Source organism: Gorilla gorilla, chromosome 1, assembly GCF_029281585.2.
Source record: "Gorilla gorilla gorilla isolate KB3781 chromosome 1, NHGRI_mGorGor1-v2.1_pri, whole genome shotgun sequence".
In the NCBI taxonomy this organism is placed as follows: domain Eukaryota; kingdom Metazoa; phylum Chordata; class Mammalia; order Primates; family Hominidae; genus Gorilla; species Gorilla gorilla.
In genome coordinates, this window is record NC_073224.2 from 21,121,205 (window position 1) to 21,409,562 (window position 288,358).

At 41.3% G+C, this 288,358-nt stretch overlaps 1 protein-coding gene and 1 long non-coding RNA gene across 13 annotated transcripts; one reads left to right on the forward strand and one right to left on the reverse strand.

Annotated features, from left to right (window-relative positions):
• Positions 1 to 6,277: 6,277 nt before the first annotated feature.
• Positions 6,278 to 239,685, reverse strand: SIPA1L2 (signal induced proliferation associated 1 like 2). 12 transcript variants are annotated; one of them, XM_055372952.2, is made up of 24 exons: positions 238,840 to 238,902; positions 184,185 to 184,247; positions 182,805 to 182,853; positions 122,805 to 124,556; positions 102,445 to 102,578; positions 99,797 to 99,985; positions 92,755 to 92,929; positions 88,588 to 88,691; positions 80,332 to 80,489; positions 73,773 to 74,349; positions 69,819 to 70,093; positions 54,545 to 54,802; positions 52,609 to 52,692; positions 50,771 to 50,871; positions 50,294 to 50,397; positions 48,112 to 48,500; positions 41,252 to 41,476; positions 37,418 to 37,571; positions 34,285 to 34,504; positions 23,719 to 23,850; positions 12,413 to 12,466; positions 11,736 to 11,859; positions 10,709 to 10,790; positions 6,278 to 7,583 (listed from the first exon to the last, which is right to left on the reverse strand). In XM_055372952.2, the coding sequence occupies exons 4-24, from the start codon at positions 124,285 to 124,287 to the stop codon at positions 7,437 to 7,439; spliced, it is 5,169 nt and encodes a 1,722-aa protein (XP_055228927.2). In that variant the 5' UTR covers positions 124,288 to 124,556; positions 182,805 to 182,853; positions 184,185 to 184,247; positions 238,840 to 238,902; the 3' UTR covers positions 6,278 to 7,436. The 12 variants fall into 12 exon arrangements, with proteins under 12 accessions (XP_055228927.2, XP_055228923.2, XP_004028651.4 ...); XM_055372948.2 differs by lacking the exons at positions 184,185 to 184,247; positions 238,840 to 238,902 and adding an exon at positions 239,401 to 239,619; XM_004028602.5 differs by lacking the exon at positions 184,185 to 184,247 and having other exon boundaries at positions 238,840 to 238,947.
• Positions 239,686 to 239,774: 89 nt separating this feature from the next.
• LOC134758773 (uncharacterized) lies at positions 239,775 to 241,891 on the forward strand. The gene is made up of 2 exons (XR_010134366.1): positions 239,775 to 240,202; positions 241,721 to 241,891. It is a non-coding gene; the product is annotated as an uncharacterized lncRNA (long non-coding RNA).
• Positions 241,892 to 288,358: the final 46,467 nt, after the last annotated feature.

The window sequence follows — 288,358 nt, forward strand, 5'->3', positions numbered from 1 at the left end:
CACATCCCTATCCTTTTCATTTAAAATACAATTCATCACAAGCCATAATTCAGGAGGGAACAAGGCCATGCAAGATGAAGTCTCAGGGAAGAATAAAGGCAACAGGTTTCTATACGAACCAACAGTTAGGCCGGGTGTGGTGGCTCACCCCTGTAATCCCAGCACTTTGGAAAGCTGAAGCAGGCAGATCACCTGAGGTCAGGAGTTTGAGACCAGCCTGGCCAACATGGTGAAACCCCGTCTCTACCAAAAATACAAAAGAAAATTTAGCTGGGCGTAGTGGCAGGCACCTGTATTCCCAGCTACTTGGGAGGCTGAGGCAGAAGAATTGCTTGATCCTGGGAGATGGAGGTTGCAGTAAGCTGAGATTGTGCCACTGAACTCCAGCCTGGCCAACAGAGCGAGGCTCTGTCTCGAAAAATAAATAAATACATAAAATAAAGAACGAAGAGTTATTTTGGCAGGGCAGGGCAAGTCAAATTTTCCAACAGAAATATTAAAGATATTCTGTTGGAATATTCTGTATGTATTGGCAGCTACTTTTATAAATAAAATGTGTGTCTACAAATACACAAGTTTGATGTTCACATCCGTTAATGTAATGCATTTTTATGGCAGAACCACTTCACACATCTAAGCACAATTCACAACTGCAAAAATATTATGGAACCAACCTAAATGTCCATCGGCCAACGAGTGGATAAAGAAAATGTGTTATATATACACCATGGACTACTACTCAGCCATGAAATGAAACAAAATGGCCTTTACAGTGACTTGGATGAAGTTGGAGGTCATTATTCTAAGTGAAGTAACTTAGGAATGGAAAACCAAATATCATATGTTCTCATTTATAAGTGGGAGCTAAGCTGTGAGGAGGCAAAAGCGTAAGAATAATCTAACAGACTCTGGGGACTCAGGGGGAAGGGTGGAGGATAAAAGACTACACATTCATGCAGTGTACACTGCTCGGGTGATGGATGCACCAAACTCTCAGAAATCACCACTAAAGAACTTATCCATGTATCCAAAAACCACCTGTTCACTAAAACCTATTGAAATTAAAATTAAAAAAATAAATTGTTTATTTGGACAAGTGAAGGTGGGATTCCTTCAGAACCTTTCCTTATACAGCTACATTTTTGGATCTTAATACAATTTTTCTTTTGGAAATCAGTGTCAGTGACAAGAATAATCCCTACCCAATGGGACAGTAAACAATGACAGTAGCCAAGACTCCCAGAAAATCTCAATGTTACGTTTCAGGACAAATCACTTAGGTGGCTCTTGCTTTGAAAGAACAGAACAAGAACCTGTTAAATTAGGGAGAAAAACTTGGTTTCGAAGCTCCCATCTACCTTGGAATGCACATAAACAGTGTAGTCTACAGATGGCAGTGTCATTAACTGGGTCACTACCAGGGCTCTCTCTACTCCCTCCCCTCCTCCTCCTTCACGATCATCTGAAGTCAGATAGTTTTAAGATGATGCTGGCAGAGCAACAGCCTCATAGTTCAAGAGTAACAGTGAAAAATGATCAAGTAGGAGCTGAGGGGTTAAACCCACTGACTTCTGTGCACTTCCTCTCCTGAGTAGTGCTATTTGCGTTCTTAAGTATTTAATTTAAAATGATACAGAATGCCCATTTTGGGAATTTTATATTCATGGAAGTGGGGACTGTGGGCTGTAGCCTGCTGTTTGGCAAGCCCTCAGCCCAGATGGGGTTCTACAAGGTGTTTAATCAGATCCTAGAGCAGCACACGACTGCCATGTTTAATTACTCTAATTTAATGGAGCATTCAGCAAGATCCACTTGGTTTGGCATCAATGATTATGGTCGTGGGGAAGAGGGGCAAGGGCCCAGACGCCCAGTCCCAGCTTGTTTCATACACAGCGATGGAGGAGACTCTGCCAGGGCCTGAAGTCTCCATCTGCAGATGTGTATTTACAGCCAGCACTGACTTAGTTGAGGCAATTTACTGAAATGCTACCACTCTGAAGCCCTCTCCTGCACACAGCCTTCCTCATGGCTTTCACTGGGTCACAGTAAGGCTGGGAGAGCAGCTCTTTATTACAAGTCTTCCAACACCACTGCCTAATAGCCTGATTGATGGGTACTGATGGCCAGGACACTGGAAGTCTTACCCTTCATTTTGTTTTTTCACTAACTCAGCTCCAGCTTTGCAGCCAAAGGGTATTTTTGCATGTCAAGGGGGCTCATTATTTTTCATTTGTTCTACTTAAAAAACAGGCTGCTCTGCAAATTTTAGGCAGATCCCTGATATTAAGAGATGAAAAACAGAGATAAATGTTTTTAGAGTCTGCAGATGCTAAAATTTAATCAAAACATTGTAAGGATTTAAGAGGGCAGTACACTTTTTGGTATTAACATGAACTAGAGAGGCCTTGCAGGATTTATGTTTTTGTGTTTTTTAAAAGCAACTTAAAGGTCCCCAAATCTTGTGTGTCAAAATGCAAGAATGTGACATTTGGGGGTGATGCCCATTTAAACCTTTTATAAAATACACGAGGAGATACTTCCTTTGTACTTGTTTCTGCCTAATTCCTATTACTGAAAGTCAGGAAACTTGCTCTTTGGTTTCATTTGGTTTAATTTATAGGTCAGAAATCAAATGCATTCCTTGGGTCTTGGCAGGTCTCTTACCATTTTCTCTCCTGTTGGTCATAAATAAATACAGTTTCCTCCTACCTGCCCCTAACTGGTGTTAAATAGAACCCATTTAGTTCTATTTTCTTTTTTGGGAGTGAGTAGTATGCCTGACTTGCTTACACTAGAGCTAGGGAAGTGGTTTTAAGTGTGTTAAGCACAAAATCCACAGACACTCAAATGAACTGAAATTGTTTCTTACTAACCAGTAATTCAAAGGAGAAAAGTGTGTGCAAAAATCTTTATTACTTCTTCCCAGCCCCATACTCAACTTGGAAATTCTAAAGAATAAACACTGGTGTGATTTCAGGGGATCTGAGGCTATTTAATGATCCCCAGAGTTTGACCTGAAAGTAGTGGGCCTTTGCCTCTTAGAAAGGTTCACACAAATGTATTTCTTGGTGGGGCAGTGATTGTCATGGTCAAGAGGGTGGCTCTGCCTCAGATGGCGGCTTGTTTCTTGTGACACAAACGTTCCATCCGGTAGAAAACAGTATAGTTAACTCTTAAAGAGGTTATGTTCACAGCTTCTCCACAACTAGAGAATTCATTTGTTGATCAGTCTAAATTGTGTGCCAATTCTCTCTCTAAACCACAGATCTAGGTTTCTCAGGCCAATTATTTTATACAAGGAGCAGGTGATTTTCCTATTCAAGCACTCGTCTATTATCATCATTACAGGTCTTTATTATTAATGTTTTTATAGTTATCTTTTTTATTTTTGGATGTGCCAATAAGAAGCTATGTTTTATGGCTTCATGACTTTGAAGGCTAAAAATAATAGGTGATCAAATTCTGCAGTTTAGTGGACTCCCAGAACAGACTCAAAAGATAACTGTCAGCAGCAAAGGCAAAACTGTACTATCAGTCCCCTCAACTGTAACTTAGGTTTCTAATCATAAGCCTTCTCCTAGCTATAGAGAATAGCAGGATAAAAGCCTAAATAACTTTGTCACATACTAAAATGGCCTTAATACATAATATAGTTCACTCCATATGGTTAGAAAAACCTGCTTATTCTAAAATAATTTTTTTAGCAGATATATATTCCACAAAATATTTGGTTTGTATCCAGTAAGTCATTAGAGCAAGTCAATATGTTTAGTTGTTAAGGGGTACATTTTGTAACAGTGTTCACCAGGACACCAAGTTGTTCAAAACTACATGTACTATGGGAGCACGTAGTTGGTTGGTTGTTGACTGGAAACATGTTTGAAAGAGCTTAACAGACCCAAATCATTTTGGCCCTGTTTTTTGGCATGGCCCTTTGGAGACGGACTTGAGAGAGACTATTCATTCCTTTGCTAGTATAGACTGAGAACTGTGTTTTCAAGAAATGTCTTCTGGTTTTGTCATCATGCCTTCGGAAGATGGAATGGCTTTCCATTCAGCTAGGTTTTGGTCAGATTCCTTTATTTTCTCTAAATGATGTCCACCTTTCCATCTGTATTAGTTGCTCTAAAGCAAATGCATCCACCCTTGATCAAAGACGCAGGAGAGCTGTATTCCAGGCCCTTGCCAGGAGCATAACTGTTTGTTGCTAAGCCTTTACTAAAGGCATCTGGAAAACCATCTGATGAACATGCAGTTCATCGATTCCTTTCAAGTCTAGGGCGTATCCCTGGATCCAACCCTTCCAACTCGTCTCCAACCCAGTTCTGTGGGCTCTGCCTCCAAATACATTCTCACATGTAGCCTACCTACTTCTCTCCACTTTCACTGCCTTACCACAGGCCATGCCAACACCATCTCTTACCTAGACTGGTCTTCCTCGTGTACTTTGCCTTATGCCTGGCATTGGTAAATTATACTCGTGAGTGGCCTGTTTTTGTGTGGTCTTGCAAGCTAAGAATGACTCTTACCATCTTTAAAGGGTATTAAATAGAAATTTGAAAATATGCAACAGAGGCAGTCTGTGACTCCCAAGGCCTCAAATCGTTCGTTTGCAGAAAAAGCCCCATACCGAAAGTTTGAAGACCTGCATGGTCCATTCTGCTTTAGAAGTCAGAATAATCCATTTAAAATAGAGCTCACATCAGGCATCTTTCCTGCTTCAATGGCTTCTTTTTGACTTGGAACAAAATCCAAAGTCTAGCATGGCCTCCAGTTCCTTCATGGTGTGGCTTCTGCTGATCTCTTCAGGCACATCTCCCTCCACTCTACCCTCCCTGTTACGTCCTGGCTTCTGCTAGACTTCTTGAATACACTAACCTTAGGGACTTTGAACCCCATGTGCCCTTGTCTACCCATGGACCACCCTATCTAGGTCCCGATTCCTCATCTTTAAAAAGGGGAGTGATGATGGCACCTACCTCACATGGCTGCTAGGTAGGTAACACAAAGCTCAACAGGACCTGGCACCCAGGAGCTATTCAAACAGTGTCAGTGTTTATAATAATTACTTAAGGTAGCCTGTTGCAGGTACTTTTATTTCTGTCTTTCATGTTTTGAAGTGATCTTATGTCTGTCTCCCCATATTAGATTGTATGCCTGTGCACACAGGGGCCCTGACCGGTTGATCACTGTTGGATTTTCAGCTCCTAGCATGCTGCCTGGTTCACACTGATGGGAAAGAAAAAAAACGGAAGGAGGGAGGAAGGACAGTATCTATGTGGCCCATAAAGTCCTTATTCCCTGAAAATCTCCAGTCCCTGGCTGCAAATTTTGGATGTGCACCTGTGCATTTCATAGAGGGCAGCTGCATGAAACAGCCTTAGGAAGCCTACTGCTACATCCACTGTGAGAATGTTAATTGTTCAATATGCCTCTCATGTGAAGCCCATATGGAAAATTCCTTTTGGGGCCAATTCTAAGAGTCAGTTTGCTTCCTCTGAATTCTTGATATGCTTTCTGTTCTTCAAAGGTTGAGAGGAATGGACCTTACAGTGTTTCCCTTCACACCTGGATCCATGTTTTGTGTCTTCTGTCTTACATTGGATTCAAATTTACAGTTTACCTCTTCCTGATAATTTTTCAAACTCTTACTGTTTTTGTTTGTTTTTTGAGATGGAGTTTCGCTCTTGCTGCCCACGCTGGAGTGCAATGGCGCTATCTTGGCTCATCGCAACCTCTGCTTCTCGGGTTCAAGGGATTCTCCTGCCTCAGCCTCCCGAGTAGCTGGGATTACAGGCATGTGCCACCATGCCCGGCTAATTTTGTACTTTTAGTAGAGACAGGGTTTCTCCATGTTGGTCAGGCTGGTCTTGAACTCCCAACCTCAGGTGATCCACCCGCCTTGGCCTCTCCAAGTGCTGGCAACACCAAAGTGTTATTTTATTTTATTTTTTTAAAGGCAATCTTGCGTAAATTACTTCACTTGACCCACAGTTCATGTGGTTGTAAATGGGAACCCCACCTCCTACCTATGAAGGATAGATACCATTGGGGTTAAATGAGATGGATGAAAAGTTCAGAGAATAGTGTCCGCCACACAGCAGCTATTAAAAACTGCTAGGTACTCCTTCCTGAAATCGATCTGGGATTCTATGAGAAGGCAGCTGAACAGTATTGAATACAAATCAAGGTTCTAAATGACCTGAAATAAATTCACATACAGTCAGACTGTTGACATGTTAGATCACAAAAAATCTACAGTCACCTGACAACACCATTTCTTATGTGGACTTCTTTTAAACATTTATTAAAAAAGCAAAATGTATGTTCATCTCAAATCTAACAGTTAAAAATGGTAAAGCAATACAAACAATGTGTTACTAGCAGCATCCAGTCGTTAGAATCTCTCACCCTGCTTCTCGGTCTGATCTGTGCAAGCTCAGTCTCTTCTGAGCCTGCAGCTACCTCCATCCCTCATCGTAGTGCAGGCCAAACCAAATTTTATAAAATTAACAATTTAAGGTTAAATAAGCTTAAATAAGGGTGTTAAATACAAGACACTTCATCAAAGCTTCTGTACAAAGATAAACAAATCTGGCATTGTACAAGTGGTTCCGCTGGCTCACAGCACACAGGGAAGTTCTAGTGAGTAAGCAGATTCACTCTCATTTCTTTCCAGCAGAGCAACTATACAAAAGTGAACTAGAGTTGAAGTGACTACTGACCACTCGGTGAGCCATTTACAAGGCATGTGTATCTTTTTTTTGTTTTTAATCAGAACACTGTTAATATTCAGGCACCATTTGTTCCTGCAAATAAATAAGTCTCTAAGGTAACTGCATGTGAACTAGTGTTAGACACAACAGTGCTTTTTTTTTTTTTAATTCCCCCACAAAGCTTTTCCAACTATGTACTATGCCTCCTTTCTTATTGCTATGGTAATGTGGCTGTGGAAATAAAACTACTGTACATCCAAAAAAATAGAGCACCTTTACATTAAAGTATACGTCTGATTATTTGTTCTCATGTTTATTTTACAATACTAAAGCCCAAACTATGGTCAATTGCTTTACATCTCTACCAGGTCACCTGATATACAGGAAATAAAACTCAACTATCTTCCCTCTTGAGGTAAGCCCAAGCCACAGCCTTGTTTTAGCAGAGTCTAAAAGAAAAAGGTTTCAACTGTCGCCAGGGTTTACCTTCATCTTCGCACCAGGAGTTACATGCATTCATCTTCACGTCGGCGCTGCTCTCTGCCGTGGTTACCGAGAAAGAGTCGAGGCTCCCTATCCTGCTGTGGTGAATGGTGCTACACAGAATGGAACAGCAAAAACATCTACGACTGGTTGAAAGCACACAGAAAAACCACATGTTTGTGACTTCAAAGGGACAAGGGGCATTTCCCAGTGGTCCCTTGATGAGGTGCGGATTGGCTAAGATTTTTTGTCGATGGTGGTGAAAAACCATTCTGTGAATTTCCGCAGCTGAGCTGTCGCGGTCTGGGACTCCTCCTGCAGCCTCATGTTGTCCTGTCTCAGGTGCTGCACTTCTGCTTGGAGAACGGCCTTGTCTTGTTTTTCCTGGTCAGAGTAGAAATAAACTGAGTCATGCAGACTGATCGATACATTCATTCCTCCTAAGCTGGGCTACGAGAATCTCTGATTCTTATTTTTACTTATGTACTTTTTGAGGGGAGAAGGGGTGCCTTTCTTTAGTGAGGGGACTTTTCTGATCCTGATTCCTGCTGATGACAAAGGGATGGGAATGAACACTCCACACACCCTGTTCTTTCATCCCACTCTGCTCCCATGGGGTGCTAAGATAGCCTTTATATAGGAAGGGTGTTCATCATAGTTTATATTACCCTCTATCCAAAAAAGGGAGACTACAGGGAGGTTAAAGGTAATACCCTTTTGACAAATGCACAAAACTTTCTAAGTAGAAAATTGGAATTAGCAGAGCTGTTACATACATACGTTTATAATAAAATATGTACTTAGGTCTTTCATTCCATCAAGCTTTCCTGCTATACTATATTTCCATAATGACCCTTAAAGTCTGCCATTAAAAACTGTGTAAAAATAATCAAGACTTTCAGAAGAATCACACCTGGAGTTTCCAACATGTAGCAATAAAAAAATGTATAGCACCAGTTTCAGTTCCCCCCCTGCTGAAAGGGATGCCTTGCCCTAAATGAACAGAGAGGTCACTGTCAGATTGTAACAATCGGTATTTCTGTAATGGGATCTAGCTCAACCACTACAGCCACCACATGCCACCCCCAGCACTGTGCAGGAGCACTGAGTGAGGTGAGTGGACGCCCCCACCCTTGGCATGTCTGCTCCTGCCCTCAAGGCTTCCTCGTTTCCTGAGCCCTTCCGAGGCCCTCCCCAATACCACCTGCCTGGTCACTGGCCCAAAAGACACTGGTCCTCAGAGGAGGCCTGAATCAGAGCTGACCACTCACTTTGCTGTAAGGAGCAACTGCAGCCCACCCTGGATAGACTCACTTCACTCAAGAAGCAACTGCAGCCCACCCTGGATACTGACTCTCCCCGGACATTCCTCACCACAACTCTCAGTCCCAAGACAGTCTGAGTCCCACAGCTCAGCACATCTCTGCTGCGACTCGGCTGCCCACCTCTCCACATCCCTGCAAACCTTTTATTGTGATCCATGGAACTTGGATTCTGCCATGAAGACCTTGTGCACGCTCAGTCTCTCCTGAAATTCCTTTCGTCTTCGTGCTCTAAGTGAATCCTGGCTCCCTCCTGAGGACACCGTCCCCAGCAGCTCACTATGGGGGTCGGGCAGGCAGACAGTGCATCCTCTATTGTTCAGGCCAGATCTCCACTCCTTCCTACAATTCCAGCTCCTCTAAAAAACGTGCTATTAGGTCATGAGACCTGCTACTCCTCCTGGCTGCAATTATCTACTGTATCCCCAGTCCCAACCATCATTACGGGAAGATTCTAGAACCTGGTTTGCTCTTTTCTCCCCATCCCACTCCTGTCATCTGTGTTGATGATTTCGAATCCACTGAGATATTCCATCTGACACTCTGGCCGTTCAGCCTCTCTATCGCTTTCTCTCAGTGATCTTCAAACCCCGCCCTCCTCAACCCCCACTCCCATGACCACATCCTATACCATGCTATTGTCAACGACTGCACCTCTTCCTAAAAGTTTCAAGTTCCTACTTCTTGAGCACCACCTCCCGTCTTTTAAAAATAATTTCTCCAGTATCCACTTCTCCAGTAATGATAGACTCCATCAGTCTTATCAATCTTACTCTTATTTTCACTGTCCATCAACACCTCCAACCCAGCCATTCCCCAGCAGTGACATTATTTCTCTTCAACCAGCCTGGACTCCAGGTTCTTTGGTTTATTCATGCCCTGTACACGCCCCAGGGTCCTTGTCTCTCTCTCTCTCTCGTCTTGATTTCCTGTCTAAACTTTAATATTGGCTAAATTCAACTCTCCAACGATTCTACACTTGCAGCTGGAGATAAGGTGACCAGCCATCCCAGCCTGCATGGAACTTTGCCGGTTCTAATATGGAAACTTCCACATCCTAGAAAACTTCTCCATCCCGGGCAAACTGGGACAGCTGGTCACCCAAGCTGGGGGAAAAAACACACAACCAGGAAAACAGGTATTGCTTTAATTTATGCTCCAAATTCAAACGTGCTTTAGCTTTTTTTTGGCAAGTCTCCCAAATATACCCGGTTGGTTTACACGCTGTGGTACACCCATATCCTCTATCCACAAAGCTCTTATACTCCTTCCCACCACTCTTAGCTCATGACTAGAAAAAAAGAGAAACAATCAGAGAAATTTGCCAACATCTCTGTCTGGACCCTGTGTATGTGAATGAAAGTGTGCATATATGAACACACGCATGTGCACACATACTCTGCTCCACTCTGGTAACTATGTATGAGCTGTCCCTACTCCTCTCCAAGGCCAGCTCCCTCCTTGTGACTAGATCAGAACTCCACCCACTTGCTCTTCACCCTCATCATAATTTCCCTCCCAACTGAATCCTTTCCTCAGCATTCTCACCAGCTACAATTTCTCCCTTCTTCATAAGCCAAACCAAACCATCACAACAAAAACCTTCCTGTGATGCCCTCCTGCTTGCTACCGCACCCCATTCCATTTCCCTGGACAGCCAACTGGCTTTCCAGCACAGGGCTGATGGAACAGAGCTCAGCCAAGTATTTGTGGGATACAGGATTTAATTTCTTTTGAGGACAGACCATGTGCAGGTTGATGGGTACAGCAGAAGTTCTAAGGGCTGTGAAGCTGATTCAAGACAGAGGACAGGACTCATGGAGACCAGGCTTTCTGGCAGCAATGGACTCCTCTGAGGTCAGCTCATACAGAGTTGGCGCAGCTGATAACTCACTGAACTAAAAAATGCTGGCCCACCATGCTTCTACTACACACTGAAGATTAGGCACACCAAGGGCTCATCCTCATTTACTCATATCCATTGAGATCCCTGCATCCCACAAAATGAAATACATCAGCTGCAGGTCAGCAGATGGAGTGAGACCTCAGGAGCATCTGTTTGTATTTATCACTGGTTTTTGTGTAAGGCAGTTTTCTTTCCTGAGTCTCTTCAATTTATCTGTAGTAGTTATAAGGGGCTGATTTTATAAGAGAAACAGTTCTGATTATGCTCTTCCAATTGATTACCTTCCGAAGGTCGGTCTGGAGTTGTCGAAGAATTAATTCCAGCTGATTGACTTTCCCGGTCAGTGGTGATGGAGAACGCTCCCTAGCAAATAAGGATAGAATTAGAAAGATTCAAGAGAGTCAATCGAGCATTTTTGTTGGTCAAGTTTTCACTCGAAAAAATTATTTCATGTGCTTAGAGCCCAGCAAGCAGATACGTTATATTATGTCAGAATGGGAAAGTGTCCATATTGCTGATCTGGTGGAAAGCCCATTCTGGGACTTTACTGATTTAAAAAGAGATGCAGAAACTCTATAGACATACGAGTTGGTAGGAAAACAAAAGATATATTATTTAAGTTGGTTTAACCAATGGAGACAAGGAAGACCCAAATGAAGTCCCGGGAACCAGTCAATTTCCCCAATTTGCCTTTCCCTATGATAACAATATTATGAAGCTCGTTACCAATGTGAACATGCAAGTTAATGAAGTTAATTCCAAGTTCTATATTCAGCTCACATAGAAGTTGGAATTAAGAATGGATGACACAGGTAAAGAATACACATTTCACGGGGAATGAACATGTCATGAATATAGTGGAAAGAGTGGGGTGTTCCCAACATATTTCAATGGAGGGCATGAGGCCGGATCAAGGACCAGGTTCTGGGAGGGGCCATGCCCTGGGCTGGTGAGCATGTGCAGCCTGGCAGGTGGAAGGCCAATCGGCGAGTTATCCCTGCATGGTGCTGTTGCAGTAATTCGGCAGCAGACGCTGACCTTGAGGCCTCTTCTTGCCCTCTCTGAGAGTGAGGCTCGTCACCGTGGGCACAGCGTCACAAGTCTTGGCAGGCAGGGTGTGCCCATGGAGCAGAGGGGTCATGCAGCCAAGAGCGGTCCCACTCAGTCCCTTCTCTGGATTCTTCAGGACTTTGGAAAGGGCACGGGGCAATATGGTCGCCCGCCTGGCTCAGGGTTAGTCGGTTAGCCGAATCTTGGCTAATCATGCCTGGAACAGCAGGAGGGAGGGGTCCACAGGGGCTCACATACCCAGTTGTGTCCATGAACTCTTTGCCACTGCCTGGATCTACACATAAGGGCAGCTCTTGGGCCCCTTCCAGGTCCTGCCCATGCTGCATATCTGTCAGGGTGCAGAAGGATGCCACCCTCTGGTCTGGGGAGGGGAGAAACACACACAGAAAGAAGGGTTAGTAATCAATGCAAGGCAATGTTTCTTTGTGGAAATGCAATAGCTAAATAAAATCTTTTCCCCCCTTCAAACCAGTTACTGCCTTGTTTTGGAGCAAAACAAAGAAAAACAAATTCAGGCAAGCTTCTGAGAAGAAGAAAGCATGGAGATTGGCTGTCCTCCTACTGGGCTGTATGGCCTATGCACATCACAGCCATGGGGACAATTAGCAGACACTGGATTTGCTACAGCCAATTTGCTTTCTTCTTTCCACATCCCAAGAAATGCCAAAGCTGCTGGCTATGCATGAAATAATAGTTGGATAATGACTGGACTGACAGAACCAAGGAGAGGGACCTCTCTCTCAAGTTCTCCCCAAACCCGGAGAAGGTTCTGGAGACAGAACAGCCAGGACACATGTCCCGCTGTGCACCCCCAACCCTCAGGGCGTGAATAACCATGCAGACGTGCAGACACATGAAATATACAGAAAAGGTTACAGGATATCAGGAGCCAACGAGCAGCCCCAGACAATCACCTAGATAGGACGTGTGGTGACAGAGCAGCCCCAGTTCTTCATCTGAGTCAAGACCTGAAATAAGATTTAGAATTTTCCTATGAACAGGAGTATCTCTCTATACTTGAGAATCTTGGGGGCCCATAAAATGCGGTTGTGTGAAGTACAGTGTATGCGTGTGATGGACCAGGGGAAACCCTTGAGAGCCAGTATCATGTAACTCCAATGCAATGAGATGACACATTTCATGTTTTCACTGTTGGTTGGAAGCGGGGCTGTAGGGTACAACAAAGACATGTGGTATGCCATACACACATGGATCCAACCATGAGCATACACAACTGTGGGCTTACTTAAATGACTCACTCCACAAATCCAAAGAGAGTGGTGGTAAGAGAGATTAGCTAAGTAATCTCACTAGAAACCCTTAAAGGAAGATCTGAGGGGCTCAGTATGTATAGCAGTAGCACCAATGATCAGTATGACTACAATGCCTTATCTTAGCACAAGGACATTTTTATTCTTGGCACTAGGAACTTAACATTCAATGTTTTAAGAGGTCAGAAGGAAAGGGAATAGAATAGTCTTAAGAATGGGCGCCAGACTGGCCCGGCTCCGGGGGCTGAGCACTGACAAAGAACAGCAATCCAGAAATGCTGAATGGCATGCAGGAAAATATTCTGTTTTTGAACCACGTGGAAGTGAGAACCTCGCAATCTATTCCATGATCACTTCACCCTCATTCCCTGGAGTCTCTCTGCTTGGTTTCTGAGCACACGTATGTATCTACAGTAGGAATCTGAGGTATACAGCAGGCGTGTTAGTGCTGTGGCAGTCCTTTTCCTATGAATTGGTTAATGCTGGAGAGACTGCACTTGGATCCGTGTCAGGGGTGCTCCGCTCTTAATTTACCCCACTCTGCCTCCCTCTGGCTGCTGGACAAGCCTCCTAATGAGGCTACCTGCTTGTTTGCTTTATGGCAGGTCATACACTTCCAGTTAATTAAAAAGGATGGTCACATTGAAGCTGCCAGGAACATATGAAGGAAAGCCAAGGCTGTAGGCTGTGGCCATGGTGCTGAAAGCACCGTCAGTGCCCTGACAGAGGCCTGGGCCCTCCTGAGTGCACCCAGCTACTGATTGCATTAAGAGTTCTCCATCCATGTGGCTCCATTTGCTAACACACCTGCCCTAGGCAGGCAGATGTCTTTCAACTAATTCTGTAAAGCTCCACACATCGAATCTTCCATAAGATGATAAAAATTCTATAACTATACATTCCTGAGCATCATGTTACCAATTTGGTACGGCATAGTAGGCTTTTTGCATAAAGTAATTTGCTATTTTATTAAGATCAACAACATAATTGGGGCCCTGCCAACTTCTACATATGATGTGATGTGCACAGCAGAGCTGGGGGCAGAATCCTGGCTGGGCTTGAGCTGCTCTAGGGGCTGGGTGGGGAGGTCTGGGCTGCAGTGGTGTCCAACATAACCCTCTGTTCTGTAAAGAGCCCAGAATATGGGAACACATCACATTTTAAAAAATCTTTAGGAGATATATTTTTATTCCATAGTGACTTTATTGACCAGAAAAGGAATGGAAAAGAAAATGGATAAAAATTTGTCTAACTCTTTAGGAGTTTCATTGACTCATCCTCGTTTTATGCAAGCCAGTGATAATTCAGTTATGTTTCTTTCTCAATGTATTTGGGTCTGGTGGTCAAGTCTAAATACATGGATGAACATGCCTTAGCTTCCTTCATCTGTTTTTACCTTAATTGATAAAATACCCACATATTTAACAGAAACAGAATTTCCTACAGGCAGTCATTCAGACATCCCCTAGGGAGAAACAGGGTCCTACTGGTCAGGAGGCAAGAAGCCAAAACTAGAGTTTTGCCAGCAATGTAATTTCACAAACAGGATTTCACTTTGGAATTGAAAAGCTTGGGAGGCTGAAATGCAAAGAGGATGCTACTTGACTAAGTACAGACACCAAACTACTTTATAAAATAGCTAATCTTAGAGACAGTTTCCAGTGGAAGCTTCATGCCCCTTCAGCTTATTTCTGATGATAAATATTCAATAATCAAGCAATTACTGAGATACAATCAAATGGCACCAACAAAACCATCAGAAAAGACAGGCGCAAGAATAAGAGCTTCATGTACGTGGTCACGGTTGGTACAGATCCAATCACCCACACTCCACACGTGGAGCCTCTTCGGTTTTCTTTCCCGTGCGAGCAGATCTGGCTAAGGTGGGAACGCTGGGCATGGCTGACACACAAAACAATCCATCCTTTAAAATAATCTTTTAAAAAACCTTATTTCAATGTCAGTTTCTTATTTTTAGTGCATTTAGCACTAAACAAGAAGATGAATAGTCAACAGGCTATTCCATATCCTAGAGCCAAGATGGCAAAACAGATGACTGCAAGTCACTCCCATGACCCCGTCTAGGATGCCTGCAGCACCAGGAACATAAGGCCAAGGCTGGATTGGCGGGGGTGAATGGTCTGATCAACATGTCATGTCTGTTGAACATAAGGCCAAGGCTGGACTGGTGGGGGTGAATGGTCTGATCAACGCGTCATGTCTGTTGAGGGTGAGGAATAGGACGATAGTGCCTGCCCCAGATACATGCCAAATGGGACATCCAAGTACGAGGCTAGTTGAAATTAAACCTATTTCCACAAATAAAGCTGTTCTAATATGTCTTTGTTAGAACCGCAAACTAAAGACAAAGTAGGGTTTTGTAGCTACATGTAGAAAATTAAAAGTTTTGATTCTGACATCTGTGCTTATTGCATTGCAGAAAACTGACTTAACTGGCCACTAGGAAAGGAAAAAAGGCTGCACTGTACTGTTTTCCACCTAAAATTCTCTGGTTTAGACTTTTGGAAGCCCATCCATGCATGTAGAAAGATAATGGTCTAGTATCTGCCTATGAGTGATTAACAAGAAAAAGTCCTGAAATTATTCTTTATTTAAGAAACAACTATTGCATTGGCCTGGAACCATTTCAATTTACTTTTGAGATAATTTAAATGGATTTACTATTCCAAATTTGACTTTGCATTTTTCATCCATGTGGTAGTCATTTTTCTTTCCATTTTTTTTTTCACTAATTATGTTACCACTAGGAGTTACTCAGTAAGTCACATTTTGTTTATACTTGTATACACACACTCTCTCTCTCATACACACAGTGGTCAAATATCAATAACTGTAACAACTTTATCAACTTTAAGCTGAAGCTTCATAACAGAAAAAGTTCTCATCATAAAAAGGGATGTTTATTATGCTCTGTTTAAGAAACCAAGGGCCTAAAGAACACAACAAATTAAAGATACAGACTTTGAATTTTTGGAAAATACGGTTATGTGGAGCATTTCATTGCCACAGTGGTGCCTGGAATGTGAATTGTTAACTCTGCATGTGTCTTTCACATTGATATTTGCACAGGAGCACACACACGTCCATGCTCCCAAACAGCTATGGGAAGATGGCGATCTCCACCACCAACTGGGGAAGTCTGGAAACCTAGGAGGACAGGCCTTCGTGGGGCAGCAACATGGAATCCAGAGTCTAAGATCACTAGTTGGTGATTTTACCTTTGAAGCCTATGTTCACTGAAAACAACATTATCCATTCAACAAATGCTAAAAACACACCAACTGCCTCTTTCTGATATTCTGATGAATGAGAGCTACTCAAAATCCTAGAGCTTTTGAAGAGACTCCACTTCCCTTCCCCAGCTTCACTGTTTGACCCATAGCCAGGTTTCCTGGTGGGGTTTGTTCCCATTACCACGTTTAACAGGGGATGAAAGCCATTATATACATTATCAGGTACCCCCAAACTTGACATGATTCTACGTAACAAAGGGTATGATAAGCACTGCAGGGTGGCAAAACTATGATCTTATTGAACTAGACAGACCACCAATTTCACTTAGGAATTCTGACATGTAAGAAGGACATGTCTTGCCCTCCAACAAACAAAATAACTGCATACATTAAAACAAAGTCTAAAATGTGACTCCGACAGCTTTTCAAACTTGACCTTACAGCATGGGGGAGGCACAGGGCATCCAACTTACTTTTGCCTTCTTAGACCTATGAAGGACTGTTTTTTTTTTTTTTTAAACTGTTTGGGTAGAGATATGTTATTTGATCACTTATTAATTTTTTTAAATGCACAATATTTTTCTATTGGAAGCTTTTTAATAACTTTCTGTCAGCAAATTCTCAGGAATTAGATTTCTGGTTAAAAGGTGGGTACAGTTTTCTGGCACTAGTAACATCATATTGCTGAACAAAAAGATGGATCACTTTATAATCTTTATAATGATACCAGCTGTGAGTATTCTTCATAGCTTCCTAGAGTTATTGTATCATTTTTCATATTCAAAAAGTGTGAGCTGGTAACTCATTATTCTTTAAATTTACATGTGTGGTTGAACATTTTTTACCTTCTTATTTATTGTGCATTTGTCTTTTGTGAAATTTATATTCACATTCCTTGACCATTTGTTTACTGTGGGTTTGGTGTTTTTTTGCTGGGTAAGTTCCTTTACGTACTTTAGGTATCCTGGTTTTACCTATCACATTCTTTAGAAATCTTTTCCTAAAGTCCAATATTTCCTCTTTTATTTTAACATTCTCTTTCAGGCTCCCATAATTGTAAATATTTAAATACCTTTATCTGACCATATTACATTCTGTATGTTCTCTCACTACTCCATAATTAAAGCATAATCTTGCTTCCAAAACCACAATCTTACTTTTACTTTTTCTAAAATTGACTTTTTAAATACCTAATCCAAATGGAATACATAAATTCCTTACCCATGGAACTCTTATATTCAGATTTCTGTCTGAGCTCTTAATTTGTCTTCAAAAATTCTTATCCCTATTTTTGAATTATGCTGTTTTAATTATTATTAAGTTATAATAGATCTTTTGGTTGAATATCATTTACCTATTTTCCAAATGGAGGCAAATTTAGTTTTTCAACTATTTTTCTTGAAATTGCATTAACTCTACAAGTTAATTCAGGAAGCACCGTCATCTTTACTACGAAGCTTTCTATCCATTTCTAGTCTTACATATTAAGACTTTTCAGATATTAAAGCGTTCCTTGGAATTCTCTCATATTTCCGATGGTTTACTTCTCAAAGAACATGTTAATTCAATCTTACTGATATATCTAAGGTGTCTTGTGACTATTACAGTGGAAAGCTGTCTCCAAAGACAGCTGCCAACAACTCCTCCCTCCCTGTGTGCATCTGCCATCAAGAGGTAGAGGTAGAGTCTATGTCGCACCCCTGGAATACCGGCCTTGTGAACTACTTTGGCCTAAATAGAATGTGGTGAATATAATGTTCTGGGACATTCAAAACAGGCCTTAAGACATCACAGAGCTTCTGCTTTTGCTCTTCTAATTCCTTAAGCCCCCATGTGAATAAATACAACTACTCTGCTGAAGGCAGGGGTCCCACTAGGCCTCAGCCATTCCAGACACAGACAGGTGAGTGAAATCTCCTTAATGCTCCAGATCCAGCTGAGCTGCAGCTGCATGCAGCTGCCTGAGTGACCCCAGCTAAGATCACATGGAGCAGAAGAACCACCCAGCTGAGGCTAGTCAACCCAGAGAATCATAAGAAATAATAAGCTATTGTTGTTTTTAGCCATAAATGTTGGGGGTGGTTTGTTACACAGCAATAGGTAACTGAAAAAATTAATAACTTTGAAATTATACTTATAAAAATATATTTCAAAATATCTAATTACTTTACCTATTTTATAATCTCTAATTAAACTTCATTTTGATCTTTTGTATTTTCTATGTATAAAACCCTATCTAAATTTTTTTATCTCCAACATTTATCCCTTTTTTTCTTTGCATTCCTTGTTTAAATGTCAAAGATTCCAGTATAAAAATTAAAGGGCACGGTCTCAAAGAGTACACTTGCTTAGCTTCTGGACATAAGCAATCTGCTTATAAACATTTTCTATTAAGTACTATGTAACCATTTGAAATAAAGTAGATATTAGTCTTTGGGGGTATCTCTCAAATCTTAATTTTTGAAGAAATAGGTTCTAATTCTATTAGATATACTTTTTTGGGACAAATTGATATAGCTTTTAATTACTTCACCTACTGTAACTTTTTAATTAAAGTTTTTCTTTTATTAAACTAAACTCTTGCCAGTAACAATGAATAATCTTTTCAATTTACTACTGAATTTCACCTAAGCTTTCTCATACTAATATTAAAGACTGAGATTGTCTTATAATTATCTTTCCTGTGTGTACGTGTTTATCAGGAAAGAATCCTATCATGCAAGAAGGCTGCTTCTGAATTTCTATATATATATATATATATACATACGCAAGGGCATCATTACTCTTCGAAACTCTGAAAACAATTAACTGTAAACTTATTATTTTCAGGTAATATATTTGGTATTTGGGGATATTCCTGGGTGACTTTTTCAATGCCTTCCACACCTGGGCCTTTGACCATTTCTTATGCTCCCTGCAACGTTTTCTTGCAAGAAATAATCTAAGTACCTTATCCACCAAATGTATTCCTATATACCTGCTTGATGTTCCTTAATAATTAAAAAAATCTCTATGTCTCTTTTTTAAAATGTCACCCAGAGAACATATTAATTAGAAAATATAGAGGACTGAGATCCACTTGGGGCCAGAAGCTGGGGGTTAGGGTGGTATACCAGTATTTTGTGCAGAAGGAACCAGCCAAGTAGCCTGCCAAGGTTTGCAGAAAATTAAGTGATCAGGTGCATCATCTTATACCATTAAAGACAGAAAAGAAATTTTCTGGGTAAATAAAGAGCCCCACAACTGGGATCAGCCAAGGTGGGCAGGTTGTGTGTATGTGCTACAGTGAATTAAGGAGGGTGTTCTGAGCTTGCATCTCTAGATTGTCCTTTGACAGGTTTCCTTCTGCCTCTACAGCTAATACTGTACATTTACATATTTAGATTTACAGGAAACCAAGTTCTTTAGTAAGGACAGGGTCTCGTCTTGACCAGATTTTATGGTTCAGGCTGGCCTGGTTTGCATTATGGTGGGGAGCGCAAGACCCCAAAAGATCACGAGGTCTCCATAATCCAAGCCAGGGAGAGGTAATAACATTCCTATCCTAGAGGTATCTGGGGTTTGAGGGGTAAGGCAGAACCCACTGTCCTCTGCAGGGAGATGGCACAGTTCTGCACAGGTCATTTTGGTCCCACTGTCTTCTCATGTTAACTTAACCTCCTTTCTAACATGGTTCATTTGTACTTTTTTATATTTTGGATCAAATTTGCTATTGGTTTATCAATATTCAAAGAAAAACTGAGGTTGTTAGTTTTATTTATAAATTGCAGTGTAATTTCAATTGCCAGTTGTTTTTTTTTTTTTTACAACTTACTTCATTCCTTTTCTTTGTGTGTTTTTCTTTCACAGTTTTTGTGGAATCTTTTTGAAGTACAGTTAAGTTAGTTAATTTTCCCTTTTTTTCCATTGAAATAAATGCTTCTGAAACATATTTTTCTTTAAAAGCTACCCTCTCTCTGGGTGTAGTCCAGATTTAGAAAGCATCTTTTTCATGATCCTAAAAAAATTGCTCTTGTCATATTCATTAATTCTTCCCAGCATAATTATTATTACAGTAACATTTAAAACTTTCTAAATGGTCAGATTTTTGTGTTTTGCTTCTCTTTTTCTTATTTAATTCTATTATCACTGCCTTATGGTCAGCAATGTGGTCTGGAAACACGCCTCCTTTTTGGAGGGAGCTTACTGAGTCCTTGTGCACAGACTACCTGACTCTCACCCACAACTATACCATTTATTATGGTCCTTGCACTAATAGAGTTTAAACATTTAAGTAGTCATGATTTGACAGCTTAATTTGGTGCCTCTGCTCTAAATTGGTATAGTATAGTGGTATAGTAAAATCTAAATTCTTAAACTCTTGTTCAATGTCAACTTTAGCCCTTAAATGAAGGTGAACATATCATATGCCAAAATGTGTAGCATAAACGAGGTAGACCAATGGGGGAGAGGCAAGTCTGCCAGGGATCAATTACACTATTGGATTTTATAGGGATCATGGGATCTCAATCCAATGGGCAGGTAAATTCCATTTTCCAAGCCTATTTTCAGATATACTAACTGAAATAGGGGCACAGGATTATTCCAGGGAAGTCTGAGGCAATAAACCTTTTGAACTGCCTTTGTTAGTTTGCAGCAATAACATAAACAAGTACACGGACATGTTTTGGGTTATCTTTTCTTTATAATGTTTACTCTAGCTCAGAAATGGCCTTGAGAACTGGTACAAAAAGATAAAGTTATGAGCAGGGCAACTGGGTTATCTACCTGAAGACATTTCTCTTTAAAGTGCTAAGGAGATTGATCACACTCATCACCACCATACAACTCACGAGACAGGGGAGCAGGTCACTGGGATACAACCTGAGGCAACACTGATACAAGGGAACCTGATTAGCCAAAGGAGGTACACATACTCAACCGAATTTTCATAAGCTGGCTACTATCTCACCATGACATGCCACCCTATGGAGTAGCATCAAAAATTAAATACAGCATTAACTCCTTCCACATTATTTTATCTATCAATGTTAGAGGTCAATGCAAACTCCTCCCACATTATTTTATCTATCAATGTTAGGGGCCAGTGGTAACTCCTTCCATATTATTTTATCAATGTTAAAGCTCAGATAACCAAAGTCTTCTCCTTTGGCAAATAGAATATTACATTATTTTCTGTTTAATTTAGGCATTCATGTACCTGAGGGCACTGGCTAGGGAGAATTTCCATGTCATACTTTTTCCCTTCTGTGCCAACTACCACCCATACTCTTACTTCAGCTTAGAAATACTTGTTGATAATGAAACCACAGAACTAGAGGTTTAGGACTAGATGAAGCTTTCCTTACAGGTTCTTTGGTTCTTCATTTTACAGATGAGAAGACTGAAGCCCAAATTAATTCAGCACATGTCCAAAAGGATTACTATTTAACATTCACCAAGTTCATATTTGTAAAAGACCTAGAAGAGTATTGGGACAAAGTGTGGATGTCATAGTAGCTAAGTGACTTGTCCAAAGGCCTATGGCCCAGAAATGGCTGAAGTTATGACCGAAATCCCTAAATTGATCATTCAGTCCATGCACCATTTTGCCTTCTCTAATCCCCTGGAAAAAAAATGCATTTTCTAGCAGTCATTCTATTCTGAAGGAACATTTGAAAGGGGTGGAAGGGAACCAAGTAAAGACATAAACAAGGGTAGATACAGAGATAAGGTGATAAATATTGTTCGAAATCTGAAAGGTGATCACAAAATGCAAAAGGATATAAGAGGTTGAGAGCTGTGCTATGAGCTGGGATAGTTCTGGGCTGCGTAAAACTGTGTGTATTGAATACCTACTTACTCCTTGTTACTAGCCTTCTCCTTTGGTTATCTTGATATGTATTTTTGATAAATATAGATAAAATAATAAAAGAGGCAGACTTCTCTTAAGAAACTCACCTCTTAAGAGAAAGGCATGAGAATGAAGTAGAATTCAGTGCGTTAAGTACTCTGCAGATAGTTACACAGTGAGGCCACACAGAGATCTTATCTCTGGTCTTATCTCTCCTGGGGCAGAAAGATCTGGTCAGAGTGAGAGACTGTAGTGTGTAAAGAACACCACAGGGAAAGAGAAAATGGTGTTACCTCCCCTCTGGGTTGCTCTGGACAGAGGTAAAGACAGCGTCCCTGTGCTCTGGTGCTGGGTCATGCCCAAGAAAGTGCTAGAAGCATGGGGAGCCCAGGAAACAACTAGACCACCAGCCTGGGGCTTCTAAAATATGCAACTAACTTCTGGTAGCATCAGAGAATGAGGGTCTCCCCACAAGGCAGACAGGTAGACAGGGCTCTTCTGAAATTTCTACAAGGACTGAGTGGTTTGTAAAGAAAGCAGTCTCGTTCCTTCCATTTAGGGAGCAGTGAGCGCATATTCATGTTGCAGAAGCTTCCTCCTAGCAAGCTGCCTTTTACCTACTTCCCTTGTGTCCACTTGAGAGTGGATTCCAACTCCTGTTCCCAGAGGCTCAGGACCAGAGGCACTGATACCAACCGGGTAGAACAAAGCCACCATCGGGCCTCCCTAACGTACTACGCTAGTCACAGATGAGGGGCAGTGAACCCTCAACCTTCTGCATTTTGACTTCAAATGCACCTCCCCTCCTGGGAAAAGAATTTGATTTTGTTTCCTGAGGCCTGGTGTCACAGGTGATAGGGCTGTGCTAGCAGAGACTGAGAAGGGAAAAGAAATGGGGAGTGAGAAAGAGAAGGAAGGGCCCTCAGGCCTGAGAAGGCAGCAGTGGACTCGGGCGCCTCCAGGATGCTGTGACTCAGTTACATCATGAGAGTCTCACAGAGCGCAGGGCATTAAACAGCCCCTACTAAAATGATCCTGCCTCCTTTGTCAGTCCTAGCTGCCAGGTTCCCCAGTGCCAGAGCCTGTCATCGTAAAAACTCACTGAAAAATGCAGCGGCAAAGGGCAAAAAGTCATAAGTCACGATCCCGAGGGCCCCAGGTTTACACAGTATCACCGTGAGGTCCTGAGGCTGCACGTGAAGCAAGCATCTTCCTTGTTTTGTCTACCTTTATCTGCGAGCTGGACAAAGGTGTTCCTGAAGGGGTAGCCTCAACCAAAAATGACAGAAGACAGTGTGGCAGCTGGATGGCTCTTAGAGATTGGCTAGCCCACCTACCCTCACTGACCCACATTTTAAGAGGAGGAAGCCGAGGCCTCGACAGGCAGAGACACTTGCATGGGTCAAGCCAATCACGCTGGAGTCTGTGTTACGCCAGGTGAACGGACTCCTCGGCCTGTGCTCGTCCGGCAAAGCCCAGCAGCTCCCGCCTCCTAAATGTGTCCCCCACATCATACCTCAGTACGCTACGAAGAAAGATGCAAGGTGCTCTCCATACAATCACCTCTACTTTTCAGATACGAAACAGAGGTCCCACCCAGGTCACAAATGGTGCCAGAGCTAGAATTCAGGTTTTCAGATTTCTTGCCTAGTGCTCCTTTTACTAAATGACATGATCTCCCTCAGGAAATGTCCTCACAGCCCAAGCCAGCCCCTGCTTGTTTTCATCATCCAACAAGGCAAAACATTCAAAACTTTGACCAGACGATGGGAGACAGATGGGCTCCCCTAAGATGCCGCACAGGCCCTGCAGGAAAGCACTCCCAGGGTAAGGGGTGAGGCCAGAGGCTGATGAGTCTTTACCTTCAAATGCCCGTGCAGCGTCCACGAGGTGGGTCCAATCTAACCCTGTGGCTGTGTCCGGGAGGGGCATCAGGCCAGGATCTGCGCACTTGGACTTATCTGATAAGGACCCATCGGAGAACCAGAACTCATCTGAACAGAAACAAAACCAGAGAGTCAGTCAGTCAGTCACAGCACAGGCACCATCCCAGAGTGAGTCAGAACACGGGCACCACTGTCCCTCCCAGAGTCAGTCAGAACACGGGTACCACTGTCCCTCCCAGAGTCAGTCAGTCAGAACACGGGTACCACTGTCCCTCCCAGAGTCAGTCAGTCAGAACACGGGCACCACTGCCCCTCCCAGAGTCAGTCAGAACACAGACACCACTGTCCCTCGCAGAGTCAGTCAGAACACGGGCACCACTGTCCCTCCCAGAGTCAGTCAGTCAGTCAGAACACAGGCACCACTGTCCCTTGCAGAGTCAGTCAGAACACGGGTACCACTGTCCCTCCCAGAGTCAGTCAGTCAGAACACGGGCACCACTGCCCCTCCCAGAGTCAGTCAGAACACAGGCACCACTGCCCCCTCCCAGAGTCAGTCAGAACACAGGCACCACTGCCCCCTCCCAGAGTCAGTCAGTCAGTCAGTCACAACGCGGGCACCAATGTCCCTCCCAGAGTCAGTCAGAACACAGGCACCACTGCCCCCTCCCAGAGTCAGTCAGTCAGTCAGTCACAACGCGGGCACCAATGTCCCTCCCAGAGTCAGTCAGTCAGAACACAGACACCACTGTCCCTCTCAGAGTCAGTCAGAACACGGGCACCACTGTCCCTCCCAGAGTCAGTCAGAACACAGGCACCACTGCCCCCTCCCAGAGTCAGTCAGAACACAGGCACCACTGTCCCTCCCAGAGTCAGTCAGAACACGGGCACCACTGCCCCTCCCAGAGTCAGAACACGGGCACCACTGTCCCTCCCAGAGTCAGTCAGAACACGGGCACCACTGTCCCTCCCAGAGTCAGTCAGAACGTGGGCACCACTGCCCCTCCCAGAGTCAGTCAGAACACGGGCACCACTGTCCCTCCCAGAGTCAGTCGGTCAGAACATAGGCACCACTGTCCCTCCCAGAGTCAGTCAGTCAGAACACGGGCACCACTGTCCCTCTCAGAGTCAGTCAGGAGTCAGTCGGAGCACAGCACAGGCAATGCTATCCCCTCCCAGTGAGTCAGTCAGCACAGGAACCACCATCCCCTCCTAAAGTGGCCAAGATAATTTTTCCTGCTCATAATGGAAAAAGAAAACATGAGGCTGCAGTTGCCCAAAGGGATCTAGCTGGAAAAATGGAGGTTTGTAAAAAGCAGCCGAGTCTGCACTAGTGAGGTTGGCCAGCATGTAAGGGCAGGGATGGCAGGAAGATTAGAATCAAGCCTCTGTACACTATTGTAATTTCGTGGTTTTCTTCCAGGGGGCTTCTTTTGAGTACATCCAGGTCTGACTATTGCAAGATAAATCCTCATTTTCTTCAGGGGAGACTTTCCTCTTTTTAAAAGTGTTGCAGGGTTTACGTTGCTGTAAGAAGTATTGGAGCAATCTCCATCCTGATTCATAAAGCTTACTGAGGAGCACTTCTAAGCTGAGCACCACAAATTGAGATGCCTCAAATACCAATTGATTATAAAAATGTAGTAAGACCAACTTTGCTTTTATCAATACATGAGATTGAGGATGCTATTTTATATACAAAGCACACACATAGTGGTTGGATTACCTTTCTGACTTAGTAAGGTAGTTTTATCAATGGCTAAAGCAGAAACCACTCACCCATCCTGTATTCAATGCTGGGTGGTTTTCCTTTGGCTATGGATGGACCTTTTCCATTTCTTTTTCCCCTTAAACTCTCATGAAGGTACTTAAGTGTTTATGTCATTAATAATACTCGTTGTTAAGAACTTATTACGCATCTGAGGACAAGTTCTAAAAAGGCTTCAACTGGACTTTCTTTAATGTGCCTTTTCTGAACCTGCCCAGAACACTGCATGCAGCTGCTTGTGAACACATCTGACTAATTAGACCAATCAAAATAATGACCACCTGGCTGTCTGAGCCTGCAATTATGTTAAGTAAGGGGGCATAATTAACTAAATGCACCTGTAATTTTTATTCCCACATCCTTTTGGGTAGCTGTGAAATGCTGGCATCTGGACTAAGACAGCTAGTAAATTTGGCCTTGAAGGAGACTGACAGACTTTTGAGACTCTGGACAAATGCAGCTCTTACCAGATCTCTAACAGTTACAGCTATGCCAATTTTCCATGCTACCTACCACCTTTAGAAGTTGGGGTAATATTCCACCTAATTATTCCCTGCCTCTATTTTGAAGGGAACCCAGTAATGGATATATTGTCCACATTGTTTCCACCCTCCCTTCTCCACATGCTCTTCTTTGAAACAACACTGGTTCTTCCTTGTTCTACTTGTTCTGTGTGTGATGTGCTTGTCCTTGCCAAGAGGTTAACCAGCAGAGGAGGGAAGCAGCAACACAGGAGTGGGAGGTGGGAAGGAGGGCACCCAGCACTCACTGTTTCCCAGGAGCATCCTTGCTCCCTACTGGGCAAAGACTGGGCTGAACTGGCTGTCAGGTCCTGTCTCAGTTGCTTAGGAAGAAAGGGTTCCAGAAAGGTAAAGAAAGACCCTCAAGCAGAAAGGTAAAGAAGCCCAGGAATCTTTCTTCACTTAAAAAACACTTCCTTCTCTCTCTGCAACTCATATGCTGCTTTGCTCAAGGCAAGTTTTCTGCACCGAGTGTAAAGAAATTAAATATGGAGGCAGCAACTACTTTTGTCACTGATTTCCACATGGCTGGGCTCTTCGGGAAATGGTGCAAGAGCGGCCTAGCTCTGTGAGGGCCGCGGAGGTCAGGCAGGCTGGAATCTGGGCCCACCGCAGCACTGTCCTCCCTCCTTCCCTCACTGGAGGGGAAGCATCAGGGAGCGGAATGGAATTCTATTCAGATATACGGCCATTTCTACAGAAAGTACATTCTGTTCATCATGTTTTACTAAGAAATGCCAACTCGTGAATTTTCCTTGTGTTTATAAAGAAACAATCCTTCATTCCAGCTTCTGGCATTCTTGAAGGCTAAAATCAAGCCTAACACACATTCTATGTGCTACTTTTTCCCCTAAGACCACTATACAACAAGATCCTTACTTGGCAATGACAGGAGACAGGAAAAGAGAAAAACAACACAGTAGACAAGAGGGGTAAAGTGCAATGAGAACAGAGGGGATGGCGGCCAGTGCCCTGATTCACAAGCTGGGATGTGAGATTAATGTCCCTTGCTTCCCCTTCCCCTGGTCCCTCCTGCAGCTGTGTGCATCTTTCCCCAGTACTCAATAGAGTGGTTTCCTGACAGTCTTGAGTGAAATAAGCTCTGACAATTCCTAAGCACCTCTAAAGTTCCTGATACGTGGCCATTCATAATTTTGCCAAGGCACAAACATGAATCTTTGTGGCCCACAGTGCGTGAGTGGGCCCGGCTGCCCACGGAACAGGCCAGCCAACCAGCTCTGAAGGTCTCTGCCTGCTACCCCCTACGCAATGCATGCAGAGACCCCACACAATGTGGCACTAATGGCTCATGGATCTGAGATGGTTTCGGGGTGTATATTTCACAACCAAAGGCAAGCCCAGACAACTCCTCACCACTTTTAATTTGTATGGCTGGCCAAGCAGCGAGCAGAAGCAAAGGACATTTGTTGGTGACATTTTTTCTTTATTACAAAATATTGTCCCCCCTCCTCCAGTGGTGAATGGGACTTCTATTTGATACTGCAGAACTGGCAAAGAAGGTTAGCACAGATGAGATGTCTCCTTTTCTCATGAGTTTACCTGACTCACTGTTCACTCAGCAGTCTATCCACAATGTATTTGATAAGTGACTACTGCCTGCCATGTGATGGGGACACAACAGTGGGTAAGGCAGACAAGGCCCTGCTCTCATGAAGCTTTACATCAAAGAAAAGACAATAAATGAATAAACAAGAAAATACAAGGAGTGATTAAGTCTTCTGCAGAAAGCAAAACAGGGTGATGTGACTGTGAAGCTTGGTGGCACATTTGGGGGAGGCCTGTCCAAGGAGGGGACACTTGGCTGAGACACAAATGATGAGAAGCTTCTTAATGAAGAGCACAGTTTAGGAATAAAACCTATGAAAATATGGGGATTTAAATCTAAAATCCATCATTTTTCCATGAGCAGGAAGACTTCCAATGGCAGTCTTGTTAGACAAAGAGCCACCTATAGATCTCCATGAATAATCAACATGAAAAACACATACATTTTCTTTTCCATTGATTAGAACATCATGTAACTGGGAAAATCACTATTCTGTTTTTGTTTTTGTTTTTTTGAGTCTCTGACACGGTCCGGATGTTGTCCCCTCTAAATCTCATGTTGAAATGTAATTCCCAGTGTTGAAGGCAGGGCCTCGTGGAAGGTGTTTGAGTCATGGGTGGATCCCTCATGGCTTGATGCTGTTCTCATGATAATGAGTGAGTTCTCATAATAGTGAGTTCTTGTGAGATCTGGTTGAGTGTGGCATCTCGCCATCGACTCTGTCTTGCTCCCTCTCTTGCTATGTGACACTCCTGCTCCCCGCTCTACCTTCCACCATGACTGTAAGCTTCCTGAGGCCCTCACCAGAAGCTGATGCCAGCACTATGCTTCCTGAACAGCCTGAAGAACCAAAAGCCAATTAAATCTCTTTTCTTATAAATTACCCAGCCCCAGATATTTCTTTATAGCAATGCAAGAACAGCCTAACACAGATTCTAAACTAGCCAAAATTATATGCAATACTTTTATCACTACCCCCATCACCCAGATGATGTTTACTGAGCATCTACTATATTCCAGGAACTACTGGGTACTACATCAGAACCTAGGGAGAGAATAACTAGTAAGACACAAGTTCTATCCTTCAAAGAGCCCTGTCAACAAACAGATGAATACTGTTGGTGTTGGTCTGAGAGGGGTTTGGAGTAGGATATACACAGTGCTGGCTGAGCGCGGTGGCTCACACCTGTAATCCCGGCACTTTGGAGGCCAAGGCAGGCAGATCACCTGAGGTCAGGAGTTCGAGACCAACCTGGCTAACATGGTGAAACCTCATTTCTACTAAAAATACAAAAAATTAGCTGGGTGTGATGGTACATTCCTGTAATCCCAGTTACTCGGGAGGCTGAGGCAGGAGAATTGCTTGAACCCGGGAGGTGGCGGCTGCAGTGAGCCAAGATCACGCCACTGCACTCCAGCTTGAGCAACAAGAGCGAAACTCCGTCTCCAAGTAACAACAACAAAAAAAGATACGCATAGTGCAGACCTGAAGGGGCAAGAGCAATTGATCACCTGTGCTTTGTGATGCCACAGTGGCTGGAACTGTCTTGTCTCCTCAGTTGTACGGTTTTATATGAAAGGCACCATTTGCCTCAGGTATCAAAGCCTGTTATTTTAAATCCAGCTCTCCCAAGCCTCAGGAGCCCGTACAACTCTTCTGGCCAATTAAGACAAGACTGTGGCTGGGCGTGGTGGCTCACGCCTGTAATCCCAGCACTTTGGGAAGCCGAGGCGGGCGGATCACGAGATCAGGAGATGGAGACCATCCTGGCTAACACGGTGAAACCCCGTCTCTACTAAAAATACAAAAACTTAGCCAGGTGCGGTGGTGGATGCCTGTAGTCTCAGCTACTCGGGAGGCTGAGGCAGGAGAATGGCATGAACCTAGGAGGCGGAGCTTGCAGTGAGCCGAGATTGTGCCACTGCACTCCGGCCTGAGCGAAAGAGTGAGACTCCGTCTCAAAAAAAAAGAAAGTGCCAGCCTAGGCAAGTGGGTGGCACAAGTGTGGGGCACATTTGCAGGCTCCCCACATGAAGCACGGTGACCTCCTGGCATTAACAAGTTTCTCACAGAGTTTTTCCAAATGGAAACCCAAACCAATTTTGCATATGGTATCACATACTAATGTCAAATAAGATGAGACATTTAGTGAGTAGAAAACAATAGTAACTGAATTTACTTCATACCCATAATACTTCTTGGAAGTTCTCAGGATGAGTTAAAAAACAGGAGAGAGGGGAGGACACTGTCTGAAAGCATTTTTTGGGCACAGTTGGGTAGATGCCATCCTACCTCACTTCTGGAGAAGACGCTTCTCCGTGCTCACAATTCTTACTGCCCATGTTGCATACGGACCTAAGTCAGCCTTTCAAGAGACTCATGAATTCTGAAAGGGGGGTAGTATCAGGGAACCACTGCCTGCGCACCTGCTCTGGCTTGCGACATTGATCTTGTGGCTTCCCATCTGTTTACCCAAAACCTGAAATCACAGTAACCATCTTTACTGAGTCTGAGTTTATTGCTATTATTATAAATGCCAAGGAGCCTCTCAACAGCATTTCCTGGCGGTCAGATATCTGAGGTTTCACAATTACACTTTTCAGAAACCAATGGTTATTACAGGGAAGACTGAGGACATTTGAAAAAAGAGAAAGAAGTATTACACTGAATAACACTGCCTAGTCAAATACTGAATAGTCAAAACCCTGTTTGCAGGTGGATGGATACCTTGCCATGTCACCCTTGGCAAGGATTCTTCCTCTGGTGGTTGGTAGTCCTTATCATCTACAACACAAAACCACCGAGGCTACACATGTGGTCTGAAGCAACACGTGCAAGCATTACATTATAACTAAAATACCAGTTTATTTTATTTATTCTAAACTCTCCCACTCTCCCACTTTTTAACTTCAAGGGGCATTCTTTGTGATGTGCATAGGTCAGAACTATAGGATTTGAAACCACACATAATATTCTCTATTTTCATTTTTGAAATCTAAGAATTCTCATCAGTCCATTCTCATAGGAAGATTTCAGAGTTTTGATCTCCGTTCCATAAAAAACCAAAAAATTATCTTTAAGCCTGTGAGCCTGCCAATGCTTGGGATTGTGCTGAATGAACCCAGGTGTCTACCTGCCAAGGAATAAAAGGAAAATATGACTGCTTTTCAGTGTCACTGGTTATCTGGCCTGTGAACTGTGTGTTCAAAAGCCCACTCTCATTTTTTTTCTCATCGGGGCCCTTAAATAAATTTTCTTCTGCAATCTACCAATGACAAAAACAAAGGTCCTAAAGGCAAGGCAGAAATGTTTCAGAAATATTCTCAACTGCTGGATCAGGTGATATTTGCATACCTCCAAGTTGAAGACATAAAGATACAGCACATTGCAGTGACTTCACAGGAAATATAGATGAATCATGACATGAATTACATCCAAAATGAGCTTGTTAAGCATGAAGATTAAGATCTTAGTCTCAAGAGAAGAAAGATTGAGACAGATTCAAATCTGTAACTTTTAAAAGCTAAAAATACCCGAAAGAGAAGCCTGTGACTATGATAATTACATGTAGAAAAGGTGCAGAGATTAGGTCTTCCAATATTCACTGGGAAGAGATGGGCAGTTACTGGTGCTTTGCCCTGCTACCCTCCCTCCAAATTATAAACAAAATCTGATTGAGTCTCTCCTGGTGAAAGATTCTCTTTTCCCTAGGAATGCTCTATGTTTTAAAGTTTAAAAGAAGAGTATCTGTGCTTTCTGAGTTTTCTGCCCAACTCTATCTACACAGCAATTCAAAACCATCTGGAACCAACCTCTGCTCCAAGTTTTAAAGTGAAGCTATGTCTCTCTGAGAAACTAAGAGAAACTACTGGGCAACTTCAAATATTCCTCATTTCTCGCTGAAAGACATCTTCTGGGCATTAACATTCACATTTCAGCTTTTTGGGCTGCTCTAGTTTTTGACTGTCAAACTATTCTTAAAGAGTGGTATCTTCTTAGAGAGGGCCTACAGAATGGCCAGAAACCATAGAAAGAAGAGGATTATTAAAACCTGTCTTCAGTAGATCTTAATGGTGCAAAAGTGATACATACTCGGTAGAAATCATAATTCAAATTTTGAATTTTGAATTTTTCCCTGGCTAGTGATATGTGGTATGACACTCTGTCGCAATGCCGAACTGGCAGTGAGCCACAGCTCCCAGTCAGCCACGCACGAGATTCCATGGGTAAATAACTGACATTGTATAGCGTATTGTGTTGCAAGATGATTTTGCCCAATTAGAGGCTAATGCAAGTGTGCTGAGTATGTTTAAGGTAGGCTAGGAAATGCTATGATGTTCAGTAGGTTAGGTTACCATATACGTGGTCAACTTACAATATTTTCAACTTATGGTGGGTTTATCTGGACATGGCCCCATCGTAAGTCAAGGAGCATCTATAATCACATAGGCGACTGTGGTAGTCAGAAGGCCAGGGAACTAGAGGCCTCCAAACAACTAGATTCTGGAAGCTTAAACTTTCCATGGACAGGAGGTTGGAAATCAGAAGTTTTTAGGGGAATACACTTCAATACAAATTACCTCCAGTTTTCTGATTTACATTTTGTTAGTTCATCCATCAAGCCTAGAGAACTTTTTCCGAGTAGTTTCTTAAGTGTAGCTATTGGAGGAGATGTATCACCAAATAAGAAGGTTTCTTTAAAGATAGCAAATGGCAAGGAAAACTCTTAGTGCTTTTTCTAGAGAAGTAAAAATGAAGACAAGTGAGGCAGTTTTCAACTAGGACAGTGAATGAACAGTATAACTTGACTGTTTCCTAATTGTGCCTTTGAACACATTAAAAAAGGATACAGTTCTCCAGTACATGACTGAACAAACTACGGTACATCTAGATGACGCAATATTATTCAGCTGTAAAAAGAAATGAGCTATCAAACCATGAAAAGACATGGAGGAAGTTGAATGCTTATTACTAAGTAGAAGAGGCCAGTCTGAAAAGGCTGCATACTGTATGATTCCAACTATACGACATTCTAGAAAAGGCAAAACAATGGAAATAGTAAAAAGATTAGTGGTTGCCAGGAGCTAGAGGGGAGGGAGGGATGAACACGCAGAGCACAGAGGATTTTTAGGGCAGTGTAACTACTCTGAATGATACTGTAATGGCGGATACATGTCATCTTACACATTTTAGAAACACACAGAATGTACAACACCAAGAACGAACCCTAATGTAAACCAGGGCCTTTGGGTGATAAGGATCTGTCCACATAGGTTCATCGATTATAACACATGTACCACTGCCACTCTTTGAGGGCAGGGGTTTGTTGACAGTGGGGAAAATGTGTTGAGGAGGTATATGGAAAACCCCTGTACTTTTTGGTGTGAACCTAAAACTGCTCTAAGAAGTCTATTTTTTTTTTAAGTGAGGCTAACAAAAAAAAAAAAAAAAAAGGACATACATCTTTCACCTGGAAACAAAATGAAGGGTAGAATGTAAGACCAACATAACACACGTACCACAGAGAGTTCACAAGCACACTTCAAACACTGTAAATGAAATAACACTTGCAGGAAAATAGAGTTTTATTGGTTTTACAAAAGCTTTTAAGAGGACATTGAAGTTACCTTTTACAAAAAAGAGAAAACAGCTGGAGAAATATTAGGAAAGTGGCCTAGGTCTAGCTGACCTTTCACATGGTTGTCAAGAAGGCGTTTAAAGGTTTCTTCAATTTAGGTAAATGGACTCTTTATAACAGGCAGGTTATTATGTTACTTAAAGAAGTAGATTAAGAATTTTATGAGAGAAGGTTCATTTCCAATTATGTTAAACATTGGAAACATTATTAGAACTTTGATTTCATTTAGCTTGGGACTTCTAAGTGTATTATGAAGTTCGAATTGGTTCTAAAGATATTTTCTGTGATGAAATGAAAAAAAACTTGGCAATGAATAGATTTCTGATTAAATTCCCATTTTTTCTGTACAAAAATAACTATGTATAAAGGAAATAAGGCTAACATAAAAAAAAGTGCCCTTAAAAACTGACATTAATGAAGACTTGACACTACATAAAAATCAAAGATTTTTAGGATTTGAAGGAAAATCATCTAGAAATCGTCAGGTTGACCTGTGACTAGTAAGTTGAAATAAGCGGGGACACAAGAGAACACACGTCATCTGCACAGGAACACAAAGCCGCCTACGGGTAAAGCCCAGTCTACAAGCCAGGTCTCCCGAGGCACATGTGCCACCTCCCCATCTCCAGGTACTGAACTGCACGAAGAAACTGAAGGCTAGAAAACCAGATGTCCCTCCTTGCTGTCACCCACTGGAAAACCCACTCCTTACATCAGTCTTTTCTTTTGTTTTTAAATCAGGCTAAAGACATTTTTCCTTTATAGATATGATAGCTGAGATATGATGCAGAAGTCACTATTGGACTCGACAGAAATATCTAACATGAGTTTCTCAATTGCTTTCAAAATAGGTAGTGTTACCTAACTTTTTCAAAATGTCCACTCTGGGGCTTCTATATTTGAAAATTATTTAAAACACCAAATAATACATATTTAATAAAAACAAAAACAAACTCCTAAATCACGCCACTCTCAGAGCCCAATGAGGCACGAGTTGTGCGATCAGCCCACCCTCAGCGCTGGCCAGGGAGCAGCCAGCCCCTCACTTACTTCTCAGGCTCCCCATGCTGGGTGCGGGGTGGGTCCGCGGAGGCAGCGTGCTGTGGTAGGGTGGGGTGGTGCTGAACAGAATGTCGTTGGGCAGGGCTTGGTCAAGCATGGAACTCCGGGAACTGCCAAAGGAGGACCCCCTCCTGTTGCTGCAGATGCTCTCGTCAGACAGCGTGCGGTAAAGCGACCTCCTTGGAGACAGGTTCCCATAGAACGAAAACTAGGGTTTAAACAAGGTGCGAAGAGGGAACAGACATTAAAAAAACGAATGCATGGGGCTTGCTGGACTAAGTCCAGTGGTTTCACACACTATTGTGATAGCTTCTTTGAGTTTTCTCTGTTAGCTCAAGAATGCCAAACGCAGCATGCAGGTGATCAAGACAAATACACCAGGGCTTGGGTGTAGTTATTAGATTTTATGTTTTCCTCCTTTGACATTCTATGAAATATCATCATGAATTAGACATGCACAGCTTTATTAACTCTGAAATGTTAAATACAACCTCCATAACCTTATAGCAGTGATAGTTCCTGGAATTATATAAGGTTGCCATTTCAGGCAATAGTTATTCAAAGCTACACATAATACTGGTTTGATTTTAATTTGAAATGACTACATTGTAATATTAGGCAATTTCTCTACCAATCAACTAGATGTGACGTTCAATCTAATCTAAATAATAATAAGACTAATTGTGAACATTGAAGCTTTGCCGGCCACATAAACACATTTCCAAAAAACAGTAGCAGTCCAATAAAGTCTTACTGTCCACTTAAAAGTGTCACTTGTGGCCGGGCACAGTGGCTCACGCCTGGAATCCCAGCACTTTGGGAGGCGGAGGCTAGTGGATCATGAGGTCAGGAGATCAAGACCATTCTGGCTAACATGGTAAAACCCTGTCTCCACTAAAAATACAAAAAATTCGCTGGGCGTGGTGGTGGGCGCCTGTAGTCTCAGCCACTAGGGAGGCTGAGGCAGGAGAATGGCATGAACCTGGGAGGCGGAGCTTGCAGTGAGCCGAGATCGTGCCACTGTACTCCAGCCCGAGCAACAGAGCGAGACTCCGTCTCGGAAAAAAAAAAAAAGTATCACCTGCCAAAGTCTGTATAATTGTTGAAAATTGAGTTACAATAATGGATCATAACCAGACTTAAATGAACCATTAAAATTATTGTTGTGTTTAATTACAGATAGGGTAAGGACAATTCTTACTAAAGAAATGAGTGGTCAAATACTCAAAAAAAATTAAATCAAATCTGAATTTTCAACTACTTCCTTTGCATACTGAACCACATTCCTTTTAGGTAAACAATAGTAAAAGCCAGAATGTTCACATCATCAAACAAAGAAACGGCTATTTACATTTATGAATGTAGCAGTAAGTCTAAAAATATTCCTATTGTATGTGTTCCTTCCATTCTGTCAAGTCTTTCCAACTGATGAATGGTAACTGGAATGTGTGTGAGCTACAAAGTTAAATTTACATCATGAAAAGAAGGTGATTTGTCTTAGAAGAAAAAACACATGTCAAGAAGTTCAACCCTCCAAAAGAAAAGCTATTTACACTCTTTGTACAACAGTCTGCCTTTGCACCCAAGCTTATACAGTATCATGTACATGACTTGATATAAGTTTTTTAAAAAAGACTCATTATGATGGAGTTCTTATGGGATTCTCTCCTCACACACCACCAGCAGGTTCTTCAGAACTTGATTACAGGCATATCAGATTAAAGCAGCTTTGCAGTAGTGTCTAATTAGAGTGTTGTTCTAAAAACACAATTAGGTTAATTGCAGAATTGTTTTACTATAGGGAAGACAGAAGCACAAAGACCTGCAGTTTACCCTGATCATGGTCAGTATGGCAATACCTGATTTCCTTTTTCCTTTTCATATGAACAAGAGGGAGTGCTGGATTAGAAGTGAGAGACAAGGACTCAGTTGCTGACTCTGGCACCAAATATTTATGAAGAGCTCACATTTTACCATCTGGGGCCTCAGTTACTTGCTAAAAGGGATGATTGGGCTAAACCGCCTTTAAGTCCTTTTCAGTACTTTAAATTGTTTAGCAAAGTGGCTTAAGAGATTGCAATAATAGGCCGGGCGCGGTGGCTCACGCCTGTAATCCCAGCACTTTGGGAGGCCGAGACGGGTGGATCACGAGGTCAGGAGATCGAGACCATCCTGGCTAACATGGTGAAACCCCGTCTCTACTAAAAATACAAAAAAATTAGCCGAGCATGGTGGCGCGCGCCTGTAGTCCCAGCTATGCGGGAGGCTGAGGCAGGAGAATGGCGTGAACCCGGGAGGCAGAGCTTGCAGTGAGTCGAGATCGCACCACTGCACTCCAGCCTGGGCGACAGAGCGAAACTCCGTCTCAAAAAAAAAAAAAAAAAAGAGATTGCAATAATAATGAAACTGAAGCCAATAAGCAAGCTAACATTATCGAGTACTACATTGTGAATGACAAAGGTATGCCATTGAACTTGGGGTTGGTTTATGAGATTTAAGCATGGCCTTCCCTATGATCTCTGCATATCTCTAAATGGCAGTGTGCAAGTTCCAACCCTGTTTAAAATGCCCAGTAGTGTGCTGTCTAACTCCAGTCCAGTTCTGGAACAGGATTACATTTAAGGAGAGACAGCTTGGAGCAGAGGCTAGAGCTCTGGAACAAAAGTCAGGTGGTGTGAATTTTAACAGCTACTGTTCACGATCACTAGTTATGTCCAGGAGCTGTGCTAGGCTCTTCAGACATTACTTCTTATCTTCACTGTAACTTCACAATTCAATTATTATGATCTCCTTTTTTCAGATGAGAGCACTGAGGTCAAGAGGCCAAGTCACTTGCATAAAGTCATGCAGCTACCCATTGCTGGAGCCAGGATTTGAGGCTAGGCCAGCCGGACTTTTAGCTCTATCTGAGGTTTTAAAAACAGCCTTCTTAACCTCTCCCAGGCTCCCTTTACATACTGATACAATCAAAATTGGCAACGGTCAACTATGTGCAGTGAGTGGTTGGTAGGGTCATGAGAGATGAAGCATGTGGGAGTACTCTGGAAACCCTTGAGTTTCTTTAGACTTTTTTTTTTTTTTTAGTGTTTCTGGTAACTCCAAAGCTCCCTAAGTCACTAACCTTTCTTCGCCCCTCCTCCACTAAGGGGCTGTCAGGAAGCATCAATTTCAGAAAATCTTCTTTAGACAGAACATGTTGAGTCTCTGCAACAGCATCTCCCACCACTGTCTGATGCTGAGTTGCTGTGGACATGACATCCATCTCACTATACATCCTGTTGAAAACAATCAGAATGGAAATTAAGCCTATTTGTAAAGTGCCTGTAGTGGTAAGAATTAAAACCTAGTAAGCAGTTTCAACAGCCACAAATGCATACAAACACTTCTTAGGTCTTAAGTCAGTTCACTTTTGCTGCGTTTGCTCCAAATTCCCATGCCATTTCACATTTGTGAAATGAGCTCAACTACAAAGTTAGATGTCTGAATAATTCAGACACAAATCAGATCCCCAAAGCCCAGGATGAAAAAAATACATAGCCAACTTTTAAAATACGGCTGTGTTTTTCCCTTTCCTAATCTGTGTCAGAAAACACAGTTTCAATAATTCATCAGAGATGATCATATGTCTTTCGAAGCAACCCTTGTGTGCTCTCGCGGCTGGACAACTAGAGCCCCGATGGCACCCAGGCAACAGAGAGGAAGCCACCCGAGGGAGCCCGGGGTTTACGAGTCATCAATTCACACGTGTGCTAAGCATGTTTTATTATCAGCAATTTCACAAAGCTGTTTGGATAAAGCAGCCGTCTCCCTTAATTATCAGTATATAAAAATGTATTGACAGACAACAAAAGAGTGTCAAGCTGAATTATTGTTTTTAGCTCCTTTACAGGAACAAAACTGGGGAGTCATTCTAAAAAGGTTTACTCTGAAAATACAATCTGAGCAACCAAATATTCCTGAAGACACAGTAAACAGCGGCTGTACTGTCAGTGGAGGCAAACAGTCTTTGCCACACAACCTGAAACATAACACTCTAGGAATTCACAGCCCACAGCAACGAGCTGGAGAATGTCCTGAATGTTATTGCTGTGTGTCTCTGAGATGACTCTTGATTTCAAAAGCTAGGCTATCTTATAACTGTATGACAGCTCACTGGGAAATTGCTAGAATAAGAAACATACACAAACATGCTCAAAATTAAGAAGGATTTCTCTAAAATCCTCTATGGCTTTATTCCTGAGGTAGGACAGGTTTCCCTGTACCTCTCAGTTCTTGAAGCACAAGCTACAGTTACAACATGAACAAATAGTGGCTGTAAAAAAAAAAAAAAAAAGAAGCATTTCATAACTTTTAAAACATTACTGAAGATTTAGTTGGTTTGTGGGATGGCATGACATAAAAATGGGAGCTACAAGAAGAAACCAAGACGCTGGAGGGCTTTTGCACAAAAGCCACATAAGGAAAACAAAACAATATAGTTTTTACGAAGACTGCATCCAAGAAGCGCCCAACATTTGATCCTGAGGTGAGTTAGGTGGTGCTCAAGAGCTCCAGGCCGTATGTGTTTTGGGAAAGATGAGGGGAAAAATCCCAGGTCCTACCAATAACTGCATGGATAAAAATATTACATCCATAATTACAATTACAATGTGCTGTTCTAGTTTCTATATGTGTTTATAGAATATGTGTTAAAATATGTGTTTATAAAAAACACTAGCTTTCTCCGCTAAACTAGTAATTTAAAGAAATTATCCAATGACATGTCATAAATACGCTCTGAGGATTTACTCTGTGCCTGCCACCGTGAGTAGTGAAGTAAGCAGGACAGGGGGCTTGCACAGGACCTCCAGTCCGGGGGTGTGTGCATGTGGTATGTATGTGGTACATGTTCTGCGGGCTGAGATGACCAATCAAGTGCGAAGACACTGTAGGAAGTACTGAGCTAGCGGGTGCAGAGAACAATCCCCTTTGGGAGGATGCTGGCCAGGCTCAGAAACTCACAAAGGGCATTTAGGCAGAGGGAACAGCATGAATGGGTGCACAGAAGCCTGAGACAGAACTGCTCATTCGCTGATATTATTTAAAAATGTAAGATGATATTATTAACAAAATTAACAGTAGGGCTTCCACAATATGATTTTGAGAAATAACTGGTCTATGTGAAACTTCTGGAGAGCACAACTGATTTCTTCTTCAGTGCACAATGAGACACTAAAAATATGATGTACTTGGCTGACTGTTTTCTAAGCATATCTTTCAGCGATCCGGTAAAACACTGTTTTAAAAACTTCAAATCTAGTTAGTGCAGTCCTGTATGACTGCCTTGCCTTAGAAACACTCTGTGTTGCTGGGCAGAGCCTGGGGCACCTGCTCCGTCTGCTAGGATGAGCCAACACACTGACCAGGAGCCCTGGTCTCGAATCCCAGCACCGGCCTCTTGCGATAACCAGTTTGAGCTCAAATCCTCCCCATAAAATGCAACTTAGGACAGAAGAACTTCTACAGCCTCTCCCCTCCCAGGTATACCCAAGAGCATGTGTGGGGACTGCCATTTGCCCTTCCATACCACAGGGGTCCCCAGGTGGGGAGCTCCAGCGGAGTCACAATCTCAGTCTCCTCTAGTGTGCACACAACCTGTGACTCAAGAGACGCAAACCCCTTTCTCAACCTCATTCTGGACACTGCCTCGCTCTCGCTGAGCATTAGTGCCATCAAACCAGTGCGTGGAAATGCATAAACCCTGGGCTTTTGCATGAAAACTGTCCGAATGGGCTCCTTTCACACTTCCCTGATTTTCCAAAAGAGTCCTTCGCCTAAACATAGTACTACGGCGACATATAAAATGCTTCTAAAAATATTTCACAGAACTTAAAAAAGGCTTGGAATGAATTCCCGTGAAGCACTCAGAAGACTCTTATTAGACGGAAATACCAATGTATCATTCTACCATTTTCATTTATAATAAAAAGGGCTAGTTATCACTATGAAATTCCTTCCTAAATAAGCCATTTGCAATGACTGACATGATTTTTTTAACAAAAGATTCCATGTTCAATTTAAGCACTAAAAGAATTTTTAATTTAGAAGGCAATATCATATGAGCTGTATTTAAGACACAGGATCATTTTTTTTTAAGAGAAAAAAGTGATACTAGTTCACTGGCAAAGTGTAAAATCTGGACGCTCTCTCTGAAGAGCCATCCCAGCGTGGGTGCATGCCACGCTCAGCACCACACGCCTGATGACGCTATCGCAGGCAGGTACAGCAGAGCACACAGACCTGATCATTTAGCACGAGTATTCTGTTAAGCTTCTTTACAAAATAAGCAAATAGTTCCTTAGCCCCAGCCAGCCTTGCTCTGCATTCTTGAAATGCAATTTATTTACCTGTCTCTTCACAGAGGCATCAGCATAGTTCTCACAAGTGTTGTAAGATGGGTTATCAGTATTTTTAAATCTTTTTCTTTTTCAAACAGATACAAAGCATCCTTTCCTACGTGCCCACCATGCCCCCCTCAACCTCAAACCTAACAACTAAAAGGAAAATTGGAAGTCATGCTAAAATTAAGAAAAATACTTTTTGTTTTAGGATGTCACTTACACGGCAACTTTAAGGAACACACAGGACTCTGTGGGAATTTGAACTGCCTTTGACCTTGTGTATTTATAGAGACTCTATACTCACACCATCAGTAGCATGTTACCATGACTTTTCTATTGCAGGCAGATTTGAATATAAAAGCAAAGAACACAGATTTCTTTTCCTTTTTTTATGTAAAAATCAAGAGAAGAATTTTATAGGGAAATATAAACATCAACATTTAAAGAGTTTAAGAAAGATGTTTTTAGATTATTCTTTTTTAGAAAATACATTTCCTTTGGGAGGAAAATACATTTGCTTAGTCAATCCCTACAGTGAAAAATGCTGACCAGAGAAGAACAGCCAAGCACCTTACCCGGGACATTCAGTCACTTCAGGCTCCTCGGGCGGTGGGCTGCCCTCCGATTTCTTCCAGCCGATGACATATTTGTTCACTGCCCCTTGTCTGTGGTAGGGCTTGGACATGGACCCGGGAACCTGTTGTGCGCTGCTGTGAGACACGATGTAGACTTTGGATGAATCCAGAGACCCACTATTTTTTGAACAGTGAGCTGAAGGGCTTCCTGAATGGTGAGAACCACTGAGGAGAAAAACAGACAAAAGCTGCAATACAATCTGATTTCAGCAGTGCTGGCACACGGCCAAATCCAGAGCCACAAGGCTTTACTCAAGTCTTTCTCCGAGAGCAAAATCGGGCCCAGTGAGGCAGATGGAGCCTTCTTTCTACCATGGAGCTTGCTAGGAAGCCTCATTTTACGTAGGCTAAGGTTATTCATGTGCAAGTTGTATGCCTGTGGCAGGAAGGATGTTAAAAACATGGCCGGGGAAATCTGATAGAAAAATGGGCAACATTCCTAAACTGATTCTTCAAAAGAGAACAAACTCAAATGGTGAATATGTTTGTCGGAGAAGGTGCTCAAACTCAGTTGTCTCCAGGGAAATGCCAATGCAAACCACAATGGAATAGCATTACATACTCACCAGACAGGCAAAAATGGGAATGCCTGACAATACCCAGTGACCCAGTGTTAGTAAGAACTTGGGCAATAGGTACCTTCCTATTGCTGGTGGGAGTAAAAAGTGCATGAAACAGTTTGAGCATTACCTATGAAGGTGTGTGCACCTGCAGAGCTTACGATACAGCAATCCCACTCCAAGGGCGCACACACACAGCAAACCCCTGCTGCACGTGCAACTGTCAACATGGAACAATGTTGATTAGAAGCACTGATTTTAAGAACTCCCCAATGGCAGCAACCCAAATCATCAATAGTAGAAGGATATTCGATTAATAACTATGAATGAATACACGGAATACTCTACGAATGAATGGACTGAGGCTACAGACGACTTGGGCGATCTCATGAACAATGTAGAGAAGAAGCAAGTCACAAAGAATACAATGATCATGAGCCAGTTGCTTAATAAAGTTCATAAACAGGTAAAAGTAAACAACATGTCATTCAGGAAAATGTAAAGAAAATGAGGGGATGATTATCACAAAAGCCAGGTTAGTGGCTACCTCAAGGGAGAAGAGAAGGGGTTGTAATTGGGTAGGATGCAGAGAGCTTCCAGACACAGCAATGTTCTAGTCCTTAACCTGGTGGTAGTTACAGGGGTGTTTGCTGCATTATCATATGATACAACAGCAACAATACTGAAACAGACAGAGGCCCTAAAAACAATAAAAATTTTCAAGGTTAGTAATTAAGCTAAGGCCAGAAGGACTACCCACCCCCGGCTGACTGAGAAATTAAGTGGACAGTTAACCACCACCAGAAATATCTTCTTCTTAAATCAGAAAGATCAACAATATGTTTTATGAAAAACAAATAAAAGTTACTTTATAAATATGAAAAATTTTAAGAGTTTAAATTATAGGTCTAATCTCAGCGTTCAGAAAGGCAGGTGGGCTTCACTTTCAGCAAACTTGACACGTGAGTGCAATGCGAGGATTCCAGGTCTCAACATCAGCTCTGTCCCTTACCACTGCCAGACCCTGGGCAAGTTTCTTAACCTCAGTTTTCTCATCTGTAAATTGAGGATAATAACAGTATCTACCTCCGAAGGTTTCTCTGAAGATAATCTGAGTTAATATTAGTGAAGCACTTAGAACAGTGAGTAGCATAGGGTAAGCATTATATAAATGTAGTTACAGAAAGTGACCCAGCAAAGGATTATTCACGAGTAGGAGTCCTTTCTATTGAAAGAGTTTAACACAGGGTTCCCGCGGTAGCAAGCTCCTCCAGTATGCTGTAAATGTAATCTTATTCTGAAACCCCAGGTGAGCACAGACCTTTTCTGATACATGTATAAAGCAAGTATCATAAAAGACGAATAAAGTATAAAAATAAGAGTGATATTAAAATGAACTTTTTGTAGAGGTTCAAGAGGAAATAAAGAAACAAAATAAACGGACCCATTTTCAGGGTCTCTGCGTTTTGGAAAACACTGCAGTATTAAGTAAAATTAACCAACAAACAAACAAAGCTCCTCATCTACTCCTATGAAGAAACTTAGTTGCTGGTGGCTGGTCTGGTGCCCTTGAGTATGACTGATGGCTCCCTCTCTCTGGGTGCTAACTGTGGGTCTCGGGAAGACGCTGCACTGCCTCTACAATGACATCCACACACATGGAACACCAGGTCGGGAGAACAGTAAAGCAACATGACCAAGGTGACCTGAGGAGTAAGGCAAGCAATCAACAGGCATGAAGAATAGGAGCTAATGGACTCTTCCCATTCACTGGGGTGCACGCCAGTTAGGGAGCCCTAACATGAAAACCGTGTGTCTAGACAACGAGCTCTGACGCCCTGTATGTTATTTTCCCAAGTGTATTTTGAAAAATTTCAGAGCTACAGAAAAGGGAAAGGATAGTAGCATAAACATCCACATACCCTTTTTCAAGATCCACTAATTCCTCTCTGAACCATCTGAGAATTAGCTGCAAGTGTAAAGACATCATACTCCTATATTTCAGCATTTATTTCCCAAGAATAAGGACATCCCCCCAGTAGTTAACCAAGTGATGATCATGTACAGGACATCAGGCATTAATGCAATACTGTTATCTAACGGACAGTCCACGTGCCAGTTTCCCCATTGTCCCAATAAGGCTTATGGCCTTAGTTTCCCCATCAAGAACCTGATGAAGGACTGTTCACTGCCTTCCACTACCCGTGTGTCTCATGTATTTTAAAGCCTTGGATGATCCCCGAGATGTTTCGTTGTTAAAGGCTGGGGCACTCAAAGTCATGGTCTAGTTAATACGCTGCATGTGTGTAGGTTACTCATCTTTCCCCCTTAAAATGACCAAAGTGTATAGTTTTGAAAATGTATAGGTAATGATAGCGTGATCACAAACTCTATGTATTTTTCCATTTGTTTTATAACATTTTCTAAAAATTAGATTTCATTAAAAATGTCTTTTATCCCAACTGTAAGATGTTTTAAAGTTAACTTGAAGAATAAATGTACAGAATCCATTTGATGAGCAATGTGGCATAATTCCTTGTTTAGTAGCAGTCGTATCATTACAGAAGTGTTCTCTGATGCTGATAACATTCTAGAATGTTGTCCACAAACTTTTCATGAATTCTTTCCTTCTGGACTAATGCTCTTCTTTCAGAGTTATACTGCTGACGTCCAGTCATTTGTACCAGGAGAAAGGTATGGTGGCATGAATAATGATAAACAGCCCAACATCGTGTGTGCCATTTACAGGAGAATCCAGAACATGGGGTTTGTTTTTGCAGTTGATTTATTTCATTTTGCAAAGCCTTAGTTAGGCTAGCATAAATACTGCTTGGTATTCTGAGCTCCTATCTAAATGCCCTGCCCTCGAAGAAAGAATAAAAATGTGTTTGCTAAATTAAAAGAACTGGACACCAGGAGAAAGCAGGCTAGATATATGCTTGTTCTGCTTAATAGATGATTCCTGTTCCCCTACCCTCTTCCTCACAAGAGTGTAACTTGTCTTAAAGAGTTAAGTCCTCCCTTTGCCTCCTTAGTACAATCTTGGAATCGTGCCATATACACAATTCTGTACTTATTTAACTCCCGGGTGGCTGCCAAGGAATGTGCGTGTGTGTGCTTGGGGCTGGAGGAGGCTGCTATGGTGTCGGTGGTGAAAACCCAGAGTTAAAGAATTAAGAGTACACCATATACTGATTGGGGCTCCTGACACTGTGAACTGGGAATGGTGGATCCCACATTCCTCCTGCTTCCCTAAGTTACCCAGGCACTGGTTTATTAACTCCATCAATAAGCATTTATCAAGCGCTTTTCCTAGTTCCTTTCTTTATTCAAAAAATATTCAGATGCCTGCCATGTGCACAGAAGCGTACTAAGTGTTGTGGATACAAGCGAACAAGATAGGCCATGACCCTATCAGCTCAAAACACGAATGCTCCAGTGAGGGGAAGGTGGCGATAAGTGGCCTTCTTGTGGGAAGGAATATGCAGTAAACATAAACAATTTTATTTAGGGGTGGGTGCTATGAAGAAAATAACACACGGGTCAGGGGCACGGAGCACTTGGAGGCAGAAGTGTGGGTTTAGGCAGGATGGTCACCCATGTCAGTTCCTGAAAGTTTATTCTGCTCTTCTGTTACCTGGGCTACTCCCAGTCACAACCCAAGCCCTCCAGCAGTAGGCCTCGGCTTGAGGGGACTGCAAGGCTGCCTGAACTGGGACAGGAGAGGAAAGTAGGGGGGGCTAAGGGAGCTTTCCTCATGGCCACCCATGCCCCAGCTGGGGTTGGCATTTCAGAGTTTGCAGAATCTTTGTGTGGCTTGATAGGTTGGTCCCTCGTCCTCTAATGAGTCACCTGCCTTTCACTCAACACACAGAAAACAAGGCAAATGCTGTAAATCCCATCCCTCCTCCTCGCCTCCTGTGCAGCTCAGGGGGCACGCAAGAGGAAGTGTTAAAAAGATTTCATTCAATGTCTGAATTCCATGCTGAGCAAAAGCCTAGGATGCAAGTTGAAATGTGGCTTCAAAAGCCACCATCAACGAGGAATTACAAGAAAAGGGCAGTCAAGTGGTAAAAGATTCCACTCACTCAACATCTATCACTTATACAACAGCTGGGCCACATCCAATTTAGAGTGGCAGAAGAAAGTAAAATCAATCAGAAATCCAATCTAGCACTGTCATATACTTTCTAATAGTCTAGCCCATTAAATTTGCCAATGGTTAAGGTAGTCATGAAAATCCATTTCAAATACTGGTAAAAAGCCCTACCAAATATCAATAAATGAATGTACTCTGAAGGCAGTCTCCACAGAAATTTACTTAATAATAATAATACAAAACTCTATTTGTGATGCCAATGACATCTGTCCAAAAAGGTGTCATGAAATCAGCTCTTTTACAAATCATCTAAACTTTGAACTAGATGTTAGCAGGTTGTGCAATCCCGAGATGGTCTCCACAGTATGACCACTATTCCTGAAATTAAGCCAGGAATAATTCAGATAACCAAATTCACTGATAATCCTTAATTATTATATTAGTTATTAGTACTAAACCTATTTTAAGTCAAATTATTAAATAGAACTGGTAAAAAAGTAGTAGGAATGTCTATTTTGAAAATAATCTTCATATCCTAAGCTCCCTCTGCATGGTGGACACGCATGATTTCTACTCTCTGGCATCCACTCCCCCTTCTCCAGGTCAAATAATGTCCTGCTTCTCTTCTGCGGCAGTGGCTGTATTTGCCATTCCTCGGCTGCACGGCTTGGTGAGAGGGACTGACCCCCAGCCCAGGCTGAGGGCCCCGACTGCCGTAGACGATGCTACCCCCTAACCACATGATTAGAGCTAGGAACATGTGAGGAGATACGGGGGTGGTGTGGGGGCAGGGGTTGGCTTTGGAGAGGGCAGAAACCTGTTTCTTCTGCAGAAACTAGAAAAAACCACTTTCTACCTGGGGACAGACGAGCGTGACTGTGGGAGGTCTGCAGGTGGCACAGCTGTTTTCAGCCAAGAGAAGAATGCTGAGATTTTGAGAAATGGTCATGTGGAGTGGGAAGATGGAGGCAACCTGGTCCTGGGCAGTATCATTTTGAGATGCTGGGTCAAGCAGAACCTTGAAAGTGCTAGACTTGTTGTTTACATAAGCCCCAATACGACCCTGGTGGCATGAACCAATCAGCATGGAGTTTCTTTAACTTGTAATGTAAAGGTCCCTGAATGACACTCAGTATCCCCTGGCAGTGGTGGGGTGAGGGAGGACTTTGAAGGGGAGCCTAAGGAACATAAAAAGCCTTTCACCGTGACTGCTACAGGTCTGCCTTGAGCACCATCATTTGGAGAAATGCTCCCTCATAGCACTAGGTAGCTGCAAGAAATATTCCCATTCTTAGTTCATCTGACTCTGCCCTCCAGCATTGTGGGCAGGAGTCAGAGAGCAACTTGGAGATGAATCAGGGAAGGCCTTGGAAACAAGCAGAAAAACGACAGTGATAGTTGCTATAAATAGTTAAATTCTGTCCACAGCCAAACTGAATAAATGCATTTCTTTGTCCTTTGCCTAGTCTTTGAAAGTGAAGGCAGAAATCGCAAATTAGGTATTTTAAAACCACTGCAGAGAAGTACGTCAAACAGGAGTTTAAAACCACTCATAAGGAGATATTAAACATCTACACTTAGAGTACTTAGAATACAGTTCCTTTACACTTAGCTAGTCTTTACTGAATGAACCCCAGCTGCAGAGCTGAACACACTTTCATTGTTATACACATGATCTCAGGCCTCCCCTGCTGTCAGGGCCGTAGGAACAGGGAGGAAGTGTGTGCATGCCCTCACGGCAGGGAGCTACATGTGCTCCACGCACATGCTGCCTTCATGGCTTCCTACTACTATGGTCTGAAGATTAGTGAGTGCCACCTCTTCTCCAAAACATGTAGGGACAACAGGTTGAATTAGGAGAGAGACATAAGTGGCCTGACTAGAGCGATTAAGATCTCTATTGACTTTTCACTCAAACTTAATAGGAAAGAAAAAACACCAACAAGGGACTTGTTAACATGCAAGCTTTGACATTTTCATATTGTAGAAACAAGCCCTTCCTCTGATGTCAGACAGCTAGGAAAAATTACACCAACCTACCTGATGCCCCTACTGCTTACAGTTCAGGCTTCTGCCCTATCCCAGCAGGCAGGGCCCAGGTGGCACCAGCAGGTACTACTCTGCAGTGCTGTGGGGCTTACCTGGAATGAGAGGATATCTCACTGAGATCGCCCATGCTGCCTTCCGCAGCACTGCCGGCGGAGATGGCGGACGCGTAGCCATGCACAGAATATAACTTGGCTGGCTCGTCGTCAGGCCCAGAGACGTCGGCAGCATCAGCCCACTGCTCAGCCCGGCTGTGGATCAGGGACCTGCTGCCTGCCAGGTGCACAGGGCCGAGGATGGTGGCAGGCATGCACGGGGCCGTGTCGATGCCACTGTCGGTGGAGGCCCCTTTGATGTAGGTCAGCCCCAGTAATTCGGGGTCCATCAGGTCGCCAGACCCAAAGTGCTTGTCGTCACTGTTGCTGGAGGTGTTGCTGGACAGCGTGTTGCTACTGGAGTGACTGGAGCAACTTTTATCCCCAATCTTGAGAAGAAAGAGGAACAGAGAGTTTTCAAGTGAATCTTGAACTCAGGTGCTTCTCACCCTGACTCAGGGAGCTACAAGCCATGGGATCGCACTCAAGCCCTTTCTACTCACTCTTCAATGTGGGTAATGACAGGATTTCCTTTTTCAAAAACAACCTGGTTTTGTGCAGAAGTCTCTAATTCATACTTCTTCCCATAATTTATCTAAGTTAAATGGGTATCTTTAAGTCTTTAATTATTTGTGCATTAAGCACAAAACTATGGCCACAGTGTCACTAGCAAAGAAAATAATAAACAAAGGTGATATAATCTGGGAAGGAACATGGGAAATTAATATAAGGAAGAGAAGGGCCACTTATTAAGAAAATGCTTCATGACAAATTATAGTGCCAGCCTTGAGTTTAGGGCAGAAGACTCAGGTTCCAGTCACAAAGGTAGGACTTTCTGGTTAATCACTTAACCCTCTCTGTGCTTGTAATACCGAGCTTACATGATTCCTGTGTGAAGCAAATGAGATAATATATGCAGAAGCACTTGGCTGCTGCAAAGTACACGGTAAACACGAAGTATCTCTCTGAGACAGCCCCAGTCAAATTGTGTCCCAAGCCTTTAAGAAATGGGAGTCTATTGAGAGTAAATAGGTCTGAAAAAGAGTCAATGCTTTTGGTTGGGGTGGGGAGTCTCTGGAAGACAAAAAGCAAATAGAATAGAAGAAATGTCCCTGTCTCTACAATGTACTCATACAGACACGGCCTATCTTCACAGTCTGGGAAAAGCAACAAGATCTGAAGCATCAGCAAAGGGCTTTGGAATCATAAGAATGAGCCAGGCCCCAGTAGATTTTAAAGTGGTTTGGCCTTATCTTTTTTTATTCCAGCCTATCAGATCCTTAAGCAAATCACCTTGACCTTTTCATCATACACTGATATTCTCAAAACTACGCCCACACCATGTATCCCTTTGCTGAAACCAATAGCAGAACATTGTAAAGGTGGATCTAAATAGATACGGTGAGGCTGACTCAAGACAAGGTCGCGGTCACAGCTGAGGGAAGAAAGTCACATGTGTTTGCTAAGGGACAACTGCAAAGCTGGCTGGTGACACATTAAGAAAGAAGAAAGACATAACTTAATTCAGGACCTTATAAATTATCTTCACCTGAACATTTTCAAAAATAAGCCACTTTAAAATCTTGGCTTTATTTGTAATAACCAACAATTCCTGTTTCTGCATTTCAATGGAAGTTTTGTTTCACTGGCCTACAGTCTCCCTCGAGGCTCACCTCCCAGGGTTTCTTCAAGGGGTAAACATGGCAACACATGCAAAGGACTGAGAACTACCACGTGGGCGCTGCTCTACCCTGACATGTGTAATGGGCAGCTGCGGCCATGATGATTAAATCATCTATGACTGTACAGTAAATGGCTACCTATGGGCAAAGTTCCTCTGACCACACATACCGATTAGCGGTTTCTGCTTCTGTTTTGTGCCACTAAATGGATAAGTGGTTAACAGATTACAAATGGGAACACGATTTAGTAACTACTGCACTGGATACTGAGGATCAAAAGGCTGAGGATATAATTTTGGCTTTGCCACTAATTTGCTGTGCAACCTTTCTTTGAGGTCCTTTATAAATCAGGAAGATAGTTTCCTTTTTTAACCTCACCTCTAAGAGCCCTGTGAGGTAATGTGCTCTTGAGCATCCCCAGGAATCAGGCTGTACCACTGTGTGCTGAGACAGATCAGTCCTGGCTAGGCCAGTGAAGGGCTTATGAACAAAGGACTTACGTGAGAAAGCTTATTGGGGGAATCTTTGCAACTTCCATCTTTCTGCAGAGCTCTTTCTTTATAGGAACCCAGGACTTTGGAAGGTGGGCCATGCCATTTGGTTTCTGTCACATAAAAAGAGAGGAGTTGAATTTCCAATTTCCAGTATTACCAAAAGAGTAAAGAAAACCAGGAGTCAGACAAGTGGTTTGGTAAACATGAACAGGCTTGTGGTTCTAGGACTTTCTGGTCTTACCAATGGATATGCCACAAAAGTATACAGAACCACCACCATAAAGTGTTCACTTTCTGCAGGTGCCACAACCACAACCAACCATGACCACACCCCCTCCTGCATTTGGAGACCCAGCTGATCACCTCAACTTGGCGCACATAGGTTGAATGAGTGAATGAATAAAATGAAGTGATGGGAGAGGAGGGGGCAGGGAGGGGGAAAGGGGGAGCAAGGGAGGTCAATTTCCAGGAGTTCCTTATTACCCGGGTGCCTGCTTGCTTCCATGGTGTCTTCCCTCTCCCTGGCTCCGTCACATTCCAAAGGGCCTGAGCCCTGGTGTTCGAGCAGTAGAGGGGACTGGCACCTGAAAAGAACACAGAGCTGAGCCTGTCCTTTCTCAACCGTGCCACCTGCCAGCATGCACACGGGAGTGCTGGCTTCCAAGTAGGCTATGTGAGGGAAAGCCCTATCCAGGAGCTGGTTTTCTGGCAAATGAAAATGGAAATTGTCAGCTCAGCCCCGCCAGAGAAGCTAAAAGCATCTGAAACTGTGGGATCTGGTTTAACCAGAGGGTCAGAAAAAGCAGCCAGATGATAGCCATTTACAGATAAAGAAGGGCTGCTGACACCAGGAGGTTGAAGGACTGTCCAGGATCAGACAATGTACCTGCAAGCTAAGGAGGAGGTCGCATTTTTACGTTACGCTTAGAATACATGGCACTGACATATCTTTATATTAAATTTTTCTTAAGAAAAAAAAAAAAAGGGCCGGGCACGGTGGCTCCTGCCTGTAATCCCAGCACTTCGGGAGGCCAAGGAGAGCAGATCACTAGGTCAGGAGTTGGAGACCAGCCTGGCCAACATGGTGAAACCTCGTCTCTACTAAAAATACAAAAATTAGCCAGGCGTGGTGGCGAGCGCCTGTAATCCCAGCTACCCAGGAGGCTGAGGCAGGAGAACTGCTTGAACCCGGGAGGCAGAGGTTGCAGTGAGCCAAGATCATGCCATTGCACTCCAGCCTGGGCGACAGACTGAGACTCCATCTCAAAAGAAAAAAAAACAAAAAAAAAAAAAGGAAAAAAAAGATTAACTCTAGACTACATCCAAGTAGACTGTGTTTTATGAAAACCCCAAATATGAAAGAAATAAGTAGAAGAAAACTTATTGACATTACAAAGTGATCCTTATTTACAGAATTCTGGTTGAAGACCTTGGTTTACAGAAAAAGCCAGAAAAGGTTTTACTGTTTATACAAAAAAGAAAACCAAAAAAGCCAACATCAAAAAATCCTCTCTTCTCTTAAAATGCAATGTAATTTAGAAAGTTGCTTGACATACAATTTTTAAGAACTCTATCATCTAAGGGAAGGAAAACATATAACTCAGACTACATATGGAGAGAAATTTCCCAGTGCACTTGCGGGAGCAGTGATATAAGCTGCTCCTCAGAGTGGAGTCCTCCTTCCCGCTGACCGGCCATTCTCTCCTCTCAATCAGTGTGACCAGCTCCTAACTCCAACCCAAAGCAGCACCAAGTCACAGTGGCCCCGGCAGACCACTCCTCAGGAGCGCACCCTGGCGCCATGCTCCCTCTTCTCTTCCCAGAGGTGGTGGGATTGGTCAACTCAGTGTCTTTGTTCACAGAAGTCCTCAGGCTCTGCCTGAGCTGCTGGCTCCTGTGGACTGCGTGGATACTACAAAGGGCAGCTCTCAGCTAGGTGTGCTGGGGCAACCTCCCAGTGCTTCTCAGACAGGAAGCAAAAAAGCCAAACGCTAAACCCACTTCTCTGATTTTGAGCGGCGTTTCCTCATCAGCAATTTAAGTCAGGAGGCAACTAAGCCCTCACATCCTTAATTTTCATGTTCTGAAAACCTTTCCTCATCAAAAAGGAAAAAACAGGCTGAGAACATAGACAAGTGAGCACTACCTATATAGAAATAATGAGCTTTCCAACCTGGACAAGTCACTTGTTAAAAGCATGTCTGGCATTATTATACTCCCCACATGGCCCCGGGTACAGAAGGCACACAGTAAATGCTTTTGAATGAGTCACAGAAAACAGGTTCCTCCCAGTGGATAACTAAGATAAAAATGAACGGTACCCGTCGTAGCCCACTTGTGGTCTCCAGGGTCCGCTCCCGCCGGGTCCAGGATCGCTGGAGGATGACTGGTTGCTGGGTGAGCTTCTGAAATGTTGAGTAGAGTCATTAACAGGGCACTGAACTATCTGCCAAGCCCCTTGACCTGGCCTGTTTTGTTTCACAAATAAATATACTTTGAGAATGACAAAGAAAAGGAAGAAAAACATATTGCCATGTGAAACAGAATAAATCATGGAAAAATAAACAAAGAATCGGTGATGCCCGGGGATATCAGTGGTTTATGATTGGCAATTTGTCCTAGGAAAGAGGTATGACAGGACAAGCCTTCACTGTCTAAAGATTTAAAGCACAGATAACGATTCCCTCCCAGAGAAATACAGAAGAACAGCAATACAATTTCAGAGAATACAGAATTATGAAAACATTACTAATTCTTATTATGTGAAATTTAAAACAAGTCACGTTTTAGTTCTATACTTAAAACTTATGCAAAAAGAAAAACCTAAATTTGGCAAAACCATTTATTTTCACACATCTCTTGAATGTAATCCTATTTATCTTTTTTTCAGACATGCAAAAATGAAAAATACTCATGAAAACTCACTTGATGAAGATGTGCTTGCCAAGTTTCCCTTTTGCTACTAGAATACTTCTTGTTTTCTCCTATAATTTACTTAAATTAGAATTACTTAATTTTACTTTAAGTAAATTTTAATTTAATACAATTTACTTAAATTATGATGATTTAAATTTACTTAAATAAGGGAGGTTCTGCAGACCCCCTTCCTTCTACATGTTGTCCCTTTTACCAGTGCTATCTATGTACATTTCTTTGAATATGGGAAAGTTATAAACTTAGCCGACTTTTGAGTTAGGAGATCCAGAGCCAAGATGATTGAATGTTAAATTAACACCTCTCCTGCATTCACTCTGGAAAGAATAAAAATTGGAGAAGGGAGAGGATGACCACAGGTTTTTCAATTAATTCTGGTTAATATTTATATAAGCTTATCAATTAATTCTGGTTAATATTTATATAAGCTGACTAAGCGCCAGGCCCAGTTCCAAGCATTTTACATACATTGACCCACTCAGTCCTCAAAATTTCCTGATGTGGTTTGTCAGATGAAGAAACTGGAGGTTCAGAGAGGATGAGTACCAGGCCCATGGTTACAGTACATCAAGTAAGTTAAGAGCTGTGATTCCAGCCTGGCTCCCAGTCCGTGGTCTATCAGACCAGAGCCTGACAAGTCATAATTGAGAAAACTCATGGCATTACCGTGCCTACATGTTACATAAAAGTTAGAATAAAAGGAGTACGAATCAACAACAATAAGAAATTTATTATTTTGTTTTGTTAAAATGATCTATGCAAATTAGGCCTCTGAAAACCCTCACCAGCTTCCAATGGTACTGGATTTAAGTTTTAAACAAGTGTATGCATTCTTCTTTGAAAAAATAGTTTTAAACTCAACTCACTTTGCTTAACAGGAGAAAAGCAAAGAGGAAGTCTTAATGAGCTTGGAACCTCTTAAAGTATTACTCACATTATGATGATATTTAAGCACTGATTGTTCAGTTTTATTTATGCTCAAACCTGTTCACACTTTTCTAGAGGCTCCAGCAGAATAGTTTCTGGGGTGCCTTTCCCATCTTGGGGAAGAGAGCCAGTGGACATGGAGGAAGGATACTGGATGAAGAGGAAAAGCTGTGACCCTGGTGGGCAGAACCTGCATTTTACCAGCACCATCTTGGGGCCAGGAGAGTGCCCGACCCCAGGCACCACTGTGTCTGGGGCCTGCCCTGCTACCCTGCTTGCCAACTTGTTGTGAACAAGCTAACTCAGAAGTGATTAAGCAAAACCCTCCCTACAATGTCAAGTTATCACCCCAGTGATTTACAAGGGCCGCCCTTGAGGAAACGGAACCAGCATTACCTCGTGCCATCGGGCAGCTTCCGGTCGAAGGAGGTGCTTCGAGGAATGGCGGCCTGGGCCTGCTGGAGCAGCTGTTGGCACGGCAGCCGGTCGGGCGTGCCGGGGATGGGGGAAGCTCTAGAGAGGGGCTGCAGGGCAGGAGTGGGCACCCGGTGCCACGTGGTGTTCCTCCTGAAGGGGGTTTTATACTCGCAGGGGGTGCCCTCGCTGTCGAGTTTATATTCCACCATAGGGATCCGGCAGAGCTCTGAACACCCTCTGTTGGGCCAAGAAGAAATGGTGAGAAGGGAAGCTCTCAGCTGAGCTGTCAGCATGGCTTACTCACAGCTGGGCCCATCAACACACATCACATGGTGTGTGCCTCTCCCAGCTCCAAGTCAATGATGCAGAGCGATCCACCCTTAGGAGCATCTCACCTATAATAAAACCACATTCCCACACTATTCAATTCCTCTTCTGCCAGCAATGACTGCGTCTAGAAATGAGAAAGGTGGTCTGTGGCTTTTTTCCTGGCTGCCGTGTAGCCACATACATCATCTATGCTGGTACCTGCTAATACAGCCGTATGGTTACTAAAATGTTCCAACTACCAGTGCGTAAGAAGCAGCTGTCCCAAGACCCCCAATACACAGCTAAAAAAAATTAACACCTGGCACAGCAGAGGCCTCCAGGACTTGTAGGTTAAATATTTTAAATATATTTCCGGAGATACCAAGTACTATCTCCGGTAATTAGAAATCTAAAGTCCAGAGACATTAAACACCTTGTTCACAGTTACTCAGCAGGACCAAGACTGGGCCTCTGGTCCTCACATCCACTCCCAGGGATCGTAGAAATAAGACCCTCTAAGCAAATGTTCGTCATTTTTAGGGATGATGGAAATGTCCATTATCTTGTTTGTGGTGACTATTTCACACATGGGCCAAAACTCATCAAAATGTATGCTCTGTATACATGCAGTTCATTATGCATCAACTACACCTCAATAAACTTGTAGAAAAAATCATACTAAATAGAAAGAGAAAAGCTTCCTTTTGTCTGATACTTTATTCTTCAAGAAAGTCTTTGGTTAAATGCAGCATAACCAGTCTTAGCGACCAAAAGAACTAGGCCATGTCTGTGTTCAACATATGGGAGTTGGTGGATTCTAAGGTTTCTCTATCTTTCTCTGTCTGTAGTTCCTCCTTATTACAAACTTTGTATGAGATTTATCTTCCTGAAAACTTCAATGTCTCCTTAATGCCTTTCAGGCACACCATGTGCCTAGCACTGGCTTGCCCCCAGTCCCTCCATAGTCACAATGCCCACAGAGGAGACGCCAGAGGTGGCTCACAGAGCCACCCAGAGTCCTCTGAGCACCTGAAATGGACTTGTGTTTGGAGGAACACAGTGATTTCATTTTCATTAATTTGACTTTAAAAACTGATACTCTGATTCATTTTTTAAGTGTTTAGAATAACTTGGGTATGTGAATCTATGTTTTCAACTTTACATTTTACGAAATATAAACAGCAAGTACTCAGGATAAAATTTAGCATCTGATTTGAGATATGCTGTCAGTGTGAAATGTACTCCAAATTTCAAAGACATAATACAAAAAATAATGTGAACTATCTCATTAATAATCATTTAACATTTTTTAGATGTTGAGATGATAGTATTTTGGAGACATAAGGTTAAAATATATTACTAAAAATAATTTCACCTGTTTCTTTTTACTTCTTTTAATATGGCTACTGGAAAATCCAGATAAAATCTTTCTATTGGACAGCCCCCTGTAGAGGAACCTGGCCTGCCACAGCTCTCTGCACGTTGTCTATCTACCCCCAGCTGGCTGATCTGCTCCAGCCCCGCCTCCTGGCAATCGTATCTCCCAGTCTGACCCACATCTCAACTTAAATCTTGCCTTCTCCATAAGATTTGCTGACTGTGCTGCACAGTGCAAAGGATGGCAAGCCATGGTACAATTTAAAAAAGGTGTGTGCTCTGCACAGATGCCCCGACAGATACAGGCCCCTGCGCAGAGAATGGCTGAACTTCAGTGGTCCCTCACCACTGCAGGAAGGCACCTTTCTGACACAAGCCATGCAAGTGCATGCAATAGCCCCATTCCTGGCTATGGGGGCCTTGTCTATTTACAACCAGGATGGATCAGTATGATCCAATATTCATGGTTTTGGTTCTGGCTAGTTGATGGATATTGCTGTTAGGCATTTGATATATAAATTCTGTCTTTCCAGCTAATTAGCAAACTTCTAGGACAGAACTGATTGAACCTTTAACTAATATGCATATGTGGAATCAAGAGCATTGAACATGGATGACAAATAAGCTTTAATAGATTAAAAATACTTCATTTATATAAGCTGAACAGATATTTTAAACTATAGTTATATTAATATAATCAGGAATCAGAGTTACAAATCACTTTTTTATTGAGTCTGAGAGAAGTGAAAAGCATAATTAGTAAAAGCTGTCACAATTCAGGGAAAACCTGAGTGTCCATCATGTGAAAGTCAGGTGTGGCTTTTAGTTACCATAGTTGCTCTCTTAAACTGGCATCACAGCTCCCTAAAAGGTCACAGGCTAGACAGCTTTCCCATGTGCTCAAGTGATTAGTCAGGTACTTAAGACTCTTTAGCCTAAAATATATGATTTAAGTCAGCTATGCCTAAGGTTCCCACCAATTGCACAGTGCAAGGCGTACTCTTAACTTGACCAAAGCCAGCCTGCGAAGCTAATTGGTGCAGTTCGGCAAGGACACGGGAAGACTAGATAAGTCTCAACTTTAGAATTCAATTTACCATGTTGGCAAAGCAGTCAGCATCCCAAGCCAGTGCCTCTCCCTAGACATTCCAGAGTCAACATAAAACAACAACAACAACACTTCCTAATATTTGCCCTTTGAGAAATCTATTAGAACAAGGGATCACTCTGTTAAAAAGCAGAACTCCACTGTCAGCATGGTAGAGTAAAAGTTTCAGCCTTTTCAGAAAATCATCACAACAGAACAAGGAGAACAAGAAACAGAAACAACCTCAACTGCCAACTGAATTTGGAGATCCCTAAAACTCTAATACACAGTATGTAAGTTGGAGGTGAATGGAAGAAAGGTTATGGCTTAGCAGAGCAGAGGAAGGTGTGCTGAGGGAAAAATCAGTAGGAAGACCACTGTCTTTGCAGAATGCCAAAATGGTGCAGGGACAGTAAGCACCAAGCACTGCAAAAGGCCAAGTGACAAGGGAGATTTAGGCATAAAAGTTACTTAGAAAGGAGGAACAGGAGTTCGGCCCTGGGCCCTGAGGTCCACACAGCGCCTGGCCTAGTCAGGCAGTAACCTATCCCCTACCACTGCGGGACAACAGCAGTGGTTTTTAGAGAACAGAAAAGATGCAGAGTCAAGGGCGTGAGGTGCAGAGGAGAACAGGGATGAAAATGACAAGCCTAAGGCAGAGATGAGACCCAGGGTCACTTCTCCTTCCTCTAAACTTGGCCTCAGAATGCTCACCACCCCACAGAGATCAAAGAAGATGGTTCTCTAGAGAAAAGACAAGCAGATGTAAACCATCCAATCACTCTGCAGTGAAGCTCATGGAACAACTAGATCGCTGAAGAAGAGGCGGAACTTATGAGAGTTAAAATTAAACATTAAAAAATCCAGTAAGACAGTTGGAAGGTAAACTGAGAAATTCTCTCAAACAGTTATGAGAGATAAAAACTTAAGAAAACTGGCCGGGCGCGGTGGCTCACACCTGTAATCCCAACACTTTGGGAGGCCGAGGTGGGCGGATCACGAGGTCAGGAGATCGAGACCATCCTGGCTAACACGGTGAAACCTTGTCTCTACTAAAAATACAAAAAATTGGCCGGGCACGGTGGTGGGCGTCTGTGGTCCCAGCTACTCGGGAGGCTGAGGCAGGAGAATGGCGTGAACCCAAGAGGCGGAGCTTGCAGTGAGCCGAGATAGTGCCACTGCAGTCCGGCCTGGGCAAAAGAGCGAGACTCTGTCTCAAAAAAAAAAAAAAAAAAAAAAATTAAGGAAACTGAAGTTCAATCTAAAAAGTCCGGCAACTACCAGACAGAGCTATCACAAAAGAGAAGACAGAAAAAAAAGGGGGAGAAAATTATTAAGAAATAGTATATGAACATTTCTAGAACTAAAAGATATGTAAAACTGGATTAAAAGGTCCAGAGAGTACCGAGCCCAATGAATAAAAAATGGTCCATATGAAAACACATCATTGAGGAATTCAGACTCCTGGGTTAAGGAAGTAAGCCTATGGTTCTGGGGACGGGGTGGGTGGGAGCCTAAGTGTCCAAGGACCTGGGCGTGGAATAGTTCCATTCTTCTCAACAACAATACTAGAAGGTACAAAATATAACAAAGGAAATCCTTGTAAAATTCTGGGTGAAAGTGATTTCTAACTTGTCAAATCCATAGTACTTGGAGCTTGGGACAGAGAAAGAGAAAAAAATAAAAAACAACATCCTAACTTTTGGCTTGGGAAACCAAATTGATGGTAGCGTTAATAGAGAAGAGTAGACTGAATACACCCTCCTAAAGAAATCTTAACACCTGCTTATAGAACATGAGGTAGTGATTTCTCTGTGCATCAGTAAAGGTTAGTTCTTATCCTTTATTTTAACTCTGTTTCCCTTCCTGAAAGTAAAATTCACCTCTCTTATTTAGTTTAAGTTACTCTGGATTTACTGAGTTTAACAGTTACATTATTGGTCAAACTGAGTAAATGCAAATTACATTGGGTTGCATCATTTTCTTATAAAATGCCAAGGCTCTATAAGTTTTGTTCATGGATTTATATTGCTTCCAAGTGTTTTCTGTTTATTAAGATACCACATCCCTAGGGCTACTGATTCATCCCCATAGCCAAAGACCTAATCAGAAATCAAAGGTCAGATATGACAGTAGATAATAAAACATCAAGAAAACCTACTTTTGTCTTCCACTCAAATCGATGCTCTAAGCGTCACTGGATGTTCAGGTGAACACCAGGCTTTGGTGTCTCACAGGTTCCAGCTGCCTGAGTAGTGCACATCAGGAACTGTAACTGACTACCATTGAAGTTACAGATCCTGGAGTTATATGTTGAATGAAAGGAACGTGAACCTTGAATCTTGTGAACCCAAAGGCATCTTTGCATTTCCAGTGCTTGTTTGGCCTTCGAGTTTGTTTGGTATGGTTTTTAAGAGGAAAAAAGAAAGAGAAGACAGATGGCTGAGTAGTGTGGCCTACTTAATTCATGCCCATAGACTGTAGTCTTTATAAGACACTGTAATTTAGTTTGAGGCTTGGAAAGAAACATGTAATATAAATGCATAATCATGACTCATATTTTGAGAGAATGCTGGCAAAAATCTGTGCAATCCATTAAGTTGAAGAGAGAATCTGGGTGGAATTATTTTATCTCCAACCTTGTGCAGAAAGTCATATAGGAAAGGTCTTTTAAAATACTAAGAACTGGCATTCTTTTGCCCTAATAAAAATTAGCTATTCTCAAAAGAATAGTTTTATTTTAAAATCAAACTAATTTTGTTATTATGTGACACTTTTACAGCAACTACTCTCGTGAACTAGATTTTGCTTTGTTTTCTTCTATGACTAAGGTGCCAAATTAGTACTACTGATATATGCGATCATCAAACCTAGTCAAACTCAGTTCCGTTCCATATATATATGAGAAATTCCTTAAAGGATGCATACAGAAAATTCAACCAATGTTTAGGGAAATGGGAAAAGGCATAAAAGAAGAATGACAAATGAGCCTGGAGAAGTCCTCATGCTGCAGTGCCCATCAGAAATGGATCTGCGTCCCCCTTGGCACGCATCCTCTCTCCCACTTGGGGGGTTTTAGCACAGGACACCAGGCAAGACACCCCAGCTCATCTGGAGCGTCAAACTTGGGGCTGCTGTGGATGGCGCACATGGCAAATATCTCGATGAATTAAATAAAGGCTAACTGAAACCCAAACAGACCAAATGCCCAAAAACCTAGCACAAAAAGACATTTCTAAAAAAACAAGCTGCTCAACCCGTGTGTAACTGCAACATTTTTAAAGAAAAGACTTTTGCTTTCCTGCTACAGTAGAAAAATTCAGACCTCATTGATACACATACTTGGCTTCCTCTCGATACACCAAATCAAGTCAATGGATGGAAACTGCATTTCTAGCTTCTGGCACATTCTTTACAGTTTGCTTGCCAACAGGAGATACTAAAAAACCTCAAGATAAGGCTGTGGGATCACTTTTATGTAGGCATATTGATTTCCTCTTTGCTCCATAACAAATGTACACATCATCAACTTATGCTCCTAATTACCATGCTACATAGGGATCAATACAAAGTCAGCTCCAGGTTAAAAATAAGTGCAATTTTTCACATTTCTTGTCTAGCCAATAACTTTTCTGAGTCTATTCTCTCTTCTCTCCCAAAAACATACACTGGAAGGCAAAACATTCTGTAGACCAAGAAGGTCATTGAAAATGTGTTAGTTAAAAATGTGGCATTATCAAACTGTAAGAATAACAAGTAATTCCATTAGACGGCATCCTCAGAGGATCTTTTATTTTACTGCTGTATTCTAAAAACAGTACTACTTGTCCTTTTGCACTCACCATCGTGGACTTCCTGGGATGGCTTAATCCTGTAAAAGGGACACTCATTAACTTATTCATATTCATACTCATGGGCTTTCTCCCCTGCTTCCTGATGCCTAAAGCTAAGTTTCCTACCAGAAGACTTCTTGGTTACAGCTGCCACCACTTCCTGGCTTCCTGAACATGATCAGCAAAGAGGGGGTGTCCAATCTTGCTCACAGTTAACAGACACCACGGTCACTGCCAAGTACTGTAGTGTATGCACCCCACAACTTCAGAGGCACCCAGGAAGGCCCCCAAGATGGCATCCACCCACCCAGGCCCATTCCTTTCCAACAACACCTTGAGTTTCTCTGAAGAACCTTCCATTTACCATCAATAATTTGGACACTGGAAGGTGGAATCCCTGCTGGCCAGGCTATGGACTTGGTTCTAAATCATGTCTTCAAACTCTGCAGGCTGACCATCAAGACCATCACTGTTTGAGTCTAGTCAAGCCATATGGTTTTTTCCATTTGTTCCCAACAGGAACACTAGACACCAAACTATCTCCATTAAAGAGAGAGTTTGGGCTCTAGGCTCAAAACCCAGACATGACTATGTGTAGCTTAGAAATGTGACAGTCTCTTAGACCCTCCTCTTGAAAACAGAATAGTAACAGCAGAGGGTGCATCAAGATTAAGTTACATAAAATATGTAAACTTCCTCAAGTGACAGCTTCAAAAGAAAGAAGTTCATTACAAACAGACATTATTACTTCTGTTTCCACAAAAAGGGGGAAACCAACATTAAACTGTAAAAGGCACATAAAATTTTATGAAAGTTCTAGATAACAGATATTTATAGAGTTCTGGAATTTTAAAGTTTAACTTTCAAATTGAAAAAATCTTTAAAGCTGTAAAATTCCCTTCATCTACATTCATCTGTAGAACAATATATCATTATCCCATTATTTTATTCTTTTCATCTTACATAAAAGTAGGACGCATGACTTTGTATTACGCTACTATGAAACTAAGAAAGGGGAAGAGTCCTAAGGGAATGATGAGTAGCAAAACAAAACCAAAAAACCTAGAGAACCGAGAAGGTTCAAAGGGAAGAACATATATTCTTATCAAAAAAAGAGAGGGCAGTTGACCAGTTAGTTGGACCAGGTACCACAGACTGTGCAGCCACAGCTTCATCTAATCCCATGACTGGAACTTGCATTTACTGGACTCTGAAATTCCCTTTTGGTTTTACTTTACTTGGCTGCATCACAGAGAACCTTTAAGTGAACCCAATAATCTAAGGAAAAGCCTTACAAAGTACTGCAATGCTATTCTTTAATTCCAATCCACCACCTTAGCGTGTGTAGCACTTTATAGTGCTCCACATACATCATTTGACTTTCACAAAAATTTGTGAGGTACAAAGAAAATCTCCATTTTTTCAGAAGAAGGGCCAGAGAGGTTGGAAAGATGATACAGCTAATCAGAGATAGGGTTCACAATGGAACTCAGGTTCTCTGACTCAAAGTTCAGGGCTCTTCCTAAAACACATGGCTTTTTTTTTTTTTTTTTTTGAAAACCATCCAAGAACAGTTACTGCAGCCTACACTATGTCATATTTTTCAGTAGGTGCTAAAAGAATCTTTGGAAACAAAAGCTGATCCTCTAAAACAAATTAAATGTTTTTTTAATATTATGCATTTTGTAAAAGAATCATTTTATAGCCCTAGGGATTAAAGTAATCACTGATATTTTAATCATTTTAATGTCTGTTATGCTAATAGCCTGCTAATAGCTAAAATACTCCAAATTATCCAACAAGGTGACAGGGGTAATTGATGCTCATTTGCTTGAATCACAAACTCTTTCTGGTACATAAAAAAATCAAAGGCTTCCAACAGGGAGATAACCACATAGTATAACTTACTGTAAAGGTTAGGGCAGTGGCATACATGAAATAGGCACTAAATGAAAAGTAACTTGCTTTTCAACAAATTCCTTAATTTACAGATAGAAACAGAGATACCCAGAATAGGTAGAAAAAAAGACATCTGAACCATAATCACACTTGACCAAGCCCTCTTATAAAGGTCAGCAATTGAAAAGGTATCGTATGAAATAGGAAGTGAGGCTATCTGGCACTTACTAATTCATCAGCCTCCTTCCATCCTTTTCCTCCCTTACTAGAAGCAGACACAGGGGCAGATGGTATCTTTGTATCCCCAGTACCTGGCAGAGCACTGGACAGAAGCTCAGCACGTTCTTGTCAAAATCAACTGCTTTGTTTCTTAGAAAGCTTGAGAGCAGGAGTAACACTGCACTGTTATACTTCAAAATTATACAGAGAAGATTCTCAGTAGCTAGCTAGCTATCTGATGCCTGATTTTTGATGAATGTATTTCTACGGGGGGAGAATATCCAATGGCTGTCCACTATGGTAGCCACGGTGTAACCTGTCAAGCATGAGATGGTTACTAGTCTAACACAATGCTCATGCTTTACCGCCATCCTCTGCATTCCTCTTATTGTGATGGTAATATCCCAACATTCAAAATGAAAAAACACGTGGGCACTGAAGTGTAGATTATTACTTGGAAAGGGTGACAGCATTTTCTACACTACCCTGAGACATTTATTATTAAGTAGTAAGTTGTTGCTATAGTTTGAGAAAAACCACTTTTAAATAGCCAAAATATGAATAAGTACTACTGCATTTTAGAAAGCCAGAAAGACTAAAAGGAGTCCTTGAAAGTCAGATGACATCTGTCCTATCCGTTTTAACAGCCCCAGTGCTCAGCACAGTTCCTGGCACAAGCTAGTTAACAGTGAGTGGCTGAATGAATGAACGAATGAGTGAATGCAAGGCAATCTACCTTAAATTCTATAATCCTATGTTCTTACTTTAGGGAGTGAGAGAACAATCTGAATGTTATATTGGAGGAACTGGCCAAAGGACTCAGAATAGTGATCGTACTTTAGGTTACCTTTGTTCTGTATTGTTTTCACATTTCACATCAAAATTCAATACTGGAGCGTCCATAAGACAATACTAGACATAACTAATTTTTATTATCCATACAAATAAGTTGGAACTCGAATATAAAAAGCTCACTTGAGACACACGCACGCATATGTTCACTGCAGCACTATAACAACAAGAACGTGGAATCAACCTAGATGTTCAACAGTGGTCTGGATAAAGAAAATGTGGTTGGCCAGGCGCAGTGGCTCATGCCTGTAATCCCAGCACTTTGGGAGGCTGAGGTGGGCGGATCACAAGGTCAGGAGATTGAGACCATCCTGGCTAACACAGTGAAACCCCGTCTCTACTAAAAATACAAAACATTAGCCGGGCGTGGTGGCGGGTGCCTGTAGGCCCAGCTACTCGGAAGGCTGAGGCAGGAGAATGGCATGAATCCGTGAGGTGGAGCTTGCAGCGAGCCGGAGCTTGCAGTGAGCCAAGATTGCGCCACTGCACTCCAGCCTGGGCAACAGAGCGAGACTCTGTCTCAAAAAAAAAAAAAAAAGAGAAAATTCCATATACACCATGGAATACTATACAGCCATAAAAAAGAATGAAACCATGTCTTTTGCAGCAACACAGGTGGAGCTGGAGGCCATTATCCTAAGCAAATTAACACGGGAACAGAAAACCAAATGCTGTCATGTTCTTGCTTACAAGCGGGAGCTAAACATTGAGTACATATGGACACGAAGAAAGGAACAATAGACACCAGGGCTTATTGAGGGTGAAGGGTGACAGAAGGGTGAGGATGGAAAAACTGCCTGCTGGGTAGTACGCAGATTGCCTGGGTGACAAAATTATCTGTACACCAAACCCCCACGACACGTAATTTACCCACGTAACACACCTGCACATGTACCCCTTGAACCTAAAAGCTGGGAAGAAAAAAAAAGTCTGCTTTGTAATGAATAATAAATGGGATAAAGCATGGAAAAAAATTTTAAAAAAAGAAAGCTCACTTGAGTCCAGATTTCAGCCCACCATTTATTTTATATATGTATGTGTGTTGATACACATCTAAAAAAAAAAACTGTTAAACTGACAAAATTGAGTTTTCCTTCTATTTCCATATTCTCCTCTCCGCATACTTCAGGGAGTTGAATGATCAGGCAACAGACAGCAAAACAGGAGATGAGAACATAAAGTTTTAATTTTTATAGAATGATGAGAGAATAATAATTTAGACTCATGATAACTTGAGAAAATTTCCACTGTTTTGCATTATATAGAAAAATGCCTTGGATAGTATGTCAACAAAGTATGAAAAAATCACAAAAAAACAGATGCACTGCAGCAAGGAATTTCATTTCCATTTTTATTGGACATATTTACTAAATTCACTCACATTATATAACAACTCATGCATAATTCTGATGAGTTGTTACTTCCTTTATATCCGCCTTTTAGGTTGCTATGCTTTCCTTCAAATGACACTGACAGAATGTCAGTCACCTTTGAAGGCCAGAGGCCAGGGCCATACCGGTGGCTGTAAATTATCCCTTGCAAAAACAAGACAGATCTTAATTAAGCATTTCTGGCCCCAGCAACTCTTCATCTTTGCCACAGAGACTGTCTGCTTGAGAAACACCCTGGTTTTCCCCTTTCAACCCTCATTTCCATTTGAAGAGTATTCCCAAACTCCTTCTTGCCACTCATTCCCAATGTATATGAATTCACTCCAGGATCCAATCCCAGCACGAGATCAGTTAATAAGTGTCCCTCAAGGGGGATTCTCCCTGCTCAGTGTTCCCTGCAACTCCACAAGGAAAACTAAAAATGGCTCTGACTTCCCTTCACGCTGAGGGACAAGCTAGACTGTCACCTCCCTTAGGCTGGCAAATGGGACTTCAAAACACAGGTGGCTTTGGATTCAACATATTAATAAATACTTTTCCTACTAAAGACTGCATTTATTCCAGCAGCTTCTGAGTCAAAACCAAACACCTTTTGACCTGAGGACAAGAAAAACTGTCTATTAAATGACAGGCCGCTCATGCTGCCCACAGGAGGAGCTGGGCTCCCATGTCAAATGATTTTCTCAGTGATATCCTGGTAGGAAAAAACGGGAGTTGATAAATGGCAAAAATGAACTGAAGCATTTTTCACAACATTTATGAGACTAAAATATCTCATAATCCCTTAATTTGGCCATTTTTGTAGTCTTCATAGTGTTTATGTTAAAAACTACTGTAAAAATGTATATGTATATATACACACATACACACAGAAACACACACATGCATATACATGTCCATTTAAATAATATTTCTCCTCCCTCACAAGCACTAAGAGTCAATCTGAGAAAGTTGGAGGCCATTTTCCATGCTGCAAGTCAAATGTATAGCTTTAGCTTGAGGCACATCCTGGTATGTGTTGTTATATGGTTAACAGTACTAAAGGATGTTTGATTTAAAGGGTTTGTATTTTAAATTTTAAAAGGAGTGAAGTGCTACCCATTTCCCCTTAGCCCCTCCTCTACAGTTTCTTAACAAATCTAATAATGCAGAAGGCTAAACATGCTGAGCGCGAGGGTGAAACTGAAAATGACATTTCATACTTACACTTGCGGTCTAAAGCAAAGGGCTGGTATTGCAAGGGTGGTATCTGGTTATGAGAGGTTGTCTCACAACACCAAATACTTTTATCAGGGCACCCAGACAGTTGCAGGCAGAAAACAAATCAAAACTAACAAAAATGTGGATTTAAAAATTTACAAATTCAGATTCCTAGAAAATTGGAAAACTGAATTGAAAGAGTTTTAAATGATACAGGCTAGGCTTAAAGCCTTCATGACCTGCAGAAATGTGGGTGATGGGTGTGCCAATTTTGGAACGTTGCTACTAGGCAAATAGCTAATTCTAATCCTTCTGGCTAAGGTTAAAAGACAGTTATTACAGATTAATCGGGAAAAAAAACCCTGTATGTTTAGGGAATGACATTAATGAGACTCCTAGGAGGCAAGGGCAAAATCTTTAAATAAATATCTTGCCTAGTTCCATTAAGAGAATTTGCATTTAAAACAAAGAATTAATTATGTGTAGACCAAGGCAGATAACTGATTCCTTAGAGGAAAAACATGTCCTTGAATAAAAAGATAACAGCTGCTGGAACTTTTAAATTGTAGTTTTTGTTTGTTTTAGCTGAAAACCAATTCAATATTTCGTAGAAAATTCTATCCTCCTAAATTATATTTCTAAATACCAAATATCATGACAACTTTACCATTTTTATTAAACAGATCTCTTGAAAGCTTTAAAAATTTCTTACTAACAGTAGACCAAAACTAAAAATAGGCAAGAAATGTTATTTTTTAACCCAAAGGAAGCGCAAGGTAACATTTTTGTCCAATTCTATAGTAATCGGCTGCTAGGACAGATAAAAGACTTGATACAAAGGCAGATAAAAGACTGATTCTTATCTTAATAATTAAAAACCTGTATTTCTACTAAGGAAGACAGAAATCTTACTGTATGAAAAAATTTCTAACAAATGCTGGAAAATTTACTATTAAAGAATTTTACATATACAGTACTTTAGCTTTTAAGGCCTAAAGGATTTGCCTTTTGTTATTTCCAAGACTCATTTTTAATAAATTAATTTTTTATTTTCTTTGGACTCACAGCAGTACATGTGATTCATGGGACTCTGGAAAAGCAGATAGATTCAACCAGGCAGAATCAGGTAAGGCAATAAGAAACATCTTAACACAGGACTGATACTCTACAGAGAAAACTTAGTTTCTTAAATCCTTATTTTATAAACACACTGGGCAAATACAGGAAACAAGGCCACAGAAAGTGAGGCTGGAGGCAAATGGTAAGATAACTAAGAGAGAAAGATTTTTGCAAGATTTTGCACATTAACCATAGAGGAAGACAGTGTAAGTGGCTTTTTTTCCTAAAAGGAGATCATGGTTTAGCTGATCTATCCAATATGGCAGCCACTAGCAACACATGGCCAATTAAATATAAATTAATTAAAAGGAAAAATTCGTTTCCCAAGTTGCACTACAGTTCATGTACGTAATAGCCACATGTGGTTTGTGGCTACTGCTCTGAACGGTACAGACACAGATCACTGTAGAAAGTGCTAATGGAGAGTGCTGGCTTAAAGGATGAAGAAATGAAACAGAGAAAGGAGAGAGTATGACCTAGGTTAGTAAGTCCAGAAAGTAGACCCAACAATCCTACTATCTTTGGATAATCAGAATTTATTTTTTCATATGAAAGAAATTAAAATGAACATGCTAAAGTTTTATTATTATTATTTGAGATGCAGTCTCACTCTGCCACCCATGTTGGCGTACAGAGGCACGATCTCAGCTCAGTGCAGCCTCGACCTCCCAGGCTCAAGGGATCCTCCTACCTTCCCCTTCTGAGTAGCTGGGACTATAGGTGCACACTACTGCACCTGGCTAATTTTTGTATGTTTTGAAGAGATGGGGTTTTGCCATGTTGTCCAGGCTGGTCTCAAACTCCTGGGCTCAAGCGATCTGCCCACCTCGACCTCCCAAAGTGCTGGGATTAGAGGTGTGAGCCATAGCGCCCAGCCTAAAGTTTTATTTTTTTAAATTAAATGTGTGGGGTAATTACGCTAGAAGGTTCTAAGTGCTTTACATACATTACTTTATTTCATCTTCATTGAAATCATAGGAGGTAGGCAATATAATAATCCCATCTTACAGAGAGTAAGTGAGACTTAGAGAGAGTGTGTGAGTCTCTCTAAGACACTGTGTGCCCCAGGCCACACAGCAAATTCCTGGATTCCAAGCATACTTTGTCTCTCAAAAGCCAGAGCTCTTAAGGCTGACTGTAGGAACTCCATTTGGGAATGAAGATAGAGGGAAGGTGCTCTAGATACTACCACCAGTCATGCATTAACACAAGTAGTGGGCCACAGCCTCAATAAATGGCTCCTTCTTAATTAGCATTCTTTCTCCTTTTGGCCTAATATTTTATGTTGGGCATGATTATTTTCTATTAGTAATGTAACAGCATTGCTTTCTAACCCCGTTCTTATCCCAGCCCTCCACATATCCGCCTCTGAACCTTCCAAGTCTAGCCGTTCCTTTTCATCTATTTCTCCTGACAGTTTATGATAACGCCCTGAACCAGTTCAACATCTCTCAAGCTTCAATTGAGAATGGAGTATTTACCACAGAGAGTACCTGTGCAGTTCCAACATTCTTTCATACCTACAACTATTGGTCTGTTAAATATTTTTTAAATAATCAATGGCTTCATGTTATGGGAAGAAATTCTAACTGAATAGTTAAGTATTTAATGTGCTCAAGGCTGAGCTGTGATGCAGAATTATTTCCTCTTAGATATAAGAGGTCCAGGGCAACCAGGCAGGTGCTCTTCCCCTTAGTTCAGAATAGCTCAGCTTTAATGCAGTCAATGTTCCATTAAAATGCTTAGCAAATTATTTTTTTATCATCTATTACATATTTTAAAGCTCCTTTTCAATTCCTCGAATAAGTGACATCCCAACAACATTGTACAAATGAGTGACATCCCAAAACACTGTACAAAGACACACTTGACTGCATTTTCTGAGGACCTTGCAGGAGCACTGAGGACAGCCACCTGCTACAGAGGCAAAGGAGGAGTGAGCATTACTTGGGCCTCCCACGCCTTACCTTCGGGGCGAGCCGTCATCATGGGGCTGGATGATGACCACCTTCACAGTCACAGAAGTGCGGAGCAGGTCGATCATCTGCTCGTGGGTCAGAGTGGCCACGGCTACTTTGCAGATCTCCACAAGGCGGCTCCCTTGGCGAAGGCCAGCCTTCCAGGCAAAGCCAAAAGGTTCCACGTCTGCGACAATTCCTTCAAAATTCACATGGAAGCCAAGCTGGCCCAGCCCGTTCCTCCTCAGGGTCATTTCCACAGTCTCGCAGCCTCTCGTCACTATCTAAGGGGGAAGGAGACTGTTAGAGATGCCCTTCCTGCCCAAGCTGCCATGGGGCTCTGCCAAAGGTGCACGTATGGGCCTCCATGCCAGCCCTCTCCCTTGGGCCCTCGCAGCCCAGCCTGTCTCTCTCTGCCTTTTCCTCAAACTGTCCAAGTGACAAGACAAGGACACATTTAAGTTCAGAGCTGATCACAATTAACATTTGCATCAAGTGCAAAGAAAATAACAGAAGCAAAGCAATGGTTTCATTCTTCATTCTAAGTCATATCTGTTCTCGATACAGGTGTCCTGCTTTCTTAGATGTCACTGACCCAGAGCTTGAGAGCTTCAGATGGGCTCAGATAATTCCCGTTTTTCCTTTATTAGGTAAATTGACTTGACTTTTAAGCATATAAATCCCATCGTTCTAGATGGATTTTTGCAATGGAAAACCTGTAAAGACTTTGTGGACCACTATGAGTTTCAACCAGCAAGCACTAAAAACCATGAGACAATTTATTCATCCCAAGCAAAGAAAAACACCCCAAAGCACTTGAAAGCTAACGCTTAAGAGCCCACTCTGAGGTTCAGGAAGGGCAGTGGCAGAAAGTCAGAGCTTTAGGAAAACTCTAAATGTTCTCTACGCACCAGCCCTGGGGACATACTGTGGAGTGTTCTGTCCCCTAGGGTCCTCCTCTTGAGGACAGACAACTGCCTATGCTTGCCTGAGTGGTGAGGACCATTCAGATCCATGGTGGGGGCAGGCCAGCCAGACTCCTTGGCCATCTGTTCACAAGGCAAGTGTGTAGGATGGTGCTCTGGCAGGCAGCAGACAGACCCTCTGTGCTTATGGGCTGCCTCTCCACCACTAGGCCTGTCTCCTGGGGGCTGAGGGCAGCCCCAAGCAATGAAAGCCTCAGTGTATGTACCTTACTCAAGAGTGAGAGAGAGTCAACAGCAGTTCCACAAAAAGGAACATGAAAGAAGAATGGTGGATTGCATCCCACTTGGTACATTAAAGCACCACTAATGCAGCCCTCAAAAGCACTCACTGAGCATAGTTTACATCCAATGAAAGAAAAACATGGGCTCATTAAGTATCATCCGATGACTATGACCTCACCTATCTGTGGGAATTTCAAGTTGGGAGGTATCATACTCCTATCCCCAAAAGCCCAGAGGCAATGTATGAAGTTTCAGTTTAATGAACGCTCCATTTCTATGAAACATGCTCTGACTACATAGATACCTATTTAATAAGACCTATGACAGTAAGTGCAGCTGTGGGACTGGGGCTGGTTCATGTATCACCACTGTGTCTGATGTTTCCATGGTTACCACAAGTGCACCCAATGCCAATCAGCTTTTCCCAGACAGGCATGACAGTTCACGACTCAGCAAAATGCGGAAAGGGGACTGCTGGTTTTAGTTAGTGATGACGTTTTAGAATATTGACGTTTCTAAAGTCATGAACTGAAGTAACTAAAACTTGAAGAAGTAGTTCTGTAATACGCACAACACAAATAAATTTTGGTCACTTCTTTTTCAACTTTGTTCTAAGCAATCCTATCAAAAGACGACACATAACATGTACCCAGCCTTCTTTCAAATATCAATGCGATTATCAGGTGAAGTTTATCATCCATGTATCAGGCTGAAGAGTTATTGGCTGAGCCTTTCCAGAGTCCTCCAGCTCTGGCTCTTCTGCTCATTTCCTCCAATCACCTGCCACCTCCCCTACTTTGTCTTTTTGCTATTTCTTTATCCCCTCTGTTTATTGCTTCCTAACATCCCCAAAGTCTGAAGTAAGGTGTTCTCCATGTATTTGGACTTCTTCCACGGACCCAATTATCACACGAAAATTGTAGTCTCCAAGCCAGGACTGGCTATGTAATTTGTGGGGCCCCATGAAAAATCAAAATGCGAGGCTCCTTATGAAAAAATTAGTAAGAATTTCAAGATGGCAATGGCAGAGCATTCAACCAAGCACGAACTTTTCTGAGAGCGGGTCCCTGTGCAACTGCATGGGTTGCACATCCGTGAAGTGAGCCCTGCCTGGCCCTCTAGGAACAAACTCTCATTCTGCTCCTGTACTGTTACCTGCAAGACAGACCCCTTTAGTTCCACTTTCCACCACCTGAGAATGGATACTGAGTTAACCATCTGCCAAACGGGCAGGCATTCCCGACATCTCCACTAAGACTGCATTCTTCTCTTTCTTCCCATTTCTGTTACTACCACTCTGTATCAACCCTTATGATCTAATCCCTTCAACAGTCTTTGGTCTGGCTTGTTTCCAACAGCTCATGTTGCAAGTCATCCTAGACACAGAATATAATTCCTAAAATATATTTGTAATATTGTGCATCTTGGTCACACTGACAATACACTTTTCTAGGAAAATAGGATGGAGTCCATCGAATAGCAAATGTATAAAAGCCCATGTGTAAATATCCAGGGAAAGTACATTTTTGTGGTTGGTGAAGTGGTATTTGTGTTGTATTTTCAGAAGCACAGATTATAATGATTTGGTGGATATGCTAAAAAGAAGTATTTGCAATTAGCAAAAGCAGAATGCATCCAGAGACTCACCAGTATAATTCAAGTCAATTCTCTAGGTATATAAACTAATCATTTACTTAATCACCCCAAACTCTTATCTAGGCTTGCTCAAGTATACCTGATAATACTGTTGAACACACTGAGGCCCTTTACTGTAAATAGAGTCCGCAAATAATGAAATTACTTTTCCAAGGCTAGCAGACACTGCCCTGATTTCACCTTCTCTTATACATGGTCTCTAATTACAAAAGGGAGGAAATATTTTTGGTGGGAGGAAAGGGGGCAAGAAATGGATATAATTTCTCCTTTTTTCATGATCCATAGTGAACTAAACCTTTCTAATTAAAAAAAAAAATTACATCCCTCTTGGGGGAAGATTTACACACAAGAAATTCTATTGTCAAAGCATGTTTTTTTCTTATATTATCAAAAATAAAAACTAGAAGTAGTTTGATTTATTCTTACTACTTTATTTTATATGCTCAAACTAAAATCTGATTCTTACTTTGTTAAAATTGGGAGCAGAAATATGACTGCTGACCACCATGGATAAAATATAAGGGTTTTGCACTAAAAATCACATACATGAAAATCTTTCTTAAGTCTAACTTTTCAAAAGCCTTTCTAAATTAATGCGTAATTCTGAAAAACTCCCTTAAGAAACTGTGGCTCTAACATTAATAATATATTTAATCTGGCACATTAAACAAAAATACCTGCTGTATAAACATGCAGGGGTGAAACTGCAGATAGGACTCGTCATTCATACAGTCAACAGCAATCCTGTTGTTAATTACCCACTGGGAAGGTATGTTATGTCAGCCTCCATAAACAGACATTCTACCCAGACACTTCTGTTTTTCCTTCAAATGCTACTAAAATACATCTCAATGTTCTCTTTTGCAGGTTGGCTTAACTTTTATTTTCCAATTGATTTATGATGGTTGCTTCTCCACCATTCATGTATTCAACAACTCCCCAAAACGACCCAGCATTTAAAATTAAGCTCTGTATCTATAAGAAATAGTAATGCATTCCCTAATTGATATAATCATGGTAGCAGTTCCCCAGTGAAAGTTATTTTGAATCTGGAATTGAAAACATAAGGATGGCGGGAAAATAGAAAACATGTACTTACTACTAATCGCTGAACAATTTCCCTGATGTCTTCAGCACAGTTGTCTACCGAGGACAGGAGGACACATTCTCCTCTTTCGTAAAACACTTTGATACTCACTAATCCAGATGTCCACCCAATAACATCCCTGCAGGAACAGTTGAATACAACATTCTTGGAATCCTTTTCAATCAACATGATGAACTCATTGGAAATCCCGAGAAGACATTCGATGTCAGCAGACTGGCCGAAGTCCCGAGCTATCACATGCCACATGACGGCTCCAGTGCTAAACAAGTGGGCGTCCTTCCTTGGCTTTACCTTCTCCTTTTTCTTTGCACCCAGCGTAATGAAGCTGAACTTCACAGAGGTATCCACGGTGGCGGTTGTGACAAAGTTCTCCGCCAGATCTTTCAAGTACTCTTGCCTCGTTCGAGTGGCCATTGCTCGAAACTTTTCTGATTTATGGGCTGCATTTTCTGCATTGATTACTTTGGCTAAAAGGAAGTCCCGGAACACGGCTGACTTTGGAAAAGTTACACCCTTGGGAATCGGTGGGCCAAATGGTGGCACATCTTTTGATCTGGAAACTCCAACACTGAGGAAGTAAAAACAGAAACAAAATGAGATGAGCTATGATACCATAATATGTATCTTTCCGAATTTGACATATATATATATATATATATATATATATACACACACACACACACATATACATACACACACACACACACATACACACACACACACACTTTCAACTTAACTGGTTTATTCTGCAGGTTCTTGTTCTCCTAATTTCTGGATACCCAGGGTTTGTTGTTATTGTTGTTTAAGCAAAATGTTTTAAACTTAGTAGACAGGAGGTGTAATGGGCTGAATTATGTCCCTCTCAAAATCCACATGTTGACAAGATAACCCATAGTTCCTGGGAATGTGACGCAATCTGGAGAAAGGACCCTTAAGGAGGTGGCTGAGTTAAGTGAAACCATTCGGGTGGGCCCTAATCCAACTGACTGGTGTCCTTATAAGAGGAGAAAATTTGGGCTTACAAAGAGACACCAGGGATGTATGCACACAGAAAGAAGACCATGTGAAGACACAAGGATAAGACGGCCATCCATAAGCCAAGGGGAGAGGTCTCAGGAGAAACCAACCCTTGCTGACACCTTGATCTTAGACTTCCAGCCTCTAGAACTCTGAGAAAATAAAAGTCTGCTGTTTAAGCCACCTAGCCTGTGGCATTAGTACGGCAGTGCTACCAAACTAATACAGGGGGTAACACACATCCACAGCATGTGGAATAAGCAGGTTGGCACTCTATAACTCTGTGGGGCTGGTTATCACTGGGAAAAACAGTAACACTTATGACCAAAGTGGGTTTAGCCCAAGTTAGCTGCATGGGATTCAGTGACATGGGACAGAGTGATCATACTTACAAGAGCCAAAAGTTTTAAGTGTCACTTTTTTAAAGGAAATGCTCACTTTACTTGATCACATTTTGAAAATCTAAATGAAGGTTTTATGGGAGCAAAGTTTTAAGGGATCTCAGGGACTGAAGAGATCAAATGCATAGTGTTAATAATGAGCATTGTAATCTATTAAAACCAGTAACGCTCCCCTACATCAGAGAGTTGCTTTAGTTATCTCATATCCTTTTCCGCATAAGATAAATTATACAGCGGACTAATGAATTAACAAAGGAAGGATTGGCCGGGTGCGGTGGCTCACGCCTGTAATCCCAGCACTTTGGGAGGTCGAGGCGGGTGGATCATGAGGTCAGGAGATTGAGACCATCCTGGCTAACACGGTGAAACGCTGTCTCTATTAAAAAATACAAAAAAATTAGCCGGGCGTAGTGGCAGGCGCCTGTAGTCCCAGTTACTCAGGAGGCTGAGGCAGGAGAATGGCGTGAACCTCGGAGGCGGAGCTTGCAGTGAGCCGAGATCTTACCACTGCACTCCAGCCTGGGTGACAAAGCAAGACTCTGTCTCAAAAAAACAAAAACAAAAACAAAAACAAAAACAAAAAAACAAAGGAGAGATTAAGAAGAGTAAGGGAATGAATGGATCCTGTATCACTGGCAGCATTGAGAGCACCCCAATTACTGAGTAGCTACCACAGACCAAGAATGTGTATGAATCCCACATCTGCCCAGGCTGATGTTGGAGTAAAGAAAGGAAGCAATCTTTGTTTTGTTTTCATCATTGTGGAAAATTCTAAAAAAGGTAAATTAAGGAATAAAAACATTCCATCCAAATTTGTTCTGTCAGATGCAAACTCCTCTTCTGAAATGTGGTTGGTTAGACGTTAGAAAAATCGCAGGCTAACTTGTGCTTTAATCTGCAACCTCTTCAGCAGAGTTAATCACCTGTAGCGGCAAGACAGACAGGTGGCTAGATGGGTCCTTCACTGATATGAAAGGGAAGGAATGACTGCTTTGCTTTGGGACAGATACACCGAACTCATCAATAGCACCTAGTGGTGCTTTATGGTAGTATATATACTGTACCAGAGGGTATGTGTGTGTGGGAACTTGACTCACGGGCTTAAATGAAGGAAAGGTCCTTAGAAACATCACAGAGGTTGACGCTGCCAGGGATCTACATCAGGTGTGGCCCATTTTCCCCTCACCACCATCCTCAGGATGGCCATTCTAGACTGGGAATTAATTTGTCCCCCACAATCCCCCATGTTAACTCTGGGAGAGTGGTCTTAAAGCTACCTGTTTGGACTTGTGATTAGTCTAACCACATCCTGTGGCTTCTCTTCTCTACACTGTCAATGAGCTCAAAGGGTCTCTCTGTGCACTGCAACCTGCCCTGCAAATATTGGGTACGATAAACCAATGTATCACCGCTCCTAAATTTGGTTCTCTCTTTCAACAATGATTACAGATTTCTAGCAGTATTTTACCCATGGAATGCTGAGGCGGCCAAATGTCATCTGGCACTCCAGTGCATTACTTCTTTGCATTAACTCTGTAGATCTCATGCTACCCTCTGAGTGCAGCTTGCATGCACTTAAGCTACAATGTCAGGGGAAATTTCTTGTTATCTAAATATGCTCCACTGTGGTGTCACATAGTAAATAAGAGAGACATGGTGACTCCATTATATATTAGAGAAATTCTTTGTGTATCCAATTATAGACCCTAATATCTAATTCCAGATTCTCTGTACAATGTATGCCATATTCTTGTTCAATAAACTGTATTCTTGCACATCTCAAAGTTGTGCAAGAAAACCAGCAGAATGTAAGCATGGCTATTCCATGATTGTTATGATATTCTGGGTATGGGAATCAATTAGAGACCCTTGGTTACAAAAGCTCGTAGGATCCTTAACATTTCAAGTAGAGTCGAGTTCAGAAGAAATATTCTTTTGCCAGATTCAGATAATTCCCACTGTGTGGAAACGAGAACTTACATCAGAGCTCCTTATTTCACCCAAATAACTCGATAGCATTTATTAATGATTTAGGGGCCTTAGATATTTAAGGCCCCTCCAGCAAAAGCAAACAGAAAGATAAGCATTCCTTAATATGCACATGAAAGGGTTTTAACAAGGCCTGCTGGCCAAAGGACAATAAAGAAAGGTGTGAGGAGCAAACTGGAGTCAGGTAACTCCCGGAGTCAGGGAATCCAGCTCTACCACCTCCTGAGTGACTGAGCTAACTACATTAATCCTTCAGTGCCTCCCTGCCCTCATCTGTAAAATGGATGGTAAAATAGTATCATACCCAAAAGCCCATTGTAAGGATGATAGAAAATAATGCATGTAAAGCTTTTATTACCCAAATTGTTGCTGTTACTGTCACTATTACTATCACAGTTGTTGTGTTAATAAATGATTTAGCCCTGTCACCTAATTTTTGTCAGAAGATGTTACATATTAGATTTTCTAAAAAATGGCAGTCATCATTTTCTATAGGTATCTCTCCACTTTTAATTCACTCTTAGCTACCAAGCCTTTTCTCATTCCGTTACTGAGCATTTTGCAAAGAGTTTATCTTGGAAAGTACATAAAAACATAAATCCCTGACAGCTTAACATTAGCTACAAATTAAAGAGTCTTTTATAAAGAAATAGGCAATTTGTTATGTCTGCTTTTTAAATATTTTCAGGCTGAAAGTGAGATGTTTCGTGGGGCTCTGGGGGTGTTGCCTCATTTCTCCTAGTTCCCGTGGACCCAGCATAACTGCTCGAGCATTCTGCTGCGCTCATGGGGGAGGCCTGACTCCCTCTGTAGGGTGGGAGTGTGGTCTTCTGCTCAGGCAGGTTCACCTGACAGGCTGCACGATTTTCATTAGAGAAGGTGATCTCAACCGCACAGCCCCTTCTGACAGCTGTAAGGCCTATGAATTGGCACTGGTACCATGGGTCGGCATCAGCGAGAATACGCTGCCACTCAACACCCGAAAAAAGCTCAGGAGAAAAGCAGCTTTCACGGGAGCTTGCCACTCTGGATTAGGACATAGCAAAATTTAAGAAAACTGTAGAGCTGGACTATACCACTTCCTTGGAAATTATTTTAATAGATTTATTTCTCCATTGGAATATTTAGAGGAGTATCACATGAAACAGACCAATAAGGTGTTTTTAGAAAATGTGGGCATGCCAACCTTATTTCATGAGATAGAGTAAGGACAGCTTCATAAAATGTTATGGAATTCATGTGACTACAGGATTACTCAAGATTATTATTGATTCTTCAAGAAATACTAGTGATGTTTTTAAGCAAGATCAACGAAGCTGATGAGGCACTTCCAAAAATGTTAGGCACTTGAACTGATGTTACATTTGAATCTCATTAGTAAAGGTTAATTTAGTAATAACAATGTGGTTTCTTAAAAACCAATGACTCCATCTCTGAATGATTGGCATATGGTATCTTTATCACAGAAAAAATAAGGCAATGTACTTTGTTATATGTAAGAGATCTCTGTGGTGTTTTCAAAAACATTAATTAAATACATTCAAAACATTTAATTAGATTCAAAAACATTTATTTCTTTTAGGTTTTCTGGTTTTAATTAAACAACTCAGTTTTTTAATTAAACAGAGTTGTTTAATTAAAACCAGAAAACCTAAAAGAAATAAATTGAACAGGTATTGCCTATCTTTACAATTTTCTGTGCTAATGAAATACCTCATGATATAAGCAAAAAGATAGCAAGTAATTTAAAATACTCCATTTGATCTAAAAATAGCCACCCATAAAATAACACCAAATACAATACAATAAAGCCTTATACTTCAGTTTTCCCAATCCAATTAGGAAGGTTCATTTTATTCTTCAGAATTACCATTCGCTGGATGAGCTCCCAGGAAAAAAAGGCCAACTCACCAGGTTTGTACCAATATTATCTATTTTAAGCCTATCATTTGTATAGAGTAGATACTATATTCTTTCAAATATCACTTTTAAAAAGTAGTTCTGAGCATTTAGGCCAGTGGTCTTAAACCCAGATGTGCGTAAGAATGACTATGGAGGCAAGTATAGAGATGACAGGTGTACTGCATTAGAACACAGCACAGTAGAGCCATAGACTAGGGCTATGTTTAATAAGGCGACTGGGAAGTAAAATTCAGGGTAAGAACTGATGGTTTTCAGACTTTGTTCTAAGATGGCTTGGGCATCTGTAGGGTGGGATGTAAAATGGCAACTTCTCAAATACAGACTAATTTCTCTTGTGCCTTTAGGAAGCAAGCTCTGTAGTCTTCACTTTCTTACAAGGAATAGTCGTGTCTCTGAACTAGGCCCAGTGGGCAGCTGAATTGGCAACTACTGTTTTAAGATGATAAATGAAAATAATCTTGGATGAATGTCAGGAACTCCAATAGGTGTTTTACATAATTTAAGCTATTTATTCATCATAACAACATACTGAAGTAGGTACTATCATTACCATTATCTTCAATTTTAAGATGAGGAATCAAATGTTAAGAAAAATAAAGTAAGCCACACAAAGCCCTATGATAAGTGGTAAAGTTGGTTTCAAACTCTGGTCAAAGACCCATTGTTTTACCAATACCCCACATGATATGATCATTTGGCTACAGTTATTCCCTAAGATTTCCTAAGACAGAGTCTGAGAGTAGTGGTTAAGTATAAAAGCAGGCCTTGTCAGAGCCAGTCTTGGGATTCCAAGGCACGCATGTGGCCTTTTGAAGTCATCCAACAAGTGTTAACTCCTTGTTTCAGCAGCCCTGCAAAGATCCAAGATCTTTGATGAAAAGAAATGTTTTACTGCCACAATACTTACTTCTCCTAGATAAGCACTTAACCAGCCACTTCATCCAACTCAGAGGAGGATACCAATTAAGCTATTGATTCTGGCTCAAGTTTTTAGGAGAAAAACAGAGGAAATGTGTAATCCACCATTTGAAAGTGCTAGGCATTTCACTTTTTCAAGGGGATAAAATGCGAAGAAGGCAATTATTTCTTACAGAAAGTGTCTGAGTAATTAGAAAATCACAAAGTTGGAAATAATAATTGGCAAACAAAGACATTTTTGGGAAAAGACGCCCTGTTGAAATAAACCTGGGAGAATGATAGATCAGGGATGACTGACTCACCTATAACACACATTTTCGGTACATGGATTATGCACTTTGACTATGACAAAGACATGCTGAAAGTGAGACCGGATGCTTTTTGGAGTAAAAGGAAGTGCCCCAGGCTCCTGGAAGACGATGGTGACGATGTCATTTCCTATGTGCCTTTTCCTCAGTAGCTGTGGTCAAGAAAGTGAAGAGTTACAAATAAGTTTTTCTTTAAAACAAAATATATATATAATTCACTCATCTTTCAATTTGAAGGAGTGATTTTTAAAAAGCACAGTCATTCTTTGGAAGTCAGTGCTCCTAAATTTGGCATAGAAAAAGCAAAATGGGCTTCATCCAAAAGACCCGTGGAAAGGAAAGCCTAAATATTTAAGTTTATCTCTTTTATTTTAAAATTCAATTTGTACTCTCTCTCCTTTTGGTCTTTATCCAGTTCCTCTTTTTAAACCCCTAAAATAATAGCATGTTAGAGCTCACAACGCTTTGAGAAATGTTGTAATTTAAGCTCTAGAAGACAAAGTCCAAGAGAGGGTACAGGTTTGCTGAGAAGTCCTACACTATCACACCGGCGGGCTTCAGCTTGTATCCTGTGCTCCCACAGTAAAGTAACGTGCATTTCTGCAACAAAAATACAGAACACTGTCATTCTGGTGAGCAATAATACAAACCAATTAACTGAACCCTGGCCGTTTAAAATGCAATTCAGAAACACAGAATTCAACTGGATTAATAACCAGAAGCCCAATCATTCGTAATTTTATAAATCACAAATCTGGCAGGAGGAATGACACTCAGAGCAGTAACACTTGACCAACGCCTTTACTTTTGATGTTCCTTCTGCCAAGAATGCCCCCTCCCTCCAGGTTTCTCCCAGACAATGCAGTTGTCTCTGTAGATCCCACCTCATCTGAAAGAAACTTCCTATTTCCCGGGCCTATTTCTATTACACTGGTTGTTGTACTGTCTCCTAATGGTTGGTTTACTTCTTCTGCATCAGGTCATAACCTTCATGAGGGCACAGAAGTGTCATACTGACTTTCAGTTTCCTAGTTTCTAACGGTGTGCCAGGCAAAGGAGGTACCCAATACACATTTGTTTAACAAATAAATAATCCAAATATACACTTACTGACACATCACATTATGCATTAAAATTGTGACCACTTCTTTCCTATGAACACATGCCAATAAATCCACATAAAGGCACTCGGTAAGCTTATGCAAGTGAAGGCATAGATTTGTGCTCTCAAAAGTTTGTGATCTTCAGTTTTAATACATACAACAATCCTTACACAACTTGGTGATGTCATTGCTGGAATGTGACAATCTCAGATAGTAAATCTCTTTTTACTAGCAATATGAAAGACCACAACCTTACCCTTAAATTTATTTGGCACCTACAGCGCATATTCCAAGTAAAGACCACTAAGTTCAACTTTTAAAGCCTTTTAAACTCAGATACAAAAAGGATTTCATTGTCAGGTCCCTGACTTGTGATTTAGCATGATAAAAGGCCTGGAAAAGTCGGAATGAAATGTTCATTCTTTCAGAGTTTTCTACAGGCCAGTTAAACTGCTGATTCATATGCTGAGAAATTCCTACTTAAATCCCCATGGTCAAAGTTATAAACACACAAAAATCATCTTACTGTATGAGTGAACTCTGGAAACATACATTAGTACATCATAATACAGACCCAATGAGCCACCTCATTTAAATATGTAGTTTTTAAAAAGTTTGCTAGATATTTAAAATGTGCCATTTCAAATGCATGTAAATAATCAGTGAAAACTATCTTTGGCAAGGACATTCTTTACTCTTTTCTCCAAAAATTGAAATACATGATTCATAGGCATTGTAATGAGACAAGGAAAAATCAGGAATAATTTTTAAAAATATGCCCATCATTGTGTTCAATGTATCTGTAGACTACAAAACACAGCAGTTCATACTTTACTTTATTCAGTGCCCTTGAAACACAGGAATTCTCAGACTGTCAAAAGATGGAGCTCACTTTGGCCAAGGCCAGGCAGTGAGTTCAGCGCCTCCTACTTCCTGAGTGATTGCCGGTGTGGCTTCATGTTGGCCAGCCCTCTCAATTAAACACAGGGTGCAGGGAGGGCCTTGTTAGTCAGTGCTTCATGGCCGTTGAGACTGCAACAGCAAATTGCACAGTTATTCCTATCCAATTTCTTTTCCTCCTGAAGGAACATGTTGGGTCTGATTCTATACCTCACCACAGGACTATTTAAAGCACAAGTTAAAGCATAAGTTAAAGTCTGGTTACCTTGACAACATGCCAAACCACTGTTGTCCCTTTCTAGACACATTCTTTTGCTTTGTAAAATGGGCCAAAAAATGTTTTCAAAAGTCTAGTTAATTTAACCATGGCCACAAAATGCACTTTGTAGAAAAAAATAAACGATTGGAGGCGGGAACAAGAAGATTCATTAGGAAGGGTAAAATCTAAAGCTCTTTGAAGGAGAATATAACAAGAAAAATGAACACTATCCATTAATAGGATGCTTGAATTTGCTTCAGAGACTAAAGAAAATATCTGGAAAATTAACAGAAATATTATTCATTTTTCTGTTTTAGGACTTTGTCAAACATGAAATAAGTAATTTCCTGAACTTCTTAAAGGCAAATGCTTTCTTTAGTATTTAGTTTATGCTTTTCTCTAACTGGTCAATGAAATTCTATACAATCAGAGTCTGTAAATGGGGAAAAAGGATGGCAAACCACAAACGAACGCAGGCTGGCAAACCTGACGGTACTATTTGTTTGAGGGAATTGTAGGAATGACATCCTCTGGGGCGAACTTCTTTCTAGGTATGTAAAGCTAATGACAATTTTCAGTGATGTCAAGAGAACCAACTTATTAGTATCTTCAACTGCAACAGTGAGTTAATAAATATTGTATTAGATAGATTTACATAGTCATTTCTACTAAATTTCTAACACTCGATTCCAGCTGTGAAACAGGAGTAAGCTCTTCTTACGACAAGGAAAGAGAAAATGTGAGTCTTCACCCAATTCCATGGCAAAAGCATATAGATGCTACAGAAATACCATATATGGCCGTAGGTTTAGCCTCAGTTCCTTAAACAAACCGGGATCTCACAAGACCAGTTTTAACTTAGTGCAAAAATACAGTAAGATAGAAGGAGTACGTTCTAATTATTCGACAGTACAGTAGGGAAACTGTCATTAGCAGCAATTTATTGTGTATTTCAAAACAGCTGCAAAAAATTTGAAATGTTCTCAACACAAAGATAAGTGTTTGTGGTGACAGATATGCCAATTACCCTGATGTGATCAATACACATTGTATGCAGGTATCAAAATACAGCGTGTAACCCCAAAATATGTACAACTATTATATATCAGTAAAAAAAAATTTTAATGAGAGGAAAAAACTCAAAAAGCAAACTGAGAAGAAAAAAACCAGGAAGTGAAAATAAGTATCAGACAGCACACTTGGGTGAAAAATGAAAGCTGAATTAGATAGTATCTGCTAGCCTCTATGTATATGGGTTCATTTGTTAAATTATTATTTTAAACCCAGTAAGACAGAAACAAACTGTTTTGCACCCAATGCTGGGGGAAAGCAGGCTGTACAACATGAAAGAGAACAGCCGGGATATGATTCAGAAGCTCATAAGAGTCAGAGAAGAGGAAGGTCATCTGCAGGTCTCCAGAGAAGGTCTTTAGAAAGAAGCAAATCCATATTCTCTAAACACACACAAGCTCTCAGTCCTGGTCCTTGAGTTTGAATCTAAATCCTGTTACTAAAAAGGGGGCTGACAAAGACTCCTCTGACATGACTGATCCCTTCCTACCTCTCTGACCTCATCACCTGCTCCTTACCATCTAGACAGCGTCTTGTCCCTCCTACAGAACAACTGGTTCCCACCCAAGGAACTTTGCAGTTCATAATCTCTTGCCTGGAAAGCTCCTCCCCTTCACCCAGAGGGTTGGCTTTTCCTCTTTTAGGGAGATGGCCCTAATTTTGCACTTATACATACACATGCATGTACATAAACACACACATCCCCTCATATAAACTATACTCAAGAGTTTGCACCAGTAGTTAGAATTATGCCTTGATTTTTAAGAGGCGTATAGAGTTTCCTACGGAAAAAGTTAATGTAGAAAAGCATTCTAAATAATAACTAAGGAAGGGCAACATATACACCTTACCACAGAAATACAAAAGAAAGAAAAGTCTCGCCCACCTCCTGCAAAAAGTGAATGTTAGTGAACTGCTCTTATTTCTGATGGGCAAGAACAGGATATTACATTTAATTAATGTTTGAAGGATTTGTCACTGATTTATCATTTCATATAATTATGATATTTGCCAATAACAAGAGCAAATGTACAAACGAATTAAGAAATGTTGAACACTTTGCAAAGGAAGAAACAAAATAATCTAAGAATACAGATCTTTAATGACTTCATAACAAAGTAAAGATAACAGGATTATGAAGATATAAATATCTCTTTCTTCTTTCTGTCACTAGGCAATACCAACCCTCACTCTAAGTAACAATCTTTGTGATATAGTATAAGTATATGCTCCTACTTAGGGTCTGGGAATAAAGCTACTCATGGAAAGCTAAGTAAGCATTTTATCCTTCCAAAACATTCTATAGTATTATATATAGGTGAACCCAAGTATAGGCAGGACCCAAGGGCTCATCACACTTAGTGAGGTAGGTTGTTCCAGTATTTACATGAGTCCTTAGCAACACCAACTAGGGACTTAAGGAAGTACACAAACTCTTTAAGGCAGGAGCTTACAATCAGTCTACCCACTATGGAGAAAAGGGCTCCAGGCTTAGCCCAAATATAACATCATTACCTCTTTGGTGTCAAGCCCATTACTAGAGTAAGACCAGTATCCTTTAATTAGCATCTCAGAAACCTAGGGGCTTGGTCTTACTCATTAGATACCTCCACGAGGCGTCAGGTACCCCTTCCCAACACAGCAGCTAAAATGTTACGCATACATCAAAAAAGAAATAGGTTACTGTGTGCCAGGCACTGAGGCACCTCTACTTTATATGCCTACTTTGAAGAAAGAATTTCGTTGCCAAAGTGAAGTTTAAAGCTAATTTGTGAAGCTCTTCCCACTGATGACATCCCAGGATGGCTTAACCATGACTTGTCTCCAGGGCAAGCAGAAGGAAAGCACACAGGGGAAGACAGCCCTGGGAAAAGTGGATGGACTGTCAGACAGATGCAGAGAGACTTGCAGGACTTAACTTTTGAAGAGAGAAAATAACTCCAAGAGCAGGGTTTCTTATCATTCTTTTGGTCTGGTGAGTTTTTCTACGCAAGAGTCAGAGACCATTCCAAAGATTAAAGCTCTTTTGCAACTGTGGTAAACTCTCTGAAGACTTTTAATACATCTTGGAATCGGCATCCAGCTTGATTTATTACAAGAAGGAACACAAGAAATTAGATCTGATGTGGACGAGTCTGGACCAGTTAAATGGTCACCAACTGTAGTGTAAGAAGCCAAGGTTACAGGCACAATTCATGTAGGGGCCAGTTAACTTTGCTAAGTCCTGTGGCTTCAAATTGCACTCATGAACCCAGCTGGTCATTTCAGACATTTCTGCCTTTGGTATTAACATAATTTGTGGGCATGGATGGCGAGGGTAAGAGAAATGGAGTCAATACAACTCATTAACAAATTTGGAAAACACATGTCCCCACATTGCAAGTGGCATTATTTATCCACAAACAGAACATTCTGATGACAACCTGTGATTGCAAAATATTTTATTAAATGTCAAAAAATAATTTTCTGAAATAATTGATAAATTTAGTCTCACTTTCTTAACCATTCAGAGTCTTAGTTTTTCATAATAGATCTTTAGGACTGGAGACAGGAAAATAAAATGCAAATTAGGTCATCCAAAATATGACTGGCTCTATATCTAATGAATTATAAAATAGTAACAACTAAAACTTAGTTCCATGCCTGGAACTATCTTAAGTGCTTTACATGCATTAATTTGCCTAATTCTCTATCTCCTAAGAAAGGTTCACTGATTCATTCATTATTCATTCAACAAATGTTTGTTGACTTCTTACCATGTTCTGGATACTGTTCTGGGCACACAGGGACACTTCAGGAAACAAAACAGATACAAATCCCAGCTTTCTCGAGTTTGGAATGTATAGCCTCAACTTACAGGGACTTTTCTTTTACTTTCCAGTTGGGGAAGTTTAACACACACACATCCTCCTCTATCCCCCAGTTGCATCTACATTTTCACTGCTTTGCTGTCCTGATTTTTGCGCATACAATTTTTTCAAGGCTAGTTTCAGTGAAATGAAGTCAGGTACACAAAACTCGAATGCTTACAGATTTTGATTACGCTTCAATGAAAGGGGGTGGGAAAGCCAGTTTTGAGTTGTGGTAAAAGCAAAGACTTCAAATCTCTGGAGGTTGCCACATGTGAAATGCCAGGGCCAATTCAGCCTGAAGTCCAATGACTCAAGTAATTAGGGAACTGGAAAGGCTTTGTGGTTTGAATACTCGACGACGGGGGTCAAAAGTCACTGGCTCTATTTCTGCTAACGTACTGACAGATTTTCTTGGCTTGAGTAACCCCTATCAGTTTTCTGAGCAACAACTCCCACAGAGTTTAATTACTGAATGATTCACAAGTATTTGCTGGACAACTGTCCTGGTCTAAATTAAGCCTCTTAAGGTCCAGTGAATCTGCTCGGCATTATTGCAAATAAATTTTTGAGAGGTAAAATCCCTTAGGTTAAAATATACACAAATACATACATGTGATCTAGTGATTTTAAGTCTATGCTTAAAAATACACAGATGTGTAATACAGAGATAGATTTTTTGAAGGTGGTAGGAAGAACTATGATTATTAGAAAACACCAGAAAATTCAGAAAGGACAAGGGATTGAGATAAGTATGAGATGGAAAATGGCAAGAAAATCCAGCTAGCAATTACCATGAGAAGAGACTGGGGGTCAGAGGCCTGCTTTCTCATCCTAGCTGGAGGATCTGAGGCTAAGGGGCTTCTTCCAACTAGTGATGGGAGAAGGGGAGGTAGTTGGCTGGTTTCCTCTTTGGGAAAAAATGCAGAATTAGACTAAATTTATATACTTTTATGAGTGTTTTTTAAAAAGGAAAAATTCTCTGTGACAATTAAATTTCACTCATTTGACAAATACCTATTGAGCAATTCCTATGTAGTCCTTGGTGCTTTAATATATTTAGAGCAAAGGAGTATCAGTTAAGTGACATTCAGAGAACTGTCTCCTAAATGTGAAAACAAACTTTAACTCTGGATTTAACCTAAATACAATCAAATCCCTAAAATTAAATTATGTCAATGAATCAGTTATAAGATCCTAGTAATTCACAAACCTTTCTGTAAACAAATGTTCAGAAACTCAAGCAGTCAATATTCTTCAAAAAATCTTCAGCTTAACATGGGCAGAGCCCAGAAGATTCTAAACAAGATGTGAAATGGAGCCTTAGCTATCCCATAGATCCTCTATCCCAAACGTAGGTCCTTTCCTATCTCAAGTGATCCTCCAAGTCTTCTCAAGCGCTCACAGTAGACAAAGCATTTCAACTATTTCTAGTGTAAGATAAAAATGGCCATAATTTCTAGTAATCTTTGCAAAAAAAACTTGCTTGACTCAAAGTTATACCAAAAAGTAAATTATTTTACAACGATTTATGCATCATTCAAGTTTTCAAAGGTTCTTAATTCTTACTGAGTGGCTGTAGTCAAAGCATGATGCACTCTGACTTTTTTCTCTTTAAAAAGGTCAAGAAATTTTGGCCAGTAAATCCATTTAAAACAACAAAAATGAAATGGAGAGGAACAGCTGAAAATAGCACCAGTAACAACTGCAAACAGTATTCTCTATAAATAAGCTATTTACCCACACACAAAAACCGAAGTCGGGTCAACACGGTTTGGCCTTTTCGTAATTAACATAGTTGAGACAAGTTTCTCTTAAGAAAAGATTTTGCTTAGCAAGCAATAGATCTGAGTGCAGAAGAGTTTCTAAGTTTCATACGAAAAAAGTGCAACAATACGCCCTTTAAAGCCCAAATACTTCCAAATGATCGAAGAGTCAAAGATGATTAATGCTATTCAAGAAAAACCCTCACTGATTCTTTGCAAGTTCTACATGCATCAACATCATCAGTGGGCCCACCTCAGATTTCATACTCAGCGTAAAAAGCTCCAGGCTGGGGAGGACATACCTGTTGTCTGTTGTTGGGCATGTAGGGAAGCAGGGTTGACACGTGGAACATGAGTTCGTAGTCTTTGTATGTGGTATAGAGAGAGTGCGTGCCCGTGGAATCAGCTGAAAACAAAGATGAATTACAGAAGCAAGGTAAGCCGCTACAAAATTAGTGCTTCAATATTTAAAAGGTTATTGTTGCAAAAACAAAAAACAAAAAACACCAAGCTCTACCCAACCAGTATCTGGACGCTGCCCATCCAGCTTTCATCAAGCACTGTTTCTACCACTCCCGCTCCAGGACTGTGGACTGAGAGGCTCCTTTCCTTCCCCACCACTTTCTACTGCACCTTTAGTTTCCCTGCTTTTCTTCTCTGTTCTTGCCCTCACAGTGTGGATTTAGGTGATCCACTGAAAGCGAAGTGCTTTTGCCACCAAGTGCACAGGTGAGCAGTGGAGAAGAGAAGCTGGTCCAGGTCTGGGTGCAGTTATCTGAAGGGCGTGACAAACTGGCAGATGGCCTGGCCGCATCTGTGTGTGTGTGTGCGTGTGTGTGTCTGTGTGTGTGTGTGTGTGTGTTCACAGTTAATTCTTAGTTATTCTTGGCACTTGATCTTCCAGAACCCAGAAAAATGAAATAAGATTGATTGAATATGGAAATGAGAACAAAAAATGTTATTTTGAATATGTCTTTCCCTGAATGTAATTAATTTTTTTCTTTCAACAGGAAGTACAGTGATACATCACATGAATGAAGAATATGGAGAATGAATGTGATCACTTACAGTATATTATCCAGTGACATATATGTTAAAAAACTATGACATTTGAACCCCTATTAATCATAAAACTATTCATCTTTTGAAAAGGAGAATGATTCTTTGTAAATTCAAACTCCATCTGTATTATCAATAAGAGTATCTCAGATTGAGTTTCACACATTGAAACTAACCTGCTGACTATAAAATACTTAAGTAATTTTGGAGTAAAGTTCTGAATGACTTTTTGCACATGGATAATGAACACAAAAAGATATACAAAAAGGAAAATGTAAATGGAATTCAATTTCTTTGTCAATTCTTGATCTATACAGTCTTATTTCTCTACTTTTTAAGCAACAAGAAACAGTGTTGTTAACATCATTTATTCCATTGTGTTTGTTGGGGAAACCTCTAAGTAGTCATTTTAAGTTAATCTTTTTTTAATCTAAAAATCTAAATTTTTACTTTAAAAACACGAAAACATTCAACCTTCATGGACTTATTATTTTCTTTCTGAACCCTGTAGTATGTCTTTCTTTTTAATATTCATATTCAATTCAGAAACAGACCTGAAAACTCTCTAGAAAAAATATCCTATAGAGTTCTTAGATGCTCTGAAAGACATTCATAAAAGGCATTTTCATGAATAAGGCGAATACTTAGTGTTTACATATAGTTACCAATAAATTAATTTACAGATGGAGAGAATATTCATCCAAAAAGTTATATATAAATCAGCCCCGCCAAAAAAAAAATTCCTTTTAACTATTTATTAAACACATATATGTTATTTTCAAAGGACTTCTTAGAAAGTAACATTCCATTTTAATTCTCTTGGCTCGGAACCTTGACCGTGAACGTGGCTCTGGATGTGAGCAAGCACAGTTTACAGTCTCAGGGCAGGACGGATGCTCCTTCAATGAATAATGGACTCACTGATGACAAAACCAAAGGCTGGATGATGAGAAGGCCTGGTATGTTCAATGACACCCATCACAACACTGCTGTCAGGGTGGTTCAAATTCGGAAAGAGAAATGCTGACTGATATTAGGTTTCAGATTTAGGAAATTGCAAGGAAGAAAGAAAGATGTATTGCGGGGGGGAAAAGTACTTCTTAAAATGTGATAATAATATGTCTTTCTCAAGCCATACTAAAAGAGGAATTTCTAAAATTAAATATTCTGAAAGTTTTTATGTCAAACATCAGCAAGGTAATGGAGAATGTAGACTAACAAGGCTTGTTGTTCTGGGATTTGCTATAAATATTTCTATTCAAAAAGGGATACAGGCTATCAATTTTATCATTCTCTGCACCTAGCTCAATAAAGGCTTTTCATGGCTGGGATTCTGTACTCTGCTCTAGTTAACAGAGCACCTTAGTGGCTCAAATCCCCTATGTTCCTATCCCATTTCATTTTGTGTTCAAGAGAGAAAACCCATTTCAGAGCTGAAGGGGAAATCCCAGATATTCTAGCCCAACATCCTGAACTTTCCTTGTGAGGAATCTGAGGCCCAGATTTGACCTAAGTCTTCTCAACCAGAACTAAAGTCCCCCAAATTCTAGAAGGAAGTTTTTTGTCTGTTCCTCGAAAGACATAATTTTTATCTGACCATTCTCCCATACCTAATTCTTACATATCTCCTCTCTACGAAAAGAATGTCAGACTTCCTTGCATCTCACAGAATGCCTTTCTCATAAAAATAACTTACAGATTTATTATTAAAGTCAACATATCAAACTCTAGTTGTTACGTTCTCATCTCCTTGAGCTAAGGTGCTTAATACTACATCTGCAATGTATCAAGGATAAGGCCTCTGTCATCAAAATGCAAAGCCAATGTGAATTCTATATGTAGGAAAATACTTGGATTATCTACGTTGTAGTTTTACAGATGACACGGATCAGAAATTCTTTAAACGTTTTCTCAGTCCAATTCACTGAAGAGAGACAACACACAATCACAGTAATAAGAGTTCACATCAGCAGTGGTTTTCCTGGAGGGACATCCTTAAGGACAGAATATCAGCATCTCCAGGGGGTGAATGGTTGTTTACAGAAAAGAGGAGTTTGAAAAAAAAAAAAAAGAAAATCGGAAAAGGTCTCATTCGTCTTTCTTAAAATATATAGATATTCATATTTTGGGTACCATGAATTATTTCTGAGGCATGGGCATTATACATATAATGTAACAGTCAAACTCCAGACCTGGCGTGTGTAGTGGACAACTAGGGGGCCCATGTGTGAGTTTACACCATCGCAGGGGCTTGTGAACTATCCTGTAACTGCTACTTTCAAAAACAGGTCTAAAAACAGAACTGACTATAGGCGCCACCCTCATCCAGATGGAGTATCAGTGATAGTCCCAAGTTGAGTAGACTTGGGGACAGGGCTTGGTGACTAAGGAGAATAGAAGGCAGGAAGACACGGCATCAGGCCACCTCAGTTCCAATCCCAGCTCGGCCACACCCTGACGCTCCCACACAGAAAACTTCCACTTCACCATTCCTACTGGGAGTCGGGGCAAGAAGCTCCTTCAGATCCTCCAAGTTTAGACTATCTGTTCATCTCTTTTCATTCAAAGAGCAAGCACTTAATTGTTTGATAATAAGCAGAATTTTCCAATATGCATCAAATTACTCTGCCTGCTATTTCAGATACTCATAGCAACTAAATAACAGCACAAAGATAAAATATATAGAACTTACAGACATTATGAGAAACATGATTATCTATGTGTAGATATTAGACAAATTCATGCATCCTAGGAGGGCATAAAGCCCATGTTTTGGATTGGTCAGTCAATCCGCCACTGTACAGCTAGTAGGTGCCCCACTCAAGGGGATCTAAATAAAATCCTTGAAAAATAAGATGCATCAGCTTTTTTTTTTTTTTTTTAATTTTAGATCCAGGGGGTACATGTGCAAGTCTGTTATAAGGGGATATTGTGTGAAGATGCATTCGCTTTTTAATCACTGTTCCACCTCCCTGGTTAACATCATGAATCTGGAAATGAACAAAATAAGCCCAATAACACAGCATGAATGGATGTGTTAATATTTTGTCTCTTAGAAATAAATGCAGTGCTTGTCCTTGGTATACGGAAACAAGGGTGTAATAGAAGAGGTTAGGGTAAAAGAAAGAAGAAAATATTAAACGATTCTTCATGAAACACTGGGGAATCTCTCTGCTGGTGTTACAAAGGAAAAAGAATTGACCCTTTGAGCTTACAAGGTGAAGCACATACCTCTTGAGAAATGTGTTTCCTTTGTTCATCTGAGGAAATCTAAACTCTATTCCAAATAAGCTTTCTAGGCTGCCTCTGGGGCCGGGAACAGGAGGGCATGTGATCACTTACTTGGATTTATGAAGCATGCCTACCTTTGGAGAATTAAAAATGTGCACACACACAAACATTAAACTTACTCTTATTGTCTAGCTGAGCTCGATATTTACTAAATCCTTTCAGTCGGACTCTCTGGCCCAGAAGATCAAGGAATTCTTCAAAAGCTGGTCCCGCCGTCTCATTGTTATACATCTCTTCCTCTGTGCTCTGGCCTGCTTTGCAATAAAGGATCCCGATCTTGTGCTGAAAGCTCAGCTGAAATGGGGGAGAAATATAATTACCTGGCAAAGCATATCAGACAAGCTAACTTCCAGTAAAATTAAAACTACAGAAGCTGAGAATTGTTCTAGGAAAGCATGCCAGAACAATTCCCATAAGTGAATAAGCAAAAGAGTAGGCAACTGCCACTGTGTGAGATGCTACAAATAATAACCCAGAAACCCCAGAATATAGCTGGAGACATGTCAGAAACCCTAACAAATTAAACATATGGCTGTGGCCATTTGGGATTTGCCAGGTTTCCAAAAAGAATAGGAAGTCAAGGTTCAAGTATCTACTTAAAAATAGAACTGTGGAAATACTTAATCTTACACACTTCATATAGTAATTAGGGTTATCTTCTAAGTCGGAAAGAAAAAAAGGCTACAAACTTTTAAGTTTTTCTCTGTAGTAATACCTTTTATTTCTTTATCTGAATTTTATATATTTCTTGTAAATATGTAAGACTATAAGGAAAAAAATCAAATTAAGGTCTGGTAAGGGTAGAATTCCAATGGAAATTATATGTATACAAACATTAAAATGTTTTGTTGCCATAAAAAAGTAACTCTGGCTTACATTATATTCATTTGTTACATTTTTTACTATCTTGAAAACATCTGCTAAATATACAGTGTACCACAAAGAATCCAATAGCAATTGAGGAGCTCTTGCTGTAATCCTATCTTACAGTCAATGCCAGGTTCATGCTGGAAGCCATGGGACTTCCTCTCAAGGCCAGTAAGAAACTGGAGGCATTTTCACACCTTTCTTATGTCCCCCAAAGAGGAACTACTTCTCACTCATGCAATCAGAGCTCTTAATCTTACTACCAGCAATCTGAGCCTGAAAGGCTGACAGATTATCAGACATCGCCAATTCTCTTAAGACATCAATCCACAACACTGTTCACTTTTATTATCAAGCTGTAAAACAGAACCTTTAATCAAAATTCATAGCTATCTTAGTAAAATAAGGCAAAATGATACTCATTTCCTTTGAGCAGCAAAGTGATGACAGCAGTCTCATCCATATTATTACCTAATGACAACATACTATGCAAGAAAGGCATGCAACATCTGCCTGGGTGACCTCAGCAGACATCAGGAAACATTTACCACATGCTGGATAAACTTAGAGTTGAGCAGGTAGAGTCAACTACCCATATATTCTGAATGTATTCCGATCTTGACTAAACGCTATGAGAAGACTATAAAAGGAAATATCACCTGTTTACAATCTGACTGAATCAGCTACCTATACCGATGGATGCTATAGCATTGCAGTTCATGGGCCTTGGGACCCTGTCAAGGGCAGGAGATCCCCAACTGCATAGCAAGAAAAATTATCTGTACCTTGAGTGTGGGGATATGAGATGGTGTGCATACACTACTCAATACCTAACATTATGAATTTATTGAGCTACTACTTTAGTAGGGTCAAGAAGAAAAATTTGTATTCACCCAGAGATTGAGGAATCAATGTTTCTGATCAACTCAATTATCTAAGTCAATGAGATACCACATTTACCGAGAATAGACAATCATCTTCAAAAAAATATTAAGTACAATAAAAATGCCTAACCTCATTTTATTGTCAACATTATTTGCTCCCGAGTGACTCAGAAGACATTTCAGGGTCTTAAAGTGCATTAGAGAAACTATTATGATCACCAATTATTACACAGATGTTGGTGACATCTGTGATTGTTGGAATCTATATGAATACTAAAATATGGCCTGAAAATGACCACTTCCCATCATGGACAACGATGTTAGTTGACTTCTCTTTCGCTGTGAGAAGAGGATTTCAGCTCCCTGGTTATCTGGCCCTGGCTGTAATTAGAGTCCACCATTAATACCGAAGAATACTAACTCACTCCAATGCCTGTGCATCTCAGTGTCCACTGCTTCCTCTGCACCCAGTAGAATTGCTGCACCATCATCCTCATCCTCGGAGGTCACTCTGCCCTGGTGGCTGCTGTCCCTGTCCGCCCATCCTCTATTCCTTTACCTGCTGCTCACCTGAGACCACTGCCAGTGCCATGTGCCACATCATCTGAAGGCCATCTTTGTCTCCATTGACCCAGCACTCAAAGGCAGCTTGCCTCAGTCGGCTCTGGCATCTGCAAGAGGAAACCCCTTCCTCTCCTCCCATCCAGCTCTTAAATGAGGAGTCCTGGAGTAGAGCTATTTGGGAGCCGAGGGTGTGCATGGTATGTCAAGCAGAGCCGTCACCAGCCTGGCACACTTCCTCTCTGACTCGGAGAGCCTTGTGGGCTTGCTATTTCTTGTGAACTCTCATTCAGGCAAAGGCCAAACAACTGGACAACTGAAATTTCATGAGACCTCATTGCTGACTGTTGTACTGTCAACTTCACACCCCTCTCTTCCCAGCCATCGGACACACCAGCCTGTGTCTAGATCCTAACAGGATCTAGAACAGGATTTGCATTTCCATCTAAGAAGCTCCTGCGCCCATGGGAATCAGTGGATGTGACTAAAGCAGATTTCAAGGCCCTCAGATGTCTTAGGACAGCTGCCATACTCTGGCTCCAAAGAAAACACCTTGCTACACACATGGAGTGGCACAAGTTTACCACTCACAGGTATTTGCCAGTCATGCCTACTTTTGATCGGTTTGCCAGGTGAAACTTAGGAGACAGAAATCTCTCCAGTGACTCACAGTAAAGAATTGTGGCTTGTTTACAACAAGGGCTGATTCCAGTAAAACAATAATGAAATGAATAATGAAACAGAATGAAATGTTCAGTAAAGATATCTCTCTCACCAGAGTCTCTTTCAGAAACCTGGAAAACAACTGAAATGTGGTATCAACTAAATACTCCCGGGGTATATCAGAAGGCTAGCAACATACTTCTTCAGCTCCATCATAATATAAAGTAAAGGAGGGACTCCAGATTCCATACACTTAACATTCCTCATTCTCTCAGAACAAGGCTTCATTAAATCTCAAGCTAAGCCTAACATTTAAGTCTATTGCAGCAACCTTTATTTAACTGTTTGATAAGAGTTGTGCCAGTCCCACAGTCCTGGGATAGAACTAGGCTTGCATTTGGACATAAGCACTGCTGCAAACTAAAAATATCCACTTGTCAAAATTCCCTATGGCTTCAGCGCTGACAGCTGGACATACATACATACTGCCCAGACAGCAGAGGATCCAACCCACGTCCCATTTTCTTTCTGAGACAGGATAAAAACTGGTTGCTCTATTTCCAAGGCCAGAAGCTTTGTTATTATTGACAAGAAAATTTACATTCAAATGAAGGTGAGAAGAAAACAAAGCCGCAGAATTGTCTCGAGCATATATTTGAGTGTGCAATAAATCCCTTCCCCTCCATTCTCCTGACTCAGACTACTTGTTCTAAGCACGTAGTCTCATTTATTTAGACCTGCTTGACTTCGGTTGAAACAAATCTGATATTTGAGTAAACATATATATCTGGGGTGAGAGGACAAGACGGGAACGGGGCAGTTGGCCTTAAGAACCAATGAATAACTCTGTTAAGGATTTCATAAAATTCTAAGATAGTGAGCTGTCATAATTCATCTAAATAACACTTTGTTTACAGTCAACCTCTATAATTTTATGAGTTTACCTATTAAATACATTGGGATAGTCTTTTTAAAAAGGAAAAATGGGATTTTAGAACTGCAGAGGTGAAATTATGTAGATAAAGTAGCAAAACGTCTTGTTTAATAATTACTTTCCTGAAAATTCTCCACAGTGTTTGACTCTTCCTTCTCAAAACATCTAACCAAACTGAAGGAACAGAAGGAATGATCTAAACACCCACAGTATCTCCTACTTCCGAAAACTGTCTTGTACAGAGTACATATACTCAGTGGCTACATGACAAACCAGGATGGACTGCAAACTACAAAAGAGCGGAAACTAACAATATATGTAATTAGGTTACACACACACACACACATATTTTTTTGAGACAGAGTCTCACTCTGTCGCCCAGGCTGGAGTGCAGTGGTGCGATCTTGGCTCACTGCAACCTCTGCCTCCCAGTTCAAGTGATTCTCCTGCCTCAGCCTCCCTAGTAGCTGAGATTACAGGTGCCCACCATCACACCTGGCTAATTTTTGTATACTTAGTAGAGATGGGTTTTCACCATGCTGGCCAGGCTGGTCTTGAACTCCTGACCTCAAATGATCCACCCACCTTGGCCTTCCAAAGTGCTGAGATTACAGGCATGAGCTACCGCGCCCGGCCCATTATTAGGTTGTATTTTAAATATAATTTCAAGATTAACAAACCCTTAGAGCAATAACAGTATTGCCCCATCCCTTCCTGGGAAGATTTAGGAAAATGAATAAAGAAACAGCACCGCTTGGAATAAACTCTCCACCACCCTAACAGGTTAGTGGCAATTTGTAAGGATTCTTTGGAAACTGGGATGTTAAAAAAGTTGCCCAATCTCTTTTAAAGATGAACATAAACAGTATGTTTTTCTCATGTACAATGGGAATCTGATACCATTAAGAGTTTTAGGGAGTTAAAATGGCACGTTGTGCTTAAGTTTGAACATCGTTAAGAAAGTACACCAAAGTCAAACAAATATAAAATCTAAAGAAAAGCCCATGAACTACTACTAGAGATATGAAATGCGTGGTTTTATCAAAGCAGAATCCCATTTTCTAAATTCATTCATTGACATCAGACTGTAACTAGGTGTTCAGTAAAAATACTTAAAATGCCTGGTTTTTAGAACTGCCTGGGATAGCTTCTAGATCTATCTGACTACAAAGACATTCGAAAGGAGCTTGCACTTGATTCAGAAGACAATAGGGGGCAATCGAAAGTTTTCCATTAGGATGTGGCAGATCAGAGCTATATTTTAGGAAGATTCTTCTAGTAGAAGAAAGGTAGCCACATTCACTGATGCCTAAAATAGGCTGATGAGGATAGAGACTGATGGTTACATCAGTCAACTTGTAGCTGCCATGATGTCTCTTTTCACTGCTCGGTAAAAGAAGCCCTAAATGGTGGCAGTGGCAGAGCCCTGAGGGCTTCTGGGGAACATGAACCATCTGTAAAACTTTCTGGAGCAGCCTGGGGGGACCAAATGAGAGCCTCACCCACCAGGCACCTGCTCTGTAGTACAGTGATATATTTTAAAGGGAGAACTGACATATCCTACAAAGGGATCAAGAACTACCTACCACATGGGTGGCAAGTTCTTTTCACCAACTCTCTTAAAACATGCAAATGAAATGCTATTCTTCTCATCAAGCCTGCCTGAACTTTAAGCACTTTCAACCCACCCCGATGTATCCTCTCTATCCCGCCATAACACGTTTTCATCAACTGTTTCGTGAACACTTCATATATTGTTCATATATATGTTTCATGAACATTTCATATATTCCACATACTTTACCAGTCATAATGGTAAACCTATTCTGTGTATTACACAATTTAAAAGTCACCTGCTCAAGTTTAGAGTATGTTTTTTTTTTAATATGTCAGCTTTCATTCCTGAGACAGACAGATCTCAAGATTATTCATTCTGAGTGTTACAATATCTGCTTCTTTTTGCTAATAATGCAGTGTTAACTTGTTAGACCAATTAGTTTCATCACTTTTAGAATTCTAGCCATCTGAGGTGCCAAATATTCAACTTTAACCACAGTATTATTTGGTCAACCAAGAAATATCTCATATTCCCTCTAAAACATACAGAGGAATCCTACTTGGGAAATTCTAAAAATATACATTGTCACTGTCTTTTTAAAATCATGGCTTTACAAACAAATCCACTGATTTAAAATAAATTGCATGCACTTGAGCATGTACTGCTCAGTTTCCTCTATAAGTTATTTTGCACCTGAAACTTAAAGATCTTTTTTCCATATTCTGAACCACCATCTCAATCCTGTTCATCATTAACTCTCTCCTGGACAATGTCAATAATCACATAATTGATCTCCACATAGCCATCAGTCTCTATCTTCGGCAGCCTGTAAAATTCCCTTCTACCAGAATAATCTTCCTAAAATACAGCTCTGATCACGTCACATCCTAATGGAAAACCTTCAATGGCTCCCCACTGCCTCCTGAACCAAGGGCAATCTCCTTGGCCTAGCATACCAGGTCTCATTTGTTCTAGTCTCGTCTTACTTCCCCTACCCCACCCCACCTCACCACCTCTCTTCTCTTTGTAAAGAAACTAGTGATAGTTCCTAAAACAGCAACTACTCATGTCTCCCTCTTAGAATTCTATCCAAGTCCAAAGGCCTAGTTAAAATGCCACCTCTTCAGGAGAGTTGCCCAGCCAGATGTTATTTCTTCTTTCCCCAAGGTACTCACTACATTTACACCTCTCCAAGATCTCTTACCAGATTCTGCCTTGGAGAGGCCCTTCTGCTCTTAGTCTTACTGTCCCCATAGGCCAGGGACTAGGTCTTAGTCAGCTTCAATCTTCCTAACGCTTGCCGTTCACACCCATCTGTCAGCATGATGCCTTCCACATAGTAGACAAGAATAAATGTTGGTTCAGGAAAAGGGCCATAAGAGATTTTTAAACCCTGGAAAAAAACTACTATTGACTTCTATTAATCATGCAATCAGATGCACTCTTGCAAGCTGGGACACACCAAAACCTTGGTAATAACAAAAAAAATCACAACTCAGCAGGAGGTGTGTTACACTATAATGGCATCATGTTTCCAAACTAGTATAAAAACATATTTGGGAAAAACTAAAGAGAAAATGTTCTAAGGCATTTAAAATAAATGATCTTACAAGAAAGATGGATGGGAAAACTCCAAAACTTTCAGAAACAGACACAAATTCACGCACAAACATACAATCTCACATTATACACACCCCTTGTTCATCAAGCTTGAGCAGCTGCTCTGAGACCTTGGGTGAGTTGGAAGCCTGTCGCAAACACTGAATGCTCAGCTCTGGAATGACGTATTCCAAAACTTCTTTGAGAGGTAGTCCTCGTGCGGTACCATGCCTAGCAGTAGAGGGTATAGCATCTTCTAAAATTGCTCCTCTCAGTGTTGTAAGCTGCAGTGACAAAACATAAGACTTCGGTTAATATTGATTCTCAATTACCTACTCACAGCCTAACTGGCTGCCTTAAGACAGGAAAAAGAGAAGCAAGGCTCTTTGTGAGTGTAGTGAAAGGGGCTACAGTGTTCCATTTAAGGAAACAAAACCAACACTCAAGGAGTCTTTAAACAGTAACAGTATACAAAGATCAGGAACAAGCCAGGCGGAATGGAAATGAGCAGATGTATGCCTAAGAATGAGGAGAAGCAAGGCAGAGCAGTGCTATGAAAATTAGGACATTCCTACAACTCTGAACCCACATGAGAAGGTTCACACAGAGAGGAAACCAGACATGATGATCCTGGACCTGACCATGATCACCCTTCTTCCATCCTCCCTTTCTCCTATCTCTCCATCTTCTTTTCTTTCACTCCCTTTCTTATCTTAGATTTAATTTTCCATGATGACCATTCCCGAGGCTGAACAGGGGAGCAGCAGCCAGTGGTATCCATGGGCAGGGTGATTCAGGGCTGAGAAAATTGCCACTAAATTTTGTCTCATGACTTTTTAGATGTCCTCAAATTCACCACAGAAACATGCAATGAATATTTGGAGCACGTGCCTAAGATCTAATATGATGAGAGAGAAAACCCCAGAACCATAAATCAAGAGAACTGGTTCTAATCCAACCTCTCTCTGACTCTGGTAAGAGTCCTTAGACTACTAACACCAGGAGCTGGGGTGATGGCAGTCATAAGGATACCTAACGTTTACATAATGTTCCATAACACTGGACAGCAGAACTATCTGCAACGAGGACAATGTTCTCTATCTATACTAATACAGGAGCCCCTAGCCACATCAACTATTGAACACTCGAAATCACTAATGTCACTAAGGAAAAGGATTTCTAATTTTGTTTAGTTATTTTAAATTTAACATTTAAATTAAATTAAGTATTTAAATTTAATTTAAGTAGCCACCTGTGGCTAGTGGCTACTGAACTGAACAGCATAGGTCTATAACTTAAAATATGTCACTTTAGGAGAGGGGCTTTATCTCACTTATACCTTGAATAGAGCCTAGGTCACTGGGACACCGACGTACTAGATAAGATGAACAGGTGTACACATGTTCATGCAGCTGGAAACCAGAAAACGGCTCTGTGTTTTCTCTGATCTAGAAACAGTTAACCAAAATACATATTCTGGAATATCTCCCAAATATATATCCCTCTAATTAAAATGAGCTAAAAGGATAAAATCTAAAGTGCTGGACAGATCTAATTCTTTTCTTTCTTAAGAGATAGGGTCTTGCTATATTGCCCAGGCTGGAGTGCAGGGCCTATTCACAGGTGTAACCATACTGCCCTACAGCCTCAACTCCTGAGCTCAAGCCATCTTCCCACCCCAGCCTCCTGAGTAGCTGGGACAATAGGCATGTGTCACCATGCCCAGCTTCAGACTTAATTCTCTATATAAATCAATATCTACCTATTTAGCTATACATGTTGTACAATTTATACAAGAATCTCACTTTCCACTAAAAGCAAGACAAGCAAGAATCTAACCTGGGTCCTCAATGTAACAAAGTGTGGGTAGTAATGACTGTCCTGCTGAGTTGTGGACTTGCATGGGGCCTATAGCCCCTTTGTTTTGGCCAAATTCTCCCATTTGGAACAGGAACATTTACCCATCCCTGTACCCCCATTGCATCTTGGAAGTAACTAACCTGTTGTTGATTTTACAGGTTCATCAACGGAAGGGACTTGCTTTGTCTCAGATGAGACTTTTTTCTGTGGACTTCTGAGTTAATGCTGGAGTGAGTTAAGACTAGGAGACTGCTGAGAAGGAATAATTGTTGCAATGTGAGAAGGAAATAAAATTTGGGAGGGGCCGGGGGCAAAATGATATGGGTTAGATTTGTGTCCCTGCCCAAATCTCATGTCAAATTGGAGAAGAGGCCTCGTAGGGGTGATTGGATCACAGAGGTGAATTTTCCCCTTGCTGTTCTCATGACAGTGAGTGAGTTCTCACAAGATCTGATGGTTTAAAAGTGTGTGGCCCTTCCCCCTTTACTCTCTCTCTGTCCTGCTCCACCATGGTAAGATGTGCTTGCTTCCTCTTCACCTTCCGTCATGATTGTAAGTTTCTTGAGGCCTCCCAGTCAGGTTTCTTGTTAAGCCTGTGGAACTGTGAGTCAATTAAACCTTTTCTTCATAAATTACCCAGTCTCAGGTGGTTCTTTATAGTAGTGTGAGAATGAACTAATACAGCCACTTAATATCCATGGCATGTTTCCAAATTTTTCATTTAGAATAAAATACTGCAATGCCCTTTTTAATTATCTTAAATGTTGCAATCATTAACATTAAAAAAAAATAAATTCAGTACCCTATCTAAAACAAACTGAAGCAGTAACACCAAAGGAGGTTTAGACTTTAGCCCAATAACTACGGCAAGCAGCCCCATTACCTCACTTGTCCTGAAAGCCACCCTGTAGTTGAACTGGGATCCTTCTTTCTCCTTGGCATCTTCCACCTTCTCTCTCCGGATGCTGACTGCTACTGGACCAAGGTTTTCATCTATTCCAAAGTAGTTTTGGTGCTCTATAATGGAAGAGAGAGGGTGGCATCAAAAGAATGAAAAAGGAACAAAGAGCAGGATGGATATCTCTTAGTTTGTGTATCAAATCTCTGAAGAAATACCACATAGCTCATACACAGTGGTTTTCTTGTATCTGTTTCATCAAGTCTTCTGGTTTCCAGTTCGGATGCACGCCTACATCTCATTTTCAATTACTTCCTCCTCTCATTCTGCTTTTCACTAGTTCATGAACAGCAAAAGCCTCCCTAACCCAAAATTGTTATTTTGTGATCATGTGAATAGCATCATCAGAAAGAGGTATTGTCATTCTTAGAAACTGTCAAAAGAGGAACATGGCTACTTGTAGAATCAATATTGAAAACAGTTTCCCTCCGTCTGGGAAAGTCATCATCTTTTACTCAATGAGGGCACCAGAGGTGACCTAAGTAGCCACACAAGCCAGCCAGATTAATCTTGGTGATCAGTGGTGTAGCTAAGATCGCCTTTTCATTACAATGTCGCTAAAACAGCATAATGTTTATAAAGCTTATAATGTTCATAAAGTCCAGAGCACAATTTAGCAACAGAAAATACACAAAAGGTCAGTTAGTTTCTAAAGTCAAATTTTATCCACAAATCCTACAACTTGGTTTAAAATGTCATCAGCTAATCATTGCTTTCACATAAAATCACTGGTCCATCTACATGGAAAGGGTGGCACCTGAGGCCATACTGTCCATCTAACACACGGATCCCTCCAGGACATCTTTCCTAAGAGATGGTCACATTTGTCTCTTCCTCTTATGTGCAATCACTATGTGTGGGCATTGTTTCAGCCATGGGAACATGGGGAGAACATTCCAGAAAATAGCCGCTACTTATGAAGCAAATACTCTATTCTGAACCCTTCAAATGACATGAAGCTTACTGCTCTGTGAGCAACTCCCTTTGACTGCTGGTTTCTTGTCTGTGAGCTCTGTTAAAAGCAGCCAAAGTATCTCATTGCAACTTTCAAACTTTTTAAATGTTTCCTCTGAAATGACCCGAACTTAACACAACATTCAAGATATGGTCCAACACACAAAATAGTGGAAGCAATGACCCAAATGCTTATTAATGCAGCTTAAAAATTTATCTATTTTTAGCAGCCCCGTCACACCAATAATTCATGTGAGCAGGTGGTAAACACAAACCTCCAGGTGTTATTCATTTATTTCTTAATGAACTGCTGCCAGGTCCATTCTCCCAGGTGTATCCTCAAAAAATCGATTTTTTTTCACCCTGACTTAAGGTTTTGGCTACAAAGAAACATAATACAGGGAACATTTGCAAACTTGAAGGAAACCTATAGGTATTCCAAAGGCTTTTGGTTACGCCAATGCTTGCCACAATGATTTCTGAAGGAATAAGAAATGTTGCTGAGAAAGTAGAAAACAGAATGAGATCAGCAAAGGAAAACAGCACCTGAATCACTCAGAACACACACTATCCAAAGCCACTAATGAATACTGGCTAGACCTTCAAAAGGCAAATCATTAACCTATTTGCTGTTTGCAACCAAATGGGATTAGTACTGACATTATTTCCCTTTAAAGTCAGGGGTAGAAGCAGCAAGTAAACTATTTTAAAAGATGAAAGGTGGGGGCCGGGCGCGGTGGCTCATGCCTGTAACCCCAGCACTTTGGGAGGCCGAGGCGGGCGGATCACGAGGTTAGGAGATCGAGACCATTCTGGCTAACACAGTGAAATCCCGGCTCTACTAAAAATACAAAAAAAATTAGCCAGACGTGGTGGCAGGTGCCTGTAGTCCCAGCTACTCGGGAGGCTGAGGCAGGAGAATGGCGTGAACCTGGGAGGTGGAGCTTGCAGTGAGCCGAGATCGCCCCACTGCACTCTAGCCTGGGCGACAGAGCAAGACTCCGTCTCAAAACAAAAAAAAAAAGATGAAAGGTGAATTATTGATATGGTATATATCTTAGGACTTATAGTCCTAGACTTGCACAAAAGGAAACTAGCCTATTTGTTTTAGTGGGTAATAAATCCCTTATGCTACATAATGCTGCTTTGGTCAGCGACGCAGCACATATACCAATGGTGGTCCCGTGAGATTGTCATGAGGCTGAAAAACTACTATTGTCTAGTGATGTTACAGATGTCATTACATGGGAATCCAACATATTACTCAAAGCCAAAAAAAAGTTCAGAAAAGTAAATTCTTTTAAGTAGAAAAAAGCTTACAGAATGAGAAATAATAGATACAAAGAAAGCATTTTTGTATAATTGTACAATGTGTGCATTAAGCTAAGTGTTACTACAAAAGAGTAAAAAAGTTAAAAAAATAAAGTTATAAAGTAGAAAAGTTACTGTAAGCTAAGGTTAATTATTAAGTAAACTTTTTTATAAACGTAGTGTTGCCTAATGTAAAGTGTTTATAAAGTCTGCAGTAGCATAATGTCCTACATTAACTCACTACTCAATCACTGACTCACGCAGAGCGGATTTTAGTCAGTCCTGCAAGCTCCATTCATGGTAAGTGCCCTATACAGGTGTACCACTTTTGATCTTTCATACAGTATTTTTACTATACCTTTTCTATGTTTAGATACAAAAATACTTACCATTGTGTTACAACTGCCTACAGTATTCAGTACAGTAACATGCTGTGCAGGTTTGTAGCCTAGGAGTAATATGCAATACCACAGAGCCCACATGTACAGGCTATCCCATCTAGGTTTCTGTAAGCACACTCTACGGCATTTGCACAATGATGAAATTGCCTAAGGATGCATTTCTCAGAACATATCTCTGTTCTTAAGCGATGCATGGCTGTATTGTGTACTGATAATGGCTAAGGTAACTATTACAAACATAAAAAGCTCCAGTGACATTAAGCACACATAAACAAAGATCTGGTTTTAAGAAGAGCTGATCCAGAAGCAGGCAAAAAAAAAAAAAAAAAGATATTCAATGAAAACATAGACTAAAAGTTAATTGTCTACTTCAGACTACTCAACTAAGTAGTACACTGTCACTATATTAAGCTGGCATTAGTGATTACTGGACCCATGGCAGTAGATCCAATGGAAAATGCAATTTTAAACTTAAAACTAAATCATTTTGGAATACTCTCAGTTGCAGTTAATTAACCATCCTGACAATAACTTTCGTTTTTCCCTCAATGGGCCAAATGCATCATAAGCCAAATGCATTAAGAAAAATATTCACAAAGCACACAAAAATACAACAGTCATAAGACAAAAGCTTCCTTCTTTTAACACATTTCAAAAAGTTACTTGCAAAAATACTCAATTCTATATTTGGTATTTGATGAGCCCCATAACAAGATCCAAAAGAATTTCAAATTATTGTAGGGAGTACAAGAGTAAATACATAAAACTACCTTTTATGGTAAGATAGAGAGCACCAGATTAAGAAAATCAAATCACTAATTCTAATACATGACAACATAAAATGATCATATGTGTACTGCTCTCATACTCAGCAGGTGCCACAAGGACAGAAAACAGAGCCATGGCTGCCAGGGGCTGGAAGGGAGAGCAAAGGGCCAACTACAGAGGAGGCATGGGAGAACGTTCTGAGGTCACAAAGCTATTCTACACTGATTGTGGCAATGGTAACACCATATTTACTTCTCAAAACTCTCAGAAGTGCACATTTTAGAAAAGTAAATTTTACTGTACATAAAATATACCTTCAGTTTTAAAAACTGGAGAGAGGCAGAGTCAATGGGGGGAAGGGCCAGTGGTCCTTGCAAATGGACGGGGCCTTCTGCACAGACAGACGCCATGACCATTTCACTCCCCCATAGCCTGTCAGTGGGGACAGTACCTATTCCTCAAGTCATCATCCTCTCTCATTACTGTTTCCTTAATTACTATTTAATCCTCAATCTGCACCAAACTTTCTGCCATGCTATAGCTCCACTCAAGGTCTTGTTGCCAAATTCAACTATCTTCCAGGTCTCCTCCTGCCGGAGCTGTCTGCTATATGACACTAGTGGCCACTCACTTCTTGGCTGGGGCCCTCTACTCCTCCACTACTATGGCATCTCCCTTCCGGGTGAGATTGCTTTCTGGTCTTTCATTCTGGGTGTCCGGCATGGCTCCTCCTCTGGCCTCTCCTTACAGCATGAGTGTTTCTCAAGACTCCAGCTTTAGACCTTTCTGATTCTGTCTCTGTCTTTATACTTATAGGAATGTCTATCTTCTATCTTTCCAACTACTTGCCCATCTTCTCCTTTACATTCCTCAGTGATACCATCCCAAGCTTCCTCCAGGCTCTTCTCTCACAAATCCCCTGACTCACAAAGGTCTAGGGAAGCACGCTCCACCGTTCATGGCACCAATCCTGCTCCCTCTGCCTGGAATGTCTTCCACTTTTCTTCACTTGACGTTCTTCTTACTCATCATTCAAGACTCAATCCAAACATCATTTCCACTGGAAATACTCCCCTCACCTCCAAAAAGGCCAAATCCTTCCAATTTTACAACCCGAGGCCTTAGTGTTGTAGTGCCTAATAAATGACAGGTGCCTAATAAACTGTTCTTGAATCACTGAACTAAAAGTAGCCTCCTCTGGTATTGTCCAAAAGCAATGGTTATATCTGACCTCAAGCAGGAATATCGAAATAAAAACAAGGAGGTAGCTCATTTCATGCCAGGAAGTGATAAAACAGTGTGAAGCATCTTGGAGGCTGCAGCAGGCATTTCTCTCAGTGACCGGAGCAATACAATTTCTTGAAGTATTTATAAAACTGAGAACTTATATATCTATTGGAACTTACATGGCAATAGACCTATCATGTCCTACCGCTGTAACAAATTTCCAAATTTTTAATAAACTTCTGGCTTAAAACAACTCCATTTACTGCACACAGCTCTGGAGCTCAGAAGTCAGTTTCAATAAGCAAAAATCAAGGTTCTGGAGTGACTGCATTCCCCTGGGCAGCTCTAGAGGAAAAATCCATTTCCTTGCCTTCTCCAGCTTCTAGACCTACATTCCTTATGTTTCTTGGCTCATGGCCCTTCCTCCATCTTCACAGCAAGCAGCCTAGCAACTTGTTTCAGTGGTCACATTGCCTTTCTCTTCTGTAGTCAAATTTCCCTCTGTTTTCCTCCTATAAGGACACCTGTGATTGCATTTAGGTCCCAGCCAGGTCCCGCCTGGATAATCCGGGATATCTCCCTATCTCAAGATCCCTAACTTAACCACAACTGCAAAGTCTCTTTTGCCATGAGGGAGTGTACACAAATTCCAGGGATTAGGACCTGGACACCTCTGGAGGCCATTATTTAGCCTTCCAAATATACTTAATCCACTTTAATTCACTTATTCAAATGTTGAACAGTGGATGTCTCAACTGTGTGCCAGAAACTGATAAATACTGGGGATACAAACATAGCCTGCTTCAAAATGTTTTAGTGCCGTGGGGGTAATAATATAGGAAAGAGACAGAAATTACACTCCTCAATTGCCCTACTTTCCCTGGAGACACAGTAACATTGAAATTAGGCCAGATAATAACCCTACAATGGCCCCTAAGAGTTAAAATGAAAGAAGAGTCACACCTGTTTCACTCTAAATGAAAAGCTAAAAACGATTACGCTTAGTGAGGATGGCATGTCAATAGCTGAGACAGGCTGAAAGCTAGGCCTCTTGAACCAACAGTGAACCAAGTAGTGAATGCAAAGAAAAAGTTCTTGAAAGAAAGTAAAAGTGCTACTTCAGAGAACACACGATTAAGAAGCAAAACAGCCTTACTGCTGATATGAAGAAAGAGTGGTCTGGATAGAAGACAAAAGCAGTTACACGTCCCTTAAGCAAAAGCCTAATCCAGAGCAAGGCCCTATCTCTCTTCAATTCTATGAAGGCTGACAGAGGTGAGGAAGGTGCAGAAGAAAAATTGGAAGCTAGCAGAGGCTGGTTCATGAGGCTTAAGGTAAGAAGCTATCTCCACGAGGTAAGTGCAAGGTGAAGCAGCAAGAGCTGACGGAGTGAAGCTATACCAAGTTAGCCAGCAAGTTATTTAGGTAAGATAACAGATGACAGTGGCTACGATAAACAACACACTTTCAGTACAGATGAAACAGCCTTCTAATAAAAGAAGATGCCATCCAGAATTTTCATAGCTAGAGAGAGGATGTCAATGCCTAGTTTCAAAGCTTCAAAGGATAGGCTTGACTCTCTTGCTAGTGGCTAACACAGCTGGTGGCTTTAAGTTGAAGCCAATGCTTATTGATCATTTGGAAAACCCTAGGGCCCTTAAGAATTATGCCAAACTACTCTCCCTGTGCTCTATCAGCAGAACAGAGCCTAGATGACAGCACATCTGTTTACAGTATGGTTTACTGACTTTTTTTTTTTTTTTTTTTTTGAGACGGAGTCTCGCTCTGTTGCCCACGCTGGAGTACAGTGGCGCGATCTTGGCTCACTGCAAACTCCACCTCCCGGGCTGACGCCATTCTCCTGCCTCAGCCTCCCTGGTTTACTGACTATTTTAAGCCCACTGTTGAGTACTAGTTCTGAGACAAAAAACATTCCTTTCAAAATATTACTGCTTATTGACAACGCATCTCATCACCCAAGAGCTCTGACGGAAATATGTAAGGAGATTACTGTTGTTTTCATGCCTGCTAACACCACATTCATTCTGTAGCCCATGAATCAGAGTATTTCTGGCTTTTAAGTCTTATTATCTAAGAAATACATTTTGTAAGGCTACAGCCGCCATACATAGAGATTCCTCTGATGGATTTGGGCAGATAAAATTGGAAACCCGGAAGGGATTCATCATTCCAGATGCCATTAAGAACGTTTATGATTCATGAGAGGATGTTAAAATATAAACTTAACAGAAATTTAGAAGGTGGCTCCAACCCTCGTGGATGACTTTGAGGGATTCAAGAGTTCACTGGAGGAAGTATTGCAGATGTGGTAGAAATAGCAAGAGAACTAGAATTAGAAATTGAGCCTGAAGATCTGATTGAATTGCTATAATCTCATGATCAAACTTATACATATGAGGAGTTGCTTTTTATGGATGAGCAAAGAAAGTGGTTTCTTCTGATGGAATCCACTCCTGGTGAAGATGCTGTGAACGTTGTTGAAATAACAACAAAGAATTTAGAATATTGCATAAACTTGGTAGATTCAACAGTGGCAGAGTTTCCAATTTTGAAAGACGTTCTACTGTGGGTCAAATGCTATCAAATAGCATCGTATGCCATGGAAAAATCTTTCCTAAAAGAAAGATTCAATCAATGTGGCAAACTTCACTGTTGTTTTAAGAAATTGTCACAGCCGTCCTAACCTTCAACACCCACCATCCTGATCAGCCAACAGCCATCAACGTGGAGGCAAGATCCTCCATCAGATGAAAGGTTGACTTGCTGAAGGCTCAGTGATTGTTAGCACTTTTTAGCAATGAAGTTTTTTTTTTTTTTTTTTTTTTTTGTGAGACGGAGTCTCGCTCTGTCGCCCAGGCTGGAGTGCAGTGGCGCAATCTTGGCTCACTGCAAGCTCTGCCTCCCAGGTTCACAACATTCTCCTGCCTCAGCCTCCTGAGTAGCTGGAACTACAGGCGCCTACCACCACGCCCGGCTAATGCAATGAAGCATTTTTACATTAAGATACGTACACTGTTCTTTTAGATATAGCACTATCTGCATAGTAGACTACAGTATAAACAACTTTTATATGCACCATGAAACCAAAAACATTGTGTGACTCACTTTATTACAATATTCATCATATTGATGTGGTCTGGCACTGACCCTACCACATCTCTGAGCTGTGCCTTGTTAGGCTGGTCAGGCAGGGTCCAGCCATAAGACAGGTGCATCTTCTTCTTGGGCCAGTGAGTGTCCCAGGGAAGGCACCTCCAGTCTCCTGTCTAGAAATATTGAGCTCAAATAATGGGGTGGGGCTGAGCACCTCATTGTGTTGACTTTCACTAAGTACCCACTTTAGTTAAGTGCCTTAGTCCTGCCCTTTACTGGGCCTGTTGTTCCATTTCTCCAGAATAAATCTTATTTCCCACCTGAGAGAGGGGCAAATAGTAAACTAGCTATAGGGGGAGGAGAGAGAATCTGGCCTTTTATAAAGCATGTAACCAGCCCTGTTTTCACTCCCCTAAGCCCTTATCCAAGGGTGCCTGGCTCTGTGGCATGGCCTGACTCACTTCTTGATGGCCTCTACCCTCTTCCCGTGACCACCCACGATGGGGGACGCAGGAGGCTGGCTCTCTCAATCTACTAGGAGTGGTCTTGCTCTTCCACCTGCTTTCATATACCCTGCCTTCCTTCGGCTGCTTCTCCCTGGTGCTTTTTTACTTTGTGGCATTATGCCCATTTTTAAAATTCCTTCACTGTCATTTTTATTGGTATTCTGGAAGGGGAAGAGATAACATGTTTTCAATTTGCCTTAATTAACCAGCAGTCTCAAATCCATTTACTGTGCAATGTTATAATTATAAAAAGCTTACTTACTGGTTGCCTAATCTGGGCTTTACCTTGGGTTAGTTACAGAACCTTTCTTAACCTCAGAATCCTCCTGGCTCCTAATATATCTAATCCATACAACACCATCATTGACCTGGGAGGGGTATTATAGTTGACAGCAGGCATGTTACTGGCAAAAAAAAAAAATCAAAACAAAAGAGCGCACATAAAATAAACTGCATCATCGAGTATTTTGATTTTGAGCCCAAAACTCTGGCACAGTTCATGGGTCAGCCTGAAGGTGATTCCCACTTTTAATCTCAAAATGCTGACCCAGAATCACCTGGAGAGGTTACACTGCACTCACAGAAGTCTTTTTTAAGAAGTGGTGTATATACTTCACTGAGTAATTTCTGTCATAAATTATACTTTTAAAAGTTTGGGAATCTAAAATTTGTATATTCCCCTTTTTATCAAAGATGGCAGGTGATTAAAAAAAAATTCCCTTCATGCCTACCTTGCCAATCCATGTCACAGACCCATTTTCCTCTCTCTGTCTCACACAGACATCCACTTTCTTATTGCAAACACAGAGATGAAGTTCCTGCTGTTTATAAGCGTCACACCTGCAGACTCACAGCTTTTATGTCTCCTAATCATCTTCTAAGGGCTCACAATGCTTTTGGTTTCACCAAAGAATACAGTAGGTTACCTGGATGTGTTTCCAAAGAAATCAAAATCTTCTATTCAATAATGTAAGAGGCTGCCTAGCTTTTACAAAGGGCATCTCCACATACCATTAGGACATACAGAGACTGTGCCCCCTCCCATAACCACCAGGAGGGAAATAGTTGCCCTTTTCAAATGATATCCTGCATCCCCCTTTCAGGAAAGACCTCCTTGTTTATCTGCATGGCAAGAGGCCCTTCCCATCTTGGGCAGAGGACAACGAGCAAGGCTTCCCAGGGTTGTGTGCATTCAGACCCTCACCCACCCAGAGTCTGTTCTTATTCCGGGCAGAAGATTTCCATAAAATTGCTTCAAGGGTAAATCAAATGAAATCCTTCCTTGGCAGAACAGAAGGTATGAAAAGACTGTTGAGAAGCTGAATGAAAATCCACCTATCATGCAAATACAACAGGGCAAGATAAAAAAATCAGCTAACAAGATCGCAGTGCAGGAAATGAAGATGAGATTCAGTGCATTTCTGTGGTGCATTGTAACTGTTCAGTAAAGAAATAAATAATAATTTTAGCTCACAGGGAAAAAAAATGGGGGCAGGGGTGGTACATCAGACCCTAGCCCAAAAGCTGTTTCTAGATACGGTGATATCTTAGAAGAGAGGTTTAAGTGGTAACTCACTAATGAATTGACCAGTTAAGGATCACATCTCTGCAGGGCCTCTTGAGGCCAGGTACGTAAAAGACATTCACTCACAGCTCTGCCTTACAGGATTTATCAAAGCTGTTAGCATCCAGTGACCACAGCACCATTTATAAGTACACCAAGGCAACAAACAACTGTGCACCTGTATCCTCTAGTCCTTTACTTTGTTAATATGCACAGCAGAAGCTAGCTTGCTATTTTGCCATAAAATGCATTTTAAAGGTTCTTTGTTCTCTCAACCACTAGTTGATCATTTAATTGCCTACTCTCTGCTGATCTGGGTTACATAGGCAGTTAAATGCTCTTTCAATTCCTATCTATGATGTATCTTCTTTCACCTTTCTCTCCAAACAATTATGTGTATTTTAAATCACTTCCCTTTTTTCGAACACTCTAGAGTTATTTTTTAAAAAGTGAAAAGGGGACAATAAGTAAGTAAATGAGGGCAGGGCATAGTGGCTCCAGCCTATAATCCCAGCACTTTGGGAGGCAGAAGGAGAAGGATTGCTTGAGGCCAGGAGTTTGAGATCAGTCTGGGCATCACTGCAAGGCCCAGTCTCTACAATACACCTAAAAAATACTAATAAATAAGCTGAGTGTGGTGGTGCATGTCTGTAATCCCAGCTACTCGGGAGGCTGAGGCAGGAGAATCGCTTGAACCCGGGAGGCAGAGGTTGCAGTGAGCCAAGATTGTGCCACTGCACTCCAGCCTATGAGATGGAGCGAGACTCCGTCTCAAAACAAAAAATAACAACAACAACAACAACAAAAACCAAAAAAAACCCACAAGAGTAATTCAACAGGCCGGGAGCAGTGGCTCACACCTGCAATCCCAGCACTTTGGAAGGCCGAGGCAGGTGGATCACTTGAGGCTAGGAGCTCAAGACCAGCCTGGCCAACATGGCAAACCCCGTCTCTATTAAAAATAAACGAACTAGCCAGGCATGGTGGCGCATGCTTGCAGTCCCAGCTACTCAGGAGGCTGAGGCACGAGAAATGCATGAACCTGGGAGGTGGAGGTTGCAGTGAGCCGAGATCGTGCCACTGCACTCCAGCCTGGGCAACAGAGCGAGACTCCATCTCAGAAAGAAAAAAAAAAAAAAGTAACTCAACAACCTCAAGAAGTATCAAACACCTTTGTTAGTGTTTCCTGGATTAAATTACCGAATTTACCAGGAAGTTTTGAAAAACATAGATTTTTGTCATGTAAATTTTTGCTCTTTTGACCCAAATTTAACCAAGGTATTTGCTAAGCTTGAAAAATCCAAGGCATTACAGTGAAGACAATAATATTAAGTATCTTTCACAAAAATAAACTCAGTTCATCCTGTCTACTTATGAGGAGGCACAACTATTCTTACAGACAACACTGAGGCAGAAAGGTTAAGTGACTCGCTCAAAGTCACAATCTGGTGGGACAGTGAGGATGCAAACCCAGGCAGTCCGGCTCTAGTGTTCTCTCACGGAAAGCAGCTTGAGGATAAAAAAATTCATGCAAAGGTTTAAATTACAAAAATTAATTAATACAGGAAAGTGAACACAACTTAAAGATGAGACAACAAATGTATCCTTGACATAAAAACGGTATCTTGAAAAACATGATTTCAAGGAAAGCTAGAGTGAAAAATGAAAAGACTGAAGAAGGAAGGAAGGCAGATTATTAAAGGCTTCTTTTCATAACCTGTATTGTTAGTATTTGCTCAAAAGGAAGAAGAAAACACTAGGAAAGTATGAAAGGCCTCACCACTTCAAAGAAGAGAGGTGGAGCCCACTGATAACAGGATGGCTGTCCAGCTTTTATTTTAATTAAGTGGGACAAATAGTGAAATAAATTTTGGATCTAAACAAATACAAAGTGTTTAAACTAAGTTTCTACATTCTTTAAGAACTAATGCTCCAAAGACCTTTACTTCCAACTTACTGTACCAGCAGCAAAATGCCAACAAGTGTTGTCAGTTAAATGCCATGTGAGTCAAACTGTAAAGAAATATTAAGTCTTATTCCTTTTCCCAAGGAAATAATAGGGCATTCGTTCTTCTTCCCCAGTAACTGACTGAAGACTTTTTGGGGCCAGAGAGTCAGTAGGTTTTGAAATAGCATACAGCCCTTTGCGGGTTCCTGCAACACTGTGGTGTATGGGAACTGTGACTGTCCAGATACGGCACCTCTGCAAGAGAGAAAGCCCCGGTGTTTTCCACCGACGGCCACACGGAGCCCGTGCGACCACAGCCCTTGGTGCTGAATCTCATGTGTATCTGGGCAATTCCTCCCCATTAAGGGCGCCCGTGGGACTCGACGGGACCTCCGTTTGGGGAGGCAATACTGGCCAGGGAGAGAGGTGAAGAACTCAGTCGATTACGTCTTCAGAGGGAGGAATGTGTATCTTAGAATAGTACTATTGTTAGATGGCACTCTGTTCACCCGTATGAATTTAATAGTGTCCAACTCCCTATTAATTTTCGTCAATGACTGTATAAAATCAGAAGGCAAAAACAGCCACCAGGCATGAAATTCAAAGCAAATGCAGCCATGCATCACTCAGCAGTGAAGTTCATTTGATATGTAAAGGTGTAGGCCCGCCTACAACTGTCACATTAGTGACACTTAAGTGAGTGTGTTTGGAATGGGGTGATGGACTTCACCAGACACCTTTCCCCAGCCCTCTCTGCCATATGGTTCTACTTGTTTCTCTCTTCATCTTTGAACCACTAAAAGAAAGTATTGCCCTCTAAAGCCTGTAGCAGTGGTGTGAACAATAGTTTCTTTTTAGAGGGAAAAGTCTTACACATTTATTTAAGTAACCCTGGGAAGCAGGGGGGCATGCTATTGACAAGCACTGCTCTAAGCCCTTTACAGGGGGGATTTGTATTATTATCATCCCATTTTACAGATGATTGACTAGGGCACAAAGTAGTTCAAGGATTTGCCCCAAATTGAGTTGGGATGTGAACCTCAGTGTGCACTCTGCCTTCAGTGATGTCATTTGCCCGCCATTCACAGACCTCTATTTACCAAGAGTTGACCTCCAACTATAATTAAAATGGATGGACACTTTTACCTAATGGCAGAAAGATAATTCCCCAGCCAAAAAACGGTTAAATTGGTATCAAGAGAGGTAAGAGGGTTATTACACAAATTCTAGAAGAATCTATTTGTTCATTTAGCAGGACATATTATTCTTCAGTTAAAATACTAATGATAAAAATTAGCACTGGAGGAAAGGGTGGGTTTACAAAGAGCTAGGTAAGAGAGCAGTAACCAGAAACAGTGAAGTTGGCTGCTTACAAGAATTCTATGGTCGTTCAATAAAGCAACATAAAGCTTTAAGTTTGTTATTTATAGGAACTACTTACAAATTCTTTCTTCTTGTCTTAAAGAAATAGATCATAATTTTAAATATATGAGCACTTATGACTTACATTTGTAAAATTTTTAACTTTTTATTTCAGAATTCTTTTAGATTTCTAGAAAAGCTGTAAATAGCAGAGTTCCCTTATACCCATCTCCCAGTTTCCCAGTTGTTAACATCTTACATTATTTTGGTACATTTGTTATGATGAATGAATCAATACTGTTATGTTATTAACTAATGTCCATACTTTATTCAGATTTCCTTAGTTTTTAATGGAATGTCCTTTTTCTGTACAGGATTCCACCCAGGGTACCACATTCCATTTAGTTGTCATGTCCCCTAAGGCTCTTACGGTCTGTGATTTTTTTTTTTTTCTCAGACTTTCCCTGCTTTTGATGACCTGGACAGCTTTGGGTACCAGTCAGGGATTTTGCAGAATGCCCTTCATTTGGAATTTTTCTAATGTTTTCCCCTAATTGTACTGGGGTTATAGATTTGGAGAGGAAGCCTGCAGAAGAGTCATTCATACCCGGGGTACAAGCTACCCACAGGACTTACCACTGTTGATGGTGACCTTGGTGACCTAGGGAGGTAGTGTTTGCCAGGCTACTCCATTGTAAAATTATTTGTCCCTGTCTTTCCATAAGATACCTTTTGCAAGTGAGTCACTAAATGCAGCCCACATCCAAGTAGGAAGGTGGTGGGACACTGACTTAAACTCTTATAATGATAAATTACTTTTTCAAGTAAAGATTTCTTTACAAAAATGGACATTTACTAATGTATCTGGTAAGTTGTTTTGTAGAGGTATTGCATCTACAAGGGGACAGGAAATTATGCATCTTCCCCTATTACTGTGCTTCTATCAAGCTGGTAAGTTTCTCTCTCAAGTAAAGCAAACACAGTCATTAACTTATCTGCCCAGATCATGGCTGGTAAATACCTGGCATCTCCTCATGCATTCAGTGCAGATAACGATAATTGATAATGGCTCTTAAAATGCAGATGCAGTTCTATACATAATGACATGGAAGGATGATCATCAAAAGCAAGTTCCACAGTAATAGCAGGAGTAAGCTCCATTTACATAAATTTATTTGCATCAGAAAAGCCTTCAAGGATAATGACGAAATGTTAATGGTGACTATAGCTGATGAATTTGGGGAGACTTTATTTCTTGCTTCTCTACATTTTCTTATTTTCCTATAACCATCATATGACATTTATATACCATTTAAAAATTCTAAATGAAAAAAAGATATAGATTCGTCAATCTGATTCCGCATTTTCCCCCACTACATTCAGAGGAACACGCGCTCCTGTGCCAGCAGAATGGCTCTAGCAAAACAATGTTCCCAAAGGCTCAGACAATGATTTAGCCACTTTTCACTTCACTCCTGAGTCACCACGGAGGCCCAGCTTCATCCTCCCATCTGGTTTTAACCTCTCTTTACCCAAATATTACTCACTTTGCCTCCTAGAACTATTCTAGTCTGGGTGGCATAAAGTAGGGCACAGAACCATTTTAGAACTCCTGAGTAACCCACTAGGTGCACAACTTCTTAACAAGTTAAGGATTTCGTCACCAAGCGGGGGAGCCCTCACGTGTCAACACACAGTGTCTGGGTTCTGCCACACAGTTCCAGCACTAGCCCCACTGTTGTTGGCAGTGTGCAGTGCCAAGCAGGTCCAGAAGGAGGCAAAGCCTGCTGCTCTGCTACAATGGAAACCAGACTCACTGATGCTCACATGACTGACCGTGGTCAAGCACAACTAGAATCCCTATCTAAGGGACCCTTTGTCACAGCCTGTTTCACAAATGCAAAGCTTTTCAAAGCAGCAGCAAATGGCACATTCACAATGAGTCCCATCAGAGAAACAGTAATGTGACAAACGGCACCAATGTGTCTTCATGGTTATCACCCGTGAAAGGAAGGGACTTATTGGGCATTCACTCTACTTGCTACTATCCTCACTGCTTTTAAAAAAGCTGTTTCGGCCAGGTGCAGTGGCTCACGCCTGTAATCCCAGCACTCTGGGAGGCTGAGGTGGGTGGATCACCTAAAGACAGGCGTTCGAGACCAGCCTGGCCAACATGGCGAAACCCCATCTCTACTAAAAATACAAAAATTAGCCAGGCGTGGTGGCACATGTCTGTAATCCCAGCTACTTGGGAGGCTGAGGCAGGAGAATTGCTTGAACCCGGGAGGCAGAGGTTGCAGTGAGCCAAGATTGCGCCACTGCACACCAGCCTGGGCAACAGAGCGAGACTCTGTCTTCAAGAAAAAAGAAAAGCTATTTCACTGAAAGCTACAGATGGATTTGCCTGGGCAAGCGATGTTGTCACACAGTTTCCTGTGTTCTGCCACTCCCCTGCAGAAATCCTTTCACAAAGTTATTCAGCAGCCTTTCAGTGATGATGTGTCACAGAAATACACCTCAGCATCAAAAGCAGACATTTCACATTAACTACCCAATAAAGAAGAAATCACATTATTAAAGTTTCGCACTTTAAACATTTGCCGTGATTGGGAGCCAGTTAATTCTCTTGAAAATGAAGTTTTACACAGAACCCTGAAGCACAGAACAAAATAAAATCACTCTGGAAAGTATTGAAAGATAGATCCCTGAAAGTCAGTTTCCAAAGAGAAAATCCTTGAGAGAAGGGAAAAGCAAAAAAGGGAAAGAAAAAAGCTATCTCAAAAACATCGTTATCTGTGCCAGTCTGCCCAGGCCCTCTGTTTTTAAATACAATGAAGCTCACCCAACTCGTGATGTTTGCAGACAGAAGGGTCTTGCACAGCTGTGTCCAGTGGCTGAAGCGGGAATGGGAATTTACTCCCATACCATAGGAGGCCTCCACCTCACTGTACTTTTCACTTAAGAATCTGGGCTGCTGCCTCTGCCTGGAGTCCTTAATGGCTCAACAAGAGACCAGCAAGAGCAGGAGCAGATGCCATTGTAGCCAATTTCACTTTGAAGTCACACTGGACCACAGGGGAAGAGCTAAATATAGGAGGAGGCAGGACACAGTTCACAGCTGCGCTGGAGAGAGAACAGAGCAGCCGGGGCTCGGCCTTCTTCTCGCTCCTGGTGGCCGCTCCTTCCCCAGCTCCTGAGCCCATCTGTTGGCACAACAGCACCTTCCACAGCACAGAATCACAGAACACTGAAGACAAAGGGATCTCAGGGATTGCCTCCCCACTCCCTCATTTTGTGGGCTTTGCAAAGCACAGTCATGTACCGCATAGGGATATTTCGGTCAACAATGGACCACATACATGACGGTGGTCCCATAAAATCATGATGGAGCATATATAGAAATCTGATGCATGGCACTTGATATTGGCAGTGCAGATGAATAAGGGGAAATGTCTGATATTCAGTAATGGTGCTGGGACATTTGGTTTTCCATATGAAAAAATATATATATATATACGAATAAAGATATATATCATCTAGGATTGTGTAAGTACACTCTATGATGTTCACGCAATGACGAAATTGCCTAATAACACATTTCTCAGACCATATCCCTGTTGTTAACTGATGCGTGACTGTAGTCTAGAATTCTGCTTTCTGACTCGTTTATAAATCCACTGCAAAGCTCAGAACCAGAGAGTGTGCCCAACAGCACCAAAATGCCAAACGATAAGCGTACATCCACCCACAATTCACTGACAGGGTGTCTACACTCAGATTCTTCTTTGGAGCTTATTTATTTCACATTCAAACCTAAGCAGTTTGATGATGTCATTTGCAATGCTCTTGAAAAACTAAGTAGCTCATCAGAAAAGGTGGAGGAAATAAATCACTTGCAGAGGAGTCTTTAAAACCACCAAGAAGTGACAGTTGAGAATTCAAGAGAAAAACTACAAGCAGCAGTCAAGAAAACTAACAGAATCTAGCAACCTAAAATCATCTCGGGGAACAGACCCTGGGGACATTAATGAATCAAATGGTGGTGACCGGGGTGCACAAAACAACAGTTTTTCATTCCACTTACACTCAGACATGTGCAATAGCATATGAATGAGACGCTGGCACTAAGTCTTGGCATAAATATGAACATATATATAATTTTATGTTCTAGTATTTCAAAGTCTGAATCACAAACTATTTACAAAACTCAGCTAGCCAGAATGACTAATTACCTGGGGATTTCAGGGCATAATAAATCCAACAGACTTTATTTTATTAAGAATTGGCAGCCATGGCTTCATCAATAAAAATAACCTTAATTAGGAAGCCTATCTCTCCATCTCCCTTTCCAAAAATAACTAACTTCCACCTAGAGAGCATCCTTGAGCAGTGTGATATAATGTGATACCTCTGCATGAACACAGGCATGAGGGTTATGAGTTATTTTCACAGCAGAGACAAAAAAGCAGGTCCAGGATTCTTCGATTCCACTGGCTGGAAGGAAGTAACTATGGTGTTAACACTGAGGCACACCTGAAGCCAAGACCGAAATTCAGGGTGGAGGAGAGGAAAGGAGACACAACAGGGGACCAAGATCTGTTGACAAAATTATTTCAGTCCTATTATGTCATCAGTATGAGGACAGAGAGACAATTCACACTAAGTGACCAGATGCAGTGTAAATATCTGTTTATTTAGCTTTATTGCATCAGATCGTTTCTCTGAATCATATGTTGTCATAATGTGATTACAAAAGACATGCTAAGTCTGGATTGATGCAAAAACAGGAGGGGGAATTATTAATAATCACAATTTATCTGGCAGACAAATTCTTTTAAGCCTATATACTCCATGAGAAAAAGTAATAAACAGGCTTCACAGTGGTTTAACGTTATAAGGGACTGAAGTGGACAGAGTGACCTCCTAAGGTCTGTGTTACCCACCCTCCCCAACCCACTCCAATAAAACAAACTACAGTCAAAAATTACGCAAATATTCTCAAGACAGAAACCAATACTGATGAAATTAAAATCTAAAACCATAAAAGCCCTAGAAGAAAACCTAGGCAATACCATTCAGGACATAGGCATGGGCAAAGACTTCATGACTAAAACAGCAAAAGCAATGACAACAAAAGCCAAAAATGACAAATGGGATCTAATTAAACTAAAGAGCTTCTACACAGCAAAAGAAACTATCATCAGAGGCAACAAGCAACCTACAGAATGGGAGAAAATTTTTGCAATCTGTCCATCTGACAAGGGCTAATATCCAGAATCTACAAGGAACTGAAACAAATTTACAAGAACAAAACAACCCCATCAAAAAGTGGGCAAAGGATATGAACAGACACTTCTCAAAAGAAGACATTTATGCGGCCAACAAACATATGAAAAAAGCTCATCATCACTGGTCATTAAAGAAATGCAAATCAAAACCTCAATGAGATACCATCTCAGGCCAATTAGAATGGCGATCATTAAAGTCAGGAAACAGATGCTGGAGAGGATGTGGACAAATAGGAACGTTTTTACACTGTTGGTGGGAGTGTAAATTAGTTCAGCTATTGTGGAAGACAGTGTGGCGATTCCTCAAGGATCTAGAACCAGAAATACCATTTGACCCAGCAATGTCATTACTGGGTATATACCCAAAGGATTATAAATCATTCTACTATAAAGGCACATGCACACATATGTTTATTGCAGCACTATTTACAATACCAAAGACTTGGAACCAACCCCAATGCCCATCAATGATAGACTGGATAAAGAAACTACCATACATATACACCATGGATACTATGTAGCCATAAAAAAGAATGAGCTCATGTCCTTTGCAGGGACATGGATGAAGCTGGAAACCATCATTCTCAGCAAACTAACACAGGAATAGAAAACCAAACACTGCATGTTCTCACTCATAAGCAGGAGGGAGAGCTTTAGGACAAACACCTAATGCATTCAGGGCTTAAAACCCAGATGATGGGTTGACAGGTGCAGCAAACCACCATAGCACATGTATAACTACGTAAAAAACCTGCACGTTCAGAACATGTATCCCAGAACTTAAAGTAAAAATAAAAAATAAAAAAATAAAAGTACAGTGAGCTCCCAGTTATCTGCGCTAGAAGCAGAATAGTTTATGCACTGAGAAACAGGAGAAGGAGAGTAGCGGGGCCCACCCTCTGCCTCCTCAGGCACTCTGTGAGGTTATCCCTGGATCCCTGGGAGCAGGAAGAGGGCTGATGGGTGAAACCGAAGACAGAAAAATATAGCTCTGAAAAGTAAGCTGCACTATAATGAAGGCGTGAAGGACACCAGCTGCACCCAATAAGAAGGTGGTGAGAGGTGCCGGAGTGTTTTCCTTGGCATGTGTTACTGACACATGTGGAACCTGTTTCTCTGTAGGTCTTTAAATCAGAGAAGATTCTCCTAGCCCTGGGATCATTAGGGACACTTATTTAAAGGTTGAGGATTCAACTACATGACCTCTGAAGAATGCATCCTTCAAGCCTGAAGATATACGTAAAGCAAAAACCATTTATTTGACATAGAATTAAGTAATTTATCACTTGTGTCTTAACATTTAAGCCCATCTATAGAACTACATGAAAACAAAATTTGTGTGTTGTGGTAATTCAGGCATTCTTTCAACAAAGATTTAACATGTCCAACACATACAGCAACGCTGGAGAAGCAAAGTACAGAAAGATTAGAGAGGTGAGGGAAACACAGAATTTTCCACTGTAAGCAGCATAAGAGATTATTCAGAAGAATAGGAGGAGGACAGAATTAATCAGGGAAGACTTCTTACAAGGGATGAAATCTAAACCAAGTCTGAATTTGTGATGATCACAAATTGGCAGACAAAGAATGACAGAAAGAGAAACCAAAAGGGCATTTACACATTAAGGACTACCCATCAACAAAGGCATGGAATTGCAGTTTTCTAAAGAAAAAATTAGCCTGGAAGCTATGGAGGGATCATGATGGAGTACAAGGTCAGGCCCAGTGGACTATGGCCTTGGACACTCTGAGGAAGATGCTCCAACACAAAGCAAAACATTGTGACTGGTTCTTAAAAAACTACTCCCGAGACACATGCAAACGCCCAGGGCTCTTCCTTACCTTTCCCATAGAAGAATTTGCGGTAATAATAGGCCCCAAGGTCAATGTGTTCTATGATGTAGCGCTTCACTTTCTCCCTGTGAATGGGCTGGTTTTCTCTGGGCACTTCCAAGACCGAGACACCTGCATTTGTGCAGTGAGAGCTGAGTGACGATTCGAAAGAGCAGCTTTCCCCAGAACTGAAAGAGGATGAGTTGGCTCGAGAGAGCGCAATCCGCCTGTCGCCTTCCCCTCCAGTCTCATTTCTAAAGTAAGGACAACTAAGGACGAGGTCGTTACTTTTCCCGTCACCCTCATCGGCATCCAGGTTCTCTTTGGAGTTGAGGTCCTCCTTGCTCCCTAAAGGGGACTCACAGTTGCCTGTCTGGCCCGTAGGCGTCTGAGTCTGGGATGCTGCAGAAGCCCCAGTGGTTATGTTTTTCCTTTTCCCCACATTAGCCCTCGTAGCCATGGCTTCGTTGATATTAAACAAAATGCTCTGGACATCATAATGTGCAAAACATCGCTGACAATTCCAAGGGCGAATGCCCCTCTCCAGTCGGCTCTCCTCCAGCTCAGATGTGAACTTCAAAGTTTCGTGCTCACTTTTAACAGTTCGAAGCTTTCGGAAGAGAGATGTTTCCACCGACTCTGATTTCAACCTCCGTTTGAAAGGCTTGTCCCTGTCTCTCCCCATCAGGAGGGCACTGTCCACGTAATCTAATCCTGAGATGCGGACAAATTCTCCCCTAGAAATCTGTGCTGCTGCATGAAGGCTCGGAGAGATTGCAGGGTCACAGCGGAAAAATTCAGGGAACCCAAAAGGGACCATTGCTTTGTGGTCATAATTTTCTACTCGGTATCCTCTGAGCATAGCGAAAAAGTTTTCACCAGATAAGCCTTGCCTGTCGATGGATGAAGTACTTCCGTACTCCCTGTGCAGGGCAGCCCCGGTGTTGGGGTTGACTGCATTTTGGTCTAAGACATCTTCGGCATCAATGTCACTGATAGTGACATCACTATTGCTCCTCTGTCTTATGGGGTGAAGTCCTCTTTGGGGGGAATGGACAAAGATGTCTCCGATTGTGTACTTGGCCTCCACGAAGTCCAGATCGAGCTGTTCATCTTGCTGACCTTCACTCTGGTCACTCTGCCCATTCTGCAGGACGGAAGTGATGCTTTCATAACTGGTCTGAGACCGGCTTTCCCACAGTGCCTTGCATGTTAGCTCCTTGGAACAGTCCTTTTTAGGAGGCCATTCAGACACCCTTGCTCTCACACCCATCTTGGGCACAGCTGGGGTACCATTAGCCGGACCACCACCGCCAGTCTCATTGGAATTCGAGGCATTTAAAGAAGTAGTGGGTCCCATGTTGCCATTAATGGCTTTAAATTTCCGAGCAAAATAATCATCTGACTGCATGATTCTAGGGGGATCCTTGAACTTTGAAGAGGCTCTGCCTAGCTTGTGCTTCTCTTCTTGTGACTGCCTTGGGTCACTCATGTCTACCGAGGAAGAGCCTCCAAGTCTCACCAGGAAGACTGATGTAAATCTAATTACATTGCTACTGACCACGCCATAATACTTGCAGATATAAAGGCTTTGTCTGTAGTTGTATTTTTTCTTTTTTTAGCCCAAAGCAAACAACATCCTCAGAATACAGTTTCTTCAAAGCCAACTTGCTTCTCTGTTGTCGTAATAATGTTGTACGCCTCTGTTCTTTTCAAAAGCATTCCTTAAGACATCTGGCTGGTCACGAGTATTTCCTTCACCTGAATTAAGAGATAGGAAGTAGCCATTAGCAATTAATATGCTTCAAGTTGAACACATTCTATGATAAATTTCGTATCTGTCTTTCCCCTCTGCTTCCGCCCACGAAGTTTCATGATCCACAGCACTGTTCGTAACACTCCTCCCTGGAACACCGTCTTCCTTCTCTACATAGCTAGATAAAATTCACACCATACAATCAGGTATTAACTCATCTAAGAAACTTTCCTAGGATGTCTCCCACCCTAATTGCATCTAAGCAAAGAATGTTGTGATCCCACAGCTCTCCGTCTATATCCAACAGAGTAATTTTCCTTATCTCTAATTGCTGTTTACCAACTTACTGACTTCAAGTTCCTCTAAGCCAAGAACCATGCCTTTCAACTGTGTACCAGCATTAACCATTAAGGTAGCCTGGCTTAAACTAGGGATTCATGAAGTATTTCAATGCATGAATTGGCTACAAGAGCAGCACAAGTCATGTATATAATGGGTTTCAGTATTATTAGTTTAGTTTCTTTCAAAACAGTTAAACTCAAAATGTCCCACAGCAAAATGGTCAATACAAGACATTAACAAGTTTTCATAGTGATCACTTGTAGTCAAATTAGAACTCACACAGATCCTCCTTTAAGTGGGAAGAGATCTTCAAGGATCTGGTATCTGATACATCAAATACATTGCAGTAGTGAGATACTGGGTAGTGAGATACAACTGTACCTCAGTTGTCAGTTTTTCAGTCTCCAGGAATGGATTTGATAATAGCCTAAACTGTGTAGGAAATAACTATAATCCAATCATCCTTGATCCTTTTAAACACAATAATTCTAAGAGAATTAGGTAAGATGCAGTCATTTATCTTATCTTTCTGAAAACCATGGGATAGTGTGTCTGTTCTGTCCTGTGCATGTCAGTATCTGGCTACTCATTTTCCCTGTTTGCCATATCCTAAAATATCATTTTATTTCCTCCATTATGGAACAGCTCTGAGAGTAGACGATACGTTGTCATCCCTAAATTTTTTTTTTTATGGTAGAGAGAAAGCAACTGCCACCATAAGAAAAATATCTGCTATTCTAAGACATTACCACATGCTCATCTCAAAGCCATTAGGAGTCCACTGGAAAGAGTTTTTATGCTGTTTAGCTAGTTGGGATTTTAACATTTTCAAACCGAATTAAGTTATTAATATTCCTTATGCTTTGGTGAAGGATGAAGAAAACTGGCTATATTATAGCTTTTGTTCAGAAGAGGTAAAGTGGTTCTTTCATTCTTCTGCCAATGAGTAATATAGCCTGTCATGAGTTTGGAAAATATGTAACACCTGAAAATGTTTGTGTCTAAATAAAGAAAGAATAAATTCACAGAAAAATATTTGTAATTAAAGAGAAGAGTAATTAGATCAAGTGTGTACAAACATATGGGTAAATTGCAGTGTTTTCTATTTCCAGGGGCCTTTATTTTACAGGTCACTTGTGGCATAATGCACTAGAAAGTTGTACTCTTGTACATAACCAGTCCCCAACTAGAAATGACATTAACAAATGCATCCACGAAATGCAAAGAACCACTTTAATCATTGCTTTGAAACTCCTTTATCCTTTTATTTATAAAATAAATGCCATCCAAATAATGAGGACAAACCCTACCTTCCTTTCTTTTCCGTGTCATGGCATATATTGAAATACCAGTATCTGTACAGCACAAGGGAGTCAAAAAGGAACATGCTCAGACTAGAGGCACAGTTAACAGACTGACCACCTTGGGCTCAACCCACCACCCAGAGAGAAGAGCAAACCGGCATCTCCTCACACTTGTAACCTATTCACCACGCTCCACAGGGAAGATCTGAGTTTAAGCCACCAACTAATAGATGTGCAAAATAAACCAGAGAAACTATTAAATATTAAAACTAGGATTAGCGAGAATAAGATAATAATTAGTCCTGGAAAACCTGACTAGCTATTATAATTTACTGGGCTCAGATTCTTACTTGAAAATCTATCTTCTGAGCTTTCACATTCCTCTAACATTTGTAGCTTTCTCAATGTTTAACAGATGAAATTAAAGTTACAAAATATTTATTACATTATTGTGAAAAAATGGAAGACACCAATATATAGTCAAAAAATAAAGATTAGCTGGGTGCGATGGCTCACACCTATAATGCCAGCACTTTGAGAAGCTGAAGCAGGAGGATCGCTTGAGCCCAGGAATTTGAGATGAGCACAGGCAACACAGCAAGAGCCCGTCTCTACAAAAACCTATTTTTTTTTTAATTAGCCCGGCGTGGCGGTACACACCTGTAGTATCGGCTACTTGGGAGGCTGAAGCAGGAGGATCCCTTGAGCCCAGGAATTAGAGGTAGCAGTGAGCTATGATCGCACCACTGCACCCCAGCATGGGCAACAAAGTGAGATCCCATCTCAAATAAAGATTTTAAAATATAAATAATATACGAAATTAAAAATAGATGAATTTATGCTGAATCTTATCATTAGGTTCACTACAAAGGATGAAAACTAGAGCAAACTCAGAGCATGTGAAATTCTTTCCTAAAGGTATCTCAGAATATTCCTTCTGTTGTGAATTTTGAAAATTTGTTTGTGCTAAGAACATTAGCTTTAGTGGCCAGCTACTGATTTTTCCTATCTAAAATCCACTCCCCTTTCTTCTGGTAATGGTGGCTTGAATTGCTTTGGAGAATCATTTAATTTGTGTGAGGCTAACTCCACACCTAACATGTGGCCAGTTAAGAATACCTCCTCCCCTGGCCACAATTATTGGTCCTGGGATGCAGCCCGGATCCCATTTCCTTGTAACTCCTCCCCTGAGATTTTGCTCTACTGTAGCTTGTGGAAACTCTGTGGTTCTTTAATCTCTCTCCCTCCTCCCTTGTTTTCTACGCCCTGCCCCAGACATACCAAGCGTCTTTCAAGTCTTCAAACAGCCCACTCTCCAGGCTTGTGTCCCAGCTGTTCCCTCTAAATGGAGCATCCACTGCTTGAGCTGAACTGACAACCATTCATGATCATCTCTCTCCCCCCAACTGGGTGACTCCACAACATACTCCCATGGTGTCCTCTACTTCCCAAACACCCATTTCCATGCCTTCTAAGGACTTCCTGCTTCTCTCTGTGTGTCCCTCCCCAGGAGAAAGTTCTGTGAATTTGTTTTCTTCCCCATTTTATCTACGGTGCCTGGAGCTGTTTCCAGTATGTGGTAGATGTTTAATAAATATTATTAAATTAACAAATTACTATACAAATATATTAGACAGTAAGTCCTTATATTAGAAAATATTTAAATGAAAAATTCTGGTGGTTATAGGAATATATTTTACAATACATTGTAACCACAAAAGTTTCATTTGATGTAACTTTGTAGAAAATCACTCATTATAAAGTCAAATACCTATGAATGGTTGTTAACACTTTGCAGGACACTGTTTGCTCCATGCCATTTTCCCAAATCCTTACAACAGGTAAACACAAAATTCAGCAACTATTCCACTCTGAAAAGAGAGCTTCCCACCCCCACTTCCGTACCAGCCAAATGAGGTGATTACAGACATGTCTTCTAATTGTATACAAAGAAAAGAATGCCATACTTCATCTTCTAAGCATCTCGGCAGCTTCCTCTAGTAGACCCAAGGCCCATTCCCAAACATGGTAGTTAATAAAACGGCCAATCCTGCCACCAGTCTCTGTCCTCTTGTGAGCGCGGCTACGCGGCTGTGTGCAGAGCTCCATTTTCTGTAGGTGGCATGCAGCCAGCTTCCTGGGGCTCTGGATGCCTGCCCGTGAATGGTACCACTCCAAAACTGGATGGCACATGGAAACCGTGCAATCTAAAGACCTGGTCAAAAGGCCACCTCAGCTTCGTGTCCGAGTTAGAGAAGAAGCCATATGAAGCGAGGGCCCACCCATGCCTTCTTCTTCGTGAGCAGCTGTGAATCACGCCTGTCCTTCCCCCTCTGTGATTTTACATCATTTTGTCATTCTAACAGATTGTAAAAAACCAGTTATGAGAGTTTCAGACTGGCAAATGCAGAGTCCTCAAACAAAAAGGCCATGGTATTTTTCCTTAGAAAGCAAACGTGCTATGAAACGAAATATTAAAAAGATGTAGAATAAACTGGATCCTCATTGTACATGTATATGGTGAGTGCCACTGGTACCACCTGCTCCCTCCTGCCTTATTCTAATTAAAGGCACAAGGATACTAACTGCTTTCCTAAGTGAATAGTTAAATGGACTCATACTTCTAAGCTGGTATAGCTTGAGGAAAAACAAACATCAAGGAAAATCTGAGACTCATTTAATATCTTCCCTAGAACTTTATAAAGATGACAGACTAATCTTCTATATGAGGCCTGTGACCTTGTCAGCAACATGAATATCCTCTCTTCCAGGTAATTTCCTAAACCTAGATTCTGACCATCTGGAGGGTGGTGAGAAGACAGAGTTTGCCTTCGAATGATCTAATTAAAATGGATCTCTAGATTTTGTCTACATACAGTTTTCTTTCTGTTCTTTAAGCTAATTTTTACTGTGAGGGGCACTGGTCTTCTCCCCATAGTTTCCAATTATTCTTGCATTTCATAAAATTCTATGGCTTTTGCTCCCCAGTAAAAATAAATAATTATCACCAACATTCTGCAAGCACTTTAAAAACCCAGACGGAAACCCCACAGGTAGTGGGGTGCCCCCAAGTGAGGAAGGGCTAGGGAAGGCCACCGACCAAAATTGAAGAATTTTAGAGCATGAAGGAGCTGTTCTCATGCTAACTGTCTTGGTAATAATTTTAAAGGGATAGAAAAGAAATGGAGAGCATTTGATATTTAAGCATAATTGTCTTTAAATAAGATGTTTTTCGACGTTTTCCATGAGACATCAGCGAGTCTTTAAGACCAATATTAGAGTTCTAATTGAGCCACTTATCGGGACTGCAGCTGTAGCAAATGGATTGAAAACCACAAAATGCACAAATTACGAGCCCCATTCAAGGGAAAAAATGGTTAAAATTATATAGCAGATTTATAATACAAGTATAACTATAGTTAAAAAAATGCTTATTTTTCATGCCAGTATCCCAACAGCTCTAATACTAATATGGATAATAGGACAGGGAATAAAAGGAAGAACAAACTGATCCCACTTTTACCCTCTCTCTGTGGCCAAGAAGACAATCAATGAGCTGAGGTGCTGCTCGCACTTGAGGTCTGATCACCTAAAATGCATTTACCAAAAACTAAGCCTGGAATTAAGTGAAATTAAAACAACCCATTAACTCACATTCCTATTACAGTAGAATATGAAAATCAAAGCTCTAAGACAATTTGATAAGTAGCTACTATTAAATAATAATGGTAATAAATTGATATACAAGTTCAATAATATTTTTGCCTGGTAAGTTTTTGATAGATCTGAACATGAAAATAAGTTCTTTAACATCTATCTTGAATTGAACACTGGGGTGGTACCAGAGATAAGTATTTTTGAACACGAGAACATAAAAACCAGCAGAATTCTCCTCTTTGGGGTTTTATAACATAGGGGTAACCTATGATCTGCGAAGCGGAATAAAATCTTTTCTTTCTGGGAAGTTCACATTGGTGTTAGGCCAACTAATTTTTAAAGTACTCCACGTGCTATTTGGAGGAATTTCTCAAATGACATCCCAGAAAAGCTGATCTCCTTGATGTAGTTAAGAATTTTTTCATTGGAGTAAAGCAGGACCTCAATAAAGAAACCCTGAAGGATTTAGTCTCCACAAGAAACCCATATTATGAGTTTCCTTTATACTGATTTGTACTTCATAGTGAAGGAAAGGGCCCAATCAAAGGTTTGTTAAATGGAGCTCTTGGGTGACTCTGTAAGTAAAGCAGCTTGGTAAACTCCATCTGGGTGGGGTCCTGGTCTGTCACAGTCACTGCTTCTACTCCCAGTCATGCCTGACACTCGGTTGACAATCATCATTAATCTATATCCATCCATTTAAATTGAAATGACTGCAGACCAAAGTATCCCAAAGTCCTGAGTCGACACAGTATCATAACACATGCATGGAGCACACTGATTCTCATTTGTCTCTTTTGGTCTGCTGGCTGGCTCCTCCTCCTCCTCAGGTTGTCTTTAAATGCTGATGTTTTTCAGGGTTTACCCTAGCCTGCCTTCTCTTTTAATTTTATACATTCCCTTGTGCCATCCTCATAGTCTCATATGCCATCTCTATGCTGATGACTCATAAATCCTTATCCACAAGCCCAAAGACGTCTCACAGTCGACATTTCCAAGTTGCAGGAAGATAGTCTAGGTCCTCCTGCCTACCCCTCCCTGCACCCAAATCTGCTCCTCCTCTGCCCGGCTCAGGGAAAGGCACCACCAACCACTCAGGTGCCCAACCCAAACACCCAGTGCTCATCCTGCCTTCCCTTCACAGCCCACATTCAATCCTGCCCATTTTACCTTCCAAATACTCCTCAAATCCATGTCAATTTCTCCATCTTGACTGCCACGACCAGAGTTAGAACCACTATCATAGTTCTCCTAGATTATAATGAAACCCTTCAACAGTTCCTTATTTCCCTCTGAATAAAGCTGCTTGCTTTAAGGCAGCACAAGCCACTCATGATTTGGTCCATGAGTTCCAGCCCCTTGTGCAGCTGCTGGATTTCCACCCTCCATGCTCCCATGTGTTGACCTTCATGTTCTTATCCTCTGTACATGCACTACCTCTGCCCACATCTCTTCAAGATGTATTTATTTCCTGCCTTGCTAAGAGGTGTTATCCATCACACCTCAGTTCACGTATCATGTTTCTAAAAAGCCTTCTCAAACCTTAAGGTTAGGTCTAAGTGGCCCCCATAGCATTGTGCCTTTTTTTTTTTTTTACTCTAAGTTACACCAGACTATTCTATACCAGTTTATTGTTTGCTGCTATCCTCTTCTAAACTCTAAGCATGGGGAAGACATAGACATGTCCCGGCATATGGACCCTCGGCAAATATCCAGCTCTACCATACGCTGCTGAGATGATGGTAAAGCCATCTGTAATCTCTGAGCCTCAGTTTCCTATCTGTAAAGTGGGAATAATTGTATCTATTTCAAAGGATTATTCTAAAGATTCAATGGGATCTAAAGCCGTGAAACAGCTGAAAATGTAATATATGAGTGTATATTTATTGATAAACATACTGATTTGAAATTAAGCTAATGAATGAAACCCCTAACTATTCCAAAGGAACACAGTAAAGGAAATAGTCAGGTTTACAAAATATGGGATGACTGCTCACTGATTTACACACAAAGAATAAGAGAACACAAACCAGTAACTGACTGCAGTGTTTAAGCTGATTCTCCAAGAGGCAAAGAAAAGCTTTTAGAAGCTGAGTGAGTTGCCCAAAACAATCTCCAGGGAGGCACTATTCTCTTCCCAACTACAACTTACATTTGAAATTATTTGAGAGACTTTACACTGTACTAGAATATGGCTTTTGTAAAGTTTTAAACTTCCTGTATGTCAATAAGGAACAAGAACCAATTTCTGGTAGTAAACTGCTACCCTGCCCATCATTCTGTAAGTCAAAAATAGAATAAACAAAGGGCTGTTTTGTTAAATAGATAATTTTGATCATGGAGTTTTCTGAAGGAGACAGAAGAACAGCTGTGAGTATTGACTGCTTCCCATTAAATCTTTTTAAATCAGAAAGAGATGAAAAGAGATAGCCCTCACCTCCTTCTCTCAGGAGGTTATTAGTTAATACATCTTTTCAGCAATGTGACCCCTGAATTACAGATGGCACAGCAGGAAATCAGTCATTCCAATTAATAATTTAAGCAGAGGCATTTGTGTCTGAGGAAAACACAGCAAAAGGAGAAAAGAATTTCTACTTAATGTCAACCAATATAGTCTGTACTTATTAATTTCATTTAGAAATCATAAAAAGTAATCTGTCCTATTCTTTAAATGAATGTTTAGTGACAGTGGGTAGCAAAGAAGAGAACATGAGCATTTTATAAGAAAACTGGCAGGCTGGAGCTTTAAAAAAAATACAATCCTTCCTGAAAACATTCTGTTCTCACTAATATTATTTTCCATTGAATCCACAGTGAAAACTCTTGCAAAGTATCTGTATTACGGTGTTCAACAAAACTAACATCAATCAATATTGTTAAAAATTGAACTAAACTGTATAAAGCATGTCCCATCACTGTATTCTTTATTAAAATGCAACAAATAAACACAAAGCCTTCAAATCTGAAGATGCTTCCTTTCAACTTGGCATAAAGGACATGAAAAGAAAATCCTGCCAATCCATACAACAGTCCAGTATTTGATTTTTTAAAAACAGTAATTTTAGCAGCAAATACACAACAAATTCCATTCACCACTCACACACACTGAAAGCCATCTTTGCACTGTTCCCATATTTACTTGAGTTATAAGATACTGAGTTTTGCTGAACAGTTTTATGTGGTTTATTGTCTGATATAAAAAAACCCTCTTGTTACTTCAGTAAATCAACGTATTCAGTTCTACCAGGGCACTGTACTGGATGCTGTGGGTGGGAAGAGTATGAAAGATGAATGAAAGAGCGTCCTAATCTTCAGGAAGCTTAGCTGGGTAAGACATGCACATGAATAATGAGTCATAGAAGAGATGAAGTTAAAACAATAGTATACCACTTCTGACCAAGCAAGTTACAAAAGTCCATGAATGTGTCACACATGCATGTCACACACACAAACACACTCCCCATGCCGGTGAGGGTCTGGGGGATGCATGTCCCACATGCTACAGACAGATGCAAACTGGCAGCACTCTTTGAACACCAATAAGGTAATATATATTAAGTCCTATAAAACTGTTCAAATCCTTTGGCTCAACACACTACATCTGAAAAATCTACCCAAGAAAATAACAGACTTATAATAAGAAAATTAAAAACTTATATAGAAAAATATTCATCCAAAACTACAAGAATGAAAAATCAGAAACAGTCTTAACAGTCAGTGGTCAGGGATAAACATAGTACATATATAAAATAAATACACAATCCCAATTTTTTAAGAATATGCATCAACTTGAAGATTTATAATATAATATTATGTGTACACAGCCATATACAAAAAGGTTTACATAAAGCATGAAACAAAGTATGTTAAAAATCTATATATATAAAAATACAGGAAAGAAACACCCGATATTATGATAGTGGTTAGCTCTTACAAGTAGCCTTATGCATGCTTTCTGCTTTCTTCCTTGTATTTTTCTAATGTGTCCAAATTACGTAACTGTATATGTATGCTAACTTACATATATACAAATAAACTTTAAATTCAATAACTATAACATTTTTTAAAAATCCTTCATAAAACCAATGGATGTTTAAATTACACAGAACATATAATATTTTTCCTTGTATAAAAAGAGGACTGTTAGCTGCTTCTTCTCCCTTTTAAAGTCCCACACTAAGATAAAGAAGAAAATGGATATTAACACTGAATGAACAATACCTACTGTTGATTAATTTTTTTTATGGCAGGTATTTACAAAAATACTGCCCTTTATTCCCATGCAACAGAAATTTTTGTTAGAAAAATAATAACTTTTTTTTTTTTTTTTTTGGAGACGGAGTCTTGCTCTGTCGCCCAGGCTGGAGTGCAGTGGCGCAATCTTCGCTCACTGCAACCTCCACCTCCCTGGTTCAAGCAATTCCTCTGCCTCAGCCTCCTGAGTAGCTGGGATTACAGGCACCCGCCACCAAGCCTGGCTAATTTTTTTTTTTTTTTTTTTTTTTTTATTTCTAGTAGAGACGGGGTTTCACCATGTTGTCCAGACTGGTCTGGAACTTCTGACCTCAGGCAATCTGCCCGCCTTGGCCTCCCAAAGTGCTGGGATTACAGGCATGAGTCACCACACCCGGCCAATAATATTTTATACTCAAATATATTTTCACAGGCCTTACACCCCACGAGACGCTTGGTGCACTGCAAGGCTGCTCATGTCGTAGACAGCACAAAAGATTAAGAATTAAGAGCTTTGCATCACACCTCTGGAGACACGACTGGGACCCTCAGCAGGCCACTTACTTCAGTTTCATCTGCACAATGGAGATCATGTCTGCTTAGCACACTTAGATAACTGTTGTGGGACCAGTGAGGAAGCACACATAAGTACTCCAGAAGATTTAACACCACAGATGCAAACTCTGAGTCTAATCACCACCTGACACCTGAGCAAGCAGACGCCTGGATAGGCAGGGTGGAGCGATTTACTCCCGTGCGTATGTCCAGTCCTTAGCTAGTGTTCTTTCCATCTCACTGAGGAATAACTTGTGCCCAATTAAAAACAGCTTTGAGGAGCCAAGAGAGGAAGGCAAATCAGGAAGTGGGATAGACCAAGCTGCTGGCAAAACTGCAACTGAGGAAACCGATATTATCTACATAAAAGGTTGCCCTTAGTTTCTAGACCAATACTCCACTTCCTAACCTCTCTGAGAAGTGCCTAAGACTCTCCTAGTCCCTGTAGTGCCAATACTGAAAGCCAGTTAAAGTGGACTGTGCTGCAGGAAAACACAGACCCGGCCTCCCCAGGCCTGTATCTGTCATCCTACCAGGGACCCTGGTGCTTGGCAGCATCTGAGTCTAACTCCTCAAAAAGCATGCCAGATGGTGTGTACACCTCTCATGGGATCCCCTAACCCAGCGGTCCCCAACATTTTTGGCACCAGGAACCGTTTTCGTGGAAGACAATTTTTTCACAGACTGGAGTGGGGTGGGTAGGGTGGGTGGCTTGGGATGAAACTGTTCCACTTCAGATCATGAGACATTAGAGTGCTCAACCCAAATGTATGTGAAGCTCACAGTAGGGTTTGCACTCCTATGAGACTCTAATGCTGCAGCTGATCTGGCAGGAGGCGGAGCTCAGGCAGTAATGCTCGCCTGCTGCTCGCCTCCTTCTGTGCAGCCCGGTTCCTAAGAGGCCATGGGCCCCTGCTGTAACCCACTGCTTGAGAGTTCTTCCAACTCCAGAATCTATATACTGTAGGCCTGTGACACATGCCCTGCCCTGAGTTGATAACCCTAAAATTAGACTTATTCTCCAAGGTGGGCCTAGGCAGCAACTCACTCATCTGAGACTGTGGCCCCCTGACCGGTATCTGAGACAGGGAGGCCAGGGCTGTGGATTTTTACATCCTCTCACTGCAGATGTCCCTGCCCACATCAAGACTGTGCCCAAGGACTCTTCCCTCCCAGACTGAAGTGTCCTGCTAAGGGGTCAGTACAGTCCTCTTCTGAGGAGGCCTCCCCAAAGCTTCCCATACCGCCGTCTTCTTGGGGGCCTGATAGAATAAAGACAAAGTACCAGAGTGTCAGTCCAACTACTCAGGAACTGTCATCAAAATAAAGCAATTCCACACGGACAGGCCAGAGAATGATCTGGTGGGTGAAGAAAAATATTAAAAATACTGGCTCCACTGTGTCAAGTCTAAATTCTATGTCCCTCTGCTGCAATAAACTTGTCCTAAAATAAAACAAGAAACTTTGTGGTACAACTTCCAAGGTCACTAAATTAAAAAGCAGAAAAGAGGACAGGAGCAGAAGGGGCTCCATACTTTTTAATTGTCTGGTTTGACTCATAATTGTCCCAGCTTTGTTGGCCAGCTCATTGGATTCTTCAGAAAACAAAGTTTCCTGGAAACTCAAATCCAGGAGTAATGCTAGGATGAATCCTCAAGAAATGTTTTCCCATAATGTACTTCTTTAGGTTTTGCTTCCAGAGGGATACCATTTCAATTCACTAGGCACAGGGAGCAAATTCCAGGGCACTGACGGGAAGACTCTTCTTTAAACATACTGGATTTGGAATGTTTCAAGTATGAACTGAGTGTTAAATATGAAAAGGAAACTTAAACCACTTTTAATTACAGATGCCCACTAATTAATTTGGCTTGATTATTTTTAAGAAGTTCATAACACTAAAGATCTTTACCTGAAGAAAAAAAGGAAAAAAGAATGACCACTTAATATGATATACAGCATTTTCTAAAATAACAAGAACACCAAAAACCCCATTTTATTCTTCTTCTTCTTTTTTTTTTTTTTTGAGACAGGGTCTCACTCTGTTGCCCAGGTTGGGGTGCAGAGGTGCAATCAATAGCTTACTGCAGCTCAAACTCCTGGGCTCAAGCGATACTCCCACTTCACTCTCCCAAGCAGCTGGTATTACAAGTATGTACCACCATGCCCAGATAATTTTTTAATTAAAAATCCCATTTTCTTATTAAAAATATGACCATGGGAAATTACTGCTTTCTTTGCATTTCCAAGTTAATGAATAAGAGTTGGATGCAGAAACTGTGGTTATCACGACTCTGAGACAAACAGAACACTTAACAGTGAAAACCGATCTCTTGTTAGCAAGTAAGCAAGTTTTATATATATATATATCATCAACTTTCTAAAAACCACAGGTAGACCCAAAGAACTTGTCTGAATATTTTATTATAAAATGTTAGTATTAACATAATTACATTTATTGAAGGATTTACTATTCCCCAAACCCTTGTAGGTTCATTCGATCCATAAAAAATCTCTGAAGAGACAAGAAAGAGACACTTCTCTCCATTAAACAGACAAGGAAAAAGTCTTAGGGCAGGAAAGTAAGCATTTGCCTGCAGTCAAATGACTGTGTTTCGAGAGAATCAGAACTAGAATCCAAGTTGCTTCATTTTTTTTCTACTGTCACAGGTTCTCAAATTTACACACAGCTTTTTAAAAATTAGAAATAAAAACAAAACACAAACATTACTGGCTTCATCTGTTCAAAAGAACCCAACCTAACCTAAATTTGTTAACTTATAGACAAATTCATTAACTTCAAGCATCTCTCCTGCTCCTCCTTCCTGTAACGGGCAACTTTCCTCTTCATCCTTCTTAGAGCCAGACTAAGAGTAGAATTGGACAGGCCCAGGAAAAGGCGGCAGCTCCTTCAGCCTCACATCACTGGTGAGACCCATGCACAGACCTAGCTTACAATCAAGTGTGGCACTTTCTTCCCATTTGGCTCCTGCTAGTTACCCATATAACCCAAGGAAACCTCAAATGTTTGACTGGCAGAGCAGACTGGACATGATCCCAGGCATACCGCCCTCAAACAACATCAAAACTTCACACCACCACTCCCAATCGCATTTTACTGACACTTTTGGTTTCTGCCTCAAAGAAACATTTTTTCTTCCCTTGTACAGAGAGCACTGTGTGGTGTTTTGGGTGTTAACCACCCACTTAGACTCACAATCAGAACATGAGATCTTAAGGGAGATAATCTATTCTCACACCCCCACTTTATAAACCCAGAAGTTAAGTGATTTGCCTAAGGTTACAACACTAGTCAAGAGCAAAATGGATGTCCCACTGGGGTCCCAAAATGCTAATAGTTAGGTCATTGTTCTTTATACTTTTTATTTGAATGTTGTATTAATGAGAATGATCAGTTATGATACATAGGTATCTCAGTTGGGCTGAAAATATCTACATGATCACCCTGTATGCCCCCCACCTCTATGTTTTTGCTTATGCAGTTCTCTTGCTTGGAATGTTTTTCTTCTTCCACTGGAAGTGGCAAATCTAACACACTCAAAGCCATAATCTATGACTCTTTTCCCCTCTAACTTTCCTCTAAAACTTAACCTTCAAAGTACTTTGTGTTCCTTTACTATATAACGGTATACATTATATTCATCCATTGACAATGACATGCCACTTACGTACCTATCGACCTACTAAGTATGAAGCTGGGCACAGAAGAATGGGTGACATGGCTCCTGGCTTGGGGGAGGCCAGTAAAAGCTTCCAGGTAAAACACCCTTGAGGAGCATGGGCTCAAGGGTGCCAGAATACAGCTCGGCTAAAAGAATGCCCTGCTAAGATTTCCTGCTGTTGTTCTTGGCTCATGCTAGCTAAGATAATGTCCAGAGTTGTGCACCTTCTCATCCATATTCTAGCTGCTAAGATTAAAAGCCCATACATTTGCAAAACTGGAAAGCAGCAAGGATATCACGATAGGATGGCAAATCAGACATCACAATTCCTTTATCTCTTTCCTCAGCTAGGAGTAAACAGTTTTAAGTTTTGCTTTTATTCTTATGGAGGAAAAAAAGGTATTGCCAACTTTGGCCAACAGAAGGCAAGAGAAAGCCGTAAGAGATCTGTATTATGCTCTTGAGCACGGCCCCACCTATTGCAGAATGATGTGTCATCAGCAACCTGAAGCCTCATTTCACCATCAACCCCACAGTTTGGGAGAGAAGTGCTGGTTCCCAGACTTCAGTATGAGCAGTCACTGGTGATTAAAGCATAACTTCTCTGACCCTTGTCATTGAAGGTGAACCAACCTGTTTCTCCTGCAGTCTTTCTTGTATAACCAGAATCCTCATCATCTCTAGGGGCAGGAAGCCTCACCATTTATTCTTTTTTTTTTTTTTTTTAGATGGAGACTTGCTCTGTCGCCAGGCTGGAATGCAGTGGCACGGTCTTGGCTCACTGCAACCTCCACCTCCCAGGTTCAAGTGATTCCCCCGCCCCAGCCTCCCAAGCAGCTGGGACCACAGGCGCACACCACCAAGCCCGGCTAATTTTTTTGTATTTTTAGTAAAGACAGGGTTTCACCAAGTTGGCCAGGATGGTCTCAATCTCCTGACCTCGTGATCCACCCGCCTCGGCCTCCCAAAGTGCTGGGATTACAGGCGTGAGCCACCGTGCTGGGCCACCATTTATTCTATTTGCATTTACAACCCCTGCCACATTTTAGCCACGGAGTTTCTCCTTTAAGCACAGGCCTGAGGCCCTCCATAAAAGTGTAGTACAACTAGAAAGGGTTCTTAAGTCTTCACAGCAGATTTCTGAGCAAAAAGGTAAATACTCCCTTTCGCTAAAAAAAAAAGTTAACAAGTTTGGGGTTGTTTTGCCCAGCGGTTCCCAAATCTGACTATACATTTTTAAAATTACCTAACAGATGTTTATACCCTGCTTCCTGGACTCTAGCCCCAGAGATTCTGGTTCAGAGGACCTGGAGCAGCCCTGGAATCTAGAATTTTAGAAGGGAGCTGTCATGCACAAATAGGATTGGAAGCTACTGGCTTCAACATAATTCTAATAGAGGAAAACTAAAGTTAAATACATGACTCTAAAATCTCCCTGTTTTCCCCTCTCACAAGTACTGAACCATCTTCCACTTAAGCAGCTGAATGTAGTACAATTTATTTACTCACAAGGTTCTTTAGTTTTGAAGAAATGAAAATGTGAAATTGGGAACGCTCTAGAAATCATTTATATGAGTCCAAAACACTATAAATTTCTACTGTGGTAACAGTAGCCTGGGTTTGCTCTGCTGTCAAAATATATTCTAAATTGCAACATTTACTGAGCATTCTGTAGGTGCCAAGCACTTTCTAAATGCCTTTTAAGTATTTGAATTTTGATAAACTTATATGATAAGAATTATTATTATTCCCAATTTAGAGTAAAACTTCTCAAGCCTCTAAATGCAGCATTTAAGGCCCTACCCAAATTTAGCTGCATTCTACCTATCCACCTTACCAACCAAAACCACTAAGACCACCTTAAAATCTTTTCAAATACACCTGAGCCACCCCAACCTCCCTAGCTTCCTTCTTGGAGTTCCCTCCCTACAATGTCTTTTCCATCCCCTTTCTTGTGATATTAAATATGCAGACATTGACATAAGACCTAAGTTCAAATGCTGGCTTAGCCATGTACTCACTCTGCTCCTCTAGGCACATTTCTTAAACCCTCAGAATCTGTTTCATCATATGTAAAGGAGGTTTTATTTTTTCAACAAATACGTATACGTGACTACTACCTTCCAGGTACTAGTCTAGGATCAAAGATGCAGTAATGAAAGGCCCTGGAAAAGGTCCTGCTCTCACAGGACAAGTATTCTGGCAGAAGAAGTCACGTAATACAGAGGAACATCTTTTGGTTCTTCTTAGTAGTTGTGGTTGGTAATGTGGATAGGTAGAATGCAACTGAATTTGGGTAGGGTCTACATAACTTGTTCAAAGCGACTGCTATCATGGGACAGGATCAGAAAGGTTGGGGACATGTAGGTGCCGGTATGGGCGTTAACGGAAGGGTACGGTGGCTAAGGAAATACCTGAAGAAAAGGATGAGGAAATGAGCCACACAGATAGAAAGGAAGGGAGAGGGAGGAGGGGAAGGAGCTCCAGTCAGGGACTGGAATTGAGAGCAAGCCTGGCACATGCAAAGACAGCAAGCACACAGGTTAGAAAGGTAGTGGGCTCAGATCCGGGAGGGACTGATGGGCCACAGGAAGGATTTGACTTTCATTCTGGACAGTTCTAAGCAGAGGAGTGAGATCTGACTTAGCCATTCTGTTTGCGGTGATGAGGAAAGGCTCCAGGGAACTAAGATGGGAAGGATGGAGGTAAGGCCACTGCAATAATCCAGGCAAGAGAGGGTGATGGGGTCTTGAACCAAGTGGCAGCAGTACAGATGGTGAGAAGCAGCCTGCTTCCTGGTGGGAGGATTGAACTGGCAGCTTCGGCTGATGAATGGGCTGCGCAGGAGAACAAGAAAAGTCAAGAATGACTCCAGGATTTTTGGCGTAAGTAACTGAGAGGATGAAGTTGACCTTTATTAAGATAGAGAAGATTGTAGAAGGGAGTAGCGGTTATGGTTAAATAGATCACATGTGCAAAATGCTTACGAGCACAAGGCCTGAGACACAGCAAGAACTTGATAAATACTAACAGTATTTTTGCTGTTGTCATCATCAGTCCACATGAAACCTTGAAATCTTCCAGCTCACACTGATCACTTCTTACCGTAAACTCAGCTATATGTTCAAATCATTTGGGCACATAATAAATGCTGACTTACCTTGCACTTTTGTGCAGTTTTTCAATGGGGATAAAAAAATAAATTTAGCTTCCAGAATTGTTTGTGTTTCCTGAAGGCAGTAAAGCACATCCCATAGCACTTCTTAAAACAAACTGAGATGTCTAGAGAGTCAGAATTTGTATTTTAAAAAACAAAGATCCTGAGGCTTAGCTGCTATATGACCCAATCACGGCAAATGCCCAGAGTAATATAAGCAAAAGCAAAACAAAACCCAGATTTCATGTCCTTGTTAAAAACACTGAGGTACAGCAGAGCAATGAGATGCCTACCTCTACTGCAGGAGAAATGCTAAAGAGAACTGTGGAACTAAGGTCCCTGAAATACAGAACAAGATGAGGCTGGGGTCAAGACAAAACCTGCCTTCTGTGGTACAATGCTCCATAATGACATTAGCTGTACAGATCTTTAAATCCTGTCAGATTTTGAAAATGAGATTCTAGAACTGACAGAGGGCATGGGTCAGAGGTTCCCAAAGGCCCGTCTGTGGACCAGTGCCAGGTCAGTTGCTGGAGAATTAGCTGAGGAATTTGTTAAAAACACAAATTCCTTAGCCACTGTCCTAGGAATCCTGACTCATGAGATTGGGTGTGGGGCCCCCAGACAGTTTTTAACAAGTTCCTCAGGTGTTTCTAGTGTTGATTCATCTTTGAGATCCACAGGGTAAAAAAATAATTTGGAAAATATAAAACATTACCCAAGCATATGGTATGATTAAACCATTAATTCAGAAGTAGCATTAATGATTGAGTTACCTTTTAAGTCACCCTATACTTCCTTCCCTATCACCCAGTGATGATGTTTGTTTAAGACCACAGTCCTCCTCCAAGTGCTGGATCCCAGGTGGCCCACCACTGGGCAGGGCAATGATCTCTACAGAAAGGTGGACTGCAGCTGTCATTGACCTGAAACTGGAGTCAGCACCTGAGTTGAATAAACTGAATGAGACGGTGGATATAAGGTTTCAGTTGGAGCAGGTGTTCTGGGCCAGTGTTCAATCTAAAAATAGGAGAGATAACAGGCAAAGTGTTGGTTAAATCACAGAGGACAAAGCTGAGGCACATACAGATGTCCAAGGAAGGCAGAAGGGGATAAAGAAAAAGGTGTCACACAGCCTCTGCTAGACCCTTGATACACAACTTAGAGTGTTCCACAACTTCCATGTAAAGACAAGAACACTTTGCTCAGAGACTCCAAAGACACTTATCTAAAGCTGAACAATGAGTTAAGCAGCAGAGCAAGAATCCAGTAGCAAGTCTGTCTGGCTACCTCCAAAGGTATACTCTTGCCAACAGGGAATATATATTAAAAAATATTAGATGCGAGGCATCCAGGTTCATGAATTGAAAACTTAATACTTTTAAGATGTCAATGCTATGCAAAGCAAGCTACAGATTCAATGTAATCCCTATCAAAATCCCAATAAGGTTTTGTTGAAATAGAAAAAAAAATCTATCCTAAAATTCATATGAAACCTCAAGGGACCCCAAATAGCCAAAACAATCTTGAAAAAAAAGAACAGAGCTGGAAGTCTCACATTTTCTGAATATAAAACTTATTACAAATCTACAGTAATCAAAACACTGTGGCATCAACATGAAGACAAACATAAAGACCGATGGAATAGAAGAGAGATCCCAGAAGTAAGCCCTCACATGTATTGTCAAATGATTTTCAGCAAGGGTGCCAAACCATTCAATGGGGAAAGGACAGTCTTTTCAACAAATGGTGCTGGGAAAACTGGCTATCTATATACAAAAGCATGATGTTGGACCTTCAGCTAACGGCATATACAAAAATTAACTAAAAATGGATCAAAGGCCTAAGCATAATTACTAAAACTATAAAACTCATAGAAGAAAACACTGGAAGAATGCTTCACCACATAGATTTGGCAATGACTGCTTCAATATGACACTAAAAGTACAGGCAACAACAACAAAAATTAATGAAGTGCCCTTCATCAACACTGAAAACTTTTGTGCATCAATGGACACTATCAACCAAACAAAGTGAAAAGGCAGCCCATGGAATGGGAGAACATATTTGTAAACCATGTATCTGATAAGCAGGAGTGTCAACAGCACACTGTGTCCCACTGGCCCCAAATGCCTGCCTGAGGCTGGGATATCACCACCATGGCGGGGTCTTGCTGACTCTAGCAAGGGTGAGTCCTTTGGTGCTGGACCTCTGGGGAGACTCATCATTCCAGCATCTACATCCAGCCTCATGAATCCTCCCGTTAACACTGCTCCCCTGACACAGATCCCAGTTCTTCACAATTTCAAGCACCTCCCTCGCTATCTGAACAGTATACGAAAATAAATTATTTGCATGGAGTATCTGTTAGGCTTTGACAAATGGAATAAATCAGTTGTAACTGGTAGCTTTATACTCACAATCTAAAATGGCAATTTACACTCATAAATGTAATACGCTATGACAGGACAGAATTACTTCCACTGACAACATCAGGTTTTGATCCTACAGTAATGTACAAGATACAGTTCCCAATCACCAGACTCTAAGCTGTGTAAGTTCTGAGTCCACTAGTCCAAAGAAAGATAAAACGGAATTTAATAAACGGCTGAAACATCAAGGAGCTAGGTTCCCAGTCTGCCAGAGAACGTACGCGTATGCCTAAGAAACATCCACAACATATGTTTTTTTTAAAGCTGTCATAATTTAAAGTCTCTCTAAACATCTACTGTTTAATCTAATTTTCCTTCATGAATGTCTGGCTTCAGCTCAAATTGAATCAACATTTCCATTATAAATCTCTATTTTCACATGTTCCTGGTTTGATTGTAAAATGTCTTTAGTCTGAAATATGACACAAACAGAAGCCGGAATTTTAATGTTCTTCATTGGCAAAATGGTTTTACTACAAAACCAAAATCGCAGTTTTCTCAAGCCAAATGGCTAGAAATTAATCTAAGCAAAAAGAAAAGTAAAATTCTCTAGAAAAGTTTTCAGTTACAAATGCTATCCCAGGTTCTAAAAGAATAATCTGCCAAGTCATTATTGATATTAATTGCTACAATCTAAAGAAATTACATTTAACTTGAATATGAATATCTACCATGAGCCTATGTCCAAATGCAACTGAATGCCAGACATTCAGTTCACATCAAATGCACCGTGCCTCACAGTAAGCAATTCTGTACTCTATCATTGATGTCTTTTAACAAGTTACTTTGTGAGGTATGTATCATGAATGTTGAAAAGCAACAAAAAATTGGCATTAGTCATTTTTATTAGGCCTACTGATTTTTTACATATTAAAACAGAAATATAAGTGAGGCAGACTGCTCATAAAAGAGATTTAATGTTCCATCAAAGTTATAAATGTTAGAGTCTCAAGTGACTTTCTCCTTAGGGATATGTTCTGTAGCTAAAACAGGTGAGAATTCTCTGAAACTTGGATTCCAGCGGTTGACAGAGCAAAGGGCAAGCACTGCCTGGGAAGGCATACTGAGGACCTGCCAAGGAATCTGGTGAGAAGAGATTTGGCTGCTAGGTCAGAGACAAGGAGACCAAGGAAGCACGACAGATCTGAGAGTGCAGGAGCTGGGAAAGGGCAAAAACAAGTCTATGTTATCTAAAAGTCAGGTTATCCCATTCCAGCTTGGGCCTGAGGCATCTCTCGCCTCTCTCCCGAAATCCTTCACTCTCTTTTGGCAATGCAGCCTCGTCTCAGTAACCATGAAGCAGAATATTCTTACCAATGTCTGGTGTATGTAGATGGTTTTCACAGGCAAAACACCTTTAAGGAAAACTGGAGGGAATCTAACTTAAGGCCTGGGAATTCAGAGATGCTCAAAGCTATATTCTAGCCGTAAGGGTCCCAACCAACCACTCTCCTGGCCTCTTGAATCATTGCTTATGAGGAACTACTTTCTTCTCACCCTGTTTCAGATGGTATGTGACATCAGTGATGCAAAGCCCAGGGACTGAGAGAAATCAGCCCACCAAATAAAGAAGCCTTTAGGCTGAAATGAAAGCCAGCCTACACCATCATTAAAAATCTGTCAACGGATTGGTGAAAAAGAGTTCTCCAAAAATGAAGAATAAAACAAACAAACAAAATGACAGAAGTTCTAAGTCTAATAAGCTCCTTCTTTTTCTCTTGTAACTGCAATATTGCTATGGATGATTTCACTATGTAAGTAATAAATAAAAAGTTCTTCTGCCTAAAAAAAAATAAGACGACTGACAGGAGGAGTAGTTGAGGTGATAAAGAGTCAAAAACCAATTTCTCTTGTGTCCAAATATTTGGGATGTCTTATGGCTGAAGATGTTTTATCTCAAAGAATGTGCTTTAATTTGGAACTATTCTTTTCTATACCACATCATGTCATAATTACATTATGGGCCAAGCACGGTGGCTCACGTCTATAATCCTAGCACTTTGGGAGGCCACAGCAGGTGGATCGCTGAAGCTCAGGAGTTCGAGACCAGCCTAGGCAACATGGTGAAACCCTGTTTGTACAAGAAATAGAAAAATTAGCCAGGCGTGGTGGTTTGCATCTGTAGTCTCAGTCACTTGGGAGGCTGAGGTGGGAGGATCACCTGAGACCTGGGAGGTTGAGACTACAGTGAACTGTGATTGTGCCACTGCACTCCAGCCTGGGTGACAACGTGAGACCGTGTCTCAAAAATAAATAAATAATAATAATTACATTATGTATTAATTTGGTGGGACCAAGCAATTTGTAAATACAGAATGTCCTATTTCTTGGAACAAGAAATTCTGATCAATAAAATTAAGAAATATTCCTATGTACATAAGTATGCAACTAAACCAATAGTATAACAGCAAAACATTAGAGTTGCTTAAGAAGAACAATAGTAGCAATACATCGCTTTATAGTGCCCACATTAAAAATATACTAAAATTCAAAAGATAAAAAAAAAATGAAGCAACAAGGAATACTTCACAAAATAGGAAAATGATAAATTTTCTTAACTTAAAAATCCCTGAAGCTTTGGTTTTGTGTCCATCACCCTTGTTTAGCAGGAGCAATGGTGTAATAATGGCTAGTAGCACAGATGGGCTGTGGAGTCAGACGCCAAGGTCAGAACCACAGCTCTACTTACTAGACCATGTGTAGACATGCAAGTTAGCTAACCTTTGTGAGCCTCGATTCTCTCATCTGTAAAATGGAGAATTAATAGGACCTAACTCACAGGACTGCTGTGGGGATTAAATGAGCTGAGGCAGGTAAGGCTTAGAATAGTGCCTCCCATACGCAAATGTGTTCCACAGTTATTATTGTTCATTCATGATCCTTAAACTATCTATATATAACTTCTCTACCTCTAACTATGATATTTAAGCTTGTCCATTTTTCATTCACTGATTACAGACATCCTAAATGACAAAAATAACCTAAGTGTAACCCTTTTTGTAATAAACATCATTTATTTAAGTTATCTGTGACAATCTCCCAGGCAAGTTCTTACCCCATCAGTGAGGAAATGCTGGGTTCAAATCCTCATTAACATTGGTTAAACAGAAACAACAAAAAGTCGCAGTAATTTCAAAGGCAGCAGAATAAAGCTGAAATATCTCCATTTTAGCACAGGTGGGATCACGGTCAGGCCAGGATGGGGCCAGGATGGGGATCTTCTGCTGACACCTGGCTCAGCAGGCCATGGGGCTATTGAGGGCATGCACCAGAATCACTCAGGCATGTCAGACAAGAGAAGAGGGGGTATGGGGTAGATGAGGAAGGTCTCCTAACTCTACAAACACCCACTTCTCTTCTCAAACACAGAGAAGAGTAACTGGCCCTCAGCAGGGGTTATACCTCCAGAATGACTCAGAGGGAAAGAATGCCTGGTGCCTCCGCAATATCTGATCCTTTCAAAGCATCGTTCCACATGAAGGCACTCACTCTGTATGGCACCAGCTCCCTTTCCACAGAGCCCCCCAACACCACTTTCCATTAAAACCTTTTCACCACTGGTACTCAAATGGCCTATGTAAAATTACTGGTTTCAAATTATCCAAAGAGAAGCGGTACAGAGAATGCTGCCATCTCTATGCTAATTCCTACTTCATACAATCTTAAAGTCCCCCAGGCTTAGTGTTTTGTGACCCCCGCTCCCCAACTATACGCACGTGCTTGTATACACACATAACTGAGAAGAAAAACTTTCAATAATTTGATGATCACATGAAGGTACAATTTGAGTAGAGAGCTCAAAATTTCCCAACCATCAAGAATGTGACAGTGGGTGAGTGAGCTGACTCACCACTAATGAGAAAGACAAAATTTGACCTCAGCATCTAAACCTGCAAGCGTATATAGAATATCATGTCCTTTTTTCTATTTTTGTTACCTATTCAGACAGCTGACGAATATTCCCGAGATGCAAGTTTTATCTACCTTATTTTCTACTCCTCTTAATCCTGTTTTGATTGCTGGGGGAAGTAGCAGTCACATGTTCTGTTTGTGGCAACACAGAATGAAAATCCTTTCCTCAGAGTCTCCTCGTCAAGCAAACAGCAAATCTGTTTATTCATCATCTTTAGTTCACAATCTCCAGCCTTCTACCAGGCTAACTACACAAACCACTGCAGGTGAAGCAGCTTAACTCCTCTGTCTAACCTGATGCCAGTTGAAACCCTTGGGGTAGGGTCTTATCTAGGGCTTCTTGGTAACTAGTGGACACCTTAGGCAAGGCCTTGAGAGGTTCAAAACAATCTGAGTCCTTCCTACTACTTCCAATTGCAAAAACTCTAAGGGTCTGCCACTCAAAGGTCAAACTAGAACACTCAAAATCACTTAAACTGCATTTGGTCAAGAGAAATTAAGTAGTTTCCTAAAAGTCAAACAACCCTGAAAACGACCTGAACATCTTCAAGGACAGGAGAAGACATAATAAGAGATTTCCCCTTCTGCATCTTTGCCTTCAATTCTGCACTCCCCCGAGTAGATCTGGGCCCACTACCTCAGAAATTTGGTACAGAGCATCACCAGGCCAATATGCATGAAGACTGAGGTTTTAAAGGAGAGGATCTCACGCAGGTTGTACAAGAAGAGCAAACACAACTGACCTGGAGAGCAGCTCTTCTCTCATTCTGCGCTCTCCCCATTCCCCCATGCCCACCCTCCAGAACCAGCTAGAGTTGGGATCCCAGCTGCACCCTGTGGCCAGCCTCTTTCTACCACGAATCTGACAACAGCCCTCTTACTTCAGAAAGCCCCCCAGTGACCTGTCAATCTAGATCTGGCTCCTCTGAGCTTAATTCTACCAGTTTTCATTATTCATTTTTTCTTCTGTGTGGACTACAAGGTCAAAACAAAAATGAAAGGTCTGTGTCTAACTTGTTCCTGCAGTATGGAGAAAGCTGCATGGTGCCCAATGCCAATGCCTGTATAGCATGTAAAATAGTGTCCAGCTCCCAGCAAGTTAAAACTTCAAATAAAGGCCAGGCACGGTGGCTCACACCTGTAATCCCAGCACTTTGGGAGGCCGAGGTGGGTGGATCATAAGAGGTCAGGAGTTCGAAACCAGCCTAGCCAACATGGTGAAACCTCATCTCTACTTAAAATACAAAATTTAGCCGGGCGTGGTGGTGGGCACCTGTAATCCCAGCTACTCGAGAGGCTGAGGCAGGAGAATCACTTGAACCCGGGAGGCGGACGTTGCAGTGAGCCAAGATCGCGCCACTGCACTCCAGCCTGGGAGACAAGAATGAAACTCCATCTCAAACAACAGCAACAACAAAAAAACTTCAACTAGAAAGCACCAACACTGAAAGCAAGATAGCAATGAAGTGGCACCTTCAAACTGGAGTATTCATTTCACTGAGCCAGCCTCTGCCATGACAGCCTCTTTGCAAACCTTCATTGGTTTCGATTCTCCAACACCCGTTGCCTCCATTGCCCATACCCTCTGAATGAGGGAAGGAATTCACAGTCTTCACAGTCAGAGAGCACTCAAGTGAGTCAGGAAAATAAGAGAGCAAAGGCCAACCAGGGGTATCTCTGGCAATTTCCATAAGTGTTAGAGGAGAGGACGGCAGAAAGAATGGAAGGAAAGGGAGAAGGGCAAGCAACTGGGGAAAAAACAGAAACATGCAAGAAGAAAACCGAGCCTACGGAGAAAGAAATCAGGCAAATGCAAGAGAGAGAGAGAAAGGAAAGAATATGGATCTAGTTGGTGAAATACGGTGATAAAATTTAAAATTTGACCAGAATTATCACTATCATTATAAGCAATAGTCAATGCCTTCATCAGGCACCTTGCTATTAACTTACAGAACACTCACTGTGTGTTGTTTGTTATATCAAGTCTTTAGGAATATATCTATCATAATAAGGAAGAAGATCACGTCTTTTGCAGGGACATGGATGGAGCTGGAAGCCATTATCCTCAGCAAACTAACACAAGAACAGAAAACCAAACACTACATGTTCTCACTTAGAAGTGGGAGCCGAACAATGAGAACACATGGACACAGGGAGAGGAACAATACACACTGGGGCCAATGAGAGGGGCAGGGGAAGTGAGAGTATCAGAATAAACGGCTAATGCACACCGGGCTTAAAACCTAGGTGATGGGTTGATAGGTGCAGCAAACCACTATGGCACACGTTTACCTATGTAGCAAACCTGCACATGTATCACATCACATCACATAACATTAACATAACATAACATAACATAACATAACATAACATAACATAACATAACATTAACATAACATAACATAACATAACATAACATAACATAACATAACATAAGAGAATATATCTTCTGGGCTTGCCATTTATTAACAATTTATTATTTTCAACAAGAAAATAGCTCAGATAGTCTACTAGGTATATTTAACAAAACACCATTTGAAAATAAAGAAGACATAAAACCTTTAACAGTAGGTTCTACGGGTTTCCTGAACTCTAAGACCCAAGTGCAAGTAAGGCTTTCTTTGATGAACCAGATAGATAATTTATTTTTCCCCAAAAACTCCAGGTTCACTGATGCTGAACAAGTCCTAACTTCTTTTCTTGTCAATATCTGCATCTCTCAGTTAAGACAGTAAGTCGATATTTTGGTTCTTGTACAGTAAAAGTGTTTTAAACTTAGACTTCCCCATCAACTTTATCTGCTCATTTGATGCTTTTTACTGATATTTAACAAAAAGAAAGAAAGAATGAAAGAAGAACACATTAAGACCTGCAGAAGCCCAGTTTTCAGTACACCCTCTCAAATAAGCCCTCTCCAGGAGCATTCTTCACAAGAGTAGAGCACATTTCTACAATCCAGGTGGCAAGGACTGACTTGATCCTACAGATTTAAAAAAAAGAAAAAAAAAAAAGTAATTCACGAGGGGGAACTGGGGCAGGGAAAGAATGTTAAATCTTGGGCTGAGCCTTAAATCTCTCTCTCTCTCTCTCTCTCTCTCTCTCTCTCTCTCTCTGTATAGTTTTAAAAATACCTATCTAAACCCTTAACAGAAGACAAACAGTATTTTTATTCCTGTTTTTGTACAAGATTACATCTGATACATAAAAGTATCTCTGAATATTCAGCATTTGTAGTGAATGATGTAATGATTTAAAGTTATCAGTATGATACAGACAAATAGCACTGGACTGCTACCATCTACTTATGTAACCCTGGGAAAGTCGCTTCGCGATATATACTAATTTCTCTTCTGTCTGAAAAATGATTATTTTAAATAATTATTAATTTAGTTAATCCTCAATACAATTATTTCCAGGATACTCAACATAGAGATACTGAGGTGATGGGGCACAATCGCCTGCATCTATGCCATCTATGCCATGCTTAAAGATGTGGGCATTTCATCTATCAGAAATTACTCACTTCCAGTAGCTCAAATAAGATGCATTTACTGTATGCAAAGTGCACTCTCATAGACAGTGGGTATTTATCATAAAGTTCTAAAATGCATCTACTCTAGTCTTAAGACAGGGTACCAGAATAACCTTCATAAACATATATCTGTTCATGTCCAGTCTTTCAAAACCTGCAAAAATCTTCACTTTCCCTCTGCCACAAAATAAAAAGCAAATTTCCCACCCTAGCAATCAGGGCCCTCCAAACCTGACCCCAAACAACTGTACTTCCCACTCTCCAAGATGCCAGGGACTAAGTTAAAGGAACTGAGGCCAAACCCCACAGAGTGAAGGAAAAAGAAAATGCGCTTACCTCAGGCTGGCTATGCACTAGGCACTGGCAAGGTATCTGCAGTTACGCGATCTCATGTAATTCTGGTAGTCTGGGTCTTCCCACTTTGTCACAGGGCCCAGCTGAGCCCTGTGAGGAACTGCACATTCCTTTCGCTCATATATACTCCTCTCTGTGTGTCTGCAAATAGCCTAAGGCTATGAATGGAACATGCTTTGTTTGTACACACTGGTATTTGCACATGACAAAAATCAGGCTTTGCCACCTACTAATTCCCTCAGATTCAGAAAAACAGCTAAGTTTTCCAAGAATCCCCAAGAAGCTATTTTAAGTAAATTTTATAAATTTGTGCGCCTTCGTGAGGCTTAATCTGTACTAGAAGGGTCTCTCATTGTACAGTGTATCTAACACAACCAGTCACTGTCTTCCACAGGACAGCCTGCGACTATGCTGCAATGTAAATCGAATGAAGAGACGCACAGAGCAAAGCCTTGCTACTATCCTTACTGTACCTTCACCTAGGTCTATCTAACTAGTAATCGAAATGTATCATATACAAACATTAATTTGCATAATTTACCAAAACGCTTTTTGTCATGATTCAAATGAATCAACACAGCTGGCCCTTGAACACGGGTTTGCACTGCATGGGTCCACTTATACACATATTTTTTTCCGGAAGTTACACTGCGTGTGCCTGCCTCTCCTGGCCCCTTCCACCTCCTCCACCTCCTCCACCTTTTCCACCTGTTACCCCTTTCTCTTCCTCTTCTGCCTACTCGATGTGAAGCCCTTTATAGGATCCACTTCCACTGAATGAACAGTAAATACGTTTTTACATTTTCTTTTCTCTAGCTTACTGTAATGCAAGACTATAGTATCTAATGCATACAATGGGCCAGGTGCAGTGGCTCAAGCTGCCTATAATCTCAAGGCTTTGCGAGGCTGAGGAGGGAGGACAGCCTGAGGCCAGGAGTTGAAGCCCAGCCTAGGCAACACAGTGGGCCCTGCCTTTACAAAAAGTTTTAAAAATTGGCCAGGAGTGGTGGCGCATACCTGCAGTCCTAGCTACTTGGGAGGCTGAGGTGAAAGGATCAGTGAGCCCAGGAGTTTGAGGCTACCGGGAGCTATGATTACACCACTGCACTCCAGACTGGGTGACAGAGCTCTACTCTATCTCAAAAACAAAACATATAAAATATAAAATGTTAATTAACTGTTTATATTATTAAGGATGCTTCCAAACAACAGTAAGCCATTAGTAAATTTTGGAGGGAGGGGGTTGGTGCCCCTAACTCTCACATTGTTCAAGTCAACTGTACTTCAGAAAGACTGGAATTTCTAAAATTACGGTTAATATTTTCACAGCAAATGTTTTAAATATGGGCATAGGTATACACAAAAACATGTGCATGTATTTATGTACCCCCCAACAGAAACCTTCTTTTTTTTTTATCCTCTTATTCACGGAATAAGCATTGAAATGCATGGAATAAGCACGGAACTACTTCCACATTCTGAGACGTCTTGGGACATAGGCAATGTTTTACATGATTTAATGGCTATAATGACTTTCTAATACAAAAGTGCTAGTGGCCGGGCGCAATGGCTCACGCCCGTAATCCCAACACTTTGGGAGACCAACGCAGGCGGATCACAAGGTCAGGAGATGAAGACTATCCTGGCTAACATGGTGAAACCCGCCTCTACTAAAAATACAAAAAATTAGCCGGGCGTGGTCTGGGCGCCTGTAGTCCCAGCTACTCGGGAGGCTGAGGCAGGAGAATGGCGTGAACCCGGGAGGCACAGCTTGCAGTGAGCTGAGATTATGCCACTGCACTCCAGCCTGGGCGACAGAGCGAGACTTCTGTCTCAAAAAAAAAAAAAAAGTGCTTGAATGCCAAGAATGATCTTTATCTCTCAAAAAGAGCATCTGCTCTAACATATTTGACAGAGGCTTGGTCAAAGTGATTAAGAAATGTGCTGGCGGAAGGGAAGAAAATAATACAAAGGTTGCTTGGAACATCCCTGTCCTGCAGCCACCTATTTTACTAGCAAATAAAAGATACCTAACACACAACACAGCCAAGTCTTCTTGCACAAAAAGACAGATAAGCACCAGGTGCCTAAAATTTTATCATTGTTATATCACAATCAAAAAAGCTCCGAAAGCAGATCCCCTCTTCTCTAAAGCAGGGGGTCACTGTATATGGGCACAAAGCCTACTACACTCTGAATCCAGCATATGAATTCTTTTTAAAGGCGTTAACAGGAATTATACACCTGTAAACGGGACAGGCCCAGTGACACAACTGTCTGCTCATTTTCATGCCTTTTCTTCCTGAGGAAAAAACCAGGCAAAGCGGTGGATGGTTACAGAAGTACCAGAGGAGCCAACCTCATACTAAAATAAGATATTTCAATTTGTAAGAATATTTTTTAAAATTAAAAAAATCTGATAGCAACTTTAACGCCTTAATTTTTACCAGACTACTCAGCAATGCCGTAAGCGTAAACTCTTCTACAAGGTTCCCTGTAGCATAGCACTAAAAAAGCACAGCCTTCACATGGACTTAAACCTGGCCACAAACAAGCTACACTTACTGACTATATGATTTCTAACTTTCTATTACACACATTACTTGTTTTTCATATCTGGCTTAAAACTTTGAATTCAAGCACTTGACTCATATATCTATGAGGCTCCGTGTGGGCGCCTAAGCGCTCTAGAAGAACCATGGTTGGCTTTGTTTGTTTTTAATTATGAAAGTAATCTACTTACATTACAAAACTATAGGACTGAAGAATAAGTATGTAATCACACGTAACACTACCACCCTTACAGAAGCTACGAGTTTTGTCCATTTCTTCTAACCTCTTGTTCTTGGGCTGTTTTTCCTACTAACAAGCTGAAAAATTCATAGCTTTTTACTCTGATAAACATAATTGTTGTTTAAAAATTCAAACAGTCTAGAGAAGGAAAACACTTTTCTCAACCATTATTAACCATTTGATATACACAGCCTTCTGGTTTTCTAATTTGCATATAATTCTTAATGTTTGTAATTTAGCAGTAATAGAATTACATAATAGTATATATGCGATAATGTTCTATAATCTTTTTTCAATTAATGTATTAATAACTTTCCCTGTCAACAAATAAAAATCTATATTACTTCTTTAAATAAGTTATAGCTTCCTTTAAGAGTTAAACATATAGATGCAGATCTTATGCAGAATTGCTAAACAGAATGTAAATTATGTACAGACCAAGAAGTTTCTTTCTTCCCTTCTCTTTCTGGTGTCACTGACGTAGGCACAATCAGCAACCATGTTGTTATTACATTGTGTTAGGAATGTGCAGATCACAGAAAAGCATCATTTTAATCTTCTAGTACACCTGGAGTCCTGTCTAAATCTTCAGGCTAAAGAAAGCTAGAGTGATTTGGATAGATAAATTGTAATAGACTGAAGACAAGAAAAGTGCACTCTGCATTTCCTAGGCAGCCAGCCAATTACACAGCATAGCCTTACTTTTGCACGTAAAGATGTCCCTTCACCTTCTTCTCTTCTCTAGATAAAGGATTTTTCTACTAGCCTCCATAAGAGAGAGGAAAGAAAACCCTAAAAGGCCACCATGACGCCAAGACTTCACCTTTATTGACTTACCATTTTTCATCTACTTCTACAAAAGGGATTTATGGCCCACTCCTCTTTAGTAAGAGTCAATACACTTTACGAACCTCCCATTCTGTCTAGTAAAAGATTTAACGGAAGACTGCCCAGCCGGGCAACCAATGGCACTAAATGATGGCACACAGGATATCAGACAACATGGCACTTGACTCTGAGGAGATGCCTAGGGTGATCACAGACACGCTCTAACCTACTCTGCGTGGCAAACTGAACACAGTCCCACCAAAAACACACAAAGTAGTGCACTAATGAACACAGTTCATTCCGTTCATCGACTAAATGTCTAGGCTGTTTCAGGAACCGTGTAGGACAGTCGGCATTCTGGAATACAAGAGCTCAGTTCCTAAAAACAAGTCTAGTAAAGGGAAGAGACATGCATTAAGACATGTTGACAGCGATATAGTGAAAGAGATAACCGCACAGCACTATGAACGCATCAAGAAGAAAACAGCCACCTGTCAGGATGGGGCTGATCAGGACGGTTTCTCAGAAGAAACGAATACTCAGATCCTCAAATGAGGAGGAGGTCTGCCAGGTGAAGAAAAGAGGCAAAGGCATTCCAGGTAGAAGGAGCGGCTGGCAAAATTAAAGCGTGACAGAGCACTGGGAAATTGTAGAATGTAAATTAGTACCTGCCTGACTATGCAAAAGAAATCTCTGAAAGGATACACAAGAAACTAGGAATACAAATAAACTGCTAATACTAGTAATACCGTAAGGAAGTGGATGGTGGGCACAGGGTGGGAGAAAACTTTTCACTGGCTATGCTTTAGACAGTATGAATACATCTCTCCAAATAAACAGAATTATAAATAAATAATACATAAAACTAACTCTTGCCCCCTACCCCATGACAAAACAAATCCAGCATTTTTTATGCAGAACACACAGCTGGGATAAGTAACAGACAGGAGACTGGTATATACAGGTCTTCCCCAAATCATGTCTGAGTGACCCTGGGATACGGGAACGCAACCCTCACAAGATGAAATAACCCTTTTGGGGTAAGGTGGTCTCGGTGTAACAATCAGGGAAGCCCTAGGGGCAGAATCACAGGTGTCATTCTATTCAAGCAAATGGAGAATCACAGGTTTCATTCTATTCAAGCTTGTTTCCAGAGCCATTGTTTTCACAGTCATCAAAATGTGCCCTAATGATCACTGTGGCCCGGGGTGGGGGCTGCGGGGGGGGCACAGGGTGGGGCAGATAAGAGTGAGAAAAAATAAAAAGTTTGAAAATTACCAATCTAGGGAAGAACACCAGCATTGCCATCATCCAAATCCTACGTTATTCAAAGACTTTCGGAGGCCTCTACAGTGTTTAACGAAAAAATTCCTATTGATAAGTGATTAGCCAACATTATCTCACTTCCAAATCCCTCTCATTTCCAAATCCCTCAAGCTTTAAGCAGTTTTCTTCAGAATAATAAATATCTAGTAAAGATCCCTAACCTGCTGAGTGTGGCTGACTGTGAATGCAGTGACAAAGGTGCAAGAGACTGTTCTCAGTGGCAGCTTCAACGTCTGTGCTGTGCAAAGGTGGCCTCCTGATACACAACAGCACACACTGTGGCCTGACACACAACTGGCTGTCCCAAAATGTGATTCACAGTCTTCTCAAATGCTAATCCCAAGAACAAGTAGAGAGCCAATTTTCTGGAGAAATAATTACATAATCCACTTTTTACAGACAGGCTCTTCTACAGAGTAATTACTTGAGTAAAAGAAAAATAAACACTAGTATGATGACTATAGTAATCATGAACATCCTGGAGGCAGAGCCCAAATCTCCAAGGGTTCTGATGGATTCTATAAAGCACAGATTCGAGAACTGTATGGCTTTCTTCTGCAGCTCCCAAGATGCAGGCTTGGTATAAGCAAACACAGCTGAAGAGCCACCCTGACTCCCTAGGGGATATTCTCAGACTACAAACAACCTCATTCGCCACCTCCATTTGCTTCCAACCTCCATACATACTTGTCTCAATTGATAATTAGTGTGAAACCCGGAGTATCTTTATTGTTTGGTATCTACCTTCCCACAATACTTAGACTCATGGAAGACAAAATATTTGTTTTACAACCTCAAACAATGGTAAGTTCAATATACTTTATTCATTTACTCTTTCAATAAATATGTACTAATAAATTCAATCAATATACTTCATTCATTTACTCTTTCAATAAATATATACTAACGCCCCTACCTGAAGGCAGATAACAAGCCCAGCACTGCAGGAGTAGTGAAAAGAGGGACACGGCAAGGCCTCCCACAGTCTTGGGGGTAGTGTAAACCCCACACTCCAACAGGAACGGAGCTCCCCTGAACAGAGGGGGCCCAGATCAACTGTGAGGACAGGACAGAACACATCACAGAAGGATGGCATGGATCCAGGCAGGGGACGCAGCCTATGCAAAGACATGAAGGGAGAGCGAGCAGGATCCGTGCAAGGACAAGGGAGGAAAGCAAGTGGCAGATGAGGTACAGAAGTGGAAAGGCCAAGGCCAGCTGTGCAGGGAGGAGCAGAAGCTTCTGGAGAGCCCAAGGGGCTGGTGTACAGCCAGAGGCTTGAATAACACTGAAAAAGGGGATTCTGCAAGAAATAACCTGGGAAACAGAAGGAGGAGGAGTTCCCCTTACTGGTCAGGATTTGCACACCAAAAGGGACATGGAGCTTTCATGCTGGGCCTGTGCCACCAGCATCCTGTCCTCCACACAACCCAAGTGAGGCCTCCCCCAACCAGAGGTGACAGGAGCAGCCAGCAAAGTCCCCACTCCACTGCCCTCACTTCCAGCCTGCCTGGACGACCTCCCAGCACCCTCCTTTTAGCTGACACAGGACCTTCCTCCTTGACCAGCCACCTTTCTTCCTCTTAGGACTCGACTGCAGATGTTCCTAGCCTTACACTATCATCCTTTTCAACCTGCCTGTCACTCTTCCCAGTGGTTTTCTCTAATTAATCCCAAAGAGGAGATCTGAAAGCCAAATCCTCAAGGCTGTAGAAAAGGTATATAGAATTAAAGCTGACCACTTTAGAGTGTAAGCAGTTGGTAGAGAAGAAGCCAGGTAGTATAAGAAAACTCTCAAGAATTGTTAACATGCAAAATGACTGAAATCAGCATGTTATCTGATGTTGATGGGAGCTCCTATTATGTGGGAAATTTCCATAAGTGGGACACTTTTTCCCTAATGATTGTAAATAAGTGAGGCAGGGTACCACCATTCACCTAAAATTGGGGGAGGGAGGATTGAGGAGAGGAATCTGAGGCACAAACAAGGGAGGAAAAACTAAGCTTTTTCTGAAACTGAAAAATCTGCTGATCCAACTTACATTTCAAGTTTTGACATAAAACTCACTGGTCAATATTATTTTTCTTGATCATTTTTGTTTTGTTTATGTTGCTAATTGACTATACCACCGCTGCCTTAGATTATAATAACCAGCAGGGAAAAAGAATGGTGCTCTACAATCATTCTGAAGCCTGGTCACCCACAGGCAGAGACTCTTAATACATACAGTGTGATGGTGATAACTGTGACAGTGAATTTCTTTTTCATTTCTGTGCAGAAATAGAGAATAGCTGATCAAATGCCTGAAGAGGGATTACACACTTAACTGTCTATAAGACAGAACTCAGAATTTTTCTAAACTGTAACTACCCACATCCATTTCAGATTTTTGTTGTGGTTGCTGCATGAAATACTTATTAACAATGCTACTTCATTAGTTTACCAAGTGGCATCTTGCTATATTCAAAGGAGAGTGTTCATTACTCAAAAGACCATCTGTCTAAGAGCTCAACAGAAGGTTTAAGTAATCACGATCTAGGGCAGGATGTATGGCTGCATTATATCAAGTCAAATATTTGCATTTGTCGGTATTTTAAATATGAACGTTCTTATCCAGCCACCCACCGCAAGTCAGACTTAATTACTATCTATTTTCAAACCAATACAGAAATTTCAATACAAGGATAGCTTAAACATAACCAAACAGGATTGCCAACCACAAGAGTCTGTGCAGCCACCTTCATTTATATAAGAAATAATCCTGACAGCAGCAATATTTTCAACCAGAAAAGCAGTTAAACACCATTACACAAATCAGAAGAACATTTGGAAAAACAGCTGATTCTGCCTTTTGGAGCATTAATAATTGTGGCTGTTTTTGCTACTATGATCAAAATTAGCAGCAGCAGCAGTAGCAGCAACGTTTAATCTCACTTAAAGGTATCCAACACTACTGTCTTCTTAATGCAGACAACAGAACCAAGGCTGGCAACTCTTCTCCCCTCGGGAGGTGATGCATTTCATTGAGAAAACTTGAGAGGTGCGTGGGCTAAAACAGACAGAGACACTGAAGTCCTCTTTCCAAACTGTTGTTTAAAATAGTCATGACTATTAAAATATTCAAGAATATTTTAAATGGGAAAAAGGGGGAAGAGCAACATGGAAGAGGTATTGCTAAGTCAACTCACTAGGTTCTGGCTTAAAGCAGAGTGCCATTGAGGACAATGAAACAGAAACAGTGGACTGGGAGTGAGGAGACAGGTAAAGACCAACCAAGAGTGAAAACAGCAAAGACTGGAAAAAAATCAAGCCCGAATGGGAATCCTCCTACCACCACCTTTTAACTCCTAGGTGGCCCCAGACAAACTACCGTGCGTTTCTATGTCTGTTTTCTCATCTGTAAAGAGTTAATGAAGCAAACAGTAGGGCTGGTAGGAAGATTAGATGAGATAGCAGAATGCATGTGTTTGGGACCTAATAGGCACTCCAAAACCAAAACACGAAAACCACAAAACACTGGTGTAGTCCCTTCTGTCATGTTCCCCTAAAATCAGTTGTTTTTATTATATGACCCAGAACCAGCTCTTTCTCCATCTGTAAGAGAAAAGGGGTAGACCTGAAATACTACCTAAGAGAGGAGCCCTCACAACTTCAACATCCAGTATCTAAGGAACATTGGCTGCCAGCAGGTTTACTGCTCCATGCTCACTGGGGAGGCCTAATAACAAACTAGTTTAACAACAAACTAACTTGAGGATGAGCCACGAGAATTTGAAAAATTTTTAAAAAATGAAGGACAATATGTCAAACTGACAAAGCAGTAGTACTCCCAAGAAGAGCGGTGGGAATTTCCAGAAAGGAGAGGCCCCAGTGGGGGAGGTGAGAAGAAGGCCTGGAAAGACCCTCCAGCCTCGGCAGAGGGAAGAGGCAGAGCGCTCCAGGCTGCCCACAGCCCCACAGAGCAGGAGGGTGGAAGGGTTGCGCTGGAGCAAATGATTCAGATTCCTGTGAACTGTAAAAGCCTTTTAAAAAGCTACAGCCGGAGTGATAGTTTAGCTGATGAGTTGAGCCTTAAAAGCCAGGCCAAGGAATTTTAACTTTTCCATGAGAACAATAAGGTTATTTTTTATTTATTTATTTTCCCCATGAGAAGAAGTCTCGCTCTTGTCCCCCAGGCTGAAGTGCGATGGTGCCATCTCGGCTCACTGCCACCTCTGCCTCCTGGGTTTAAGCGATTCTCCTGCCTCAGCCTTCTAAGTAGCTGAGATTACAGGCGCCCGCCCCCACGCCTGGCTAATTTTTGTATTTTTAGTAGAGACAGGGTTTCACCATGTTGGCCAGGCTGGTCTCGAATTCCTGACCTCAGGCGATCCACCCACCTCAGCCTCCCAAAGTGCTGGGATTACAGGCGTGAGCCACCACACCCGGCTGAGAATAGTAAGTTTTTAAGCCAGAGAGGGTTAGATTTATATCAAATATTTAGTGTCCAGTGCCTCACAAAGAGCAAGCAGTGATTAAATATCACCTTTTATTAATACTGATAACAATATGCTTATATACTGCATTTACCTGGCATTACAGAATTTTCTTAATTCTTAGGTAAAAGGTTGAAATCAGGAGATTGGTAGCTCTCACTGACTTATGGAACTGGTAACTTGCCTGACACAGACTAAGTAATTAGTAAATATTTGTTTTCTGCTTGTTTCTTTTTTAGAGAAAGGGTCTCCCTCTGTTGCCCAGGCTGGAGCACAGTGGTGCAATCATAGTTGAGGCTCAAGGGATCCTTCTGCCTCAGCCTCCCAAGCAGCTAGGACTATAGGCATATGCCATCACATCGGGTTAATTTTGTATTTTTTGTAGAGCTGGGGTCTTGCTCTGTTGCCCAGGTTGGTCTTGAACTCCTGGGCTCAAGTGATCCTTCCGCCTCAGCCTTCCAAAATGTTGGGACTATGGGCATGAACCACCACACACAACCAATAAGTATCTGTCCAATCAAAGAATGCTTAAGTGAATGGATTATATCTAGCAAATATAGTATAAGAGAAAGAAATAACATTCATGAAATAAAAAAGCAGATTCCTGTATTTTAACACCATAAAATGGCCACTACAATTGAAACAGAAGAGTTCCCTGACCCCCTTCGCTGAATGTGCAATGGGGGGTGGCACCCCTTATGGATGGGGGAGCATGCACACGGGCAGGTGCAGGAACCAGGGGGAGATCTTTTGGGCTCCAGCCACACAGCTGCATCTAGGGGTGGGTGCCTGCGACTCCCAAAGCCCCAGTGGGCATGCTTTTAGCTCTGCCATCTGCAGACGGCCTAAGTGTTAACCAGCTCAGTGCCTTCTTGGTACTCGGGTTCTTGTCTGGAGTCCAGGAAGAATCAGGTCACACACAGACTTGAAGGATGGTGAATTCAGGGGTTTTACCGAGTGGTGGAGGTGGCTCTCAGCAGGATGGATGAGGAGCTGGAGAGGAGGCAGAGTGGGAGGATAATCTTCCCCTGGAGTCTGGCCATCCAGTGGCTGATCTCCTCCCCAACCGTCCCTAGCCGAACTTCTCTGGATATTCAGATGCTCCTCCTCGTCTCTCCTTCTCTGCTGCACTGTTCTGCTGCCCTTCTCTCTTCTGTTCATCTGCCCGTCTGCTCATGGAGCCTGGGGTTTGGGGTTTATATGGGTACAGGACGGGGGGGCACAGTGGGCCAAAAGACAACATTTGGGCATGAAAACAGGAATGCCTGTTCACACTTAGGGCTGTGGATTTCCAGGCTTGGGGGTGGGGCCTTTGTTGGAGAACTGCCCTCTTCTACCCAGTATTTCCCTGTTTCCTGTCTCTTGTCCATATCACTATGTGACACGTTGTCTCTGGCCTCAGCTACACGTGGAAAGTGGCCAGGCTGCCAGGAGGCAAGGAGCCAGCACAGGATTTAGATAGAGGAGTTAGCTGCTCGACTGTCTCCTATATTTTATACTCTTACCCCTGAGCGTCCATTTAATGTTTTCTTCTCCTTATAAAATACATGTCTAAATCCTCTTCTACCATAAAACTCATTTTAAAAATCGGTCTTTTCTGTAATTTGTGAATATTTATCTCCATTATCAAATTCCAAGAGTACAAACACATATTTATATTCATTACAGAGGTGAGCCATCTGTAAGTGATCAATAAAAACTTTCTCATAAAGAACATAAAAGCCATCAACAAAATGAAAATTCTGATAACCCATGTTCATTCTTTCATTTAAGCATTAAGAATTTACCAAGCAGCAAGGCCCCATGGTAGGCAATGAGAAATACCTAAGGCATGAGCCCTGACTCCAGGACGTTTATAAACTACTGCAGGAGGCAAGATTAACATACAAATCTGTCCACAACACTGGTTTCAATCTCTAAAAAGTTATTTTTTCCACCAGAGTAACTATTAAGAATCAAAATGGATACATTTGGTTTTAAATTTCTATCTTCATTTCCTGTCTGTCTCTCTCAGAGATAAATGTTAACAAGCACTAGAATTATTTAAATGCAGTCATCAGAGCAAACCAGAAGAGAAGGACAAATGGAGAACAATCTATAGGAGAGACATAGCAGATCAGTGGCTGGACAGTCTGAAACTTCAATAACAGGACACAATACAAAGGAGAAGGGCTCATACAGGAAAGGATATGGTGAAGTGGCTGTGCTAAAAGAAGGGATTATGAAATAAAATATTTACATTTAAAGTCCTATTTTTAACAAACTTACTTTATCCAGCCTCTCAAATTCCAAAGCCTTCAACAGGAAAAGTCTTTCCACAATGCTACCCTAAAAATAGTTCCCTTTATTCTTTCTCAGGATACCATGTAGATTTCCCTTCAGTTTGCTTTTGCAACAACACTGGTGTCACAAAGAATGAAACGACGACTTATTTTAACTAGAGAGCAATATTTATGTTATGCACACATATCTTGACACTATCACACACGTGCCGATGTTTTCTTTCTAGAAATGGGATCTGCATCAGCCGTGTTTGGTGTGCGCCCTGGCCTTGCAGCTGTTGTGCTGGCAAGTTGGGTGTTGTTCCCAGGCATTCCACGGAGTTTCTTGGTTTAATTTTATCTAACAGGCTAAAAGGGGTACAATTATTTTTTATCAAAATAACAATAAGGAAATAACTTCCAACAATGAATTTCTAAGTGAAAGAATCTGCACATCATACATTTGTGTCTGTAATTAGCAAAATTAAATGTCCCTTTCTCTCCGTAAAGTATTTGGCTTGCTTCCTTACAATAACTGTCCATGGAATAAAAGCAAATAAACAAGAAATTGAGTTTACAAACTTATGGACATTAATTATTCAATTTTGGCAGAGGCTTTTACTTTAAAATCAGTTACAATACAAACATGTGAAAAACTTCTAGGTTCTAAATCACATCACTAATCTCAGCAGTTTTGAGAAAACAAGTGACTCTTCTTTCGAACAAATGAAACCACCCAAACATTATTTATCTTTCAGCTGCACTACTCCCATGCCCAAAATTAAACAGAGAAAAGTTTTCAGACTCAACAATTCACCTCCACCGGTAATCTGAAGCCAGAGTGGGAGAGCAGGTATTTGTGGAGCCAAGTCTGAATGTAATTCTATTTACAATGCCATGCTTTGCCCCCCTAAAGCCAACCTGGAGCAGCATAACCCCACCCTGATCTTTATCACCTCCAGCTGGAGTGAGGAGTCAGGTTCCCCAAGGTGTACTTCTAACCAGAATTCCTCAAGACAGACTAACCAAATGCCTAATTAACAGAGAGAAGAACCTCCAGTTGCTCCACCATATATAGGCTCTCACTGAAGTATCACCAAGTCTAAGACAAAGCAGACAGCTGATAAACAATCCACTTTCTTCAGCCCCCTCTAAGGAAGCCTCAACAGCCAAATGTAATCTAATAATTAGCATATGTAAGAGTAAAGGTCCAGACCATGACATCAGCTTCACAGAAAAATCAGCAGATTCAAAAAAGATCCACGGAGCCTATGCAGTCTTTGGAAATTCTAAATAAATGAAAGGATGAAAGGACAGAACAGCAGGGGATAGAGAACTCTACATTCTAGGTCCTAGAAAGCACAATACAACATTTCTAAACAAAACCATTCTGCAAATTCTCTATTACAGAAAAAAATCTATCCATCACAAAGGTATTAGCTCACAAGGGTATTAACTGAAAAGTTGCTTCCCTAGCAACCTCCACATTGCAACAATGTCCTTGAATAGCATTTTGCAGAGACGGCAAGCCATAGTTAACCCAGAAGACTGTCAACAGTTCAAGGATCACCTAAACTTGGTGAGAGTCATGAAGAGCTAATGCAGGATTCCTTAAAGATGACATTACTGCTAAAGATAACATGAGTGCACACATTCTGAAATATCTGTAGCAAGAACTCAGGATCCACTAAGCTGTTTAAAGAAGTTTAATGTGTACACTGTGATAAAAGCTTACCTTTCTGTCTGTTACAAAACTTACAGAGGAATGAACTGAACTCAACTAAGCTTCTCTCATCAAGGGTTTTGCTGGCAGCCCCTGCCCCTCAAATTTACCCAACATCTATCTCATCTGTTGGCATGTCAGGTTTTCTGTTGTTGCTGCTGCTGCTGTTGCTTAAGTTAAAGATAACCAAATACTTATCTCAATTACATTTTTAAAAGAAAATGTGAACCCAAAACTTCTTCTCTCCCTTTAGCGATAAGGTATGGCCATAGTGCAGTTTAACACACCAGGTGATAATTCTACAAATGTGCTCTGATGCTGCACAGACAAGGATGGAAACAAAATACATGCAATCCAAAAGGCAGCTATCAATGGCACATAAACCCCATTCAGATATAGAGAAACCAGACAGATAAGTGTGTCATCCAGGAAAAACAAACAGAGACAGAAACAAGATAAAACCAAAAGAAATTATGTGTCTTCGGGAGCTGTTATCAATCACTTGAGAATCTTTGAACTTTGCTTTGTAAAACTAGGGATCTTATCCTCTCATACAAACAGTTAAAAAAAAAAAAAAATGGAAGAGTTCCAAGGTAGTGAACACTGGGGTCAGACTGAAGTCTGCAAAAAGATAAGACAATTTACCCAGGAAAAGTTAAAGCACACTTCTTTGAAAGCTCATTTAATTTCCCTCTATTTTTTAGACTCAGATATCAAAATCTCAAGGATTTTGCAGTCTTTGAGGTTTTCAGGATGGAGGCAATCCGTTGGACCAGGAGACACAGGCCATCTCTGGGACAACAGACAAGAACGGAGAGAGAAGCCATGTGGAAGAAATCCCACACCCAACAAAAGTAAATTTTTACCTGTGTCCCGTGAGCAAAAGAGGATTAACAAAAACTCATGAGGGCAGCTCAATAAAATACTGATAGGAGGTGAGAGGCTGACACTGCACAGCACCTGTGCAATCCACAGTAGGTTATGGTGAAAATGTTTGTGGAGCCGGTCTCATTGCTATCACAAATTCAGCAGGCGTATAGGACAAATAGGAAGATATAACATACAGTGAACGCCTGCCAGGGGTTGGGCTCCATTCCTGGTATTCGCTTCTACCTAAGACACCCCATAATGTGGTTATCAGTCTCTCTATTAAGATAAGCAATAACGGACTCTTGAGAGTTCAGGCGCTTTTCAATAGTGGAAGCCACATACAGCAGGGGTAGGTGTTTAACTTTGGTCAAAAGTTACAAAAAAACTCCTTGTGTGTTTCTTTTTATGCAAATCATTTACTATCTTAACCCCACAACACATCAGGCCCCACCAAACAATGACTTCAACCAGTCTTTCCATTCCCAGCCGGTGAGTTTCCTCTCTCACTCTTGTTAACCCAAACTCCAGGCACTTTGAAAATTCCAATATTCCAAAGAATATTTCCTCTGCAGCTACTGTGACTTCCATGTGTTCTCACTGTCTCTGGCAAGCCACAGCTCTTGCCCTATTCCGTGTTCTGAGAGACACAACCCAACATTACCATTATTTATTTACATGCTTGTCTATCCCACTAGACTGAGGATGTAGAAATCAGAGAAACCTGGTCAATGTGGTATTGTCTCGCCCTGCCTAACAAGATGCCTGGCACAGTGAAGACACAAAAGATTGTCAGCTAAATGAAACATTGCCGGCATGTGCTGAGAAGTGTCAACAGGCTGAACATCCTGTACCAGCATGACACTGACTGTAACATCTCCAATCCATAGATAAATCATACATTTAAAACACTCAGACATTATTTTTATAAGGATCATTATTCCACATCACCAAAGCAGTGTCTGTATGGAGAGTAAGCCAAAACAAAAGCCTTGCTGGAAAAAGTGACAAGTCATAGCTGCACTGTTCAAACAGAACCCTGCCTGGAAAGCCAGTTGCCATAGGCTTTTATCTCACACAGTGAAACCTCCCCAGACAGCTTGAAATGAGGAGAAAAGATAACCCACTGAGATTTACACTTCAAAGAGCAAGAAGCCTCGAGGTAAGATTTGACTGTATCCTAATTAATGGCAAAACATAATTAAAGAGAGTTTTGGGCAGGAACTGGGGACACGAAAAGAGGATCCTAGAGGAAATTTTGGCATCCAGAGGAGAAGGACCCTCAGCCACTAGATGGGTAGTCCTCTCCTGGGCAGTCCTTGTCTGAAGCCAGTAATTGTTCAACTCACTTCTCTCCCTGGTTCTGATGGTAAATGTGCCCCACCCCCGGCCACGGTTCTGATGGCAAATGTGCCGGGCAACCTGCAGACTTCTGTCTACCTTCAGGGAGGGAATATGGCACTGAGAAAAGGCTGGCATTCAGGTTCCCACGGTGAGCATATTTAGTTTTGTACATTACTAAGTAGGCATTCTTGTCACATACTCCGCTACTGAGTTTGGTTAAAGCAACCAAGTCTGAGAGATAGATCCATTCTCAGTGCACCCCCAAACAAATTCTTTTTTAAATTTTGCCAGCTAATGAGTTATCTCCCATAAAAGTCTTCTGGAAGAACTAACTGGCATTTCTCCTGGCTGATGCATGATCCTAAATCTTTGTTTTTATGCGTATTTTCTTTAAATTTCTACACTATGTGGATCAAGTTTTATGAGGATAATCACTTTTAGTCAATAGTAGTTTTTACCAAACAGGTAACAATTTATTCAGTAAGACTCACTATCCTAGTATAAAACGATCCTCTCACCTCTCAGGGTAGAAGTGTCATGGAAACAGTTTGGTTTCACCAGTACTAAATTAATACTGCTTTTGCAGGGCTGAGGCAAAAATTTAATTTGCAAAAACCAGCCCAAGGCTACCATGATATAAAATTCACTTGATGTGTTAATTTCACACTCTAGAGTCCTCATCCCACCGGTGGGTGGGTGATCTCAATTATGTAAAGTAGAAGAATGTCTGAATTTACCCCAGCAACCCCAGACATCAGCACTCTAGGCCCAGCAGGAAGCCAGAGCTCAGCTTCCTTCCTGCCAGCCCATGGGGTAGCAGGGATTATCCTAGAAGTCAGCCAGACTGAGTAAATATTTTCACTATGCAGAGCTCAATCATAGGGCACCAGCATCCCATTTAATAAACTTTTTCTTCTACATCTTAACACAGAAGGGATGCTTCCAATATGAACAAATAGTAACATAAACTCAATCACCTCCAGCTAGACCCGGCACGTAGAGTGCTTTAGACTCTGCAGTCACAAGCACTAAGCCTGGGAACTGCACAGGCAGGAAGAATAAACCTCCTTTTGCCCCGGTCAGTGTTCTTGAAAAGAAATATGCCAACTCCTGTAAAATAAATACATGTTCTAGCATAAAAATACTATTTATAAAGACCATGAAATAATGAAATGTGCTTTAATAAAAGCACACCAAAATGTATATGCAGTATATCAACAGAATATAATACAAACATATATACACAGACATACCATGTATTTATAGAAAAAAGATGAAGAAAATTCTCCAAAATTTTGTTTTCATCATTGGGTGTTGACAATTGAGGAGATTTTATTTCCTTCTTTCTATACAAATACTATATATGTAACATATATTACTTTTAATAGGTTACCTGTATAAAACAAAGAAGCCTTGGTTCAAAATATAAGTAAATGAAGATTAGTGTGTATTACTTTAAATAAATAAATTGCTCTATTGTTAGAGTAAGCTATAATGTTTCTACTATAGACTAATTCAATGCAGATATAAATTGACTATCTGTTCATCAAGGAAATAAAAGTTCCGTGATTCACAAAGAGTAATAATACCTACCCATCAGCAAATCCGCCTGGAAACAAATTTCCTTCCTGTCGGTTCCCCTCAATTCATTCTTGATTTTTGATCCCTGCCTAATCTGCTATCTCTCTCACACACAGAACTGTTGGACTTTCAGGGCCCACAAAGGAACTAACTCAGAACAGAAATAGCCCTTGGCCAGTCCTTTATTGACAGTAAAGAAACGTACTTTGTGTTTTTAAAAACAGTTTTCCCTGTGAGTTGGTGGTAGTATGGCAGCCAGCAATCCCATTTTCCTGTCCATCAGACTATTGCGATAAAATGGCTTAACCACCTCCTACCCCAAACCACATCCCCAGCTACCTGCACTACACCAAAACATTAGTAAGAAATCAGTAGTCTGGTATTAGTAATTGATTTAACCAAATAATATCACCCAAAAGAAGCTGCTATGCCCTGTTGCTCATACGCTGCACTGGTATTTAATAAGGCCCTCAGGAACAAAAAATTTAATTCAGAGTCATCTTTTTGGATCATCTGCTCATGAAGTTGAGTACTTACTAAAGATTCCTTTAATAAGGCATAATTCCTTAGATATAGGAACGTTTCCCAGTGATTATTTAATCCTCATGGGAAGGAAAATGCTGTGTACTGGTCACCTTGCCCAGCAGGGAGGCCATCCAGCTCTCACCTGCCTCCTCTGCATGTGGGAGGCAGGCCCAGAGGCCTCAGCCTTCATGAGCCTCAATGGCCAGACCAGGACACAGCAGCCCCAAAGCCCTGGGCCATGTACTGAGAAGTTCTAACATGAATCAGAAATCAAAGCTTCTAAGTGCATATAATTTCTCACAGTGGAACAGAATCATGAGAGGTATCACTGCTGGAAAAACGCCAAGATGTAAAACTTGGATAATAAATAAATGCAAATTATCTACTAAAGATACTGGATTTTAAGAGTCTAGATTTTCATGAAGAGGAAAAAAAAGTAAATAAAGACACTACAGTATCCTGAGCTAGAACTTTAGTAGACGTAAAAGGAGCCTTTTTCAAAGCATTAAGCTCTCATTCAAATATTTATTAAGAATCTACTATGTTCCAGACAGATATATTATGACTCTTACACATTTGCTCACGTGCATAAAAAGTCATTTGGTTTAGACATTCCCACCGTCTACCAGTTCCTGGGGAGGTATACTGCAATCTCCACGTCAACTGATAAAGATAATAGAAGACAAAGTCAGTCAAATAATATGAATTCCTAGACCTTTTTGATTAATGATACAAATGGCCACGGCATCTTTCTCAACTATCTTCCCAACTCCTTTTCATTATGTATTCTGGTAAAAGATAACAAAGTTTCAGGTAAAGTTTCAGGAAGTCAGCTTTTGATTATTTTAAATGGGTTTGCAAATATGTATCTGTCACTATGTGACCAGAAGACTACATTTTGGACATTCTCATGCCAGATTCTGACTGGCCCCTGATGTGTACCTGCCATTAAGATAATTATTTCCATATACAAAACTACAAACTGGATCCCATTTTCATTACCTTTTGGATTGGAGCTGGATACACAGATCACATGTTCATCCGATGTCCTTCTCTACCACAGGGGAGCCACACACAATGCCCACCCCTAGTAACAGGAAATGAAACACTAATGAGCCAAACAGCCATCTGCCTGTGTCCAGACTGAACAGGCCAATAAGCCTGTTGGTCCTTCCTTATTCTACAGATAGAAAACAAAAGCAGAGTACATGCTCTTTTACCTTTGACTGGCAGGTTGTCCAGAGTGTCCCTGGATAAGTTACTTATCATTGCCAGGCTTTGATGGGAATGGTCTTGATGAAAGAAAATTCCACTTTCCAGCCCCAGCTTATACCTACTGAGTCAAAATGCAGGAGCAGGAGAGAGGGATACACAGGGCAGCGTGTGGAATGCACCTGGGCATGGGTACTTCGGCAAAGGCCTCAGGTGACTCTTGATACGCAGGCTTAGCGATTACTAAACCTTTTCCAGGGCCAGAGGTAAACAGGAGGCCATAAAGCCAACCACCTGAGGGCTCCCACTGCGCCAGCTGCTCTGAGAGGCCCTGAGCAAGTAAATATGGCATCAAATACGGGTAAGTTGCTGAGATCCCCAACAAATCCCCAGGAGTTTTGGAGGGTAGAGGACACTGGAGAAGTACTGATGAGGAGAAATGGGGAAAATGACCCAAATGTAGTTAGGAAACCCAAAATGCTGCCCTTGGCAAGGCTGCCCAGGCCTGTCCTTACAGAGTGGCAGATATGTCAACTGCACATTTTGAATGCCAAGGAGGCACATGCGTCTGTAACAGCAGCAGAAAGGAGTTAAATACGTTCAGTATTAATCATAAAGTTGTCAAAGATAACTTAGAGTCTATTCCCTCCCTAAGCACTGCTAAAGAAAAATCTTTACTTGGCTAACTGCCTGGATGAAAATTAGTTTGGGGGATGATCTGCATAAAGATATGTGCTTTAAAAAGTCAAAGCTACATAGGAATTCTAACACATCGCCTATTAGAGCATTTTAACGGAAGGAGACAGAATAAAGGAAGAAAAGAATCATAAATAATACCCAATCTATCATATGGACACATTAAAGGCATCACATTATTTTATAATGAGAATTTTTTTTCCATTGCAACTGTTAACAACCTAATACTTTTTCACCATAATGTACTGATGCGTATTTCCAAGAATGCATTCGAAGCCAACAAGATCTGATTGCCATTTTAAAAACAAATGTAAAATAATAAATGTTTACTGCTGACTCTGTTTAGTCCACTTGATAATCAGATCTGAACAAGGGGATCCCCTCAGCAAATAAAACGCATCATCAGACAGAGGACAGAGACCCACAAACAAAAAAATGCTTCACATGTTCACTTTTTTCCCCTTAGCACCACTAACTGTGCACATTTTAGCACATTTTAAAAAGGAGAAAAAATAAAAATTAGCCACCTAACAAACACTTGCAAGCTGTGTCTAGAGAACCCAGGCATGGAAGGAGAGCTGTGTAGACATCTGGCATCACCTGTCAGACTGCCAAACCACTGTATTTTTAAGCTATTCAGATGCTTTCTGAAGAAGAAACAATAAAAATCCTACATGCCTGAACTGTGAGGTGGGGGAGCCTCCTTGTAGCTCAGCCCTTGTCAGACAGGCTACAGCAGCCTCAGAAGGTTCAATAGCCTCTTTATAAACCTATTGTGTGGTGTAGTGCCTAAAAATAGTATGGTTTGGCAGGCAGATCATACCAAGGAATAATCCTACATACTCAACTCCTAAACAACAGACAAAGGAATAGAAAAGAAAACTAAATTGTATTTTCAGTCTGCACCTAAGCTCTTGTGGTCACCTCTTCACCTGGATTCCTCTAGCTTCCCCATTTTGTCTGAACACACAGCAAACCTAAATTTTAGCCCTTACAGCCTACACAAGAAAATGAGAGGAATGCGGGGGGACGTAGGCAGGCAAACAGAGGTGGGGTGCATGACTGAGCCACACATTTCTATAGTATACACTGCCACGCTTAAGAGAACTTTTGCCCTCCCACTGAAATAGACATGAAGGTCTATTGTGATGATTACATTATAATAATTATTGAATATGGCTTTCAAGTTTCCCTTACACTGAAGTTCTCAACCCTTCCTTCATAGCTTTTAAGAATTACCTGGGGAAGTTTAGGAAAATACAGATGTTGGAAATTCAGTTTTAAACTCACTTTTAAGTTTCTGAGGTGCACAGCTAGGGCTTAGACCACTGCTTAAAACAACAAAGCTTTTTGTTTTGTTTTATGACGGAGTCTCGCTCTGTTGCCCAGGCTGGAGTGCAGTGGCATGATCTCCACTTCCTGCAGCCTCTGCCACCCGGGTTCAAGCGATTCTCCTGCCTCAGCCTCCTGAGTCACTGGGATTACGGGATTACAGGTGCCCGCCACCATGCCCAGCTAATTTTTGTATTTTTAGTAGAGACAAGGTTTCATCATGTTGGCCAGACTGAACGACAAAGGTTTTTTTTTTTCGTGTGTGTGTGTGTGTGTGTGTGTGTGTGTGTGTGTGTGTGTATGTGATGGAGTTTCGCTCTTGTTGCCCAGGCTGGAGTGCAATGGTGCGATCTTGGCTCGCTGCAACTTCTTACAGGCATCAGCCACTGCTCCTGGCCAAGAAAGGTTTTTTAGACCCCATCAGGTCGACTGCTTAGGCCACAGAGGCAGAAAACAAAAACCAGGAGGGAGGGGGTCAGTATCAAGCATGAAGCCTGCCTGCAAGGGATGGGCCACCAAGAGACCAGGAGTGCCACCCTTCTAGAGAGCACTCCTGGACAGAATGAAAATCAGGCCACAATAGGCAGCTACAAGAAACCATCAGATGAGATCATAAGAAAGTACAAAGTTAAAAGCTACATGTTAACACTCCTCAAACCCCAATTTTAATTTAGCATTTACTTTTCCTTTTTTCAATATATTTATCTGAAAAGAGATTCTTACTCTGGGTTTTTATTGTGGGGACAGGATGGCAGAAGTATTACTCTTCTCCCAGAAGTATTAATAAATTAATACATATTAATATAGATGGGAGAAGTAATAAATAATAAGTGTACCCATGTTCTCTCTCATAAGTGGGACCTGAACAATGAGAACACATGGACATAGGGAGGGGAACAACACACACTGAGGCCTGTCTCAGGGCGGGGGATGAGAGGAGGGAGAGCATCAGGACAAATAGCTAATGCATGCGGGGCTTAAAACCTAGATGACGGGTTGATAGGTGCAGCAAACCACCATGGCACATGTATACCTATGTAATAAACCCTCACGTTCTGTGCTTGTATCCCAGAATTTAAAGTAAATAATTGATAATGAGTAAGTACACTAAATGAAAGATAAAAATAGTAAGTGTCTAACAGAGTTGATTTTTCAAATAAAAGAAAATAGCTAGATCAACAAGCATCGTCTGGATGAATCTGGATAAAAACCTTAGATAGGTGAAGTAACTTGCCCAGTGTTACATCAAGTTAATAATCTGACACCTTGGATGGCAAACCAGGTTGTTGTCTAACTCTCAAATTAAGGTTCTTCCAGGTTTTTTCACTAAATCAAACTGTTTTCACCAAGCCCAACTGCCAGAATGCTTTTCTGCAAATACATGGGTGTCAACATAGGCTCATGGCTAAGAGCCTGACACTAGAATCTCCTTCAGACCAAAGTGCCTGCTCAACTATTGACTGTGCGACCTGGACAAGTCCCTTAGGCATCTTTGTGCCTCTGTGTGCTGCATCCACAGAGCAAGAAAGACAGCAAGAGGAGCTGCTTTATACAAATTAATAAAAGAAAGAACACCTGCAAAATGCTGACAGCAAGACTTAGAACAGGAAGTACTCAATAAATGCTAGCTATTATTATTACCAAGAATTAAATCTGAACTTAGAATGTGTTACCATTTGTTAGTAGGAAAATCAATACAGAAAATTATCACCTTTTACTGCACATACAGATTCTCTATTCCTTTCTCTCTCTAAACAAACTTTTAAAATGGGTGACTGTGGGGCCTTTATTTCTATTGTGTGTGCCTTAAGGTATGAAGGGGACACAATGATCCAATATCCTGTGACTTCCTAGACCACAGAAGTATGAAGCAGAAGGAATGTTTGAGTTTCAAAGGACTCTCAAGATGGGATGGTTCCTATAGTATACACTGTCAGGGTTAAGAGAACTTTTACCCGCCCACTGAAATACACATGAAGGTGCATTACATTATAATAATTATTACATTATAATAATTATTGACTATGATTACATTATAATAATTATTGACTATGGCTCTTTCAAGTTGCCCTTACACTGAAGTTCTCAACCCTTCTTAGCTTTTAAGAATCACCTGGGGCAGTTTAGGAAAATATAGATGTTGGAAATTCAGTTTTAAATTTCTGAGGTGCACAGCTAGGGCTTAGACCACTGCTTAAAATAACAAAGATTTTTCTGTTTGTTTTGTTTTCTTTTGTTTTGAAATGGAGTCTCAGCCTCTCAGCCTCTATCAGACACATTGCTCATTACCTCAGAAAGTGCTTTCATTGAGGAAAAATAGTTATCTCATTAAAGAATCAAAACCTTAACACTATCCATTGTTCCTCGCTGAATTCTTCCTTTATAAAGCTTTCCACTGATATTTCCTCCAAAGAGAAATGTTTAATAAAAGCAAACAAACAAAGGAAAGAAAATAAACCATACATACTGAGACTTAACTTATAAAATCACAGTGTGGTATGTGGAAAAGCCCTGCTGGATTTCAGAGTCATGAACTAAGAGTGGTATTTGTCGCTTTTCACTAATGGAATATACAAAACTGTCTTTATAACATGGTACTATAAATGCTTTCCAAATAACACTGTAGAAGGCTTGCACAAAGCATGACATTGCATTTTAAACATTTGCAGGGATAATCCTTAATCGACGGACTTTCACATTTCACACTTCTTTCAGATATCTCAACCATTTAATCTCCACTTAAGTTGAAGATTCGGCAAAACAGAAAAGAATCCAATGTTCACAACACTCAGGGTTCAGTGTGTTTTTAGAAGTCTGATTATTTCAAGCAGGGCTTTAGGCTACCAATGGGTCAATAATTTCATTTGAGTGTGAGAATATGCAGTAATTGTTTCCTATTACTCTAGTACACATTCTTGAAGTCTTATGGGGATTCAATTTGGTTTTGCACAATATCAATATGCTTATCTTTCTGCATGAACAATATATGAACATATAGAAGATAATATAATTGTACAGATGCTCTTTTTTGTTTTTCTCCTAACTGCCTACAGAAGCAAAATAAGACCACATTCTGAAATTATCTATAAAATACGACTAATGGATGACTTGGCCGTCTCCTTAAGTCACTACCCTTGGGGCACTGCCACAGAGATCTGGTAGTTTGCTCCATTACAAATTAGCTATATGACCCTTAGGCAAATCACAAAGCCTCCCTGGGCCTTATTTTTTAAATGGAGATACCTACTTCAAAGCACTACTGAAAGGTTAAATGAAAAAGGTAAAATACTAAAATATTATCTGCCACATAGTGAACAGTAAGCAAATAAAGCTGCAATAATAATTATTCAACAGAAGAGGAAATGGCCTGAAAATACACTGCAAATGAGAGACTGCATCTGTCACCTTCAGTCATAAAGTGTGATCAAGTTGATCAGCATTACATTTTGGGAAACCTTACTAATAATATAATCAAGATATATAATAAATTATTGTCATTTATTCAACTAGCTATAACCTAATGGTAAGAACAGAAATTGGAAAAAGGGAAGGAAAATAAATAAATTTCTAATTAACAAGTAAAGCATATCCTACCTTGCCAATAAAAAAAAATTTCCAAGTTATAAAGGAGTTTGTTTTGAGCCTGATTAGCATGAACCAGTCCACGAGAAACCAGCGTATTGGACTGTGATAGTGTAAAATACATATTTGAACTTCAACCCCATTTCCTGGTATACAACTCCTAAAATACTTAAAATTTCCAGTGACATCTTTTTGTATGCTAATGAGTTAACTGATGGATGGCAGCCCTGAGGTAGCTTTAGGATGGGGCTGGTCAACTGAAAGACCAAGGCCTAATCGGAGGGTTGGGACTTTCTGTCCCACCCCACAGCCTCCAGGGAGGAGAGAGGGACTGAAGGTTAATTTGATCACCAATGGCCAATGGTTTAATCAATAATGCCTATGTAATGAAGCTTCTCTAACAGTCTGAAACGACAGGCTTCCAGAAGCTTCCAGACAGCTGAACACATGAAGGTTCCTGGAAGGTGGTATGACTGTAAAGTACATGGATGCTCTGTGTCCCTCTCCCTAACCTCAACCTATGCATTTCATCTGTAGAAGAGACATGTAACATCCTTTGTAATAAACCAGTATATCTAAGAGCTTCCCTGAGTTCAGTGGGCCACTCTAGCAAATTAATCATATCCAACGAGTGGGTTGTGGAAACCCCAATCTAGTCAATCAGAAGCACAGGGAAATCCACCTGGAGCTTGAGACTGGCACATGAAGCAGCAGAGAAAGGAAGGAGAGTCCTGGGACTGGGCCCTCAACCTGTAGGATCTGACACTATCTCCAGGTAAATAGTATCAGAACTGAGTTGAATTAGAAGACAGCCAGCTAGTGTTTGCTCCAGGATTAATTGCTTGCTTGGTGTGGGGGGAAACTGCTAAACATGTGGTCATGGAAGTCTTCTTTGTTGACTGTTGTGGTATGACAGCAGCAGAGGAAAAAACACTGCTTTTTCACTCTCATAGACCTATTGAATTAAGGACCAAATCTTCCTTTGTGCAATGGGTTCAGGTGCTGCAGAAAAAAAGAGTGTTCCAAGCCTTGGGAAGAGAAGGCTAAGGAACAGACAGGGGTATCCTGGGTACAAGAGGACATGGAGTGGACCATGGGCTGGATTTCTGCTTAGCTTGCCTCAGGCCCTTGATGACCTCATCAAATCCTCAAACCCTATGAAGCCATATGCAAATCTAACACATTATCTCTTTCTATACATCTTTTTCACTCTGAATAAAGTACACCAAAATGCACATGTCTACATGTGTTCACTTATCCACCCAAACGTGTGTATTGAGTGCCTACAACATGCCAGGCGCCCTGGAGGACACACAGATCCACAGTCATCTCAGCTCACTAGTATTCTCCCAGTATTTTATCATTACAGCAACTGAACCTTTTATCGGAGCTATTTATGTATATTTGCTTTTTCCCCTTTAGATTACAAACTCTTGACGGGGAAGGGCTGCCTTTTCATCATCTTGTTTCCTCCAGCAACTAACAGAGTACTGCACTTACAGAAATTATTCGGTAAATATTTACTGTATGAAATCCCTCTTGAGAGCCCACAGTCTCCTTCCCCTGAGGTCTTCAGATTTTAAGACCATCTGCCTGAGGTGGCTACAGCTTTCTAAATTTGGCTGATAGTGTGATATGAAATAAAATGTTTCAAAACATAATCTGGAAAGTGTTTGTGTTTACCCACCCTGAAATTCAGATATAAGCAGCAAAAAAATTGGAATTTAGGAAGAGATATGAAATCATCTAAACCTGTTATATATAGGCAACTGCATGTCCCAGTGGTCAAACACCCGAGTGAAGGATCAAGCACCAGGATCCCTGACTTGTTCTTGACAACCCGATCCTGGCAAGAGATGGCACACATCTGCTGTAAGCAGGCAAAGCATGCTGTCCTTCCCCCTGTAGAGATCTAGTAACTAGAATGTTTGTTCAGAAACTTGGGCGGGACAATGAGAAACTCAGTCTGAGAACATTTTAAAAATCGATGAAGGCCAGGCATGGTGGCTCACACCTGTAATCCCAGCACTTTGGGAGGCTGAGGCAGGCGAATCACCTGAGGTCAGGAGTTCGAGACCAGCCTGGCCAACACAGTGAAACCCCATCTCTACTAAAAATACAAAAATTAGCTGGGCGTGGTGGCGCATACCTGTAGTCCCAGCTACTTGGGAGGTTGAGGCAGGAGAACCGCTTGAACCCAGGAGGCGGAGGTTGCAGTGAGCCAAGATGGCACCGCTGCACTCTAGCCTGGGCAACAGAGCAAGACTCCATCTCTAAATAAATAAATAAACAAAGATAAATTACGGATCCTCTAAAGATCCATTCAAGTCTAGAATTCTACTGGCCTTATGAAACTGACCATAAAATAAAAAAGTGCAGGATCAAAAGCAAGCCTAGCACCATCCCTCCAATACTTATTTTGATTCCCAAAGGGTGAAAGGCGGAAGGTAAAGCTGAAAGCAGAGAGAAGGAACAAAATATTCCAGGCATCAAAACAGCACCTTTCTGATAAGAAAACACCTAAGGAGTTAAAAATTCTTACTAGAAGTCTGAAAGCTGAAACACAGACCTCTGTAACACTACAGTGCCAGCTATCTCGGAAAATTCTATTCATCTTTGTAAGGACAAGAATTTGGAGCTCAGCCCAAACTTGTCTCAGTCACTTCTCATGATAATAATTTGATTTCTCCCACAGAACAAGTCTCCCTAATCCTCTGATAAACAAGTTTCTAAGCCTTTAAGATGGTTAAGTGAACAAATCCTAACTTCGCCAATGGGAAAATGAGGGCATCAAATGGTAAAGTCATCTATGAAGAAGTATGCAACGAGTCAGTAATTAAATAAGTATGCTGTCTCCTCGGTTCTGACGCTATCACAAAATCTGTAGATTTTAAACAAGGTGCTCTTTACATATAAGTTAACTGGAGAATAAAGGTCACTGCAAAAGAAAAACTAGAAGAACCAAAGCAATTGAACTTCATTCATACTTTTTATCAACAGATATATTGTACAGATTTGTGATGTCCCCTTTCATTAGGGTCCAATTGTAACCCATGTTAAAATAGCATTTGAAATGGATTTTCAACTGAGAAAAAAGACTACCTGGGACACAGCAGCTTATTCAAGGAAGCAGACCTTTACTTTCCTCTGTGCTCTTAAAGACATCATACGGATCCAAATCAAACGCAACTCAAACAGTAAAAATATAAATAAAATTTAATTTTAAAACAAGAGAGAATACCTGGAGTTGGAATAACAGACTGGAAAAAATTTAGATCTGGAACTCATACCACATGCAAAAATAAAGAAAAAAAGTATCATATGCAAATTTAAAACTAAAATATGGAAAGTAATTTTTATAATTGTGGAGTGGGGAAGTTTTCTCTTAGCATGAGAATCAGGCCAGAAACTATAAAAAAAAAAGGAGCTAAACTTAGGGAGAGACTGAGAGACTGACATACTTGATAAAAGAGAACTCAAAACTACTCTATTGCAAAGGTATCTCCAGAAAGCTCAAGGGCAAACTAAGAATTGGAAAAAATACTTGTTTGTTACATGTGACAAAAGACTAATATCCAGAATAGAGATTAAAAATATCAGTACATGTAAAACTCCAAAAGATAAATGAGCAAAACAAATACAAGTGGCCAATAAGCATGTAAACCTAACCTCAGTATTAATTTTTTAGAACATAAACACTAAAACGATAAAACACTTTTTTTAACATTAAAACCAGACAATGAAAAGATGTCTACAATATATTGGTAAGTGAAAATAAAGGCAATGTACAACATATCTGTGGTCAAAAATAGTACATATTGAATAATTCAATTTTTTTAAGTGTGCATGTGGATTTCTGAAAAGTCTGTTGACAGTCATTGCCTTTGGGGAATGAGACTGCAGGAGAGATTTATGCTCCATTTTACACACTTCTGTGTTACCTGAAATTAATATACTTACAAATTTAAAAACTAAAGAACTTTTGGTAAAATGAAGTTTGCCTAAAATCGTGCACACACATGATATGGCTTGGGTATCTGCTCCCTCCAAATCTCATGTTGAAATGTGATCCCAGGGTTGGGGGTGGGGCCTAGTGAGAGATGACTGAATCATGGAGGTGGATCCCTCATGAATGATTTAGCACCGTCCCCTTGGGGTTAAGTGAGTTCTCCCTCAGTTAGTTCACATGAAATATGGTTGTTTAAGAGAGTCTGGGACCTCCCCCTTCTGTCTGATTCTTCCACTCTCACCACGTGACATGCTGGCTTCCGCTTCAACTTCTACCTAAAAGCTTTCTTAGGTCTCACCAGAAGCCAAGCAGATGCCAGTACCATGCTTCCTGTACAGCCTGCAGAACCGTAAATTAAACCCCTTTTCTTTGTAAATTATCCAGCCTCAGGTATTTCTTTATAGCAACACAAAAAGGGGCTAACACAACGCGTCACAAATGTGCTCCCTATTGTATACGGTAGCATATTCCAGAACTTCACTCATCAAATTACCCATAAAGAAATTAATCTGGAGACCATGTCCTCTAGGTACACTTCTGTATACACCCGACTAAGGAAAATTCAGAAAGTGTGAAGTCCACACAGTGCCTATTTCCCATAGTACTCCAAAGTGCAGTAAAGGCCAGAAGGTCCCCAGCTGTGTCCGGGCAGCATGAGGTGTCCCTTAGCTGGCCAGCAGGCTAGTAACAGAAAGAACTCATCACTTAGATTCAGAGGAAACCAAGGAACTGGGAGGGACAAGGGCAGCCGTACAATGTGTTGGTTTTTCCTTAAACCTAGGTGGGAAGCACCTCCCATTTCCTATGCTGAAAATGTTCACTATCTCCCTCGTTTTACTTCCGCATCAGAATTTACTCAGTCTCAACGGTTTTCATTAGCACTTCAGCCAAGTCTCTTGATTCCCATTAGGAGGGAACACATTCTTTTCAGGCAGAGTCTGTGTCTACTGTTCTCTCCTCCATTCCACCTCTTCTCTTGCAAGGATTTTCACAATTTCACCACTCAACATGTTTGTACTTATGTACTCACAATTTATAAGAAACTCGTAGTGGATATCCACCCCCTCCTCCAGTGGTATTCTGTCACAGTTTAAATGTTTATCCTCAAATATATAATATATATATATATTTGAGGATATATATATATATATATTTTTTTTTTTCCTTGAGACAAAGTCTAGCTGCCCAGGCTGGAGGACAATGGCGTGATCTCAGCTCACCGCAACCTCCGCCTCCCAGGTTCAAGTGATTCTCCTGCCTCAGCCTCCCAAGTAGCTGGGATTACAGGCGTGAGCCACCATGCCCGTCTAATTTTTTTGTATTTTTAGTAGAGACGGGGTTTCTCCATGTTGGTCAGGGTGGTCTCGAACTCCCCATCTCAGGTGATCCGCCCGCCTCGGCCTTCCAAAATGCTGGGATTACAGGTTTGAGTCACTGTGCCCGGCCCCTCAAATCATTTTTAAAGGCAAGCTCCCAGGCCACAGACCTCAAAATGCACCAACATGCATAAAAGACAAAGGCTGTGGAAATAAAGATTGATCAAGGAACACAGCAACTAAATGCAGCGCCTGACCCTAGAGGGACCCTATATGGAGGGGAATGATGCTACAAAGGACATTATCGGGCAAATGGTAAAACTGGGATACAAATAATAGATTCGGTGTGAGTAAGGAATCGATATTAGCTATCTGAAGTTGATAACTAAACCTGTTACCCAAGCAAATATCTCTATCGCACTGAAGTGCTTAGGGGTAAAAGGTCATGAAGTTTGTAACCTGAAAACTGTGTGTGTGGGTGCGTGCATGTGCCATGTGCCTGTGTGCATTGTTGTGTAGACACAGACTGAGAGGAAAGGATGGGAATCCATTTTTGACAATCCAAAGCTGGAGGACAAATGTCCTGGGGGTGGTTACTTCCGACAGGCTCCTTCACAAGCCCATCTTATTTCCTGCTGCTACAGGAAATGCAGTATTTGTGCACACACACAAGTAAGGGAGCACCTCTGCCTTTATTCCGCAGCCAAGGAAGGGGTTTAGGTGACAGTGCCCCCAGCCCCGGGCAGAGCAGGCTGGACTTGCCCCACCACTCCCTTGATCACCTTCCTCACAACGGCCGCTCTCAGTGGGTCCAGGGCACATCCTATACTGGGAGAGAAGCCTTCGGCAGCTCTTTACCCACCAACATGCTCACGTGTTGTACCTCTAATATAAGGGACGCTCCATGTAGATAACATACAAACCAATTATTAAAAGCAGATCCTTTTAAACGCATTCAGGGATGCTCACAGGAACTCTTCAGTGACTCCTTTCAAAGCCTCCAGAGGCTTTGAAACTAGGCAACTCCAAAATTCAAATGAGCTTTCTTAAAACAATGCTCACCCATGTATTTGCTGTGGAAGAGTGACAAAATAAAAACATACACTCTATCAGCCTAGGGAAACCAAAACAATCTTTTAAAAAAACTTAGTGGGACACAAAACCCCCATTTAAAAAGCAACATGCCTCTCTGAAGTGAGGATGCCTTGCTTGCAGGCTTACCTGAGTGGGGAAGAGCAGCGGGCTCCTGCTCACACAGCCTGGCAAGAACCTACAAATGAAGAAAGAGACCCATTCAGACTCCCAGAACAACTCTTGGTCAGCAGTTTCAACATGTGGTCTGAGGAATCCCCAGGGGTCCACAGGGTCAAAACCATTTTCATGTTGATACCAAGGCACTATTTATCTTTTCTACTCTTCTCCTCTCCCCAGTGTTCGATGGAGTTTTCCAGAGGTTGAGGAACATACGATAGCACAAGAGATTGAATGAAGAAGCAGGTAAGAGAATCCAGCTGTCTTCTCTTCAGCCACACATTAATGAAATTTGCAAAAGTATAAAGCAATATCATTCTGCTCATTACTTTTTCTGTTTTGAAAAATAATTATTTTCATAAAATGCTATTTATAATAAAATATAAAGGGGTTATTACCATCATTCTTAATTAATAAATATTTTCAAACTTTCTCAGTTTTAATTCTAGCATAGTAAACATCAACAGAGATAAGCCACATGATCAAAAGCTCCATGGAATTCCAATAATTTTTAAGAACATCAAAGGAATCCTAAAACCAAAAATTTTGAAAACTCCAGGTAAATTCTGGTACTAAATTCTGTTGAACTGCATCTTCTTTTAATGATAATGGCGATGGTCAATATTAGGTATGCAGTGCTACGTACTAGACACTCTACTAAAACACTTTATATATGTTATTTCCAAACTCACCACCACATTAAAAGAAAAAAACAATTGGTCTTTTCTGCCTTCCTGGTTGAGGAAACTGGCACTCAAGAGACTGGTTATTTGCCCCAGGCGAATCAGCAAGTGCAGGATGTGAACTCAAGTCATCTGGACTCCTAAGATCATGCTTTCAACACATCATTTTTAAAAATAATCAACGTAAGAATTTCTGCAACTCAACTAGAGCCAAGCGCCCTTAGGGCTCACACTCAGACCTGACACTGCATGGACTCAAAACGCAACAATGTGGAGTATACACTTCAGACAAAACTATATAAACATGGGTTTATGAAGACAGTGTGGCTCTCTAAATGCTGCCAAGATCCAGCACTGCTTCCTAAAAAAGACAAGACAAACCCCAAGAAGGAGGGCACCCCAGAGACAGTCCCAGTTTACAAGTGTTAACCCAGCATAGCATTAACAGCGTTCCTTTCACTTTGAGAAGCGATAAACTATAAGGTCACCTACCGGGAAGGCTATGACTCGTCTTAGTTTTAAAAAGCCCTCCTTTTTCAATCTGTCTCCATTTTTATGAAGGACAGAAACAGTAGATGAAAAATTACCAGTAGTCCCTCAACTGCGGCTGAATGTAAGATTTTGTGCAGTGGTTAGGATTAGGGTGGGGAAAGAAATTCTCACTGACCATTTTTGTAGCCAATGTAGACAGTTCTGAGTTTAAAAATCTGATGCATAATATAGTGGGTACCTAAAAAGAAAAATTAAACACAGCATTACCATATAACCCAGCAATTCTACTTCTGGGCATACAGCCAAAAGAACTGAAAGCAGGATCTCAAAGATGAACTGGCACAGCCCTGTTCTCAGCAACATTATTCACAGTGGCCCAAAAGGTAGAAGCAACCCAAATGCCCATTAGATGAATACAGAAACAACATATGGGAAATACGTGCCATGGAATATTATTCAGCCTTAAAGAGGAAGCAAAGTCTCACACAAACTACAACATAGAAGAACCCTGAAGATACCACGCTAAGCAAATAAGCCAGTCACAAAAAGGACAAATACTGTATGATTCCATTTATATGAGGTATGTAGAGTAAGTCAAATTCATAAAATCAGAAAGTACAACGGTGGCTGCCAGGGATTGGGGTGAGGGGAAATGGGGTTAAATAGATACAGAGTTTTCAAGATGAAGAGGTCTGAAAATGGATGATGGTTGCACAACAGTCTCAATCTACGTAACATCAGTGTACGTCTAGTACCGTCAGGGACTCAGACACAGTACTAGTTATAAGGTGAACCTCATGTTACAGTGCTTTGCAGACACTGTGTCTTTTACAGACTGGAGGTTTGTGGCAACCCTGCATGGAGCAAGTCTATCGGCACCATTTTTCTGACACTAAGTGCTCATTTGGTGTTTCTGTGTCACACTGTGATTCTCACAATACTTCGAACTTCGTCATTACTTTTATGTTTGTTATGGTGACCTGTGATCAGCGATCTTGGATGGAACTAGTGTAACTGTTTTGGGGTGGCATGAGCCACACTCATATAAAACAGTGTATTTAATCCATAAATATTGTGTTCTGATGGCTCCACCGACCAGCCTCCCCCATTTCTCTCCCTCTCCTCAGACCTCCTGATTCCCTGAGACACAACAATATTGAACGTAGGCCAATTAATAACCATACAACGGCCTCTCTGTATTCAAGTAAGAGTCAAACAACTCACTTTAAATCAAAAACTAGAAGCAATTAAGCTCAATGGGGAAGACATGTCAAAAGCCAAAACAGGCCGAAAGCTAAGCCTCTTGTGCCAAACAGCCAAGTCATGAATACAAAGGAAAAGTTCTTGAAGGAAATTAAAAGTGGTACTTCAGTGAACACACAAATGATAAGAAAGCAAAACAACCTCGTTGCTGATACGGGGAAAGTTTGAGTGTTCTGGATAGAAGATGAAACCAGCCACATTTCCTTAAGCCAAAGCCTAGTTCAGAGGAAGGCCCTAATACTCTTCAATTCAGTGAAGGCTGAGAGAGGTGAGGAGGCTGCAGAAGAAAGGTCTGCAGGTAGCAGAGGCTGGTTTGTGAGGTACAAGGAGAGCTACACTAAACAGCAAATGTTCAATGTAAATCAAACAGCCTTCTATTAGAAGATGTCCTATAGGGCTTTCACAGCTAGAGAGGGGAAGTCAATGCCTGGATTCAAAGCTTTAAAGGACAGGCTAATTCTCTTGTTAGCAGTTAATGCAGCTGGTGACTTTTAGTTGAAACTCATGCTTAGTTACCATTCCAAAAATCTTTGGGCCCTTAAGAATTATGCTAAATCTACTCTGCCTGTGCTCTATCATTGGAACAACAAAGCCTGGATGACAGCACATCTGTTTACAGCATCGTTTACTAAATATTTTAAGTCCACATTGAAACCTAGTGCTCAGAAAAAAAAGATTCCTTTCACAATGTTACTGCTCATTGACAACGCATCTGGTTATCCGAGACCTCTGACAGAGGTGTACAAGGAGATGAATGTTGTTTCTTGCCTGCTAACAACATCCATTCCGCAGCCCACGGATTAAAAAGTAAATCTGACTCTTAAATTTTATTATTTAAGAGGTAATTTTCGTAATGTTATAGCTATCACAGATAGCAATTCCTCTGGTGGATCTGGGCAAAGTAAACCGAAACCCTTTTAAGATCACCATTCTAGATGCCATCAAGAACATTCACGATTCATGGGTGGAGGTCAAAATATCAACAATTAACAGGAGTTTGGAAGAAGCTGACTCCAACCTTCAAGGATGAGTTTGGGGCGGGGGCTCAACATTTCAATAGAGGAAGAAATAGCAAGAAAACTAGAATTATAATTGGCGCCTAAAGTTCTGACTAAATTGCTACAAACTCAGGATCAAACTTGAATGGATGATGAGTTGCTTTTTGTAGAGGAACAAAGAAACTGGTTTCTTGAGATGGAGGTGAAGATGATATGAACATTGTTGCAAAGGATTTAGGAAATTGCATAAACTTGGCAGGGTTTGAGAGGAGAGACTTCAGTCTTGAAGTTCTACTGTGGGTCAAATGCTATGAAACAGCATGAAGTCTTTCATGAAAGGAAGAGGCGATTGATGTGGTAAACGTCATTGTTGTCTTATTTTAAGATATTGCCATACCCAGCCCAACCTTCAGCCACCACCACCCTGATCAGTCAACAGCCATCAACACTGAGGCAAGATTCTCCACCCGCAAAAAGACTGACTTGCTGAAGGCTTAGATAATCATTTGCATTTTTTAGCAAAAAGTATTTTTAAATTAAGGTTTGCACATTTTTTAGACATAATGCTACTGCATACCTAATAAACTCCAGTATAGCATAACTGTAACTTTTAAATGCACTGGAAAAAAAAAATCTGTGTGACTTGCTATACTGCAACATTTGTTTCATTGCAGTTGTCTGGGAAATAAGCAAACCTCCAAAGTATGCCTGTACTGAAAGGCAACGTGCGGAAGCCTAGGTAAAACACATTACTGAACTATAAAAGATAAATGTTTCTTGCAAAAAAAAAAAAAAGGCATGATATTCTACAATTTAAAAAACCTCAAAGCCTCTGAAGCATCAGTATTTTTCAAAATTTTGGGATCTCATTTTTTCTCTAAGGAAGTTTTCTACTCTCATCTGTATTCTTTATGCCGATACGTTATGAAGTCCTCAACTTGAGTTTACAAAATAAGTCTTTTAAAGTCCTGTTAATGAAACAGTCTGTGTTTTGTGACTAAATATCTTATGCTTAATGTCTCTTCTCTAGGAGAGACACTCGATGTTCTAATATCCCCAACACAATGAACAGTCTGTAAAAGGCACTTTTCCTTCCTTTGTTACAGCAAACATCCTGTAAACAATTAATGTTCCACTCTTTTAACTGACGGCTTTTGTTTACTGACAGGAAAGGAAAGCACAAATTCTTCAAGTAGCAATAGGGACTGCAGAGTTTTACTTCATTTCCTACTAAGCAGGTGGTTTATATGAGGCAACTGGCTATTGTATTTTACCTTGTTTTGCCTTTAGACAGGAAAAAAAGAAATGAGCTTTCAGCAGCACAATCTTCTCAAGCAACAGAGCTTGGGGCCAGGTGCTGTGATGCCAAGTGTGAGGGGGAAAGGTTCTCCCCTGTTCCCTGGTCTATCACTGCGAGGAGGCTCCTCACACTTCATCAGGAAGCTCGTGTGAAAACCAGATTTGCGGACAAACAGAGGTCTGGCTCTTTGTTCTTACCAGCAGGTTCATCAGCTGTTTTCTCCGCAAAAGAAAGTTCTGAGAAAGTGAAGGCAAACATTTTCTTTCCACTGAAATGAACACAAATATTCCATCAAGCTCCGTTTCTCTACTTACTGTTAGGATGGATTTGCTAGTATCTGGGGAAAGCCAGCATCAAAAAAAGGCTACTTTTTGTTTGTGTTTGTTTTGCAGCCCCACACCACCACACCTCAGAGTTTTCCATTAGCCCCAAAACACTCCGGTCTAGACTCTAGACACCAGCAAGGTCCAGTTCATGACCACATACCCAGGACTAAGCACATGCTCTGTACTTCAAAAGCTCCCAGTACATATTTTCCAAAAGAGATGAAGAACAGAGGAGGGAGGCAGGGCATTTCCTACAGGATAAGCGAGTGTCTGCTGAAGGAAGAACATAGCCATTCCCATAAGGGAATCCATAGAATAGTTGAACCATATGAAACCACCAATGGTTCTCTATTTTTGACCTAAAAAAGCAGCAATTTCATGCAATCTAATCTAACCTCTGATCCTCCTCAATGAGCTTCCCTATTCCATGCTATTGTAGGAGCCATGGGAAAACTTCCCCTTCACTCTCCAAGCTCGATGAAAAATCAACTAAAGGCAGATTAATAGGAGAAAAAGCAAATATATTAATATGAACAGAAGTCTCACAAAACAAAAGAACTCAAAGAAATGGCCAGATGGGTGAAGCTTTTTCTGAGGTTACAGAAAGAACGGGGGCTTGGAGTGTTACTGAAAAGGGATCCCGATCCAGACCCCAGGAGAGGATTCTTGGATCTCACACAAGAAAGAATTTGAGGTGAATTCGTAAAGTGAAAGCAAGTTTATTAAGGAAGTAAAGAATTAAAAAATGGCTACTCCACAGGCAGAGCAGGGGCATGGGCTGCTCAACTGAGTATACTTATAGTTATTTCTTGATTACATGCTAAATAAGGGGTAGATTATTCATGAGTTTTCCAGGAAAGGGGCAAGCAATCCAAGAAGTCACAGTTCCTCCCCTTTTTAGACTAAATAGTAACTTCCTGGTGTTGCCATGGCATTTGTAAACTGTCACGGCGCTGGTGGGAGTGTCTTTTAGCATGCTGATGCATTATAATTAGCATATAATGAGCAATGAGGATGACCAGAGGTCACTTTTGTCACCATCTTGGTTTTGGTGAGTTCTGGCAGCTTCTTTACCTCAACCTGTTTTATCAGCATGGTCTTCGTGACCTATATCTTGCGCTGACCTCCTGTCTCATCCTGTGACTAAGAATGTCTAACCTCCTGGGAAAGCAGCCCAGTAGGTGTCAGCCTCATTTTACTCAGCCCCTGTTCAAGATGGAATCACTCTGGTTAAAATGCCTGACAGGAGCATGGCCAAAAACAGGTTATGATGGTACCTCAAGTTACGATGACAGGACAGGTTATGGGAAGGGGAGGAGTCCTGGCTAGCAAAGGTTGCCTCATGATGCAGATGAAACCTCACATGGGTAGCAGCCCTCAGAGAGAATGGATGGTAAATTTTTTTTCAGACCTTTATAGGTGTCAGACTCTCAGTTAATCTTGCCTAGATCAGGACAAGGGAGGGCCTTAGAGAAAGCCTGGCTGTATTAATGCAGATTCCCTATAGATGCAAATCTCCCCTACAAAAGACAGCTTTTCAGCTGTTCTTGCATTTCAAGCCCAGTGAATAGCCATCTTGAAATATGTCAAAGTATATTTCAGGATAAAATACTTTGGTTCCCTTCACTCTGTTTATCATCAATCCCTTATTCTGCTACAATACTAACTTTATCCCTCTCCTTTGTGCCCTCACAGCCAACTGCCACATGAATGGCCCATAGCACCTATAACTCAACATGCAGAAGATGGAGTCTGCATCCTTCCCGACAAATCTCCTCCTCCACCCACGTTCCTGACCTGGGCTAACAGCTCCAGTCTTCTCTTACCCTCCCTCTTGTGCTGCAACCATGGCACCTAAAGTTTCTGTCCGCCTCATGTCCCTTTCCCACATTCCGTTCTGGTTCTTGTAAGGAACCATCCCTGCCCTTGATGTCATGCTGTCCCCTGAGCTGCTCTGGGCACACCATTCCCTTAGCTCGGTGACTAGTTCAAGGATTATGGGCAGGCCATGGCAAGGTCATCTACGGTTTTCTCTGGGATGATGTTGGGATCTTAAGAAGTTCAGTTCTGCCAAAGGAACTAAGCTAGGAGGGTGTGGGCTGCAGCCGCTGGCCACTGTCTCATAGATCACAGAGAAAGGGCTGTTATGCAGAACTCAACGTAGGGAAGGCAGAGCAAGGACAGAGAGAGAGAGGAAAAAAAGAGGTCTTCTGACAATGTTTGAGCCCCTGAATCCAACAATGCCTGTAGTATGCCACCCCTAAACATCCCAGTTACTTGAGCTATGCCTTTCTTTTTTTGCTTAAGTTTCTTTGAGTTTCTTTGACTGATAACCAACAGCTCACACAGACACATCTGTTCAAAATTATACTATGTGTAACTTAAATCTCAAAATAACCTTCAAATAATTCCATAATATGGCCCAAGTACCTTCCTAACTCAACTTCCCTACCTGACAGTCAGAATACACATTAAATGACCTTTCCCAGATGAATATGCCCTAAAGGTTCCTGCCTCTGTCCCTTCTATCAAGACGTCCCCTTACCCAAAATAAACAGCATCCTTTGCGCCTAAAAGCCCCACATTCCCCACAAAACTTTCTCAGACATTTCCAAGGGAAAAACTTAAAGAAAAACTTCCTAGATAGAAAAGTGTCTCTTCCTACTACTCACTTAGAATACTACTTGTACCTTTTGCTGGAACATTTTTCAGTCTCTTATGTAACTTCTTGATAGATATGTCTGCAACCTTCAACTGTGAATTCTTAATGGGCAGAAGCCTTATGCATAATAATAAATGGTTGGTGAAATGAATAAGCAGGCAAGCTTGTTGCATTCAAGAAACATTTGTTGATGATGATGTCATGATTAATTTCATTCACTGTCTATGCTTTTTCCATAATTTTTTTTTCAACTTTTATTTTAGATACAGGGGGTACATGTGCAGGTTTGTTACATGGGTATATTGCACCCCGGCAGTGAGCACAGTACCCAAGAGATAGTGTTTTACCCCATCCTCTCCTTCCTTCCCTCCCTCCCTTCCTCTCTCTAGTAGTCTGCAGTATCTTATTCCCATGTTTACATCCATAGGTGCTCAATATTTAGATCCCACTTATTAATGAGAACATGTAATATTTAGTTTTCTATACCTGCGTTGGTTTGCTTAGGACTATGGTTTCCAGCTCCATCCATGTTGCTATGAACGACGTGATTTCATTCTTTCCATGCACAGTATTCCATAGTGTATATATACCACATTTTCTTTATTTAATCCACCAGTGATGGGCACCTAGGGTGATCCCATGTCTTTGCTATTGTGAACAGCATAGTGATACACATATGAGTGCATGTGTGTTTTTGGTATATGATCTATTTTCCTTTGGTTATATACCCAGTAATGGAATTGCTGGGTCGAATGGTAGTTCTAAGGTCTTTGAGAAATCTCCAAACTGCTTTCCACAGTGGGTGAACTAATCTGCATTCCCCCCAACAGTGTATAAGGGTTCCCATAATTTTTTACATTAATTCTTCTCTGAGCTTTTAAGAATAAATAATTAAGTTATTGTGATTATTAGGATAGCCTCCATGTGGTGCTGAAAATTCTGTGGCTCTTTCAGTAATTCCCACAAACAAGATATATAAGGAAGACTCGTTGGAAACCAATACATCCCTGCTAAATTCAAGCTAAAGAGCTTTAACTACTCCACAATGAACACAAAGCGCAAATTTCTAGTCAAGGCAACCAGGCCACTAGCAATATCTCCTATTTATTTTCCAGCTTCTTGTCCTGGTGCTCTTGTTCTCACACTCAAATAGTTGTTCTTCCAACTTGCCTGGGTAAAGGGTGGAGCAGTGAAAAGTCATGATGTTGCTTGGTGAACACACACGTCTTCCACCCAATTTGTAAAACATTACAAATAATGATATCATTTTAGTATGGGAAGCAGGGACAATTTTATTAGCAGAAAAGATATAAGTTAGGAAGTAATAGGCATCACCACAAGCACGCCTATCCAGGAAAAAAAACAGGACATAAAATTTAGCATATATAGCTGATACAGGTTTTTCCATCATTTACGAGTTTGCTTTTACCATCTGCTTGTAGACAAGCAAAACACTAAAAATGAGAAAATATCACTCATTAAAGTAGTAGCTTATATCAGTTATCTTAAGAGTTGAATAGTGAGTGATACAGCCTGAAGACCACCCATGGTCAAACGGAGCACAATGAAAACCATAGTGTCCTCCATTCTCTGTGTAGGCTGAACGAAGCTCTAACTTAATGATGTTTCAATGACATAAGCATTTCAAGACTGGGGAATTCTATTATAAACCTGAAATAGTACTCATTAAATCAATAAAGAGAGGAGAGGATAAATTGTATGTGTTAAATTCAAGAATATTCTCTATTTTAAGGACAGCTACTAAAAGCAACTGTAATAAACTAAGGAAGTCTAAATTCACTCGAACAACTACAGGTGTCCATGAAAGGTAAATATGTCTCAAACTGATAACTCTGCTAATAGTACTATCTCTGTTTTCTGACACTGAAAGATGCTGGGGCTCAGAAAATGATATAACAAAGGCCTCAAAAGGGGCTCTCTCTGCCCTTCTGTCTCTGGTCTCTCATTCTCCTTCGAAGCAAGCCACAGAAACTAGAATCCCTCTTCCCAAAGACAGGTCATAGAAACTAGAATCCCTTTTGCCCAAAGCTAGCCATAAAACCTAAATGTATTAACTCTTCCCTGCTCTCTGTATAAAAACTGGCCATAAAGAAATTATCTGAACTACGATGTTTGATTGTAGATCATAAGATGCCCATTCCAAAGAGAGTCCTGCACCATACCGAGAAGGAAGGAGAACATACTCAGAGAGGCCAGGAAGAATCTAGACAGACAGGCCTTGCTGAGCTTCCCCATTCAGTCGGTTAGCAATCAATCATATCCTTTTAGTCCAATCTTTTTTTTTTAGACGGAGTCTCACTCTATCAGCAGGCTGGAGTATAGTGGTGCGATCTCTGCTCACTGCAACCTCCGCCTCCCAGGTTCAAGCGATTCTCCTGCCTCAGCCTCCCGAGTAGATGGGACTACAGGTGCATGCCACCACGCCGAGTGAATTTTTGCATTTTTAGTAGAGACGGGCTTTCAGCATGTTGGCCAGGATGGTCTTGATAGAGACTGTGTGATCTGCCCATCTTGGCCTAGTCCAATCATATTTCTGCACAGCTGACCATACTTTGTTGAACCTAAGCATAAAAATGGACAGTTTACCCTGTATCTTTGGGTCTTCATTCTGAAGGCTCTCATGTGATATAAAAATGTGATCAAACAAATTTGTATGCCTTTCCTCTCATTAATCTACCTCTTGTCAGTGATTTTCAGTGAACCTTTCAGAGGGTGACAGGGAAGTTTTCCCTTGGCCCCTACAAAGGGAAAGTATCCATTATCAGATGAACTTCTTAAATCATACTTAAATGACTACTTATACAAAACGCTAGATGGAAACCTGTGAAGAGTTAGGTCAACCAGACAGAAGAAAAATTAAAAAGGAAAAATAAATTTGTAGAAATTTGTCTGCAATAGGCTTGAGCACTTCTGGAAGAGAATAAATAAATCCATCATTAGAAGGTTATATAACTATGTTGCCATCCACATATGGGGGAGAGAGGAAGTACTGTGGCTGATTTATATCAAACATTCACTAAGTAGTAAGGGGATATTTCATTTAAGCCCCATTACTTCACACTGTTCAGATTTAAACCATTATATATCTCCTCAATTGGGGTAGAGATCTTGATTTTTCTACACCTAAAAGTAGAAACACAAAGCTAACTTCTGTAATAAATGTACAATTTGGGGAAATACAATGAAACCATTTGAAATGTAATAAAAGTGAATAATCTTTACCTATCCATTTAGGTAATTTGCTGTATTCAAGTAAACACAACTTCTATCAATTTTCTCAGCAGCAATGTATTAGAACCAAAGATGACAGTTCTATAAACATAGCAGAATATACTCTTCTGGAGGCTTACTCTTATTTTCTAGCTAAGTGCCTTTCTCCCCACAGTAAAAGAAGATATTTACAATCTCATCTATGGAAATGGTCATAGGATCACCACAGAACAATTCAGACCTCATTATATAAGTACAGATGAAGACCTACAGTGTCTAAGGGGCAGTGGGGAAAGGGACAGGCCAATGGTTAATGCATAATGGAAACTGATCCAAAGAGAATAATTTTCTTCTCTAATATTCTCTCTCCTCCTCTCTCTGTGTTTCTCATCTCCAAAACTACTTCCTACTCCAAGGAACAGCTTGATACTGGAAGCTCTGTGCACATGTAAAAGGGTAAAGTAGAACAATGAAACCATACAAAGAGAACAAAGGAGGAAGAAGGCCAATCCTGGAAGCCTCATTCTCCATAACAAGGTTCCCTTAATCTAAAAACCTACCAAGGGAGGCAAACACAGAGAAGAAGCTGCTAAGAATGCTGATACTGAACATGCAAATCAAAGGGCTTATAGCAATAGCAGAAAGTAAAGACGGCAGGTTTGGTAATAACACAGCTACTGACTTGCAAACACTCCAAAAATGCTTGCTGAACTGAATTAAATAGTTCACAGCTTGAAGTAGGAAAAACCATGATGAGCAAGACTGGAAAAGGTGGTACCTCTAATCTGTAAAAACAATAACAGCAATAAAGAGAAAACTATGGAGGAAATAGAGTTGGAATATTTCAAAACAAAAGGCCAACACAAAAAGAAGATAATATTTACTTAGCTTGGCTTCATCAGCTAACTCAGAAAAATCCCGCATGAAAGCAAAGCACAAGAGTCGGTTTCTCCTTGAGACCCTGTTTGTTAGCTCTGTCTCCGCACAGCGATACAGTTTGCACAGGGGATTCTGCCACAGTTCTGCCACCTGTACTCTGATATTTTCTCAGTGATCATGTGGGTCCTCTCTCTGTGTCCAGAGGACTCAATTAAAAAGACATTCATAAATTGAATGTCTAGGTTTCACACATCCACATCCTCAGAAGCAGGTGTCCACTATAATGTATTTATTAATATTTTATCAGATGTCATTTTATCTAGACAAGTTCATCATTGCCACAGTTATTACCAGGGAGTCCTACTGCAAAGGGCAGTTGAAGAGCACCTGGCTTCCTCCCAAAAGGCTCCAAAGACCGAACGACTCCAACCTGAGTGTTCGAGATTCACAGGAAGAGCTCATCACGTAATCACACAAATCAGAAAACTGAAGAGAAAAATAAAATGGGTCAAAATATCAACTCACACAAAAACAGCTACTCTAAATGACTTAAAATTTCTTTTAATGAAGAATTTTTAAAAAGCTTCTATAGAAATAACAAGATATTCTTCTAGGCATGAAAGCTTTCTCTTCTAGAGCCACCCAAGAAAAACACACTTGTGATTCTTCATACACAGAAAACAAGCAAACATCATCACTACCTAGTTACAATGCGAAATTGCTGGGAAAACAGGAGTGAAACAGGAGTCTTTGTCACAAACAGCATCAATTACATAACCAATCTGATGCTGTCCCTTCATACTGGGCACATTCCCAATCAGGGGAAAGAACACTGGTTGGCTTTTTAAGCGAATAATGATAACGACTGCGTCTATTATTTTGGGAGTATGTCTACACAGCTGGTGTCATAGGCCTTGATGGTAATAGGAAACAGACATACAAGGGTAGGGAGACTGAGGATGACGGTATCACAGGAAGGTGGGATGGGAGGGGCTGTGCAGCTGTATTTCACAACTTTATTACTTATATTAATACAAAAAGATTACCTTGACTAATCTTTATTATGAACACAAAACCCATTTGACTTTTTAAAAACTAATGAATTTATGCAGCCATTACATTTGCCCTAATTATTCAAACTGCTACATAAAGTATGAACTGATACACCAGGTACGGATTTAGATGTTCAGGACACAGGAGTCAACAGCCCCAGTGAAAGTGCCACACTCCAGGAACTCTCTTACACATCCCTCCCACATGACCCCACACGTCTATCACCACACATATGAGGTATCTGACCCATTTCTGTAATACTAAGTTCATAATGAATCAAGTCTAGTTCTGTCTCATTTAGCACCTTTCCTGTATGTCTTAAAGTCGTGGTTCTCAAAAAGTATGAACCACGGGCCCCTTAGGATCCCCAAGGCTCTTCAACTGGATCTGTGAGGTCAAACTGGAATTCTAAAGCTGTTATTTGCCTTTTTTTTTTTTTTTTTTTTTTTTTGAGGCGGAGTCTCGCTCTGTCGCCCAGGCTGGAGTGCAGTGGCGCGATCTCGGCTCACAGCAAGCTCCACCTCCTGGGTTCACGCCATTCTCCTGCCTCAGCCTCCCGAGTAGCTGGGACTACAGGCGCCCGCCACCACGCCCGGCTAATTTTTAGTATTTTTAGTAGAGACGGGCTTTCACCGTGTTAGCCAGGATGGTCTCGATCTCCTGACCTCGTGATCCACCCGCCTCGGCCTCCCAAAGTGCTGGGATTACAGGCGTGAGCCACCGCACCCGGCCTTATTTGCCTTTTTGTACAGCATCAACAGTACAAGAGCAACAGCATGTAAAAATGTGTGTACCTTACCAAACAGCAAGGCAGTGGCCCCAGACTGTACTTACTAGCTGTCATCTTACCACATAACTGCAGTTAAAATAAATGAAGAGGTCAGTCACCTCACTTATTGTCCTTGATGGATGATATGATTTGGCTGTGTCCCCACCCAAATCTCATCTCGAACTGTAGCTTCCATAATTCCCTCGTGTTGTGGGAGGGACCCAGTGAGAGATAACTAAACCATGGTGGCGGTTTCCCCCATACTGTTCTTGTGGCAGTGAATAAGTCTCACAAGATCTGATGGTTTTAGAAGGGGAAATCCCTTCCACTTGGCTCTCACTCTTCTCTTGTCTGCCGCCATGTGAGACGTGCCTTTCACCTTCCACCATGATTGTGAGGCCTCCCCAGCCATGTGGTACTGTGGGTTCATTAAACCTCTTTCTTTTGTAAACTGCCCAGTCTCGGGTATGTCTTTATCAGCAGCATGAAAACGGACTAATACAATGGAGAAGTAAAAAACTGATTTTATTACGCCTTGACTCTTGAGCACACACACACTATGACTCTGTGTGATGGAAGAGAAAGCCCTGTTGCAGCATATATTGGTGGCTGTCGCAAGGGTCAGCACCTGTGTGGTGGACCTATGAGGTGATGAGCCACTTTTTTCATTGAACCCAACCTTGTACTTGACAGAGCGATATATAAACAATGGTTATTCGGACAAGGCTATCTGGCAGGCTTTTTAAAGAAAAGAAACAAAATGGGCCCATTTTCAAGGAAAACAGTAAGATTAAGCTTTTATGAAAATTTTAGACTTTCTTAAAACTTGAATAACCACTGTGATCTTGACAATTTCCCTACACTTAAGAATTTTCTGATTCATGACAAGAATTTTTGATATTACAAGTGAAATATATAAACATTTGGGAGATTTTTCTAAGTGGCCAATGCATGATATTCAAAATAATACCTAAAACAGAGTTTTTAAAGTTCATAGATAGGGTTTCAGGATCTACATACATCTCCACCAAACTTTGAGATACCACTTCTCTAGTGTTATATCAAAGAAGATCCACTATTATCTGAAAGGAAATTCAAACACTCCCTTTTCCAACTACAAACCTGTGTGAGGCTAGGTTTTCTTTGGTTGGATGGCAACCAGAGCTACATATCACAACAGATTGAATGCAGATGCAAGGCAAGAAACCAGCTATCTTCTAATAAGCCAGATATTAAAGATATTTGCAAAAAATAACGAAGCATACTTCTCAATAAGCGTCTTAGTTTTGGAAAATAGTTATTTTTCACGAAAGTATTATTTATGTTAACATATACGTGGGTATATTGTTATCTTAAATTCAATAATGATTTCTAAAATCCCTTTTTTATTTCTAATGCGGTAGATTATGTGATTGATAGAACTCACATAAACAAAAACTCTTTGGAGTCCTCAATTATTTTCCAGAGTGTAAAGAAAAGGCATGAGACTAAAATAATTGAGAGGCACTATCTGAAAGAAACATTTAGGTGGCAGTTCCCACAAGGAAACACAGGGGCACGTTTATGGAAAAGAATTTGAGACATAAAGCAGGTGAGCTAAAATTTCCTCATCATCAGGTGACAAAACGCAGTTTCATTTCAATTCATTAAGCCAAATACGTATTCATTGAGGTTTCTCTTTAGGGTCAGACAATGATTAAACTATTTAAACATTTGGATCTCCATTAATCTTCTATCAATTTCCCAAATGACTAGTCTTGTGTAACACTACAGTAACACAGTATGTAAATTCACCCAATTAGTTCACTGGTACTTGTATACTCTCCCAAATCCACTAACATTCACTACATCGTCTTTTGCCACCATTGGCTGAGAGACTTCTCACTGAATTACTGATTTTCTGCCAATTAATTACCATAGTTAAGATTCAGTTGAGCTTCTCTTCGCAGAAATTCTTTTTTCCAATCTCACTTCTCTTGTACCCTTTGGAGTCTGTTGGGGAATCAAAATAATTGGAAACCTAAGGATAAGATACTGAGTTCTAAAAATATCCTTGGCATAACTTACAAATAACTCAGTTGTCAGACACTTAAATGGGCAAAGCTCTGTTCTCCACTGGATTCCACACTTGGATGCTTTTCAGCTGATCTTCCCTCAACTCTCTGTCAACAACTTTACTACAGGAATCTAAGACAAATCCATTTTACTGAACCCAGGGGAAAACTGATAAGTGCATTCACATATAGGCTCCTGTTTAGAAAAATGGCATGCTTGAGGTAGAAGAACTATAAAAAAGAAAAAAGAATCTCCTTATCTATAGTAAGGCATATGCGTTTCAGGAAAGGAAACACAACTTCTAATTCCTGAAACAGTACTTGCACAACTAAACAGACACTTCCTGCAGCAGTTCAGAAACCATCCAGCCAAGGAGGACGAATCACAGAACAGGAAGTCATCGCTCTATCTCAAGTCAAGGGTTCCTCTGAGGGCTTCCAGAGCCCACTGGAGTGTGCCTGCAATCCAGCGACGCAATCCGGGAATTCCACCTCTCCTATCCTCTTCCCCACAAGGGAAGTCAAGTCCCCAGACACCTTGCTGGAGCACACCATGGAACAGACAGTCCTCACCTCCCCAATTCCCACAGTCTCTCACCTCCACCTCCAGGGCCCTCCCACGCAGGCTACACAAAACCCCTCAAGAGTTTATCTCAAGATGCCCCATAAAAATGACTCTTGACTTTATTTCTCTAAAAGGTGTGTGTCACCAATTGCGCAGTGAGATTCAATAAAGCTCCATTTATTTTTGTATACAACTTGAGTCTGAAGAAAGTAAATAAATTAAACCAAACTTAATAAAGTTGAAGGAGAAATAAGAAATTTAACTCAGTGATAGCACCAGCATTTTAACAAGACTGCTGGAAGAAAGTGAGCTGGAGTTCATACACACTGTTTTCTGGAAAGCAGAGGGTATGGAGGAGAAACACAGTGGACCTGATGTCACATGCTGATTCAGACCCTAGCTCTTGGGCCCTACCTACTTCCTGAACGGGAACATGGCTTAGAGAAGCACATGGCATTGGGCCTCGCCCATGCAACCAGCCACACACAAATTAGTTCCATCCCTGCATTCCTCCCAATATCTCTACCACCATAAAAAAACAAAAAAAGGAAAAAAAAAATTCTCCTGCAGTGAAAGAATATGAGATCTTCCAACTAACTGCAGACCAAAGTCAGTCATATCAAACAGTGAATTCTTTACCATGCATTAGACAAAAGAAACTGGATTAGAGAAGTGACTTTAAGAGAGAAATGAAACCCACCCCATCAACCTAAAATGCAGACAATACAAACAGGAAGGACTGTGCTTTGTAAGAGTTTCCTCAACATAGTTTACAACAAACGAAAGGGAATAAACCTTGATCAAGTTAAAGGGCTGGTTAAAGGAAAGCCGGGTAAATCAGAACACGGCTGATTTCAAGGTGTGTGCCCATTTTCCGGAGTGCAGCCAACACAGGGGAGCAGTGATGAGTGCTCACCGTCTCTCTTGGCCTTACTGACCTCCAGCACCCTATCTGAAAATAGCAGCCCACATAGGAACGATGACAAAACAGCCAAAAAGCATTTAAATGGAAAGAGTTAGTTAAACAAAAATTAGTAACTCGGCCTATTACAAAAATAGTTCACATGTGATTCCCTATTTCCTTGACCAAATTGGAAAATAATTTAGCTGTTTATATTTCAGAGAGAAGATCAACACACACAGGTACTCGAGTACTGACATTTCCATATTGGTCATGACGGGATCAGTCCTGTAAGGTTTGCTACTCATGAGTACTGTGCTGCCCATTACCTGTTGTACACCAAACCCAGCTCCTCCCTGGGTCTGCCGAGGGTGGGCAGTGGAGCCCTTGGGCCAGGAGCCCCCACCAGGGCCAGGAATGTGGCTGCCTCTGGCTGGTCTCCAGGGAGGACGAGGTTTAACCTTTAACCCAGAATGGCATAGCCGTCTGGCACCTCTGCCTTTTGTTGTGTGTTGCCTTTAAGCTCTCTCTTCAGGCCTTGTGATGCAGTTTACTGACTGGCAAGGTTTTCTCTCAGTTTTCTAGTCTCCTTAAGTGAGGCCATGTTAGGGCAGAGTCTAAGAAAATCAAAAAGATGCGGTACCTTATGACAAGGAGAGGGGAAAATGCTTCCGAGCCCTTGTACCAATAAACTCCTGACCAAGGGAGTCAGTGAACGGAGGTTGCTCTACTTCAAAATCCAGTTTATCCCGGCCCAAGAGGAACTCTTGTTCCTCACTTCTTATGTTCTAATTTTTAATTTACTAGAACTGGCTGAGACTCCTGCTTAAAAAAATAAGAACACAGTTGAAATGGCAACAGCCTAAGCCTGTAAGTGCCGCCTGCCATCATAAAGGGCCACTTCTATGGGTGCTTCTAGTGGGACTGAGCCCTTATGTCCCTTTTTTTCCCACTAATCACTCTTACGAAGGGGCTACCAGAATAAGAAAAAGAAGGAAAACGTGACTGAATTATCCATTGCCACTATTTTACTACTAAAAATAAACTACCAGAGAAAAGGGAGGAAAAAAATATAAAGTTATCAATTCTTACGCACACACACACTTACTTAGAGGCTGTCTGAAAGCAAGAGGAATATTTAGCACAGACATTTGCAGACACTTACCGTCAGAACTAAAATGGGAAGCTGCATAGATAGAAGTCACTGAATAATTAGCCGTGAAGACAATTTTCCTCCGCTATCTGCCAGATACAATTTCTTTCACTCCATCTCCAGAGGTAAACACATCTCAACTGGTATAGCTGAATGAGACCACCTGCCACTTGGTTTGCAAAGGTTCTTAATTTGGGGTAAAATTGTAGCCACCTAAAATGTTCAGATCTAAAAATACAAGTATTCTTTTATAAATCAAGTCTGTTGATCTTAAATCAAATTAACTCTGGTTTGTATGTGAAAATAAAATAAAAAACTGATTTATCATGTAGTCTATACACTCCTGGCCCTCAGGTATTGAAAGACTAAGAAAAACTTAGTGAATCAAAGGAAGGAATGTTTACTGTTACCCCAAAACTTTGTAAACTGCCAGGTTTTCTAGAACTAAACAACAACAACAAATCTTTTTTAACCTTTCCATAAAGAACCTTAGAAAACTTGTAATAAAACTAATTTAATATAAAATTAAAATGAGCACTAATATTTCAAGCTTCAGTTTATCCTCTCCGAATGTTCACAGGAAAAAAAAAAAAGGTGAAAATGCCCTTTTCTTCTCTCCTTAAATCCTCTATTTCATAGTCTTCTGCTGTACGACTAGAAAAATGGAAGAAGGGGAAATTAGTCCCAAGTAATGAAGAGAATCAGTTCCCTGTAATTCCTGACCTCAGGAAATTCTCGGTTTTAATAGTGGTGCAGGTGCTGGACACATTCAGGTAGATCCAAATTTTTATCTGGGCTGAACACACCCAAGTAAATCCAAATGACTTAGGAAACTCAGACAGCAGCTGCAAAATGACTCTGAAGACAGCGTGTTCAAGGGCTGCATAAATTATTACATATTGTATCACGTATTTACAACAAACACAAAACATCACATTTAAGAAAAACAATAATATATATTTTTCTAAAAGTCATAAGTCAAATATTAACTCTCTCATAGAGATATCTTTAAAATGTTAAAATGAGGTATCTGGTCAATTCCTGTTTAACAAGCATGAGTAATAATGATGGGCCACATTTCCTGAGTCCTTTCTGCAGCCTGGGAGAAAGGCCGGGGTGAGGAACCCGTTCAGCAAGCACGGGCTGTGTGCTTTCAGCTTCTGCACTAACACCTTTTTCTAGATGTTCCTGAACACAAGCAGGATATTAATGGGGGCGCTTCATTTTAAGGCCTAACCTGGAGACATTGCATTTTTTTAAATGTAGCTCGCAGAATAAGAATTCTGAAACCAATTTTAGTTTGGTTTCAGAATTTACCATCTCCAGGGTGCTTTTCATAAAACGATTTGTTATGGTTTTGTTCAAATGATTACATAGAAACAATCCAAACTATCTATAAAATGTCACTAAGTATCTTAGAAGTCAGAGTGGCCAGCATTTTCCAACAAGTTGTTGAAATTAAACGAAAAGATACAAATTCTCAGTAACACACACGCACACACAAAAATAAATAAATAAAAATAAAAACATCCCACTTAAATCGTGTCAAATAAGCAATATTCAAAGTAGGAACAGGTCTTTAGAAAAGTCACCTTTCAGCAAATGGTTGCACCGCCCTCACCTAAGGGGCCTCTTTATACTCCGTGGACATCCAGGGCAGACCCCGCTTGGGCAGGCACAGTCTAAATGGCCCAGCCTCAAAGCCACAAGGGCAAGCTCAAGCCCCTCAGTCAGCCCTGCTCAGCTGGCTCCTGCCCTCCTGCCCTCCTGCCCTCCTGCCCAAGCGGTGGGACCTCTGACCCTCTAGCAATCTCTAACCTGTCTCCGACAAGCCTGACCTCAGCCCCCTATTAATTCTCAAAACCCCACCCTGGCAGCATCCTCAGCACTCCCCTCCAGTCTCCTGATGACCTCACTCTATCTGCCCAGTCGGACTAGAACAGGCTTGTAGAGTGTGACTCCTACTGATTCCATGGAACTGATAACATAAGAAGTGAAGGTAAAACATGAACAAAGGAGAGCGTTGCCACCAGAGGGGAAAGGAGACAGTGGTAGAGCTGCTATGGGCAGAGCTGGCTGTGGGGAAAAAGCAAGGAATAAAAATCAACAGCTGGTGCTAAGGAGAGAGTAAAAACAAGGGGAAAAGTTGAGTCAGAGGAGCTGGTGTCAAAGATGAGCACACAGGAGAGACGTGAGTGAACACTGAGCGGAGCCAGGGCGGGGACTCCTGCCCTCACCTCATTTTATGCTCATCATCACCCACAGCCATCGCTCTGTCTGGAGTAGCTATGGCCAGACAATTTTTATTTCTTTAGTTTCCATCCTCACTCTCCTTCTGGGAAAAACAAATACCTTGGGACCAGTGCTTAAGGGAGTCAATTTCAATGCCCCTTTACCCAGCCTCTTTCTAGCTATTCTTTTTAAGTTTTTTTTTTTTAAATCAATAAGCTCCCTTGTTCCCACCAAAGTTTTTCCAGTTCAACAACCTTAAAAAGTCCTAGTCTCTAAATTTCATATGCTTATTCTTAGATCTAATCAGAATCTCCCCTGAAATATTCTAACACCATTTAACTTTTTTATAAAGCCTGCAGGTAATGCCCAAGCACCTCAGGTCTCAGGCAGGCCAGTGGTGTTCCACTGAGGCTACACTGTACCATCACCTGAAGATCTGCAGCGCCCACACCGAGGCTGCACCCATTCCAATTAAACCAGAAGCTCGGCAGGGGCCCAGGCATCTGTTTTTGTTGTTGTTGTCAATGCTCCCAGTGATTCCAATATGGAGCCAAGTTTGAGAGGGCACAAAAGAAACACAGCCAAGGTGCCCATTCCGAGGAACAGGAACAGCTACACAACCGTGGCTAGCTGCTAGTGATGACTTACCTTGCTTACCACTTTTCAACTGCCCCTTCCCTTAGTAATAAGTGATCTTGCCAGGTTGAAATCATTGGTCCACTGGCTAGTGAGGTCTGGCCCTCAGTGTCTTCCCAGTCACCAACTCTCTCACGCATACAAAGAATACTTACCCCCAGCTCATGTAATTTCCAGTCCAACGGGCACAAAGCCTCGGGGCAACAAAGAAGGCCTTCACTCTAAAAAACTGGTTAGACATAAAATTAAATTAAGCCATAAAAGAGAAAAATGCAAAGTCTGGGCCCCAGACTACAATTGAAGGTCTAGCAAAGGGCGGCCGGAGGTCGGATAGCACACCACCCTTTGTGCTGGGCTGTCACTGCTGGGCTGTCACTGCTGCACCGGGCGGCTTCTGACTCCTTTCAGCTGTCACATTCCTCACAAAGGAGAGAAGGCCAGGGGTCCGGACGTTCCCCCCAGCACACTAATCTCATTCCACCCGGCTCAAACTCTGCTCTGGGTCTGCAAAAGTCATCTTTTGTGCTCCCCCCACGAAAGAGGATTTCAGATTCCTGACTTTCATATAAACTGTCTAACTTTCAATCGGGAGGGAATGGTGGACTATGTTTAGGTAGGGTCTGTGCTACAAATGACCATTTTCTTCCAATGCTCATTCAAAAATGAAACCCTTTTTAGGGTTTTAGGAATATTTGGAATTTAAGCTTTTGTTCCTTTAAATGTTTCAAAGAAATAAAACCTATTTTCATTAGGAATAGATGGAAATCATCTTTCTAATGCTAGTACAGAGGATTGAATGGGTCCAAATATGTTAACCAAATGAAAATATTGCTTTCCACAATGGTTGACAATTACCTTAGAGTTCCACTGCCCATAGGAGCTCACTGGAAAAAAAGTGAGTAACTTCCCTTGCTCTTTTCAAAACTGTTCAGCTTCATGAATGATGCCTTTGGGATGCTATTTGTAAGAGGTTTTAAGCTGAAGATGGGGTGAGGGTTGGAGGCTAGACACAAAGAAGAGGAGAAAGAAAAGAAGGTTCTAGCTTAAAACTAACCAGGATTCCGGAAAGTCAAAGGGCTAGTCGTGAAGTGGTTCTGCTGATGCCCAATTCAGGCTTACCCTGAATGTACTGCATGCTCTTAGCTCACTGCTCACTCTCTCAAATCCATTTTCCCTCATGAAACAACACTAAACATACAGAACATCACACTAGAAAAGCCTCCCCAACACTCACATGCTATAAGAAAACTGCCCTATGTGTTTCCCATATGGGAAACGAATTTCAAACACACGCTGCCACTGAGGCATCGTCTGCTGAAATTAACTTCACATGAGAGCTGCATCAAAGCAGAACTGGGCCCCAAATCACCAACAAGGAAGGACCCTAACATAATTCTTGGCTTGCTGAATTTATTCATGCTATTATAAGACATTTAGAATTGCTTACAGAAAAATAAACTGTTAAATAGTTCTTGTTTTATCATTTTGTCAATAAATATATTCTAAATATCAATGTTCATATGAAGGAAGGGTAAGATGTTTAGCTCCTTGAATTAAATAAATACTCTATTAAATTTCCAGTGGTTAACCTATTTGTAGAAAGAACAGCTTCTTCTTATTAATATTGAAACAATCACTAAAGGGAAGAAGAGTTTTTGAGAAGCCTGTTAGTGAGAAGTGCTTCTTCCCCGCTTCGCCTGTGAGGGGATCGATGAGTTAACTCTGGGACTCTTCCACTCCTGAGAAGTGCAGGGACTTATCTGATCAGAAAATGGTTCATTCCCGGCCTCCTCCTGCTCGAGGACCAGGCCACCGTGCAGGCAACGTGCCACCTGGGCCCAGTAAGTTAAATGGCCTAATCCTGAGACTCTGCTGGCAGGACCATTTGGTTTTCACAACAAGCTGTGGCCTCCAACCTTGCCTCTATCAATGATAAATGATTATGTGGGCCTCTACTTTCACTTTCCTTATGGTTTTTAACTTTTTCAAAGCTTGGGCAGGAAGAGGGTTCTATGAGCATCCCAGAAACCCCAACATCTGTGAATGGGTAACAGTATCAATTTCACTTCCCAAAAGGGCACTTAACCTAACAATGCACCGATGAATACAGCCAAAATTAAAACGTGGCATCAATACCCCCCACACACAGGCCTGCAGGCCTGGATGGCAGCCCCCAAACACAAACAATCCAGAGGAAAAGGCACAAGGTGGGGATAGTGAACTGGCAGAGGCCAGGTGACAGCAGCCTCTATGGTGGGACTCAGGGGCCTGAACATCAACCTAAAGAAGTAACAAGATTTGGCCGGGCGCGGTGGCTCACACCTGTAATCCCAGCACTTTGGGAGGCCAAGGTGGGCGGATCACAAGGTCAGGAGATCGAGACCATCCTGGCTAACACGGTGAAACCCTGTCTCTACTAAAAAATACCAAAAAAAAAAAAAAAAAAAAATTAGCCGGGCGTGATGGCAGGCGTCTGTAGTCCCAGCTACTCAGGAGGCTGAGGCAGAAGAATGGCATGAACCCAGGAGGCAGAGGTTGCAGTGAGCCGAGTTCGCGCCACTGCACTCCAGCCTGGGCGACAGAGCGAAACTCCGTCTCAAAAAAAAAAAAAAAAAAAAAAAAGTAACAAGATTTGATCTGGACTCAGAAGAATCACTCAGGCCCCTACTGTGATCCAGGCGAGAGAGGCTGATCTTGGCCCTGTAGTGACAGTGGAGACCTGAGCAATTTCAGAGGTGGAATCAGAACCCCACACAGGAATTCCTTTTAGACAGGCTGAGTCTGAGGCACCCGAAAGAACACTTCCAAAGTGAAATACACACCTCACTTTTAAAACCTGTTCTCCATATTTTCTTAAAGGAAGGCACACCTGCATGTGAGCCACAGACTGAATTTGAAACTAACAAAAGCTTGCCAATAATTGTGTCCTCATCCTCAGCCTGGCCATGATCTCTTAATTTTCATTATCTGGCTCCCAAAGAGAAGCTTGCTCTGCTTAGTCAATGTTCCTTTTAAAGACAGCCTGTAGGCCAGGCTCTGTGGCTCATGCCTGTAATCCTGACACTTTGGGAGGCCAAGACAGGAGGACTGCTTGAGCCCAGGAGTTTGAGACTAGCCTGGGCAACATAGTGAAACCCTGTCTCTTTAAAAAAAAAAAAAAAAAAAAAATCAGCCGGGTGTGCTGGTGCGCACCTGTAGTCCCCGCTACTTGGGAAGACAAAGTGGAAGGATTGCTGATTAAGCCGAGGAGTTTGAGAGGCTGCAAGTAAGCGGCAATGGCATCAATGTACTCCAGCTGAGTGACAGAATGAAACCCTGTCTCTAAAAGAAAACCAAAAATGACAGCTTGTAGCTAACTCAAAGACACCTGTTGTCTTTTGATTCATCCATAAAGCATCAGAAATATACAAATAAATTATGCAGTGTCTTAGCCTGTTCAAGCTGCTATAACAAAAATAGCATAAGCTGGGTAGCTTATAAACCAAGAAATTTATTTCTCACAGTTCTGGAGGCTGGAAGTCCAAGATCAGGGCACTAGCACATTCAGGGTCTGGCGAGAGCCCACTTCTGTGATTCACAGAACGTCACCATCTTACATGGGTCTCTTCCTCTCTTGGGCATCTTATAGGGGCACTTATCCAATTCAACAGGGCTCAGGCCTCATGACCTAATCACCTTCCAAAGGCCCCATCTGTCAATACCATCACCTTGGAAGTGAGGATTTTCAACACATGAATTTTGGGGGAATATAAATATTCAGACCAAGCGAGTAGAGACTGGTGAGCAGACTAAGATGAACAAGACAAACAGGCCTCAGCTGCAGCTCAACTCCAGTGAAACAAACCTGTTACGTATGTGACAAACCCTCTACCCCTCAAAAAAAAAAAAAAAGACTTCCAAATCCTGCGATTTTTAGCCACTGCATTTAAATATAATTCGACAGCTGCTTTAATGGAGCAATTTCCTTCATAACCCCAAATCCATTCGATTCAATAACATTAGTTCCCTTAGCAAATAATGAGCATCCATTAGGTGAACAGCAACCAGCTCTATGCTTAAACCCTGTAAAGTGACAGAATGAGGGCAGGGGTTCTGGATTCAGATTACATATTTTAAAAAACAAACAAACAGTGGTGTCTGATCATCCGGAACACCGCAGCTTCTGCAAATACCACCCACTCTGCCTAGGCCAATAACAGCTTAATGAGTCTGACAGTGGAGCCTAAACCAAAAGCTTGCTCCCAACACCTGTATATTCCCCCACTGTAAGTATACCCAACACCTGTATATTCCCCCACTGTAAGTATACCACTCAGCAGGGCATCCAGGACAGCAAGATGCTGACTGCTCCTCAGCAAAGATCTGCCAGTAAGAACTGTGGCCAAGAGCAAATTTTTACCTGTTGCAGGAAGTCGCATCATCTTCTGTACACTATCAAATCAAAATGTGTTTCCAATTCCAGGAGAAACCCACCAATCCACAGTGCAGATCCCTGTGTGCCCACCCTGTGTGACTCCACAGTAGGAAGCAGCTGTGATGACCTCGAAGTTCTGGTGAGTTTTGGTGAGAGTGGCTACACGGTGGGGTAGAACTACCCTCTAAGATCAGAGATGACCAATCATGCTTCCTACTCCCCTGCTGTAGCCCCGGGCAGAGCTATGTAAGATACATTTATGCCCACAGCTTCTTAGCAAGACCTGAGCCTCACACTAAGATGACTGCAATCACATACAACCAGGCCAGAGGACTGCTACAACACATTCTGTCTGCTCTGCAGAAGTGCATGCTCGAAAGTATTCAACAAACCATTTATTAACCACATATCTACCTAGGCATATCCTGTCCAAGAAATGCCTTCCTGAAAGTATGTTACCCAGACCTAACTGATGAAAAATTTAGCAACTAATGTATGAAGGATCAGGAAGTAAAGACTTGGGCTCTGCTTGCCCATCTGCAGGGCTCCTGCCAGAACACGGGCACTAATCCGTTGCCAGAGTTTAGTGCCTTTCTGGAGTGGCACCCTTGGTCCTGAACTGGCTCTGAAGGCAGGACCTTCGACTTTGCTCAGTGCTTTCTGGGGATGCTTGAGAACTTTATGCTCAGTTCTGGAAGGAGCTATAAACTGATAGCAAGTTTGCTTTTTCAAATGAAGGGGCAGTGTTGGTGACACAGTTAACAAAAAAAAAATTCTTTTTCATTTCTCTGCTGTGCTATAGTAGCAGAATTAGAAAACACATTCTGAAAACAAGAATTTAAAAATCAACTTTTTTTCCAGCTATCCTCCCTAATAAGTTATAGCCAAAATCAATACTCCCCTTTTATTTTTCATCAGGTATTTTTAACTTAGTTACTTCAAGCTTCCAACAGCTAGAGTACCTCATGTGGACAAAGCCTTACCCGCTGAGAAATGAAAGTTATGAGTGTGAAGGGATGAGGAAACTGGGTTACTAGGGTGACTGAGAACCAAACTGTTGTGTCTGAAACAGGCTTTTTTGTTTGATTTTGCTTTCTGCCCAAGGGTGTCTGTTTATATAACTTCTAAAAAAGATAATAACCTAAATTAAGGAGCATGCCTGTCGGATGACATAATGTGGTTTATCTGTGATCTAGCTGGGGAACAATGGTCACCATGCACCTTACTTCTGAAGTGGGTAGGATGCTCAGCCGGAGCGTGCCCCACCCCCTGCCCCTCAGCACTCAGTTCCAGAGCAGGAGGTGGCAGTTGCTCCACAAAGACTCATGGAAGCCACTCATATGGAAGCCTCAGGGCACATAGGTGACAGCCAGGCAGCCTGCAGAGCAATGTCACCCCTGTCCTACAAAATGGGTTGTAGAATAACTGATAAAATCATGCAAGCTGCTATAAACAGTTACTGTGTCATGACAAAAATACTTTCACTCTTCCCAAAGGTAGAATGACAGTCCCTGTTTCCTGTGGCCAGTGGTGTCTCAAGTAAACCTATAGGCAAGAGCAGGCACCAATGACAGCCCCGATGGTATCCCCTAAAGGAGAGCGAGGGACCAGCCAGGGAGGATATGCCAAGTTAGACTAGGGAGGTGGCCTATTCAGTCAGCCCCAAGGCTGGGCCCTGGGACACAGGCAAGATGAAGACTGCCTCATCCTACAGTTGCAGTAGTCCAACAGAGACATTCAACTTTAGGGACTCAAAAAGCCTGTGTGCCCAGTTCAAGGAGAGCTAATAGCTAACAGCCATGTTGCCCAGGCTAGTCTCAATCTCCTGGGCCCAAGCAATCCTCCTACGGAATCAATTTTGAGACCCTCACCTTCCCTATGTAACTCTTTCTGAAAACAGATGGGCATTCCTGTCTTTGCAACAGCTCCACTCTCCCTGAAATCTTACTATGGGGCATTCTTCCAAAGTTTAAAACACCTCAGGGCACCAAACAAAGGATAACTCAAAACACTGATCATCAAGATGTCTTCTTTGATGATTAATTATAGCCCATGGCCCCTTGAATCCATATGGCTTCCAGTTTTTATGGGTCTTCAACCCATTTCTGTTATGGGTGAAATTTGGCCCATTTGGGGATGTTCTGGATTCAGAAAAACTGAAGACATACAGGTTTAATGGCATAGATGCTCTTAAATGTTTCTGAAATTCCACACCCCCAACACACCAAACGCCAAAATGTTCAAGCCAAGTTACAGAAATTTCAAAGGTAACAATTTTACTGGTATTCTTTACAGTACATTTTTCAACCAGGTAGATAAAATCAATTATCTCAAATTCTATTGTAAAAGGTATATCAAACTAAGTCAATCTTCATATTATTTTCATTTCCTAATATGTTTAACAATTCCTACTTGCTATTAACAAAAACATACTATTATTTATGATTTAAAATATGGGATGTCACCTTACAAGCATGTGAAGGAGTATATGTTTTTTAAAAATTATTTCAGAGGGTGCAAAGACAAAAACCTTTGAAGACCATGCCCTTGAGAAAAGCCCTCGCATGGAGAAGGTGGCCTAGTAAACAAATGCTACAAGGCAAGGAGGGGAAGTCACTACCAGAGAGAAAGTGCGGGCAAGTCTGAAGACGAGGAGGTGGGCATTCCAAGCAACAAGAAGAGCTTGTGCACAGGCAGAGAAGCAGCAAAGCCAACCTGGATGAGAGGCGAGGGGCAGGAGCCTCTGAGTCTAGAGACCAAGGACAGTGGTGTGGGAGGAGAGGGGAGGCTCTGAGGACCTACAGTCCATGCTGAGGGGTGCAGATTTTACTCAAGCACCCTCAGAAGGTTTTTTGTTTTGTTTTGTTTATTTAAGATGGAGTCTCACTCTGTTACCCAAGCTGGAGTGCAGTAGTGCGATCCTGGCTCACTGCAACCTCTGCCTCCCAGGTTCAAGCTATTCTCTGCCTCGGCCTCCAGAGTAGCTGGGATTACAGGTGCACGCCACCATGCTCAGCAGATTTTTGTATTATTAGTAGAGATGGGGTTTCACCATCTTGGCCAGGCTGGTCTTGAACTCCTGACCTCGTGATCCACCCACCTCGGCCTCCCAAAGTGCTGGGACTACGGGCGTCAGCCACCGCCCCTGGCCACCCTCAGAAGGTTATTTAAGCAGGGAAGGCTCATAACTAGATGACTGTTTCCACGCAGAAAATGCTGGCAGCAATATAAAGGATGAACTGGGCAGAGTAGACAACTGGAGACGGAGAGATGAGCTAGACAGCGGTATCTACAGAAACTTCTGCAGTGATGAAAATGTTACTCCTGCAATGCCCAGTATGGCAGCTACATGGGGCCGTTGAGCACCTGAAAGGTAGCTAGTGAGAATGAGGAACTGAATTTTTATTTTTATTTAATTTTAGTTAACCTAAATTTAAATGGCCTCATGCAGTTGGTGGCTACCATATTGAACACAGCAGCTAGAAAGCTATTTCAAAATTCAATGAAGGATGACATGTCCTAAGTAAGGCAGGAGCAGGGGGGATGAAAAAGACAGATTCAAAGGCATTTCTGATGCAGAATTAGCAGATGCTGGTGACCAACCGGACACGTGGTATAAGGATTGAGTTAGGGAGGACAACAAGCTTCGTCTAACTGGGCGTCCTATGTTGACAGTGACAGCACATACTAAGACAAAGAACAGAGTGCAACAGAGATCTGGGGGGAAGACAACAGATCCGGAAAGGATTTATTTACTGTGAAATGTATTGAGAAGACCCAAGGAAGACGACTAGGGACAGCTGGAGAAAGGCCAGACAGGTAAAGATCTGGAGGTCTCCTTCCAGAGGCTGTGAAAGATGCCACTTAGGGAGGTGTGATCGATCATGCAAAGTGACAATAAGATCATGAGACCCCAGGGTTTAAAAGGCATTGAGAGGTGGAGAGGCCAGCAAGGGTAGAAGAAAAACGACCAGGGGAGGGAGGAGAACGAGGCGCAGAGGTGTTTGAACAGCAAGGTGTTACTCAGGGTCAAGAGGAGTGGAAAGCCACAGAGGATGCGGCCTGAGGACAAGCCGTAGGATTGGCAATACCAGGACCCACAGAGCTGGGAGGGAAGGCCAGATGACGAAAGCCATGGGTGGAAGACAAGACTGGGGCAGCACCAGCAGGGTTCAGAGGTGTGGGAGAGCCGCTGGATGTTAGGATCACAGCAGCAAGGTCATGGAATTCCATCTCTCCTTCCAGGCCCTGCCATCCACTGATGCAGGTGACCATTAGATCCACATGGGGCACTCAGGCCCTGCTCTAACACCAGCCACATCATTACACCCCAAGTCTTTACGGAGACCATTTCTTCTAGGCCCCAATAGAAACTATCAGAAAAGTTCAAGTTACCTATTTTTGACGACTAAGTAAAAGGGTACCCAGCAGAAAAAGACCTTCTGAAATACAGAAGTGAAGCTGAAGCGAGCAGGGAATTTCACAGAAGTGGACATCATATTTACTCAATCCACAATCAGACTATGCTTTTTAAGACCTGCTGAATGGCATTTTTCAAACAAATCAACCTGATTCCACCACAGGGATTAATTACATCAAGCAGAAGGATACAACGCATCCACAGACTCTTGCTTATCAGTTTAAGAATCTTCAGAAGATTCTAGCACGTGGTCAAGCATAAGGGAACTGCCCCTGTGAGAATCTACACCAACTCCCTTCAAATCAACTTTGTTTTGACTCACTATCACTAATGAGAAGAATATTAATCGTTGAATACAATTTTTGTATTTTGACTTTAAAAACCTCTTCGTTCACTAAAATTCACTCCACTTTTATAGTCTGTTGTATTCATTTCCTTTCCAGCCGCCTCCTCTCACTGTGCTCCAGTGTAGGCAGACAAGTTATTTAACACATACCAGATGTTCAATAATGCAGAAATGTAACTATAGTTTATTGTGCACCTACTATGTGCCAGGCACTTGACAAAGCACTTTCACAAGCATTATCAGAATCTCACAACAATCTTTCACAATAGATACTCTAAGCCCCATTTCAAGATGTGAGAATCAAGGCTCAACTTGCCCAAGGTGGTGTATCTGTTTGGGTTTTGTTTTGGTTTGGTTTTTTTGAGACAGAGTGATGTGGCTTGGATCTGTGTCCCCACCCAAATCTCATGTTGAATTGTAATCACCAATGTTGGAGGTGAGGCCTGGTGGGAGAGACTGGATCATGGGGGTAGTTTCTAATGGTTTAGCACCAGCCTCCTAGTACTATCTCATGATGGAGTTCTCAGGAGATGTTTGTTTAAATGTGTGTGGCACATACCCCCTCTCCTCTCTTCCTCCTGTGTGGGCCATATAAGACCTGTCTGTTTCCACTTCATCTTCCGCCATGATTATAAGTTTCCTGAGGCCTCCCCAGAAGCCAAGCAGATGGCCAGCATCATGCTTCCCGTGCAGCCTGCAGAACCATGAGCCAATTAAACCTCTTTTCCTTATAAATTACCCAGTCTCAGGTATTTCTTTATAGCAATGCAAGAACTGACTTAATATACAGGGTCTTGCTCTGTCTCCCTGGCTGGAGTGCAGTGGCTCAATCATGGCTCACTGCAGTCTTGACCTCCTGGGCTCAAGTGATTCTCCCACCTCAGTCTCCTGAGTAGCTAGGACTATAGGCATACATCACCACACCCAGCTGATTTTTGTATCTTTTTGTACAGACGGGGTTTCTCCATGTTGCCCAGTCTGGTGTCGAACTCCTGGGCTCAAATGATCCACCTTCCTTGGCCTCCCAAAGTGCCAGGAGTATTACATGTGTGAGCCACTGTGCCCAGCCACCCAAGGTAGTACAGACTTCAGGTTCAAACCATGGAATATCACAGTGAACAAACCATGGTAGGTGTTCAAAAGACACTGAATAAAAGTTACTCCCAGCTGGGTGTGGTGGCTCACGCCTGTAATTCCAGAACTTTGGGAGGCCGAAACGGGTGGATCACCTGCGGTCAGGAATTCAACACAAGCCTGGCCAACACGGTGAAACTCTGTCTCTACTAAAAATACAAAATTAGCCGGGCATGGTGGCGGGTGCCTGTAATCCCAGCTACTTGGGAGGCTGAGGCAGGAGAATCGCTTGAACCTGGGAGGCGGAGGTTGCAGTGAGCCAAGATCGTGCCACTGCACTCCAGCCTGGGTGACAGAGCGAGATTCTGTCTTAAAAAACAAAACAAAACAAAACAAAACAAAAAACAAAAAAATAAGGTACTCCAAGCCTCACATTCATTCCACTAAAATTATACTGGCTTGTGAAATACAATTTTTACATTAAGATAAAAATAAAAAATACAGGATTTCTGATTCTCCAACAATATGATAGGACTTCTTACACACATCACACATACATGCACTGCCTGTGCCACAGTCAGACACAGTTGCTGCTTTCTGATCCATCAGACAATGCTGTAGCACACACAGCACATTCTAACCACATATTCATATCAGTGTCTCAGACACATGATGCTACTGAGTTCAAGAAATTTCAAGTACATTAACAATGAATATATATTATAGGCATCTTTCGTAACAGCAACAGAAAGGACCTCATAATCTATTAATACTTTTCATCTACTATCATTACAATTTGATAGATACTAAAAATTGACTTCAGAGTTGCTATTCAAACATAATTCTTAAAACATGCTTTCATAAGTCATGTAGACTAATTCACAGAGAGACAATTAGCCTTTGACACTGCATTTAATTTAATAAGCCATTTCAGAATTTTAATAGAAGCATTAACAGGCGTGAAAGACGAATGAACTTTTTTTTGAGACCTCATAACTTACAAATTAGCTAATTTTTATTTTTAACATAAATGTCAAAAAGCATAGTACCAAAGGGCTGGCAATTATACTGCTAAAAAGACATGGAAGTTATCTGGGTCAAGGTATCTCTGCTTTCAGAAACAAGCCGAGAGCTTTAACGGTATTTTTAAAGTAAATGCCAAAATCTCTAACTTAACGTTTAGTAGCAATGCGGAAAAATATTCTCATTGTCAAGGAGAGGTACTTGTGATAATTAAATAAAATAATGTAGGTACATAATGCAAGTCATTCTGGGCCTTACCAATGAATTATATTATTCATTTATTACATATACTATATAATTTATAATATATTATTAATACTAAAAAAGATCCTGAAATTAATTTCAATGCCTTTAAATTATACATATATACGTATTTCTTCCTATGTAATAAGTTTAAATGAAAGAAAGTTGTCAGAAGGTTAAAAAATATAATGCTTAAACTGACATATAAGATCAGCAAATAATTTTCAAAGCATACGTGAAACTAAACTTAGATGTTAGGGGCTTTTACAATAAAGAACATGTACCAAAAACATATCTATTGGACATCTATATCTAATAAACATTTGCCAATTACTTGTCTTGAAAATTTCTGTTAAGTAGAGTCTAGTAAATATTTGCTAATTACTTGCCTTGAAAACTTCTGTTAAATACAATTAAAAGAAAATAAATCCAAACTATATTGAATCAGGAAACTATTTTGAGACAGACTAATTATTTTTTAAAGATTACATATAATTCAGTCATTCAAATATTTTAACAGCATGTTTTTTCCTATTATAAAATTAATATGTTCATTTTAGAAAAGCTGGAAAACAAATGCAAAAAGAAAATGATAATTACACATAACACAACCGCAAGTAATAACCATTGTAAATTTTTTAATGTATGCCTGTTCCATTAATACATATGCATATTTAATATACTGCTTACCAAGAAAATGTTTTCATTTAACATTATGTGAACATTTTCCCATGTCATTAAATAGCCTTATAAAACAAGATACCTAATTGATTTAAATTACTTGATCATATGCAGTATCATAATTGAATATCTTACTATCAAATTTTTTCCAATTTTTAATATAATAACTAATATTACATTGGGTATCCTTATACATAAATCTTTTAGACCACTTGTGATTATTTCGTGGGGTAAATTGCCCATCCCAAATCCCCATAAAATTAACTTTCTATGTTATGAAAAGTTGCACAGAGCTTAACCAAGAAGACAAGGAACGCCATGCTTGGGGCACTCCGCATTAACAAAAACTGTCTCCACTTCTCCTCGTATTTACTAATCTTTCCGCCAGTGCCATGGAAGAGAAGGGCTGCTTTGTTCAAAGTCTTCAGGCACACAGGTAGGGTTACATGGTGATGTTCCCATCTGCACTTATTTCCCATATTTCACCTCTTTAAAAAAAACAAAAAACAAAAACAAAAAAAAACGCCGGGCACAGTATCTCATGCCTGTAATCCCAGCACTTTGGGAGGCAGAGGCAGGCAGATCACCTTAGGTCAGGAGTTTGAAACCAGCCTGACCAACACGGAGAAACCCCGTTTCTACTAAAAATACAAAATTAGCCGGGCGGGGTAGCGCATGCCTGTAGTCCCAGCTACTTGGGAGGCTGAGGCAGGAAAATCACTCGAACTGGGGAAGCGGAGGTTGCGGTGAGCCGAGATCGCACTCCAGCCTGGGCAACAAGAGCGAAACTCCATCTCAAAAAAAACAAAAAAAAACAGAAAAAAACGAGTCTTACTCTGTCACCCAGGTTGGAGTGCAGTGGCGCAATCTCAGCTCACCACAACTTCCACCTCCAGACTCAAGCGACTCTCATGCCTCAGCCTCCTGAGTAGCTGGAACTACAGGCATACATCACCATACCCCACTAATTTTTTTGTATTTTTAGTAGAGACAGGGTTTCACCATGGTGGTCAGGCTGGTCTCGAACTCCTGACTTCAAGTGATCTGCCCGCCTCAACCTCCCAAAGTACTGGGATCACAGGCATGAGCCACTGCACCCAACCCCATATTTCACCTCTTGAGAGGAATGGGCAGATAATCTTTTAGGGATGGCTTCTCACAAGGGGTCAAATATCCAGTGAGGGACTGCTGCAGAGGGAAGACCACCTGCAAATGCAGTAACAACTCTCAAATAATAGAAAACAAATTAATGGGTTGGAATCAAGAGGTTGGTGCCCTCTTTTCAATGCTATCTCTTCCTCTACCCTCTGAGTACAAAGCTCAGGCATTAACATGGTCCTCCTCTCTCATTAAAATAAAAAATTATTTTAGCATTTTGGTGTTGCCAAGTTACTTGAGTTACTAAAGATGTTTCTCTGCGTGCTGCACACCCATATCTCTGCATATATTACAAACACGAGGAGATCCATGCACAGTAGAAGACTGATAAGCACTCCAACTAAGGTAGAGGCACACAGGCGAGAAATACACCACAGAGGAAACCACATACAGTGGCCAAGCAAGTGCCAGGCAGGTTCACCTACCTGGGACTGTGAGATTCCATTACTCTATCTTCAACTCACAGCCCCAAAATAAATCTTCCAAAGAGTTCACAATCTAGCTACTTACTCACAATAGGCCGGTCTTCTTAAAGTCAAACACGTATCTAACATTAACTGACATCCCCTCCTTTAAAAAAGAATTAGCTGTGAAAAAAGAAAAAAAAAAAGTAACCTCTTTTCTAATAGTTTGTTTTCCACAATTTAATTTTGTCTCTCTAAAAGGTAATTTGGGATAATCACCCACATCAAACTAGCCATAAACCAGTTTGGATGTTGTTGAACTTGTATGGTGAGTCACATGACTAATTAAGATCATTAGGATGGTGTTACAACAGTGATGTTTTATAGTTAGTTGTCAACTTTAATACAAAAGTATACAAAATCCAGAATCCGTTTTGTTCATCAAATTAACTATTACTTAATAAAATAAACGGTTGGACCTAATCACCAATGACAGATCAAAGATAAATTTTGAAATTTATCATTTGCTTACTTTCTGGGTAAAAGTTTAAAATGAATATGCTGAAATTGCTTCACAATTTCTTCTTCCATTTCCATCAACATACTTCTCTGTGAAAGGGTGTCTCTATTATGCATATTATTAAAACAAAACAGAGAAACCACTGAGATACACATTATCCCCTAAAATAGTGTTATCAATCCAAACCTGAGTAGATAAATTATCAAGCAAGAACGAAGCAAGTGGCTGGGCATAGTGGCTCACACCTGTAATCTCAGCATTTTGGGAGGCTGAGCTGGGCAGATCACAGGGTCAGGAGTTTGAGACCAGCCTGGCCAACACAGTGAAACCCCGTCTCTACTAAAAATACAAAAAATTAGCTGGGTGTGGTGGTGGGTGCCTGTAATCCCAGCTACCTGGGAGGCTGAGGCAGGAGAATCACTTGAACCTGGGAGGCGGCGCTTGCAGTGAGCCAAGATCGCACCACTGCACTCCAGCCCAGGCGACAGTGCGAGACTCCATCTCAAAAAAAGAAAAAAGAAAAAAAGGAAGCAAACTCAGTTATCAAATTAAAATCTTAAAATAATGATATGCATGGTGTCTGTTCAAAATCTGTTATTAGTATTTAAAATGGAGACCCAATCTCTCACTTGTAACTTTAGTTATAATTGCAGAACAAAGTTATGAGAGTAACTGTGACTCACTTTATTCATCTCTGATATGCACATTTTCATGGAACAAATATAATTCTTTAACAATGCTTTTCTTTTTTCCTATGTTTATTGTGATTATATTTAAAGAAATGGAAGTTTACGTCTGTTAAATCTAACAATAAAAATTGAGGTTTTAAAATGTTGTACTGTATATCTCTTCATGTTTTTTTAATAATGAATATTATTTATATTCTCAGAAGTACCAATCTGTGAGGGATTGGAAATTAAGGACACTTGAGTTCCTTCAGTTCTCTGCCACAGAGAAGGGCTGTGCTAGGTGATGTGGATGGGAACAAGTCACTGCTTGAGACCTGGACTCACTTGGAGAAACTGCCTCTGCCGATGGAAGGGCATGGTGAGGGCCCCGCCAGCACTGGGCTGGACACCAGGTTTCCAGGGCTAAAGCAGGACACAAAAACTCGGTGCTATGGAAGATGTAAAGAGGGAAATGTGCCTTACTTATTTATGTAGTGTCTAAAAATAAAATACATACAAAATTCTAAGAGATCTTGATAAAGAGCAAAATATTTGTATGTTTGTCAGTTTGTCTCCAAGTCTTAAAAACTAGTAATCAGGCAAACAAGCAACCCCCTCCACATACACACATCAGCAGTGACGAACTCAGGCACCTGAGCCTGACACTAGGCCGCCAGAAGAGCTCAGAGTTCAGCCTTTCTCAGTGTGGAGTGGCACCGTGTCATCTGTTCCCAAGTTGGAACTCATCAGAGGCCGGCACAGGCCTGACAGCAAGTGAAAGAGAATAAGAGTAATTAAACGGGGAGGAACACCTTGGTTCAGGTAGGGCTTTAACTCACATTTCTAAAATGAGCTTAAAAAAAGTAAAATAAAAACTCTATTTATACTAACAATAGGCCTGAAACCCAGAGGGCCACCAACGCTCTCTGATTGATATGGTTTGGCTCTGTGTCTCCACCCAAATCTCCTCTTGAATTGTACTCCCATAATTCCCATGTGTTGTGGGAGGGACCCAGTGGGAGACAGCTTGAATAATGGGGGCGGCTTCCCCCATCCTGTTCTTGTGGTAGTGAATAAGTCTCACAAGATCTGATGGTTTTATCAGGGGTTCCGCTTTTGCATCTTCCTCATTTTCTCTTGCCTCTGCCATGTAAGAACTGCCTTTTGCCTCCCGCCATGATTCTGAGGCATCCCCAGCCATGTGGAACTCCAGTTAAACCATTTTTTCTTCCCAGTCTCAAATATATCTTTATCAGCAGCGTGAAAATGGATTAATACAGTAAATTGGTACCAGTAGAGTGAGGCGTTGCTGAAAAGACACCTGAAAATGTGGGAGCGACTTTGCCGACTGTTACTTTAGTAGGTAACAGGAGAAGCTGGAACAGTTTGGAGGGCTCAGAAGAGAGAAAAATGTGGGAAAGTTTGGAACTTGCCTGAGACTCGTTGAATGGCTTTGACCAAAAGCCTGATAGTGATATGAACAATAAGGTCCAGGCTGAGGCGATCTCAAAGGAAGATGAGGAACTTGGGAACTGGAGCAAAGGTGACTCCTGTTATGTTTCAGCAAAGAGACTAGTGGCATTTTACCCTTGCCCTAGAGATTTGTGGAACTTTGAACTTCAGACAGAGAATTTAGGGTATCCGGCAGAAGAAATTTCTAAGCAGCAAAGCATTCAAGAGGTGACTTAGGTGCTGTCAACGGCATTCAGTTTTATAAGGAAAGCAGATCATAAAAGTTCAAAAAATTTGCAGCCTGACAACGTGACAGAAAAGAAAATCCTATTTTCTGAGGAGAAATCCAAGCCACCTGAAGAAATGTGCATAAATAATGAGGAGCCAACTGTTAATCCCCAAGACAATGGGGAAAATGTCTCCAGGGCATATCAGAGGCCTTCCCAGCAGCCCCTCCCATCACAGGCCCAGGAACCTAGGAGAAAATGGTTTCATGGGCCAAGCCCAGGGTTCCTGTGCCGTGTGCAGCTTACAGACTTGGTGCCCTGTGTCCCTGTCGCTCCAGCCGTGGCTGAAAGGGGTCAGCATAGAGCTGGGGCCCTGGCTTCGGAGGGGACAAGCCTCAAGCCTTGGCAGCTTCCACATGGTGTCTAGCCCACGAGTGCACAGAAGTCAAGAACTGAGGTTTGGGAACCTCAGCCTAGATTTCGCAGGATGTATGCAAATACCTGGATAACCAGACAGAAGTTTGCTGTAGGGGCAGGCACTCATGGAGAAACTCTGCTAGGGCAGTGTAAAAGGGAAATGTGTGGTGGAGTCCCCACACAGAGTCCCTACTGGGGCACTGCCTGGTGGAGCTGTGAGAAGAGGGCCACTGTCCTCCAGACCCCAGAATGGTAGATCCACCAACAGCTTGCACCGTTCGCCTGGAAAAGCTGCAGACACTCAATGCCAGCCCATGAAAGCAGCTGGGAGGGAGTCTGTACCCTGCAAAGCCACAGGGGTGGAGCTGCCCAAGACCATGGGAACCCACCTCTTGCATCAGCATGACCTGGATGTGAGACCTGGAGTCAAAGGAGATCATTCTGGAGTTTTAACATTTGACTGCCCCGCTGAATTTCAGACTTGCATGGGCCCTGTAACCCCTTTGTTTTGGTCAGTTTCTCCCATTTGGAAGAGCTGTATTTACTCATACCTATATCTCCATTGTACCTAAGAAGTAATTGTCTTGCTTTTGATTTCACAGGCTCATAGGTGGAAGGAACTTGTCTCAGATGAGACTTTGGACTGTTAACTTTTGGGTTACTTCTGAAATGAGTAGACGTTGGGGGACTGTTGGGAAGGCATGACTGGTTTTGAAACGTCAGGACATGAGATTTGGAGAGGCCAGAGGTGCAATGATATGGTTTAGTTCTGTGTCCTCACCCAAATCTTATCTTGAATTGTACTCCCATAATTCCTACACGTTGTGGGAGGGAGGGACCTGGTGGAAGATAGTTTGAATCATGGGGGCAGTTTCCCCCATACTGTTCTCGTGGTAGTGAATAAGTCTCACGAGATCTGATGGTTTTCATCAAGTGTTTCCGCTTTAACATCTTCCTCATTTTCCCTTGCTGCCGCCATGTAAGAAATGCCTTTCACCTCCTGCCATGATTCTGAGGCCTCCGCAGCCATGTGAAACTGTAAGTCCAATTAAACCTCTTTTTCTTGCCAGTCTCGGGTATGTCTTTTATCAGCAGCATGACTAATACACTGACCTTCAGCTTATTCGTCACCTCTTCATTTTGAGTGGGTGGAAAAGTGAGCAGTACTTTTTCAATGGACTTCACAATGTCTCTACCCAGAAAGATGTAACTTAAAATATTAGTGTTTTCACAAGACCCTTTATACTAGACTTTTTAGAAGGCATCCGGGTGGTAAAGCTGTACAAAGGCCCAGGCAAGAAGGAAAACGCAAAGTTACAGGTGGTCTTTAGCAAACCACACACTTTTATTATGGAGTCAAGGGAACCTTCTCCAGGTGTTAACAGCATTCTATACATTCTCTGAAGGTATCCAACACGGAACTGTCTTCCAGCAATTCTGGAAGTTACTAGGAATCTAAACACTTAGAAGAATAGAGCAAGGATTAAAAGCTGTGAACAAAATACAGATACTACCATAAAGACAAGATTAGAAGGATCCAGTTTTTAGAAGCTTCCAATTAAGTTAAAATTCAAGAACAAAATTATATGTGTGTGCGTGTGTGTGTGTGTGTATAATGCCAAAAATGTTGTAATGTAGGTCAAATTAGTTCATCTCAATGTAGGGAGCACAGAATATGATCTTTCAGGTGCTATGTGCTTTCTAACCCACAGAACACACCCAGTATCTGAGCAACAGGAAGCTAGGATGGGTTTGAACACAAAAATGTAAGAATCGCCCACAGGATTTGAGGCAGAGTCCAGCAAGTCTTTATTCCGAGTCCAACAATAACAGAACACTTAGCAGGAGGGCACTGTGCAGAAACCACTTATCTGAGGATTATTAGTATATTTGCAATTTCTTTGGCATCTCCTCCCACTCTTCCCACGAAGACATGAACTCTGAGAAACCTTCACCCTCCTGTAGAAGGCTTCCCTTTTTCCTCCAAAATCCCCAACCAACAGACTACACTAACTTACTGTCATGAAAAGCATAGGCTCACACTCCACACAGGGATTGCCAGATACTTCGTGTAACAGCGTAAGAAGAGAAAGATAAAGGGTTTTGGCTGATGGAATAACTCATTATTCCATCAGCCAAGGCCTGTGTAAATGTTTACCCATTAATGGAAAGTCAAAGCACACACATCTTAGAGGCATGTTAATGTAGGATTTAATCAGGCACCATAAATCAGCAGGCCAGTTTTCCTCACACACAAGTTTCGTATTTCAGTTCAGATAGAGTAGAAACACCGTCCTCAGAATTTATATACATTTGATCTAACTGATTAAGTTCCACACTGCTCTTTTGTTCACTATAAACAAAAAGATGTAAAAAGAATTCCCAAACTGCCACAGCATGAATTGAAAACATACCATCTGCAGCTGCTTAGCCGCAGCTACTGCCCCCAAATCAAATGAAAGGCTCAAGAAATGCTCAGCTGTGTTCTTATTGCTCGGGAGGTTCCCGGAATCCTTCCATGATTAAGTTATTGGCAAAAATTAGCAATATATGCATAGCCCATCTATAATACACCTCGAGCAGACAGCAGCATTCAAAAGGAAAGGAATGCAACTTTCGAATTATCAAAATGCCATGATGCTCCTGTTAAAAACAATTTAGCCTTTCCATCTTACAAAAATTTGAAATGTCATTTATTTTAACCAAGAGTTTTCTGCCTCTTTTTCTAATTTGATAGTGGAAAGTGACAAATGCATCCTTATCACTAAGTTTTCATTCTTTTGCATGTCTTCATTCAAGAACATGAACACTCCAATCTCTAGGAGAAAATTCCACTCCAAAGCTGGATATAATCCCTTAACTTAGAGCAAACAAGTGTAAGCCTCTACTCTCAAACATTCTGAGAGGAATAAGCTCATGTTCATAGTACACTGTGGATGTTATGAGGTGACCCTCTGGAAAGAATATTTATGTCTGGTATCATCAGAATTACTGCTACACATCCTTGGAAACCACAAGATAACTCTAGAGACACAAAACTCAAGAGCCCAAGAATGGTGGCCACACTCCATCTCCTGTCCTTGACACCATGGTGCACTGACCACAGCACTTGCTGCCCTTGAGCTTGGACACAGGCTCGGAATCTACTCCACACGGTCTCCAAAGTGGCCACTAAAATCGATCAGAATCGTCACTTCAAGAGTTTTTCAAGGTGCTAGCCAGCAGTCTGCTGAAGGTCCTTTCAGGCTAAAGCAGCACAACGCGAGCTCATTAGAGAAGGAGAAAATCACACGCACAACTGCTTCCTTACTATTTGCCCCGACCCCATCCCAGCTCCTCAGAGTATGAGATGGCCCCTGGACTCCAATGGAACTTCCTCTGAATCGCAGGCAAGACAGAGGGCCCTGCAGTCATTTGAAAGGTTTTTGCTCCCAAGAAACCCTCTGGCTCCTGAATAAGTGATTACCATTATTCCATTCATCAAGTGTCTCTTAAGCCTTCTATTATGAGTCTGAATTTTAAACAGGGACTAGGTCTTTTATTACATCCCCTGATCCATGTCTCCAGTAACATTTCTTTCGAAGTTATAGAATCTGTCAGCAATCTAATTATTAGACTTTACCCTCCCTTCCTCCACCCAGAACTAAACTACTTCCAATGAGGGGGGGCGGGAGGCGGGGAGGACTCTATCTTGAGAAATATTATTAGAAAATCTACTGTATTTCCAGAATAAGCGCACCACAAGGGCAACACCCTGTCTGCCTTACTCACCACCATAACCTGAGTCCCTAGAACTGTGTCTGGTAAAAAAAGAACATGTAATAAATAGCTGACGAATGAATACATCTGAGCACCAGCTATATGATAGGCAGCTTTTCTCGATAAATCCTCTCCATAATACTATGACACAGACTGAATTTTTTGCACTTACAGGTTCAGAAATGGGGACTTTTAGAGAGGAAGCCGCTGACTGACATACAGGCCCCATAGCCATGGAGATGGCCCCTCAGTCTTAGCCCATGTCTGATCTATCCAAAATGTGTTCTGTATCTTGGGAGTACAGTATAGCAAAAAGAGCTCAAGATCACAAGGACTTTTATCCTACAGTAGAGAGGAATACTAACTAGGGAAGCCCCCAACACAAGAGTTCTAACATCCAGCATCACACAAAGCATCATAAAACCCGCTGGGCAAAGCAGAACCAAACAATTGGCAATGCTAATTCCACAAGACTAGAACAGAAGCCCAGGGATAACCAGCTACACGATATTCCCTAGCATCCCCTGAAGTTAGGTCAGGTCATAGTAAGAGCTCCAGAAGAATGAGAGTGGAAGGGATGGAGGAGACCCTTCTGGGCCAGCCCTTTAGGTGATGCACACCTGGGTGCCCCTTCCCCCTCAACAAGCCTCAGCACAGACCACTCAGGGCAATGCAGTGAGGCTGGGCCCTATGGTGGCAGAAACAGATGGAAGGAACCTGAATCCAGACGTGTCAGGTGGAGGAGAGCAGCCTACCTGTCCGGACTTTGGGCTGTCACACTAGAAAGAAATCAGTTTTTCCACCGCCAGAGCATTTTGTAGTGTCTCTTAGAGCAGGCAGAGCTACCTTCACCAATACAGCCCTAAGGAAAAGTCTTCCCACCTTGATGGCACATTCCACATGCAAAACCACCATTAACCCGGTACAGCTGATGAAAACGTTTTAGTACTTTCATTTATGTTTGGAGAGGTTTAGCAACTCAGAACTTCAGTAGTAGAAGAAACAGAAAAGCGGGAGGTTAATTAAGTCTAGAATTTTATTTTTAGGTCAACTAGGTTTTCATTTTGCCAGCCAGTATCTCTTCAGCATAAGTGATTGAAAATCTGTATTTTTTCAGGGCTAATTGATTAGTCTCCTTCATATTTTATCATAAAACTGAACTCAGGAAATTTTTTTAGTTTTAATAATTGTTGCATTTGAAATAATTGGAAATAATTCGAATTAATTAGAAATAATTCCTCAGTTTTGCAAAGATAAACAGATTTATTTTCATTCACCTAAAATTTTCTAAGTATCAGATACAAATAAACCAGTAATATGTCAGGATCCATCTCTTCAGAAGCAAAGTTGCTCAGCTCAATGCTGTGAGCTGGCCTGAGCCAGGCCTGCAGCAAGTGTCAGCCAACTAACAAAAGAAGCACCTCATCTCCAGAATGAATGGGTGGGATGTAAGATGAGACCCAGTGGGGAAACTGCCAAATCAAATAGGAAAATCACAGCCCTGTAAGGAAAAGGGAAGTTGAGATGTGACTGAAGATAAATACATAAATATCTGACAGAAATTGCTCCTAAAATCATTTGACAAATGGATATGACCTCTGAAAAGGTCATGTGATCAAGATGAAGGTAAAGAAAACCCAGTGTGGTCATACAAAGTATACAACAAAGTAAAAATAAATAAATTATGCTGAATTTTGAAAGAAGCTTTATACACAAGAGTGCATACGGCATGATTGCATTTACATCACGTGCAAGAACATGCAAAACTTATCAATGGCCCTAAAAAAAAAAGGAACAAAGATTGCCTCAGATAAAGGTGGGAAACAAAAGAGTAAGTTGACTAGGCAGGGACATCAGAGAACTTTCGGAAGTGAGAGAAACATTTCACATCCTAATAGAAGTATGGGCCATATGGGTGTATGCATTTATCAAAACTCACAGAATGATACACTTAAGATTTGTGCATTTCACTCTATACCTTTTACTTCAGAAAATGTAAAACTTTTTAACTCGTTTACAATATACATGCCGAAGTCTTTAGTGATAAAGTGTAAAAAGTGTGCAACTTACTCTGAAATGCATCCAAAAAATAAAATGGATTGATGGAAGGGTAGAAGACAGAGAGATATGTATAAAGCAAATAAAGCCAGACCGAACAACTGTGGGATCCAGGAGGTGGGTACAGAGGTGTCCACTACACCACACAATATTTTCAGCTTTTCTGTAAGATTGCAAATTTGCATGATAAAATGTTGGGGGAAAGTATATGGTGATTACACTGAGATTTATTGGTTTAAATAAATCTCAGAAGTTTAAAGCAGAACGCAAATCTTACCCAGCACTTACTGTTAGTTCATGAGACATAAGATAGGAAGTGGACTGAAGGAAGGGAGCATCAGCAGCAAACGAACAACACCCCAGAGACCTGGGGGCGGAAGGGATGCTCAGGCGAGGCGAGCTCTTTTTGTCCACAGACATCCTTCCTAATGTCGCCTCAGTTTAAAACTCTTGTGGCTGGGCGCGATGGCTCACACCTGTAATCCCAGCACTTTAGGAGGCCAAGGCGGGTGGATCGCAAGGTCAGGAGTTCGAGACCAGCCTGACCAAGATGGTTAAACCCCGTCTCTACTAAAAATACAAAAATTAGCTGGGCGTGGTGGCGTGCGCCTGTAATCCCAGCTAATCAGGAGGCTGAGGCAGGAGAATCGCTTCAACCCAGGAGTCGGAGGTTGCAGTGAGCCAAGATTGCACCACTGCACTCCAGCCTGAGGGACAGAGTGAGACTCCATCTCAAAAAAAAAAAAAAAAAAAAAAACTCTTGTTACTCAGCAAAATTTTAAAATAAATCACTTCAGTGTATCAATTATCAAGTTATATATTCCTAAGTATAAAGTCTCAAAACAAAACACATGACCTTGAGTTGCAAATATAATACTATGTATGTATTCTGTCAACTAACTGAAATGAATTCAGTAATTTTATACCAAAACATCATTTATATCTCTGTATATCCAAAATAATTTTTCCTTTAGTTTTATGACACAGTCTATAACCTTTAGTAAATTACAGTGAGGAAAAAAAACATAATGACCATCTTACGTGATAGACAAAGTAATTATCACCACTTTGAAAATACTGTCCGTCACTTCTCCTTAATGTTGCTTTTGTTAATAAAATCCATTTCTGGAGTTGCAAAACCTAAACCAGGCAAAAAGATGAGTTTGTATTTAAGCAGATCATTTTAATAGAGATAGTACTGTGATCAAAGGAACAACTGAGAGTGTTCTGTATGTATCTTCTGGTCTTGGAGAGGGCCTACAGTTTCCCTGCACACAAGAGGCCCTCAACAAAAACTCAAATCCTAACCATTTTCCAAAGTTTAACTCAAGTTCTATCTTCCTTGAATGTTTTCCTAACCATGCAAACCCACCTTATTCTCAGCTAACCACACAGTCTTTCATTTGAAAGAAGCTGTAGTGCCCATCTATCATATGGTCTCATTTACACAGGAATCTTTTTCTAATACACCTGACACATAGCCATCAACTCTGCCCAAGTTAGTTAGTTCATCACCTAAGAAGGCTGTGCATTCATCACCTAATAAGGTAGCCCATGCTACTACACGATAGCTCTAGTGATTAAATCATTGCCTCTGATAGTTCTGAATCAGTAACATAAGGAAGTTTAACTAGAAGAACACTCAAAGTCCCTCTGAGGACTAAATTCTAAGAGTCAGTTAATTTGCTGACTCTGCCTGACAGCTACCCAGGACGGGATGGAAGGGATGGAAGGACAAGATCCCTGTCCTCAGGGGTCTCACACCCTAGGGTGCCCCTGTTAACTTGGAAATCTTAGAAAGCCAGCATTTAAAAAGACTTCAAGATGGCATGGCCCCACATCCTTATTTTAAAATTGGATTATAGTCACTGCCCCAGAAAGCTGAGGGAGTTAGACAAGGCCACGGAAGAACCCCTTATCCCACTTGTATCATCTGCAATAGCAGGTTATTCTACTCTGCTCTTAAATGCTCCAAATAGATTTTTTTTTTAAGATGGAGTCTTGCTCTCTCACCAGGCTGGAGTGCAGTGGCGCGATCTCAGCTCACTGCAACCTCCGCCTCCCGAGTTCAAGCGTTTCTCCCGCCTCAGCCTCCTGAGTAGCTGGGATTACAGGCACGCGCTGCCAAGCCTGGCTAATTTTTGTATTTTTAGTAGAGACGGGGTTTCACCATGTTGGTCAGGCTGGTCTCGAACTCCTGAACTCATGATCCGCCCGCCTCAGCCTCCCAAAGTGCTGGGATTATAGGCATGAGCCACCACGCCCGGCCCGATTTTTTTAAATTACCGTTTTTCTCCGTAGTTTTACCTGTTCCAAAAAGGAAGAAGGTAAAAGTTCACTTTTAAACACACTAATGCTTGCAAGGATGACAAGGAAAGCAAGTGCATATTGCCAGAACCCTGCTCCATGAAGGCAGGTGTCTCGATGTACACTTCTCTCCACCTTCCTCAACACCTCCCAGGGTGCTACAGCAAGGGAAGTACAGATGTGCTAAGCCTCTGCTATTGGAATAACAAAGAGCGTAGTAAGATTAAAGCAGTGTCTCTTGAAACTCTCCTAGGGCCTTGTTCCTCATTCCATGCACATATCCTGTGCCGACTCAACATCCCCTCTGCTCCACAGCTTATCTCAGAAAGAACTAAGTTACGGTGCCAAGCTAAGAGGATGAATTTAGAAAGCTCCACATAACCAGACGCACAGCGACAGCAGCCATCAGACATCACCCAGATTTAACTGCCCTAAAATTAGCAGTCAGAGCAAAGTAGTTACTGCAATGATTGCGTCAGAGCTATTCTGACTGGCGAACTGCCAGTTTTAAACAAATTGTCCTGCTTTCTCTACCAGGGAAACAATATTTTGGAACAGAGCCAGCTAAGCATTTCAGTGAATGTTCAAATTCTAGCTTCGCTATTAATGTTGTATAATTCAATGACAAGGTGAACAAAGTCTATATAGGCTGCATCTGCAAGGGTGTTATTTTCTTTGTTGTAAGCACTTATTCTTTGGGTGAGTAAAGTACTGTGGATGAATCCTTTTAAATATTTAAATGCCTGAAATTTATTTAGGGATTCACATTCAACTGGCTTAAACAAAGATTATGCAAATCTAGCAAAGTATAAATGCAAAACAAAAATTGTTTTCCTCTTATATGTCTTTTAATCTTGGCCAAGACTCAGGGCTAAAAAAAATGTTCTCTGCATGATCACAGAAGGACCCACTCACTTCCCAACAAAGAATATATAACCTGATTCAATCAGTAAAACTGCTACCTCACCACAAATTACAAAATTTCTAGTTAATAACAGACAATCACTGGCTGAGAGAACAGGGCAGTTTTTAGACCAGAACAATGAGCTCATTAGCCCAACCCTTAGCCTCCACTTCCCCCTTTCAGTGATAGTGAGTCGGTAATTCCGCCATTCTTATATGCACACACCTTCTTTAGTCCCTCCCTCTCTCCCTTCTTCCTGTCTGTCTTTTCATTCTTTCCTTTTATCATGATTTATTGAAACCTACCATACCTTACAAGTGAGCTGTAGAATAAAGAACACTATAGCTGGAACCAAGAGAAATGGGTTTAAAATATAAGGACTCAGATTCAGAAAACCACACTTTCATTAAACCTTAGTTTTTGTATCTGTAAAAGGGAAAAAAATCCCACCAGCCTTATAAGGTTCTCGTTAAGTACACATGAGAGAACACAAATGAAAGTTCAAGCACGATAACATTTTACACTCGCCTTTAAGAATATCTCTCCCCAATTCTTTATTCTCTTCATAAATCAACATTAGTCTCCTTCACTTATTCTTGTCATTTAAAACATTTTATTTTTTTGTGACAGGGTCTCACTCTGTCACACACGTTGGGGTCCACTGGCACGATCAGCCCACTGTAACCTCAAACGCCTGGGCTCAAGGGATCGGCCCTCCTCAGCCTCCCCAGTGGCTAGGTCGACAGGTGTGCACCACCACACTCAGCTCATTTTAAAATTTTCTGTAGAGATGAGGTCTTGCTTTGCAGTCCAGGCTAGTCTCAAACTCCTGGGCTCAAGCAATCCTTGCCTCAGCCTCCCAAAGCACTGGGATTACAGGCATGAGCCACTATGCCCAAATTAAAACATTTTAAATGGGAAAAATGACCTATTATTCCAAACAAATGAGTTACAACGATCCTCAAATAAAATTGGTTGATAAACTGGATGCTTCTACTATCATGTACGCCTTGCTTACAGCACTTATCACAGCATACCTTATACACAAATGTAAACAAATAGGAGTTAGAATGACATCCCTCTAATGTCATATTATAAGAACTAGCACTACGTTAAGATATTAAAGATAAAAGACTTTTACCATATAAAATTAAGACTATGGCTACTGAGCACCTACCACATTTAAGGCATAAATAATATCTTCATGTACTGAGTCAAGAAAAGATGCACTATACACTACTGATGGGGTTTTTAAACATCATGATTTCCTGTAGAAATGAGCCCTGGTAATGGACTGAGAGCTAAAGGACTACAGACAGTACTACACAATTCAGAAATCCTTTCTGTTCAGTAAGCTTGATTAAGCCCCAGCCAGGGCTTTTAAGTCAGCTGCAGCCTCATGGGATTCAAATAGGGCTATGCAGGCATCAGCACAGATGAGACTTTGAAACCTGGGAAAGGTGTAAATCATACTCTCTCATGAAAGGCGGCCACCTAAGGGTGCCCAGGCTCCCAGGAACCACACCCCTCTGAATGGGGCTGTAAAGTTCTTGATGTAACAGATGGAACACAGTCCCTCTTCAGAAACTTCCACATTTTTACCAGTTCCATATCAGAGTTCAATCACAGGTCATTTCAAACGACCCAGGAAAGGCATAAATGAGGTATAAACTGTTGTTCAAGATAGATCATGTACAATAGAAATAATGATTAGAACTTGCTCAACAGTATTTAGTTCAACAAAAGCCAAGATAAAGGAAGTTCTTTTATGTTCAACCCACAACTCCCAATCATTTCTTTAACAAATATTTGTTTACTGTGAGCCTATTATGTGGCAAAAACCCCCTAAGTGCAGGGAGTACAGCAGTAAACCAGAAATGTCCCTGCCTGTTTGCTGCTCATGTTCCATTATTAAAATCGCACAGGAGGATGGGTGGGGGTGGATGGTGCTCGTTTAGCTGGAAGTTACTGGAGATACAAGAGCAGGGCTCCCTGCTGTCTCTCCTCACTCATTCCCAACCCACTAATGGCTGGGAAGCCAGGCATTCCTTGCACTACGGGTGGCTGTGTGCTACAGTTCTGGCCAATCACATACAGACAGAGCTAGGCTGTCAATCTGAACTTTTAACATACCCTGATCCTGGGAATGGTTTTGTCTGAGTGTGATAGTATGATGCTTCTTAAACAGCTGAGTTCAGGCCAGGCACAGTGGCTCACGCCTGTAATCCCAGCACTCTGGGAGGCCGAGGCGGGCAGATCACGAGGTCAGGAGATCGAGACCATCCTGGCTAACATGGTGAAACCCCGTCTCTACTAAAAATACAAAAAAAAATTAGCTAGGCATGGTGGCAGGCACCTGTAGTCCCAGCTTCTTGGGAGGCTGAGGCAGGAGAATGGCAGGAACCCAGGAGGCAGAGCTTGCAGTGAGCCAAGATCGCACCACTGCACTCCAGCCTGGGTGACAGTGCGAGACTCTGTCTCAAAAAAACAAAACAAAACAAAACAAAAAAACAGCTGAGTTCAATTAGAAACTTTCTAAGGAGAATAGCATCGCCATTACATTAACCTCCTACCCCTCAATAAATGAAACCCCAAACCAAGACCCACAAGCAATTCCGGAAGAAAACAGGCCAAAGTCAGAAATGTCTTCGGGAAAAAGAATAAATACACAGTAAATATAAGGCCCATCAAGAGTGGAGTTTGTCTTCGGCTTGCCTCACAAGACCCTACAGGCTCCCTAGAAATTCCATTTCTCAACTGCTATAAACTCTAACCAGTGGTAGTACAACAGTGGTCTCTACACAGGGGCCACACATTTCAAAGATACAAATGCCCTTGAGATGCAGAGAAAATACTTCTACATCTATTTATTTTTAATATTAATCTTCTTAAAATGTACATTTGTTTTATGTCCATAATATCTTAGCACAGTAAACTATATGTTTATACATACAGATATACTACACATATACACACACACAAACGTGCATGCAGATATGTATACATGTATACGCATACATACATGAACACTTAGACAATTGTGTATACATGGGATGCATGTTGAAAAAAGTTTGAGAACCTTGAGAACCTACTAAAAAGAAACCAGTTTTTTGCATTAGGCCATTTAAACACCTGAAACAGGTAGCATTTGCCCTGTACAAAGAATCAAAACTATAATTCCTAAAATTACTTATTAGAAACTTCAATACAGAGAGGACAGTATCCCAAAGCTATTCCTGAACAATGTGAATACCCACTGTTCAACAAGGAACCAAATGTGTTATCAAAACCACCTCCAGAAGACAGTGAAAGTAGTTATGCTGACTTCACAGGACACTATGCCTTAAGCATTAATCAGAACTTTCTTTTAAAACTCCACACAATAGTTCATCTCAGCATACATAATCTTTTATTCACCCAGGAGTTCTTACTTTCCACAGTAACAATTTTTAACACTGGCTCTTTCCCTAGATATTTTTACTTAAGAGTTTGAATAAACTACCAGATAGCTTACTTCGGACTGTTCTGATTTCTTGAGCAACTCAACTAAATGGGGATATTTCTCAGCAGATTAAGCAAATATGCAGAAGTGAAAAATATGGAGTAATCTAATGGGCAGAGTTCAAGACACCCCTTCTGGCTAAATGTTTATTAGTAAAATAGGAAGAGAAGTATATCAACCAATTAAAACAAAACCGGAAGAGACTGTGGTGTTCTCCCCCACTATCTGAAAGCAATTCAACACAAGAGAATACCAAACCAAAAAATAAGCTGAAGAAAGTCCAACAAGACTCTAATTTTTCCTACAAGCATTGCAGTTCCTAAGGCCTCCAGAGGTCACAGATCACAGTGTGACCCTAGTGTCTCAAACCAGTCAGTCATTTAACACATTTTCTTAATCATATGCAGAAGAGAGTGCTCGTTACTAGGGACACACTGAAAATGAACTCATTATTACTCAGCATAATTTGGTCAGTAGAACCAGCAAAGGAGGTTTGACACACTCTTTCAGGATATCCATGTGGAAAGGTGGAGATATATGGGCCAGTTATAAGATATTAACAGCATTAGTAGTTAACTATAAACGAGAGTGTGACTCCTTGTAAGCCTCGAGGGAAGTTTCCAGAGACACACTTCGTGCTGTTCAGCCAGTTTAACAATTTCATCACCGGCTTAAGTAAAGATATAAAAGAGTCTGATCTAATAATGTACAGACAGCATTTCTTTGGGAGGACAGGTAAAGGTGCCAAATAATATAATCAAATTCTAAAAAGCATGACGGAAAGAATCAGCTAAAATAAAGCAAAACCACAGCGCAATAAATGTCAGGTTTTGCAGTGACATCAGCGCAAGATGGAAAGACGAGGTTCAATGGCAGCATGTGATTAACGGCTCGGCGGGTTTTAGTGAAAAGGAAACTCGTTGAGTCTGGCCACCAGAAAAGTAAATGCAAACTTGGACTACATCAGTGCAAGCAACATGCAACCTATGACAAGACACTCCTGCTGTACTCTACCACGGGTCACGTTCACGGGTCACGTTACACCAAGAGCCCAACTCTGACAGAGACTGAAGGATTTGTTCTGTAGGCCACCAAGGCAGTAGAATTTGAATAAACAAGCAGAATCAGATTTCAATTCTATAGGCCAAAAAACTTTCTAGTACTCAAAACCATTAAAAGGTGGAAATCACCACCCGTTACTTGCAATGTTCAGGTATTACCGGAAGACCACTTACAGAGATTATATAAAAGGATCCAAATATCAAAGAACGGTTAGTTGAGCTACTCAGCGATTTCCAAATCCTTAGTGAATTTTTCATTGACCCATGCAAAAGAAAAAAGTGTCTGTGTGGGGATAGATATAAATCCACGAGTGGGGTAATTTTAACACAGCTCCTCTCTGGATAGGAAGAACTCTCCTTTAAGTCTGACAGCATACATATTCTTCCCCCTTTCCCCACCTTTTCTCTTTTTTGGTACATCAAACGGATTTTGACGAAATGCATTGACAATAGGTAATAACTGCTGTTGTCAATTTTAAACACACTTATGTAGCAACATTAAATGCTAACATATCTGACAATCCCTAATATTTGCTTTTTTTTTTTTTTCATTTTACAGGTAGATGAAAACAAAAGGCATAGGAACAACATGACGAGACAATCTTTAAGGTCCTTTCTGGTCCAAAGGTGCTATGACAACTAGACTCGACTTGCTGCATATTTTCTTCCTTCCTACCACCCAACTTGGCTATCTAGTACTGGGGGAGAAGAACGAACCAAGGAATTGGGGTGCACTAAATATGAAATCTCTCAAGAAGCAGAACCTCAACAGTGAGTCAAGATCTGGCTCCCTTCTACAGCTGCTGCTCTTTGGAACCAAAGTTTATGAATCCAGTTCAGAAAGGATCAAAATAATCTATGTCTAAAGTTGGGAGGCTTTTAAATTCCTACCACATTGTTACCACACTTTTAAAAGGAGTCACAGCTAAATGCAATTGGAACAGAAAAAGCAATTTCTGAATCATTGATTTCAAGGTAAACCAAGTAGCTATGACCCTCATGCAAAGCATTCACATACAAACTTACTATAGGCCAAGGCAAAGAAATGACATAATCATGAAAAATATAAACATCCCAGTCAGGCATTTTCATTACTCTAATGCGCTCGTTTTAAACCTTAAAGAAACCCCAAATTTTGGTGCTGAAAGGGATCATGAAAATACTTTCATCCAAATTCATTTGTGACAGGTGGTAGAGGCAGGAAGCTCAAGGTTCCTGTCTGTGCCTAAAGCTTTTTCTACTCTCACTCTGCAAATGAATTAGGCACATTAACAGAAGTAGAAAACCTAGAACATGGTTCACTATTCTCTAGGACTGTACTTTGTATTTCATTGAAGTTCAAAACAGAAAGAAAAAAAAAAAGCAGCTTTTCAATTAACAATACCCTAGTCTAAATTTTCTTCAAATTCGGTGTGTCTTTAAAAGGATTTGTAATCCTAAACTACCACCATAAATTGATCAGAAGTTCAAAAACTCAGTGCCTTCCTCAATCTCAAAAAATAACCCTGCATTTACCAATTATGGTTGGGGGCAAGGGGCTGTATCCACATAAACACATAGTTCTTTGAAAAGTATGCAGGAAACACAATCCTTTCAAACTAGTTTCGATGCCCAAACACAGTGCTTTTAAACCAGTTTCAATTACCAAACAACTGGTTTTTCAGGGTAGCTAGTATTTCCTTACTTTCAGAAATAGACTGCTAATTTCAAAATAATAACCCGCTTCCCCTTTGCCTCAGGTAAAAAGATCCCCAAGGTGGACAAGTGTTTACTAAGCTCAGGTAACAAGGAACCCTTCAAAGCACCATCCCAGTCTTGGGGGGTGAGGGGGAGAAAAAAAAAACACCTTCCAAATCCATATTACACAGCTTTAACTACAGTAAGCATCATAGAAGCCAAATCATGATCTGATAATTCCCTTATTAGACTAAAAGTTACATTCCGTACAATTAAAGCTCTTTGAGAAAATCTATGATTTAAAAACATAAAAAGCATTTAATGAGAAACATATACTTAAAGCAACTGGGAAAATCTGTGGCCCATACTAAAAGCCAGAAGCTCCACCCCCATACCTGTGATCTAGCTCTTGCTTTATTTTCCGGATCAAGTGCTTACACTGCTTCTTATCCAAGTTCATTTCACCCCATCTATAGGTAGAATGTGGGTACTGATAAAAGCTGTTTCTGATTTCATTTCCTACTTCCCAGATGTTTGCTCTGTAGTTTCTCTTCTTTTTCCTTCAGCTATTTATGAATACACTCTAATTTAGAACAAATTCAATATGTCTTATTTTAAGCTGGGCAAGGCACACAATAAATGATAGCTACAAAGATAATTTCAAGATATTTACCCAGCGTATAAATAAGTTTGCCTACCTAGGCAAGATTTGGACAGGCTGCCGTGATCTTGCTTTAGAATAAAAGTGCTTAAAAACATAACTGGGAGCCTGCTGCTGCTGCTGCTGCTGTTACTGCTGAAACTACGGGCTATTGAGCTTGTCATAAAAGGGCTTGTGCTTAGAAATGAAAAAATCAAACATCCTCTGGGGAGATGTCCCTAACACAATCCCTGGTATGAATCATGCAGATACTTTAACTGCATCTCTTCCCAAAATGGATCAATGGAATCTTTTAGGAAGAATCAATGTGATTTATACCCAAAACTTAAGAAAGACTGCATTTTTCTCATGAATAATACTCTCTTATAACTCTGAATCAAGCAGTGAAATTCAATCAAGAGGTAAACATCTTTTAACTGGAAATATTGTCTAAACAGAATAACAAAACTAACAGAACTCTGAATTCTTTAAATAAGTCCAAACATGAAACAGGCATTCTTAAATGATGTAACTAAATACAGTAACCAAGTTGTCTCTTGAAATTCAACTTTGGGAATGCCAAAAATAATAGGCCACCTCTCAATATCCGCAAAAATATCGGTATGTGTAGGTTTTCTAGGAAAGTAATAAAAAGCAACAGTTTGGGAGATCTCTTTTCTTCAATTACTAATTGTAACACTAGAAAAATTACAACCTAGGCTGCACACAAACGCAACTCAAATAGGCAGTTTACTAAATGTCTGTCATAAGAAAGCCATCTAGTGTTAACGTTTAGAATGGAGACTGCAGACAAAAGAGGCAAAGAAAAGAAAAATCTGTGCGACTATTTTGAACTTACTGGGCAAAGACATGAGAATCACCAAGATTCTTTGAGGGTTTTTTTCCTTGTTTTTTTTAAAAAAAGCCATCCTTGTCAAAACCCAGTCTCGATCTAACCAAAATCCAAAATGTCTACAATTTTGTTTTGACCAAAATCATGTTTTCGTGAGCACAATTCCGTAACCAATGCACTTGATTTTTTCCAATACTCAGGCCAGAGTCATCTTGGGCTGAATTAATTTAACTCAAGCAGGTTAATGATGACAAATATCTCCCACAGGGGTAATGCCAAGTTGTTCTCTCTTTCCGAGAAGCCTCGGCTCTCTCTTGCAGATGATGAGCCGAAATTGATTCTTTGGGTTTGCAGCACGGCTGAAAATTAATCTGTAGGTGTTCCTAGGGATATTCCCAGGACGTGGGCAAACTACCCTCACTGACACGGGAAGACCCGGAGAGGCCCAGGAGCTGGCAAAGTGGGAAGAAAGGTCGCGGTGAGTGAGAAGAGCGCTCGCCGGAGGCTCACGGTCTTACAAAGAGGGATCCGTCCCGGTGAGGGCGCGCGCTCCGGGCGCACCCCCTCTAGAAGGGGAATTAGCCCCGCAGCAAGTTCGGCGTCAGCCGGCCAGGCGCGCCAGGGAAGCTGCGTCGGGCAACCGCGAGCCCTTCCAGAGAGCGTTAGTCAGAGCGGAGTTCTGGGCACCTGGAGGAGATCCTCCTCAGTGCCTGTGTCGCCGAGACGGGAATAACCTTTCAGCCGATCGATAACTTGGAGAGAACAGGCGGCGGCGGCTCCTCTTCCAGCCGGGGATCGGGAGCGCCGGCGCATCTGCGTCTACAAGCCGGACCCTGCGCCGCGCCCCTCGCACCCCCGCGCCCCTCGCAACCCTCGCCGCCGTCAGCCCCCCAAAGCGCCACGAAGGGCATCCCCTTCCCCTTCGGGACAGTCCCCGCCTGGCCGCAGGCATCCCGAACCGACCCTCGCCACGCTGCCCGTCGGATTCCCCGACACGAACCTTCGCAACGCCGTCCGCCGGGACCTGCTATAGCCTGTGCGCGCCGGGCGGCGCGTACCCGGGCTGCCGCCTCGCCGCCCGCCGCTGCCCCGGGCTGCCCATCGGCCCGGACTCTCCCCGCGCCGGGCCCCGGCGGAGGCGGCCCGGACCCGCCGGCTGCGGCTGGAGCTCTCGGCCTGCGCTCGGGCGGCCGGCGGGGGCGCGGTGCTCCTCCTCCGTCCTCCTCCTCCTCTCGCTCCGCCAGCTCCTCCCGGGCTCCCAGTCTGCCGCGCCGGCTCCCGATGCCACCGCCCGCCCGCCCAGCGGCACCGCCCCCCGCCCGCTCTGCGGGCTCCCATTGGTCGCTGCCTGCAGGCCCCCTCGGCCCCGCCCCACGATTGGGCGCGGACGCCGTCAGTCTCACCGTCCGCCCCGCTCTGGGCGCAGCCGGTGCGCTGTTCCCAGGCCCCGCGGCGCGCGGGAGCTGCGCGTCCAGGAGGGGCCCGGACGCCCTTCTTGGGGAGGGGGCTGCGGGGCGCAGCATGAGCGGCGCTGGGCGAGCACGAGGGCCGGGCAGCCTACCTGGACCCCGGCTTCTAGAGAGCCGTCTCCGTCCTTGTCGGGACTCGCTTTCGTCCCTCTGAGGAATAAGTTAAAAACCGCGAGTCTGGTTCTGAGCCGCCCCCTGGCGCAGGCGCGACCCCACCCGGCCCTCCCGTCTCCCAACTTGGGACAGACGCGGCGGCCGGGCGGTCGGATCCGTGAGCCTCGGCCGCTGGGGCTACATACACAGCCCAGGACGCCACAGAATCGCCGAGGCCCCGCGAACGCCCAAACGGCCGCAAGTCGAAGTGATCCCATCTGAAGAAGACAGCGCGAGGAAGCGAGACCCTGCCGTGTGCCGGCCCCCGGAGGGCGCCCCGGGCCCTGTGGGTCGGAGGGTGGGGAAGCACAGAGAAACACGCAGGCAGTAAAACGTTAGGAGGACAGGGGGTGCCAGCGTGCAGGAAATGCTGCTAAGAGACCTTTAGGAGCCAGGGGGAAAACGGAGAGATTGGCAGTTCCAGGCACCCACATCCCAGCGCGGTCCGCTCACCCCTTCCTCCCTGGCCTCCAGGCAGCGCTCAGCCCACGGTAGAAATGTCTTGCATCTTTTTTCCGACGAGGAAGAATTGAACTTTTTATACCCAACTTTTCTGCTTTCTTAGAAATGTTGACTCACCTGTGAGGAAGCATTATTTGAAACTATTATTGTAAATTGCTTGACATTTGAATTAGATGCTGAAAGATTAAAGGGTCTCAGAAGAATCTTTTAAGCTAGACTGGAATTGACTCTGCCTAAATGGACAGCAACAGTCATCTATACGCAGGAATAATAAAGCAGGTAGAGGCAGCCTCTAACTTACCTTCCAGCCACACCGTAGAATTTCCTGAGCAGGCTTTTTTGTCAGAGTTTTGAGCTGGGTTCCCTGAGACTGGATTGGGGCTTTCAGTTCCTCCCCTTCTAGAGTCAGACTTCTTCCTGAAGAAAAAGTGTTATCTCTACTTCCCTATCACAAACACTTCCTAGAACACAGCCCTGTTAAAAGGTAAATAGAGGCGGTCCCTCCCACACTATATTTCTCTGTGATCTGAAGCATGTACACATTATACAATCTTTCGTATCTTTTTACATTATAGGTATAATCTGTGGGATTAGGTATAACTAAACAGGTCAAGAAGCAATCCTGTGACATAATACAATTCCTGAGCACTCCAGGTTTTGATGAGTTTCCCAATTGTCACCCCATTATCAGCATTTACAAGATTGTCATGTACTCATGTAACAAACATTTATGAAGCCGGGCGCGGTGGCTCAAGCCTGTAATCCCAGCACTTTGGGAGCCTGAGGCGGGAGGATCACAAGGTCAGGAGATCAGGATCTTCCTGGCTAACACGGTGAAACCCAGTCTCTACTAAAAATACAAAAAATTAGCTGGGCGTGGTGGCAGGCGCCTGTGGTGGCAGGCGCCTGTAGTCCCAGCTACTCGGGTGGCTGAGGCAAGAGGATGGTGTGAACCTGGGATGTGGAGCTTGCAGTGAGCCGGGATCATGCCACTGCATGCCAGCCTGGGTGACAGAGTGAGAGTCCGTCTCAAAAAAAAAAACAGATTTATGGAGATCATCTGATGTTCCAGACCATGCTAGGTGCTGGGAATATAAAATGCACAGGACATAAGGCTCGGCTTTTCAAGAGCTCACCAACTCACAGGTGTATCCTCATACGTTGTAGATACTCTACAAGAGGTATCAGCATTATCTCCTGTGTACTCAACAAAACCCTGCAGGAGGAGCAGCCGTGAAGGAACTTTTCCTGGGAGTGCCTAGGGAGGACATGATCACATTTCACCTTATTGCGTGTTTCATTGTCTGTAAGGGCCTTGAGGAGAAGAACCACATCTCCTCCAGCATTTTGATCCCTAAGGCACAAATCCACTACAGTCCGGAGCAGATCCTGGGTCAGTGGGTTGTCATTGTGGTGGGTCTTAACTGCTGCAGCTACAAATGTACACTGTCTAATAGATGAAGAGGAACCCACCCCTTTGATGTGTTCCTTAATATCCAATACATAATGATCATATATGGAAGGAAGTCTGACCAGACACTCTTCGATGACGGTGTTAGCCACAATTCTCACTCTCTCACCTTCCCATCCCACTTCTTGTGCTTTCCAAACTAAAATTGAAATATCCTAAGCCCCACTACCAAGGTTGGCAGTATTTTTTTTTAATGCCTGTAATTGATTGTGCAGAGTAAATATTTGTGTACGTTTATGAAGGTCCGTGGGAGTTTCTGACTTTCCCAGAACTCCACGTCACATGAGGCTGGCCTTCATCGGAATGTTCCTGCTTTCAACAAACAGGTCCTGAGTGAGCCCCTTTGCTGTGCAGAACAATGGTGGTACATACAGGCGAGAACAGAACCCACAGGGTGTCCACCTCACGGCCGACCACAAGAGATCCTCAAGAGACACATCTCAGGAATGATTCTGAACCTTCTTCACCAAATAAAATATTCCAGAAATAGTATTAGATTTAATGTGTGTGTCCTTCCTTGCTGGTCTTCCTAGCAGCAGCCCTCTTGTTTCTTGCCTTTTTAGGCAAACAGCCTGCAACTTAGCACAGACGGTGGAATTGCAGCACCTATGAAGATATCAGTGCATCCTTTTTGCCTCAGGACATCTTACTGAAAATCATTCTATGTTAAAGCTATACATTTTGCTGAAATTTTAAAGAAAAACATCAATGGTGAATTATAAAATTGTATTTGCCTAAAGGCTAGTGTGAACTTATCACTTTCGCCTTCCCCCAGGCCAAGATTTTCCCTCCCCTTGTTGCCCAAGCCTCACTTTCTATCCCTCAAAATTCTTCTTTCTTCTGTGAATTGCATCGTGTTCTAGGGGTTCCCAAAGAAACAAACTAAAGGGATTTATTCTTTTTTTTTTCTTTTTTCTTTTTTTGGCAGGGGATGGAGTCGCTCTGTCACCGAGGCTGGAGTGTGGTGGCATGATCTTGGCTCACTACAACCTCCGCCTCCCAGGTGCCAGTGATTCTCCTGCCTCAGCCTCCCAAGTAGCTGGGATTACAGGCACGCACCATCAAGCCCTGCTAATTTTTCTATTTTTAGTAGACATGGGGTTTCGACACGTTGGCCAGGCTGGTCTGGAACTCCTGACCTCAAGTGATCCACCCATCTCGGCCTCCCAAAGTGCTGGGATTACAGGTGTGAGCCACCGCGCCCGGCCTAATTCTTTTTACAGTTTTCATCCAGCGCATCCACGCCTGAAATAATTCCAACATCAGTCTTACCTATTTTTCTCTAAGTGTAAAGAGAGCTGGAGTTCAAAGACATACCAATTGTCTACCCTGTTCCAAGGTTTTGCACTTCTTGGCTGACCTTGCCTGGTACTTCTAGCTATTTACGTTTGAATTTAGCAAAACGGGAGTTTTATTTTCTTGACACACTGCAGCAAGATTCTACCTACAGATGAAATGTGTACACTGTAATAAACCTGAATAGCTAAGTTAAATAAGGGTTTACACTCCTATCCTTATTTCCTCCTTCCCTTTTCTATTACTAACCATCTTTTAATCAGTATTTCTTTTATGTCAAATGAAGATGTATAATTTGCAACAAATAGGCGTTGAACGCGTATTACATTCAGGGTATTATATTGGACTCTAAGGACCCAAAGGGCAATATTTATTAGAGTATATGAATTTTATGACGAGGAGAAGAACTTGAGAGCAGGTGCTCGTGATCACCAATGAGTGGCGCCCACAGAGAGAGCAGGAGAGCCAGCCATCTGGCTTGGGCCAACCAGCAAAGGCCTGCCCAAGGATGTGAAACTGGCCAGGCGAGAAGGAGAGAAGAGAGCACTCTACCCCTGGCAAGAGGAAGCACTGTGGGCGAAGACACAGGAGCTGCCTGTGCCAGGCATGTTTGAGAAACAGTGGTGCCCTTTGGCCAAGCACAGGCTTATTCACTTGTGTAACAAACACTTACATGGCACTTCATCCATGCCAGGTTCTGTTTTCCTCTTAGAAGGGAAGTCCTCACAGACAGACAAGCACATGGGTGCTGCTTCAACTTTTCTTTTCTTTCTTTCTTTTTTTTTTTTTTTTAAAGAAAACCTCTTACAACAGAAACATGTTTGAATATGGTCTTGTGAGGTAAATTAAGAAATACAAAGTTCTGCTGCAATTTTAAAAGAAATGGTTCAGCTGCAGCTCAGAAAGCTGGGTTACTGGCTTTAGTGTACTACCAGTCATGATAAAAAACAAAGCACATGTTTATCTTAAAATGAAAACCACTAGGATAACATAAAACCAATAGGACAACATAAATGATGTGCTAAGTACCCTATACTGTCCATAATAGCCTTAGAAGAAACTCATCTAATATAAAAGTCTCAGTTCTGTGGATATCTATGGAGGCCTACTCTGTGTTCAGTTCTGCTCTGGGGGATGCGGATTATTACAGATAAATAATGAGACGATCCTCAAGGAAATAAAATACTACCTAGCTGGGAGTTTCACAGAGGAAGCAATTTTCAGATTACTGCAAAGACAACACATTTAAAATGCCAACTTGAATTTAATGTTGTATAGATGTGTGACATGGAGATCTGGAATGGCCAATCTTGGATTGCGTGATTAAGGATCACTGACAAATATCCTTCAGAAGCGAAAAGTTTCTTGTGTTCTTAATCGTATGTTTCAGAAATTTAAAATCCAGTGTTTGTCTTTGCTGCAATGTGTCCAATCTAATATATCTCCAAGAATCTTCTAAGACAGGTGGGTTATTTCTTTTCTGATGATTCAAACTCTTGGCCGTAGCTATTTTCCATTTTATACCCCTTGTTATCTCTTTCACTTTCTCTAGTCTCAGACCCACAGGTTAGCAACTTGTACTAACTTTATCACTATGAGAGGTGTCTTCTGCCTCTTGCCTCACTTGGAAGGAAGGAGAGGGGAAGGAAGGAAAGGAAGGAAAGAAAAGAAAGAAGGAGGGAAGGAGGAAGAGATGGGGGAGAGAGAGAGGGAGGGAGGACGGAAGGGAGGGAAGGAAAAAGAAAAGAGAGGAAAGGAAGGAGAAGCGGAGGGAAGGAGAGGGAGAGGAGAGAGGGAGGGAAGAAGAGAGGGAGGAAGGAAGGAAAACAGCTGAAGACACAGTAGATCATCAGTGTTTGCCACTTGCTGCTGTCCTTCAAGGAGGAGACTGGAACTTTATATCCAGCACCTCACACAGAACCTGGCAAAAGACGTGGTCTTGATCGATATCTGATGAATGAATAGGGAGTGGGTGGATGGATTGCACTGAGAGAAAGTACTGTATTGATCTTTCTCTGTTCTTCCATAGCAGATTTAAAGTTTATGTCTTGATCTTCCAAATTTTATTTCTACTTGGGACATACAGGATCCTTTAACGAGTGTTTTTGGTTCTACTTTTATGAAATAACAATAGTAATGACATGTTAGTTGAATTGACCTATAGAGCATCTGCTATTCTACACCACTAGATGGCGTTTATCAATAGTAATGCTCAAAAGCACCACACATACTCTGCCGAGTAATAAATCTAAAGAAATCAGTACAGAAAAGGCATATACAGCATACACATATATGTATGTAGATTTACATTTTACATTTGATTTCTTTTTAATATTGGTTATGTATCTAGGGCTGCCTATAATTTGGCAAACCACTTCCTTTCCTAATTTTAACAGTCTTATGCAACAACAGTTTAGGTTCTTAATTAAACTCTAAGCAGCCTCAATGTGTAAGACATTTCACAGAACCTGGTGACTACTTCCAGGTCTTTCTGCAGTGCTGATGGAAAAACACACCCCCTGGGAAAAAATAATCTAGAAAAAGTTGAAAGCAATATGGAGAAAATTTTAAAAAGGAGATAGACTGTTCTGCCTGCCTTCATCATTCATTCATTCATTTATTCATTTAACAACTAGGGACTGGACACCCAGTATTAAATACTTTGGAGGATGTGTTTGCTATCTCATAAAGAAAAACTGTCAGAACACTGACAGGAAAATGCTTATGATATTTAAATCCTATAAGGGGACAGATTTTTGTTTTTAAAAAATTAAGAGTTATAAGGGAGAAATAGAGATAAATTTGAAATGCTCTATCAAGACTATGTAGTTTCTGCTTTCCAGGTCCCAGGTGGATTAGCAAGGCCACATTTCCTCGTTCTAACATCTGGTTGTCTGCGAAATAGCTGCACTTGAGATTTCCTGGGGAGAGACCTAAGTGGGAAGGCAATTGAGGGAGAGAGATGGGAAGGAAGGGGAGCAAAGGAGCAGTGTGAGGAGGCAATCAGAGAGAAACATGAGAAGAGTGGCCAAGGGTTAGAAAGGTAAATCCTACCCACAAAATCTGAAAATTAAATCTTTGAAACTGCTTTGATGTGGAAAGAGCAAGCTCATACTCTATTTTAAGATTGTAGGAGTAAGGAGAAAAGGACCATAAAAGGAAACTGAAACACCTTAGCTCTCCTAATTCCAGTGTTTCCAGAAATTGTAAAATTAAGTGTCAACATTGCAAAAATGAATGCTGACTACTATGAAATTGTACTTCTTTATTTCCAGAAATGCAAGAAATGACTAAGTAAAGAGCCTGTGGCAGACACCATTTTCATCTTAAGTAAAGAGCCTGTGGCAGACACCATTTTCATCTTAAGTAAAGAGCCTGTGGCAGACACCATTTTCATCCTAAATAAAGAGCCTGTGGCAGGCACCATTTTCATCCTAAGAGCTTTCAGCAGACACCATTTTCATCCACCTACAAAACACAGCAACAACAAAGGCCATCAGCATGTGACACTATTGCCTACAACTAAATGACCTAAAACCAAATCTATCAAATTTTCCCGAAGGCTGGCAACCCTTGCTAGCCATGACATTTGTGATACAGATGTCACTCTGCTAAATACTAGAACAAGAGAGTTTTCTCTTGGATTCTTCTCTTTCTCTGCCTTCCATGATCCAACAAGAACGATTCTGGTTTCCTCCAACGATCTCTCACACCAGCGTAGCCATCCTCCTTAGGTGTTTTTGTCCTTGAGTATCGACAACTCTCCTAAATAAGCTCTTTGTTTTCTTCCCCCTGGCTTCTAACACACAGCTTAGATCCCTCCCATGCGCAGTTCACAATAAGGTTCATGCTCCTATGAGAATATGATGCTGCCACCGATCTGACAGGAGGCAGAGCTCTGGCAGTAATGCCAGTGATGGGAAGCAGCTGTGAATACAGATGAAGCCAGCCAGCCACTCACCTCCTGCTGTGCCACTTGGTTCCTAACAGGCCACAGACCGGGGGCTGGGGACCCCTGTTCTAAACCACCGGACACACAGTCCTTTAAGCACATAGATTTCCAGTTCACAATTCTTCTGGGCTTCCCATTGCATACTGAATAACATCAAAGTTCTCCTCACCTTCGTAACATTTACACATTCCATAGACTGCCTCCAACCTTAGTTTCCTGGATGGAACTCTCAGCAGTATTGACCACTGCAGAACACTTTCTCCTTCATGGAACATTCACCTTCCTTTGCCCCATTGTGCTACCTTCTCCTGGAACCCCTCCTTCCTCTCTGACACCTCCCTGCCTCTGAAACTCCTCTTCCTACCACCTTCACATCTGATGCACCTCAGGATTTCTCCTGCCCTTCACCTGTTTCCTGACAAATCTCATCTTTTCCAATGTTTACAATTACAATCCTTGTGCTGGGACCCATGAACCAATATGGACAGCCTAGGAATGTATATTCAGCTCCCAGGAAACTAAGCATGCAGATAGATCGATATAAATATAGATAGATATAGATATAGATATAGATATGTATCAGATGTCAACACTGCAAAAATGAACTCTACTATAATAGATATAGATTATATATCAGATGTCGACATTGCAAAAATGAACTCTGACTACTATGAAATTGTACTTCTCAGTCAACATGTCTACTTGGATGCCTCAAAGGTAGCTCAATCTCAGTACACCTCAACCCAATACATCAAAAAATGTAACTCTCCAGACTCCATTTCCTGTGATCCCCATTTCAGTAACAGCATCACCACCCATTTATTTGTCATTTCCAAAAGCTGGGGCTTCTCCTCAACCCCTCCTTCTCCCTCATGCTTTAATCCAATCAATGAGCAGGCCTCTATCTCTACCTCCTAAATATATCTAGCATGTATCTACTTCTCCTAACATCCTTACTGCATCTTCATGTCTTGCCAGGACAATAGCAACAGCCTCCTAAATGTTCTGTCTGTCTTCCTGCCTTCTGTCCAGCTCTTCTCTAATTCATCTGCCATACTGTGGTCTTTCATACATGCAAATCAGATCACCTTCCTCCCTTGCTTTAAAACCCTCAGAGGCTTCCCATTGCCCTCAAGAGAAAAATTCCTTAACCTGGCCCTGTCTGCCCTTTCCAGCCGCCTGCCTTGCTCCCTGTTCTTCAGCAATACCAAACAGTTCCCATAGTTCTACACTCCACACATTTCACCTCTCAGCCTCCACACAGACTTCCCGTGTGCCAAGAGTTTCCTTCTCTACCTGCTTCTGTCTTGCTAACCCCTCTTCATCCTTCAGGTCTCAAATGGCTCTCCCTCAGGAAGATCCTTCTTGATCCCTGTACTAGGCCAGGTCAACCCTCTATCTTCTTGTGGAGGTTTGGATCATAATCCCGAAACACACATTCCTGAACACAGTAATCCCGAATGTCAAAACCCCAAAAGATCAAAATCTCTAAAGTCTAAAATCCCCCAAATCCTAATCACAGGACAGTTGCATCACGTTAGGCCAGCTCTTATGGACTATCTGTGTGCAATTGCCCGTAATCTAGCCCTGCAACACACTTTTTCATATGTTGAATTTTCCTTTTAGGTATTTTTTTTTCCTTTTTTCTTTTCTTTTTTTTAAGTTTTTAAAAGTTTGTTTTTCATTTTTTACTATTTAAATTGTCAGCATTATGTTTTATAATTCACTATGCTGTGTACTTCATCTTTATGTCATTTGCAATACCAGAGGTATAAATCATGTGAAATCTTCTAGAGAATTCTAATTTCTTTTACTTTTTTTTTTTTTTTTTTGCAAATTTGAACCCACAAGAGTGCACTATCAGAATCTTGACTTTGTGGATAAGCGCTGTGCACGTATGTGAAAATGTTGAAATTTCCTCAGTAATAGAAGAGAAGTTGTGACTGTACATCTTCTTTAGGAGAGATAAAATTTCTCAAAATCTCAGTTCTTTAGGCAACTGCACATGCAGTGGTAATCAGTTTTTTATTGATCTTCTCAAAAGGCAAAGGTTGTTCTTCACAGTGTTTCAGATGACTGAAGTAGAGGCACACTGTTGCCAGCCACAGTGGCATGGCTTTATACACCTCCTTTTTACCTATTTCTTTATGAATATGGTTCATCTGCTCATAACTGTTATACCCATGTGACTGCCATTTATATACCTGAGTATTTATGCTTGCAAAAATATGTATGTTGTTATTGCCTATTTTATTGTGTAAAGTGGCCTATGAGGTGTCCTGACATGTGCTTATATGTTTTTCAAATACAACCCCTTTTAAAAGTATAAATAAATATCTTTTAAAGCGTTTATTATTTTTTTCCAGAATTATATTTTGGGAACTTTGATCTTTCGGGATTTCAACATTTGGGATTATGACATCCAGGATTGTGCCTCTTAGAATTCTGATCAGTTCTCCTTTTTATGGCATTTTGAACTACCCCTCTCAAATCTCCTCGTGCTTTCTTATGTGTGGCCTCTGTCTTTCCCACCAGAATGTATACTCTGTGAAGGCAGGAAGTGTGCAGGGGCCATGACTTCCTCTTCCATGAAACATTCCTTCACAACCCAGCCTACCTGTGAGCCTCCCAATAGCCTTTGCCAGTGATCCCAGCGTGAGTCCCAGATAGGCCTCTGCTGGTGCATCTGGTGAATGAGGAGATGAGCCCAGCAGAGGTTCCTCACCTCTGCTAAGGGACTAATGTCCCATCAGAGAATCAGTTAATCCTAGGGGAAAAGATACATTTAGCCACTTCTAGAACCTTATAATTAGAGAAGAGGGATGATAATACAGCTATGGGAACATGAAGGTGGCCTCCATGATAAATCAATATAAGCGATAAGCATCATTTTGTCCTAAAAATGACAATGATTTTGTCCTGAAAATGATGCCTATCACTCATAATGATTTATCCTGGAGCCCATCTCCATGTCCCCATAGCAGTATTATAGGGAGAAATTGGGCTGTACTCTAAAATTATATATTAAAATTCAGTGTGGTCCTAGGACACAAGCCAATTGCATTCTTTTTTTCTATGATAATGTTACCCAGCCGAGAGAAAGCCTGCACCCTGATTCAGCACAGACCTCCAAGCAGCACTGGTACATCTGTAGCAATGTCCTGCATGAGGTGGCAGAAGCAGCAGCAGGGCCCATCAGGAGACAGGGGCAGTGAGGGAGAGGATGCCAGAGGTTCGCGGAGGTGGGGGTCATCGTATTCAGCAGGTGTGGCTTTACCCAGACAAGCAAGAAGCTGCAGCCCCAGCACTAGCTGTAGTGTCCTTGGTTGAAGCTGCGGAGCTACCAGTAGATTCCATCCTGTGCAGAGACTCATCCCCTGAAGACGCCCAGACATGCGTTGGAGAGGTAATGATTTTGTAGAGAATTGGTTTTCTGTATTAGCAGATGGGGCAAGAGCCAAAAAAAAACAAGGAATTACCCTGAACGTGGCCCCTTCTGTACCTGAGGCCATTCTAAGGAATCTCTGTTGGCATACAAATAGACTGTGTGTGTCACTGGGCTTTACAGATACAATCTCAAATGCTGCGTTATTACTGTGATAGGTACAATCTATGTCTTGTCTCTCTAACCACATACGATAAGTGATGGAGATAAGTCTGTCTGAGCACCTTGGCCACTGTTCAAGGAGCTTTGAGGAATGGCATGAGCACATGGTATTATTTTGAGCGTACAGCACAAAGGAAGGCATTACTCATCAGTTTTTACCCCTCTGAGGGTGTAAAACTTGGAAAATGCAAATGGGCTTTCTGCCTTTCAAGGACACAGGGCCAGAACCCCAATTTCTTGATAATCTTGCTATGTAAACATGTTCGTTTCACCTTTACATCTATTCTCTTCATTATCTACCCACCTCTTTCCCAGAGGAAATTAGAGAAGAAGGGTGTGAAGAGTGAGTGTTGAAGGAGTATGTGGGCAAGTAATTATGATAAAGCGGTCTCTCTCTTCAACAACGTTCTAATAACAAAAAGCAATTGCTTTAGGGTCACCTATTATGTTCATTATCCACGCCTTTTCTCCATGCAACAGCACAAGTCATCAATAATAGAGTATGATTGTTTCCTCCCAAAAGACAAGTGATGTGAAAGAAACCACAAAGCAACGTTGTCTCAGACAAGATTTTTTATGTCTCTGTGCTGTTCAAGACTGTTTCTCATTGCCTAGTAATTACCCACCAAGGACCAGCTCTGTAGCCTGCATTCCACAGGAGCAGAGTGGCACCTACAATATCCAACAGCCATGGTAATCCATCAAGTGCCCTAACTATGGAGCCTGACCATTTATTACCATACCTTCCATTGACAGTCACTCCCTATGTTCCCTGAGTGAAGCCTGCCTAAGAGGGAAAAAAAAGTCTATGTCTACTTGTGATATTATTTTATATATATGTATGTATATTTACATACACAGGTTTTTGTCCACAGTTCCTGATGCATAACTCCCATAGCCCTTGTTACAATTAACAGACTCTCTCTTTGAACTTCTCTGCCCTCCTTTTACTTGCCCAAAGAAGGACTCTAATCTGACTGTGGTTCATAAGACCCTCATTCCAGAGGTGGTCCTACCCCATACCCTGGAGAAAGGAATGCTGCAGAGAGGCCAAGAAGAACCTGAACAGACAGGCCTCACTGGGTTTAGATCGTGCCCTTTTTGTCCATTCACATTTCTCCATGGTTGTCAATCCAATGAATGCCTATCCAGTGAAGTCCACATCAAAGGCCCATGAGGACAGGGTTTGGGAGCTTCCAGATAGCTGAACATATAGAGATTCCTGGAGGCCAGCACACCCAGGGAGGGCATGGAAGCTCCGTACCCCTTCCCATATGCCTTTCCCTATGCATCTCTTCATCTGTATCCTCTGTTATATCTTTTATAATAAGCTGGAAAATGTAAATGTTTCCCTGAGTTCTGTGAGCTGCTCCAACAAATTAATCGAACCCAAAGAGGGGGTTTTGGGCACCCCAGCTTGAAGCCAGTTGGTCAGAAGTTCTGGAGGCCTGGACTTGCAACTGATGTCTGAAGAGTGGGGGAGTTTTGGAACTGAGGCCCCAACCTGTGTGACCTGATGCTATTTCCAGATAGATAGTGTCTGAATTGAATTGGAGGACACCCTGTTGGTGTCTGCTGCTGAACTGATTTCTTAAACTGTTGGAAGGGGGAGAAATACTCACATACTTTGGGGTCACAGACGTCTTCTATGTTGACTTCTATTGTGTGGGTGTTCAAGCAGAGGAAAAACAGTTTTGAGTTTTCCCTGACACTATCTATATACAAGTCAGTGACACCCTTCAAACAAGAGGTCCCTATTAGTTCAAAGAATGCACCACATTACATTTCATTTGCTCTTGTTCCTATCCTTTCATGCTTTCAGTGGCTTACCACTAGAGGGGACCTATACAGACAAGATGAGACAACATGCAATTATCATCTTTAGTATTCCCACTAGGAAAATTGACTAGCATTCATGTGGAACAATAAAATCAAATTTGCTGGCACTTTATTCCCAATTCATGGGCATAAAAAAAGGATCTAGTGGAGGGGGCAGGTCACTGTGCACTGGGGAAAGACACCAAAGAAGAAGTGCATCTGTATTGATTGTAAACATATAGTTAAAGCACTGAGCTCATTCATTCCAAACATTGTTTTCCTTATTTCTTGTAAAGAAATGTTAGTAATCTTGATTTTGTACATGTTATTTGGAGATCAGAGAATCTCTCTTTAGCACTGTCACTTAACAAACACGTATGTATTTAGCACCCTCCTGGGGAGAGGGGCTTCAATGGCTTAGGTCTATCTCATAGGTGAAACTGGTTTATATGCAGTTTAAGGCTGAAAAGCCCCAAAGAGTGTAGGGCAGGTGACAAGTGTATTAGTCCATTTTCACACTGCTGATGAAGACATAAAGAAACTTGGAAGAAAAAGAGGTTTAATTGGACTTACAGTTCCACATGGCTGGGGAGGCCTCAGAATCATGGCAGGAGGTGAAAGGCACTTCTTACATGGTGGAGGCAAGAGAAAATGAGGAAGATGCAAAAGTGGAAACCCCTGATAAAACCATCAAATCTTGTGAGACTTATTCACTACCTTGAGAATAGTATGTGGGAAACCACCCCCATGATTCAAACTTTCTCCCACCAGGTCCCTCCCACAACACATGGGAATTATGGGAGTACAATTCAAGATAAGATTTGGGTGGAGACACAGAGCCAAACCATATCAACAAGGATGTAAAACAACTGGAAGATAAATGCCCATTCATTCACTTTTTTCATTCCTTCATCCATCCATCTATCCATTTATCCATTCATCCATCCTTCCATCCATCCTTCCATCCATCCATCCAACCATTCATCCATCCATCCATCCATCCACCCATCCATCCATCTGTTCATCCATCCATCTATCCACTTACCAAATTTTCTTCGTGTGCTTCTATATGCCAAGCACAGTGGTAGGCACTGCAGTTGCGAAGATGTATTGAACTAAATCTCTAGTGGAAGAGACAAACAAGAAGACAATTTAAAAAAAAGGAAAAAGGACTTGAATCCACTCCAGCAGCCAGGAAGGGATACGATGCTAAGGTCAGCCCCAAAGAACGCCAGACATTGACCAGTGGGAAAGAGGTTTAAACAGTTTGGATTGGATTAAAATGCCTTTCCCAGGTACTTTGTAGCCATTACTTTTCTCTAATTTTTACCCATTCCCCACCTCTTCACACTCTGCAGCTAAGTCTGATAAAAGCAGTATTTTCCTGTATCTTAACAACTTTTTCATTGGCCTTAGCACAAAGTTACAGTGTATTAAGATTGTTTTTGAACCAAATATGGTGAAATAGTTTCCAGTTTAGAGACAATGCAAAAAGGGTTATTTATTCTTTAAGATAAAGTTTCCTGATAAAATAAATGTATACCTAAGTATACATGTGCTACCTAAGATTTTAAGCTGGACGTTTTACCTTAAATTCTTGCTTTGCTAAGTTTCTTCTTTTTCTTTGTTTTTTATCATTTCCTTCATTTTTACATTCTGGCTGCAAGGGTGAGCAAGAAAATCAAATTCAGTTAACAAATATGAGGAAATGTAAAAAATTCTGAATCTCTGAGTACCACATAAGCCCATCTATGCGACATGGGCATAATTTTCCATCCTCCTTAAATTCTTAAATATCATGTGATCCACCCAGTAATTTTAATTTAAATGAGTATTTTTTGTATTGAAAAAACAGCCTTAGCACAATCTTCTGTCCTCGAAATGTTTAGTCAGCGTGTATATTGAGCTGTAGAACTGAATAGGGAAATTCTATTTTAGCTTGAGAGAATACAGATTTTATTTCTACTTTTGTGTGCAGAATCTAGTATTGGGTACCTACAGAACTTTAACCTGCTTTTCCATGCTTCTTCAGAACATAAACTTAGCTAACTAAGCCTTTTTGGCTCTTTCCAAAGAGCCAAAGGAAATAAGACATGGCGTCAAAATAAGATGCTGCATTACTTTTTGTAGCTGCTGTGAAAAAAAAAAGTTTATTCCATTTATAAGTAGGGAAATAGATAAGGCTAATTAAAAGGACAGTAAAGTGTATCAAGGAAGCTGGGCGCGGTGACTCACGCCTGTAATCCCAGCACTTTGGGGGGCAGAGGCCCGCAGATCACGAGATCAGGAGTTGGAGACCAGCCTGACCAACATGATGAAACCCCGGCTCTACTAAAAATACAAAAATGAGCCGGATGTGGTGGCAGGCGCCTGTAATCCCAGTTACTCGGGAGGCTGAGGCAGGAGAATGGCATGAATCCAGGAGGCAGAGATTGCAGTGAGCCGAGATCGTGCCACTGCACTCCAACCTGGGCTACAGAGCGAGACTCCATCTCAAAAAAAAAAAAAAAAAATGCATCAAGGAAAGAGACTACAATCTGGCTCCTAGCTTGGGAACAGTTTGGACACACAGAGAATACGATAATATTATTCATCTTTGTTGCAACCTAATGATTCACCTGTGACCATTTCATCACTCCCATGACTATTGCTTTTCATGACAGAATGTTTATCATTCAGGTAAGACAGGTTCTACCACCAAAAAGTTGACAATTGAGACTCTTCTACATGCAGTCTTGAATTTGACTCTAAGGGAAGATAAAGCCATTGAGTTGATCTTACATGTTAACCGTATTTGCCAGGTTATGCAATTTCTTCTTTCATTAAACTGGGAGCCAGGTGGTCTGAGGTCTAGCCTGGCTCTGCAACAGACAAGCTATGAGATTTAGGGACTTCACTTGATCACTGAGCACCTCAATTTGTTTGGCTGTCAACTATGGAAGGGGAATTAATAACCTCTAAGATCCCTCCTGGCTCTTAGGATGTAAGAATCTGTAATGAATGGATGGAAGGGTGCAATCCTTCAAGGTTAGCAGAAGCCACTATACTCAGAGAGGCCTCTGCTCAGTTATAGAAGGGAACTATTTCTGTTTCTTCAGACAATGCCACTTTCTAAATACAATTTGTTGTGCTTCTGTGTTTGTTCTGATAACAGCCTGTTTTAGGCAGGATATTTCTTCTTAAAGCTAATGACCAAAGAGTTGTTCACCTCCTTGCCTCCTTACAGTTTTCTACGAATTAAGGTAATTAAAGTTAAAGTTAGAAGGTTATCATTTTTATTTCATTTTAAAGGTTGGTTGAGTGGAGTAGAAATAATTTCTAAGCAATAATTTCTTAGCAATAGATCACAGAATTTCAAAGTTTAAAGGAAAACTACAAAGGTTTCCAAGTTTCTCCTGTGATAATTCAAAATCAACAGGAACCTTTGTTGTTTTAAAACTATTTTAATTTAAAGTTACTTTAATTGCATTTTTTTAGGCCTTTAACAGTTTTGATATCCAATGTGTCTGAACTGGGGGGCAGGCACAGATTGATGAAAGTGAAGGTTAAATAAATTTGTGTGTCTTCTTTACGTTTGTGTAAAATATTGCTAAAATTACAGGATTATGGGCTGGGCACGGTGGCTCATACCTATAATCCCAGCATTTTGGGAGGCTGAGGCAGGAGGATTGCTTGAGCTCAGGAGTTCCATACCAGCCTAGGTGACATGCAGAGTCCAGCCCAGGCAATATAGTGAGACACTACCAAAAAAAGAAAAAAAGTTATAGGATTATGAGTGATAGATACATGGTAGATAATTTACTAGTTTTTAAAAAATATTGGTCATAGAATTATTTGTATATGTAATTTAAGAGCAATTTGTACTTGTGAAACTATACTATTACTAAAACTTTTGTAATGGATACTATTCATGTTATGGAAATAATTTATTATTAGATGATTTTAATCTTTTTATCTATTAAACTTGCAAAGCTAAGTGGCAGTTTCCTGAAATTTCTGTAAACATGCATTATTTATTTGGCAGCTTGTCTTTCATATTTAAGTGTTTGAATTTAGTTGTATTTTTAAACTTTTCTTGATATAGGTTATTTTAGATTATGCAGGTCGTTTTATTTATTTATTATTATTATTTTTGAGACAGAGTTTCCCTCTGTTGTCCAGGCTGGAGTGCAGTGGTGCAATCTTGGCTCCCTGCAACCTCTGTCTCCCTTGTTCAAGTGATTCTTGTGCCTCAGCCTCCCAAGTAACTGGGACTACAGGTGTGCACCACCACGCCTAGCTAATTTTTGGATTTTTAGTGGAGACAGTATTTCACCTTGTTGGCCAGGCTGGTCTCAAACTCCTGACCTCAGGTGATCTGCACACCTCAGCCTCCCAAACTGCTGGGATTACAGGCATGAGTCCCCACACCCAGCCTGTGTAGGTCATTTTAGATTAGTGTAAAGAACATGCTTTGCAACTATTTTGAAAACAAATATCGTAAACCCAGGACTTTTCAAGAATACATGTGTATCAACATGATAAAGATGCAAACTACTGTCACCTTCAATATTTGTGTAATAACATGTGTCTCGATTACTTATTTGCTATTAAATTAGGTTAGTGCCTAAAAAAAAAGATTTCAAAATTACAAACACAAAGTTAGATATGAAAGTAGACGTTATTTCTCTGCTACTCCTTCCATGCTTCTGGTGCTGGACATCATAGTATTCACTCATACTGCACTACCAGCTCTTGCCCTGTACCTTTGGACCTCTGACTTTTATGGAAAGAAGAAAAACTTTATGGACACAAACAAGAGGCATTTTACCAAATTTGTGAGCTGTAATCTTTTCAGACAGGATTCATGTAGAAAAACAAAAACTACTCAAGGCAGGAAGTTCATATAGGAATAAGTTATACAGGTGATAAGGGATTGGAAAACCCAAACATGGGACAGTGAGGCACTTAGCAACAGCAGACAGCCACTTCGATCCCCACAGCTAAGTGACAGTGGATAAAGCTACCAGAGCCCAGCCCCACCCCATCTGCTGATAACAGAGCAAGGAGCTTCTGGAAGGAACTGGAGCCTCTGTGTATTCGTCATCTTTGACAGTGGAACACATCACCCTAAGCCCTGTGGCTTAAAACAACATCCTGTACTTTCTCACGGTTTCTGTGGGTGAGGAATCCAGGCATGGCTTAGCTGGGTCCCCTGTCTCTGTGTTGCTCAAGTCTGTAATCAATGTATTAGCCAAGCAGGGCTGCAATCATGTGAAGGCCCAACTGGGGGTGGGGCTGCTCACTCAAGCAATGGTTGGCAGGACTCAGCTCATCCCTGGTGGTTGGCCAGAGATCTTCCTCAATTTCTTCCCACATCAGGTAGCTCACAACATGGTAACTGGCTTCATCAGAGCAAACAGGTGAGAAGGGAAGAAAGCATGGGAGCAATGCAGAAGTCACAATCTCTTTTTCACCTAAGCTTAGAAGTGACATCCCATTACCCTTGCCACGTTCTATTCATTGAAATAAGTCCAGCTCACATTCAAGGAGAAGGTGTTACACAAGGGCATGAATACTAGGAGGGTGGGTTCTCTGGAGCCATTGCCAAAGCCGCCTACCATGCAGGGAGACACAGACATGGCCAAGGACAGCAGAGGAATGGAAAGACATAGGAGAAGACCCTAGTTCCTCCTTTTCTGTCACACTCTAATCTTCTAGTAGGACCCCTGACTGGCCAGGTAGCTTCAGAAATGTAGTTCCATGTGCTACAGCAGAGCAAAGCAAGGGCAAGGGTTGGGTCTGAGAGCAGACTGACTACTCATCAGCATAGCATCCTTTTATATTTTCTGACATGACTGCACAAACAACACAAGGGAATTCTGTCTACAGAGAACTATTTCATGGTATTTGCAGCTCTTTCTAGGACTGAAGGATATTATGTTTGTTCTCTTGTGAGATTGTCAGGTGGCTCTGTGCTATATTCCAACCTTCCAATCTATCAAAGGACCCCCAGCACACACACACACACACACACACACACACACACACACACACACACTCAATTCTTGCCCGCACAGTGGAGTTTTCTTACTTAGTCAGGGACAGGCAAAACATACCAGGTCCTCTACAACTATACCCCAAAGAGGATACCTTTAAATGAATGGGATTAACTGTGACTCTCCAAAATGTATTTGATCATCAAGACAAATCTTGGGATATTTGGTTAATACCACAAAGAGAAGGCACGTTACCCGTGAGTCCATTATGACTTCTCCTATTTGAAAAAATTTGGCAGAATTATTGCAATAAATCAAAACTGTATCTTCTTTTCTATAAGTGTCACACATAATCTCTAGAGAGCAACAATAAATAAATGAATGAATAAAGTACACCTTTATTCATGTAGCTTATATATGAATCTTATGAAATTCCTTCTAGCAGATTATATTTTCCAAAGATGTCTGCATCCCATATATTTTTCATCCTATATATTCTAGGGCCTTGCCACACCCCTATCAAGAGATGGCAATGATACTTCCCTTAAACTTGGGTGTGTGTTTACAATTGACTTGACTGGTGGAGTATGGTAGATGTGATGCTTGGTAACATCTAAGGAGAGATTATAAACATGCCACAGACCTTCATTGTTCTCTTGCTACATTCTCTATTGAAACCCAGCTTCCATATTGTGAGGAAGCCCAGCAGCTACATAGAGGCCCACATGGAGGGAAATGGAGGCCTCTGGCTCCAGACCCTGATTTCCTCCATCCAATAGCCAAAATCAGCTAGTTAGTGATATGAGTAAACCATCTTGAAAGTGTATCCTTCTGTTCCCTATTGAGCTTCTCCAGCTGGCACCCTTGGAGCAGAAAAACTATCTCCACTGAGCCCTGTCCAAATTACAGATTTGTGAGTAAAACAAATGGTTATTGTTCCTTTAAGTCACTATGCTCTGAGGTTGTTTGTTATACAGCAATAGAAAACTGGAACACACCTTTTGGGCATCCCTCAAACTGCCCCCCACCTCCAAAAAACAGGCAGGGTACATCAGTTAGGAATATGTTTGGCTAGAAGTCACAGAAAACCTGACATAAAAGTGGCTTGCACAAACAGGGATTTCATTTGCTCACATAGCAGGAAGATTGGAGGCAGAGGGCTGCTGGCATGGTTTTGGAGGCTTAACTCTGTCTGGTTCATTGCCTCTGAAATTCTCTTGGCATTTCCCCATGTTTGTTGCTTCGGTGGAATAGGTAGGGCTACCCTGGCTCCAGGAACAATGTCTGTGTAGCAGGTAGGATAGAGAAAGGCAAAGACGCGGATTAGGCCCGTTTGTTTCTTTTGGCCTCCCCTCAAACTCTTCCAGCCTGTCAGTCACAGGTGTCCCTCCAGCCAGAAGAGAGGCAAAAACAATGAGTATTCATCTATATCCCTTCTGTAGCAGAGAGTAACAAGGGAGCAGGGGATTGGGGTGGGCTCTGGGGAAGCCAAACAAAGTGCCCAGTACTTTGCAAGGGCTGGGATCCCTACGTGAGATAAGAAGTCATTGAGTGAGAAGCAACAGGATTCCAGAAAAAAAAAAGACTAAGATAAATGAGAAGTCAGGCCAGTCTTAACAGTCAAGAAAAAAAATGCAACATAGATTTGGTTGTCACATATTTCATATTTTCAAAAATTGGCAAAACTCCATCTCCATATATGACTCACTTAGACATCTCCTCCAATTCTTCAAATACCTCTTTGCAGATAGTTCCCAAATTGCCCTCTGCCACCCTGCTCCTCCTCAAATTCTAGCTCCACATTTGCCATAGTGTCAAGTCAGATAGCCTCCTATCACTTCCAGACCAGCGCATCTGACACTGACCTTGCCTGACTTCTACACCAGTTCCCTGTCTGTCTCCCCTGTTCTTGCTAAATGTCAGTCGTCTTTTAGCTCTCACCAATTTATCTGTATTCTACCTTGTGAGATTTGTCTTCTCTCTCTGCTTTTCCATTTCCCCTACCACCAACTTAGTTTAGGGTCCTATTGACTTTCCCTAATACTAGTGTAGTAAACTCCTTACTGGCTTTTTCACCTTCACTTTCTTTTTCTTCTAACCCATCCTATACTCAGTTGGGATATTAGGAATGACTTTTATATGGTTTGATATAGTTTTGTAATTTTCTAGGAAGATAATGTGGGCTACATGAGTGGTTTCTCCAGCAATATTGTCTGCCCTTTTGTAAATAAACACATCATTTGCTCATCAACGGGTCTTGGGCCAGGGCTTAAGGGTACAACAGTGGGCTCAGCTTTAATACCTTCAAGACACAGGAGGCAGAGAGGCTGATTAAGTCTTACCAATGAAAGACCTTTCCAACTTTCAAGAGCAAAAGAAAGGAAATTCTGTTGTTTCCAACATGTACAGATAGCTTGATCTTTCACATTAAAAAAAAAAAAAATCCTGAATTCAGGCCAGGTGCGGTGGCTCACACCTGTAATCCCAGCACTTTGGGAGGCCAAGGCGGGTGGATCACTTGAGGTCAGGGGTTCGAGACCGGCCTGGCCAACAAGGTGAAATCCCATCTCGACTGAAAATACAAAAATTAGCTGGGTGTGGTGGTGCATGCCTGTAATCCCAACTACGCTGGAGGCTGAGGCAGAAGAATTACTTGAACCCAGGAGGCAGAGATTGCAGGGAGCTGAGATCATGCCACTGCACTCCAGCCTGCATGACAGAGTGAGACTCCATCTCAAAAAAACAAAACAAACAAACAAACAAACCCCTGAATTCCTGTGTGTGCCTGTTCTTCAAATTGTCTTCTAACCCGTTAGTGGTGGAGTCTTGCTTAGATATGCATTTCCCAGCTGAAGTGTCCAATGAACCTCACGTTTCTGTCATTCTGTGAGCATGTAAACTCATTTTTACTGCTTCTTCCCACTACCCTCCACCCCTGAATTATCAACTTGAACAAACTGGGCCAACTCAGCTTGATATATAACATTACCAAATTAAGCTTGACAACAGCTCTGTTCTTGCAACGTCTCTGTTCAGAAATCTTTACTGGTACCTCCTTCCCTGAAAACTTCATTTTCTACACCTCCTTCCATGATGGGCCAATGCTTAACCTTCCATGCCCATCTGTCATTCTGGTCCAATTGTCCTCTTGCCTCTAGCCTGGTGTGCCTGTGATTTTCTGCTGTCAACTGTTGGCTCAGGCTGCTGCTTCTGTTTCAAACACACTCTTCTCTCTTAAAATCTAGTTAAAAAAATGTGAGTTTTCCCAGAAGGTATAGGCATTTATTTAAGTAACTTATTTAAAAAGAGCTCACTTTATCTTTTTTTTTTTTTTTTTTTAGACAGAGTTTCGCTCTTGTTGCCCAGGCTGGAGTGCAATGGCATGATCTCAGCTCACCACAATCTCCACTTCCCTGGTTCAAGCAATTCTCCTGCCTCAGCTTCCCGAGTAGCTGGGATTATAGGCATGTGCCACCATGCCCAGCTAATTTTGTATTTTTAGTAGAGACAGAGTTTCTCCATGTTGGTCAGGCTGGTCTCAAACTTCCGATCTCAGGAGATCCACCTGCTTTGGCCTCCCAAAGTGCTGGGATTACAGGCATGAGCCACCACGCCCGGCCGAGATCACTTAATCTTTATAGTATGGGTTTTTTCACAATGTCTTATATAAATTTGGCACTCAGTGAATATTTGTTGAAAGAATGAATTGAGGGTCATTTATCCATCAGCTATTTACCAAATAGACAGGTCTAATTTAGAAAAGTCTTGCAATGATTACCTGGTTAATTAATTGTCTTCTGTATTCTGTGATGCTTCACCTGCCACTTTGTACAGCAGCATTTGTCCTGCATTACCCTTTACGCGATGGCCCTGACATAAACTATTGATCATCCAATCACAGTCATTCCATGTGCTAATTTCCCCATTACTACATCCTACTACATACAACCTCATACTTAGCTTGTATCTCTTGCAGCTCCTCTAGTTCTTGTCCTAATATCACAATAGAAGTTAAGCGCAAGGGGAAGTTTGGAGGGAGATATCAACATATATATAATAGATGATCTCAATTCTGCCTACTGCCTGAAAGGCTCTATACATTGAGTTGCCCTAAGTTCTAATCTTGGCCTTGACCTGTTCAATAACTAAAGCACTTACTAAAGTGGATGCACTCTACAAATTAATTCTGTTTATTCATCTCTGGTTTGCAGCTAGGAAAAGCAGAGGCCTTACTCTTAGGCCTATTTGGCATTATGAGACATTGTAGATGCAACCTTCATTCCCTTCTGCAGTTTCTCTGCCTTTTATCAATAGCTAGTGGAAGACTCCCATTTCTCCCTATTTCAAAGCATGACCTTCCTTCCATTTGAATATCTTTCAGAGTTCCTAAGGAATCCTCTATTTTTAAATTTGCTTGCAAATCCATGAGGTCCCCAAGCTCCACCCTTCCTCAGATCTGTGTTCTTACACTGCTCTACATTGCAATTCTTATACCCTCTTGTCATTTAGGAAGGCTTTCCAAGCCCAGCAGAGTTAATTTTGGAACATAAAGCTTGAAGGTTTACCAAGTTTAATTACTTTCCATACAGCTAATAACAAAAAACCATCCCCTGTGCCCTCCCTAAAAGGATGATAATCATTCCTCCACATAGGGGAACGGAACATGTAAAACCAGCAGACGGCATAAACGTTGCTGAAAACAGTATCTCCTGATAGGATATTGCCTAACCTTTTTCAGGCTCTGATTCTGTTCTGTAACTAGAGAATTCTAGTAGCTGCTGCCCTGAGCGGGCACAGCTGAAGATTACCAAGTAGATTTTAGCTGAATCTTTGAATCCTTCACATTTGGTGCATATTAAATATTTTTGGCACTAATTAGCTACATAATTTAGTCACTGGGAGACTTCCATCTAATTCATGGACATATTTCCCATTATCCCTTGGGTTTTTTTTTCACCCTTCTTCTTATATCTCAGATTAGCAGAATTACTATAACTCAGAAATTAAATTATGCAATGTCAGGACTACTGTTAGTAAAAAAATCAAATGTTAACTTTAGAGATTTTTTCCAATTAGTTTAAGAGTTCACATAGACATCTTTTGTAATCAGAAAACACACAAATATTTTGTGTTGATATTTTATTCCTATTATGTTAATATCATCTCATTCCAAGTTTATATTCTTTTAATTTGATACCTAATGCTCTCAGGCATTTACTTTTCTTAATAGCTTTCAGTTCAATGCTGGCTGTATTAAAAAAGAAATCTGATGACTTAAAAAAACACAGTCATAATTTACTGGATGAGGAAAATAGTGCATGAATGGGAAAACGAACACAACCATCATCTGTGTATCTGTGTGTGACTTTTGTCATATGAATGCTGGCATCAAGTCACATGAGGCATACTTTTTAAGTTCTCTTAGATGATAATTTGGGACAATAGTGATTGGCTGCCAAAGTTTACAGAGTTGATATAGGTGTGAGGTCTAGTATGCAGAAATGTTTTAGATTCAAAATCAGAACTCATAAGTGCACTTTTAAAATGAGAATGTTCTTCTGATACTCACTGCAGTTCCCAGTAAAGAAACTGAGACCCTGAGAAATGACACCATTTTCTCAAAGGCACATGGTTAGGCAAGGTCATGGAGTGGAGGCTTTTGACTCCCCTGGCAGTCTTTAACCTATAAAATTTCTCTCCACCCCCAGCCCATCTGCTGATTCTGGGCATGGCATCTGTATTTGATCCAGCTTCTCAGAGCATATCAACTGTAAGCCAATTGGATGTAAATATAAAGAGAGCAGAAAACTCTTTTACCAGGCAGCTGGAAAGTTTCACTTGGAATTTATTTTTAGCATCTTGTGTGTGCTCAGGAGCAACCATGGCAACAAAGGCACCTGGAAGAGCCCCTTAGAGGGACAAGAGATAGCACCAGAGGGACACTGCCTCATCTCCATGGGTAATCGGTGACAGGCTGGACATGTACCTGTCACTAGGAAAGCAATCACCAGAGAAGAATAATCTCAGAATCAGCAGGGCTCACCTCCACTTAGGGAATAAATGACTGATGAGATCATCTACGTGAACCTGTCTTCCCTCCCCTTCCTTACCTTCCTTTCCCAGCACTGATACAATGTGTAAATACAGCTTTAGTTTCCGTCCACTTTGAGGTCTGATAATATGTCATGTTTTATTTACTACAGTCCTTCATGAAACTTCGAAACCACATAGCCACAAGAGAGGAAATGAACCCTTCAAGACCTCAGGCTACCATGCTGTGAATGGCTTCAAAGGCATTCATTAGTCTTTATCATCTCAGCAAGGACAAAGTCAGAAGTTCAGCCTCTTTTCTCTCAAAGAACAGGTGAAAAGAAAGCTGAGGGCAGGATGGTGCAGGAGAGAACACACCAGCCAGAGAGAAGCCAGGGCTGCAAGAGACTCCACAGTGTCTGGTGAAAACTAGAACTCAAACCAGCTTTATACATTTCTCCTTCCCCAGGTCAAACACTTCCCAGGTGGAAGATGACATTAACTTGTGGTAAAGAGCCCAGGGCCAATTCAAGAAATTCTTCCATTTTTGAAATTCTCTGTCTAGTTCTCTGAATCCCGGCAGACTCCAAGAGTGATTTTTTTTTTTTTTTTTTTGAGACAGGGTCTCATTCTGGTGCCCAGGCTGGAGTACAGTTGCTTGATCACGGCTTACTGCAGCCTTGACCTCCTGGACTCAGGTGATCCCCCTACCTCAGCCCCATAAGTAGCTGTGACTACAGGCACGAGCCACCACACCCAGCTAATTTTTGTATTTTTTGTAGAGATGGGATTTCATCATGTTCCCCAGGCTGGTCTCCAACTCCTGGGTTCAAGTGATCTGCCTGCCTCAGCCTCCCAAAGTGCTGGGATTACAGGTGTGAGCCACTGTGCCCAACCGCCATGAGTAATTTATCCATGTCACAGTTCCCATGCTTGAGACAAGACTCTCAGCTTTCTGACCTGCACATTCAAGACCCACCTCTATGTCATTTCTTCTCTTACGTTTTGTAAAAATGCAGTTCTCTCCCTTTTGCTTTTTGGGAAAATATCCGCACTAAACATATCTAATGTTCACAGTTTATGAAAGGGTAGACCCAATGAAATAGATATACTTTAGCTTAGTCTTGGTCATTTAGCATTTCTCTGCCTAGGTGCTTTTTCACAATGACTTCAGACAATTTTGAATGTTTCTAGTTTAATTTGGTACATTTCCAAAGAACACAGATACACATTGCATTGAATTTGTGGTTCAATGTTATCTTGAAACGTGATAGTGACTGACAAAGTGTTTGCCACAAGCATGTCTTCTATAATTTTAAACACATTTCAGTAAAATCCAAAGTTTCAGAATGATATCAGTACACCAAATTAGGCCCGTCTACAGTCCTCTTATTCAATCACATTCAAGACCTAGGACAGTGTTGTTCACAACGAGGTATTTAATAAATAATAAATAGAGCAGGAAAAGAAAACCATCATTACAGTCACATGGCTGGAAAGACCTCTATTGATCTTTACTTCCCCACAAAACCACATAAATATATAATGGTGTTATTGAACCAGCTTCCACCAAGCAAATGAACTATGGCATTTCTAAGAGATATCCATATTATTACGGAAAAACATCCTACAGATAAAATTAAAAGCAAGTCTTTTATTTGACCCCAAACTAGGAAAGACTGAGGGAAAGATAATCAATTTATGCTTATTTTCTGTTCCTAAAAAAAATTCTATGAAGCATTGTTGATTCATAAATTCTTAGTGCAAAGAAGCTGCTGCAAACTTAGAAGCAGGAGCCCACTTCTAAGGGCTCCCCAGGATCACAGTGTTCGAAGGATCATCATTCACAGTGGCTACAGTCCAGGTGCAGATGAGGGCAAGCAGACATCGAGGCTCGCAGTAAAATATACACATTCAGAAGAGGTTCTGTTTCAGGAGAAATGATGCAAGACATTGGTTCTAAACTCTCTTGGTTTCAAAAGAGGATCCTGTTCTTAATTTAGAATGTTTGTAATATATGCATTAGAAAGGAAAGCTTTGAATAGAAAATAAATTCCCCTCTGTATTGCTGATTGGGAAATGGCCACCGTATAATCTCTCCAGGAATGTGATGAAATTGTACTTCCAGTTGTATTGCTTTCTCTGCCAAAAATGAAATCCTTCTTTTTAACTGATTTTTCCTCACAATAGATAACAGACAACTTTGAATTCTACATAAAAATAATTATGGAAACAATTTTAAAAGACCTATTGCAATATCTTCACATCAATTCCAAGTGAACAAATCATGGTGACATTTGCTTGGCCATGTGACATGGAGGCAGTTGGTATCAGACTCAGCATCTTTATGCTACATAGTAAGACAAAATCTGAGCTCTTAAACTTTAGACATGAAGGAAAAAAAACACACACACAGCAGCCCAAATTGAGAAGCTGAAGACAGCCTTCAGGAAGATATAGGTACTATGTATCTCACACCTAAATGTCCTCCATAAATAGATAATATGATTGATCCAGAAGTAGACTGTGCTGAAAAAAAGAAGAAGAAAATGAACTAGATAATTTTCCAAAGCCTCTCATCCACCAGCCCTTCCCCCAAACCTGAGGGCTGCACACTTGCTTGTGCTATCTTGATCTCTGCCTTAGAGAAAGAAGCCTAGGGGGACAATTTCTCTTACGAAACACATCACAGTTCATCTCTTCTTTGCAAGGATTTATAGCAAGAGAAAGAGACATTTATTTTCTTGTAACTGTAGGCAGCAAGACATCATTGAAAATGCATGAGAATTGCAGTTGGTAAATCTGAGTTCAAGGTCAGAGGGGAAATTTCATCTCTCTGAGATTTGGCATACACATCTGTAACCAGGGACTAATAATTCCTACACAGTGGAGATATCTTGAGAATTAAAGGTCCTAAGGCCTATGAAAATGGTATGCAAACGTTGATCTAGAAAGGACCAGGGAAAATCATCTTGACCACTCTAGCTCTCGGCAGGATCACATCTCAGTTTTCCTGGACTGAATTAAACAAGTTCAGAGAAGGAACTAAAATGGAAAGTGTTTGATAACATTCCAAAGGCAGAATACATAAATTCTTATATTATAGCTTCAGTCCCTGTGGCTTTCTTTGCATCCCAGTGAAGATGGAAAATTTACCATATAATTAAAGGCTTTTGTTTTCACGAAGCCTGTAGTATCACTTCTCAGCCATTTCTTTTAGAAACAGAATGCTGCCAAAACTTTAACTGTTCCTTAAAACTGTGTTTGGAGGTATGCTGTACAGTCTCTCCAATTACTCTAGCTCATTTTTTTCTGGGACTCAGAATTCTGTTAGTATGGATTCAGGTCCCGTTCTGATGCAGTACTTTATGGTTCCTACTTGGGATGCACTCAGCCTTTTTATCCTACTGATAGGACATCAGCTCCTTATCTACTGTAGCCCCTCAATCTTTTCCTGCCATTTATGTATATAGAATTGTTTTATCTTGTATTTATGCATTTTCTCTGTCCTTGATGTACTTTTCTTAGTTCAAGTTGCCGGTTTATTGAAAACACAATAAATTCCTGTAGTCCTATATTTCAAGATCTCTGCCCCACATATCTTAGTGTTAACTGCAAAACCAATGAAGGATACTCTCATTCCACCGTCCAGGGGTTATGCAGTGCTGGGTCTAGAACCAATATCCTGTGAGCAATGATTGCCATGAAATTTTAAGTTGGTATTGCTATTTTTAAAAGTCCTCTCTTGCACATGAATTCCCCATCATGTGTATGGTCATATAATAACTATGAGCTAAGTTAGCTCATGTAGCCCTAGTATTTTCGTATGATACATAGACCAGAATAAAAGTCTCTGTGAAGCTGAGATACCAGTGATTTTCTGGGGTTCTCCCTGGCTTGTTTTCATCAAAGAAAAGGACTTGATTGGCCTGACCAGGTTTGTATTTCATAAAGCTGCGTTGGTGGCTAACCAGGATTTTTATCCTCTTTAAGGCAATTTCAAAATGAGTTTTTCTGGGATATAAGCAAATAGTTAATCTTCACTGAATAGAGCAGATTCAACGCTGACTCTTAACGGCAGGGAGCCTTTTGCTTTGAGCTGATCATTTACACATTTTCACAAAGAAAAGATAGTGACTTGGGTAGACACAGACCTCTCTCCTTAGAACCTCTCAGCAACAAGCTGGTAACTACAGTCCTTTATGATAGCAATAGGGGAAATGTATCCTTTCCCTACCCTCTGCCCACCATTAACTACTATAGTCTTGTTAACAGATGAAATAAATTTGATGTATTAATTCAGCAAAAGCCACGTGTTCTGAATTAAAAGAAGCAAAATGACTTTAGGTAAAACAGGAGACGTTGTGAATCAGCTGCTGTTTTGGTAAGTCAGCCTTCCACAGCCAAACGGATGCCTGTTACAAGTTTTCAGCCTTCCACAGCTGAGCTGATGCCTGTTACAGGTTTTCAGCCTTCCACAGCCTGACTGATGCCTTTTACAGGTTTTCAATCAACTTGACAATAATAATGCCAGAGGTAACATACCAGCTTATTCGAAGAGAAGTATTAAATAACATAAGATTTCCCACTTGGATCTAATTTCTTGACCTCATGCTTTAAAACACTGAAGGGGAAGGTGTACAAAAACCTTGTTTCACCCAACTTTGGCGCCTTCTCTGTAGTACTTATGTATTTTATCCTTCAAAAAAGCTTCTTGCAACTCACACTAAAATCATCAATATATCTAGAGAGGCACTTTCCTCCACTACTGCAATTTATTTCCTCCAGGCCCATTGACTTTCTCCAAATGGACACAAAAATCACAGTTTTTTCATCTTCAAGATTTATTCTAACCACCAGAGCCTTCTACAGCATTTACACCAGAGTGTCTCACTAAAATGTACCAAAATTTTATTTTTAATACAATGCGTTGCATATGTGAAGCAGCTCTTGGCAGAAAAGCAATTTCTACAAAAAATCTCTCACCGTGTGCCACATAGATTCAAGGATTCAAGTGATATTAAGAGGTTTCAAAGGATAATTTTTTTCTTGTGGGTGAAAAATGGAAATGTTGAAAAATGAAGCAGCTTGTCTTAAATTGACTCATTCAATAAATAGTGAATATTTAATATGTGTTATAAAGAAACACGTATTGGGAATTATAAAGAAACTGCATGACATGTCCCTTTGCTTCATGCACTTGCATTTATGTTGGAAGATGACAAGACTAGCATGCGTAAATAAGAAAAAGAGCACATTGTCATAGGATCTAATATTATGTCTGAGCATGGAAGTAATACTGGAGGTAGGAAAAGTTGGTTGTTACGTGTGGGGAGAGATGGGAAGATTTAAATAATCTCTATGACTCTGTAATTCTATGAGGACTGATCACAGTGGGCCAGGTCCTATGGGTAGAGCTTGAAGCAAAGCTCAAATATTCCTGCTTCTAAATGTAATGCCTGTCTGTCCATTCCTAGACACATTCAGGACTCCTGGCTCTTTGCAGCCAAGTTCATACTTAGTAACTGACTTTCGAAGGGAGTTACGGGATTCACAACCTCAAGTGTTCAGGGAAGCCAGACACGTGATCTGAGAGTCCATACCCTGTCTGTGGAGGAGAGGAGTTACTGTGTCTTCTTACCTTTAGTCGATGGAAGTCACGCTACCTAATTCTACCAGAACTCCCAGTTTTTCAAGACAAGTTATAAGCATATATTTTATGGGAGATCTTGTGATTTTTAAGAGTTGTCTGCCATTTTGTACTTTGTGACCTCTGCTTTAGGTAATTCTAACAATTTATGGTGAGATCTCATCTATTAGACTGAGATCTCAGAGAGTGAACATACATGGTTTAGCAATGAACAGTGTCATAGGCTGTAAACCATTATCTCCCTGGACCATTACATTGATAGGTGCCTATCAGTGAGTGATTGTGAGGGAACTGTCTACCTGACTCAATTGGCCTTGAAGTATCCTAAGAGGCTTCTGAGGTGCAGCTACTCTTGAGTTTAAGAATATTCTAAATAACCAAACTGGCCAACAGCTATAACCCGTTGGAATAGACAGAACCACCTAACAGATGAATGGCCTCAAGTTAGAGATTTTTACTTTCCTGAAGACAGGCACATGCCAAGTAACATTCCATTAATGATAACAGAAGAGTGATATTTTTCCCCATACAGTACAAGAGACTCAGGAGAAACCTGAACTTGGAAATAGCCTATGTAGTACTTAGCAAGCCATCTGGAGAATGGTTATCATTGGACTGCATTTCCTAACACAATTGATTAGAGTCCCTTGTAATTAATAGTCCTTTATGTCTCTGCATGCCATTGCACGAGTGCATGGGCAAGAGAAGCAAGGACCAATGCCAAAGATGTCACCCAACCTGTCCTGAGTTGTCACCTTCCCAACACAAGGACTGAACAAAAAGCACATCTAACATGAAGCTGGTGGACACAGAGCTGTGTAGATAAATGCCAGAAAGTCTGCTGTGAATGGCACACTAGAAACCAGCTTTCCTGCTGCTCACTCATTTAGATAAAGAAGCTCCTTGGAAATACATATGGCATATAATTTGTATTAGGGGCAGGGAGACTGGGGGAAAGGTCCATTAAAGAGAAGAATGACTGAACCCCAGTGCTGTAAGATTGGGGGAGATGTCAGTTATCTCATTTGGTCCCTTTCTTCTGGAAAAGCTGATTACTACCATGTAATTGATGGGCCAGAAGAGAGCCATAAAACCATGGAGAAGAGGAAACAGATGAATCCAGACTATTAAAAAACATGAGGTAGAGCTTACAGATCATCATCCTTTATTTTTGAAGGATGTTCAAAATGGAGATGTTGAAAAATGAAGTAGCTTGTCTTAAATCGACCCATTCAATAAATAGTGAATATTTAACATATGTTATAAAGAAACACGTATTGGGAATTATAAAGAAACTGCATGACATGTCCCTTTGCTTCATGCACTTGCATTTATGTTGGAAGATGACAAGACTAGCATGCGTAAATAAGAAAAAGAGCACAGTGTCATAGAATATAGAATATCCTCAACCAAATACAGGATAGAAGAAAACAATGTTAATTACTCTCAAAGGTTGTCCTGTTTTCTTCTTCCTATGAAATTTTACTTACAAAGAAAACACACTCCACCTCTCATGCCTTTTTCACTGAACTTTTTGTATTCAGTGTTTTCAGATGTTTAACAGTTGTACTATAACAGGCTAACATATAAATACTTTCTGATAGCAAGGTCCAGAAAAAGGATTTTAATTTTAGAGACCAAGGGAAAAAAAAAGAAGAAAGTGAGAGTGCAAATTTTCCCATTTCCAAGTTATAGACTCATTGACAATCTTTGTCCACACACACCCTGGGTTTCCAATCCATCTCCCTGTGAAAGGAGCCTTGGAGAGCCTATGTGGGGTTGAGGGAAAGCAGGAGTGTAGCGGCCGCAATGCCTGGAGCCAGAGGACACGTTCCAGATCATGTTCCAGAGCACATGGCAATGGTCAGTTGTGGAGACGTGCCAGCAAATGAGAAACAGAGAAGCAAGGGCCTGGGTTAGCTTGAGGAGGCCAGGTCCACGGCTGAAAGGTTGGAGGTACATGGAGAGCCACAATGAGGATGTGTGAGTTAAACAAGTGGGAGTGGAGAGGACGTTTACACCCTGCTTAAGACTGCTGAGTATTGCTGTCAGCAGCAAGCCATCCATTTGGTGGAGCTATGTCAAGAAAACAGGACAGAGAGAACACTCCATTGAAAATGCTTTCCTTCTTCTAGGCCTGCAGCAGGCCACTCTTCTAGAAAAGCCTGCTCTGAATTCATCCTCTCTAGGAGCACTTGGTTCATCAGCAGACCCCCTCTCCCCACTTCCATTTAGCCTGAATGTTTATTTTCTGTCTTGTCAACATGAATATATACAGGAGGCATCAACTACATTTTTGCCCAGCTCGAAGTTTATCTTGCTGGGTGTAATGGCTCACACCTGTAATTGCAGCTATACAGGCTGAGGCAGAGAATGGCTCCACCAATAATTCAAAACCAGCCTGGGCAACATAGAGAGATCTCATTTCTAAAATCAACCCCCCGCCACCTCTCCAAAACCCAAAGTTTATCTGAGCAAGTGTGGGTTAGACTCTATTCTGCTACTAAACACAAAGATTCTCAGCACACTCTAGCTTTTTCCATATTGTGTTTTCTTTATCCAAAGATAATCACTTGTAAAGACGATTATTCTAAAAAAAAAAAAAAAACCAGCATAGTAAAAACCAAATAAGGCTGGGTGTGGTGGCTCATGCCTGTAATCCTAGAACTTTGGGAGGCTGAGGCAGGCGGATTGCCTGAGCTCAGGAGTTCGAGACCAGCCTGGCCAACACAGTGAAACCCCATCTCTACTAAAATACAAAAAATTAGCTGGGCATGGTGGCACATGCCTGTAATCCCAGTTACTTGGGAGGCTGAGGCAGGAGAATTGCTTGAACCCAGGAGGCGGAGGTTGCAGTGAACCAAGATCACGCCAGTGCATTCCAGCCGGGGCGACTCAGTGAGATTCGATGTCCAAAAAAAAAAAAAAACACACAAATAAAAGTGCATTATGTTTTTCATGTCTAAACAGTATTTCATTTATTCTATTGTTTTATTGCTATCCTGCTTTTAAAATTTACTGTTGTTTTTCTAAGTATCAATCTGTATCATGTAAGAAGTGCTGAATTACTTCCCTTTTTCCTTCCACAGTTAAGTGGGTATTTGTTTTGCTTTAGTCTGTAGGTTTGCTGTATGGGCCCATGTAAGTGTATTGGTAACTTTTCTTTAAAAGCCATTGTAGTGTGATTGGTCCTTGAGAAAGGTTCAAAGTAGTATAAAATTACTTTTTAAAAAAATTATTTTTTCGAGACGGACTCTCACTCTGCTGCTGAGGCTCACCGCAACCTCTGACTTCCTGGTGCAAGCTATTCTCCCGCCTCAGCCACCTGAGTAGCTGGGATTACAGGCGCCTGCCACCACGCCTGGCTAATTTTTGTATTTTTAGTAGAAACGGGGTTTCACCATGTTGGCCAGGCTGGTCTTGAACCCCAACCTCAGGTGATCCACCCGCCTTGGCCTCCCAAAGTGCTGGGATTACAGGCTTGAGTCACCAAGCTCGGCCTAAAATTACCTGTTAAATAAGTAAGTATATATTTCTGAGCTTAGATTATAAGCTCTCCAAGGACAATTAGAAGAACATGTTTACACATTTTGTATTATAGTATCTAGTATAGTAATATTCTAATTAGAAAGATAAATCATTTAATAAACTAAGGAATTTATTGATGAATGCATTGAAGATGTGACCTTGTTCTTGTGTGTGTGCGTGTGTCCTGTGCTTGTGTGTGTGCACACATGCACATCCCCCCATGCTTTTGGCTTCCTTTCCCTCTTCTGAGGGAAATGGGATTTGTTATTGACATAACTCCATTCCTTCATTCTTTGATTTGCTTGTTTATTCACTCAGTATTTATTGCAGGCAGTCAGTTGTTTAGCAAGAAAATGATGGTATTTTCAAAGTGCTGAAAGAAAATATCCTGTAAAAATGTCTTCCAAATTAAGGTAAAAATACTTTTTTCAGTTAAATTAAAAATCAGGAGAATTCATCACCAGCAGATTCATAATGAAATAAGTATTAGAGGAAGCCATGCTGGAATGAGGAAAATGATTTCATGTGGCAACTCAGAGCTCAGGATGTAATAAAGAGTAACAGAATGGTAAATATGTGGGCAAATCTAAATGAATATTGACTATAAAAATCAATAATGATAATATCTCGTATGGTTAAACATTATCTGGAGAATTTAAAAACAGTATATAATATGGGATGTAGTGAAATATGATAAAGAATACTAAGTCCTTTGTGTTGTACAAAAAGTGGAAAAAGTACTGATTTATATTCGATTTTAGTAAGTCTAGGAGGGATGTTCTAACCACTGGGTAGCCTCTACTGTTACAAGAGTGGTCAAACAGTATGATAGAGTACAATAGTGGGGATGGATATAATACAAATTCTTATTCAATCCAAAAGTAAGTAAGAAAGAAGAAAATAAGAACAGAAAACGTTGAGACAAATATAAAACAAATCATGATTACATTCCATTTAAATGAACTATAGATTTAATTAAAAGAAAAAGATTTTTAGAGTAGGTAAACAATTATTTTCTGCTTAGAAGAAATACATATTAAATATAAGGACCTGGCCAGGCGCAGTGACTCACACCTGTAATCCCAGCACTTTGGGAGGATCACGAGGTCAGGAGATCAAGACCATCCTGGCCAGCATGGTGAAACCCTGTCTCTACTAAAAATGCAAAAAATTAGCCGGGCATGGGGGCGGGCACCTGTAGTCCCAGCTGCTTGGGAGGCTGAGGCAGGAGAATGGCGTGAACCCGGGAGGCAGAACTTGCAGTGAGCCGAAATCGCGCCACTGCACTCCAGCCTGGGCGACAGAGCTAATAACACACATAATGAAATACGTGTGACTATTCCTGTCAAGCTCGGATTAATTGATTTCTGGTTAATGGGTCAAAAGTCAAAACTTTTTTCCTTACAGATAGAATGCTATAGTTGTAGCTGTAGACTTAGAAACACGTTTAATAGTACAAATAGTGACCACTAAAAGTCACAAAGAGAAAACAAAAATATATGATTTTATGATTTACAAGTAATATAGAACATAAAGCATTTATTTTATCTATTTACCTATTGCCTACATTTCCTATGTAACTATTGCCTATATTTGACGATTGTTGAACTACAGAAACAGCAATTTCAGATGGTTCAACCCAGTATTTATTTGTTTAGCATTGCAAGACAAGTTATTCAATTTACTTTTTATTAACTGTATGCAAGTATAACTTACAAGCAGAAAGTGCAAACATCATACATTTGTGGCTTTACTTATCATACTTTAATACACTCAGAAAACTACAACCTGGCTCAGAAGACCCCAACACCCTTGTGTACATGATATATTCCTTTATTTATTCAATTCTTATTTAATTTTTCTCAGTAATGTTTGATAGTTTCTGTGCATATGTCTTGCACATATACATAGTTTCTGTATGCCTTAGTATATTTATTACTAAGTGTTTGATGGTTTGCAATGCTAATGTAAATGGTGTCATTTTATAAATCTCATTTTCTGCTTATTGTTGGTATAAGAAAAATAATCGTTAGTGTTAAATTTATGATTCTAAATAAACTTATTTATTAATTTAAATATTTTGTCTGTAGATCGTTTTGGATTTTCTACATAATAATCTGGTCACCTGTGAATAATGAGGTTTGCTTTTTCCTTTCTAGCTCTTGTATCTTTTCTTTTCCTTGTCTTGTTTTACTGGATAGAACCTTTAGGAAAATATTAGCTCCAAATCATATGAAAAGGCATAAAGTGTGATTTAGTTTAAATCTCTCCAATACCAATCTGGCTACCATATTGTCTCTTTGGACCAGGGATATAGGTCAAGGACTATAGTCACCATGGAACACAGGACTAGACCCCTTTTGCACCATGGCACCTGAAGGCTGGATTGGTGCTTCAATTCTCAGTCCAAGAGCACTGAGAGGCATTTGTTTATTACTTTCCCCAGGATGGCACTATACCAAGGTAATTAAGGAAGTTTATCATGAACATGCTGGGATAAGTTGGAAAGGAAACATGAATGATGGAGATGGTGTAACAAACTGGTTTTGACAACTTTGAATATGAATTCTTATCCTAATTTAATCCTCATGGTGCAATGTGTGAGTCTAACTCAGGCCATTTCCCTGATACAGATCCTGTTTTGATTCTGGCCATGTCTAGCTTCTTTCAGGTTGTGAAGCGGATAAGGTAAAGATTGTTAAGTGATTTCTACTTCTCTAGGAATTTCTTCTAAGATTAGGCACATTATTTTTGATTGAGCCAGGAAGCAATAGAAAAATGAGGAGCAGATGTTGATTGTTGATTACCAGTTAGTTTCATTTTCCATCAGCTGACAACCTTCACTCACTTTCACTCAGGCTATATTTACCATAAAGCTAATACATTCAGTTAAAAAAATGTAGCAATGTGAAGTGGGCTACAACATCTGGAGTTTAAGTAAATTGGCCAGATGTTTTGGTGGTTTATAAATAAAAGCCAAAAAAGAAAAGAGAAAAAGGAAACAAGGGGTAGGAGAGTGAGCTGGACTTATGATGTAGCTACCCACTCATACCCTGCACCTCCTCAGAGTCTGCAGGAGATGAAGCTGTGTGAATCACGATTGAGGAGGTGGAATTAAAGGGATAATAAATTTTGGAACTTGGCCCTGAACAAAGAGAAGCGACCTTCGTTGTTGTAGTGTGGAGAAATGGATGGTTGCCTCAGACTTTTTTTGTATCTAGAAATCATTTCTCAATGGCTCATAATTTTTGAATTATATTTACATGGCTTCTCATATCCAAGCCAAGATATCAGTTCACTAAGAGGGCTTTGCCAAATTGGAAATAGATTTGTTTTCCATGTTGGAATTACTGATGAAAACTGCAGGCATAAGTTCTTTTCCCTTCCTTTTTTTTTTTTTTTTTTTTTGTAAACGTGAAATACATCTTGCTTTGTTCTATTTATTTCTTTCTCAGTACAATACACTTCATCGAATAATTCTCAAACAGTTTTGAAAAGAGCTCAGGTTTGAGAATAAGATTTGTGCTCAAATTCAAACTTTGTACTTTTTAGCTTTCTAACTTGGTCAATGTAACCTCTTAGAACTTCAGTTTCTACCTCTGTAAGATGGGAACAATAACTATTATATCCTAAAGCTATTTTGTGAAATAAATGACTTAATAAAATGTAAAACACATAGCACTTTTTCAAGTCAAACCATATGAAACTGCCCTCTTGTAGCTCTTCTAGATTCTCTGTTTAGGTAGATTTACTCCACCCTTCATTTGTGATTCAGAGATGGGCAAATCAGCTGGGTGTAACTACCTCTTGGCCCAGACCTAAACACAAAGTTTTTTGTTGTTGTTAATGTTTTTTTAAAGACTATCGGCTATCACCAATTTAAGCCCAGAGAAATAGGAACAGAATGGAAAATTATTCTGCACAACTATATGTGAGTTAATGTGATACACTGAAATAGAAAATATTCAACATGTATTTTCATTTATTCTTCCAACAAATATTCAATGAATAGCCTATTATAGATGGAAATGGTTCTAGGTGTTGGGGACACAGAGTTTACATTCTATTGGGGGAAATGGATAATAAGCATAATAATTGAGTAAACTATATAGAAGTTAAAAGGTGATTCAATCTATAAAATAGCACCAGGAAGGCACGAGGAGAACTGAATGGATGAATATTAAATATGTTATTAACTTGCAAATATTTCTGAGCTTTATGAAGGAGGTTACATCAATGAGATAATAGCAATGAGAATAATAAAGATTCAATATAAAATCCTGGCAGGATTTTATATTGAAGGATTTTATATCCCTTTTAGGTGGGGAGCTTTACTTGGTTGTTGCGAATCTTAAACCATGCTGGATAAGCTGCTCTTTGGACTAAGATATGACCCTTCTTCAGAAAAGAAATGGAATTGACTATAATGTGGAAGTAAAATTAACAGAAGAATTCCCATCCAGAGCTATATTTTGAACAATATTCTTTCCCAGGGAAAGTAGCGCTGTGAGGGGCTTGCTCTAATAGTCTTATATTTCCAGATATCATGGTCTAATTCTGAGTTCTATGTGTTTCTGAAATGATTGCCCTATAAAATGCTATAGAGAGAAAACCTATTTCTGATATTAGCTAAGTCTTTGTAGAAATGTTTCAAGTTTCTCTTTGATATTAGTGGGAACAGAAATTAATACCACAATGAAACGGTCTATCAAAATACCAGAATAGGTTGTTGGAGAGTAGCAGTTGCTAAAGAACTTTGAACTGTGTAGAAAAAAAGGAACTATATGAATCAAAGTAAGTTTTTTTTATTAGTAGGTACTTCAGTATTTATCCTCAGCAATTGACCTTGTTTCCTACTTCGTATAGGAAATAAGGGAAGAATGAAAGTATGGAATACTTCAGTTCCTACCTCCAAGTCTCTTGCCCCCAAATGTAAGCATATTCATAAAAAATGTGCCTATATTCATCATTCGTTTCATTCCTACTTTTTTCCCTCACATTTGAATATATACTTTCCCTTTCTTTCAAAATGAACGGCTTAGTCCAAATGGCAGTGCCTCCACCGCAGGCTGGTATACACAACTACAAAGTAAAAACCCCAACCTGAGGGCTACCCTGCCAAGATTTCACATTGAGTCTTTATTATTCTTGTTACTACTTTCTGATTGATATAACGTCTTTTGTAAAGCTCAGGAATACTTGCAAGTTACCAATATATTTAACATTCAGCTCGCCCAATGCCTTAACTGTGCTGTTTTTATACACTTATCACCTGGATTCTGTGCTTTTCAACTACTCAGGAATTATTTCTTCCAATCTTTTATCCGTTTCCCTTTTCTCTCCTCTTTCCTTTCTCCTCTCTTTTTCTGTCTTTTCACTTTCTACTATTGAATTTTTTTTCTGCATACGAACATGCTTTAGTCTCTCCCCCCTTAAAAGCAATCAAAAAACAACAAAATACCATCATCAATAACAGTAACAACTCTCGCAGCTCAACATCTGCCTCCGGGTACTCCTCTCTTTTCAATCCTTTCTCCTCAAGCTCAGCGGGTAGGTCTTTGGCGCTGTCTCCACTGTCTCAATGCCCTGTCCATTCTCATCACAACACAATCTGACATCTGGCTGTTGCTCTTTTATTATTGAGACTTTTTTCAATCAGCTCAGTGATGACCTCCTAGCTATGAAAGGCAAGGATATTCTTGAGTACTTACATTACCTGGCCTTTAGTAACATGAGACAGGTGACCTCATCCTGCAGCAATTAGATGCGTATTTTCTGCCCGTGTACGGGAAGTGCAAGGATACATAGGAACGTCCATGTGGTTTCCCTTTAAAAGTATGACTTCCCTTGGCTTCTGAGAGACCACTCACTCTTGATTGTTTTTCTACCTCCCAGACTTCCCTATCTCACCATCTTTGCTGGTTTCTCTCTTACCTTCCTATAAAGGTTAGTTTTTTCCTAGAATTCCATAATTAACTCTTGTTTTCATTCCATTTCCTCCCTGCAGTCATGCCCTGTTTCATGGGCATGAAATCTGCACAATTGCAAAGGCCCCGTGTTTCGAAGGGCCCCAGCCTTAAATTGATGTTCTGCTTTCTCATCTTGAAATGTCTAATTTTTGGACAAGGACTCCACGCATTTTCATTGTTCACTGGACTTCACAAATTATGTAGCCTGTCCAGCCCCAGGTGGTCTTGTCTACAACTAAGAATTCCATTATCACCTGTGACTGATTAACTCCCTAGGCGCTACACCTGGTATGGAATAGGAACCTTTTCCTCCGAGAAACATATCCAAAAAAGTCTAACTTCTTATCGACCCTGGTACACAGGGTTTTATTTATTCTGGGCTTCTGATTTTCTACCCCAAATGTCTTTACTCTTTTTCCTTCAGGTAAAGTCACAGTTTTCCTCAGGAAGCAGTCCTGGGTCTGCTTCAGCAAATGAATAAGAGCTTGATTGTGTCCCTGAGGTGCTACAGTGTAAAGCAAGGCTCAGATGACGTTGGCTTGGAAAAGGTTCAAATTAAGTTGTACTAATCTGTCCCCACCAGGGCTATGGGAAAATCTTTAAATTGCGTCTGTGAAATGTCTGTTGAGCAAAATGGCTTCCTTGTGAATCCATCAGCATGGATTAGCTGCAAAATATGCCATGGAACCAGAAACAACTGTGATGGTTACCAGAGACTGGGAAGGGTAGTGGGGATGGGCGGGTGGTTAATGAGTACAAAAAAATAATTAGAAAGAATGAATAAGGTCTAGTATTTGATAGCACAACAGGGTGACCACAGTCAACAACAATTTATTGTACATTTAAAAATAACTAACAGTATAATTGGATTGTTTGTGATGCAAAGAAAGGATAAGTGCTTGAGGTGATGGACACCCCATTTACCGTGATGTGATTATTACACCTTGTATGCCTGTATCAGAATAGCTCATGTACCCTATACATATATACACCTACTATGTACCCACAAAAATTAAAAAATAAAATGAATCACCTTCTCAAAATCTCTCCCAAATAATAAATGATCTTTTCACAGAATGGTTATTTCCAAGCCATCTTTATGACAACGTGACTTACCGGAATCTAATGTCTTTCAAAATAGCTTCTGCTTAACCTGAGCGTAGAGGATACTGCTCCATCTCTCCATGGCAGAGGCATGTGTCTAGTTCATCTGAGGGTGATTTTCTGTTATTAAAAAGGACGTGAAGTGGAAGGAGCAGAGCACAGCCTTGTCTTATGCCACCGATGATGATAAGCTTGTTCTTGCTCGTCCCAACTTTTGAAATGGTATTAAGATTCAGGATATGGATTACCATGAAAAAATTATACCCCTTTCTTGGTATCAGAGCCAAAGAGCAATAATAAATCATTAAAAATTACATCACCAGGTCAGGGGTTTGAGGCCAGCCTGGCCAACATGGTGAAACCCCATCTCTACTAAAATACAAAAATTAGCTGGGCGTGGTGGTGGGTGCCTGTAATCCCAGCTACTCCAGAGGCTGAGGCAGGAGAATCATGTGCACCCAGGAGGCGGAGGTTGCAGTGAGCCGAGACTGCACCATTGTACTCTGGCCTGGGCAACAGGGCAAAATTCCATCTCAAAAAAAAAAAAAAAATACATTACCATGTATTATTCTTTTTCTATTTCTCTAAAAAGTCATAAAAATGTAATAACCAATGGTAGAGCAGTTATTCTCAAAACCCATTGTTTCTCAAATAAAATATTGCCAATAGTTAAAAAAATAACAATTTGAAGAAATATCAGGCAAAAGTAGTGGGTCTGCAGTGTTGAGGAAAGTTTACAATAGTGAACGGCAGTTAACTGCTCTTATCTTTTTGCCCCTGAAATGTTATCCCAGAAATGAGCTCTTCGTCTCCAACTCAAATTCCATTTTTCATTATAAGAAGTCTGAGGGCCTGGTGCGGTGGCTCATGCCTGTAATCCCAGCACTTTGGGAGGCCGAGGCGGGCAGATCACAAGGTCAGGAGTTCGAGACCAGCCTGGCCAATATGGTGACACCTCATCTCTACTAAAAATACAAAAATTAGCTGGGCGTGGTGGCAGGCGCATGTAGTCCCAGCTACTTGGGAGGTTGAAGCAGAATAATTGCTTGAACCCGGGAGACGGAGGTTGCAGTGAGCCGAGATCGTGCCACGGTACTCCAGCCTGGGCAACAGAGTGAGAATCCATCTCAAAAAAAAAAAAAGGAAGTCTGGAACTGTGATGATACTAAAGAAAGAAAGGAGAAAAAAAAGACAAAAACAACTTCCTGAGCCTTTCTTCATGGTGTGTCTTCCAGGTCTGGCCCTTGCCCTGACTCTAGCTATATCTTCTATCACTTTCCTGCTCTAATCCTTGCTCCAAAACCGTTATGTTACTGGTGTTAATCAACTTCATGTTTGGTGTCCCTGGCCTCTGTTAGGTCTTGGAGGTAACTTAAGGGAAATTTAAAGGAACTTAAGTTTTATTTTCTTGCAGAGCTAGATAACCACAAAAGAGCAGACAGCCGAGCCCAGCTGAAGGCAGGCGCCTTTCCCAGAGTTTACAGATGGCACTCCTGTCCACACAGTCCTATTATCTCCAGTTCCATCCTATTCCATATTCTTCCTGTCAACAACACATCTCACACCCAATTAGAGAGTTGGCGCCATTATCAAGAGAGGAAGAAGATGGAGTCTTTGGTATTCATTTCCAGAGCTCCCTCTGGTACTCACACTGCGCTCTCCGGGGCCTTTGGCATCTAGAGATGCAGAACACGCCTCATCAGGCTCTCCTGACTCCCGGGAGCCAAGTACGCTCCTTAAGTTTGTGCCTATCCTTCCCAACATGAACTATCCATACATCAAAATAAAAGCATGTGCCCAGGCTACCTAAATCCCACTCAGCATGTAGTGGGAAAGGAGCTACTGTCTAGCTGTACCTTAATCATATATGAAGCCAAGAGGACAGGCCAAGTTCCTCCAGAGAGTTCTGTTTAGATAAGGAAAGCTCATGATGTGAAAGAAGTTATTTCTCCATCATGGACACTCTTTACTGTCTTTTAAGAAAAAAAAATATGACATTAGAAAAGGCATTATTTATTATAAACGTTTACACTCAGAAACTATTAATATAAATGAGCAGAGGAGGCTTTGGCCAGGGCTGGTTTTAAAATTGGCTTCCCCGCAAGCTGGACACCCAGTGTAGTACAGCTTCCTCTCATTGTGGGGTGTTTTTGTTTTTTTGAACAGGGTCTAGGCTGGAATGCAGTGGTGTGATCGTATCTCACTGCAACCTCAAACTCCTGAGCTCAAGCAATCCTCCTCCCTTGGCCTCTCAAAGTGCTGGGATTATAGGCTTGAGCCCCTGTGCCTTGCCCACACTGTGTTTTTGTGCCAGGCCTTGTCACACTCAACATTTCCTCAAATGAGCCACACTCTTTTACACTCCTAGGTCTCCACATTTGTGATGCCCTCTGCCTCAAATGCTCTTTTCCATCTGGTCAAATCTTATATTCCTTAAGGAGTCGATTCCTTTGGGAAGCCTCCTCCAATGCCCTGGTTTGAGACAGACACCCCTGGTCTTTTTCCTGTCATACCCAGTGAGCAGCTGCCTCAGTCCCTCTTCTCAGGCAGGTCATTTTCCCTGTGCCCGAACAGTCTGGCATATGGGAGTCAAAGGGAGAGGAGTTGGGAGAGAGAGAGAGAAAAGAAAAGAAAAACAGAAAGGGAAAAAGGAAGGGAGAGAGAAAGAGAGAGAAAAAAGGAAAAAAAGGAAGGAAGGAAAGAGGGAGGGAAGGAAGGAAGGGAGGGAGGGAGGGAAAAAATGGAAGGAAAGCAGAAAATTATAAAGAAAGAGAGAGAGAAAAGACAGAAGGGCATGCTGAACACTCTGACATGTTGTCTCTAAATAGGTTTAATTTGGCAGTTGAATTCTAAAGAAGGTAATAATTTCCTGCTATGTCTCCCATAATGGTAACACCACCAGGTGAATAGCCAGTGAGGATTGTTAATGCTTGCACACATCTAGCAGATCAGTTTTTTTCACCCATGGTTCATTGAGATAAGCAAAAATAGTCCCTGATTCAAGCCTTATTACTTTCTCTATAAAAAATGACCCCTCATTAAGATCACAACATAATTTTAACTCAACACTAATTGTTATCTTTAACTAACAGTGCTTGAAGAAATACGCAATTTGAAATTAGATCCAAGCAAGGTAAGTATTGTCTTGATTTTCAAGATGGAGAAAAGGCAGAACATTTCACCTTGATAGGGATCACTGTTGGCTTCTACTCCTCCAGGGCTGCTCAGCTCTACTTGCAGAATTGACCGCCTCTGCTCCCAAGAGCACCTGCCATTGCTCACCCATCTACCAGGACATCAGGATTGACTGGGTGGAGACCATGAACCTGGGACCTTAGCATCTTGGGTACAAAGCAGGAGCTAGGGCACATGTTGCATCGTTACCCAGACTTCTGACTTGTTGACCCTGTTTACCTGGTTTCTGCCTTTGGTCTTTTGATTAGTAACTCCAGTTTTCTGGTGCAACTGGAATCCCACTCTACCCTAGAATCTGTTTGTTTGAGACTCTGATAGTTTTCCTAACACTCTTGCCAGCTCGACCTCTCCAGCAGCTTACTTTAGTTTCCTGAACCGACAGCCTCTGGCTAAGGTCCTGCATTCAGTGGACCGCTCACTCAGAACCCTGGGAATGCTGCCTGCCTGAGATGAGAAACCACGCTCTCCTGGCTTCTGTTGCTCTGATTAACCCTTTAACTTGAGCTGGCTTAAATGTGGGTGCCAGCTCAAAGCAAGCCCCAATTTTCCCATGCCTTTTTCGGTACTATATATTAGACTGGCTGCCTATCATCTGTCAAATCAGAGGCCAGTCCTACAACTATATCCTGATTCTATCTGCTTCAGCACCCCTACCTACTCAGGCCTTTGAAGTTTCATGCAGGCCCGGCTGCTTACCACTTGCAAATTCAGATAACAAGCACAAGGGTGGTAAAAAGAAAGTGACTTTTATTTCAGAGCTTAGCTGAGGGGAAACAGTACAGGCTCCTGCCTTAAGGAAATGGCTTGAGCTTTTGGGGAAGAAAGCAGAGGCTTTGAAAAGGGACTCGGCCTGAATGGAACACAGGGGACAGGGTGAGGGGGTGTGGGGGTCTGCACGACTTACTTGGATGTCTTATCCATCCAGTGGTCTGGCTGGCATCATCATGGGCAGGGTTGAGTTGTAAATTGAATGTTGTTTCGAGGGAATCTCCTGGTGGGTGAGAGTTCCACAGGTGCCTGGTGTGTTTCAAGGTTCAGTTGTCCCTGGAACTTCCAAGCAAACACATAGTTAGGTAAGAGTGTCTGCTGGAGAGACGGTAAAGGTTATAATTACATTTCTGAAGAGCTAAGTAGGCGGTCTTCAGGGGAAAAGGAAAAAATAATTCATTTTTTTAAAGAAAATGGGGTTCTTGGTTACAGCCCTGAAGCCAAGCTTGCTCAAACTATGAAAATATATTGGAAAATGACACAACAGGTCATTAGGCAGATGGTTTGCCAACATTTATAAAATTATTGATGACAGCTCAGATTTACTAAGAATGTATCATGCCAACTTAAGCCCCTCTTTGTGTTTTTATGGATAAAATGGTGACATATAAGCCACATGAGTTCTCTTAGGTAGAGTCACAGCTGGCTGAATATTCAACAGTCATCTCCAGAAAGCGTTGGTTGATGGCTCAGGGTCAACATGGAAGAAGTTCTTAGTGATGATCATGATGCTTAACCCAGGCCTGCTAACCACGGTAGCCACAACCTGGGTAGGAGTCTGATACTTTATATGCTCTGATATGGTAAGATATTAATACCAGGAGATATAGGATGTACGGAGTTTAGGAGGATAGAGTACACTGTCTTCACCATGGTGATGTCCCCCTTTGGTTCAGAAATGTGACCCAGAAGAGTAAAGAGTTTAGAAAGTTTCTGTGTGGTTAAAAATGAAGTAAAATAAAGTTAATTGAATAAGGACTGTAGGCAGTAGGCCTTCAAGAACTAGAGACAATAACTGAGAACTCAGCAAGATCTTAGGGCATTTGTAATTGCATCTTATGACATTTTTAAATGTAAACTGTTTCTCTAAATATTTAGCACTAAAACACTCAATATGAAATACATTAAAATCTTGATGCAGTACCCGCTACTGTGAGTGCAGGATAAATGCGTAAATGTGCAAAAATGCCCTACTGAGATTTCCATTCACCCCACCCTCACCTCTGATTTTCACTCCAAAGACTCCAGGTTCCCATTGGCACCACCTGCCCATAAGAGCCTTCCCCAGCGTGCTTACTGCATTTAACACAATCCTGCACTGAAAGGCACCTGCAGACAAAGCTTTGCCTCTTGGCCTTGCCGGTTAGTTCTGGAGCCCACCAGACACTCTTGGTTTACATTCTGTTAAAGGCAGACTAGGATCATATGGCAGTTCTCTTTGTAATTTTTTGAGGAACCCACATACTGTTCCAGAATGGCTGTACCAATTTACATTCCCACCAACAGTGTGCAAAAGTTCCCATGTGCCCACACCCTCACCAACACTTGTTCTCTCTTATCTTTTTGATAATAGCCATCCCAGCAGATGTGGGATGATATCTCATTGTGGTTTATATTTGCATTTTCCTGATGATTAGTGAAGCTGAGCAGCTTTTCATGCACCTGTCGGCCGTGAGTATGTTTTCTTTAGAGAAATGTCTATTAAAGTCCTTTGCCCATTTTTAAATCCAGCAATCCCACTTCTGGGTATGTATCTGAAGGAAATGAAATCAGTATCTTGAAGAGATATCTACACTCCCATGTTTATTGAAACATTATTCACAATAGCAAAGACATGCTAACAACCTGAGTGTCTGTTCATGAATGAATGGATAAACAAATTTTTGGTGTGTGTATATAAAGGAATATTATTCAGCCATAAAAAAGGAAATCCTGTCATTTGCCACAATATGGATGAAGCTGGAGGGCATTTTACTAAGTAAAATAAGCCAGACACAGAAAGACAAATGCCACACGATCTCATTTGTGTGTGAAATATTTAAAAATTCAATGAACAGAAGCAAGAGTAAAATTAGAATGCTAGTTGCTGGGTGGGTGGGATAAGATATTGGTCAAAGGGTACAAACTTTCAGTTGTGATTAATAAATTCTAGGGATCTAGTGTATTAATTAATAAATTCTGGGGAGCTAATGGGTGATTACAGGACCATAGTTAACAGTTCTTTATTGCATACTTTAAATTTGTTAAGAGAGCAGACCTTAAGTTTTCTCATCTCCAAACAAAACAAAAACTGTGTGAGGTGATGGATAGGTTAATTAGTTGGTTTGTGGTAATCATTTTACAATGTATACACATATCAAAACATCACGTTGTACACAGTTAATCTATCTAATACTTATCTGCCCATTAAAAGCAAAACCAAAAGACCTTTTTTTAAAAAGTTCAGAGCTTACTGTCCACACCCCTCAATCAAAACTTCCTCAGAACATGGAGTCACCAGCTAGCTTCCTTTCTGCAGACCAGACTCAACTGGGACACAGGCGGCCTCTCAAACCCCTGCCCTCTCCACCTCCCATGTCAGTGTTCACTGTAAAGTTCTAGTAGGACTTTACGGTTTAGTTTTCTGTTAACACAGGTTGTTTTAAGAGGACAAACCCTTTCCTCTGAACACTTTGAAACACACTTGAACAAACAGAACAGCCTTCAAACAAAGTTTGAGACCAGTCTCCTCACACCTTGGAAAAGCTCCTCGGCCTTTTGGTGATTCATTCCGCCCACTGTAAAGTGGGAAGTTTATAATAAACAGCACCTGCCTCAGAGGTCCCTGGAAGCCTTGCTGGCTGTGGGATGGTTTCTGTTGCCACAGCATGTGTGTACCTCTGAGTAGATCTGCAAATATGAGTCACCCTGGTACGTGCCCTCATAAAATTATACACAAAGCATGCCTTCCTAGCTTGGCAATTAACTAATTAATTGACGGCCAGGGTAAACAATGGAGTGTAAAGTCTAAACCGCATTAATTACTGCTTATAGAATTCCATGAAAGCCTAGGGAAGAAGGTGCCACAGAAGTGTAGGGCGTTATTGTTGCTGTAGTGGCTGCAGTTGTTAGAGACTGGGTTAGAGATGGGGAGCTCAGAAAGCTCAGAGTTAGGGGCCCTGGGTTTCCGGTTCTGCCAGCCTCTCATTTAGTCTTTTTTTTTTTCTTTTTTGGGGGGACAAAGTCTCGCTCTGTCACCCAGGCTGGAGTGCAATGGTGCAATCTCAACTCACTGCAACTTCTGCCTCCCGGGTTCAAGTGATACTCCTGCCACAGCCTCCTGAGTAGCTGGGACTACAGGCCCGTGCCACCACGCTGGGTAAATTCTTGTATTTTTAGTACGGACAGGGTTTCACCATGTTAGCCAGGATGGTCAATCTCCTGATCTCGTGATCCGTCCGCCTCGGCCTCTCAAAGTGCTGAGATTACAGGCGTGAGCCACTGCGCCCAGCCTCATTTAGGCGTTTTAAAGGAAGTGGCTTCATATCTCTGTTAATTTAATCCAGTATGTGAAATCATTACAATACTAAAGACTCTTTGAAACAGGCATGGGATAACCAGAAGCCGGAAGTGCATTAATAAGTCAGCAATATGGTAATAGCACCCACGGTTATACAGATGAGGATAGATTTAAACAAAGGCCACGCAACTCAGGTTCAATTCAGCATTGTCCTTCCGAAGTCTTCACTCTGGAAGGCCTTGCTATCCTTCCATTTTGTGTTTTATTTTTTATTTTTATTTTTATTGACACATTTTAATTGTACATATTTATGGGGTACAATGTGATGTTTCCATACATATATATATGTTAAATAATGATCAAATATCCATCACCTCATGCATTTATCATTTATTCGTAGTAAGAACATTCAAAAGCCTCTCTTCTAGCTCTTTTGTAATCCACGGCTCCCTACTGTACAACAGATCACCAGAACTTATGCCTCCTTTCTAATGGTAACTTTGTAGCATTCTTCAATTTAATACAATAAATATTTATGGAACACCGACTGTGCTAGGCACTTAAGGGAAT

Excerpts from the sequence above, each read along its gene's own strand:
- SIPA1L2 (XM_055372969.2), bottom strand. The coding sequence starts at position 124,287 with ATGAGTGACCCAAGGCAGTCACAAGAAGAGAAGCACAAGCTAGGCAGA. Across the intron at positions 52,693-54,544 it reads AAGCTGCCCGATGGCACGAG|AAGCTCACCCAGCAACCAGT; the intron begins GTAATGCTGGTT and ends TCAACATTTCAG. Across the intron at positions 23,851-34,284 it reads CAGCATGGGGAGCCTGAGAA|ATGAGTTCTGGTTCTCCGAT; the intron begins GTAAGTGAGGGG and ends GTTTCTGTTCAG.